At 40.6% G+C, this 288,358-nt stretch overlaps 1 protein-coding gene across 1 annotated transcript; it reads left to right on the top strand.

The window, feature by feature from the left end:
* Positions 1-135,227: 135,227 nt before the first annotated feature.
* LOC124712176 (sodium-coupled monocarboxylate transporter 1-like) lies at positions 135,228-278,679 on the top strand. Its single transcript, XM_047242471.1, has 15 exons — positions 135,228-135,259; positions 152,817-153,056; positions 172,380-172,539; positions 175,588-175,653; positions 178,073-178,124; positions 184,732-184,799; positions 196,547-196,701; positions 207,548-207,685; positions 213,835-213,943; positions 218,469-218,578; positions 231,561-231,747; positions 235,868-235,954; positions 245,606-245,808; positions 258,169-258,442; positions 278,623-278,679. The coding sequence occupies exons 2-15, from the start codon at positions 152,851-152,853 to the stop codon at positions 278,677-278,679; spliced, it is 1,872 nt and encodes a 623-aa protein (XP_047098427.1). The 5' UTR covers positions 135,228-135,259; positions 152,817-152,850.
* Positions 278,680-288,358: the final 9,679 nt, after the last annotated feature.

Here is a 288,358-nt window from a genome sequence, read left to right as displayed (position 1 = left end):
ACATAGTATAACTGAGGCGGAATAAGGGGAACCAGCACGCGTTCGCCGACGTAGATGGAAAAGCCCCTTAAAAACCATCTATAAGCTGCCCGGCATATCGGACTTCGACACTAATCCGCCGGGCGGATTCTTGCTGGGGACCGGCTCACCTTCCCGCTCGGGAAGCAGCGCGTTAGACCGCGCGGCTAGCTGGACAGGTGGCGTGTAGCGTGTATTCTGCCGTCACTGTAGAAGAAGTTGTGTGTCTGTGTGTCGGAGTACACGTGCTCATTGCAGTCTGCAGCGTTGATTGGTTCTGGTCAGTGGAGGTTGACGTAATGGCATCCGTGCCACCAGTCCAGCCCGTGGAAGGCAGCGTCGAACCATCAAAGCAGACATGTCCACACCATTTTCAGTGCCGGCCGGTGTGGCGGTGCGGTTCTAGGCGCTTCAGTCTGGAACCACTTGACCGCTACGGTCGCAGGTTCGAATCCTGCCTCGGGCATGGATGTGTGTGATGTCCTTAGGTTAGTTAGGTTTAATTAGTTATAAGTTCTAGGCGACTGATGACCTCAGAAGTTAAGTCGCATAGTGCTCAGAGCCATTTGAACCCTTTTCAGTGCTCCAACGTGCTTCAATGTGGACGAAGATGTTCCGTCCGTTACTCCCAAACGGACAAGATGGCAGTCATCTCGCCCTGTTCTCTCGACTGGTTCCACATACGCCTCACTGTTGAAGGAGCATGCCCTGAACGACCCACAATATCTCGAAGCAACAGACCTGGCTTCTGGAGACCAACCGTTTTGCCCCATTCACGTGCTTATATCCCAGCCTCTGATGCTGACGGGGCGTTGTGGCACTTGGTTACACGTTTTCAATATATGTAACAGCTCCGCAACGACTGAGCTTCGCTTACCGGCGGAGGTTCGAGTCTACCCTCGGGCATGGGTGTGTTTGTTTGTCCTTAGGGTAATTTAGGTTAAGTGGTGTGTAAGCTTAGGGACTGATGACCTTAGCAGTTAAGTCCCGTAAGATTTCACACACATTTCAACATTTGAACATTTTGAGCTTTGCTTAACACTGATCTGTCCGAACATACATAAGATGACGATGTTGGGCCTATGTGCGCTCCACCTCCCTGCCACTTAAATCATTTATTATTTTCCCGCTGTGCTACACGTCCTCTTATCGCGGCGTCTTGCAAACCGTTGCTTGTAAGTGTTTCACTTATTGCAAATAGTATGAATTTCACCACAAACGGCACCTGAACAGTATCAGCAGAAAGTTGCAATCATCAGTCGTGATCAGAACAGTGTGCTGTGTAGTTGTGAGTGCGTTATGCAGGAGGTAAGGGAGTTCGAACTTATTGTTGCTCATATGGTGGATGGGTTGGGTTAGGTTGTTTTGGGGGAGGAGATCAGACAGCTAAGTCATCGGTCTCATCGGATTAGGAAAGGAAGTCGGCCGTGCCCTTTCGAAGGAACCATCCCGGCATTTGCCTGGAGTGATTTAGGGAAATCACTGAAAACCTAAATCAGGATGGCCGGACACGGGATTGAACCGTCGTCCTCCCGAATGCGAGTCCAGTGTGCTAGCCACTGCACCACCTCACTCGGTATATGCTGGATGCATCCTTAACCAGGGTAGCTGAAGTGTTTGGTGTATCAGTAAATACTATATCGCAGAGCTACACCGCATACGCCGGCCGGAATTACCGAGCGGTTCTAGGCGCTACAGTGTGGAACCGCGCGACCACTACGGTCGCAGGTTCGAATCCTGCCTCGGGCATGGATGTGTGTGGTATCCTTAGGTTATAAGAGGGCGACAAGTGCAAAAGTCGTTGCAGAACTAAATGTCGCACTCGCAAACCCTATCAACCAGAAAGCAACACGAGGCGAGCTCCAGAAGAAGCGACGAGCTGGAATTCCAAAGCCAAATCCCTTGAACAGAAAAGCATGGGGTTAAGAAGTTATAAAACTTACAGTATGGAAGAATACCATTTGGTCGGACACACACACACACACACACACACACACACACACACACGCGCGCGCGCGCGCGCGCGCTCGTGCGATCACTCTTACATCACTGACAGAGACATAAATATGGAACTAATGTCGTCAAACTCCCGCTACAGTTTTCAGAACCTTCTCACGTTACGCGGAACATCTCGCGATAAACTCGACCAGCAAGATATGTAAAGTTTTTCTGTTTTATAACGACTGCAAGCTTACCAACGAACTTGAGTACGTGACAGATTACGTAACGACCTACTGCCCATCAAATTTGTATCCACAACGCTACCGCAATCCCCTCAATTAGTATAACAATGACTTACATAATTTCACATTTTTATATTTGTTAATAAAATCTGCTCATACTATAGGAGATGACTCGCTGTACGCCGAAAAGTTGACAAGGAATGTAGGAAGACTCCTGTGACTTAAAATTTAAAAGCTATCATAAAGCCATATACACGGTAAAATATCTGGTACCAAACAGTACACATGTAATAACGTTCTGCAATGTGTATTTATCTTCTTTTTTTTTTGTCATCGGTCTTCTGACTGGTTTGATGCGGCCCGCCACGAATGCCTCTGCTGTGCTAACCTCTTCATCTCAGAGTAGCACTTGCAACCTACGTCCTCAATTATTTCCTGGATGTATTCCAATCTCTGTCTTCCTCTACAGTTTTTTCCTTCTACAGCTCGCTCTAGTACCATGGAAGTCATACCCACGTGTCTTAACAGATGTCCTATCACCCTGTCCCTTTTCCTTACCATTGCTTTCCACTTGTTCTTTTCCTCTCCGATTCTGCGCAGAACCTCCTCATTCCTTAACTTATCAGTCCACTTAATTTTCAACATGTCTGTAGCACCACATCTCAAATGCTTCGATTCTCTTGTGTTAGGGTTTCCCACAGTCCATGTTTCACTATCATACAATGCTGTACTCCAGACGTAAATTCTCAGAAATTTATTCCTCAAATTAAGGCCGGTATTTGATACTAGCACAGTTCTCTTGGTCGGGCTTGCCCTTTTTGCCATTGTTAGTCTGCTTTTGATATCCTCCTTGCTCCGTCCATCGTTGGTTATTTTACTGCCTACGTAGCAGAATCCTTAACATAATCTACTTCGTAACCGTCAATCCTGATATTAAGTTTCTCGCTGTTCTCATTTCTACTGCTTCACATTACGTTCGTCTTTCCTCGATTTACTCTCAATCCATACTCTGAACTCATTAGACTGTTCATTCTGTTCAGCAGATCCTGTTATTCTTCTTCACTTTCACTAAGGACAGCAATGTCATCACTGAATCGTATCATTGATATCCTTTCACCTTTGAACTTTAGTTCCACTCCTGAATCTTTGTTTTATCTCCATCACTGCTTCGTCGATGTACAGATTGAACAGTTGGACCGAAAGGCTACTTCCTTGACTTACACCCTTTTAATCCGAGCACTTCGTTCTTGGTCGTCCACTTTTATTATTCGCTCTTGGCTGTTGTACATCTTGTATATGACCCGTCTCTCCCTATAGCTTACCCCTACTTTTTTCAGAATTTCGTACATCTTGCACCATTTTACTTTGTCGAACGCTTTTTCCAGGTCGACAAGCCCTATGAACATGCCTTGATTTTTCTTTAGTTTTGCTTCCATTATTAACCGCAACGTCAGAATTGCCTCTCTCATACCTATACTTTTCCCTAACTCAAACTGATCGTCATCTAGCGCATCCTCAGTTTTCTTTTTCATTCTTCTGTATGTTACTCTTGTAAGCAACTTTGATGCTTGAGCTGTTAAGCTGACTGTGCGATAATTCTCGCACTTGTCAGCTCTTGCCGTCTTCGGAACTGTGTGGATGATGCTTTTCCGAAAGTCAGATGGTACCGTATGTCGCCAGACTCATACCTTCAACGCACCAACGTGAATAGTCGTTTTGTTGCCACTTTCCCCAACGACTTTAGAAATTCTGATGGAATGTTATCTATTCCTTCTGCCTTATTTGATCTTAAATTCTGTTTTCTATAGTGGATCCCTTCTCTCTCCTAAATCGACTCCCGTTTCTTCTTCTATCACATCAGATGTGTATAACAATGCTAATTTCACATTTATTTTAAAGATACCCATTTAAGAATCGTTGTTGTTCTATTCCACACAAAGTTAACGAACGTTGTACTAATAATGTCAATAGCCAGTGCGCAGAGATGTCCGAAAGTATGATGCTGTAGGATGTAGTAGTGTGAAAATAAACAAATAATATTTCACGGTAAGAGTGAAGCTAATCCCTATGGTGCAAAGAGAAGCAATCAGTGAATGCACACCACAAATCTCGTATTTCCGTCTGTCTATTAATCGAAATCTGATGATTTAAAATGTTCGGCTTCCTTGTTATTTGACCATCACACGCCAATAACATTTTTGCGTTCATGAATGTTGGAAGGTACCACTTATCAATATTAGTGGTATTCTATCCAAAACTATAAGTACATGGGGTGAAAGGAATCTTTTTTTCCTCAGCACGCTGCCCATCGTTATTATGATCCCTACTCTGGGTGTTTGATGAAGGTAGCAAAATTGTCTCACTTCCCTTCGTACGGGCTCTCTAAATTTACCCAGTAGGGTTTCGTTAGAACAACTTTGTATTTATTTCAAAGATATCCACTTAAGTTCTTTGAGAATCTTTGTTGTTCTGTCACACGAGCTATTCTGACCTAACATAATGCTAGCAATGTGTCTCTCAATTCGTTCGATATCTGCTTCCGTGTCTACTTGGTAAAGACTACAAAATCTGGAGCAGTACTCTAAAACTGATAACATCATTTTTTTACGTGAAATTTTATTTCCAGATCGACAGCATTTTCTAGTGCCGTTCCAACAGATCTAAATCTTCATTTTGCTTTCCTACCATTATTATTATGAGTTCCTACATTTAATATTGCTTAATAATATTAACTCAAAATATTTAAATACTCAATCTTGCAATAGAATGCTATCTGGATGTCGCTGGTGGTTTCGAGTATCATCTGCCATTTATTCACACTGCACGAAGGGGCAATACAGAATAAGTTGTTAACAGGGGTACACTCAGCTCTTGTGAAGCCAGTTGGAAAGCTACTTGATTGAGAAGTAGCGCAACCGGTCACGAAACTTGACAACGACCGGAAGAGCAGTGTGCTGACCATATGTCCCTCCGTACCCGCATACGGTGACGCCTAAGGTCTGAGGATGACACTGCGGCCGGTGGGTACCGTTGGGCCTTCGAGGCCTGATTGGACGGTTGTTGTTTGTTTACATCAGTTTTTACTACTATAAATCATCGGAATCTAAGGGAACAGACCGACTGACTAGTGGGTCCGAACAATTACTATGTGCTCTAAGAAGTGCGATGTGTAATGTTAGATGTACGAACCACGAAATACATGTATGCATCTGGATGGTGGTACGTTCCTATGGGACCAAACTGCTGAGGTCATCGGTCTCTAGGCTTACACACTACTTAATGTAACTTAAATTAACTTACGCTTAGGACAACACACACGCCCATGACCGAGGGAGGACTCGAACCGCCGACGTGGAGAGAGGCGTGACCCGAGACAAGGCGACCCTGGCAGCGCGGCTACCCCGCGCTTTTCATGTATGCATTCCCCCCTCCAGCCCTGGTAACTTCATACCCGTCTAAAGTGTGAGTTGAAAATACATCAATAGAAAGGAATTAATGTGGTGACATGTTGTGAATTTCTTTGTTTATTTTTTGTATAAAATACGTTTTATGATTAAAATTGTCCTCCCCCCATGAACCATGGACCTTGCCGTTGGTGGGGAGGCTTGCGTGCCTCAACGATACAGGTAGCCGTACCGTGGGTGCAACCACAACGGAGGGGTATCTGTTGAGAGGCCAGACAAACGTGTGGTTCCTGAAGAGGGGCAGCAGCATTTTCAGTAGTTGCAGGGGCAACAGTCTGGATGATTGACTGATCTGGCCTTGTAACACTAACCAAAATGGCCATGCTGTTCTGGAACTGCGAACAGCTGAAAGAAAGGGGAACCTACAGCCGTAATTTTTCCCGAGGGCATGCAGCTTTACAGTATGATTAAATGATGATGGCGTCCTCTTGGGTAAAATATTCCGGAGGTAAAATAGTCCCCCATTCGGATCTCCAGGCGGGGACTACTAAAGAGGACGTTGTTATCAGGAGAAAGAAAACTGGAGTTCTACGGATCGGAGCGTGGAATGTCAGATCCCTTAAACGGGCAGGTAGGTTAGAAAATTTATAAAGGGAAATGGATAGGTTAAAGTTAGATACAGTGGGAATTAGTGAAATTCGGTGGCAGGAGGAACAAGACTTCTGGTCAGGTGAATACAGGGTTATAAATACAAAATCAAATAGGGGTAATGCAGGAGTAGGTTTAATAATGAATAAAAAAATAGGTGTACGGTAAGCTACTACAAGCAGCATAGTGAACGCATTATTGTGGCCAAGATAGACACGAAGCCCACGCCTACTACAGTACTACAAGTTTATATGCCAACTAGCTCTGCAGATGAGGAAGAAATTGATGAAATGTATGATGAGATAAAAGAAATTATTCAGGTAGTGAAGGGAGACGAAAATTTAATAGTCATGGGTGACTGGAATTCGACTGTAGGAAAAGGGAAAGAATGAAACATAGTAGGTGAATATGGATTGCGTGAGAGAAATGAAAGAGGAAGCCGTCTGGTAGAATTTTGCGCAGAGCATAACTTAATCATAACTAATACTTGGTTTAAGAATCATGAAAGAAGGATGTATACATGGAAGAACCTTCGAGATACTAAAAGGTATCAGATAGATTATATAATGGTAAGACAAAGATTTAGGAACCAGGTTTTAAATTGTAAGACATTTCCAGGGGTAGATGTGGTCTCTGATCACAATCTATTGGTTATGAACTTTAGATTAAAACTGAAGAAACTGCAAAAAGGTTGGAATTTAAGGAGATGGGACCTGGATAAACTGAAAGGACCAGAGATTGTACAGAGTTTCAAGGAGAGCATAAGGGAACAATTGACAGGAATGGGGGAAAGAAATACAGTAGAAGAAGAATGGACAGCTTTGAGGGATGAAATAGTGAAGGCAGCAGAGGATCAAATAGGTAAAAAGGCGAGTGCTAGTAGAAACCCTTGGGTAACAGAAGAAATATTGAATTTAATTGATGAAAGGAGAAAATATAAAAATGCACTAAATGAAGCAGGCAAAAAGGATTACAAACGTCTTAAAAATGAGATCGACTGGAAGTGCAAAGCGGCTAACCAGGTATGGCTACAGGACAAATGTAAGGATGTAGAGGCTTATCTCACTAGGGGTAAGATAGATAATGCCTACAGGAAAATTAAAGAGACCTTTGGAGAAAAGAGAACCACTTGTATGAATATCAGGAGCTCAGATCGAAACCCAGTTCTAAGCAAAGAAGGGCAAGCAGAAAGGTGGAAGGAGTATATAGAGGGTCTATACAAGGGAGACGTACTTGAGGACAATATTATGGAAATGGAAGAGGATGTCGATGAAGATGAAATGGGAGATATGATACTGCGTGAAGAGTTTGACAGAGCACTGAAAGACCTGAGTCGAAACAAGGCCCCCGGAGTAGACAACATTCCACTAGAACTACTGACAACCTTGGGAAAGGCAGTCCTGACAAAACTCTACCATCTGGTGAGCAAGATGTATGAGACAGGTGAAATTCCCTCAGACTTAAAGAAGAATATAATAATCCCAATCCCAAAGAAAGCAGGTGTTGACAGATGTGAAAATTACCGAACTATCAGTTTAATAAGTCACAGCTGCAAAATACTAACGCGAGTTCCTTACAGACGAATGGAAACACTGATAGAAGCCGACCTCGGGGAAGATCAGTATGGATTCCGTAGAAATGTTGGAACACGTGAGGCAATACTGACAATACGACGTATCTTAGAAGAAAGATTAAGGAAAGGCAAACCTACGATTCTAGCATTTGTAGACTTAGAGAAAGCTTTTGACAATGTAGATTGGAATACTCTCTTTCAAATTCTGAAGGTGGCAGGGGTAAAATACAGAGAGCGAAAGGCTATTTACAAATTGTACAGAAACCAGATGGCAGTTATAAGAGTCGAGGGTGTACGAAAGGAAAGCAGTGGTTGGGAAGGGAGTGAGACAGGGTTGTAGCCTATCCCCGATGTTGTTCAATCTGTATATTGAGCAAGCAATAAAGGAAACAAAAGAAAAGTTCGGAGCAGGTATTAAAATCCATGGAGAAGAAATAAAAACTGTGAGGTTCGTCGATGACATTGTAATTCTGTCACAGACAGCAAAGGACTTGGAAGAGCAGTTGAACGGAATGGACAGTGTCTTGAAAGAAGGATATAAGATGAACATCAACAAAACCAAAACGTGGATAATGGAATGTAGTCGAATTAAATCGGGTGATGCTGAGGGAATTAGATTAGGAAATGAGACACTTAAAGTAGTAAAGGAGTTTTGCTATTTGGGGAGCAAAATAACTGATGATGGTCGAAGTAGCGAGGATATAAAATGTAGACTGGCAATGGCAAGGAAAGCGTTTCTGAAGAAGAAAAATTTGTTAACATCGAGTATAGATTTAAATGTCAGGAAGTTATTTCTGAAAGTATTTGTATGGAGTGTAGCCATGTATGGAAGTGAAACGTGGACGATAAATAGCTTAGACAAGAAGAGAATAGAAGCTTTCAAAATGTGGTGCTGCAAAAGAATGCTGAAGCTTAGATGGGTTGATCACATAACTAATGAGGAGGTATTGAATAGAACTGGGGAGCAGAGGAGCTTGTGGCACAACTTGACTAGAAGAAGGGATCGGTTGGTAGGACATGTTCTGAGACATCGAGGGATCACCAACTTAGTATTGAAGGGCAGCGTGGAGGGTAAAAATCGTAGAAGGAGACCAAGAGATGAATACACTAAGCAGATTCAGAAGGATGTAGGCTGCAGTTGGTGCTTGGAGATGAAGCTTGCACAGGATAGAGTAGCATGGAGAGCTGCATCAAATGGGTCTCAGGACTGAATACCACAACAACAACAACAATTAAAATCGTAATAAAAACGTTTGGTCCGAGGCTATTATTAAAGAGGCCAAACGGAAACGCAATTTTGTATATCTTTTGCTGTAAAACAAGTGACGGTACTTCATCATGTGGCGTCTTTTTTTTGTCTGGCTGTTGCAGAGCAAGCACATACGAGGGTTGGAACTTTAATAGTGGCAACTACTTACTTACATCTCGTAGAAAATTGATACCTGCTTCAAAGTTCTCTGACCTTCAAAATAGTCACCAGCATTGTGTATAACCCGTTGCCAGCGATGTGGAAGTCGTAGGATACTCTTAGCAGTGCCAGTTGTGTTGACAGTTCGAGCGGCGGAGTCTATTGCCCGACGAATATGTAGCAGTTCTGAAGCGAATGCCGTGAAGTGTTTCCTTCGGTTTAGAAATCGAGTTGAACTCTCGAGGCCTTAAGTCAGGGGAGTGCAGTAGGTGGTGTAGCACTTAGCAACTCCATGAGTCAAACAAATCTGTAACAGGTTGCGCTGTACGTGCTTGAGCATTGTCCTGCAAAATGATGGTCAGGTCCTGCAGAAAGTGTCATCACTTCTGTCCCTAAGCCGCTCATATTTTTAGCACAATCTACGACCAGCTTGAGAGTATATTGAATACTTCTGTGAGGGCGAAGACTTGTCTCATGAAATTGAAGAAAAAACAGGAGTCGATAGGGAAGAGATAGGGCATCCAGCATTAGAGTCAGAATTTTGGAATACTTAAGATCAATTAAGGCAGAAGAGATAGATAACATTCCATTAGAATTTCTAAAATCATTGGGGAAGTGGCAACAAAACTACTAATCATTTTGGTGTGTAGAATTTATGAGTCTGGCGATATGCCATCCGACATCCAGAAAAATATCAGTCACACATTTCCGAAGACTGCAAGGACAGACAAGTGCGAGATCTTTCGCACAATTAGCTTAACAGCTCATATATCCAAGTTGCTGACAAGAATAATATACAGAAAAATGGAAAAGAAAATATAGGATCTGTTAGATGATGATCAGTTTCGCTTTAGAAAAGGTGAAGGCAGCAGACAGGCAGTTCTGACATCGCGGCTGATAATGGACACAAGACTTAAGAAAGATCAAGACGTGTTCATAGCACACGTCGACCTGAAAAACGCGTTCGACAATATGAAATGGTTCAATATACTCGAAATTCTAAGGAGAATAGGGTAACGTGTAGGAAGCAATGGTACTATACAACATGTACAAGAGAAAGAAGTAATAATAAGAGTCGAAAACCAAGAACGAAGTGCAGGACACGGATGTAATCTTTCGCCTCTATTGCTCAATCTGTACATCGGAGATACAACGATAAAAATAAAAGAAATGTTCAGGAGTGGAATCGAAATTCCGGGTGAAAGGATAACAATGATAAGATTCGCTGATGACATTGCTATCTTCAGTGAAAGTGTAGAAGAGTTACCGAACCTGATGATTGGAATGAACAGACTAATGAGTACAGTATATGGATTGAGAGTAAATCGAAGAAAGACGAAAGTGATGAAAAGAAATGAAAATGAGAGCAGCTAGAATCTTAACATCAGTATTGGCGATCACGAAATAGATGGAGTTAAGGAATTCTGCAACCTAGGGAAGCAAAGTAACCTATAAGGGACAGAGTAAGAATGAAATCAAAAGCAGTGGCAAATATGGCATTCCTGGACAAGAGAAGTCTACTTGGTCCTTATTCCACAAAAACAGGCAAGCTTACAATGAAATGATATAAATAAAGTGACAGAGAATTGCAGTCATAAATTATTAGTATCAAACATAGGCCTTAATTTGAGGAAGGAATTTCTGAGAATGTTCGTTTGGAGCACAGCACTAGTAGATATATTTTGGGGTCACCACCCCACAATTTCACAAACCGAAAAATATCGAAAAATTAGCTCAAAAACTGGCTGTAAATGCAATCTTCTGTAAAGTATTTTTTTAATTTTAGATTAAAACGCCAAAACACTAGATTTTCTATACAAATTACCCAATTATATTGCAGTTATTTTACAAACAATCACATTCATCATTTTCTATAATTTGTAATGTCCATATGGTAATGTATCTATTTTATTTTCTAAAATATATCTTTTATCATCATGCAGACTCGACGCTTTTTTGTCTATTTCAACTGTGTAGATTTCATTTTTTTCACTTCGAATCATGTTAATTCTTCTGTACTGATCTGTATTGTTAAACAAACAGTCCTTATACTCTTGTAAACTTATTCTGTCTTTAACAATACATTTCTTAACACCTTCAGATTTTTTCTCTATTTTATTACCAACTTTATAACATTACATTTTTGCTTGTAAGCACAGAATTCTTCCATTATTTTCCATTGCATTCATCTTTCATTTTTCCTAAAACTTTCTTGTTTACTTGAGGAATTCCATAAATATTGTTTGCAGGATAATCACTTGTATCAAAATAATCAAACATCGATTTCATGTCGTCATAAAAATCTTCAGTTTGTATTATAGATATAACTGTCTGTATCTTGATAACACAACTCAATATTTTGTCCATATTTCGGTTTCATTATTCTATAGTGAAAATCATACATCAGTTCTTCAGGTAAGTCAAGTAGACTCATTCCAACATACACATTGGCTTATTAATTGTAATTTTTGTCTTATTCATATGTATGGCAACAGGATTTTCATGAAATATAGTTCTTTGTTTAAAGTTTGGTTTAGGTATTAATTTATCACACTTTTCGCCATCAGAATTTAATTTTATATCTATTCTATTTCTTATATTTCCCATTGTCTTACCAAATACTGAATTATTCATCAGTTTGTAGAAATCTTTTTCGAAATCGTTCTTTAATTGCATCCTCATTTGAGTATTTAAATCTATATATTTCTTCAACCAATCAGATTGGTTAAATTTTAAAACTCTGCGTATTTTTGTTATTTTCATTCCTAAAGATAAATACTGTTTGAGATTTCTGTAGTGAACTACGTAATTATACTTATCATTCCGAGTAGTCAACAACTTACTTGCCTTAGTTCCTGGTACAATTTTATTTTCAGGAGCTAATGGTAAATCTATATGTAAATCATGTAATTCTTTTAGATATTCTAGATCTACTTCGAAATATATCCAGTTTTAGCAGTATCTGAAATTTCACTTATTTTTGTACAATCAAAATTATTTGGTTCATCCCACTCAAATCCTGAATGTGGCTAATATTGACTCATAGCGTAACCATATAAATTGTTTGCATCTAAATATGCCAAATAATTTGATACTTTTTTAACATCATGATCTTTCATATTTTTATTATTTGCTTTTACATATCTTTTACAAATTTGTGATATTCCACCTCTTATTCCTTTTTCAACCATAAAAATCATATCATAATGATGTAATAATTCAAGTGGCTGTTTACTCATTTTCAACATTGCATCACATGATAAACCAGGAGCAGTAAAATACCAAGATGGATCTAAATCGTATGCTTTAATGTAAGTTTCTCTAAAATTTTCAAACGCATCAGCCAATAACAATACATCAGTTTTAAGATACAGATCATGGTATTCACCAAGATTTTTTATATTAAATTTTTTCCAAACTAATTTTGCATGTTTATACTCTTCATTACTTATTTCACAGTCATTGCGTTTATTGTACAATTCTTCTTTTTGTGGCAGCTATGTTTCTTCAAATTTTGTCCAAGAATCAATGTAATCATATGGATATACGCCTTTTCTGATCGCTAGATTGTATAACTCTTCTGTGAAAAATTTTGTAATATTTTTATTTGATCCTTTTTCAAATTTGATGAAAGTTTCTCAAGTGAAGAAGCCATAAATTTAAATGTGTCAATAAATCTCATCTTCAACATTTCTGTCTTCTTTCCAAAACTACTGTATCTATCTTCATTATTTGGTATTAAATCTATTTGTTTATTATCATAATCAAGTTCTTTTACAAACAAATGAGAATCATATCCAGATAAATTATGTAAATTAAATTATACAAAACTTGGATGCTTTGACTGTAAATTACTATTATTACATAATGGATTTATGTATTTTCCTGTTAGATCATGATGATGTACTTTTTTATTTTTCTTTGAGTAATGACATCTACACAGTCTACAAACTTAAGATTTATTATGTCTTAATTGTTCTCCAGGAGTTAATGGTATCATTTCTTCAATTTCAGAGTAAATGTTTCCAATTTCTTCAACTTTGATAAATTCTAAAAATTTTTCGTGACAGTTTGGCCCTCTATAAACAGCAGGATCTTTATAATGTCCATTTACATATTTAATATAATAACAAAAACCACTTGGTCTATGTTTTTGATATTTCATTGTATATGAATTTTCTAGATTCAGTTGAATCCATCTTCAGCAGTAAACTTTCAAAATCAGCATAAATAACAAACGGAACTTTCTGTGGATGTTAGATAATTTATGAAATGGATATAGGTACCTTTTCTGGCATTTCTACTTTTAATGCTTTCTTTATTAAGCAGTATGGAATATGATTATCTAATTTTTCTTTATCAGTAAACACTTCTGGGCTAAGTTGCCATGGTCGATCTGTAGAAATTCTTCTCCCTGACGTTTCATTCTCAACTACAGAGAACATCTTCCGAGATGAGTCGACTCACCTTGGAAGATGTTCTCCGTAGTTGAGAACAAAACGTCAGGGAGAAGAATTTCTACAGATCGAGCACGGCAACTTAGCCCGGAAGTGTTTATTGATAAAGATGCCAGCCGTGAAATCCTACATGGGATAATTTTTCTTTGCTATTGAAATGTAGTAAACACATATCACAAATAAATTTTGATTCTTTATGTTTTGATATTTGCACTGAAATAAGTCTAGATAAATCTTGAATCGAACAATAATGTGAGGTTTCATTGTTTTCAAAACATAATAAATTTACATGTTTTTCCTTCTTACAGTAATTTTCAATGGACACAGTTGGTATTTTTCATCAAATGAGTAAACATTAATAGATATACTAAGTTTAGGTTCAATTTTTGGAATATTATCAATTTCAACAGGAAACGAAATATTAGGTAATTTTTCTTCAAGTTTTATCCCATATTTTTTATAGTTCCATGTTCTATCTGGATTTTAACATTTTTGTCTATCTACTGGATTTAATGCAGAAGCTACAGACCACAGAAAACATTTTTGATCATTATATTTTACATTAATACACACTTGTTTTTGTTTTACTTTTTGTGGTAATTGAATGTAAGATGATCCTCTCAATGGAACATATTTATTAATTCCTAATTGTAAACGAATAATTCTGTTTAGTGTCCAACCTGAACCTCTAGCTTGAAAATTAGACATTTTTGTTAAAATTTCTCATCTTCCATGCTCGAATTTTTTAATTGAATCTTTTTCTCTAATGACAGTGTACGTTTGTGTTTGATGCCCAAATTCTGGAAGTTTATTATTCGTCTGCATTCTGTACTCACAAAATAAATTAAAGTTTATTTTCAAACTATTATGTAGTTTTAAATTTTCTTTAACTATTTTCATAACTTTTGGTTTCACAGTTTTTAAAAAATGATTAGGCTGAAAAGAATTTATATTATTTACAGAATTTATGGTTTGTAATTTTTTTAAATGCTTTATCAACTAGATAATATCTAACAGTTTTTCTATTTCTTACTGTTCCAAAAACATTTGTGGGAAATGGAAATATTTCATTTAGTGATTTAGATTCTTTATTTTCAAAAATTTCATCATCAAATTTGTAATAGTAGTTTATATTAGGTAGTCGTTTCGGTCTTGATTTTAGTTGATGAAACACATCATTCTCAAAAGGAAATTCTTGTATAGTAATGAAATTAAGTAACTCTGATTTCTTTAATATGGAGTATCCTTTAAGATTTAAACTCTTAGCTAAAGCTTTGAGCTTTTAAAACTTCATTTCAGATAGCTCCATTTATAAGGGAAAATATGTTATTTTTTCTTGTCGATATTTGTTGTCTATTTATTATTCAGAATTTTTTGTCTTCATGAGTTTTATATGAATTAATGACTTTTCATCTCGTGTAAGCTTACATCTAGCTACATATCTACCACACTCACGACCACACTCACGAGCACCTTTTTGAAATAATCCATTCTTATTATTCTCATAATATTTCTTAGCATAGAAAAAAGCACATTGATTACACATATTACGATGGCCATCTTTTTGATATTTATCAAAATGAAATTCATCAATATTTTTCTCATTTTTGTATCGACTATATTTCTTGGTTGTATCCATTTATTATACATAAAAATCTATAATATGAGTTTCATTAGTCATACCTTTATACTTCATTTTTATTCCAACAACTGTATTATTATCTTCCCAACTGACCACTTTAGCATACTTGTTTGGTAGGATAATTTTAATTTTATCATCTAGTGTCAAAAAGGTTTTAGAGCCATATTTGGTATTCAGATTTTCTACATTTATAATTTCTTATGATTGAAAAAAGCATATTGATTACACATATTACGATGGCCATCTTTTTGAAATTTATCAAAATGAAATTCATCAGTATTTTTAGCATTTTTGTATCGACTACATTTCTTGGTTGTATCCATTTATTATACATAAAAATCTATAATATGAGTTTCATTAGTCATACCTTTATACTTCATTTTCATTCGAACAACTGTATTATTATCTTCCCAACTGACCACTTTAGCATACTTGTTTGGTAGGAAAATTTTAATTTTATCATCTAGTGTCAGAAAGGTTTTACAGCCATATTTGGTATTCACATTTTCTACATTTATAATTTCTTATAATTGATTTGTATCAACCTCACATAGCTTCTTTAAGGGTATACATTTATTGATATTTGCTACAAGTTGATTTTTCTCCATTTATAAAGCTAAAAAAAATATCTTTGAAATTTCTCTAATGGTTCCATATCTAGAAATTCTTGCCACAGTTTAACACTCTTTTTATATCTTTAACTTCGATACTATGTTCGATATTTAACAAATCAGCTATTTTTGCAAGGAAATAATTATATGGTAGAGCTTTTCCTTTATAAACACTAGAAATAATTCTGTTTTCCTTTCCATATCAGTACCATCAAAGATCTGCACAATTGTACCATTGTCATCAATCTTCATGATATTATAGAGTTTCTTAATGAAATATTTTTCTCGATATTTCCGATGACTGTATGGTTTAATTTCAACAAGTGTATATTTATCATCATCATCATCATCAGATTGATTATAATCAAGCAGATCTGGAATATCAATAATTTCAGCTCTTTGAAATTACTACAACAATGGGTTAATACTTCCTATTTTATTTTGTGTGTTACTGTTTTCTGTTTCATTTTTCCTGGTGATGTTTTTCTTAGGACAATATCTATTTTTTCGATCTTGATGTATACATTTTTTACAAATCGATTATGGCTTACCTAATTTCTTTCCAAATTCATTTATATCCTTAAGGACACTACATTTAGTACCTTTTTTCATATTATCCATGGTATCTCTTTTCATAGGAGAGTAGCTATTTTTTAGATCTTGATTTATACATTTTTTACAAATTGATCTTGATTTCCCTAATTTCTTTCCAAATTCATTTATATCCTTTAAGATACTATATTTAGTACATTTTTTCATATTGTTGTCCATTTATTATGTAAAAAATTAAGTATTTGTTGTCCATTTATGTTGTCTACTTATAATGAGTAGTATTCTAGCTTTTAAATTGTATTTTTTAGTGTATTTACTAGCTGTGGTATTAATGAACAATTTATTACAAATAATGATAAATCAGTTGTACCAGCTCTTATTACCTTTTTTGTGAATTCATTATACTCATATAAAATGTATCACCTTTGAATAAAAGACAACAAGCCATTAATGTATCTAAATACAGAATTTATACCTGTTGGTAACCCTGAAAATTGCCTATTTATAACACCAAGTACTTTATACTTGAAATTACACTCATCTAACTCAGCAAAGAAAAACTCTTTAAAGTATAAAAACGTCCTACCTGAATATGTTTTTACTATGCCATTTAATTTAAAATTTTGTCATAATCCAGTAACTGATATTGTTTTTTGAAATCCTGAAATTAGTTGTAAGGTGTGCAAATGCATCATATAGATAATGTTGTCAACAATTATTACAATTTCACCACTAGGTCTTTGATATATCCCATTTATACTTTCTAAATTTTGTGGTAAAATGTTAACCAACTTGTTATTAGTTGTCAATTTGGTACTGTATCATTATCAACTATTCACATCCACTTTTTATAAAAAATATGTAAATTAACATTTGCAAATAACTAGTGATCTTTACTTTTACTTTGACATAATGATTCAATGGGTTCACTTGGTGTGGATGATGTAGGTAAGTTTAAACTTATTTTTGGTCTAGTAGGTTGTTGTGATATTTTACCATATAAACTTTGAATAGGGTCAATATCATCTTGAGATAATTCTAAATGTGTACCATTATAGAGAAGCATTAATGTTGTTTCAGTTAGCATATAATCGCGAAATAAATGGTGAGATAAAAGACGATTTATGGAATTTGATGAAAAAACCAAGATGTGGCGTAAAAGATCAGTTTGGTAGCTATAGTACTGCTTCATATAAATGGAACAAGAAATATATAAACTGGCATTATAAAGGTGCTACTAAAAAGGTATTAGAAATAACAGATGCAGCATTTAAAGTGTGGTAAAAAATATATCGATATTACATTTGTTCATGGTAGCAATAATCGTGACATTTTAAATACAAATAAAAGTACAAAACATAAATATGAAATTCATAACAATATCCAATGTCCAAAACAATTAGATGGATAAGGTAATGTATTAGGACATGCTTTTTTCCCAAACATGAATAATAAACCGGTAGAAATATATATGGATGATGAAGAAGTGTGGTATTTAGCCCTTTCCAGCCCAGTGATGCCATATAGCATTATCAAATTTAAGTTTTTCCCAAGGCCAAACTATTTGTCCAAAGATTATAAACAAGTGAGCAGAGCTTTCTAAAGTTCATTATTCTTAGGTTGGTTACCGTGAATTCGCTAAAACAGAGAGCACCAGGCTACAATGCCTTGACAAAAGTATTGTTGTATGGTGTCTACAGTACAGTGCACCCAGCTGGACTTTCAAAATATTATATCAAGGTAAAGGAAGCAAACTAAAATAAAAGTTGCACTAATTGTTGAAAGTGTAAATTAACTAGTAAACACTTTGAAAATAATGCTAGTTATGGTAATTTTCTGCTTGGAAGTCACAAACATGTGAGATTCCATTTGGCATCATTGGGCATTTGTTAGGTTATGTTAAAATTTTTATTGATAAATTTACCAGTTTTTTGCTGCTTTAGTAAAAAATTTCTGGTTTGTTTACCAGATGATTCACAATCATAAATCATTATCAGAAGAAGAAATGTTGGTGCTTCTCAAAGGTGATTTATCTGATTTGGACTTTGATATGTCTGATGTGGAGGAAGAGATCGAAAATGATCAGCACCAGGACCCTACTACACTGGATATACAGTTTCTTCAAGGAATGGACCTTGATATGGTTGAAATTCTGGACCCTCAAGCCAATGATGAAGATGATGTCTCCTTAGCTTCAAGATTGCTTGCTGAGCCAAACCTTGCACCAAGTCATTCAGCTCAGAAAATTGAGTGTGATACACAACAGGATCTTCAGTGGAGAATTAAGGCCATTGAAGAAGTGGACACGTCATGTAATGCAGTTTTTTCTGACCCTCCAGGAGATGAACTGACACCTTTGCAGTATTTCAGAACAATGTGTAGTGATGACATTATCCAGAACCTAGTTGAGCAATCTAATCTATACTGCACACAGAAAACAGGTGCATCTTTAGATACAATGTTCGTGAAATAGAAAAGTATATAGGGATAAACATCCTAGCAGGTGTTGGGAAAAAGCCTAGTTACAGAATGTACTGGGCAGAGGCTACAAGATTTTCTCCAATAGCTGACTCAATGCCTAGAAATAGGTTTGATAAGCTAAGAAATTATTTACATGTGAATGGCAACACTAAAATGAAACAAAGAGATGACCGTGATTATGACAAGCTGTTCAAGGTGAGACCATTTGTTGACAAAATCCAACAAGGTTTTTCAATTATTGAACCTGAGGAATATTCAGTGGATGAATCAATCATTCCTTTCAAAGGTCATTCATCCCTGAAACAGTATGTAAAAAGCAGACCACACAAGTGGGGTATAAAAGTTTTTGCCCGTGCTGGTGCTAGTGGAATTGTGTACGATTTTGAAATATACTGAGGGAAAGGAACTGTACATTATGATACTGGTCTTGATATAAGTGGTGATATTGTGATAAAGCTTCTGGAAGTACTGCCAAAATATAAAAATTTTAAAGTGTTTAAAGACAATTGGTTCACCTCTTACAATCTTATTTCTGCCCTGAAAAACTATGGCATTTTGGCTGTTGGAACTGTTTGACCCACAAGACTTCAAGGCTGCAATCTAAAAGCAGAGAGTGAGCTGAAAACTCAGGCACACGGATCATACGATTATCGAACTGAAACAGAAAGGAACATCATAGTGCTGAAGTGGTATGATAACAAGTCTGTCATTCTTGCATCATCATACAAAAAAGTAAGTCCAGTAGAACCAGTGAAATGTTGGTCAGTGGGAGAACGAAAATATATTGATGTTCCAAGGACAGATATTGTTAGAGAATATAATCATTCGATGGGAGGAGTTGATCTGCACGACAAGCTGGTTGCTTTGTATATAATAGGAATATTGGTGTGAGAAGATTTTATCTAACGATCGTATTCCACATCCTTGACATGTGTGTTGTGAATGCGTGGCTCCTATACCACCGACATTGCAGAAAAGAGGAATTACCAAACACATGTCTCTGATGATTTTTTGGTCTGATGTAGCTCATGGACAAATAAAAGCAGGAGACATTTTGGTAAGAAGACGAGGATGGCCATCAGATGACAGTCCACCTCCTGCCGTTGTAAAGAAATGTGCCCAATTTTTTCCCAGCCCAGTTGATGATGTAAGGTATGACAACATTGGACACTGGCCACAACACGTAGAAAACAGAGATTTAAATTGTGCATTACAGCATATTCTCAAACGAAATGCATCAAATGTTATAAACCTCTTTGCTTTACCAAAGACAGGAACTGTTTCTTAAATTTTCATGTAAAGTAACAATCATGCTGTAAAAAAACATAAAATTGTCCTGAAATGCAAGTTGCATTATTGTATGTACTAATTTTTCTTTAATAAAGTGCATCAAATTGTGTAACAGAAATATTCAATCAAGTTCCATTACCAAGCACTGTGACATCCCAACCACCTGACTGAAGGAAACAAATCCTGCCCAATGATGCCATATGGAGTCATCCCAAATTTCCCTGCAAAACCAAAAAAATTACCAAATTTCTTATAAATATATATTATTCCAATCATTATGTAGGGAAATAAGTGAAAAAATATTTTTTCCCGCAAGTAAATAAAAATTGGGCTGGAAAGGGTTAGAAATTGATTCAAATACACCAAAACACCAAATAAATGTATTTGAAATATTAGTGCATGAGATTGGCCATGCTTTAGGTTTACAACATTTAGATGTTTATGGATCCTTAAAGACACTACATTTAGTACCTTTTTTCATATTATCCACGGTACCTCCTTTCTTAGGAGAGTAGCTATTTTTTAGATCTTGAGATATACATTTTTTACAAATTGATCTTGATTTCCCTAATTTCTTTCCAAATTCATTTATATCCTTTAAGATACTATATTTAGTACATTTTTTCATATTGTTGTCCATTTATTATGTAAAAAAATTAAGTATTTGTTGTCCATTTACGTTGTCTACTTATAATGCTTAATTTTCTAGCTTTTCAATTGTATTTTTAGTGTATTTACTAGCTGTGGTATTAATGAACAATTTATTACAAATAATGATGAATCAGTTGTACAAGCTCTTATTACCTTTATTGTGAATTCATTATACTCATATAAAATGTATCACCTTTGAATAAAAGACAACAAGCCATTAATGTATCTCAATACAGAATTTATACCTGTTGGTAACCCTGAAAATTGCCTATTTATAACACCAAGTACTTTATACTTGAAATTACACTCATCTAACTCAGCAAAGAAAAACTCTTTAAGGTATAAAAACGTCCTACCTGAATATGTTTTTACTATGCCATTTAATTTAAAATTTTGTCATAATCCAGTAACTGATATTGTTTTTTGAAATCCTGAAATTAGTTGTAAGGTGTGCAAATGCATCATATAGATAATGTTGTCAACAATTATTACAATTTCACCACTAGGTCTTGATATATCCCATTTATACTTTCTAAATTTTATGGTAAAATGTTAACCAATTTGTTATTAGTTGTCAATTTGGTACTGTATCATTATCAACTATCCACATCCACTTTTTATAAAAAAATATGTAAATTGACATTTGCAAATAATTAGTGATCTTTACTTTTACTTTGACATAATGATTCAATGGGTTCACTTGGTGTGGATGATGTAGGTAAGTTTACACTTATTTTTGGTGTAGTAGGGTGTTCTGATATTTTACCATATAAACTTTGAATAGGGTCAATATCATCTTGAGATAATTCTAAATGTGTACCATTATAGAAAGAGTACATTATTTATTCATAAACATCTGAATGTTGTAAACCTAAAGCATGGCCAATTTCATGCACTAATACTTCAAATACATTTATTTGGTGGTTTTGGTGTATTTGAATCAATTTCTAACCCTTTCCAGCCCAATTTTTATTTACTTGTGGGAAAAAATATTTTTTTCACTAATTTCCCTACGTAATGATTGGAATAATATATATTTATAAGAAATTTGGTAATTTTTTTGGTTTTGCAGGGAAATTTGGGATGACTCCATATGGCATCATTGGGCAGGATTTGTTTCCTTCAGTCAGGTGGTTGGGATGTCACAGTGCTTGATAATGGAACTTGATTGAATATTTCTGTTACACAATTTGATGCACTTTATTAAAGAAGAATTAGCACATACAATAATGCAACTTGCATTTCAGGACAATTTTATGTTTTTTTACAGCATGATTGTTACTTTACATGAAAATTTAAGAATTAGTTCCTGTCTTTGGTAAAGCAAAGAGGTTTATAACATTTGATGCATTTCGTTTGAGAATATGCTGTAATGCACAATTTAAATCTCTGTTTTCTACATGCTGTGGCCCAGTGTCCAATGTTGTCATACCTTACATCATCAACTGGGCTGGGAAAAAATGGGGCACATTTCTTTACAACTGCAGGAGATGGACTGTCATCTGATGGCCATCCTCGTCTTCTTACCAAAATGTCTCCTGCTTTTATTTGTCCATGAGCTACATCAGACCAAAAAATCATCAGAGACATGTGTTTGTAATTCCTCTTTTCTGCAATGTCGGTGGTATAGGAGCCACGCATTCACAACACACATGTCAAGGATGTGGAATACGATCGTTAGATAAAATCTTCTCACACCAATATTCCTATTATATACAAAGCAACCAGCTTGTCGTGCAGATCAACTCCTCCCATCGAATGATTATATTCTCTAACAATATCTGTCCTTGGAAACATCAATATATTTTCGTTCTCCCACTGACCAACATTTCACTGGTTCTACTGGACTTACTTTTTTTGTATGATGATGCAAGAATGACAGACTTGTTATCATACCACTTCAGCACTATGATGTCCTTTCTGTTTCAGTTCGATAATCGTATGATCCGTGTGCCTGAGTTTTCAGCTCACTCTCTGCTTTTAGATTGCAGCCTTGAAGTCTTGTGGGTCAAACAGTTCCAACAGCCAAAATGCCATAGTTTTTCAGGGCAGAAATAAGATTGTAAGAGGTGAACCAATTGTCTTTAAACACTTTAAAATTTTTATATTTTGGCAGTACTTCCAGAAGCTTTATCACAATATCACCACTTATATCAAGACCAGTATCATAATGTACAGTTCCTTTCCCTCAGTATATTTCAAAATCGTACACAATTCCACTAGCACCAGCACGGGCAAAAACTTTTATACCCCACTTGTGTGGTCTGCTTTTTACATACTGTTTCAGGGATGAATGACCTTTGAAAGGAATGATTGATTCATCCACTGAATATTCCTCAGGTTCAATAATTGAAAAACCTTGTTGGATTTTGTCAACAAATGGTCTCACCTTGAACAGCTTGTCATAATCACGGTCATCTCTTTGTTTCATTTTAGTGTTGCCATTCACATGTAAATAATTTCTTAGCTTATCAAACCTATTTCTAGGCATTGAGTCAGCTATTGGAGAAAATCTTGTAGCCTCTGCCCAGTACATTCTGTAACTAGGCTTTTTCCCAACACCTGCTAGGATGTTTATCTCTATATACTTTTCTATTTCACGAACATTTGTATCTAAAGATGCACCTGCTTTCTGTGTGCAGTATAGATTAGATTGCTCAACTAGGTTCTGGATAATGTCATCACTACACATTGTTCTGAAATACTGCAAAGGTGTCAGTTCATCTCCTGGAGGGTCAGAAAAAACTGCATTACATGATGTGTCCACTTCTTTAATGGCCTTAATTCTCCACTGAAGATCCTGTTGTGTATCACACTCAATTTTCTGAGCTGAATGACTTGGTGCAAGGTTTGGCTCAGCAAGCAATCTTGAAGCTAAAGGGACATCATCTTCATCATTGGCTTGAGGGTCCATAATTTCAACCATATCAAGGTCCATTCCTTGAAGAAACTGTATATCCAGTGTAGTAGGGTCCTGGTGCTGAGCATTTTCAATCTCTTCCTCCACATTAGACGTATCAAGGTCCAAATCAGATAAATCACGTTTGAGAAGCAGCAACATTTCTTCTTCTGATAATGATTTATGATTGTGAATCATCTGGTAAACAAACCAGAAATTTTTTACTAAAGCAGCAAAAAACTGGTAAATTTATCAATAAAAATTTTAACATAACCTAACAAATGCCCAATGATGCCAAATGGAATCTCACATGTTTGTGACTTCCAAGCAGAAAATTACCATAACTAGCATTATTTTCAAAGTGTTTACTAGTTAATTTACACTTTCAACAATTAGTGCAACTTTTATTTTAGTTTGCTTCCTTTACCTTGATATAATATTTTGAAAGTCCAGCTGGGTGCACTGTACTGTAGACACCATACAACAATACTTTTGTCAAGGCATTGTAGCCTGGTGCTCTCTGTTTTAGCGAATTCACGGTAACCAACCTAAGAATAAAGAACTTTAGAAAGCTCTGCTCACTTGTTTATAATCTTTGGACAAATAGTTTGGCCTTGGGAAAAACTTAAATTTGATAATGCTATATGGCATCACCGGGCTGGAAAGGGCTAAATACCACACTTCTTCATCATCCATATATATTTCTACGGTTTATTATTCATGTTTGGGAAAAAAGCGTGTCCTAATACATTACCTTATCCATCTAATTGTTTTGGACATTGGATATTGTTATGAATTTCATATTTATGTTTTGTACTTTTATTTGTATTTAAAATGTCACGATTATTGCTACCATGAACAAATGTAATATCGATATATTTTTTACCACACTTTAAATGCTGCATCTGTTATTTCTAATACCTTTTTAGTAGCACCTTTATAATGCCAGTTTATATATTTCTTATTCCATTTATATGAAGCAGTACTATAGCTACCAAACTGATCTTTTACACCACATCTTGGTTTTTTCATCAAATTCCATAAATCGTCATTTATTTCACCATTTATTTCGAGATTATATGCTGACTGAAACAACATTAATGCTTCTCTAAAATCATCTCTACCCACTTGAGAATTTTCATAATCAGGTAATCCAAATAACCAAAATCATTTAAATACTTTATTACTCTATTCCTATCAACTCCAACTACTATTTGTAAAAATAACAGTAGTAGAAATCTCTTCATTCATATATGTATTAAAATTTACTTATTATTTAATCAATGATTCATTATGGAATTTCAGATGTCATCAACACAACTATAGATTTACAACAAACAAAAAAACACAGAATATCATATAAAAAACAAGGGTGGATGAATCATCATACCTTTTAGAAAATATACATCCAATCATTTCAAAATCTAGTTTGGTATGGCTATACCACACTACTTTTATATATACTTGAAAAATTCAATTTTCAGAGACTCTTTCTCTTCACTAAAATACATATCAATAATATGATTATCAATTGTAGAATAAAATACCCAATCAGATGAGGTGATTGCTTCTTTAAAATTCAGAAATATCTTTTCATCATAGTTATAAATAACTATTGTGTAACTTGAATGCAACATATTTTCATGTTTTATGTAACCAATTCTAAGATTATTGTGTAAATAAAAATCTATATTTAACTCTTCAAGTTTAGGTAAGACATGTGTCAACCTCATTTATTAATAACAAAAACACAGACTCGGCATTTTACTGGGTTTAACATTAACAGCAATTAATTCAGAAATATACTTCAAGTACTGGTAGTCTGTTTCTTAAAATATTCATAAACAACACATACTTCATCACCATCCAAATCAAATACATAATTGAAAGACTTATCTGTTAACTGATTTATGAAAACAGATACATTATCATCAGGATAGCAAACTGATAGAAAAATATACTACATTATCTTTATTCACCCAGCTATTATGAGAATTATCGAATCCTAACCACTTTACATACACTTTATCACCCTTTTTTCTCAACACCTTTTCAATAAGATATACATCTGGATATTTTGTTTTCTGTAATTCTTGTTCATTAAAATTTCCTTTAATATCTTTCAATTTGTATGTAATTGGAACTGAGTATATAACATCTTCAGTTTCAAATAATTCTGTAGACCAGTTAGCAGTGTATCCTTTTTCAAAAATTCCTTTACGTTTACTAATCATAACTTTATAACCAATAGAATACTTTGCTTTTGTTGGATTCATAATAGCCATTGCATTAGGTTTATAATTTTTCTCATTAACTTCTATTGGCTTCATTTTAATAGTGTTGTATTGTTGTTTTCATCAACTAATATTGAAACAATTTCTATCCACTTATATTTATCTAGTATAGAAAAATTTTCCACATTTTTTATTTTAATGTCATATTAAACCTTTCAACATGGATGCTTTTATTTCACTGTATGTTGAATAATGGTTAAATTTGTACATTTTCATTAATTCTTGAAAATATTTGTTATAGAATTCTTTTCCATTATCAGTTTGCAAAATTTTTGGAGCTCTAGTTCTAAATATTTCTTCAAAAGCTTCAGTTACATTTTTACCCATTTTATATTTGACTGGAATAGCCCAAGCATATTTAGAAAAAACATCAATTACAGTTAACAAATATTTATATTCTTTATTTATTTTCCATATTCCTTTTAATTTTCCAGAATCCATTTCAACTAAGCTTGCCAAAAATCATCTATTCCACAACTAACAGTTTTTCTTCTATTAAAACTATTTCTCATTGGTTTATGTAGTTCATTAATTATATCTTCCCTAATGAACACTTCGTTCACATCGTTTTTTGACAGATTTACTCTTTTTAGTTTTACAGATTGCACATTCACCTTCAACTCGCTGTCTTTGATTTTTAGTTGATATTCTGTGACGATTATGTGTTCCTGAAAATTTTTTACACTTCAGACAGTAGATATGATGATCCATTTATATACCATAAAAATTGGTGTTCTGTATCTTTATCAATATTTAAAACTATAGCTTTACGTATGGTTTCTATGGAATTAATTTACGTTTTGATCTTATCTATTTCCTTATCATTATGTGTCATGATGCCATCATAAATTCAAAATCCTTTCTTAATCTATTCATTAGGATTTGTTATAGTTATCATTATGAAGCTGCATTATTCTTTCATTAAAATTTGTTGTAGTGACATAATTACTGAATTGTGTTAGAATACTTGTAAATTCTGATATTGTAACGTCATTTCGTTTATTTTCCAAATATTGTTTGTTAACTACATCTTTTTTATCTGTTGGATCATTTACTTGTACTAGTCTTTTACCTTTAAAATCAATATAGCAATTAGATGGTTTATAAATGTTTTCTAACTCACATTTTAAGTTTTCTAATTCTTTTGATTTTATTTCTGTGGTGTTTTGTTTGCTTATTTTATTTCCAAAAATGTCCATTTATTAGACTCAAAACATCATTAAATTCATAGACATATGATAGTAATTTTGACACAAATAAACAGAAATGACCACATGTTACTACATTAAAATTTTGTATCCTCTCATTATTATAGTACAGATCTTTTTTCCCCAAATAATTAACTAGTTGTTTAGGTATATTTCCAGCAAATGAATCAAACACAAATTTTTTATCATTATTCTTATAGTAGCAAACCCAATGATTATTTATATCCAAATTAACTATTCCACATTTGACATTTTTTGGTTTATTAGGTAACTCGTCAGTCATGAATACACCACAAAAGTATTTAATTTTCATTTTTTTGGCAAGCTTTTCTATATCAAAATTACTTATCGCATTAGGATACTTACTAATTATTTTTTGCAACATTTTTTAACTTTGTACCTTTCTTTTCCATTTCTAAATTATGTCTTTTTTGTTCGTCTAATTCTTTGTTAGCTTCCTTCTTGTTTATTACCGCATTTGCAATTGCTGCAGATCCTCCAGCTAAAGAACCAATTGTCGCTAAATAAGGTAATGCAGCTAATAGTAATGGTAAAAATTCGCCTTCATCTTGTGTTAGTCCTTTACCATCTTTCTTTTTTGTTAAATATTCAATAATTGTTTTAACAACAGGAATACCTAATGTAATAAGTAAATTTCCACCAATTTTCTTTTCATTTTTCCTTTTTTGAACATCTGTTAAAAATGGCTCAATTGCATTTAATTGCTCATTATTTAACTTTAATTTGATTCGTTTTGGTTTAGTTTTGCCACTAGGTAGAAAAGTATAATCAATTGTAAAGTTATTCATTTATATAATCAAATATCATAACCCCCACCCATTGTCATCAAGGTTAAGTCCCATTCCTAATTTTCTTTTTCCATACATAATTCCTCTAACGGCTATTCCTGCTAATTTTTCACTAACTGATGCATCAGAAGCATACATTCTTTCTTTTGCAGCCAATTGAAGCCATTTATCTGCTTCATGTTTTTCTTCTAAATCTTTATTATTTCTATAGGCCATATCATGTTGTTTACAAGCTTTATGTAATGGATTAATTACTTTATCTGCTATAGATAATCTTTGCTCTAATTTTGTAGCCAGTCGGTGTGGCCGAGCGGTTCTATGTGGTTCAGTCTGGAACTGCGCGACTGCTATGGTCTCAGGTTCGAATCCTGCCTCGGATGGGGATGTGTGTGATGTCCTTAGGTTAGTTAGGTTTAAGTAGTTCTAAGTTGTAGGGGACTGATGACCTAAGATGTTAAGTCCCATAGTGCTCAGAGTCATTTGAACCAATCTAATATTGACCCCTGGACCACAATAGTTATATCCTGGAAGATGCATTTCGCATCGAAGCTTGTTAATTAATGTGTTAACTATTCCTTTTCGATACCTTTCACTTTTCCAAAATGTATGTGGTAGGTTATTCAAAAATCTTTAAATATGGTATACCTTTTGGATTGTTCATAATAAAATCACAAAAGTTATTTGTTAACATTTGTACTATCCCAACTTTTTCATCATGATAGGATTTATTTCCAGCTAATTCTTCTCCATGAATTACTGTTGATCTATTAATTAAAATTATTCATCCAAACATATTCTACTGGTTTTTCAGTATATTTTTTAATAAATCCTTCACCTGCTTTTTCATTTTCTGATGAAGAATCTACAGTTGGTCTTCTTAATTTTGGGAAATAATCATCAACAATTTCTTTTATCAAATTATTGTATTTAACACCGCTACTTGATTTTGTTTTATTTGAATTTTTATCAGAATATAGTGCTCCTGATTGGTACAATATTTCTGCATAATTTGATAGATCAACTGAATCAAATTTGTCACTCATATCGTCTATAGTAATATGTTTTTTAGTTAAACATTGCATCCATCCATCTGTCCCTTCATGTACTTTTACATCTATAAACAATTTATTTTGTTGAAATTTAACTGGTAAATTACCAATAAATTTAAACATACCAACGGGCCTTAATCCAAAAGCAGCATCTTCACTACGATTGATATACTTCAACATTTTTTCACTTAAATTTATTTTTTTAACATCTTTGGATTTTTTGCTACCTTTCGTCTCTTCTTCATATTTATTCAGTACATCTTTAATTTCAAATTTACTTAAAGTTTAATCACTGTCATATTGTTTGATAGGTGGTATATCATCAAATTCATCTAAATGTTGAGGATGATATGGAATCATTTGTTTTTCAACCTATATTTTCTTCAATAGCTTTCAATACATTATCACCTAAACCTTCGATTCCTTGCTTAACTTGTTCTATTGCTTCAATAACTGGTTGATCTTCCTTTTTATATTTTTCATATTATGTACATGATTGTTTTTTCCATTTTTAAATTCTTCTTTTAACTCTTGTTGCTTCTTTTTATTTCGTTTAGCTTATTTAACAACCTGTGGATTGTATTTTATAAAGATTTATATAACAGAAAAAGTTTATGTTTTATATTTAATGTATATGTTTATGTTAGGAAATGTTTAATTTGTGCTCTGTCTTTCCCATCTTTTGATTTATGTGTCATGTCTATTGTTATAAAACCAAAATAATCATTCCAACACTTACTACACATTTCTTTAAAATCGTCAAATTTCAAATCACCACCAACAAATTCACGATAAATGTGATGTAGATTTGTGTCATCTTGTCCAAAAATATTTAAAATTTGAGATTATCTCTGACTAGTTGTTTTGATATCTTTGAGTATGTTTGAGCTAAATAAAAGCAATCTATTCCTGTATGTCTACCTCTAGTAAAATATTCTCTTACAATATTTTGATTTTCCAATACAAAGTCGTCAAATACTACAACTGCATTATCTTTACACTCATTTACTGCTATAATTTCATAATTACTACTAATAACTGAAACTATTTCATTATCTAATTTATCTTCCAGTTTCTTTACAATTTTTAATAAATTCTTGATATTTTGATTGGTCTAAGCTTTTTGAATAAATGTATAGATGATTAATTTTATCCCAATTTAACCATCCTGGTACTAAAATATAATTATCGACCATTAATGTTGTTTTACCACATCCACTAGGTCCAATAATAGCACATCTAATAGAATTAGGTAATAATTTGCCATATTTATTTTTTTGACTTCTTTTCTGAAATTCTTATTTTTGAATCCCAATCTGTTTTCATTTAATTACCAATAAATCAGTAGAATAATACAACTAAGTGATAATTCATCAGTACTCAAAAAAAGACTAACTGTACCTGTAAGTGTAGCATTGGGTGGATTTTATACTACATTTGTAACTCGAAATGTTACAGAAAAAAAGTAATAAGCTGTATTGTGATGGTGAAACAATAATAACTTAACTGGTCAATATACTTTGAAATGTCTAGGAAAAATATATCCATTCAAAACAGCCTTATATACGTATTAAAGCTGATGAATGGTTAAATAGAGTTACTATTGAATGTAATGTTAAGTTCTATATGGATATAAAAGATAGTATTGGAAGTGTGATAGGATTTAATCAAACTATTGAAGCCAATAAAAATAGTACTGCTAATGATATTCCACAAATTATACCATTTGAGTTAATTAAATAAATTTTAACTTAGCTGATGGTATGTATATAAAGCATACTGACCATTTACATCGTGAAACTAATATTATAGCATCATTTAAACCTAATGTAGAATTTGGAGCACCTATAATTTGTGAACCAAAGCATCCCTTATTTATTCCAATTCATGATAAAATTCAGCATTTAGTTGTAACTTTAACTGATGAAAATGATGATGTGATCGATTTCAGTGGTGCTAATGTAACAGTTATTTTAGAGATGAAACGATATTTTTATTCTTTATAAATGAACAGGATTGAAAGCTATCAGTATTACCTATTTCCTGAATATGGGTACATCCTAATGATGGTCAGCTGTACATGACCTTCAGTATTATTGGAGCTGATGGTACTAATTATCCAACATATGATGGAAAATCCAATAAAAAATTGATTGACAACTATGTGACAAAATTGTTTGACTTTATAACCATAAAAAAGGGAAATAATATTTTATATAGAATTGAACATCCTTTCCTTTCATCATCAGTTTTATTGAATTTAACATCATTTGTTAATGATAAAATATGTATGGAAGGACATATACTTAATAATGGTAAAATGAGAGATAAACCAAATGAAGTACTATGTCCTCCAGAAATGCTTGGTGGATTTTTCAAATATTACATAGAAATAATTTGGGAATGAGACATTACTGTAATTTTTGCATGGAGTTCTAGTGCAAAACATTGTAGTCTTAGAGGGGCTGATGTTAATAATGCTGGTGTTGAAGTAAAGGATACACTACCAAAGGAAGGTAAAATTGTAGTAGAAAATATGGAAATTAGAGTACCTGTTGTTAAATATGAGCCTAATTATGAACTAGAACAAAGAGAAAGTATACTGAAAAATCCTAAAATTCCAAAGCTTTTATGAACTACAAACTACAGAAGTGGTTGATTGAGTGGCAAGAAAAATTTTGAGCTAGATATCAGGAACAATTCAATGGAGTTTGATATGCCTTATTTTATATTTGTTGTATTTCAAACTAATCGAAAAAATAACCAGTTGATAGATTCATCATTATTTGATGATGTAATGCTACATACATTATATTTGAAAAATGCATGAAATGAAGTATTTCCTCAAGAAATGTGGAATTTAGATGCACCTTATGATTATCTGAAAGCTTATGACATATTTCGTGAATTTAAGCGTGTTACACAATTGGAAGGAGGTGCTGATGTAAGTCCATATAATTTTGTAACAAACTGACCTATTTATGTGATTAATATGACATGTAGAAAAAATGTAGTAGCTACACAAAAAACCACAATGAAGTTATGTGCTACTTTTAATGGAAAAATACCAGATGATACACTTGCTTACATAATTAAGTATGGAAAGAAAAATATCACCTATGATGCACAACATAGAATATTAACTGAAAATTTGTAGGTCTAATATTGAGCCTCCATATATTCATCAAATTCCTTTTGTTTTTTAATTATATCGAAAGGCTTCATGTCTAAAAATTGTTGTCATAAATTACTGTTACGCTTTGTATCATTTAATTTTATTTAATGCTTAATGTTTAACAAATTGGCTATCTTTGCAATAAAATATTTGTGTGGCAAAGCTTTGTCTTTGTAATGTTTATTAAACACATCGAATACCTCTATAATACGTACCATTTCATAACTAGTAAAGATAGATACCATTCCACCATTGCAATCGATTTTCATTAATCTAATTAGTTTATCTATAAAATATTTTTCTCAATATTTAGGATTGCATTTCGGTTTGATTTTATCAGGATAGCAAATGTAGCTCTTTTTACCATCACTACACCACTGTGCACAATTTTCACAAACTTCAGGTGTATAATATTCAGGTGGATGAGATACATCAGGACTATGAATCTCAATTGCTTTCTGGAATTGATCCATTTACTATATAAAAAAAACTCAAAAATTGTTGTCATTATTTTTTGTCGATTAATAAATGAATGATAAATTAGAAAAAGTTATTTGTACACTGACATAGTGTTAATATTTCTTTCTGAAGTGCTTTAAGAGACAAAAAAGCATTGACTCCACATAATGATAAAAGATATGTTCTACAAGATAAAATAGATACAATACCATGTGGATATTACAAATGATAGAAAATGATGAATGTCATCATTTGTAAAATAACTGCAATATAATCGGGTAATTTGCATAGTAAGTCTAGTGTTTTTGCGTTGTACTCTAAAATAAAAGAATACTTTACAGAAGACTGCATTTATAGCCAGTTTTTGAGCTAAGTTTTCGATATTTTTGGGTTTGTGAAATTGTGGGGCCGTGACCCCAAAATATATCTACAAGTACTTTATGGTAGCGTAAATGAACTATAGAAAAACTGTTACATATGCATGTATAAGTACTGTCATCTAGTTTTCTTGTTCTATTAATGGCGAGGAACGCACATATATTTACAAATTCATTGAATGACACATCAGTTCCTACAAGAGCTTGGAAAACGTGCATTAAATTCAAATTATCTTGCTTGATGTCTATAATAAGGTTTGCGTTATACGTCACCAACTGTTTCAGGATTCTGGAATATGTCTGACTCAAATAAAATATGTCAACACCGAAATGACGACCAAACCAGAAATATCATAGAATTTGATCCCAGTTTTCCACATTGTAGTCATCAAATATGAACATGATATCTGACTACACATTTTTTGGCTGGTAATTTCACTGCCCTGACTGAATGTCGTGTGTATTATACAATCAGCACCTTGCAGTATCTTCTACAGCACTGGTAATTGGGCTGAAACAGCATTTTTGAAGATACACATACAACCTCAAAGCGGACCCCGTCAGGGTGTGTGACCAGTGACATAAGAACATTTATCTTGCCATAGCTAGATAGACCTATAATAATCGCTCTTCTTATTCATCATCATCTTCTCTTTTTTCTGATCTTCTTCCACACCATCACAGGACCAACAAAGTCTTTCCATCGAGGATGCATCACCCACCCCGACATGCTATCGACTAAATCAGGTTTTGGTGTGAATTGGGATTTTATAGAATATATGTACACCATGTGATCAAAAGTATACGGACACCTGGATGAAAATAATGCCCTCCATCGGTAATGCTGAAATTCAGTATGGTCCACCCTTAGCCTTGATGACAGCTTCCACTCTCATAGGCATACATTCAGTCAGGTGCTGAAAGGTTTCTTGGCGAATGGCAGCTCATTCTTCACAGCATGCTGCACTGAGGAGAGGTATCAATGTCGGTGAGGCCTGGCACGAAGTCGGAGCTCCAAAACATCCCATTGGCCATCAGTATAGGATTCAGGTAAGGAAGCTGGGCAGGCTAGTCCATTACACGGATGTTATTATCGTGTAACCGCTCCTCCACAGGTCGTGCATTATGAACAGATGCTCGATCGTGTTGAAAGATGCAATCGCCATCACAGAATTGCTCTTCAACAGTGCGAAGCAACAAGGTGCTTAAAACATCAATGTAGCCTGTGCTGTGATAGTGTCACGCAAAACAACAAGGAGTGCAAGCGCCCTCCATGAAAAACACGACCACACCATAACACCACCACCTCCGAATTTTACTGTTGCCACTACACACGCTGGCAGATGACGTTCACCGAGCATTCGCCATACCAACACCCTGCCATATGATCGCCACATTGTGTACTGTGATTTGTCACTCCACACAACGTTTTTCCACTGTTCAATCGTCCAACGTTTACGCTCCTTACACCAAGCGCGCCGTCGTTTGGCATTTACAGGCATGATGTGTGGCTTATGAGCAGCCGATCGAGTTTGAAATCCGAGTTATCCCACCCCACGCCTAGCTGTCATAGTACTTTTAGTGGACTCTGATGCAGTTTGGAGTTGCTGTGTGATGGTCCGGATAGATGTCTGCTTATTACACATTACCACCCTTTTCAAATGTCAGCAGTCTCTGTAAATCAACAGACATGGTCATCCTGTACACGTTTATGCTGTACGTGTCCTTTCACGTTTCCACTTCACTATCACATATGAAACAGTGAACCTAGGGATGTTTAGAGTGTGGAAATCTCGTGTACAGAGATATGACACAAGTGACATCCAATCACCTGACCACGTTAGAAGTACGTGAGTTCTGCAGAGTGCCCATTCTGCTCTCTCACGATGTCTAATGACTACTGTGGTCGCTGATATGGAGTACCTGGCAGTAGGTGACAACACAATGCACGTAATATGAAAAACGAATGTTTTTGTGGGTGTCCGGATACTTTTGATCACATAGTGTGTTATATCAGCAACTGATCTGCAATGTAGACAGGGTATGTATACATAAGAAAGTTGGAGAAGACGCTGACTGTGGTGATGATGTGATTCAGACAGCAGCTTGGTGCTGCTGCGGTAGTCTAGACATTAGAGTGAAAATACTGGTAGCAATAACATTATGGTGAGAGGTCTGAATAAAATGAAACACAGTTTGTGGTATTATACATATTTTTATGCAACAGTCATATATTGGGGGCTCTACAAAAAAAACTTTTTGTTCTTTCTTTATCTTCACACCTTTACAAAATTTAGGAAATAACGCTTCCTTGTATGCATATAACACAAAGTGCAATTCTCTCAAACAGGTGGGTGTTCCTTTTGCTTCTGCTTTTGACTTCATACTGACACAGTATGTAAATTGTCTGCAGGCACACTGTATGTACAGAGATAGTTCACAACGTCTTTACACACAGTTTGAACATAAGGCAGACATCTGTTCAGTCTTTTGAACACAAGGGATAGCACAATCTGTAAGCCAAACAAGTTTGTAAGGGTGGAGTGTTGCAGATAAATGGATCGATCTCCAGATCTCACCATGAGTGCTGTACCGTCGTACAGTGATGTTATAGGTAGCGTCAAGGCAGCACAGTAAATGTCTGGGCGTGAACGAAATGGACAATACTCAGCTGTTGATCGAAGTAGAGTTCTACATGGCCCGCTTCATCCCATACCAACTCTGTAAACTGCACTTTAACATTTCTTGATGCTTTTTCAGTCTCTAACTCAAAACAGCAGTCAATGTCCACTGATGCTTCTACAGCAATATTTAAGCGCTTTGATCTGATAGCGGTTAAATTATACATTGAATTGAAAAGTAGTTGAACACTGAGAGAAATCGACAGTTTCTCAGCCACCACATCAACACACTGTTCTTGCAGCAGAACTGAAACGTAACGTTTGCTTCGCTTCATTTCTTGTTTCTCTCTTTAAATAAATTTGGTACTTTGCCTGATAACTATCGGTCCTGGCGTGTGTGAGACTACATGAAAGTGTGAATGAAATAAATATTATGTATATATACACTCCTGGAAATTGAAATAAGAACACCGTGAATTCATTGTCCCAGGAAGGGGAAACTTTATTGACACATTCCTGGGGTCAGATACATCACATGATCACACTGACAGAACCACAGGCACATAGACACAGGCAACAGAGCATGCACAATGTCGGCACTAGTACAGTGTATATCCACCTTTCGCAGCAATGCAGGCTGCTATTCTCCCATGGAGACGATCGTAGAGATGCTGGATGTAGTCCTGTGGAACAGCTTGCCATGCCATTTCCACCTGGCGCCTCAGTTGGACCAGCGTTCGTGCTGGAGGTGCAGACCGCGTGAGACGACGCTTCATCCAGTCCCAAACATGCTCAATGGGGGACAGATCCGGAGATCTTGCTGGCCAGGGTAGTTGACTTACACCTTCTAGAGCACGTTGGGTGGCACGGGATACATTCGGACGTGCATTGTCCTGTTGGAACAGCAAGTTCCCTTGCCGGTCTAGGAATGGTAGAACGATGAGTTCGATGACGGTTTGGATGTACCGTGCACTATTCAGTGTCCCCTCGTCGATCACCAGTGGTGTACGGCCAGTGTAGGAGATCGCTCCCCACACCATGATGCCGGGTGTTGGCCCTGTGTGCCTCGGTCGTATGCAGTCCTGATCGTGGCGCTCACCTGCACGGCGCCAAACACGCATACGACCATCATTGGCACCAAGGCAGAAGCGACTCTCATCGCTGAAGACGACACGTCTCCATTCGTCCCTCCATTCACGCCTGTCGCGACACCACTGGAGGCGGGCTGCACGATGTTGGGGCGTGAGCGGAAGACGGCCTAACGGTGTGCGGGACCGTAGCCCAGCTTCATGGAGACGGTTGCGAATGGTCCTCGCCAATACCCCAGGAGCAACAGTGTCCCTAATTTGCTGGGAAGTGGCGGTGCGGTCCCCTACGGCACTGTGTAGGATCCTACGGTCTTGGCGTGCATCTGTGCGTCGCTGCGGTCCGGTCCCAGGTCGACGGGCACGTGCACCTTCCACCGACCACTGGCGACAACATCGATGTACTGTGGAGACCTCACGCCCCACGTGCTGAGCAATTCGGCGGTACGTCCACCCGGCCTCCCGCATGCCCACTATACGCCCTCGCTCAAAGTCCGTCAACTGCACATACGGTTCACGTCCACGCTGTCGCGGCATGCTACCAGTGTTAAAGACTGCGATGGAGCTCCGTATGCCACGGCAAACTGGCTGACACTGACGGCGGCGGTGCACAAATGCTGCGCAGCTAGCGCCATTCGACGGCCAACACCGCGGTTCCTGGTGTGTCCGCTGTGCCGTGCGTGTGATCATTGCTTGTACAGCCCTCTCGCAGTGTCCGGAGCAAGTATGGTGGGTCTGACACACCGGTGTCAATGTGTTCTTTTTTCCATTTCCAGGAGTGTATATTGAAATTGTGGTTATCCAGTAATAGTAACAGTAGTGTAGGGTAGTGAAAACGTAGCTCGGTGAGCAAATTTCAGCAAAGGAAAACAGGGACAGAAGATACTCTAACTTAACAGAGTAGAGGCTGTCAGGTTCGTCACTGCAGAATGAACGCTTCCACCATTTGTTTGAATAGGTGCGCAGCTGAATAGGAAGGGCAGCGATGTTAGTTAAATGGGAGCTGATGTGAAGACGGAATGAACGGAGTCGAGGTGAGCTGCCAGTGGATTTGTAACAAAAGATGTAAGAATGTAACATTTTGTAGTAAAAAATTCTCACATTGTTTGTGGTGGTATCAGTTTAGATGGGAAAGATTCCAGTGAAGTTTTAATTAATATTTTTTTATGAATGTTTGTGGACGTAAACATGGAGCCATGTGTAATGTGAAATATCAGTTCATGGTCGTATTCGTGTTGCAAGCTTGTTTCAGAATATTTCAGTTTGTGTAAAACCTCATGCTGTTGCTAAAACGATATAATTTTGGTTAATTACGTCAAGAAATTAAAATTACTCTTTGTATCTCGTACTTGTCCATATGTTAGTGCCACTTACTTGGTAGCTGCTTAACATATAGAAATATCGATGTTGTGTACTACTGTCAGTGCTTAATAATCTGTTGAGTGAGTATGTTTTCAAGCTTATAAATTTAAATTTTTTGTGGTAATTTTAGTGAATTTCGTCGGGTTTCTTTATGACTAATCTGTGTTTGTGTGTGTGTGTGTGTGTGTGTGTGTGTGTGTGTGTGTGTGTGTCACCACATAGTCCCACGATGTACTTTGTGCCATTGTAAGTAAGTTTAATCTATTTCATTTCAATGTGAGCCTACTCAAGGTGATATCATTAGCCACGTGGCTACGCCAGTAGGAATCAGAGACGATGTCATTTACCATCCTCCTGCAATATGTAATGCTCCACGAGATCGCATAAAGTAAAATGATTGAATTTAAGAACCTTTTATACGGGAATTTAATTCAGTATCCTTGCGTATCTTTGTCAGTTGTGTCTAAACACGTGGACATACTTTCGTATATCTAGAGCCCCCTTTTATGCCATTAGGTTACGATTTGGTTGACATATAAGTTCATTGATAAAGATACTAGGCGAACGATATAAATTTTGTGTAGAAATTTTTGTATACGTAGAGATGTTTCTTTGTGTTTTGTGTTTACACGCGTGTGAGTGATGCTTGACAAACAAAAAGATTCAGAGAGTACTAGTGACCCAATTTAATACCCCAGGTCAATACTCATTACGTCAATCCAACGTTAATTATACCTGGTGAGTTGTCTGATGTAGTAAATTCTAAAACTTTAGAGAAATTTCAATGTGATTTGGGTTTAGCAAGTATATGGGACATAAGCGACTATATTGGTGTTCATTTGTGTTGCCATTTGATTTGAGATAGTATGTAGTCACTGAGGAGAGATAAACGAGATGAGATCAAAGGAAGTTTGCTTAAATTACTGATCACCTTTTTTTGAATATGTTTGTGATACACAGGGTAGCTAGAATTTGTTGCGTGCATATGTATGTGAAGTGAGAGTTTTGATGATAATATGTTCAAATTCATACCACTTCTCCTAATTTGGAATCTTGTGTGACTATATAGGTGTTGAGACCATGCTGATAGATTGTTACCTGGACTTCTACTTACTGTGAAGTCAGATACTAACTGTGTGTGAATTTCGCATTTTTCTTGCTTTGAAACAATTAAAATAAACACAAATTTAGAACAAATCCCTTTTTCATTGGTATTGCAGTTCATCCACACTACTGAATAATAATATTGTCCAGTTATTGTTATTACAACAAATATTTCTTGATGCTGTTTAAATAATCTAGGATAGAATGTTATTATGGGAATGCTATGGCAAGTTAAAAAATAGAAAATGTTACCTGCTCGCATAGAGTGTTTTGTGTCATGGTCACTCAGTCTTTCTCTTGATTTATCCATTGCTACGTTTTGTTATAGTAGTTTCTGATGGTTCACATTGACCAAGACTGTAAATAAATTATTGGGCTTATTAACTGAACTGTTGAAACACGAGTTGATAACCATGGGTCAAAATGCGCATAAATATTAAGGTCAAACCTCTCAGTGTGTAAAGATTCAGTGGTCTATGAACAGATAAACGAAAATTAAGATACAGGGTAAGCTTCCTGTAATGTTCTGGGAGGTCCATATGTTGAACACCAGTATTGACCTGCAACGAGTGGTGTAGGACCCCCAGTACACTTCTGCTTAGAATCAGAGACTGGGTGGGTGTCTACATTACACAAGTCGACGAGTGGGATTAGTAACAGCAGATCGTTGTCCTGCTCCATGATGGTGGTCAGCTGTGCTACAGGATTTCCTGGTGCTGTTGGCACAGCTGCTCTTGACAGACCGGAGGTCACTGTAAGTCCTGGTGAGCTTGCAGTGGTTGCTGTTGGCTCAGACATGCAAGATGTTGCTGCAGATTCTGACAAGCCAGAGGCTGCTGCCAGTCAGGACATGCTGGAGGTCAGCGAATAAAGGAGAACTATAAGCTTCCACAGGTAAGATATGGTGAGGCAGGTGGACTAGCCATTTCAAAGAAGGTGGTTGGCAATTTGAGAGCAGCAACTGTCTGTATGAAATGCGCAATTCATCTTTACCCCATCCTGTTGCACTGACATTATTTGACGAAACGTATTGTATGTACATTCCTCCTTTATCTCATATTTCCAACCATCAAGTATGATGCTAAGGTCACAGTCCTTGGCTGTACCTTTACATGTAATGCAGTTATTAAACTCCTGTCTGCTGAATGCTCACATCTAATAAATTGTACACATTGTGTATACATTCACATACAGTACCCTCCTCACCAATGGATTAATGCGAACTGGGGTATTCCCAGCTGTTCACAAGTTGAGGAGGGGAGGTGGCTGTAGAACAGTCCACACATAAAAAAATAAAGACAGTACCTTACATCCTTCCTGTCCAGCAGCTCAGTGCAGGCTGAGACTCTTCCTCACCAATTCACAAATGGGGGAGGGTAGTAGAAGTGGGGATGGAATGGGGAAGTGTGAGGGGAGGGGAAGTAGTGGAGGAGGGGGATGGCATTGTCAGCAATGTGCCATTGCCACATCTACTCCGGGAGAGGAGGCGAATTGACACCCAGGAAGAGCCACCATCTTGAATAAATTTGGCAACAATGCAGACCCGTGCCAAAACAAACTTTTTCCCCTACTTATTATCATTTACTGTGTGAAAAGAAGCGCCATGGGGTAAGAACTACCTTCTTATCAAAGGGATAGGGGTGGGGGTGAAATAGAGTGCAGCTCATGATGCACAAATACTCAGATTTTGTTGATGTAGGATTTGGGAATGAGAGAAATGAGTCACTTGCAACAAACTTAACACTTCATTTCAAACTTTTGCAAAACTTTTTCTCGTTGACACCACCTGCAGGCTGATGAAAAGAGATTATCTCTTACTACATTTTCTTTGTTCACGAAGTAAAAGTGTAGCGTCAGATAAAATGTTTTAATGTATAACTTATTTACTGCTAAATCTACTCGTGACACACATATATCACGGAATTTACGTGCAAAATTATATCATTGTGCGACACATAGCTCGAGACATGACATCATAAACATTGAGATGCGTGAAAATAACACCACACAGCGAAATCCGCTACAGCAAATTCTTAGGGGTGGCAAAATCTTACAGGCAGAAAAATGTTGAACATACAATTTTATGTGTGCTCTCGTGATCAACTCGGGAAATTATTTTGTGACTTCAGATACCGGTCATCCCATGTTGGGCGCCAAACTTTATAATGAATTCAAGAAATTAAATGAAAGCAAACACAAAGGGTGCAAAATTAAGGGGTTCTTGTATGAATATAAAAGATTGCTTACATGTTCAAAACATGAAAGAAATGTATTTATTTTCGTGCTGTTTAAACAAAACAAAACAAAATAATAAATCTCTGGGCCGATTTGACTGGGCGTGGACATGACTCAGTTATTAAGGAGAATGAGGATGGAACGAATCGTCTCACCATTCTTCATTATCGTTCGTCGTATACTGCTGTCGGCGGCAGGCGCTGCGTCGGTGCGGCGCGTGGCGTCGGAGCAGTGCTGCACGGGTTGGCTCCCCTCATTAGCAATCGTGGCTTTGCGGCGGGTCCCAGGTACGATCTCTGCGTTATCTGCCCGTCGTCGGTTGCGTGTCCGGAGCTGTGCTATCACGGCATCGGAAGGCGGAAGTTGGCAATGGGTGGAGGAGCGCCCATGTCCTCCCGCTTCCGCGGTGTCTCCACGACTCCCCCCTCTTTCGCTTCCCATTCGTCTCTCAGCTGTGGCCGTGCGGTTAAAGGCGCTTCAGTCTGGAACCGCGTGACCGCTACGGTCGCAGGTTTGAATCCTGCCTCGGGCATGGATGTGTATGATGTCCTTAGGTTAGTTAGGTTTAAGTAGTTCTAAGTTCTAGGGGACTGATGACCACAGAAGTTAAGTCCCATACTGCTCAGAGCCATTTGAATCATCTCTCAGCTCAACTCCTCTTTCAAACATTATTCCTTTCGGCGTTGCCATTTGTGGATAAAATTTTCAATATAGCCCAGTGACAGGTCGCCGTTTCATCGCCACGCCTCTCCGTGTAGGATGGAAATTTTCTATCTGGCGTGGGCTGGCGTGTGCCTCGTGAATTGGGATTTTCCTGACGATTTCACGTTCTTAATATGTTTTTCTGCATTCTGAGACTGTTCGGAGAGCAGGTACACAACACTTCTTTATAACCGGTCTCTCTGCGCGAGCTGTGGACTGACTCATGTTTGGGCTCCATCTCAGAATCCTCTGGCGTCCGTTATTTAGAAGGAATGTCCTCACTGTCGAGAAAAACATCTTATGAATGCTGGCTCCTTTCACGTGCCTCCCTGCGCCAATCCCCCAAGCTTTTTTTTTTTTTTTTTTTTTTTTTTTACGCTGCTCCCTGTGCCTGTGGAGTGCTGGAATTGTCGGCAGTCCCTGCTTTATAAGGCAGGTAAAATGACTGCCACCAGGCCAAAAGAACTCAGGTGCTTTCACAAATGCCCTTTGCATGGTGTCCGTCCTTGAGCGAGGTGCGGATTTCGGCCCGGCTTCCCGCTCTGTGCTTGCAGAATGACTGCACCTGGGGGCTCGCCCCAGGAAGTCCGCCCCTACCTCCTCCACGGCCGCTTGCGGCGACTTGGCGAAAGTGGCTGCGTTATTACAGTGCAGAAAAAAACGTAGTAATGGTTGCGGGAATATGAGGTTCGTCCGAGTTAGGTCAAAAGCATTTCGATTGCACTAATGCGTTCGAGTGCACCTTTTCCCCAGTTCCTATGGTTTCTGACTGGCCTTTGCTATTCGATTTGTGGCCGATGCTCGGCCGAAACTGTCTCACACTGATGAAAGGATTTTCTTCTGATGATTCCAAAGTGTTTAAAACCGTGCATCAAAAAGATCATTGTGCATGCGCGTACTATAGTTTTCTGAACCGAGCAAAGGTGTAAACTGGCGCTACTGGTGGCCAAACTATGAAACACGCAAAAAGCGTTCAAGTTTGCAAAGGAATCGAAACGAGCGTAGCAGTGTCGATAGTTTGTAATACCTTCACTCGAATGAACCTGAGGGGGAAATCGTAGGTAGACGGTGTAATAGTTCTTTATTTACGTGACCATTACGGCACTCCTACCCCAGTTCTCGATACCAGTAATATGGTACTACTTTTCTGCGAAGTTACAATATTCACATTTGGTTTTATTAATGTATAGGTACTCCGATGTATCGATATATTACAGTGATACGGTTCTTGTGTGTATTCATTTCTGTGAGACTGTCATAATCTTTGACGTATTTGTAACCGTTCTGGCGCGAATGTTCACAGAGCAGTTAAGTCAGGGGGGTGAAACTCATATAGGGATTTCCGGTAACACGAGGTTGGTTTCGTCCCAGGCCACTTGGAGCGCTGCAAGTTTAGCACATAATAAGACATTTGATTGGAAGTCACACAAAGCAGGTCCTTCAAGCAGTTGGACATTTACATGTATTATTGTGGCAATATCCAATGCAGTAGAAATCTTCTCGCACTTTAATGCTCAACACAATGTAATACAGATTTACAGCTGCAACTGTTACTGATAATGTACAGTTGAATTTGGTATCTACCATGGTATCTAGATGCTGAAATATACTGAAATGGTACAATAAGCAGTGTTTCTACTGCCTGATAGCACTGTTTAACGAAGTAGTGTTGAATATAGAATATAGTGCAACTACGCTCACGCAGTTATATATAGAGTGATGTGCATATCCGTAGTAGAAATGAGAATTTGTTTCGTTTTTTCACTATTTTGTAGCAATACCACATTAGATTACACGCCATGATAACAGTTATCAATACTTCAGTACAGGATAGCTGCATTTAGACATAAGCTAATATGATTTTTGATAGTGAAATTAATTTCACATTGAGTTTTCTTTAACATTAATCAATGTAAACCATACCTGATCTTTTTTCTCGTTCCTAATTTTTGGTTTGTATAACATTTCAGACACATGAGTATCGATTGTACAGGAAGAGAAGGATCCAGTTTGAGATTGAAATAGAAATACTCATGCAAGTTTCCTGAATGCAGGAGTAGTTATTATGTAAAAACAAATTCCAAACACAAGAATAAACATTTCTATAAATTTCCAGCTGCATCAAAAAGTGAGACCTTAAAGAAGTGGAAATTGATCTGTAATATAGATGAAGGTGTCAACTGTAGTTATTATTATGTGTGTGAGGATCATTTTTATGAAGCAGATTTTGTGAACTTTACCAGACACAGGCTAAATCCTGGTGTTATACGAGAGCACATGGAATTGGTGTTGTATCACCCTCCCCCCACCCATCTGTGTTACACTGGTGGTGGTGGTGGCGGTTTCACCACATTGGATGTAAATATAAGTGTGCACGAGACAGGTCACAATGCAAAATCTACAGTAATACAACGAAGCAGTCCCCCTTTACAGAGCACAGATGATGGTGAGTACAGCTTTTTATCCTCACCTATTTATGATGTTGAAAGTAGTCCAGGTGTAATGGGATCTGGCGTTTCTCAACGTGATTTAACTCCAAGAAAACACAAAATGTATAAACTGCATAGAATTACAATTTCCAGAGTGTGTAAATAGAAAAAAACAGCTACAGAATGAGAGGAATAAATTGAAAATTCTAAAAGAGTTGTATGATGACAGGAAATTTCAGTTAATTGAAGAGGGGTTGAGTGATGCGACTAAAACATTTATTAATAGTCAGTTAAAAAATGCCAATATGCAACCCACAGCAGTACGGTGGTCTATACAAGATAAGGCATTTGCTTTATCTATTTATAAGCGTAGTCCCCAGTTCTACAGATATTTAGCCACATACTTCTCCCTTTCATCTGTCAGGCTGTTCAGGGGAGTGCTTTCTCACATATCATTTGATACAGGACTTAATCCAGCTTTATTAAACTTTTAGCAAGGGAAGTAAGTAACATGCATGAAAATGTCAAGTATTGTGCTCTACTTTTTGATGAAATGTCTCTGGATGATGGTATGTACTATGATGCACACAAACAGCTAATCTATGGGTATCAGGACTTGGGTCATTTAGGACGTTCACCTGTAGCTGCTAGTCAAGCATTGGTTTTTATGCTGAAAGGCATTCATAGAACTTGGAAACAAGTTCTAGCATATTACTTTACTGCAACCAATTTCCACTACACCCATTTGAAATCAGTCATTGTTCACATCATAAGTGAACTACAGAATATTGGGTTCAAAGTGGTTTGTACTGTATGTGACCAGAATGCAACAAACCATAAGGCCCTTAAGCAACTGTGTGAAGCAAATTTGTTGAAGTTCAGTATATTTCATTTTGTCGTCAATAATCAACCAATTGTTACCATTTATGATGTACCACATCTGCTCAAAAACACTAGAAATGCTTTGATAGATAATAAAATTCAATTTGAACCTCACAAAGCATCAAAGTTTGAGTACATCAGCACAGTGTTCTTTTTGTATAAAAAAACCGGTTCAAAACTCTATCAAAATTAAAAGCACAACACTTTAACTTTTATGATTCCCATGTCAAAATTAAGGTAAAAGTTGCTGCTGCACAAATGAGCCATACTGTTGCAGCTGCCATTGAAATGTATGTTTCTACTCACACATTACCATCTGAAGCTATACACACAGCTGAGTTTGTGGAAAAGGTAGATAATCTCTTTGATTCACTCAACAGTAATGAGCAATATCCCAGGGATGGAAAACAATTTAGGTGTGCTTTATCAGAAAATTCGCCACATTTAGAAATGTGGTATAGCATATTGAGGGAAATAGGCAGCTGGCAAATAATAGATTTAAAAACTGGAAGAAACAAGACTAATATGTTTAGCTTCATAAAAGGTTGGCAGATTACATTACAGTCTATTATTTTCTTGTGGAAGACCTTGAAAGTGGTTGGCTTTAAGTACTTAAATTTAAAGGGGTTCAATCAAGATGCTTTAGAAAATTTCTTTTGTTGTATAAGACAACATGGTATTGCTAATACAAACCCAACTTGATTTCAGTTTGCACTAGCTCTGAAGACTTGTATTGTCAATCATATGACTTTGCCTTTCAAAGCCATGAGTGTAAGTAACTGAAAATGATGATTACACTCCCTTGAGCAGTTTGTGTCACATTTGGCAGCTAGTGGTAGGAGTGAACATGTAAGTGAATGTGAGATGAATGACACTGATACACCTGAGCAAATGTATTCTTACTCAGATGGTATCATCGAGTCTGTAGAAGATCAACAATCCTTAGCATATGCAGCAGGATATGTACTAAAAGCCATAGATGTACCAGCTGATTGTGAAACATGTAATACCGGTCTCTACTCCTCTGTTGTGACTGAAAATCATTTGTTTACCTCATTTAAAGAAAATAGTGAGGAGCATTCTCATTTGAAATATGCAAGTGAAAGAGTCATGATTTTCCTAAGGCACTCCATGATCAGCTGTATGAGTATCTAAATAGTCATGGTCACACAACAAGACTACATGATAATTAAAAAAAAACATTTGTTCTCTCTCATATAACAATTTGTAATAAACATGACATTGAAGAGAGACTTCTGAAGACAAGTATTCCATTTATAATATACAAGTATGTGAAAGAAAAGAAATTTACAAACAAGAGGAAATTGTGTATGCAACAACTTAAAAAGAAGTTCAAATCATGTTAAAAGACTTTGTATTTTGTTTATTATGTGTACAATGAGAGTAAGCTCCCTATACATATACAAATGTTGTGTTAAAAGCAGAGAATTACATGCTCTTGTATCAAAATCATGCCTTTGATTTGTTATGACAAAATCCGGTAATTCAGCAGGAACATAACTTAACACTTTCTAGATGTGATGATTGGATTCTAAAAGTATAATGAATAAAGTGCTGTGAAGGGGAATTCATGTTAATTTTCAGTAGTGTACCAAACAAAGTTTTCAAAGAGGAAGTAAATAAATAAAAATGTTAAAAATAAATGTTGTACCAGCGTCCTCTTTCATTATTTAAACATGATGGGTGTTGCCAAAATAACAGCCAAGTTGGGGAAAAAAGGAAAAAAATGTTATGTGTTGCAGTTCATTTTCTCTGTATGTCTCATTGGCAAAAACATTTTGGCTACATTCATGGAGAGTCTATTTGCTCTGCTCTCAATTTGTTTTTCAGTTGATGTAAAGTAGTATTTTATGTGCTTCATAAATTTATTTGAACTGTGCAGAAGTTCAATTTCAGATGACCGAATATCCATAAATAACAATCAACAGAAAAAATAATAAATCGGATTTTGTAGACTTTACAGTACATCCTTGGTTTGTAGCACAGATTTTTTTTTGTAAATGACCTCTTGGTTATCCATTAGCTGTGTAGTTATTTATTTGTGTAACCTACTATTCCACTTTCGATCATGCGAGTGGACATAATGTGCTTTAGGATATGTGGAAACGTAAAAATCATTTATATATGCATGCAATGTCAGATGATTTTTTAGTCTGACATGTGCTAAAGCTCGTTTATTTCCACATGATAATGGCCACACGGCCAAAATCGCAATATTGAGTTTTACAAAAAAATTTCACAGTCAAAAGGTGACGTCGCAATTTACGAAAATTTTCACTGTAAACTGCAGCTACAAGTAGTTAATGTTTGTTTTTTATTGAGATTTCTTTTATATATTGCTTTGCAAGATCTCAAAAACCTTTATTACTGCACTATGCAGCCCACATTCAAATATTAAATGAAAAATATTGTCATCTAATTCGCGTATTTAGAAATAAACATAAGAGATTTTCGCGCCATATTTCTTCGTATTGAAGTTCACAGCCAGGTCACAAGTAGCGCTGGTGTCGTTCTGTGTTTCCGTATAATAACGTGGTCTTTGCACTTCTACTATATTGGTGTTCTGTGAGGTAAGTTGTTGTTTCGCTTTGTAAAAGAACAGTCAAGTCTTGTGTTTGGTTAAAGTGCAAATTAAATATATGAAGATTGATACAAAACTGTTTTCTTGATGATGTGACAATTAAGAAGAAGTATATATGAATTTACAAGAAGTTTAATAAAAATGTGGATCGTGAACACCAAGTCAAAAATTATTTCTACCGCACCATTGTTCTGATCTGGGATTGTTTGATCATTAAGAATTTCCTGAAAAACGTATTTGTTAGGTCTTCAAATATTGCTAAAATACAGATCTGGACCTTCTAGCAGTCAAAGTAGAATCACCCTAGAATCAACTAGATGAGCCATAACAACTTCGACGAAATCTACGTGGGAATCCATTCAAGATAAGTGCCAAAATTAATGACATTTTTTACAGGGACTTCATTATTTCAATTCTGACGATACCATCCACAGTCAATAACTTTGTTGTTGCCCGATAAAGCGAACATATGCTGCGTGAGAAACATTATTAATCTGATTTCTAACCTACTTTGCAAGTGCTGCTATTGTTAGAACGGGTAGGGTCTCTACATCATGCAATTGGCAACACTGCCTATGCATTGTTTTTTGTGGGGCAAGGCACGAACACATCATATGTAGCGTTGATGTGGCTTGGTTTCAGTTTCGTGCTTTTATTATTGTTTGAGTGTATTTTCCCCCGTTTCATGAATCTGGTGAAGTTTGGACGAAACGTAATCGTGAATATGGACAGTGGGAAACGTCTACAGGAAATTATTTGAACAAAGGAAGAAGAGGAAAAAGGAAGTATTAGATCAAACGGCAAAACTACAAATGTTTTTCGTTAACAGAGGACCTGATTCTCTACCTGCAAGTTCTTCCTCTCTTGCGAACTTGACACCTACAAATGATTCACAGTGCAGCAGCAATTGTGGTGAAAGGCTTGGCGATAGTGACTCTGAAATTAATAACAAACATACGAACAACTCGACAGCAAGTGAACAAGAGTTGGGGTAAGGGGAACTTTCATCAGACTCTACTGTTGATAAAGATCCTTTCCTTTGGGAAATCAGCGACAAAACACGAGATCACGTAGTACAATACGGATTCAATCAGAATAGAAACTGTGATTTTGTGAAGTCAGAGCGTGCATATTCTGATAAACGAAGATTTCTTTCCAAGAATCTGTTTGAAAGGAAATTGTTGAATGGAGACACTGTGCAACGTGATTACTTGATTTATTGCCCCAGTCGGGGATCACATTACTGTGCACCATGTAAACTTTTTGGGGGCTCATCTCACTTCGCTACAAGTGGCTTTAGTAATTGGAAACACGCTAACCAAAAGGTAACCGAACATGAAAATTCCAGTGCACATCGAGATTGTGTTGTAAGTTTCAGGCAAAGGGGAAATACTATATGTAGAGTTGATAAACAATTTATTACTCAGCTACAAGAAGAAGTAAAGTATTGGAGAAATGTACTACAGAGGGCAGTGGCTGCAGTGAAAAACTTTTCCGCAAGGGGATTGCCATTTCGTCGAGGTGAAGGACAGTTTCGTTTCTTACCGAATGGCAATTTTATGATGTGTTTAGAGCTGATAGCTGAATTTGATCCATTCTTAGCAGCTCATATAACTAAATATGAAAATCAGAGTAAAGGAAACACTTCATATTTATCATTTAGCACTTACGAAGAAATTATAATGTTATGGGGAAGACAGTCACCGAAAACGTCATACAGGAGATAATCGATGCAAAGTATTTCTCCATTATTGTGGATCAATTAAATTTCGTTATACGATGTGTAAATAAAGATGGTCAACCACAAGAGCGATTTGTAGAATTTGTGAGAAATGCTGGACATACCGGGAAAGAGTTGGCAGATGCTATATTGATGTTCCTCAACTTCCATGGACTAGATGTAAGCAATTGCCGTGGCCAGACCTATGATAATGCTGAAAATGTGGCAGGAATATACTCTAGCCTACAAGCCGAAATCAAGTCATTTTTCATCCCGTGCTCCACTCATTCCCTGAATCTAGTAGAATCAGGGGCAGCCATATGCCGTAAAATGGCTACAACACTTTTTGACCTGCTACAAACGATTTTTTCGGCATGTGCACAATGCTGGAAAATGCTACAGACAATTTTCGAAGATGGAAACTTGAGTTTAAAGCCTCTGTGTATTACAGGAGGGTCAGCTGGAGAAGATGCCTGAAAAAGCTTAAATGCTAGTTGGGATGCAGTCAATAAAGCTCTTAAATGCATTTCTGAAGAGAACAGCGAGAAAGCTGTTATTAAATCAGAAGCAACAGGGATATGGCATTCATGGCTACAATATTGGGGAGTATTTTGGAACGTTTCAGTGCAGTGAATACAGCACTACAGTGAGAAGAAGTAGATATATCTGCAGTAGTGAAACTTTGTACTTCACTTCGGACTTTCTTAGATGAAATGACTAAGTGTTTTGAAGTGTACAAAAAGTTGGCAGAGAGAAAACTGGAAACCACTCCGACCACGTAACACCTTCTGCGAGTAAATGAAACGCAAGAAAAACGTGTGAAGAAACGAAAGAAGTTCTTTGATGACTCAGACTCTGAGTCAGAAAATGAAACAGTGGTTTGCAAATCTGAAGGTGACATACTGAAGACAAATTATTTGATTATATTGAACAGACTATCCGCAGAGCTCAGTAATCGTCCTGGTGTGTACAAAAAATTTTCTGAAAAGTTCTCTTTCTTATACAGTTAGTCCGCCGCTCGTGCTCTCACGGTAGCGTTCTCGCTTCCGAAGCACGGGATCCCGGGTTGGATTCCCGGAGGGGTCAGAGATTTTCACCTGCCTCGAGATGACTGGGTGTTGTGTCGTCTTCACCATCATCATTCATCTCCATTACGGCCGGAGGAAGGCAACATCAAACCACCTCCACTAGGACCTTGCCTAGTGCGGCAGTGAGGGTCTCCCGCATCATTCCCCTGCGCTCTGCCAAGCAGCATGGGACTTCAATTTCCATTCCATTCCCTATCCAGTTTGCTGGAAATGGACCCTGATGAAGTGTATAATGCTGCAAAACAGCTGCAGCATATCTACTCAGAGGATCTAGATGATTCTTTTGGAACAGAATGTGTCCATCTCAAAAGCCTCTTTTTGAGTTCTGGATATGAGAATAGTCCTTGTTTACCAGTGTTAAAAAAAATGCTAAGAGAAAGAATCTCTATGACATTCATCCAAACATCAGAATCGCTCTGAAAATTTATTTCACCACACCAGCAACGAACTCCTCTGCTGAACGATCCTTCTCAGTTCTTCGAAGGGTTAAGAACTACTTGCGTGCTTCTCAGACTCAAGGTCGAGGAAATCACTTGGCTGTATTAGCAATAAAAATAATGTGACTGTGAAGCTGGAATTTGAAAGTGTGATAAATGTGTTTGCTGATAACAAGGCAAGAAGACAGCCACTGAATTAATGACATTCTTTATTGGTATAATAATCAGTTACCATAATTCCAGATGGGGGGGGGGGGGCGGCTAAAACATTATTGGGCTCGTAGGTGTAACGTAGGCAGCCTTCTCAGTAGTTGCAGGGTCAACAGTCTAGATGACTGACTGATCTGGCCTTGTAACATTAACCAAAACGGCCTTGCTGTGCTGCTACTGCAAACGGCTGAAATCAAGGGAAACTACAGCCGTAATTTTTTATGAGGGCATGCAGCTTTACTGTATGGTTAAATGATGATGGCGTCCTCTTGGGTAAAACATTCCGGAGGTAGAATAGTCATCCATTCGGATCTCCGGACGGAGACTACTCAGGAGGATATCGTTCTACGTATCGGAGCGTGGAATGTCAGATCCCTTAATCGGGCAGGTAGGTTAGAAAATTTAAAAAGGGAAATGGATAGGTTAAAGTTAGATATAGAGGGAATTAGTGAAGTTCGGGGGCAGGAGGAACAAGACTTCTGGTCACATGAATACACGGTTATAAAGACAAAATCAAATAGGGGTACTGAACGAGTGGGTTTAATAATGAATTAAAAAAGGAGCCGGCAGTTGTGGCCGAGCGGTTCTAGGCGCTTCAGTCCGGAACCGCGGGACTGCTACGGTCGCAGGTTCGAATAGTGCCTTGGGCATGGATGTGTGTGATGTCCTTAGGTTAGTTAGGTTTAAGTAGTTCTAAGTTCTAGGGGACTGATGACCTTAGAAGGTAAGTCTCATAGTGCTCAGAGCCATTTGAACCATATGAATCATGAAAGAAGGTTGTATACATGGAAGACGGCTGGAGACACTGGAAGGTTTCAGATATATTATATAATGGTAAGATAGAGATTTAGGAGCCAGGTTTAAAATTGTAGGACATTTCCAGGGGCGGCTGCGAACTTTTACCACAGTCTAATGTTTATGCACTGTAGATTAAAACTGAAGAAACAGCGAAAAAGTGGGAATTTAAGGAGATGAGACCTGGATAAAGTGAAAGAACCAGAGGCTGTAGAGAATTTCGGAGAGAGTCTTAGGGAACGATTGACAAGAACTGGGGAAAGGAATACAGTAGAACAAGAATGGGTAGCTTTGAGAGAAGAAATAGTGAAGACAGCAGAGGATCAAGTAGGTAAAAAGGGAAGGGCTAGTAGAAATCCATGGGTAACAGAAGAAATATTGAATTTAATTGATGAAAGGAAAAAATATAAAAACGCAGTAAATGAAACAGGCAAAAAGGAATACAAACGTCTCAAAAATGACATCGACAGAAAATGGCCAGAGGACAAATGTAAGGATGTAGAAGTATATATTACTAGGGTAAGATAGATACTGCCTTCAGGAAAATGAAAGAGACCTTGGAGAAAAGAGAACCACTTCTATGAACATCAAGAGATGAGATGGAAACCCAGTTCTAAGCTAAGAAGGGAAAGCAGAAAGGTGAAAGGAGTATATAGAGGGTCTATACAAGGGTGATGCACTTGAGGACAATATTATGGAAATGGAAGAGGGCGTAGATGAAGATGGGAGATATGATACTGCGTGAAGAGTTTCTCCATCTATCTACATCTGCATGGATGCTCTGCAAATCACATTTAAGTGTCTGACAGAGCGCTAAAAGACCAAGTCGAAACAAGGCCCCGAGGGTGACAGCATTCCATTAGAACTATTGATAGCCTCGGGAGAGCCAGCCCTGACAAAACTCTACCATCTTGTGAGCAAGATGTATCAGACAAGCGAAATACCCTCAGACTTCAAGAAGAATATAGTAATTCCAATATTAAAGAAAGCAGGCGTTGACAGACGTGAAAATTACCGAACGATCTGTTTAACAAGTCACAGCTGCAAAATACTAACACGAATTCTATACAGACGAATGGAAAAATTGGTAGAAGGTGACCTAGGGGAAGATCATTTTGTATTCTGTAGAAATTTTGGAACACGTCAGGCAGTACTGACCCAACGACTTATCTTAGAAGATAGATTAAGGAAAGGTAAGCCTACGTTTCTAGCATTTGTAGACTTAGAGAAAGCTCTTGATAATGTTGACTGGAATACATGATTTCAAATTCTGAAGGTGGCTAGGGTCAAATATAGGGAGTGTAAGGCTATTTACAATTTGTACAGAAACCAGATGGCAGTTACAAGAGTCGAGGGGCATGAAAGGGAAGCAGTGGTTGGGAAGGGAGTGAGACAGGTTTGTAGCCTATCCCCGATGCTATGCAATCTGTATATTGAGCAAGCAATAAAGGAAACAAAAGAAAAATTCGGAGTAGGAATAAAATCCATAGAGAAGAAATAAAAACGTTGAGGTTCGCCGATGACATTGCAATTCTGTCAGACAGCAAAGGACCTGGAAGATCAGTTGAACGGAATGAACAGTGTCTTGAAAGGAGGATATAAGATGAACATAAACAAAAGCAAAACGAGGATAATGGAATGTAGTCGAATTAAATCGGGTGATGCTGAGAGAATTAGATTAGGAAATGGGACACTTACAGCAGTAGAGGAGTTTTGCTAATTGGGGAACAAAATAACTGATGACAATCGAAGTAGAGAGGATATAAAATGTAGACTGGCAATGGCAAGGAAAGCGTTTATGACGAAAAGAAATTTGTTAACATCGAGTACAGATTTAAGTGTCAGGAAGTCGTTTCTGAAAGTATTTGTATGGAGTGTAGCCATATGTGGAAGTGAAACGTGGACGATGAATAGTTTAGACAAGAAGAGAATAGAAGCTTTCGAAATGTGGTGCTACAGAAGAATGCTGAAGATCAGATTGGTAGATCACAGAAGTAATGAGGAGGTATTGAATAGAATTGGGGAGAAGAGAAGTTTATGGCACAACTTGACTGCAAGAAGGGATCGGTTGGTAGGACATGCTCTGAGGCATCAAGAGATCATCAGTTTAGTATTGGAGGGCAGCGTGGAGGGTAAAAGTTGTAGAGGGAGACCAGGAGATGAATACACTAAGCAGATTCAGAAGGGCGTCGGTTGAAGTAGGTTGTGGTAGACGAAGAAGCTTGCACAGGATAGAACAGCATGGAGAGCTGCATTAATCCACAACAACACACACAGATATATATATATATATATATATATATATATCTGTGTGTGTTGTTTTGTGGACATATATATATATATATATATATATATATATATATATATATATATATATATATATATATATATATATATATATGGCGTATTTGCGTGGCTGAAGCCACAGGTAAAAGTCTCCTCTTATACACTCCTGGAAATTGAAATAAGAACACCGTGAATTCATTGTCCCAGGAAGGGGAAACTTTATTGACACATTCCTGGGGTCAGATACATCACATGATCACACTGACAGAACCACAGGCACATAGACACAGGCAACAGAGCATGCACAATGTCGGCACTAGTACAGTGTATATCCACCTTTCGCAGCAATGCAGGCTGCTATTCTCCCATGGAGACGATCGTAGAGATGCTGGATGTAGTCCTGTGGAACGGCTTGCCATGCCATTTCCACCTGGCGCCTCAGTTGGACCAGCGTTCGTGCTGGAGGTGCAGACCGCGTGAGACGACGCTTCATCCAGTCCCAAACATGCTCAATGGGGGACAGATCCGGAGATCTTGCTGGCCAGGGTAGTTGACTTACACCTTCTAGAGCACGTTGGGTGGCACGGGATACATGCGGACGTGCATTGTCCTGTTGGAACAGCAAGTTCCCTTGCCGGTCTAGGAATGGTAGAACGATGGGTTCGATGACGGTTCGGATGTACCGTGCACTATTCAGTGTCCCCTCGACGATCACCAGTGGTGTACGGCCAGTGTAGGAGATCGCTCCCCACACCATGATGCCGGGTGTTGGCCCTGTGTGCCTCGGTCGTATGCAGTCCTGATTGTGACGCTCACCTGCACGGCGCCAAACACGCATACGACCATCATTGGCACCAAGGCAGAAGCGACTCTCATCGCTGAAGACGACACGTCTCCATTCGTCCCTCCATTCACGCCTGTCGCGACACCACTGGAAGCGGGCTGCACGATGTTGAGGCGTGAGCGGAAGACGGCCTAACGGTGTGCGGGACCGTAGCCCAGCTTCATGGAGACGGTTGCGAATGGTCCTCGCCAATACCCCAGGAGCAACAGTGTCCCTAATTTGCTGGGAAGTGGCGGTGCGGTCCCCTACGGCACTGCGTAGGATCCTACAGTCTTGGCGTGCATCCGTGCGTCGCTGCGGTCCGGTCCCAGGTCGACGGGCACGTGCACCTTCCGCCGACCACTGGCGACAACATCGATGTACTGTGGAGACCTCACGCCCCACGTGTTGAGCAATTCGGCGGTACGTCCACCCGGCCTCCCGCATGCCCACTATACGCCCTCGCTCAAAGTCCGTCAACTGCACATACGGTTCACGTCCACGCTGTCGCGGCATGCTACCAGTGTTAAAGACTGCGATGGAGCTCCGTATGCCACGGCAAACTGGCTGACACTGACGGCGGCGGTGCACAAATGCTGCGCAGCTAGCGCCATTCGACGGCCAACACCGCGGTTCCTGGTGTGTCCGCTGTGCCGTGCGTGTGATCATTGCTTGTACAGCCCTCTCGCAGTGTCCGGAGCAAGTATGGTGGGTCTGACACACCGGTGTCAATGTGTTCTTTTTTCCATTTCCAGGAGTGTACCTCTGGATGGATTTCAACCAAACTTGGTACACATATTATTTTCTACCTAGAAAGAAATACTGGGATACTGTGGAGGTAAGAACCACAAACTCCTGTTCGGGTGGAGGTGATGGACACAGAAGTGTGAGAGAGAAGGAGCTGCGGAGGGAAGGAGGAGATGGGCACAGGGGTAGGAGGACATGGACAGAAGGTGGGAAAGGAGGAGGTGGGCAGAGAGAGGCAGAAAGAGCAGGCCAAGGATAAGATGGACAGAGAAAGAGTAGAGGAGGAGATGAACAGAGAGAAGGGCAGAATTAGATGGGGAGAGAGAGGAGGAGAACGCCACAGAGAGGTGGGAGGAGGAGAAGCACAGAGGGAGGAGGAGGTGTACAGAGGGAGAGGGAGAATAAGAAGGGCAGAGGGAAGGATGAGTATGAGATGGACAGAGAGAGAGTGAGGTGACGATGAACAGATAGAAGGGAAGGAAGGTACAGACAGGGGGACGAGGAGGACTCAGAGAAGGAGGAGGAGATCGACATAGAGGGGTAGGGAAAGGAGGACAGTGAGGGGGGAAGGACGAGCTGGACAAAGAAAGGGGGGATTTAACATGGATGGAGAAGGGATATGAGGGAATGGACAGAGAAGAGGAAGAGAAGATGGACCGAGGATGGGAGGAGGAGTTGGACAAACAGGGGGAAATTGATAGGGGAGGAGAAAATGGACAAAGAGTGTAAGATTAGTGCCTGGTTTTTCTACATAAATGACTCAATAATATTTTATTTAAAGGCTCGCTCCTAGTCTCGCTACAGGTTTTACATCTTAGTTACGAACTAGAATTCCATTTTTATAGGGAAATTCCTGAAAGACTGTTATAAACAGAGGTCAACATCGACCGTTTACAAGATCTGTTAAACAAAGTAAACGTATGTGCAACAGATAACATTAATGGGCTGAGTTACAATGAAGCAACACTTAAACGTAGTGGGAGCTTGTAATCTTATCATTGGGATTGGCGTAGGTTTATTCATTAACTTTTTCATCGAACTCTGTTGCTACTATTAATGCAGTAATTGCCCCATCGTTTAAATTCTGAGCTGAAAGTATATTCATTTGGATTAGGCACAGGGGGTTTGAGCAATTGACAGAACTAAGTACGCTGGACATTTGTATTTATTTATCCATAAACTGGCAAAACAATAGCTGCAAAATTTATAAAGCTATCTATGCAACATATTCTACACACTTTGAATTACGTTTACTATACAATTGCAGAATTTACCAGCAATAGTCTCACTAGGTACATGTTTAGGGTCAGATGTTCTTTCTCTTGAAATGTAATGGGAAGAAAACTGCACGACTCACTCAACTTCACTGTAGACACCAATTAAGCAATTGCTCATGCAGTTAGAATAACATAGGGCTTGAATCTAGATATACTTGTAAGTGGTGAGCAAATTTATGCAAAGTTTATCAAGGGCACGCGTATTAATTAACTGGTTAAATACCAGTAGAGTGAAACCTCTAATTAAGCAACACATACGGAATTACTTTCTTCAGTGATCAATAAAATACTTATTTATTAACTTTGGTGAGATACGTGAGTACATAGCTAAATCTAGGGAATGGAACAAGTAATACTGCTGGATTTACTATGAAAAATCAAGATGTGATGTGATAGATTATTTTAATGCAGAAAAATTATTAAAGCATGCAGATATGAGATAGATGGAATTATTGGACACACTCGGTTGATTTCTGAACGATCTCTAAAATTACTAAGCTTCCTGGCTGAAATGAATCTCAAATATTATGGATCGACACTACAACTCTTTACATAGGATGGCAGAAAGTGACCTTTTGTGTAACATAAGTAACACGATATGTAGTCACACACCAGGCAAAAAACACTATAAAAACAATTAAAATTCTCACAAGGAATCTTTCTGACATAGCTCTTATTGTCATAATTAAGTTTACAGGGGCCTTAAGATCAAAACGAGGTAGCCACCCATGTGCTGTATGGTTGAACACAACACACAAAGAAACCTGCAAAAATAAACTAATATTCCCCCTCAAAACTACTGCTCCACGAAAGATTTTTATTTTACTTTACTTTTAAAGTAATGTGGCGACAAATAAATATAATCTCAGACACATTAGGCTCACGTAAGGTGAAGGGCACGAATATGGGCTGAGTCACAAATCGTGAAAGAAACAGCGAAAATTAAATAAAATTACCACACAAAATTACTGCAGTTGTGACTATTGGCTTTAACTAATTTTAGAACACGATCGGCAAGACACAACATAATAATTTAACCAAACTTTAGCAGGCATGCAATAAATGGCACCAAAGTGTATACAAAGCAAAGGCTTAAAATTATTTAACTAATGTACCAAAATTATACCGTTACAGCAATAGAAAAACATTTTATATAAATATATATTTTATATTTTTGCTTTTAGCAAACGAAATAATGGCGAGAATTGAAGGTCCACACTCTATGTCCACTCACGACTAAGTTCCCACTTTCTATCTCTTACCTCACCAAAATCATGATAGATTAGATTAGATTAGTTTATCGTTCCATAGATCCGTGCTGAGGAGATCCTCGTGGATGTGGAACATGTCAATTTTTTAAAAATTTTTAAAATTTTTTTAAGCTGCAATAACAATACTAATACTACGAGAATATACAATACATTTTGTTTTAGCTGAAATAACAATACTAATAGTATGAGTATATACAAAACATCATTCGTTTCTATTAAAAAATTCGTCAATGGAGTAGGAGTTGGCCACTAGTAAGTCTTTCAGGCTCCTTTTAAACTGATGTTTATTTGAAACGAAATTTTTTATGTTTACAGGCAAATTATTGAAGATGAGTGTTCCTGATTAATGGACCCCTTTTTGAACTAAAATAAGTGCTTTTAATTCCTTGTGCAGATCATTTTTGTTCCTGGTATTGTATGCATGAACTGAGCTGTTTGTTGGAAAAAGACATATATTATTTAGGACAAATTTCATTAAGGAGTAAATATACTGAGAGGCAGTAGTTAGTATACCCAGTTCTTTGAAGAGGTTTCTACAGGACCTCCGTGAATTTACTCCACAGATAATATGTCTTACACGCTTTTAGACGCTGAAAACTTTTGTTTGACTTGAAGAGTTACCCCAAAATATTATACCATATGGCATTATGGAATGAAAGTAGGCAAAGTAGGCAAAGTATGCAAGCTTTTTCATTTTTGTGTCGCCTATGTCTGCTAACACTCGAATTGCTAATACAGATTTGTTAAGGCATTTCTGCAGTTCTGTAGTGTGCTCCTCCCAACTGAATTTATTATCAAGTTGTAATCCCAGGAATTTAAGACTGTCAACCTCTTCTATCTGCTCTTCTTCATACTTTATGCATATTCTGGGTGGAAACCTCTTACAGGTTCTGATTTGTATATAGTGAGTGTTTTCGAAGCTTAATGTCAGTGAGTTGGCTTTAATCCATTTATTAATGTCTATGAAAATATCATTAGCAGATCTTTCTAGAACTCCACTCGACATACTATTTATTGTAATACTTGTGTCATCTGCAAACGAAACGAACTCTGCTTCTGGCGGTGTAACTGATGAGAGATCATTAATGTACACAAGAAAAAGCAATGGCCCTAAGATAGATCCTTGTGGGACACCACATGTAATTTCTTCCCATACTGATGATGACTGATGACTTAATTCACTAGTCCCTTGCACTGACACCCTTTGTTTCCTATTAGCGAGGTATGACTTGAACCATTTTGCACCTCTGCCCATGACACCATAGAATTCTAATTTATTTATAAGGATGTTGTGGTTTGCACAATCAAATGCCTTTGACAAATCACAGAAAATACCTGCTGCTTGTAATTTGTTATTTAATGAATTAAGTACATTTTCACTGTAAGTGTAAATAGCCTTCTCGATACCAGAACCCTTCAGAAATCCAAACTGTGTTCTTGATAATGTGTTATTTGTGGTCAGATGGTTGAGAAGCTGCCTGTACATTACTTTTTCTAAAATTTTTGAGAATGCTGGCAAAAGTGAAATCGGTCTGTAGTTTGATGCTATCTCTTTATCCTCTTTCTTGAATAGAGGCTTAACATCTGCATATTTTAGCCAGTCAGGAAATGTCCCAGTTATAATTGACTGGTTACAAACGTAACTTAGAATTGTACTAAACTCACAAGAACATGCCTTAATTAACTTTGTTGATATTTCATAGTAACCACTAGAATGCTTTCTTTTTAAAGATTTTATTATGGAAGTTACTTCTTTTGGTGAAGTGAGCGACATATTCATGTACCTAAAGCTATTTGTAAAGGCTAGTTTCAGATATTCAAGGGCATTACTTACTGATCCTGACAATTCCATTCCATCAGTAACGGATATAAAGTACTTGTTAAATAGATTTGCCACACTATGCCTATCAGTTACTAATGTGTCTTCTACCCTTAATGCTAAAACTTTCATTGACAAAATTAAGCTTAAAACCTAGATAATTCGCGTTCTCAACGACGAAGTAATACATTCAGATAACTTCCTTTGTTAACCAAATGTGCAGAGTTACACCCAGTTGCATCCACTCATTTCTCCAGGTCCTGCTAGACTAGGACATAGCTTGCTCCCCAACAATGGTTCTCCCGTTCAAACTTCGGTGGTGGGGGTACGACAGCCACCCCTGTGATCAACCTGACGCCTTTTAATCTTCCATCTAGGTTATCTTTGGTGCTAAATTCCTTTTGCTGGACTTAATTTCGTAGTGCCTCTACACTACTTTGTCTACCTCTGGTCTGACCTTATCCCGCTAATTTCAACATGTGCTCACTCTCATACGATCACTCATACAAGGATGGAGATGGAGGAAAGAAGAAGAGGGAATGTGACACATAAGAACAAAATAAAGAAGAGAGTCCAGCTTTTCCTTCACCAGGTGAAGTGTCCCAGCGAAAAGAATTAAATGCTTATTGATATCACAGTTATCTCAAAACTATGATTACAAGAAAGTAATGAAATGAATTGAAATAAATGTTGAGAGATTGCAGGGCACTATTACTTCTGATATGGTGTCATGCTGCTAATGTTCTTAGGGAAGATGATCTTTATTACTTGGTTACTATACTGGATACGATCTGACTTCATTCATATGAGGAAATGGTTGGCAGTAGTTAACGCTGTTGCTTCTGTACTCTAGTGAAAGAATAGCAGTAAGCTTTACCTGCATTCAAAGGAAGAGGGTGCTGAGTTAATTGACTGCCAGTAAAAGTGTATGGCAGCTGAGGGCTGAGGAGAGGGTTTTTACTGCAGAACCTGGGCGAAAACGTCTGTGGACTGTCCAGTCCCTCGGTCTCATTGTACAGACACATTGGATGGCGCCAGTCGGTCGTCGACCACGCCCGGGTAGGCTGCCTAGCGCCGAGGAGTTGCTGGAGCTATGGACAGAGCATTGATGACTGGCGTTAAAGCAGAGGATGGGCCCTTGTTAGGTTGGAAGCTGATGAAATGGCTGTGAGTTTCTACGAATTTCTGTGGGACAGGTCGGTGGCGCCCAGGCGTCCAGACTCTGCTACAAAACATATTTGTGAAGGCACGAGGCTTTTAGCGAGTTTATGACCATTCTTTGGAAATTTCGAAATGGACACAACAGGGGAGATAACAATCTTTTTTTGGAGGGCTGTGGTTCCATCCAGCTGAGACATGGCGTAAACGTATGGGAAAGAGACCGTGAAGGTGAATCTTTTTTCCTTTTGGCCCAATTAATTTTACAGTCGCTGGTTGGTCAAATCTGTGTATGAAGAGCACGGGGCGGTCTCCCTGCTTCGAATGCTGTGCTCCAGCTCGTGATTGGCTTGTGCTAAAGTGGGAATAGTCTAAGATGTAAACATGCTATGCTATCAAGCTGGCGAGGAAAGATGAGAGAAAGAGAAAAACACATTTTTGTGCTGGTGCTTCGCTAGTAAAGAACGGCAGGTCTCTACCTAAACGGTGAGACTTGTGTCATGTGCTGGTGTGCCACTTAGAGCTTGTGCCAGTCACTATCTGAACCATCAGATGTACTGCTTCTTGCATCATACACTCAAGGATTGATGTGTGAGTGTACTTACTTGTTTTGAGTCGGCTTTCTAAACTTTTGACATATTCTGTCACACATAGTCATTGTATGGAGTCAAACTGGTTCCACAGACAAAAAAATGGGTCCCCCTGCACACTGGAATCCACCGGGGTCTCAGAGGCTCATGGGGAAGTACCTGTGTTCCAAATTAGCCGAACGCGAGATCGCATATTTTCATACTTCCGGGCGCGCTTTTAATAACATTGTCGCTGTTCAAAATGGTTCATATGGCTCTGAGCACTACGGGACTTAACATCTGAGGTCATCAGTCCCCTAGAACTTAGAACTACTTAAACCTAACTAACCTAAGGACATCACACACATCCATGCCCGAGACAGGATTCGAACCTGCGCCCGTAGCAGTCGCGCAGTTCATAAGTGGAGCGCGTAGAACCGCTCGGCCACCGCGGCCGGCAATTGTCACTGTTCACGAGTGCAGTGGCCGAGTGCATCATGGTGTGCCGCCCTGACTAACAGAAGGGTAAAGTATTCGCTGCTATGGCGTAGCGCTCCAATGTATACATCTCAGCACCCTGTTCTTTGGAACCATATTTTTCTTTATGGAATAGCAGAGTACAGATGCTTGATAATAGCGTAGTTTTTGGATCACACCTCGGATTCACATGTATGAAGTCAGGCGAAGCTATTAGTTCTGATTAGTGTCGTATGTTGATCCCCCGCTGATCACTTTGTTCACGACAGACCCTATATTATTGAACACGTTGTTATAACAAATAAAAAAATGTTTGTATGGCGTTTCCTTAGCCATCTTTTGTCATGTGATGTTAAGAATGAATAAATCAATTGTTATTTAGACCACAACTCATCTCAGTGTTCTGATTAACATTACCTTTGCCATTTTATTAAAGACTTAACAGCAATTGGAAGAGCTGAACTTTGCAACGTGACACTTCAAGAATAGTAGGAGGACATGGACAGTGAGAGGGGAAGGAGGAGATGGATAATATGAGGCAGGAGTTTGAGATGGACTGACATACAGGGAGGAGGAAAACTAGAAGGTGAAGAGGAAATGCACAGAGGTGGAGGAGATGAACAAGAGAGGGGAAGGAGGACATCGATAAAGGGAGAGGCAAGAGAAGATGGACATGGAGAGGGGAAGGAGGAGATGAATTCAAAGACAAGGTTAGAGGAGGAGGAAGTAGACAAAGATTGGCAAGAGGAGATGGACAAAGAGAGAGGAGATGGACAAAGAGAAAGGTTGGTGGAGTTGTGCAGAGAGCGGATGAGGAGATGGACAGGAAAGGGGGAGAAGAAAATGAACAGAAAGAGGGTGAGGGGCGATGGATGGACAGAAGGGGAGGAGGAGATTGACGGAGAGTAGAGGAGGTGAACAAAGAGAGGAAAAAGAGTAGTTGGGCAGAGAGGGGGCAGGATGAGATGGACAGAGAAAGGAGGGAAGGTGGAGATCGATACAGAAAGGGGGGACTGTGGGATGACACAGATAAGGGAGGAGCAGTAGGTAAAGAGGGAAAAAAGGAGATGGGCAGATGGAGGGGGAGGAAGAGAGAGACAAAGAGGAGGAGATGAGATCCACTAATTTAAGTTTTCAGTGATTTTCCTAAATCGCTTCAGGCAAATGCTGGGATAGTTCCTTTGATTGGGCATGGCTGAATTCCTTCCCCATTGAAATCTGGTTTCGTAGAACAGAGCGGATCAGGTTGTGGAAAGGGGCCAAGATCAGTTACTGTTAGTTACACAAGAACACAGAACTTTATTCCTCGAAAACACAATGCACAGTTTTCTCTTTAAAACAAGGATCAGTTCACAGCTGAGAGCCGGAGTAATCTCTCAATAATAAGGTTTAAATAATTCATTTTAAAAGACAAGGATTTAGAGAAACGGCTGAAGGTCTTACATATGAAAATTAAAATATCCTTAAATATTTTCTTTAATGTACAAGAATTTATACAAACGGTTGAAGGCATTACTTAAGTACAATTAAAATATCTTCTAGGCTAAAGGCCAGAATAATATTTCAGATTAATAAAGGAAATTATTTATAAGGCAAGCATTTACTAATTTCGACTAAAAGTCATATTAAGGAAAATTTGAATTAATTCCTCAGCTAAAATCCCAATGATATTTCAACATAATAAAACCAACCTTTAGAGACAAACATTTACACAGTACAACAGAAAACCATCTTAAGAAAACTCGAAGTATCCTGATGGCTGAAGGCCCAAACAACTATTCAAAATAATTAAAGACAAACCTTAATATAAGCATTTACACAGTAAGGCTGAAGGCCATTTTAAGATTTAAGGATAATTAAAGAGAAACCTTACAGACATATTTACACATTACGGGCTGAAAGCCACAAATTTTAAAACAAACGCGACTGAAAGGCCTAAATACAGAGCAAATAAGAATTTTAAATAAAACACGCCTGAAGGCCTAATCTTAAAACTTCACGTAAGGTTCGGCTGAAGGCCATATACTGAACATGGAACAGACAAAATTAACATGCGGCTGAAGGCCTGTCACAGTACTTGGGTCGGTCTGGGGAGAAAACTCTAACTACAGGTTAGGTGAGACAGGTAGCCAAGCGTAACACTAAGTAATCGGGTGGCAGCATAGCCTACGGACGGCTGACGAACCAACCAACAACCTAATGAATTCTCTCTGTCGCAACCGACCGACTGGCTACTCCAGTACGTAGCAGTATTCGTCTGCTCAGCGGAAATCACGGAAGCTACACACTTTGGTGGGCGTACTGTAAGACCTTCAGTACACACACCATCAGATTATTTGACCTGTCGATCTAACGAAGTAGGTGAATGTCAGCAATGTGTCTCGTGGTCTTATCGTGGCGTGTTTATCTTCTGCTGTTAGGTCAGACGATAGAAATGTCACTTGCACGCTTAGAGTAGCAGATTGATGGTGACCAACTTTAAACAGAACTTGATTAATTTTCACAAACATTTATTAAAATAATAACAAGCATAATCCTTACGTAACTTGATTCTGGATGCTATTTACAATTGACAATCAGAAGTTCCTTTGGTCTTGGTACGTTAATCTTATTCTCACATGTCTCTGATACTTGACAAAGGGTCTATACATCTCTCTTCATGGCTATGTGCAGGAATATGATAATCGTATTAGGCGCAGACTGAAACTTGACTATAGACTGGTACAGACAAATGCAGACTGGTACAGACTGGTGCAGACCAATGCAAACTGACTAACTGGAGGTCTGTACACTCGTTACAATACCTCGCGCGTTCATGTATCACTGCGCGAGTGTGATCCGCAAGGAGAAATGGTTCTACGTTAGCAGCAATCGCATTGGCTGCGTTACATATTAATACGCGGATCGGCGGAAGCAGAATTTGGTGCATCTCTACGGCAGTGCCATCTCGTAGTGCGGAGACGGACGAGTGCTGCGCCTGCGCTGTTGTGCTTAGCGGGACGCGCTCTAGTGGGAAAGTTGTGTACGCGCTGACAACGCGGAACTATGTACACAACACACACAGTTCTACGTGAACATTTGTACCAAGAACTCTGGCAATAATAAAACCAATCACCGTGGAGCAACAAGGGAAAATGACCACTCACACACACACGAAGTTTCCATATGCGGTCGGCGATCAAATAAACGTCGTCCAATGAGACGACAGCCGAACGACCAACCACGGTCGCCCCCACTCAAGTTACGAGTGTCGGCAACGGTCAGGCGAGTCTTGGCTATCCGGAGCTCACTGCAGCTCTCGCTGCAGCTCCAACCTGACCCAACTCGATGTCCGTTCGGAACTCGGAGTCACGGCGACCTCGAGCACACTGGCTTGGACCCACCCATGAAGAGGTAACTCTTGCCCATTGGCGACGACATCTCTGCACGAGGAAGAAATCGACCCACGTCCGGCAACACGATCAACTGACGAGGCCCAGAAACGGTCAAACGACCAAATACACGTCGACCAATGAGACGACCAACCGAACGTCCAACCAGCGGTCGTTCCCGCTCCAATCTTCTTCCGTCGGACAGTTCATGTGTGTGGCCAGTGGTCGGCAAGCCCTGGCTGTACGCGCCTCACTGCACTCCATCCCCGACTGAACTCCCGACAGACGACGACTCGGAAATACTAGCTTTCGCTCGAGAGATAGTACGACAGTGCCCTTATCGATAACTGCTGCTGCTGCCACTCACGGGCAAGCAAACCAGCAACCTAGTGACATCAGTAAATCGAATTAAAAGCGGAGCGATGACTTCGCTGTTTGGTCCCCTCCCTCAAACCAACCAACCAACCGACATATTTTCTGTACACATATATAGGTGAAACCACCAAGCTTTTGCTTCTGTATGACCCAAACAGAGTTTTTCATTCTTGACTAAGTCGAGATTGGCCGCTGAAAGGTCAAGCTCGTGTGCTTCTACATATCCTCCCCTTTTGTACGTTTTCTTTGTGAGCCCACATAAAAGAAGAGCTTTTTTAAAATCAGATAGGACCGTGACTTTCTTTCTGGTTCACTGTCTGTCACGTAACTAGGGACAATGTTACCACTACGCAAAACAAGAGAAGCTATACAGTACGTTTTACGCCCAAAAGACGACAGACGAGCCCCCCTCCCCCGTGAAGAAGCACATTTACACCATGCTAAACTGTTTCTGAGGCAAGTCTCTTGAGGTAAAATGCTGTCCTCACTGCGAAATGTGTTCCATGAGCCCTTTTCGCGGGCTGTAAACGTAACTTAATGTACAAATCCGCTTTACAGTCTCATCTTCTCCTCCAGTGCTGCCATACGCCTCACACTCCAAACTCACATTGTCGTTCAGCAGCATCACAATGCTAGTAAGTGTCCTGCGGCCCAAAGAGAACTACCAGTAGAATGGTAAGGTTCACCGTCAGTGCTAAACATGAGCGTATGTTTACAAAGTTATTAAGTATTTCCTTACGATCATCCGGCGGCGCTACTTTCCTATGCAGAACAGCATCGTGATCGAACAATCTCATGGTGTGGTGCAGCTGACCCTGTCTGATAAATTGTTTAGGTACAGCATGTTTATAAACTAGCTACACAATAGTAACCTTTAATTGTAAAAAGGGTAAATAACTTACAGAATTGTTTTACATAGCACTGACTGCAGTATATTTTTAGTTTTATTCCAGCTAGGTGGCACGCTCGAATGCTTTATTATAATAGTGATTATGGAGTCATATAACGGCTCCTCTGCTACGGGGAAACAGAGAACTGTATTTAGAACCTCTTCGGCAGCTAGAGAAAATCTGCCTTCTCAAGGGAATCAATATTTACATTACCTTCTCGTACGAGAAACATCCTAAACAATTTGTTACTACTAATTAGTGTCAACAACTTCCGATTTTTTCTACTCAGTAGTGTAAATGGATCATTTTAGGCCTACATGCTATACAAAGTGAGCGGCATGTTCCTCTTTGGCTTACGTAACTGTGAGAACAGGGCATGGAACGAAAATAAAAAAAAAACGGACTTTGGTCCTGGTGCTGGGCTTTCTGCTCTCTGCGAGGCCATAAATACAGGGTGCGGACGGCGTGCTGCTGCGCGGCGCCGATATGAAATATTTCACGTCGCGTGTGCGGCCGTGGCCTTTCAATTGTGTGCCGCAGTGCGTGTGTGCGTGTGTGCGTTTGTGTGTGTGTGTGTGTGGGCGGGTGTGTTTGTGCCCGCCTTGTTCCCTGTCGGCCATTGTCCCAGCTCCTGTGGGTTCGTGCACATCCTGGCGCAGGAACAATTCTGCCGCGAGAGATACGAGCTACAGTCCAGAGCGGACGCCCCATGGCCGAACCCCGTGACATGCTCTGACTGAAAACCAAAGCTCCAAAATGGGAAAAGGCGTGGCGTACAATTGTCAGCCGGTTGGATCTCAATTGGGGCCGAGCTTCAGGAAAGGGCCTTGTCTTTCAGCGTGGGATTTTGAATTTCAACGGAATTTCTGGATAGTGAGGATGATGATGACGGTGACGACGTGTTTTGCCCATATGGCAATTAACTTGACCCTGTTAATTATCTGGTATCTTCATCTTCCTCTCGTCCGCTTCCTAGTCTCAGTTCCAATTTTATGATGGTATTTCTCATCACATGTTCTATCCAATTCGTTTTCTTCTCCTTGTTTCCATAATTTGTCTGTCTTCATTCATCGTGCACGAAAAAAGCTCGTTTTTGTATTTGTCCATACTAAGCCTTCCATTCGTCTCTCAATCGATATCTAAAACGAGTCTAGCCATTCCTCAGAGCTATCTCTTTCTCAGCAACAATGTTTCCCCACTATGTGGGGAAACAATGCACTCAACACCCTTCGCCAATATTTTCCTTAATTGTCTGTGTTCGTCCTCATATTACAGATTTATTTTACAACAACTGTATTCCAATTATATTATTACACCTCCTCCTTCCATCTCCCTCTCCCTGTCCATCTCTGTCTACTCTCTCTCTGTTTGTCTCCTCCTCCACTAATCTCTGTCCATCTACTCCTGCCCCTCTCTCTGCCCATCAGCTACTCCCTCTACCTCTCTGTCCATTCACTCCTGCTCCCTCTGCCCCTTTAAGTTCATCCCCCCCTCAATATCCGTCCCCCATCCTGCCCCTCTTCCCCTATCTCTTGTCCATCATTTCTTCCCTCTCTCTCTGTCATTTTCTCTGTCTCTCTCTCTGTCCATTTCCTCCTTCTCCGCTCTCTGTCGTTCTCCTCTTTCTTTCTTCTGTTCATTTCCTCCTCCCTGCCTCTGTGTGCATTTACTTCTTCTCCTTCTCTCAGTCCATATCCTTCTCACACTTTCTCTGTGCATCTTCTCATCCCTTTCACTACCCATCTCGTCCTCTTCCCTTTCTTTGTCAGATTCCCCCTCCCTCTCTCTCCATGTGTCCCTCCCCTGTATCTGTGTGCATCACCCACTCCCCATCGCTGTGCCTGTCTTCTGCCCTCCACATCTCTCAGTCTATATCCTTCTCCCCCCTTTCTCTGTTCTCTTCCCATTCTCTGTTCGTCTCCTCCTCTTCCCTTTGTCCATTTCTCCCTCCTCCACACTCTGTTTATTACCCCCTACCCCATATCTGTGGCCAGGATGTTAGTGGTGATTACAAAATGTATCATCGATCCATCACTAGGGATTCTTTCAAGGATATTTTCAACTGTATGCCTTTCATTATAATCCTGACACAAACTTATAGTACTATCTTCGGTTCTAATACATTTTTCTGCAGTTCTTTACATCGTTGCACGGCAGAAAAATCCTTGCTGATCAGCTCTCATCCAGTATGGGCGCTCAAATAATTTCTACCCTTTAGTTCCCAGAATTCATTGAAAGACAATTTTTTCTGTGCCTAAGTCCATGCCTGCTCTAATCAACCACCCACCATGGTGCTCAACAACTGGTAAGAATGTTCAGTACTTAGCCCAATGAATTCCCTTTGAACCTGCAGTTCAATATATAAATAAATACAAAGGGCTCAGCACGTCCTCCATAGAATATACCAACAATACACTACCATCACGAAAAAATCCCTCTTATGGGTTAGGTAACTTGACAAACAGATCAGCCACAGCTGTAGAAGGAGATGTACCAGGAATGGGCTCTCTGATCTGTTGACATAAGGATGTGCTTAATTAACTTTGGGCAATTTCCCCCACTCAAGCTGACATATCCTGGATTTGTACCAGTAAAATTCCCAGCTGTTCAGACAGTAAATTACACACAGAGTTGGACAGTCTGACGCTGCACAAATTTTGATCCCTGTTAATATGATGAGTTATGAGGGCTCTAATTTTATGAACCAGTGAGTGAGTTAATTTGATAACTTCAAAGAAGGAGTATAGATTCTAACTTTGATATGCAACCCTAATGCTAGAGATGGTGTAACTCATCTGTGTTTCCTGCAGGACTGGCAAGGCCATGGGACGAGAAACAAAATCCTGCAGATAGCACACTAAATCGGATGCCATGCCTGATGTGTCAGCATCACAAACCTTTAAGTCATACACATCATCTTCTTTCCTCAACTCCACGACCTTGTGAACCTCCGCTGCCATGCTGAAACGGAAGAGTAGCGAGTTATATGTGCCAAACGTAACACAAGACAAAATAAGTCATTCAGGAAAGCAATGAAATTTTCCACAGATCAAGATTTTTCATATCAAACGATCTCGCCATGCCCTAACATGCTCTGGTATCACAGTGGTATAAAATGTGAGTTGAAGGGCTAAGCTGAGAAGAGCATGATACTCTTCTTCATAATAAATTACACTTTTATTTCGAATACTGTCATTAAAAGGAAACAACAATGCTCAAATTCTAATTCAGTGCATCTACAATAATACAATTTTGAACAGTGAAATGGATATAACTCCGTAACGTCTTCAGCAATTACAAAATGCAACTACAATAATTTGTAAAAAGTATCAGAACAAAACAAATTTAACAAGACAAGTTTACAAATCGCCTATTATCCAAGCAAGGAAAAATACTGCTATGACATGAATGACATTAAGCGTGAATGAGGTAAATGTATTTTCTTGTTATATAGTCAACAACCAATCACATTTAGGAGCTGTATTAATTAAACTTGTCCCAAAACTGATCTCCGATGAAATGCAGCAACCAACATGACTGGAGTAACAGCATTCATATACTTAAGACTATACATTAGCCTTAGGCCAGCCACGCCAACAGTTTCCTGAATTGCAAAGAGCCTTTCTACATAACAAATAATTCACATGGTGGTCATGCACATGCAACGAAACAGGGTACACAATCTGAAACAGACGACCATTACCACAGTGGATCACCGGATGGTAGGTGCTGACATTGACGGCAAAGAGCCAGCAAAGCAAAGATGTTTTTTAAAAGACATTCAATATTTTATTGTAAACACATTGTCAACAGTTGTAAACCGTTCAGCTTATTTCTATGCTCAAGAGGCATAATTCCTTATTGCTGTATGCACTACACAAGTTTCTATAGAGTACTTACTTTTGGAGTATTTCTTGTTAATTTGCTCGTAAACTTAATAGTCTTGGGTTTCCTTTCAGTTACTAATTTCGTTATAGATCTTTAGCTGTTCGTATTACGTTATCAATACACTTACATATTAAGTTTCGTGTGTTTACAGTTTCAAAACAGTTACTTTTTGTCCTGTTTTGCAATTTCTGTACGCACAACTTTATTTATTTTTAGCTATTTCCTTATATTTTCATGTATTACTACTCCTATTTCTTATTTGTGAATGTTCCTTGCTACATGTTTTAGCAAGAACCATTCCGCAATATTCTTGTCTGGAGGATGCAGGTGTTTAAGGGAATCTATACGTGGTCACAGTGGGCCCAGACCTAAAAGTGCTATGTGACGCGAGTGATAGGCTCACTAGACACACTAAGCAAGACATTTGCGAACAGTTTCATAGTATTCTCACTGTGATTTTAATTTCACAACCGACAGGTCCCTGAAAAAACAGCCCTCGGACATAATTTCAATTTTTGTCTGCGATAATAAACGACAAGTTCCAATCCGCTAGTCCGACCAAGGTTGTCGGAAGGTTACCCTTCGTGATCAAGTGAATGGTGGAAGTGATACTTCCCAAAAATTTCCGACTGTGAGTTCCTCTATACTAATCCCAGCAGCAGTCCGACGTGCTCTCGCGTGTTGGGAATGTAAGCTGAAGAGAGAGAGAGAGAGAGAGAGAGAGAGAGAGAGAGAGAGAGACAAGTCCAGCGGATTACCATGTTTAAGCTTGTATTTCTGTCAACAACTCATCACAGAGCAAGAGTGTCTATGTGTCTATTCAAAATAATGCCAGCTCTGTCTTTATGACGACCTTTGAAAGAGTAAACACTGTGTACATCATTCAAACTTAAAATATAACTTTCCCACCATTCTTTTATATATTTTTACGAAATTAACAACAACGCTGTCTAATCCATTTCTCACAACCGTAAAAATCAAGATGAAAAAAATTAAAGTTGCGCTGAAGTCATTCGCGTTCGCGAGGTAACGGAATGGCTGTGTTATTATCAATGAGGAGAGAGACGGGGGCGTGAAGAAATTGGCGAGCGTCATTCTACCAGCAGAAAAAAGAGGAAGAATGAGTCCGCAGTGGCAACTCGGCAGAAGTTTCTTAATTGAAACTGAATAATTAACTTCGTAGTTCCAAACTAATTAAAAAATAACTTAGGATAATGGATGTCGGAAATGTCTGCCCGAATTACGAGAAGTTATTAGATCTAGAAAGTACTCATCTGGAATTTCATATTACATAAATTGTGCTCTTCTGTACCTGCATATTGTAAAAAAAAAACTGCTGCGTATATTTAGCAGTTTACAATGCAGACGGGATGAAGACTCGCATAGGACGCTTCGCATTTTGTGTAAGTATAGGTAGGACATTAAAATGCAGCACGAGCTCCTTGGAGATCTACGCTAATGAATAAAGCCACGATCTCTCTTTGTTTTCCACGTCAACGATCTATCAGTTTCGAATGTATTCGTGGAGGGCTCTACTGTCACGGGATGGATGTTTCGAGTGTATTCCTGTAGCGCTATACCATGATGGATACAAAAGGTGATCCGTTAAGACTGAAAGTAAGTAAGCTCGGACTTTTAAATAACATCCTCATTTTAACCAGCTCACAGTCCGTGTAAAAGTAGAAATCTCGCTACAGTCCTACCATTAAACAGATCCAATGACTTTCCCGCTGTTGGGAGTCACGGTGATATAGAATCGTAAAAAAGATAATGGTTTCGCCATTTGACTGTTACTTCATTTCCCTCAACAACGATTTCACCAGTTACAATTTCAGGTGATTCTACAATTAACATACACATTTTAGCATGAGTAAGTTACTGCAATAGTACAATTTACATAAAGAAAAGTCGTAGCGAGTTCACTGTTAATAGGTAACGCACAAACATAACCTTTTCAGTATTAGTTGTATTTCGTATTGTAGTACATCACAAGAACATCACACATTTGTTTGGAAACGAACATACTCTGTTGATGCATTAGCTTACACTCTTCGATTCTTCAAAAATTTCACAGCACCACGTTCACTCAGGGGACGTAAGTCACTGGACACCACCTACTATAGTGTCAGACCTCCTTTAGCGCGTCGTAGTGCAGCAGTTAGACGTGGAATGAATCCACCGAATTGTTGTTAAGTCCCATGCAGAAATGCTGAGCCATGCTGCCTCTCTAAAGGTCCATAATTTCGAAAGAGTTGCCGGTGCTGGATTTTGTACACCAACTGACCTCTCGATTATATGCCGTAATATTCGATAGTATTCATGTCTGGCGGTATGGGTGGCCAAATCATTCCCTCGAATTGTGCAGAATATTCTTCAAACCAGCCGCGAACATTTATGGCCCGACGACATGGCGCATTGTCACCCATAACAATTTCATCGTTACTTGGGAACATGAAGTCCGTGAATGGTTGCAAATTGTCTCCAAGTAGCCGAACATAACCATTTCCAGTCAACGACCTGTTCGGATGGACCAGAGGACCCAGTCCATTTCGTGTAAATACCGCGTTCACCATTATGGAGTCACAACCGTTGACTTTTTCACAATTTGAGTCCTTGGCTTCGTGGGGTGTGCGTCACTCAGACACTACCATCAGGTCTTATTAACTTAAATCGGGGCTCGTCTGACCAATCCACGATTTTCCAGTAGTCGAAGGTCCAACCGGTGTGGTCACGAGGTCAGGAGAGGCGCTGCAGGCGATGTCGTGCTGTTAGCAAAGGCACTCGCGTCCGTCGTCTTCTGCCATAGCCCATTAACGTAAAATTTCGCCACACAGGCGTAATGGATAAGTTTACCGTGAGTCACCCATTGATTTTTGCGATTATGTCACGCAGTGTTGCTTGTCTGTTAGCAATGACAACTCTATGCAACCACCGCTGCTCTCGGCCGTAGTAGTGGTCGTCGATCACTGCGTTGTGCGTGGTGAGAGGTAATCCTGAAATATGGCATTTTCGGCGCAGTCTTGACACTGTGGTTCTCCGAATATTGAACTGGAATGCCCCATATGTCTAGCTCCAACTACCATTCCGCGTTCAAAGTCTGTAAAATCTCGTCGTGCGGCCGTAATAACTTCGGACACCTTTTCACATAAATTACCTGAGCACAAATGACAGCTGCAACAGTGCACTACGCTATTATAGCTCATGTACGCGATACTGCTTCCGTCCGTACTTGTGCACGTCGCTATCCCACGACTTTTGCCACCTCAATGTATTCGCCTTCTAGCTAATGATGGTGTAACAGCGGAGTACTGAGTTGCGAAATGAATAGTAAATATGATAGAATATGACATTAGTGTCATGTCTGCTTTCATTCACAATGTACAATTATATTTATGATTTAATCATGTAAGCATCATCACTTTAATGTAACTGACATTGTATGTTAGATTACGAAGTGAGAATATCATGCAGATTTTTGTAATGGGTCATCCTCTGGGACTGTAGGCATTCGGTCCGTGAAGAGCTTAAACACGCAATATATTTCCAAATGCAGATTACAGTAACATGCACGCTACGCCAGTCCGCCATCACTGTGTCTGTTGCTCTAGACTGAATAATTACAAACCTACCGAGACCTCCCCGCGTGAATAGAGAACGACAGACACTTCGTCCGATACTTGGCTAGTTTAATAGCTTTCCCGCAGCATGTTTACCAGGCGGCCAGCAACCAGCTATTCAGGCATTCCGCCGCGGGAGGCTGCGCATCTTGTAGGCCAGCTGCCGCAAGTTGTTTGTCAGCATTTTCGAGATAATGCCAACTATACCCGCGTATGTGCGTGAGTTGCTGCGTGCGTGCTTTCAGCCCTTACAGCGCCCCTCCCCTATAGCTGAATTGCAATTTGCTTAGCGCGTCAGCTTCACAGGCCTAACTCAACAAATAACGCAACGCGGTTTTGTAAACATCTCTATGACAGTGTGTCTAAAGTGTTGTCATAGCTCTGTAGACGGTTACTGTTTTCGTTTGCGGCAGTTCGCGCTTCGCAGTTGAAAGCTGGCAACAGTGCTGCAGACTGTCAGGGATCTTCTTACGCCATCTCTACTATAGCTGCGGTGCTTCCACAGTGGGCTCACGACAACCATCTGGGCGTCTTGTATCTGTTGCTCTAATTGCAGCATGATAAGGTATTTAACATCTATTTCATGTGTCATTACAGTACGTGTTGATACTGACGAGTAAGCTTTAAAAAAAATAACTTGGTGTATGACATTACTCCTCTGTAGCTGAGTGGTCTGCACAGCTCACTGCCATGCAGGGGAGCTGGGTTTGATTCATGGTACAACCAGGGATTTTTCCGCAGTGGGAGGACTGGCATATGGTGCACTATACACTGGGAGGTCAATTGGATGAAAGCTACCTGGACGGAAAGTATGGACACTAGGTTACTTACCCTGACGACAGCTGGGAGACTGGTGTGCTGACCCCATGCCATTCCATGCTCCACCTATATGGCAACCAACATTGGCCAGGATGACATGGCGGTCAATCAGATCCAACTGGCCCGTCTATGGTCAGAAAAGTGGCGTTTTCAATATATATTTTTTTGGCATATAACTTTGAGTATAAGCACAAGATAAAGTACTGTTGGCAGCTTGGACAAAATTTAACTTACCGCTAGTAGTCATCATATTTTTCTGGCTATCCATAATTAAGTCATTATTCTTGGGGATATTAGACAGAGAATGGCTTGCACATGTTGGTGTATAGTGAGCAGTACCTGCCATTACTGGACCGACTTGTCTGATGATCTGTTGTGGTTAATTTGATTAATCCCAGTGTAACTTACCATATCAACAGGTAAATGAATGTGTAATGCTAATTATGATTATCATCAGCGATTGCAAGGATCTTGCCATCTGTCCCTTTCTTAATGATTTTCTCTATTTTGGATAACATCTTACATGTCCCATGTCTTTGTGCATGTTAGCTGGATCTTGATAAACCACAATAGGAGCGAAGGGAGTTAGTGAGGTCAAGCCCACTGGGACACCCAGCATTCGTCCACCTTTCTAGAAGTTAAATTGCCAAGGACTGAGGGTGAGGATGAGGACGGGCGCCCAGGTGGGTAGTTATTTGTTACCTATGTCATTATGAAGCACAGCCGCCGGGCAGCTGGGCAGTAGCGTGTATTAGCAGCCTCTGGGCTACAGTATGTAGAGTGCCCGACTCTAAATAAAACACCAGCATAATGTACTGAGAAGAAAGTCCAACCTTGTTCCGAATAAATTTTCTTTTTACAAGTAGAGGTATTCGCTCATTGCGCAGTTTTTCAGCGACAGCTTCCCAGAAAGAGAGGGATATATACTGATCTCTTTTACTTCTCGTGGGAAGACAAGCGGTTCTGTTTGTTAAGAAACGTCTTTTCTCCTTTGTTGTTCAACGACATGCCGACTCCCGTGATTTGCAGCTCATGGGTTAACTGGCCCCTTTTGCATAAAAAGCGAGAAGCAAGCTCATTGGTGGTTTGTAGCACATGGGGTAGTTGGCCCCTTTTTGCGTAAAAAGCGAGAAACAAACTCATTGGCTGATTTTGCAAAAATAACGTAGACAGGGAGCTAGCAGGCAACCTTCTATCAGGCCTAGGGTACAGCAGACTGGGCGAAGGAGCAAGAGTCTCAGGGAATGGGGGTTTGATATTCAGTCTCTCGAGAAATTGCCTTTGTACGAAGTCAGATGATTGGATAACATGCAAAACTTTTACAACGGCAGAAGTTGAGCATTTTCTTAAAAGTAATATCATCGGACAACATTTTCTGAAGGCGTCTGAGTAGCAGATTGATCTTTTAAAGACTTTTTGAGTGTAGAGGGAGAGTACAGTTTGGTTGGAAAAACTCTTCGGATTCTGCTGCTTGAGAGAACGGTCCTGCGGAAACACTCTCAGTCTTTGGCTTCAGGAGGAAAACTTAAGCATTTGGCTGAGAGGACTTCCTTCGGCTTCTGTCAACAGAGAACATGGGCTTCAGCATCTGTAGCAGTGGGGAACTGGCCACACCAATCATGCACCCTACTCCGCAGCAAATAAACTGTGGTGACAACTTGCAGCACTGCAGCAAGAAAAGGAGAGTTGTTGGCCAATGGTAGGAGCACTGTGTGGGCAGGATTAAGTTCCGTGCTCGGTATGTGTACTTTCATAGATCATGGTGTCATCAGTAAACAGACTATTTATGCTAACTGCATGTGGTTATCATAGGCCCTTCTGGCAACGTCGGTACAATCACTGTGCGTTTATCACGCTCATCTTTTTCCTTGAATGACTTGTGAGATTAAAGACATTCGCATTTCACCTACCTCTCGTTGAATCTCGCAAGTCAATGCAGACCGAAGAGCCAAAGAAACTGGTACACCTGCCTAATATCGTGTAGGGCCCCCGCGAGCACGCAGAAGTGCTGCAACACGACGTGGCATGGACTCGACTAATGTCTGAAGTAGTGCTAGAGGGAATTGACACCATGAATCCTGCTGGGCTGTCAATAAATCCGTAAGTGTCAATTTTTTATTGAGAGATTAGTCACATTTTATTATTGATGGGTTATGCAATTTATTTATTGGGAGGTTACGCTAAATGCCAATGTTATATTTTTTACTGTTGGGAGGTTTCGGAACTTTTCTGTTGGGAGGTTACACTAAATGTGAATACCATTCATATTACTTTTTTGTGGGGAGGTTACACTTGGCGACAACCGGCCAGGATCGTATTTTCTTTGTGAATTTCTGAGAAGTAGTCAGTTATATATCTGCTCTTATTTACACTATTGTTAAAGGTTGTTTGCATCTGGCGCAACGCATATACTAACTTGTCATTCTTTGTTTCACAGATCATCGGCAATTTATTGCTCTTTGTTGTAATTGTATTTGTTCCATTTATGCTTTGTCTTTGTTAGATTTTGTGCTTAACTTTGATTTGTGAAAATGCCACGAAAAACTGCTAACTACATCGCGATGTGTAATGAGTGAAAAAGCCGACTCGAATAATTTGACCGACAATACTAGCGCCACTCAGTGTAATAGTGATAATCATGTAATTACAGATAATCAGTGCGTGCCGATCACCAGTAATGATTTTATTCCAAATGATGAACTAACAAATTCAGTTATGTCCACATTTAATTTAACGATAATTGATGACGCAGCACTTTCCGTTACAATGAACGCTGCCCAGTTTAACACACCTGATTTGCATACTTTACACAGTGAACAGATGAATGATTCTAACGAAAGTGAACAATATACACAAAACACGTCAAGTTTATTTGATTCCAATGTAGTGACCAACAGGGCACATCCGATTGGCAAACCTTTTTTGAATCAGACAATGACCAAATGGTTACCGGTACACAAAACGTGACACATGCAGAGACACCATCACACAGCACAGAGATTACGGCAGCTCATTTTGGCATGGATCGAGTTATGGCATTATTGCTACAACTTAATGAAAATCTCAAACAACAAATTAATGAAAATCTCAAACAACAATTCAATGAATCGAACAAACAACTTAATGAAAATCTCAAACTGTCGAATGAAAAACAAGAAAACAATTACAAACAACTTAACGAAAATCTCTAGAAACAGATTAATGAAAAACTTGACACCTCAACTGAACAGATTTCAGCCGTTGCCGAGCAATGTAACGAAACTAAAAAACGTTTACGTGAGGAAATTAAGGCTAGTGCTAGGAATAGTAGTGAAGAAATTAGATCCGTTGCACAAGAAATATGTAATACACATGCAGCCACAACAAAATTACTTAAGAGATGAAATTAGTGCAGTTGCTAAACAATGTTCAGAAAACTCAACGCAGTTACACGACGAGTTTAAATTAATGTCAGCAGAACTTTCACGCACACTGGATGCGAAAGTAGACAAGAAATTCGAACAACAAAACAGTCAAATTGACGAGCGTTTTAATCACCACCTACAAAACAGCGAAACGCGTTACCGTAAATTTATACAGGAACAGAATAAAGTAAAGAAACAAGTCATGGAAACAATTACTGCACAGAGACAAGAAGATAAGCGAAAGTTGTTTACGAAAGCAAAAACATACGTATACAACAACGTTGCTACAGTATCAGACGAAATCAAACAGTTGAACACCGAACTGCAAGATGAAATCTCCGATCTTAAAACAAAAACAGACACACACACACTAGGCTTTCAGACAATGACCAACAGACTTGAAAAGTTGGAACTAATACAGGATCCCGATGCCATCAAAGCAGACGTAAAGAAATCGAACAAAACCACACGTAAAATACAAAAACAAATTAATGCTTGTGACACTAAAAACGACGATAGCGTTAAAGCATTAATTGAAAAATTTGATAAATTGGCCAGTCGTATTGAGGCTATCGAAAATAACAATGACACCAAATCAGACGATACGTCACCAATTTCGTTCAATCAAACACCCGAAGTCCAAAATTTACAGCAGACAATCAGTGACGATAACGTTAAAGCATTAATTGAAAAATTTGATGCATTGGCCAGTCGTATTGAGGTTATCGAAAATAACAATGACACTAAATCAGACGATACGTCACCAATTTCGTTCAATCAAACACCCGAGTTCCAAAATTTACCGCAGACAATCAGTGAGATGAGTTCGTCCAATAATATATTGCGTAGGAAAGTGTCGTCTTCACAGCGAGAAGTGACAGAGATAAAAAATGTTTCAGCCTCTAACACGGCACAGCATACACCACATTCCGAACATTTCTCACTCACACAGCCAGTATAATTTAGGTAATTTACAGAGAGTACGTGACTTAGATTCCGAACAGTCACAGACGAACAGATTATCATACAATCCTGGACTTGTTCAGACATACAGAGACGATAATTTTGATTATAAGCATTTTCTATCCGTGAGAAAATTTAAGGTATTTAAGAATGACAGAACACAAATTCGCCCCTTGGATTGGATACAACAATTTAGTTTTGCTTTTCCACCAACTTGGCCCGTACCACACAAACTTGAATTTAATTGCAGTTTTTTGGAAGGCGAACCGGCAAGTCGTATGAGACCGATCGCGAGACAATGCTACACGGTAGAAGAATTTCAGAATGCTTTTCTGTCAGCGTATTGTTCGAAAACGACACAGCGCGGAATCAAGGATCAATTAATTAGCTTACCGAATTATGAGAACTCAAATTTTCCCACTGTCACGCAATTTTTTGAACACATGGTACAACAAAACCAGTACTTAAGTGAGCCATACACTGAAGCAGCACTTATCCAGTTACGTATTTCTAAATTACCACGATCGTTAAGAGTATCACTTTTAACAGGACAGCAGAAAGAAAATATTTCGGCATTTAGAGACCTGCTACAGCTTTTGGACGTTCAGCAATCAGACTATTCTCTCATAAACAAAAATTTTTCACATCATAACCAAAGCCAACAAGTATACAGTAATTACGACCAGCCACGCTATTTTAATAGCAAAGGTGATAGACGCTCCAGGAATGACAACCACCAGAACTTAAATAACAGACAGAATTTTAATTACCAGTATCGTCAAAATTATCAGCAACAGGAAACACATTTTGGTAAAAATAGAGGTTTTTCCCCACAACAACAACAAAACCAGCCGGTTAGCATACCTAACCAACAAATGCAGTCTGCAAGGTCAACCAAGCTTTAATGTTTCGCCGCCTACACGTATAGCGTCGGCTCCACCAAATGGTAACGCACAGCAACAAGGATACCAGTAGGTACAGAAAACATCATTTCAATTCCTACCGCAACGCGCCGTATAGCAGTGACTATCATGACAGACGTAAAAGTAATGAGCACAGATTTCAGCGTACATTTAATAACAGTAGATCTTTCCAGCAGCAGAAACATCCGCAACAACAAATTATCATGAACGAACCGGACAGTCGATATCATCCCGAACCTAATGCGTCAGGAAGAAATAACAGAACAGTACAAATAGTTGAAATGCCACAGCATCCTCCCGCAAATAACAGCACGCCAGAAAGAATTTGACTAGATACAGTACAGGTTGCATCTTCCAGCAATGCAAGCAATACTTTTGACACAGAGAATCTTGTTCACGAAAATGTTATTACTTTTGACGACATCCGAGACACTCTTTTGCATGAAAAACCAGTTATTCAAAAAACCATTTCCCACCCTGTCATTGAAGTAAAGATTGGATCATCCATATTTTCAGCAGTAATCGATTCTGGATCACCTATGTCAGTCGTAAATGAAGAAACCTTCAATGAATGTAACAAAGAGAATATTTATCCTACGTTACCATTAGGCAGAACTAAAGTAAAAGGAGCAGTATCTAGTAAAGGAGTAGATGTAAAATTACAGACCCACTTATCATTTTGTATTGCAGGTCATACGTTCCACTCAAATTTTTGGATTGTTCCCTTATTGACAACAGACGTTATTTTAGGTACGAGTTTTTTGGTACAACACGACGCAGTTATTGACTTTCAAAATTCCTATTTAATGTTAAGGGATGAAAATGTACAATTGGCATTAGAATTTCAGCACGCTTTATCTGCAGACGAACAGGCAATTAATCGAACATCGCGCAACATAGACTGTCATTCGACATTGTTCACCGATACGTACGTACACAATTATAATACGCCAGACGAAGCTGACTATGACGTTATGCAGATGATTTGTGATAAAGTAAAACAAAGCAGTGCAAATACAGACGACGCAATATTCTTTTACAGCAAGCTCCAGTTTTTGACAACATCCCTGGTACTATGTCCGGTTTCATGTATGAATTTCAAGTTAAAAAGCACAACACATTTAAAGCCAAACATTACACTATTCCTTATATTCACAGAGAACAAGTTAAGAACGAATTACAAGCTATGCTAGATCAAGGAATTATTGAACCGGCAGTTAGTCCGTACATAAACCCGCTCCATATTGTTAAGAAAAAGGATGGCTCACTTCGCCTCGTACTTGATTCGCGTCGTGTGAACGACATTATTATTAATGAAACAGATCGCCCACAGACACTAGAAGAGCTTTTACAGAAATTTAATGGTACTGCTATTTATTCCACGTTAGATTTGAAATCGGAGTTTTGCCAAATTCAGCTCCATCCGAACTGCAGAAAGTACACAGCTTTTCTCTGTTTTGGTGATTGTTACAATTTTGCAAATTACCGTTCGGTTTAACAATTTCTTCAGCAGCATTTACTCGCGGTTTAAATACTATACTTCCGACAGAACTGAAAGACAGAATCACAACTTATGTATACGACATCCTTATCGCAGAAGCTAAGTGGTCTGAACACAATCTGATTCTTGAACAACTGTTGCAAATTTTTCGTGCACAAGGACTTACAGTTAATCTTAGCAAATCTCACTTCGGGAAAACTCTATAAAATTTCTTGGACATGTAATTTCAGCAGAAGGCATTGCGCCTGACCCGGAAAAACTTCAAGCTTTACGTGACATTACAGTCCCTACGACGAAGAAGCAACTACGCAGCTTTTTGGGTTTAATTAACTTTTTTCCGTAAATTTATTCATTACTCTGCTTTAGACACCCCTAGATTATGCCAATTGACGGGTAAAAACGCTATTTGGTCCTGGGACAGCCAAGCACAGTCTAAGTTTGTTCATTTGAAACATGCCTTGTTGAATGCACCACTTTTATCACACCCAGATCCTACCAGAAATTTTTCCATTGCCACCGACAGTTCTAACACCGCTTTAGGCGTACACATTTTTCAGGAAACTGAAGAAGACGATACTACAGTAATCAAAAACATCGCTTTTGCAAGTCGAATTCTGTTACCTGCTGAACGCAATTATTCTGTTTCAGAACTTGAAACATTATGTGTTGTATGGGCATTTACGAGATTTAGGCATTTTCTTTATGGAAGACATACGACCGTTTACACAGATCATAGAGCTATACAGTTTTTACTTTCCGCAAAATTTACACACGACAGGTTAAGCAGATGGAAACTTTATTTACAGGAATTTAATTTTACAATTGTTCACATTCCCGGTACACAAAATATTGTAGCAGACGCACTATCCCGTTCTCTCTGCAACAATCAGCAAGACATCGCAACCAACTTCCGCCAAGCAAATTCTAGTGTCATGTATATTCAACAAGTCGCATTTGAAAATTTCATTTCATCGTCATTACGAGACATAGCACAAGAGCAGAGCAAAGACAAAGCGTGGAAAGAAATTAAAGGCTTTTGGCAAGATAAGAATAATGTTACCATTGGAAACCATTACACTGTACGCAATAACATTCTGTTTCGCCGCTCTCACCCTGACAGCAACAATTGGTTGTTATGCATTCCTGACAAACTTGTTAACAAATTAATTTGGTATACTCATTTTAGTTAGGCACATTATGGAGCCAGAAAATGTTTTCTTATACTGAGAGAGAACTGTTATTTTGCCAACATGGAGAAACGTATTCGACGAGTTTTAGCGTCATGTCAGATCTGCCAGAAAGCTAAATCAGACACGACTTCACATATTCCTCCGTTACATCCCATTTTACCCGTTAAATTGAGGCACATGACCGCTGTAGACATTTTTGGTCCAATTACCAGAACTAATAGAGGTTTTTGTTACATCTTTGTCGCTGTTGAACTCATTTCGAAATTTGTTACCTTCACTCCGTTACGCAAAGCTACTGCTAAATCTGTTTCGAATGCATTTGTAAAACATTTTCTATTTCATGTAGGGCATGTATTGAAAGTAATTTCCGACAATGGATCACAATTTCGATCTGCGATATGGACCCGTATGTTACGAGCTAGAAACATTTCTCCGATCTATATACCCAAGTATCACGCTTCTTCTAACCCTTGTGAACGACTGATGAAAGCAATTGGTAAACTATGTAGAATACACTGCCATAAAAAACATATTGATTGGGACACACACATACTCTCATTCCAGGATGTAATTAACTCCATACCAAATGAATCTACTATGCTATCTCCGACTGTTATATTGAAAAATGTTGAACCACCTAACAAAATTAAAGAATTAGTATCCTTTCCTACATCTCGTCGACTACGTCACCATGAAAGAATTGACATTGCGCTCAACAACATCAAACGTGCCGCAGAGCGCCGGAGGAGACAGCAAAAACAGGTTTGTACACGCCGTGACTTTCACATTGGACAGAAAATATTAGTACGCACACACTATTTATCCAACAGAGGAAAGAGCGGATGCAGTAAATTTGAGCTTCTATACGCAGGTCCATATAGAATTCGTAGCATTCCTCACCCCAATGTAGTACATGTCGAAACTTTGAGAACCAGAAAAAGCAAAGGCAATCACCATGTCTCCAATATTAAACCCTTTATTGAATGAACATACTTTATGATTTATCACACTGTAATGCCGTTTCCTGATATTTATATGACTTCTTATGCAATTATATCTGTGTGACTACTTAGTGATGATGATCATATTTTTTCTTGGCAAGTGTCCGGCAAAGTAAGGTTAGCAGGTCGCTTTTCTTGTCGTTACACATCAGACCGTGCACATTTTCCATTTTTTGGTGTATGTATGATTGTTTTCCTATCGTAAGTAGAATTTTTTTCTGTATGCACTATGAAATCTTTAAGATGTAACAAACACCAGTTGACATTGACATTTTGCCTTATGATATCTCAACATCTTGACTATTCTACAGTTTTTGCTACTACATTATGATACTATGTCTACATTTTTTGCACTTGAAAACTGTGTGTTTTTGACATAATACGTTTTCTGTCATGCTATCCTGTATGCTTAGTTATCTCACTAGAAACAAGTTTTTATTTAAAGGGTATATGATTTAAATGCAAGGTATTAATCCTTATTCATCATTTTCAGAAAGGAATAACGTGTAAAAGAAATAAATTATACAACCACAGTGGTTTACAATGAAATGGAAAGTTTACCATCAGAATGAACGAAAGAAAATGCAATACCTTGTCACGAAGAGTAAATGGATCAGAATTAACAAGCATTAACAAGAATAAACTATACACATCGTATAATAACAGTCTTAACTAATTATTTTTCTTTCAGAATACGACGCGATTGATGCAAGCTCTCAGACAGAACTACACATGTTAATTTTAGTGATGAAATATGCTAGAAGTAAGAAACTCTATGCCATGAATAGTTGTATGAAGTAAATGGTAATACAAATAATGGATAATGAAGTGTCTATTTTTTGCAGATGATAATAAATGATGATGAATAGTTGTATGAAGAATATGGTAGTATGAATAATGAAGTTTTTCTTTGCAGATGATAATAATGATGAAGTTTATATATTTACTATTAGTTAAGAGATGCTATGTAGTTATTTAAGTATTTGTTGCAGTTCCTTTTGACAGTATGTCTTATGTCGCATAGTATAATGATTGAATGTTTTGGGAAAGACAGCTAGAGTACATGCATATTAAGTACATGTTTCATTACCTGTTAATTCGAAGCTTACTACTTTTCAGCATAATATACATTTTTTCTTTCAACTCAATAATCCACTTTGTATTTTTCCAGGAGAAGCTTTTCATGATACTAATATGCTATAAGCACATAATTATTAAATCTGTTCTAGTACTTGCGTTTTTTAACCAGTTGTGTCTATAATTTATGAATGTGATCACATATATGTCTTTGTTTCATAACCTTGCTACAGCTGACTCATGATGAGTGATATTATTAGTCCTTATTTCCAGCAATAAGTCAAAAGCAAATATTTTTATGCCCTGGTAATTAATTATTGATCCCAATGCAAGGCATTGCTAGCAAAAAAAAATAAATAAATAAAATTATTACCAGTCCCAACTATTACCGGTATACAACTAAATAATGCTACCAGTTTAAGATATATTTCTAGTCCTAAATATATTGCAAATTTCTCTGATGTATTGAATCCATTATATCTATGTATTATTGGACTACAGACCTTGAGTAATAGTTACAGTGTGTTACATTTTAAATATGTCCTATGTCACTTGAATAATGAGTTCTGAGTAATACTGAATGATGTTTTATAATAATGCATAAATGCTATGCCAATGATTACTGTAATGGGATGTATTATGAATGATGTTTTGTAACACTGCATAAATGCTATAGCAATGATTACTGTTATAAGATGACTTATGCATAAATGCAATGTCAATGATTGCTGTAATGAGATGACATGATGCGAATAAGTACTGTAACGAGATGAGTTATGATGCCAATGATTACTGTAATATGATGACTTGTGCATAAATGCTATGCCAATAATTAACTCTTGTTTGAATGATGACTTCCGAATAATGCATAAAAAATGCTTTGTAAGTGGACAATGAATGCCACTGATTACTGTAGTGAGATGACTTATTCATAAATGCTATGCCAATAATTTCTGTAAATAATATTTTGTTGTACTCTATAAATGTTATGCCAATGATAACTGTAATGAGAAGACTTATGATGCCACTAATTACTGTAATTAGATGACTTATGAATAATGTTATGTAATAATTACTGTAATGAGATGACTTATGCATAAATGCTATGCCAATAATTACTGTAATAAGACGACTTATGATTAATGTTCTGTAATACTCCATACATACTACTTAAATGTTGTGTAAATAGCCAATGAATGCCAATAATTATTCAGATTTTTTGATACACTAGTGTAATTCTGAATGATGACTAGCATAAGATTTAATGTCCTTCACCTTCTGACCTAATTACCAGCAATTACTGCTATATCCATATGTCCTGTCCATCCTCATGATCATGGAGCACTATATTGTGGGTTTTTGCACTAATTCTACGTTGATGTAAGAGAATGGATTCTGCAAGAATGTGGTGTTGACATATCAAGCTGTCCACCACCTTGAACGATGGAGATGTTATTATGGTCCTACTGTTTGGTGTACCGAATGTACTACCAAAATGATAACATTGAATGTTAATACATTTCAGTGTCTTGGCTACACTGATAAATACTTCAGGGAAGAGAACTTCAGAGTGTCTTACTTGGTGTTGTGCTTCTGTAGAAAGATATGTACTTTCAGTGCAGCTACGTGCAACCTACTGTGCTACAACGATGATGCAATCCTTCCCATTACTTCCCTGGTTCTTATAAAATGGTAAAAACTTTTACAGTGCGTGTGCACTTTATTTCATTTCTTAATGTATTCAGTTTTTGCAAAATATTGAAGACTTTTACAGTGCGTGTGCACTTCATTTCATTTGGTAATATGATCAGTTGCCCTAAATATGCTAAAGACTTTTACGTTGCGTGTGCACTTTATTTCATTTCTTAATATATTTAGTTCTTTTACAAAATGCTAAATACTTATACAGTGCGTGTGCACTTTATTTCACTCCTTGATATGTTATATTCATGTAAAAAGGCTAAAGAGTTTAACAGTATGTGTGCACTTTATGTCATTTGTTAATATATTTTGTACTCAGAGCGTGTGCACTCTACTTACTCTCTTAACATGTTCTGTACTTATTTTATTTATCAGTTATGTTATATATATATATGTATATACTCTGTGACTGTAAACTTAGTAAACTCAATAGATTATAGAAAAATTTGTTGCTCATGGCAAGTCCAATTGACTTACCATCGCTGCCAAATTTTTTCCTCCCCAGTGGATGGTTATGTAAGAGGTCCATGATTAAGGAATTTGTTGCTAGCGCACTCGAGCAGAAGTAATTTCGATGGACTGCTCGCGCTGCCTGCGATATGTAAGCTATTAGAGAATCTCAGACCAAAGAGCAGTGTTGACTGCGGTAGTAACGGTGTAGCAGTTGGAGTAAGTAGTTGCTAGCGAGCAGTCTGGTGTATCGTGTAGGCTGGGCCGGTCGTGGTGGGGCGATGGCGGAGCCTGAGCGTTGTAGTATAAGGTAAAAGCAGCCTCGCGCATATGTAGTATTGTTATATCAAGTCCCATGTAAATGTTTTTAAAAAATCTCTTAATAATAATCTTTCTCATAAAAAGTAACTTTTGACAATCATTCATTTCAATTTAAAGAAATGATAATGAAATGGACACCCTAGCTGCAAACGGGCGTTGATGTACTTCATTGGGGACATGTTGAAAATGTGTGCCCCGACCGGGACTCGAACCCGGGTCGGGGCACACATTTTCAACATGTCCCCAATGAAGTACATCAACGCCTGTTTGCAGATAGGATGTCCATTTAATTATCATTTCATTTCTAGCAAAGCTGCATGGTCATCCACGGTAACTGTTCTTTCGGGAACAGATACTACCGTCATATATAGTCAATTTAAAGAATTTACTAATTTCTTCAATCCTTGGTCATCCCGATTATTAAAAAAAACAGTTGTTTCTTTTTATACATGACAAATCTGTCGGCCAGCATTGCACTCGGCTGTGCCAGAAAAATTTCTTATAGGAGCAGATATATATGCGTTATCAGGCGACCTTATTGAGGTAAGACTTTTCAATTTATTCAGAATGGTCTTTAAGGGCCATCACGCAGCACTGCTGACCTCCAAAATTTACCAGTTTAAATTCACAGTCACTTATTGAAAGGTTATAAGTGAGCCACAATTTTTTATTGAGAGATTAGTCACATTTTATTATTGACAGGTTACGCAATTTATTTATTGAGAGGTTACGCTAAATGTCAATGTTATATTTTTTACTGTTGGGAGATTTCGGAACTTTTCTGTTGGGAGGTTACACTAAATTTGAATACTATTCATATTACTTTTTTGTGGGGAGGTTACAGAGTACGTGGGGGTGGAGATCTCTTCTGAACAGCAAATTGCAAGGCATCCCAGATATGCTCAATAACGTTCATGTCTTGGGGGTTTGGTGGCCAGAGGAAGTGTTTAAACTCAGAAGAGTGTTCCTGGACGTGTGGGGTGTCGCATTGTCCTGCTGGAATAGCTCAAATTCGTTGTAATGCACAATGGACATGAATGGGTGCAGGTGATCAGACAGGATTCTTGCTGCCGGCCGGTGTGGCCGAGCGGTTCTAGGTGCTTCAGGCTGGAACCGCGCTACCGCTACGGTCGCAGGTTCGAATCCTGCCTCGGGCATGGATGTGTGTGATGTCTTTAAGTTAGCTACGTTTAAGTAGTTCTAAGTTGTAGGGGACTGATGACCTCAGATATTAAGTCCCAAAGTACTCAGAGCCATCTGAACCAGGATTCTTACGCACATGTCACCTGTCTGAGTCGTATCTAGACGTATCAAGAGTCCCATATCACTCCAACTGCACACGCCTCACACCATTACAGAGTCTCCACCAGCTGGAACAGTTTCCTGCTGGCATTCAAGGTCCATGGATTCATGAGGTTGTGTCCATACCCATACACGGCAATCTGCTAGGTGCAATTTGAAACTAGACTCTTCCGACCAGGCAACATGTTTACAATTGAAACACCGAAAATGTAGCTAAAATACTTCCTGCATCATCCAAAAATTTTCGGCTTTTAAGTCCGTTGATAATTTTTACTGTACATCTGATTCTAAAGCTGTAATACAGAAACTATTTTTAATAAGTAATCGTTGTAGTAGTGTATGTATTCTGACTGTATATAACTGATTGTAAATAGAATGAAAATATTGTAAACTGCTGGCTAATAGCTAAGGAAACTTTATTTAATGTATCGGTAGCAACGACGAAATGGCAGTAGTAGGAGGAGGGGGAAAAGGAGAGAACACTGGACAGTTGCATTCGCAAGTCGAAAGCTGACGAAAAGTGAGCGAAACTACAGAACACGATATCTGAGAAGGAAGACCTCGCAATAATATGGGGTTTTAGGAAATTTAAAGGTTACCTGTGGGGCAGAAATAATTCATTGAGACCATAAGGCACTCACTTATCTCAAAGATTGTCGTTTACTGCATGAAAGATTGACAAAGTGATCTCTTTATTTACAGCGGTTTAATTATGATATATGTTACGTAAAAGGTACAGACAACTGCGTAGCGGATGCGCCGTCGCGTTTACCTGAAACTGATCAGTGAAAAGTTTAAGACAAATCCAAAGATGTACTGAGATTGTTTTACTTTCAAGACGTGGAAGGATGAATGAAGATAGAGTGTATTTGTAAAAATATGCGTCCTCATCAAAGCGAGGATGAATGCTTAAAAATTGTGAAAACCAAGTCTGAAGAAAAGAATAAAAACGGAGAAAAGTTAAGAAAGTATTACAGAATGTACAACAACGACCTGTAGATAAGCAAAGATGAAAATAGCGACACTTGGCGGGTGTGTTGGCCCACCAAATACATAATCGAAGTAGCAAGCTATTATCATTTAGCCTATGGTCAATGCAGACCAAAGAAATGAACAAAGAAAATCTCTGAGGTTGTGAATTTTAACAACATTTTGAAGAGAATAACAGATGGGATAAATACCTGCGATAAGTGTCGGTGAAAGTGACCATCTGCACAAAACGTGACCTATGCAGGGAATAAGGCCTGACGATGTATTTCAGTTAGCGCTTACGGACCTATAGTGCTCCCTGCCAAAAACCTCAGGTAATTTCGCTTACATATTAGTAGTGCTGGAAGCCTTTTTGAAGTTCATTAAGTTGTATCCGACAAGAAAGGCAACAGCTAAGTTATAAGAAACATGCAGGCGATTACTTTGGCATATCGGAAAACCAAAGCGATTTCGTCCGACAATGGGGCATAGTTTACTTCTGAATTATGAAATGAAGGTATGGAAAGTAATGGGGTTGAAGTGACACGCATCTCGGTCTATCGGCTGTCAGGAAATCCGGCGGCATGAAACATGTTTAATTTGGGCGACTTTGCCGAACTTATTTTCTCCACAATCACAGAGCGTGGGGCAATATACACTACTGGCCATTAAAATTGCAACACCAAGAAGAAATGCAGATGATAAACGGGTATTCATTGGACAAATATATTATACTAGAACTGACATGTGATCATGTTTTTACGCAATTTGGGTGTATAGATCCTGAGAAATCAGTACCCAGAACAACCACTTCTGGCCGTAATAAAGGCCTTAATACACCTGGGCATTGAGTCAAAGAGAGCTTGGACGGCGTGAACAGGTACAGCTGCCCATCCAGCTTCAACACGATCCCACAGTTCATCAAGAGTAGTGACTGGCGTATTGTGACGAGTCAGTTGCTCGGCCACCATTGACCAGACATTTGCAATTGGTGAGAGTTCTGGGGAATGTATTGGCCAGGGCAGCAGTCGATCATTTTCTGTATCCAGAAAGGCCCGTACAGGACCTGCAACATGTGGTAGTGCATTATCCTGCTGAAATGTAGGGTTTCGCAGGGATCGAATGAAGGGTAGAGCCACGGGTCGTAACACATCTGAAATGTAACATCCACTGTTCAAAGTGCCGTCGATGCGAACAAGACGTGACCGAGACGTGTAACCAGTGGCACCCCATACCATCACGCCAGGTGATACGCCAGTATGGCGATGACGAATACATGCTTCCAATGTGCGTTCACCGCGATGTCGCCAAACACGGATGCGACCATCATGATGCTGTAAACATAACCTGGATTCATCCGAAAAAATGACGTTTTGCCATTCGTGCACCCAGGTTCGTCGTTTAGTAAACCATCGCAGGCGCTCCTGTCTTTGATGAAGCGTCAAGGGTAACCGCAGCCATGGTCTCCGAGCTGATAGTCCATGCTGCTGCAAACATTCTCGAACTGTTCGTGCAGATGGTTGTTGTCTTGCAAACGTCCCCATCTGTTGACTCAGGGATCGAGACGTGGCTGCACGATCCGTTACAGCCATGCGGATAAGATGCCTGTGATACGAGGCCTTTGGGATCCAGCACGGCGTTCCGTATTACCCTCCTGAACCCACCGATTTCATACTCTGCTAACAGTCATTGGATTTCGACCAACGCGAGCAGCAATGTCGCAATACGATAAACCGCAATCGCGATAGGCTACAATCCGACCTTTATCAAAGTCGGAAACGTGATGGTACGCATTTCTCCTCCTTACACGAGGCATCACAACAACGTTTCACCAGGCAACGCCTGTCAACTGCTGTTTGTGTATGAGAAATCGGTTGGAAACTTTTCTCATGTCAGTACGCTGTAGGTGTCGCCACCGGCGCCAACCTTGTGTGAATGCACTGAAAAGCTAATAATTTGCATATCACAGCATCTTCTTCCTGTAGGTTAAATCTCCCGTCTGTTGCACGTCATCCTCGTGGTGTAGCAATTTTAATGGCCAGTAGTGTATATAAACGATTTTGTAAAGATTGTGAATGGTTTGACGAACGAAACTAGAGGATTCACTGTGGAGAACATCCTATTACACCGTCACTCTAAGAATTTGGTTCAAATGGCTCTGAGCACTATGGACTTAGAACTACTTAAACCTAACTAACCTAAGGACATCACACACATCCATGCCCGAGGCAGGATTCGAACCTGCGACCGTTGCGGCAGCGCGGTTCCAGACTGTAGCGTCTAGAACCGCTCGGCCACTCCGGCGGGCTCTAAGAATTTGGTGAAAGACCTAAATGATTTCCCTCCACGAGTTAGTATTGACATTGAGATGAAGAAAGAACGCTTACGAGAGGTAATGAAAAGAAAGTCGAGGCGCGAGTATGGAACGATTTTCTAAATTTGCAATCTCGTTCTCGTTGAAGCGAATGAGAAATGAAGGGAAATTGATAATGAGATTTCAGAATTTAAATTCGTTTATAATGCTCCGTTTAAGATTGACAGTATACCTCACGCTAACGCTTACTGTTTAGCCTTTCCTTTTCACGGCAAGCTGTTAGGTGTACGTAACACTGTTGACCCGAAGTGGTGTCAGTCAAGAACTGATTTATCTGAGAAAGAATTTGCTGTAAAGACTTAATTATTAGTGTAAATTTTAAAATTTACTAAAAATATATTTCTTGGACCAGGCTGTCATCAACTAATTTGCAAAAAGTATGACGAGAAATTTAGCTTCCGGAGTAGATGTTCTGAAAGCAACTGAAATGAAAGGAAAACCCATGCGTAATCAATCAGTATAAATGTCACTCCGGTATATGTATCATTTGCGATTTTGTAAATAATACACTCCTGGAAATTGAAATAAGAACACCGTGAATTCATTGTCCCAGGAAGGGGAAACTTTATTGACACATTCCTGGGGTCAGATACATCACATGATCACACTGACAGTACCACAGGCACATAGACACAGGCAACAGAGCATGCACAATGTCGGCACTAGTACAGTGTATATCCACCTTTCGCAGCAATGCAGGCTGCTATTCTCCCATGGAGACGATCGTAGAGATGCTGGATGTAGTCCTGTGGAACGGCTTGCCATGCCATTTCCACCTGGCGCCTCAGTTGGACCAGCGTTCGTGCTGGACGTGCAGACCGCGTGAGACGACGCTTCATCCAGTCCCAAACATGCTCAATGGGGGACAGATCCGGAGATCTTGCTGGCCAGGGTAGTTGACTTACACCTTCTAGAGCACGTTGGGTGGCACGGGATACATGCGGACGTGCATTGTCCTGTTGGAACAGCAAGTTCCCTTGCCGGTCTAGGAATGGTAGAACGATGGGTTCGATGACGGTTTGGATGTACCGTGCACTATTCAGTGTCCCCTCGACGATCACCAGTGGTGTACGGCCAGTGTAGGAGATCGCTCCCCACACCATGATGCCGGGTGTTGGCCCTGTGTGCCTCGGTCGTATGCAGTCCTGATTGTGGCGCTCACCTGCACGGCGCCAAACACGCATACGACCATCATTGGCACCAAGGCAGAAGCGACTCTCATCGCTGAAGACGACACGTCTCCATTCGTCCCTCCATTCACGCCTGTCGCGACACCACTGGAGGCGGGCTGCACGATGTTGGGGCGTGAGCGGAAGACGGCCTAACGGTGTGCGGGACCGTAGCCCAGCTCCATGGAGACGGTTGCGAATGGTCCTCGCCGATACCCCAGGAGCAACAGTGTCCCTAATTTGCTGGGAAGTGGCGGTGCGGTCCCCTACGGCACTGCGTAGGATCCTACGGTCTTGGCGTGCATCCGTGCGTCGCTGCGGTCCGGTCCCAGGTCGACGGGCACGTGCACCTTCCGCCGACCACTGGCGACAACATCGATGTACTGTGGAGACCTCAGGCCCCACGTGTTGAGCAATTCGGCGGTACGTCCACCCGGCCTCCCGCATGCCCACTATACGCCCTCGCTCAAAGTCCGTCAACTGCACATACGGTTCACGTCCACGCTGTCGCGGCATGCTACCAGTGTTAAAGACTGCGATGGAGCTCCGTATGCCACGGCAAACTGGCTGACACTGACGGCGGCGGTGCACAAATGCTGCGCAGCTAGTGCCATTCGACGGCCAACACTGCGGTTCCTGGTGTGTCCGCTGTGCCGTGCGTGTGATCATTGCTTGTACAGCCCTCTCGCAGTGTCCGGAGCAAGTATGGTGGGTCTGACACACCTGTGTCAATGTGTTCTTTTTTCCATTTCCAGGAGTGTATGTTATAAAAAATTCTTTTATAGCATGTTTTATGTAGATGAATACCGATGCATTCAGACATAGTATAAGTTTCGGGTCTGTGTATGCAAGTGAATATGGACAGTGTTGGGTTATCCACTGTGACAGAAATACAAGGACTCCTTGAGTTTGCAGCTCGTGGTCGTACAGTAGCGTTCTCGCGTCCCACGCCCGGGTTCCCGGGTTCGATTCCCGGCGGGGCCACGGATTTTCTCTGCCTCGTGATGACTGGGTGTTGTGTGATGTCCTTAGGTTAGTTAGGTTTAAGTAGTTCTAAGTTCTAGGGGACTGATGTCCATGGCTGTTAAGTCCCATAGTGGTCAGAGCCATTTGAACCATTTTTGAACTCCTTGAGATTACTCGGGAGTAAGTTTTAAAAGCATGTAAAGCAGGTGGACACTCTTTAACTCCACTGCACAGAGAGAACAAGCGTGCCGCGGGTGGCACACGCAACAATAACATGTCGGGACTGAGCCGCTGCTGGCTCTTAACAACGCTGCGGCTTCATTTGTAAATAAGCGTGTGGTACGTGGCGTTTTTCTTTTCAGCACAACCAGTGTAAAGCTTTGTTGTTGACATTTAAGCATTATCGGGACGCTTGCTCGAAACACACAAACTGTCACAATGAGAAATGGAGTCTGTTAACGATTACGATAGTTATGGAAATCTACCGAAAGTAAACATTGTAACTAGTGATTTCTTATCTCACTCCTTATCCTTTTACTCATTTTTTGTATACCTTTAATTATGTTACTTACGTTTACTTGTACAGTACTGACATGAAATTTTCATTTCAAATGTAATGGTTTTTGAATGACATAATTTTGTTGTTCAAATGGTTCAAATGGCTCTGAGGGACTTAACTTCTGAGGTCATCAGTCCCCTAGAACTTAGAACTACTTAAACCTAACTAACCTAAGGACATCACACACATCCATGCCCCGAGGCTGGATTCGAACCTGCGACCGTAGCGGTCGCGCGGTTCCAGACTGTAGCGCCTAGAACCACTCGACCACCCCGAGCGGCAATTTTGTTGTTTAAAATGTGTTATGGTATATTGTGATGATTTGATGTGACCCAGTGTTGTCATGCTATTACGTGAATGCATTTCCGCATCTGCATTTCCGTTTGTATTTCTTCAGATATTCCTTTATTTTGCTTCGCTTCAGGAAAAAACTCATGGAATGTGGGGCACATGTAACACAAAAAATGCAGATAAAATACTTTCTGTACCATTCAAAAATTTTCGACGTTTAATATCCATTGATAATTTGTACTCTACTTCAGATTCTGAAGCTGTAAGCTGCATTACAGAAATTGTATTTTGTAAGTAATCGGTATAATAGTGCATTTATTTTTGACTGTCTATATTTAATTATAACTTAAAAGGCGTAATGTCAATAAATTAACTTAAAAGGCGTAATGTCAATAAATTTTCTAAATTATAAGTTGCGACTACCAATCATGATTCCATCCAGCTTCCTCTTTTACTGTATTTAAGATATGGTGTGTAGTTGTAGTACGATTAAGGAAATCATGTACCACATATATCAAACCGGAGTATGCAGCTAAGTGCCTTACCAGGCCGTCTTCCCTGCATTTCGGAGAAATCGCACAGTATGACATGCTTGGTAAAAGTTGCGAACCACTCTGCCATTGGCTCACCCAACGATATCACACCATTCTTTCCCAAAGTTTAGACAATTATTTTTTCCTCAGGATTGCTGCCTCTTTGAGGAGATGCATTAGCTTGCAGTACAGAAATGCCTTACACCCAATGGTGGGATACTGCGCTTCGGTAACGATTCCAGGTACCTCCCATTCCAAAACGACTTGACAGCATTGAGGGACAGATACTCAGTAGTCCATATTAGCATTGTCAACAGGAGCTTATGAGATTCTGAAACTTCCTGGCAGATTAAAACTGTGTGCCCGACCGAGACTCGAACTCGGGACCTTTGCCTTTCGCGGGCAAGTGCGCTACCATCTGAGCCACCGAAGCACGACTCACGACCGCTCCTCACAGCTTTACGTCTGCCAGTATCTCGTCTCCTACCTGTCCCTGAAAATGCCAACAACCATAGAGCAACTTTTTTTTTTTTTTTGTTTTTTGGTCATCAGTCTACTGACAGGTTTGATGCGGCCCGCCACGAATTCCTTTCCTGTGCTAACCTCTTCATCTCAGAGTAGCACTTCCAACCTACGTCCTCAATTATTTGCTTGACGTATTCAAATCGCTGTCTTCCTCTACAGTTTTTGCCCTCTACAGCTCCCTCTAGTACCATGGAAGTCATTCCCTCATGTCTTAGCAAATGTCCTATTATCCTGTCCCTTCTCCTTATCAGTGTTTTCCATATATTCCTTTCCTCTCCGATTCTCCGTAAAACCTCCTCATTCCCTACCTTATCAGTCCACCTAATTTTCAACATTCGTCTGTAGCACCACATCTCAAATGCTTCGATTCTCTTCTGTTCCGGTTTTCCCACAGTCCATGTTTCACTACCATACAATGCTGTACTCCAGACGTACATCCTCAGAAATTTCTTCCTCAAATCAAGGCCGGTATTTGATATTAGTAGACTTCTCTTGGCCAGAAATGCCTTTTTTGCCATAGCGAGTCTGCTTTTGATGTCCTCCATGCTCCGTCCGCCATTGGTTATTTTACTGCCTAGGTAGCAGAATTCCATAACTTCATTGACTTCGTGACCATCAATCCTAATGTTAAGTTTCTCGCTGTTCACATTTCTACTACTTCTCATTACCTTCGTCTTTCTCCCATTTACTCTCAAACCCTACTGTGTACTCATTAGACTGTTCATTCCGTTCAGTAGATCATTTAATTCTTCTTCACTTTCACTCAGGATAGCAATGTCATCAGCGAATCTTATCATTGATATCCTTTCACCTTGTATTTTAATTCCACTCCTGAACCTTTCTTTTATTTCCATCATTGCTTCCTAGATGTACAGATTGAAGAGTAGGGGCGAAAGGCTACAGCCTTGTCTTACACCCTTCTTAATACGAGCACTTCGTTCTTGATCGTCCACTCTTATTATTCCCTCTTGGTTGTTGTACATATTGTATATGACCCGTCTCTCCCTACAGCTTACCCCTACTTTTTTCAGAATCTCGAACAGCTTGCACCATTTTATATTGTCGAACGCTTTTTCCAGGTCGACAAATCCTATGAAAGTGTCTTTATTTTTCTTTAGCCTTGCTTCCATTATTAGCCGTAACGTCAGAATTGCCTCTCTCGTCCCTTTACTTTTCCTAAAGCCAAATTGATCGTCACCTAGCGCATTCTCAATTTTCTTTTCCATTCTTCTGTATATTATTTTCGTGAGCAGCTTCGATGCATGAGCTGTTAAGCTGATTGTGCGGTAATTCTCGCACTTGTCAGCTCTTGCCGTCTTCGGAATTGTGTGGATGATGCTTTTCCGAAAGTCAGATGGTATATCGCCAGACGCATATATTCGACACACCAACGTGAATAGTCGTTTTGTGGCCACTTCCCCCAATGATTTTAGAAATTCTGTTGGAATCTTATCTATCCCTTCTGTCTTATTTGACCGTAAGTCCTCCAAAGTTCTTTTAAATTCCGATTCTAATACTGGATCCCCTATTTCTTCTAAATCGACTCCTGTTTCTTCTTCCATCACATCAGACAAATCTTCACCCTCATAGAGGCTTTCAATGTATTCTTTCCACCTATCTGCTCTCTTCTCTGCATCTAACAGTGGAATTCCCGTTGCACTAATGTCACCAAAGGCTGTTTTGACTTACCTGTATGCTGAATCTGTCCTTCCGACAATCATATCTTTTTCGATGTCTTCACATTTTTCCTGCAGCCATTTCGTCTTAGCTTCCCTGCACTTCCTATTTATTTCATTCCTCAGCGACTTGTATTTCCGTATTCCAGATTTTCCCGGAACATGTTTGTACATCCTCCCTTCATCAATCAACAGAAGTATTTCTTCTGTTACCCATGGTTTCTTCACAGCTATCTTCTTTGTAGCTATGTTTTCCTTCCCAACTTTTGCGATGGCCCGTTTTAGAGATGTCCATTCCTCTTCAACTGTACTGCCTACTGCGCTATTCCTTATTGCTGTATCTATAGCGTTAGAGAACTTCAAACGCATCTCGTCATTCCTTAGTACTTCCGTATCCCACTTCTTTGCGTATTGATTCTTCCTGACTAATGTCTTGAACTTCAGCCTACTCTTCATCACTACTGTATTGTGATCGGAGTCTATATCTGCTCCAGGGTATGCCTTACAATCCAGTATCTGATCTCGGAATCTCTGTCTGACCATGATGTAATCTAATTGAAATCTTCCCGTATCTCCCGGCCTTTTCCAAGTATACCTCCTCCTCTTGTGATTCTTGAACAGGGTATTCACTATTACTAGCTGAAACTTGTTACAGAACTCAATTAGTCTTTCTGTCATTCCTTGTCCCAAGCCCATATTCTCCTGTAACCTTTGCTTCTACTCCTTCCCCTACAACTGCAATCCAGTCGCCCATGACTATTAGATTTTCGTCCCCCTTTACATACTGCGTTACCCTTTTAATATTCTCATACACTTTCTCTATATGTTCATCTTTCAGCTTGCGACGTCGGCATGTATACCTGAACTATCGTTGTCGGTGTTGGTCTGCTGTCGATTCTGATTAGAACAACCCGGTCACTGAACTGTTCGCAGTAACACACCCTCTGCCCTACCTTCCTATTCATAACGAATCCTACACCTGTTATACCATTTTCAGGAGCAACCTATCACGACCAGTTGATCATTGTCGACAGACCCAGCTAGGGTGATGAACACATCATCGTTGGGTCTGCCTACAGAATGGAGCGGCTACTACAAGGTGTCAGTGGGCACATTGAGTGCATTGTTGACTAATCCGCTTTAGATAAGACCGCCATTATCAATGGACTAGTCTATGTTGGAGAATATATCATAGTTGTGTCTGCTCACAAAGTTGTTATAGTTGGTGCAAGCCCATCTCTGGAAGGTTCCAATAGTCTGGCAGAGAAAGAAGGGAGATGGATAACTATCCAGTGCATAAAACAGTACTAATTTCTAATACTTCCATTGAAGTTCAGCGATGCTGATAGAGCTAATAAGGGATTTCAGTCATACGTTATACTCACAATTGGGTATATTATCAGTGTGTTCTAATAGTTCCCTGTTCACTTCAACCGGAAAATCTTTCGCTATATTCCCATTAACGGCATCTAGAAAAAGCGAAACGGGAATACACGTCATAATTACTGCATGCAAGTTTAAATTAACTGTAGAAGAACGAGAAGTTGAGGCAATACTACGTAAATATCTGATCCTCCACAACTGGAGCAAAACCCCATTAATTCTGGGGCGAGCATTGCATTGGAATAATTTCATATAGTGTTCAGATCACGTAGAAAAAAAGAATGCATATTATAAGCATTGTTTGCAAATGTATATAACTATTAAAACTCTAACATATCAATATAAATATGTATACTTACGTTCACAGTCCTGCAAATTACCCATTAGCAAAGCCATAGTTTCATCATCAAAGAGTAGTGATGATATGTTTGCAGCTTCATCCTTCATCTTTGACTACTAAGGGTGCTTATTCACTACATCATTTTTAGGAGAGTCATAATGGTATTTCGTATTGACGTGGTAGCTATAAATGATAATCGGACTAAAGTCAAAAAGAGCTATTCAGGATTAATCTTTATAGCCACCATCATGCCTGTTCTAGCTTGCAAAATGCTGATGCAACTGTTTACCGCTGCTACTTGGCTGTGTGTTCAACCACAGGTCAGTGAGTGAGACACTGTGCTAGCCATGACATACACATGTCCCAGGGTGCATTGCTTTGTATCCAACTACATACATGTGTTGCAGGTGCGCTGATTTTGTACATCACACATTTTTACATGGGACAGGAAGCTGTTGCCCTTGGTGCACACACACAGCTTTGAAATCCGATGTGTACTACGAAAGCACTAATGCAGTGGGACACAGTGCTGCCGTCTTAGTGGCCGGTGTGGCACCCGGCAGATGTCGCTTCACAGCTCACGTGGTTACAGTGAAGAATAGTTATTCTGTAACAGGAATAGGAGAAAACAGCTACTGTGGAAGTGTTAAAAGATAGGGCATGGAGGGGAACAAGAAAAAGTTCATTTCTCTCGCATGAGGAATGTACATCAGTTCATATATTAAATGATTGGGATTTTTTACACACAGAGAGGACTGCATGGGCCGCTGGCTACAAGCATCTGTCAGTCACTGCCGCTTCCAACATCATATATCTCCCATCTTTGACCAACTGCAAAGGCAACATGTAATGAAAAGAGGTGTGGGATGATCTGAATAAGTAAATACAAGAATCTAAGAGACAATATCATTTACTGGTAGCCTGATTTTGTGGTATTTGTGCATTATCCGAAGCATAGCCACTGATACCATCACCACACATTTGCCTGAGCCTTTGAAATAAAGGGCAGTTGTATTTGAGATTTTGAAATGAAGCACTCTTGAAGATTTCATGCAAGCACGGCATTTTTTCACAACCTTTGATGTAAACTATGCTGTTTGTACGATCATAGATTGAGAGCAGTGCCACCAAATTTTCGTGCTATTCCCCCAGCATCCCGGCATTTCCCATGGCGGAATTTCATCAACTACACAACAGTTTTCCGAATCTCTGCGTACAGTATTGTGCTAAATGGTTTGAAGAAGCGATGATGGTGGAATACCTCGTTGAAGAATTCTATGAATACAACATCCTTAAATACAACCTGATCACAAATGTCATAAAGCCAACTGTGTATCCGCAATGATGTTTGTACTCACGAAATAATTCGCATGCAACACAACTCTGTATTTACACTACGTGGTGTGTGATTCCTGTGAGAGGGGAGTAGTTTACAAGTCAGTCATGTAGCAATAACGCATATGCTATGGTACCTGGAGAAGAGGTTTGTGATGATTAAAATTCAACATGTACAACTTAAGTTCTAGTATTCACCACTTCATTTTGCTTTGAAAAATCTGTCACCGCTATGGCTGATATTTCTTTAAACTTCTGCTAACGAAGTATAATCCAAATCAATCACCATCATTGTAGGAAGAGCAAACCCTTGCGTACGTATCATACAGTAGACCGACATTGTTATTGCTCATATTTAAGAAAACTGGAAATTTAAGTGCACTCTTGCACTGTGTGAGTTAGAGTAGTCAAAAACGCTAGAATCTTTTTTTAGAGTCCCCTAGCTGCCTATCTACAGTGCCAGAATAATAAATGGAGGCGTTTACAGTTGAACTGATGTCTTCATCGTCTGTTTTTGTTTGGATGTCTGTGGAAGACTTTGATATTCATAAAGTTCGCATGGATGGAAATTCATAAATTTCCCCGGATTCAACATACATAAAAGTTTCAGACTCTATTCATCTGCATCATTAATGAACGATTATCCGCATTCATATTTTGCTGCAAATAATCCAAGCACCTAACTTTATCAACAAATGGTGTATACGTTGTTGTATACCCGAGTCCTTTCTTTGACGAATTTGTTTCGCTTTTTCAGCTTTCGAAGTGCAACATAATGTTCTGCCATACTTTGGTCTTCAAATGGCTCTGAGCACTATGAGTCTTAATATCTGAGGTCATCAGTCCCCTAGAACTTAGAACTACTGAAACCTAGCTAACCTAAAACGTCACACACATCCATGCCCGAGGCAGGATTCGAACCTGCGACCGTAGCGGTCGCGTGGTTCTAGGCTGAAGCCCCTAGAACCGCTCGGCCACACCGGCCGGCCCTTGATCTTCAGCACACGCTAAAGCATGCTCTTCGCAGGATTCATCCACTGTATTAAGTCCCTTATCACCATGAGCCATATGCTTTTTCAGCTTCATTCCAGGTCCACATTAGTTGTATCCGGCGATATGCAGTCCAATTGGTAACCTATCGAGAACGCTGCCGCCAACTCTGATGGGCTCCCTAGCACTCATGTCACACTTCGGCACGGTTTGTGATTTGCATGTCCTGTTATATACCAAATCGTGAACGTACACACATCTGCTGTGCTTTGATGGAAGGCCTAGCCACTTAGCTAAAGCTTTGTTCCCTAAATGTCTCATGACGTATTCTACAAGAAGCGTGTCCGGTTCAGAGCTTTTCTGTAATTCCTCAGTGTAAAAAAATTCCTTAAATTTCTTCACATGTTCTGTCCTTTACGATGTCAGTTCATGGGTTTGTGCGATGTGCTTTGGAAACTGCAGATATCTCTGTTGACCAGTTAGGCAGGGAAGACTTCTCAAACGCTGTTGCGTCTTTCGAAACGCACATCACATCACCTACATTAAATCCAAAATCTTAATACAACTCAGCTGGGAGACACTCGAGCACACGCCATATAGTTCTGCTCTCTCCCCATGCGATTATCACGCCTTCGATCCCCTGAAAGAGGACTTGAAGGGTCCCATTGGGCTAGTATGTGCGTCAGGCAGCTACGGATTTCTTCATGCAGCAGGGCACGGAGTTTTACCAAACGGGTATCTTGAAACTGGTGCATCGATGGATGGTTGCCTCAACGTTCACGTCGTCTTTCCCTGACTAGCATATCGATTCTGGACTTTACGGCCTTCAAATGGAAATTGTTTGATCGCCCCTTGTACACTCCTGGAAATGGAAAAAAGAACACATTGACAACGGTGTGTCAGACCCACCATACTTGCTCCGGACACTGCGAGAGGGCTGTACAAGCAATGATCACACGCACGGCACAGCGGACACACCAGGAACGGCGGTGTTGGCCGTCGAATGGCGCTAGCTGCGCAGCATTTGTGCACCGCCGCCGTCAGTGTCAGCCAGTTTGCCGTGGCATACGGAGCTCCATCGCAGTCTTTAACACTGGTAGCATGCCGCGACAGCGTGGACGTGAACCGTATGTGCAGTTGACGGACTTTGAGCGAGGGCGTATAGTGGGCATGCGGGAGGCCGGGTGGACGTACCGCCGAATTGCTCAACACGTGGGGCGTGAGGTCTCCACAGTACATCGATGTCGTCGCCAGTGGTCGGCGGAAGGTGCACGTGCCCGTCGACCTGGGACCGGACCGCAGCGACGCACGGATGCACGCCAAGACCGTAGGATCCTACGCAGTGCCGTAGGGGACCGCACCGCCACTTCCCAGCAAATTAGGGACACTGTTGCTCCTGGGGTATCGGCGAGGACCATTCGCAACCGTCTCCATGAAGCTGGGCTACGGTCCCGCACACCGTCAGGCCGTCTTCCGCTCACGCCCCAACATCGTGCAGCCCGCCTCCAGTGGTGTCGCGACAGGCGTGAATGGAGGGACGAATGGAGACGTGTCGTCTTCAGCGATGAGAGTCGCTTCTGCCTTGGTGCCAATGATGGTCGTATGCGTGTTTGGCGCCGTGCAGGTGAGCGCCACAATCAGGACTGCATACGACCGAGGCACACAGGGCCAACACCCGGCATCATGGTGTGGGGAGCGATCTCCTACACTGGCCGTACACCACTGGTGATCGTCGAGGGGACACTGAATAGTGCACGGTACATCCAAACCGTCATCGAACCCATCGTTCTACCATTCCTAGACCGGCAAGGGAACTTGCTGTTCCAACAGGACAATGCACGTCCGCATGTATCCCGTGCCACCCAGCGTGCTCTAGAAGGTGTAAGTCAACTACCCTGGCCAGCAAGATCTCCGGATCTGTCCCCCATTGAGCATGTTTGGGACTGGATGAAGCGTCGTCTCACGCGGTCTGCACGTCCAGCACGAACGCTGGTCCAACTGAGGCGCCAGGTGGAAATGGCATGGCAAGCCGTTCCATAGGACTACATCCAGCATCTCTACGATCGTCTCCATGGGAGAATAGCAGCCTGCATTGCTGCGAAAGGTGGATATACACTGTACTAGTGCCGACATTGTGCATGCTCTGTTGCCTGTGTCTATGTGCCTGTGGTACTGTCAGTGTGATCATGTGATGTATCTGACCCCAGGAATGTGTCAATAAAGTTTCCCCTTCCTGGGACAATGAATTCACAGTGTTCTTATTTCAATTTCCAGGAGTGTATTTTGGACAATCAGTAATTAACTGCTATACCACACCACAAAACTTATGGCATACTTAAAATAATCAGAAGATGAGATTACGTTTCTCTTACTGATACGGCCTAACAAGAATAAAGCATGTAGCTAAATATTTTCTGTTTACCTTGATTAAAGGAGATAGCAGACCTGTAGATAACAATTGGAATCTACGTTATTTGTAACACAAAATAATATTTTTCACGCTGATATTTCGTGTTAACTGTTAACTCCTAAGATTGTACGAAAACGCATGTGTGGTCCCTAAGATATTTTGGTCATTGTCAAATATGCTTATCACCCGATGAACACGCTGACAAAGCAACAAGACTCTAATGCAGGACAAGGACATATTTAGTGGCACCATATTTCTACACACAATCTTGTGTAATCTCACAGCCTCTTACAACAGGGAGCAGAGTATTATAAGTGTGATGGATGATGTCAGCAAAACAGATTGCTTTCCACAGAGGTTACTGAACTCACTTAACTGAATCTGGTTTCTGAGTAGTGGATTCCCAGTACCACATATATTTCATTATATTTAGCCATTTTCACCTCTAGAACTCAACTTACATATTAATTCACAAGGTATAGAACTTACCGGTAACACATAATACTGCTAAACACATACGATATTTTGTAAATTTTGCGCTTACCTTTCGTTTATTTATTGAATTTTGTCAACTACAGCCTACCAGACGGAACTGGATTGTCTGAGAAATTTCAGACCGGTATTAACTATGTCGTCAAATATGCATACCTAGAAAATTGTGAGAGCTGGGTGATGTTTCCATCGTCAAAATGATTCGATGGAAGATACGACACAAATTGGAGGACGGTAATGATCAGCAGAAGGTAAGCAATAATGTAAGAAGCTTCCTGTAATGTTTACAGGAGTAGCGAAGACGTACTGGCAGATGGACACATCGGGTTTAGAGGTGGACTGTGAGATATTTTAGGATGTAACAGTGTATATTCTAAATCTGGGTTTCCGGTACTGGTCTAAATACAGTTTTAATATGCCTCGGATTAACAGCTCTCCGTGTGTGAGGGAGAGAAATATTCATTTTGTAAATAACTGATGTTTGTAAGTAATCACATTAAAACCAATAGAAGGTCGAACTGGTGGATGTAAACTGAAGCAGAAACATCCAGCAAAGTATAAGGGAAACCGAGATCTCGTTGTCAAACTTAACGTGACGCTCTCAGCACTTCTGTCCTGCCAGTTCCTCTACACAGTTTTTCAAACTCTACATTAACTTTTGAAGTGCCGGAGAATGATAGGCTTTACGTACACGATCAAGTCAAATTAAAGCGACCACCTGTGAAAAGCCTCAGCAATAGCCTTTTGTAGCGCGGGCGTGCAGGAAAAGAGTCAATGTGGTTGTGGAAGGAACCAACAGGGATGTGGATCCATACCGACTGCAGCATCTAGGCCAACTGCGCTTGGTTTATCGCTTGAGGATCCACGACGCGAGCAGCCCAGTCGAGGTAGTCACACGATTCTCTATTTGGTTTAAATCTGGGGAGTGTGGTGACCAGGGGAGTACGGTAGACTCATCCTGCTGCTCTTCGAACCACGCATGTATACTGTGAGCTGTGTAAAACGTTGAATTTTCATGCTGGTAGATTCCATGGTGCCGAGGAAAAATACAAACTGCATACAAGGGCAGACATGGTCCATCGATAGATGCGTACTTGTGTTGATACAGTGTGCCACGAAAACACTCCCCAGACCATAATGTTCCCTGAGCCAATGTGGAACCTTCCGACGATCATTGCAGGACCGTACACGCCAACGGCCACTGTCCAAAGGAGAACACAACGTGACTCAGTGGACGCCCAAGTGTGGTGTTAACGTGCAAATTCTAACTATCGTTATTGACAAACTGCAGTCGTTGAGGATGTAGTGTCCTGAGGTCGGCAGGAAAGAATTAACGATCAAGTTTGAACACGCTTTATTTAACTAAAATGCCTTCATCGAGTGCACTGATTTCCGAAAGCAAGAACAACAAGAAACCCAACAGTTCTTGGGGTGGCAAACGCCAGATAAAAGTACAAGACTTTGAAAAGAAATAGTAACCAAAATATTTCACAACACAATTACAAAATGACGTTACGACCAACAGGATACAACTTTTTACTGAAGGCTATGGCGAGTGTTTACTAGACCGGCATAGGTACTGGCTGCAGTTGTCCTCGCTGTAGGTACACATACACACTGCTGGTCTGACTCCGATGGCGTGCTTGTAACTCCGATTCGATGGAGTGCTACACATATATTTACTAAGATGGTATCTGTTCTTTCGGACATGTCAGAAAGAACAGATACCATCTTAGTAAATATACAGTTAAGGCTCACCGGCCACTTGACCATCTTCTTCTTCTGTGCGAATGCATAAATAGTGCCCGAACTCTTACGGGAATCGGCAACGCACCGCGATTAATGAGTATAATGGGCGGGGGCACTACGAATGTAGTGCGGGACAATACGTTGAGAATGTGGGTTTCGCGGGAGGCGTGCCAGAGATAAATCCCTGCAGTCGCGCTGTCCTCTGTGTCCTCGGTGGCTCAGCTGGATAGAGCGTCTGCCATGTAAGCAGAAGATCCCGGGTTCGAGTCCCATTGACGTATGTCAACGCCTGTAAGCAGCTAAGGGTGTTCGTTTTATTGTAATTTAGTGCTACACGTAGTCACATTAGTCCCAGTTGGTGGATCTATGTCGCATGGCTTTTCACGACTCGTACTACCTTGTTTATGCGGAAGGTCTGTTGATGTTTACATTCAATGGCGAGCTCTTGAAGGGAGTTTAGCAGCCCGTTTGCTTGTCTGCTGTGCGGGCCCTCTAACTGAAAAGGTGCCACTACGACAGAGGAGACGCTGTTGGTGAACCCTTTATTCATCTTAGCGCTCAGCTGCTCGACTGTCGCGCGTCTGTTCACCTGTATACATCTTCTCAGTATGCGTCTCCTCAGCTGTCGTTCATCCTTGTCATCCATGGCCCATGGTACACCAGAGCTGCCTCGGGGTTGTGTTTCGATAACGACATTAGGCCATGTGTGGTACATTTAACCTCGGGGGCACGCGAAATGTTTACAAACACAGTCGTTACGGAAATGCTCCACACCTGGATCTGAACCCAATGATCATTCCCTTTTCGGATATTAGATAAATCAATCCATTCATGCATTATGACGACAACTGTGCTGTCTTGCTCGTACCCCAGCATGCTTTATAGACCTTCCCCTGCTAGTGCTTCCACCTGCTATCTGCGAGTGGTTTTTGCATGTTGACGTCGAACATAGGCGGTGGCGCATTAACGTGACTGGACGACGAAAATGAAGTCGCAGTAAATAAAATATTATATGTTCACATACATGACACACTGGAGATCGAGCACTCAACGAAAGAAGTTGAAATATATTACAGCAAAAAATTATCTTAGCTGGTAATGTATCTCCTTAGCTATAAGCAACATTCACTGGGATTTTAAAAATGTTCCACACGTGCGTCAACAAAACTCAATAACCTTGTTTGCCACCAATTTCTGAAATTCTTCATGGCCGAATATAGAAAAGTGAAAGAATTTTTGAATCACTCAGGATAGTTTCTCAGGCACCAAAGAAAGAAAACATCCTGAAATGGCTATTTAGGACTACCATTTCAAATAACCAAATTTACCTTTTGTAACGGTCTTTATGTGTACAAAATACAGGGTCGTCATAATATGGTTTCACTACGTGAGCCATTGTAGACGGAAAACTGTTTGCTGCGTATATACATAACCTTACAGGAATGGTGTTCAGACAGTGTGCTGCAGGATTTGCGTTGTTAGCAGATTTAGTGCCGTGACTTTCTGTTAGCCGCAGGTACTGGCACGGTGATGCAGGGTTGAAACACAAGGATAAATTTGGAAATTTGTGATAAATTCTATGGGACCAAACTGCTGAGATCATCGGTCTCTAAGCTTACACACTACTTAATTTAACTTAAACTAACTTACGCTAAGGACAACACACACACGTACCCACGCACGAGGGAGGACTCGAACCTCCGACTGGGGTAGCCGCGCGAGCCATGAAAAGTCACGTAAGATGTCGTGGCTGTCCCGCGCGGCACACAAGCATAAGTGTGCATTACAGCTGCGGACAGGTGAGTAGATCTGTCAAAACAACATCAGTAGTCCTGCTTCTCTTCGTGACTACTGACGCATTAAAAGGATACCGATAGTTTCTCTTTCCGCACCAAGATCGAAGAACATGATTCTGAAGCTCGAATTCACTGGCCGTTTGGGAATTGCTCGTGGGAGACGCCGACGGCCAATTGCGGCACAAATTGGTGAAGAAGTTGCCGTTGCCATGGCTGAGAATCCTAGACAGAATGTGCGATCTTCAAGCAGTCCAAGAGCAATTGTGAAATGGTATCTTTAGTGTGGTTCCAGGCGGTTGTGGATGCAGATGTTCGTCACATTGAGTGACGTGTCTAACCATGAAAGTAAACATGGTACGCACTTAACAAATGTCACCCTTTCCTACGGAAATTAATATGTGTTTCTTTCTATGGTTTATTCGTTATTTATCATCCGCATGTCCATACAAATCTTTCCACAAAATTCCAGTGTCCTACGATAACTCCATTTGGGCAATCTCAAGTAGCGAAAGCTTAATTACAACCAACCTGCATCCATGTGATGGTAGCCCAGAGCATGCTGTGTACGAACATCTTATGACGACTCAGAGTGTCCGCGCCTCGGTTTCCTACTAACTATGTACTATGTACTTGTCAACCATCCCCCATAATAGTTCTTTACTATATTGCTTTCATTTTTCCACTTTTGATTCTGAGGCATTGAGTGCCTAAGAAAAAGCGGTCCATGCGTTCTTCACTTTCGTTATTCATGTACATACACTCCACGGGTGCTTCATTACGTGTGTGAATTTCCAAATTGTTACGATTCTACGTTCTAGTTGGAATGATAGCAACTGAGTCTATAGCAGTGGTACATAGACATTTACCCTCACATTTAAGTAAATGCGCTCTAAGAATCCCTCAAAGTGAAGTGTAAATGCAATTTTACATTTTATAAGTTCTTGCTGGAAGGAAGTCAACTGAAATAACAGCACTGGAAATCATAATTGTATGTATCCTCACATATTTCGAAATGTAGACATCGAGAAATACCTAAAGATGGAATCTAATGAGATATTCGTGGTTAAGATTAGTGAGACAGCACAGAACTGTTATTTTCAATAAGTTATTCCAGCAGATTAATAGTGTCAACTCCTTGAATGAATAAGTGCCAATAAATAGTTTCCAGATTTACAAACGAAGGTAAATAAAGGACGACAGAGTTATCTCAGATGGGAAAGAAAGAAAATATTTGAAATAACGAAGAAATATTGGGTAGACAGAAGAGGAAAACACCCTTTATGCAATACAAATTATGATAATCCTTGTATAACTACCATATTATTGAATTGTGTTATTAAATTATTAAAGAACTGAAGTGCATTATTGAGTAACAGCAGCTTGTATAAATCTTTGTATAATTGACTACAGTAGTACAACAAAGACCATAAAATAATTAACAATAATAATAATAATGTTGCCAGTTGCTTTGTAAAAATTATTAATGCATAAGCTTATTAACGTGGCCTACCTTTACTTCTCCAGTAGATAGAAATAAAATAATTACAAAATTGGAGGTCAGTATTGTAACTAATATTTTATTGTTGTCAAGAGAGAGAAAGAGATTTGTGCTGTGATTTCAACAGTAGGTTACGCCGGTTTTCTTGTTCTTAACTACGTAGGGTCTGTACTTACTTGTATACTTTTAATGATAGTCTTCATTAATTTAAAATTTACGAATCTGTTATCAGAATGGGTTTGCAGTGCGTCGAAATCTGCAATTGCACTTTCATGTAAATGTTAACATCAAAAGTTTGATTATGGATTTGATTTGCGACTTTACTAGATCGGTACCAATTTTAAATTTTACTCACCACTATATGAATACCAGTAGGAGCCACTTATTGAGCAAAATTTGTATGTACGCTGATTCTTAAATCGGGGAAAATCAAGCATTTTTGATTAGTTGCAGCGAGAAACTTGCTGTCGCAATTGTTTACAACATACTGACATTTAATACTAACTTATCAGTAGCGAAATAAGAAATTTCATTTCCTCCAGAACGTTTTCCACAAATCATGCCAGATGAAGGTTCGCTGCAGGGCGAAGGAATGGCATAAAAAACATTCACAGATATGCTTCGAGGCTCTGAGAGCGCTATATACCTCATAGGTAGAGGTCATTCAAAGGCCGTGGTTGTTGCAAAGACAAAAAAATGTATGTACATGGTATTTTCATATAACGATACAGACTTTCAGTGATGATGGGAGATAAGAGAAAATTATTAACCTGGGATAAGGAATCAGGAGGCAAGAGAATCAAAAGTTATGCCATGACCTACAAATCGTTGTTTGTGCAGTACAGAATGTAACGGCTATCGTTAGTGCAGACTTTATTAGATGCGGTACCTTGATAAGTACACACAGCAGTGTATTGCTTGTTTTATCTCTGTGTCCAACAGTCTTCCCACAAACACATCCCAAACCTTATGACCTGATGATTTCTACATGGCCATAACTGTACCACTAAGGAGACTAGGCCTGTATAGACAGCTGCCCAGGGGAAAATAAGCATTCATCGCTTGCTCTTGCGCGAAGTTCTTGATGTCTGTAGCCAATATAAAACATATGGCTCGTAATAAATATAATTACTGATGAAATAGTGTGAAGCACATTGCCCTCAGTCATCATAGGAAAATCTGCATTTATACCCGTTGCACGCTGTATAATAAGTTGATTTGTTATGGGCACGGTTGCAAACATTGTATGGAAGGCAAAAGGGTACTGAAATCATCTCTCAGGTTTTTTTAGCATTAATATACGAGTACTACTGGTGTGTTTCCATGAATTCTGCTGAGCTTCTACTTCCATTTCCTGCATATTATTGGGACCACGAAATCCGCTGCCTTCTACATGTGCATGGAATCCATCCTGACTGTGAACTAGCATTCGCTATTTGTGCCTAATTTCGATTTCCGACGCCCCTATGCCGTTTGATCCTTTATTGTTTCTTGGAGCCCTCGCAGACGTTCTGCAGCACTCGAATTTACATTCACGGAATATCACACTGGTCTCTCAAAAAGAAAAGAATACAATGACATATTGGGCGTCGGGAATCTAAGAGGAAAGCAGACTTCATGCGATTTTTTGAGGAATGAGATATCCTTTGTCTCCGAATAGTGTCCTGGAGTGCACTATTGATCCCCTCACACCGCTCTTTATAACTGAGTTTGATTACCGATGCCTTTGACACCCTTTGACGCCTTCCTTTGTTTTTTTTCGGAGCACGACAGATATCCCGTGGAACACAAATTTGTGTTCTCAGAATATCAGATTGGGCTCTGAAACACAGAGGAATATCAATGGGCATAATGGACGTCGGGAATGTAGGTGAAAATTGAGTTTTGTGAGTTTGTTTTGAGAAATCCTTTATTCCTTGATACAGCGTCCTGGAGCGCACCATATGCACAGTTGATGAACATATGGGCTGTTTGGATGCAAGTGGCGTATGTCCAAAATTAAACTTTTTCAGGATAAAAAATTAAGTTCGCATCTGGTACCTATAATGTAAATTAGGGTGTGGCAATAACTTGTAAATATAAATCTTCTATCACAATGTAGAAATCTGTAGTGATAGGACTTTAACTACTTCAGAACTTTCAAAATCATTATTTTAAAAAAGATTTGCGAATAGGAATGAGCTAAAATAAGAATTGACAACGTACTAAAAGAAAAAGAAGAAAAAGAGATGGAACATTATTTAATGTCAAAATATGCTAAGAAAAGGATAAGCTGGTAAATACAAAACGAAAATCCAAACAATATAATTAGTCTGAAGTCATCATAGTGTCATCAACTTGTTCGTCACTGAAAATCAGGCACGACCACATTGTATTTTCTAAAATAAATATTTAAGTGGTTCAAATGGCTCTAAGCACTATGGCACTTAACATCTGAATTCATCAGTCCCCTAGATTTGGAACTACTTAAACCTAACTAACCTAAGGGCATCTCACACATCCATGCCTGAAGCAAGATTTGAACCTGCGACCATGACAGCAGCGTGGTTCCCAGGTGATGCATCTAGAACAACTCGGCCACAGCAGCCGGCAAAATATTTAACTTAATCAAAATAGTCAATAAAGATCAACTTCTTGTTGCTTAAGCTAAGAATTGTGACACTAAGGAGCTGATATGTTTATCTTTCCTTGGTTATCATATTTGGGATCAGTTGTATACTAAAAGACTGGCGTATAACACGAAATCTACGTTATACAGTAAGTATTAAGTCTGTGCAACAAGGCTAAAAATGGGTTTTGCTTAATTAATACAATACATCCCACCAAGAACCTACAGTTGAGACAATTAAAGAATTATTTTGTTAATGAGAACCCTTTCAGAATGTGCAAAGATGGCATCCAGCTGTACGAGTGAATTACATCGTATAAAAGTGTGTCATGAACTATGCTGTAGTTCCCACAACACGTTCTCCCATATTTTCAACAATTGATGATGGCTGTTCTTACCTCCTCATCGTCCCAAATTATCGAGGAGGATTTTTCGGCGTCGAAACGTTGTACATAAAGGCAATTATGGATAGCGAAGAAGTGCTCAGAATGGGAAGTATTAACATGCTGGAATATGGATTTCACGACAGCCTCACATTTAGATAAAATGGGATCATTAAATCACGATCATAAGTGACAAAGACCGGTGGTAACAGCAAACAGAACAAACATAATGATGCTACCCATTTTAGTGTGGCAGTACAGCTAACTCGATTTCTGGTGGGAGTGATCTGGAAGAATACAACAGAAGGACGAATGGCTGTTCTTCATGGCAGTTTAGTTAGGAAGACATACGAAGAGATGCAATGCAAGATGATTTCACTTGCAAATTTTGAAATCCATGTCCCATAAGTTCGGCAATCACAGTTCGTTAACAAATTCAGAGGTACAGCAACGATCATGGAGGGCCTCCATAACTCTAGAACCGGTATGGAGGATGCGACTAGATGCACTACATCTACCAGGTAAGAGAGTATGGAACTACTTGTTGCTCAATCCATAGTCAGAAAAGCGCTGTTATACAGCTTGAAGAAAGACTTCTGCCTCTTCCATGTTCTGCGAATGTTTGAAGATGAGGATTATGGAGTCCTACAGGCTGCTTGTTACAGTTTGTTACAGGCAATAATCTCATGGTACATGATATTACAGTGATCAAACAAAACTTAGTTACAGTGGCCCGTAAACATCTACATTGTAAAATTTCTGTAAACAAGCATCCAGAAGCACTTCAAGGTATGACAGACTGCCGTCTCTGGACCCCTCTTTCTTTGCAGAGAAAATGATTACCGGAGGCACATATCTCCATATGTTGGGAACGTTTATGGAGCCATAGTTGGTACAGATGGGATCCAACACAGATTTTCTCCAGCCACATGGGCATCGTAAGTTTTTGCCTTACTTGTCCCTTTCTTTTAAGAGACTTTGCCCACTGCTGAATTTGCAAGAAGACATGGTCACTCACTGTTCAGAAATTTTTATTTATTGGCACAGTAAGGACACAGGCCATCATTAGAATATCAACACAGAAGTCTCTATACAAAGTATGAAGTCACTTGTGTCATTCATTGGCATCAGAACACAACTGAACTGGATGCAGATTTTTTTCTTTTTAGGTGGATTGGATGTGGTACTCAAAGATTTATGACCCCTCACTTGTCGGACATGAAGCCACTGGATTTCTTTGCAGTTGGTGAAATGTCTCTAACTATTCTGCATAGTTTCATAGTGTGTCAGCAGTTATGCCTGGGCTTGGAGATGTATTGCTTTGAGGTTCTATTGTCATACATGTTGCATAAGAGTCGCACACTTTCAATAAATTGACTTTTCCACAGAAATGTTTAAAGACCTTATGTTTATCCTTTACAGATATTGGCATTTTAAGAGTAAAGGAAATTATGATTTTGTATGCTTATTTAATGTTTGTTGCTCAAGAATTATTACACAAAGATACAGTTGAATGTTTATTGTTGATCTTCAAAATCATTTTGTTTTACAGACATATTCTATTCTTTGTGCAATATGAATACTCGGTGACATCAATCGATATGCTGTAAATTTCATATGCTGTATGTTTGATATCCCTACCTGTCTTCTCACAAAAAAGCGAACAAGCAAAAATGGACTGACACTGGGACATAAGATTTTCTCTAGCTGTAAAGATATGGGATACCCAAAAACAGTTCTGATGGGTTGAATGAGAGATTGGTGATCTTCCAGGTTCAATATATTCAACTCACGATCGTCATCATGATCATTAACACTCATACAACATATTGATTGTCGACCTCCTGTTTCAGCCACTTGGAAAGCTGATTACAAAAATTCTTTTCAGATTATGAAAAGATCACCAGGATGTTTGTAATCTACTCGTTACATCTTTTCTGGCAAGTTTTCTGTGTTGATTATTCATTATTTTATCCTTATCACTGTCTGTTACATCTACAACCCATAATTCTGTATACAGTTTGTGTATTAGTTGTTAATGTTAAAAGTACAGTAAAGGCCAGCAGAACCATAGCATCAGAAAAACGAGGGTGATTCAATGTTTGTGAATACTATGAATTTCTCCTTGTTCTTGCAATTGAGATTTCTGTATATTTCCTCTAGCAAGACTCTTCTTGAAACTAAGTGAAACGTGCTGTGACAATCACAAAGTTACAGAGAATCCACGATGGTAATTGGATAAATATGAAACAAGGACATATTTTGATACTATATTCGTTTAGGATAGGGAGTACTTGTCATACTTGACAAAACACTGACTGATTCATGTCTTAAAAAGTGATTCCGAACTTGGCCTAAAATGGTTATATTTATGCACAGCCCAGAAACGAATATGAAGTGTAAGACCATTTGGGTTTCAATTAATTCTCACTCTACAGAGTACAATTTAGATTAAACTTGAATAATCATTCACTTATCATTGGCAGAGAGACTGACAGGAACAAAATAATCCTCCATATTTGAGCCAGACCCATTCATCCTGTGAAAGAAAAGATATAATAAATGTTTTGGTTTATAAATCAGGTCTTCCAGATCGTATTGTTTATGTATATTCATGATGGAAATTCACATTTTTTGGAAAATATATAAAATCTAATAGTTTTTCTTTAGAAATAAATTCTCCCAGATCATGTTTGTCTCAGTCCACAAACAAAATTCACATTTATTTAAAAATATAAATAAATATAAATTTTATATAAATAAAAAGTAAAAAATGTGTTCCCAAGATGAATTATTTAGACTTGCAATCTATTGTAAAGAAAACATGGATGTAGTTATATGGATTTAGAAAATAATTGTGAAGGATAATATTATTCAAAAGTAAGTAGACCACATCTATGGAGTTTTGAAAATTTTATTAAAAAAGAAATGAAGAAAACAAAACTGAGGTACAAAGCTATTAAAAACTTCAAACAATTCGAAAAATGCGAAATTTAAAACATTCAAAACTTCAATGTCTCCATCAAATCTGTAAAACGAAAAACTTAAAAAATTAATCTAAGCTTAACAAACGTCTATTAATCTATCTTATCAAAAGATTTAAGAACGACATTAACAATAACGAAACAATTGAATAAAAGTCCTTAGGAGATGTAAGTAAAATCTGTAAAACGAAAAAATTTAATAATATTTTATACTTAATAAACAAGAACAATTAATCAACATTAATAATAATGATGTCAACATGAATAAAAAAACTTCAAAAGATCTTCTTGAAATCTGTAAAATGAGAAAAATAAAAAGTCATTCTAAACTTTATAAACATCAGTCAATTGACGTTTTAAGGATAACAGTAATAATATTGGCTATGAAATAGAAGAAAATGTAGATAAAGGTAATGAAATTGAACATAATATCTGTCAAAAAAATTTCAGGCTATAATTCTCTATATGATAACGATTCATTTTAAACAAGTAAACGAATCAGAAGAAAAGTTTCTGCTTTTTAATCAAGAACAATAACATACTGGCATCAGCAAAGCTGTGGAGGCCGGGCGTGAGTCATGCTTCGGTAGCTCAGATGGTAGAGTATTTGTCCGTGAAAGGCAAAGGTCCAGATTTCGAGTCTTGGTCGGGCACACAGTTTTAATCTGCCAGGAAGTTTCATATCAGCACACACTCCGCTGCAGAGTGAAAATCTCATTCTAAGAACAATAACATATGAAATTAATAATGTCCATAGTGATGTTGAACCACAAGCATTTTTTATCAAAGTACCAAAGTATTCACTAAGTATAAGAATATTTTAATTCAATGAAGATGAATTGAAGTAACTCAAAATTTTATTTTGATTATGTAAAAAAAGACAAAATACAAGAATTTAATTCTAAGCCAAGCAACAATATTTTTTATGAACGACTGATTTAAGATTATCAAAAAACATTGGATAAACTTTTAACTATAGTGGAAGAAATACAAAGCAGGTTGGTGTTTATTTTTTATAATTAGTACATAATTAAGTGTTAATAGTCACTAGCCAATTTCTGGTTCTTCTAATATCAATTTACCAAAAGAAATTATAGATAAATAGCTGTAATTAATATTAAAAACAATGATGACAAATGTTTTCTTTAACTAGTAAAATCCCATTTACATTCTGTACATAGTGTGTGGAACATAGTTGATAAATATAAAAGAGTTGTAAATATAAAAATATTGGGTTAGAATTAAATGAAAATTTTAAAAAGAAAATATAAATTTTCCTTCTCAATTAACAGATATTCCAAAGTTGAAGAAAATGAAATATATTTCGTTAATGTTTACTGTTGGTGCAAAAAATGTATCATATATGCACATACAAAAAATAAACAAGGAAGACATGTTAATCTTCATTAATTCAAGAAGGAAAGAGTTCTCAGTATGATCAGACAAAAATTTATATAAATCAATCAGTTAACAAACAAATGGAAACAATGGTAAATTTATCCTTGTGGTAGATATTTAAGATACTTTCATTCGTTCATTGATAAAAGATACAACCATGAAAATGAATTTAAAGAGCACAAAGAAGTAAAAACAGAATGCCTGTAGAAGGTGAAGAAAACTAAATCTGAAACTGGTAAGTAATCATTGGGAGTATCTTTTGTAATTCATGCTGAATTCGAAAGTCTGTAACACTTGTCAACCAAATCTAGAAGATGCTTAAATCAGTAAATATAAAAAACATATACTGTATCCATTTACTTATTATGTCAAATACTCTAACAGTGATTATAAAAAATGTTTTACAAATACTGGTAATGATTCTGCAAAACATTATTTGAATTTGAAAACAAGATATTTCGAAAAACTTAAGAAATATATAATCGATATCTACCAATGGCAATTACTAAAGAAGGTAAAATAAATTTAAAAATTAAAAATCTCTTTTATTTGTGAAGAATAACTTAATGAGGAGGAAAAAAGGAGATCATTATGATTTAACAGGAAAATACACAGGTTGTGCTCATGAGATTTATAATCTTAATTACAAAAGTTCTTCTTCTATGCCTGATTATATTGATAATTTTAAAAATGGTTTTCCCCAAGAACTGGCAGTAGATAATCAAAATATTGACCCTATTCCAAGTAATGAACAAACATAAACATATGTATTTCATTAAGAAGGCGGAAAATGGTTTGAAATTGAAATATTTGGAAATTAAAATTATTTTGGCAAGTGTTGGCAAATTGTCATCTTATCTCACAAAAGAACAATTAAAAACATTAAAATATTTCAGAGGTGAACAATTACATATAATAATTAAGAGAGATGTTTAACCAGATGAATATACAGATTACGAAGTAAATTAATGAGAAACTGAATTCCCTACAAGAGAATGTGTTATTTGAGACTTAATAAATACAGTATTTTTATGAAGATTATAATCGTGCTAACTAGGTTGTAAAAATTTCAATATAAAAAATTTAGATGAGTCCATGAGGATGTATAATAAATGTGACGTTTTAATATTGCAAAGTTTTAGAGATAGTTCTACTATATCTTAATAATCTGATAGAGCCTTGCATTTAGATTCATGTGGATTATCTTGGGATTTTATGTTGAAAATGACAAAATTTAATTAGATTTCTTAGAACATTATGACATGACTTTATTTATTGAAAAAGGAATTAGAGAGAGAATTCCTCAAATTATTAAAAAATATGCTAAATCAAGAAATAAATGTATGAAAAATTTTAATCCAGGGAACAACCAAATTATACAACATATTTACAATTGCAAAATGGTTAAATCCGAAAAATGTAGTATTAAAAAATTACTTGACACACCAAATGATAATACATAAGCCTGTCTTTTTAAGTCAGTCTAGAATATCCAAAAAATTCCTGATTTACACAAGGATTTAACATTTGCCCAACATAGAGGAATAAATTATTAAAAACATTATATAATAAGGAAAAATTATGTTTTAACTTACGGATCTCCTAAACGTTGTATAAATCTTCGATAAAATATTAACAGTCCACTTAGCTTTGGAACAATCTGATTTATTAAAAAATATATTAATTTTAATACAGAAATGATGAAAAATGGAAAATATTAGAAACACATAGAATATTAGAATATTATCAAAGCCCAAACGAGACATGTATTGTATTTTGAAACCGAATTGTGATTATACTATTGTATTTTTAGAAAATCATAGCAGTGTAATATCTTTCGAATACTGAAACGTATTTTTTTATGTAGTTTGTTTTTATAGTTGTACAAATTGAACACAGACCACAAATTCTTTGCCTTACATTATTTGTTGTTATTCTTTGAGGATTATCTGTTTATATTTTTATCATATTACATATGATAACTGGGCAGTAGCTAATGATCGTCCATTTATAAAATTTAAATATCTACTTTTCTAATCTATCATCCACAGTTCATTGTAACAACATTTCAAAAATAAAAAATTTGTTCCCAACACTGGAACAGTTTGAATAGTCTTCCAATTCTTGTTGTTAGAAAAATTTAATTATGGAATACATTTATTCATTGATTAGCAGGAGATATTTGATAAAGATTATGATGTGCACGTAAAGTAATATCAAAACCGCTTATTTATGTTTTCACCAGTAACAAACAGCTTTTTAAGAATAAATTAATAGTGATTGATATCATTCACCTTTTTATTCATTTCAATTTATAAACGGAAATTAGATTATTTGTTTATCACAGATTGTAAGTTGGACAGCATTTCTTTGATTTATGTATGGCATAGAAACTGCCTTTGGCAGGTAATTGGAAAAAAATATTCAGTTGCCTTTTTTCTGAAGTAATTTGTTAGATCAGATTTATAGGAATAATTAGTGAGCATTTTAAAAGCTTTTTTATCGATTGGTTCCATGAAATTTGCTACTTTTTTTAAAAAAAATATTGTAACTCTTACATAGATTAAATATCTTACTTAATTCTTCATGGAACTTTAAACTAATATTTCATTTCTTATTCTGCTGATGAATGAAAATGATGAATATCTATATAGTTTGTTTCTAATGACAGTAGTTTTAATTTTTTCCTACTCTCAATCTAATTCTTCCTTAATTTTCGGCTCTAGTGGTGAAATACCTTTGGTTTTTGTTTCTAATGACATTGGTGGCGTTTTATTTTTTTCCATGATTTTTGGACTGAATGATGATTGAATACCACATATCATAGTTTTAATTTATAATCGAAAGTCTTCCACTTTTGAAGTTAATTCTTTTTTAATTTTTGGTTGCCATTTTTGAATATTTTTGACTTATGATTCTAAAGTATTTCTTTTGTTGTTAATGGCAGATGATTCTCACTTCACTTTCGGATCTACAGTGATTTGTTGTAAAGATTTGCTAATGTCTTAAACTTATTACCAAAATCGTCCACTTTTTACAGAAAAAATTTCATTAAAATTGTAACAGTCTCATAATATTTTTAAGACAAATAAACATAAATGACCGCAAATAAATTAGTTAACATTCCCCATTCTTTATACATTATAATACAGGACAGTTTCACCGAAATTATTAACCAATTTTTCAGGAATGTTCCCACCAAATGCATTAAAAGCAAATTTTTTGTTATTACAACATTGTCAAATTCACTAGATTATTTAGTATATTTTTTAAATTAATCCTTAACCTATTGCTTCGTCTACACTTGAATCTAGATTTACTGGTAATTTTAAAAAAAATTATCCCTGGCGTTTTTTTATCAAGCCATTTTCTTTAGTACTTCCACCTGATTTTATTTCACTTGGGTCATGATTAGAAGATAATGTTCTTGAATGTATCAGTATATCAGCATAATTTGATAAATCAGAAGCAGTAAGTAATGTATTTGCATCTTCCATTGTAATCTGTTTTTCATTAAAGAAATTCAGTAAACCATCTATCACTTCATATGTTGTATCAGCAACAGTTAATTTATCTCTAGTAAAGTCCACTGGTAATTTAGCAACAAGATCTACAACCAAAAACTTATCTATGATTAATGTATTCTTTCATGCCTGTTTGGTTTTGAACATTTTCTTGTTGTTTCTTTTCTTTTTCCAGTCTTTAATTTCTTCACACTCTGGAGATGCTGTTTTTGGATGTATTGACTGTCATCAAAGTGGAGTTGAAATTAAAGACACACTTCCAAAAGAACGGAAAACTGTTGTAGAATCGATGGAAAGCTTTGTTCCAGTCGTTACAATTGAACCAGACTATTCACTTGAACTAGAACAAGAAAGACTAAAAACTTGAAAAATACCAATTTCTTTCTTTGAAACATGAATTATTGAATTTACTGGTTTAAGTGGAGGAAGAAATTTTGTACTAGATAGTACTAATTATTATAATTCTGCAGAAATTGATATGTCTTACATTGTTTTCCAAACTAATCCAATAAATAATTAGTTGATTGATTCTTTTTTATATGACCGTTTAAATTACAAAAGATCTATCTAAGGAATGGAAGAAATGAAATTTGCTTCAAGATTTATGGAATCTTGATCCACAGAATAGCTTTTTAAAAGCTTGTGAAGCTTTTCGAGAATTTAAAACAATTACACAATTCAATAATGATATTAATATAAGTCCATTCAGTCATATTTAATATTATTGTAAGTGTGTCATATGTATGTTTGGAGAAATGATCGTTATAACTAATCAAAAAACAACAGTGTAAATATGTGCTACTTTTAATGAAAACATACCAAATAATTATATGCAATTATGTATGGTAAAGCGAAATTAACATAAAATTCAGAACACTGAATATTAATCTAAAATTTATAATGTGGAAAATTATGTCTTTTATGTTTTAAAATATAAATTTTTTTTATATATAACCAAAATGAACAGGGATGACAACACTGAATTTCTAGTAGTTGAACTTAATAAGTACTGTAATTGTTATGCAGTGTTGTTCACTAAATTATCAGAACTGAGAAAAAACTTAATCTGGGAATCTTTCAGAGACTGAAATTTTGATTTGTAATTCTGGCCAAAAGTTATATTACTTTATTACTTTTAGATAACAAATTCAATGTTACTCTTCTGGATCATTATTCAAAACCTTCCAGAAGACAAAGATAAATTAGAGCAAAAATTGTTGGACAAAATTTTGTGTATCAAAGTATAAAAAAGTAAAGACAGATTAGTTCATATTTTTGAATCTATATCATTTTTATTTGGTTTTTATATTTTCTTAATTATATGAAATAATCTTTCGTTTGTATAGCTAAATTTTGTAAACAGTGGATAGAGTAAAATCAAAATTTCAGTTTTACAACACAGAACATTAAAAAAAATTATACTCTCTGCACCATAACTCTCTTACATATGCTACTGAAGTCAAATGCAGAAATACTGAGCCATGGTGCCCCTATAGCCATCCATAATTGTCCATAATTGTGAAAGTGCTGCCAATGCAATGTTTTATGAATGAACTGACCACTCAATTATGTTCCATAAATGTTCCATAGGATTCGTGTTGGGCCATCTTGGTGTCCAAACCATTTGCTCAAACTGTCCAGAATGTCCTTCAAATAACTGTGTCCCAGTGACATTATGCACTGCCATCCATAAGCACTCCCTCCATGTGTGGGAACATGAAGTTCACGAATGGCTGCAAATGGTCTCAGAGTAGCCAAACATAACCACATCCAGTCTATTATCGGTTCAGTTGGACCAAGGAACCTAGCCCAGTGTAAACATAGCTAACAGCATTATGTGGCCACCACCAGCTTGTACAGTGCCTTGTTGACAAATTGGATCCATGGTGTCTTTGGGTCTGCACCACATTTGACCACTATCATGAGCTCTTATCACCAGAAATCGGGATTCATCTTATCAAGCCACAGTTTTTCATTCACCTAGTGTCAAACCGATTCAGACGATTTTGTGATGTCTGCAAATGCATTGTGTTGGTCTACTGTTGCCCAATAATGTCAAATTTCACAGTGGTAATGGATAGTTTCATCATACACGTTACATCAGTTCCTGCAGTTATTTCATACACTTTCTCTGTTAGCACTGAGAACTCAGCACAGAAGTCACTGATCTCAGTCGTTAAGTGAAGGCAATTACCCACTGGATTGTCCATGTAAGGGGTTATACCAGGAATTTTGTAACCACAACTCACTATACACTCTGTGGATCTTAGAATACTGAATTTTTTAACAATTCCAGAAATGAAAGGACCCATGTGTGTAGATCCAACTACCATTACGCATTCAAAGTATGTTAATTCCCATTGTGGGACTATAATCACATCAGCCACCTTCTCATGAGAATAGCCTGAGTACAAATGAGAGCTCTACCAATGCATAGCGCTTTTATATCACATGTACACGATACTACCATCATCTGTATATCTGCCTATCGCTGTCCCATGATTTTTGTCATTCCATTGTAATGATATTGCTCAATTCTGCATGCTCATTTTTAGTAATGCCATTTTACTAACCAAAACGATGTGTTAATATTATATTTACGATTTATTCGGTCTGTGTCTTGTCATTTTTAACTGAAAGCTATTTTTGGTAAGCTCATACACATAAATGCTTTGGTTAATGTGCACATTAATACAAAGTAGTTCATATTTTTTGATTTCTTTATGTATTTTGTACTTTCGTATATCTTCTTTGCCATAATCTCTTTGTAAGTAATAAAAAATTTGATTAAACAGTTCCATAATGACTTAAACAGGATTTTTAATGTAAGTAGGAGGTACAGTGTATCTTGGTAGAAAATAGTAAGCGTAAAAGATCCAGTCGACAAATAAGATGTCAATAAACAGTATTTAGAAAAAGAATTGAAAAATCTAATTACAAAATCAGAATATAAAAGTGTTTTGAAACTGCTCAATAATTATGTCAACAAAGATGAATTAAAAAGCTTGTTTCAAAACCTGAATTCATTGACATTTTAAAAATGATCAGTAATTTTACCTATAATTAGATGTAACAGATTACTTTACAATCATGGAAATTGAAAAAGGTTTTTCAAATTACTTTTCAAAGGCAGATTTAACATCATAAATAAATCAAATAATTAATTTTCGAAATAAAATCTGTGATAAACAAATAATCGAATTACTATTTCTAAGTGGTAATGAACAAAAAATTAATGATTTTAATGACTATGAATTTACTCTTAAAATGTTTTTCTTATTGCTGAAAATATAAATAAAAAATATGTTTTGACAATTTTGAGATTTCTACAAGAGTACTTGGTAATCTATACCAAATAACTACAACCAATATGTCAATAAATCTATTACAAATATACTGTTTTCCTACAGCAAAATCGAAAGACTATTAAAACTGTTGCAGTAGATGTAAATACATTAATTTTTGGTGAATTGTTGTTAGAATAGCATGAAGACAATAGATTAGAATACTAATTATTTAATTTTTTGTCTATGTAAGTAAACAATCATTCGATCCTGCATCATAATCACATGTGTTGTTTGAGGTGTAAAAGATTTACAGAAATAGATAATCATCAAAAAATGGAAGACAAAGAACTAAGAAAACTAAGTTCATTAATCTGAAAATACGGTAGTATAATCACATTTTGATTTTGAAATATAATAGATGTATTGTTTTCGTTTAGTTAATATTTTGTCTGTTTCTTATATTTTCTATTTTGCATCATTTCTGTATTAAAATCAATGTACTTTTTACTCAATTTGTTTGTCAATTGACAATTGTCTATGTAATATTAATTTGTTATCCAAAATTTGAACAGTGTTTTAAATATCTGTAGTACAAAACACTTTTTCTTTATTATTTAATGTTGTTAGTAATTTATCACCTCCTTCTTGTGCTACTAGTAAATCCTTGTCTAAATCAGGTAATTTTTTGAGATATTCTTTCTTATTAAAATAATCACAAACTTCCATAGCTCTGGTTTATTTACATTTAAATAACCCTCTCCTTTATAGTTATTTTCTAACTATATATAAAATCATACATTTTTCTTTACAGTAGTTACTATGTCTTTAAGTAATCAAGCTTTGGAATATATTTTTTACTTTTTATTTACATAAAAATTAGACTTTTAATTTTTATTATATATTATTATTAAGGGAAAATTCTTACATTTATTATATGTTTGAATAAATGTGAAATTCGTTTGTGGGAAGAGATAAATACGATCTTGGAAACATTTTTTAAAGAAAAAAATATTATACTTCTTGAATTTTTAAATAAATGTGAATTTCGATTGTGGGCTAAGATAAACACTATCTGGGAGAACTTTTTTATAATGAATTAAGTTATTGTATTATATATAATTCTAAATAAATATGAATTTTCTTCATGGTTATACATAAACAACACGATCTGGGAGGCCTAATTTATAAAGCAAAAAATTTACTAGAGTATTAATTTTCAGAATAAAATGAAAATATCTTTCACTGGTGGAGATAAATTTTGTAAACAGAGGGTAGAGTCAAATTAAAATCAAGTTTTATAACAGGGATTTTAAATAAATGTACTTTCTATATCAAAAATCTCATACATATACTATTGACTTCCAGTGACTTGTTATGCCTATGCCATGTCTAGTTGCTGCAGTACACCAGACAAAAGGAGATGCAACACTATTTTGGGCAGCATCCAATGACTTTTGTTACCACAGTGTACAACCAGGAAGAAACCCTAAAAGGTGTTTGAGGTGTAAGTATTGTCTGCAGTGCACCTTATTGTGGTTTGCACTGTAGCAATGTTGATTTAAATGTAGGTAGCGTTGCCACTTCAGCTGATTCATAACTAGGGAGACTACAACTCAAGTAAAATCTCTGCAAATTCTATAGCATAGGAAATTATTCATGGGCTGTTATGTCACTTTCCATACATGCAGAAATTTGTACGTGATGGCTATTTTTGGCAGACAGACTGCTGTCCGTTCTTTTCTCAAGTGGTTAGTCTTCTGGATCTTTTTACAAACGAGACACTTGGATTTTTTATATAAACACTTTGCCCTACAGGAGATGTGTGCCAAGATATCTTAGAACACACTCCCACAGCTCTTGAGGGTGGCGTATGTCTACAGATACAAACAGTCATCTGGTTATGTGTGGCAGGCTTATTTACTTTTTACGATTGATGTGTTCTTTGATGGTTTTATATCTTAGTTCTCTCATCTTCATTTCTTTCGACTCTGTAAGTGCAGTACAGGGAATCAGTGATCATAAGGCCGTTGCAGCATCCCTGAATATGAAAGTTAATAGGAATATAAAAAAAGGGAAGAAGGTTTATCTATTTAGCAAGAGTAATAGAAGGCAGATTTCAGACTATCTAACAGATCAAAACGAAAATTTCTGTTCCAACACTGACAATGTTGAGTGTTTATGGAAAAAGTTCAAGGCAATCGTGAAATGCGTTTTAGACAGGTACGTGCCGAGTAAAACTGTGAGGGACGGGAAAAACCCACCGTGGTACAACAACAAAGTTAGGAAACTACTGCGAAAGCGAAGAGCGCTTTACTCCAAGTTTAAACGCAGCCAAAACCTCTCAGACAAACAGAAGCTAAACGATGTCAAAGTTAGCGTAAGGAGGGCTATGCGTGAAGCGTTCAGTGAATTCGAAATTAAAATTCTATGTACCGACTTGACAGAAAATCCTAGGAAGTTCTGGTCTTACGTTAAATCAGTAAGTGGCTCGAAACAGCATATCCAGACACTCTGGGATGATGATGGCATTGAAACAGAGGATGAAACGCGTAAAGCTGAAATACTAAACACCTTTTTCCAAAGCTGTTTCACAGAGGTAGACCGCACTGCAGTTCCTTCTCTAAAGCCTCGCACAAACGAAAAAATGGCTGACATCGAAATAAGTGTCCAAGGTATAGAAAAGCAACTGGAATCACTCAACAGAGGAAAGTCCACTGGACCTGACGGGATACCAATTCGATTCTACACAGAGAACGCGAAAGAACTTGCCCCCCTTCTAACAGCCGTGTACTGCAAGTCTCTAGAGGAACGGAAGGTTCCAAATGATTGGAAAAGAGCACAGGTAGTTCCAGTCTTCAAGAAGGGTCGTCGAGCAGATGCCCAAAACTATAGACCTATATCTCTGACGTTGATCTGTTGTAGAATTTTAGAACATGTTTTTTGCTCGAGTATCATGTCGTTTTTGGAAACCCAGAATCTACTATGTAGGAATCAACATGGATTCCGGAAACAGCGTTCGTGTGAGACCCAACTCGCTTTATTTGTTCATGAGACCCAGAAAATATTAGATACAGGCTTCCAGGTAGATGCTATTTATCTTGACTTCTGGATGGCGTTCGATACAGTTCCGCACTGTCGCCTGATAAACAAAGTAAGAGCCTACGGAATATCAGACCAGCCGTGTGGCTGGATTGAGGAGTTTTCAGCAAACAGAACACAGCATGTTGTTATCAATGGAGAGACGTCTACAGACGTTAAAGTAACCTCTGGCGTGCCACAGGGGAGTGTTATGGGACCATTGCTTTTCACAATATATATAAATGACCTAGTAGATAGTGTCGGAAGTTCCATGCGGCTTTTTGCGGATGATGCTGTAGTATACAGAGAAGTTGCAGCATTAGAAAATTGTAGCGAAATGCAGGAAGATCTGCAGCGGATAGGCACTTGGTGCTGGGAGTGCAAACTGACCCTTAACATAGACAAATGTAATGTATTGCGAATACATAGAAAGAAGAATCCTTTATTGTATGGTCATATGATAGTGGAACAAACACTGGTAGCAGCTACTTCTGTAAAATATCTGGGAGTATGCGTGCGGAACGATTTGAAGTGGAATGATCGTATAAAATTAATTGTTGGTAAGGCGGGTACCAGGTTGAGATTCATTGGGAGAGTCCTTAGAAAATGTAGTCCATCAACAAAGGAGGTGGCTTACAAAACACTCGTTCGACCTATACTTGAGTATTGCTCATCAGTGTAGGATCCGTACCAAATCGGGTCGACGGAGGAGATAGAGAAGATCCAAAGAAGAGCGGCGCCTTTCGTCACAGGGTTATTTGGTAACCGTGATAGCGTTACGGAGATGATTAACAAACTCAAGTGGCAGACTCTGCAAGAGAGGCGCTTTGCATCGCGGTATTGCTTGCTGTCCAGGTTTCGAGAGGGTGCGTTTCTGGATGAGGTATCGAATATATTGCTTCCCCCTACTTATACCTCCCGAGGAGATCACGAATGTAAAGTTAGAGAGATTAGAGCGCGCATGGAGGCTTTAAGACAGTCGTTCTTCCCGGGAACCATGTGCGACTGGAACAGGAAAGGGAGGTAATGACAGTGGCACGTAAAGTGCCCTCCGCCACACACCGTTGGGTGGCTTACGGAGTATAAATGTAGATGTAGATGTAGAAAATAATCACAAAATTCCAAGATAGTTGGTCTAGTTACATTTGAATAACAGATAGATACGTAAGGACACACCAGTTCTATGGCTTGTCTCTGGACTTGAGCCAGAGAGATCAGTGTTTAACGAAACATTTAATGCTCTTTGGATAATTAAGTGCAACTAACAACGAGGAAATAGTTCTAAAGCCCCTCTTGGATGCCAGCAAGAAAATGAAGAATAACCTGTTTTGTTTTGTTTTGCTTTTGTGCATAAAATTCTATAGTCCTATTTTCTTGTATGTGTTTGATTCCACAATTAGACCTATGCACTAAAAGAGATAGATTACATTTTCTACATTTATTGTGATTCACTTGTGTACATTGTTTTGCACGTGCAATGTAAACTCTAACTAGCATTGTTGTTGTAGCATTTTTGTACACATTATTTTTGAACTTCATATTCCAAGATAATTGCTTATAGAATGTTTCTTACACGCTTGTATGTGACCAGGTTGTCCCCATTGTTCATTCCCATGTTTTAGGTTCATTCTTTAGATGCAGATTTTGTAAAAGAAAAGCGGATATTGCGTGGTAATAAAAGACGGTAGTCTTAATGTCGTCTGTCAGTTTTTCAAATCAGACTGCCATGACATTAACAATCTTCCTGCCCATATCGAAGAATTTTTGCGTCACCCCGACAAGTGGTGTTTGAAAGGTGTTGTCCTATCGCTATTAAACGAAATTTTTGAATTATTCACCAACAGTATTAGTATTGGATTTTCACAGTTTGTTGAACATCACAGGAACTGTCTAGTTCAGCAACACATACTGGATTTCTCTTTCGTGTAGTGAACGAATGCACTGTAGATATACGTGTTACGATTTAATGAAAATGAAGCGCTTGCCGTTATGATATATTTGTGACTGTCGAAACTCCATAAGAAACTTGCTGAGGGCAACCGCCATGCATCAGTAATGTGTGGAGACCTTACAACCTCTGCACAGTTGCCAGATGATGTCAATCGAAAATACAGTGTCAGACAAGAAGCTCAGGACGAAGTTGTTTCATTTACTCATAACAGATCTGCAATGTGTGACTACATGCAACTGAAGCACTTTATAAATATTGCTGTATGTGTTGAATGCTATGGACGGTGATAAATTAGAGTGACTTAAATTGACAGGTGATGAGGACAAACGAATGAAGAAAGTATTTATGTACTTCTTAGATCTATTTACATAACTGCTGTCTGATCACGATATATAGATGGAACGAGTAAAGTCCAGTGAGTCCTATAGTAATTGTTTACATGTAAGTATTAACCAACAATAAGATTTATAATATTCTAGTAAGTTGGTATGGATAACGAGACTTCATCTTCTTTAGGAACGTAGGAAGGCTGCAAGAGGTACCTGTACCATTTTACTCTCGTTTAGGTTGCTAGACGTGTTTTTCAGAGTGGTCAAGGATCACATTACGGTTTGATACTACGCGATGTAGGGCTGAAGCCAGTCAGAGAGGTCCGAATTCTGTGGCACGGAAGTAGTCGACAGTACAAGAAATCATCATTATAGAGGCGACTATTGTGTCGGTTTTGGGATTAAATCGTACACTGCATGATGATTTCCAAGTTCGTCGTTGCTCATATGAATGCAGTTAGTGGCAGAGAACACGGACAAGTAGTATACGAAACAATGCTTACAGAGTTGGCTTGTCGTTTATCAGGGCGCTGTGCGTTGGGGTATCAACTGATTCACATCGTCAACAAAACCTGTTCCAAAGGTTTTCTAGATAGCTGATATGTTGGAGAGAGTAGGTATCAGACGAATGTCACAGCCTACTTCATCAAGAGATCTGAAAACCCTGGAGATTTTGTGGAAACTTTTCAATAGACATACTGCACAGATTAACGGATACACCTTCCAAACATGGTCCGTCAGATGATTCTAAACAGATTAAGATCTTGCTGCCTGATTTGTTGGAGTGTTTGATTTATCGTGGCTTTTCCTGTGTGGTTTGAGAATATTAGAGAGCAGACAAATAATAGTAGTTAATGATAATAGTATGTGATCAGAGCATGTTAAAACAAACTTCGGGCGCTTGACAACAGCATTCTCCGCAGGGTTCGTTCATTGTTAATTTGAGCATGAGCGATTTTTCTGAAATATTTCTTTATCGGACTTCGTAGTTTGAATAATTCCAAAGTTTTGGCCTTGCCAATAAGCCGTTTAATTGGAACAATAGTTTGTAACATAAATGGAACACAAGATTAAATAATATCACTGTATTCACAGAAAATTATACTAAATTAAATTACATAGACACTTACATTAATTCTATTGCTTCGTGCAACTATGAGTACGCCTAGTGAGATTGTGTCTTTATAAAATAGAATAATGGCGGTGTGCCAAATAATTATCTCCAGCAATGGCAGATATGCGTCCGATCAGGACGGCTTCCAGAACAAAAAAGGAGCCGTATTGACGGAAAGACAACTGAACTGCGTAATTATTCTAATGTTTCTGTTGTTGCACGCCACAATCGTTAAAACCGCTTATACTAATTAACATCTTAATTAATTCCTTATTTATACTCTGAACTTATATCTACATTTTCGCAATATATCCACGTCCGTCCTGAAAATGTACCTTTAAAAGTGCTTGATGTCACGTCATTCTAGTCACTGCACAGAATTGATGCCAGTGAAATTTACCCATCTGCTTATGTTTCGTATCACCACAAAGAATTTCTGACACGTTGTTTAAAATATGGAGCATATTGTCTACAGTCCCTCTACAATTACTTATTAGCATACAGCTCACAGGATGGAACAGTTTCTCCTGTTGTGTGAGGTGCCCGTGGCTGGCAGAGTTCCACAACATACGGTTGTGTCACTAGCTACTAGCAACACACGTAGCTGCAGGTTTGACAACTGTGACTCTTTTGTGCAAGCACGCTTCGGTATGAAAAGGATAACTTAACACAACCATTTTAGGTGTTCAAACTGCTCAGGCCGTGATCGTTTCTGGGTTAAGCTGCCGTGCACAAATTTAGCAATATACACAATTCTGAACCGATGTAAGAAGTTTCGACCGGTTGCATAGACAAATTTCGATTCTCAGTCACATTTCACAGCCACGTCAATCGAACGATCTGAAGCAGACAACTGAATCAGCGAAACAATGGAAGACTTCATTTTAGAATCGAGGTGGCGCAAGTGTGTTGCTGGAGGATAAGTACTACATATCACATGCACTGTATCTGAGCCGCAGAAGAAGGTTTGAGTATCGATAGAATGAGAGCAAGCACGTCCTACGATGGCTTTGGAGTGATCTGGTCAGTAAGCAGTTATCTGCTATTCCGCGAAATGTGGCGAAATACTTCTCGCCCTACGGAACTGACCGATAACGCTTGGCGTCGTTCTGCATCGACGGTAATGAAACAGCAAATAGTTATGAATCATAACAGCGACTTGGGCGGCGCCCTTGATGCATGCTGTCAACACTGATGGAGTGTCTCCCTGAGTCAACATAGAAGTGGTGAGCTCACCTCCTTAGGGAACTCGACACTGTTATTTTGTTATGCAACCGACGTCCTGAAGTGAGCAAGCGAACTCTCGTACTCTCATCTAAGTAACCGGGGAGATTTTTCTGTCTTGGCATTTGCCTCAGGCCCACAGTGGCACTTCCTGCAGTGAAGGTGACAGGCAGTACATGCGCCCAGTCACCCGAGAACGCTCTCGTATATACATCGAACCGGTGGGTTCCCCTACACCATCCATGGAATAATGTGCAACCGTCTTTTTCAAAAACGCTACTAAATAAACGTATAGTTCCTTTGGTTGCGCACGACGTACGGATTCTAAAATCGGATTCGCCGCAGCTACCCTACTGTGTTTCCGAGACGCGAAACTTTATTTGTGGTAAGTTTTCTTCTAGTCATACTATATGAAATTCAATACTCTCAGGGTTTGTTGTTGCATATATAACGGGGACGTACTACTTTAGAAAGCTTACGTTATAGAGGGTCCGCAGCTCGTGGTCTCGCGGTAGCGTTCTCACTTCCCAAGCACGGGGGCTCGGGTTCGATTCCCGGCGGGGTCAAGGGCTTTCACCTGCCTCGAAATGACTGGGTGTTGTTGTGTCGTCCTCATCATCATCATTCCCATTACGGTCGGAGGAAACCAATGGCAAACCACCTCCGCTAGGACCTTGCCTAGTACGGCGGTGCGTGTCTCCTGCATCGTCCCCTTCGCTCTGTGAAGGAGTATGGGACCTCATCATCATCATCATCATCATCACGTTATAGAGGATGATCGTGTTGCTGTCTGGCTGCCTGCCGATTACAAGTGGATTATTATCGAAGTTTAATACAGACCGTATTCGGGAGAGTAAGAATTACTCGAAACCCAAATGGTCTTACACGGTAATTTTCTGTACAGTTTAAAGAAGAGTCTTGCCAGAGAACGTATACAGAATTCTTAGTTGCAAAAACGAGAAGAAATGTGTAATATTCACAAATACTGAATCATCCTCGTCTTTTTGATGCTATTGTTCTGTTTGCCTTTACTGTAGTTAAACGTTAACCGCTAATGTAGCAAATGTGTACAGAAACATAGGAAGAAGACGTGACAATCAGTGATAGGGATAAAATAACGTAAAATCGATACACAAAGTTGGACAGCTGAAGACATGAAGATTCGACTACAAATAGCCTGGTGAACTTTTCGTAATCTAAATAGAATTTTCGTAACGAGGTTTTCCAAGCGGCTGAGACACGAAGTGGAGAATCAGCAAGTAGTTTGACTTTTAATGATGATTACGATAATTGTTGGTTTAAATAGACTGAACTTCGAAGATCATCAGTCTCTCACTCAACCCATCAGAAAAGCTTACGTTATAGAGGGTCTGCAGCTCGTGGTCTCGCGGTAGCGTTCTCGCTTCCCAAGCACGGGGGCTCGGGTTCGATTCCCGGCGGGGTAAAGGGCTTTCACCTGCCTCGAGCAGGCATAGCTGCTATCGCTCTAACTCACAATGAAGCACGCTATGCAGAATAGTTAGAGAAATTTGACCAGCTGCCTCTCCAGTTCGTTGCTTTAGTTGTGCTATTCTGATAATCTTCAGCAGTGGGCGAAGTCTCTCAAAAGAAGGGGACAACTAAGGCAAAAACTGACGATGCCCCATCCGGATGGAGAATAATTGTGTTGGATCCCCAAATATATTTACGTCTGAAGTACATCTCATGTTCAAGTGTCAGTGCGTTTTCAGTTGGAGAGGATGGGTGGGAATGAATAACCAAGATATCAAAGTTTTAGCATGTTGGTCGCTGTCACCAAGTACTCTCAAAGGGCAAAAATAGAATATGATTGTAAAACCAAATAATTTTGAAGATCAACGATAAACATACAAATGTATTCTTGTGTAATAATGCTTGAACAACAAAAATTATATATGAATCCAAAAGCATAATTTTCTTTACTCTTAAAATGAGGATATCTATAAAAGATAAACGTGAAGTCCTTAAACATTTCCGGGGAAAAGCAAATTTATTAAGAGTGTGCGACTCTTATGCAACACGTATGACAATAGAACCTCAAAGCAGTTCATCCCCAGCTCCAGGCATAGCTGCTATCGCTCTAACTCACAATGAAGCACGCTATGCAGAATAGTTAGAGAAATTTGACCAGCTGCATCTCCAGTTCGTTGCTTCAGTTGTGCTATTCTGATAATCTTCAACTACTTTACTTTAGCCTTGATACACCTCCACGCAAAGAAATCCCATGGCTTCATGTCCGACGAGGGGTCATAAGTCTTTGAGTACCACGTCCAATACATCTACAAGCAAAAACTCTGCATCCAGGTAATTGAGGACAACTAACTTAAGGTGCGACATAAAGTCAGGTGTGTTCTGATGCCGGTGGATGACACACGTGACTTCATACTTTGTATAGAGACTTCTGTGCTGATATTTTAATGATGAACTGTGTCCTTACAGCCCAATAAATAAAAATTCCTGATCAGCGAGTGACCAGTTCTTCGTGCGACTTCAGCAGTGGGCGAAGTCTGTCAAAAGAAAGGGACAACTAAGGCAAAAACTGACGATGCCCCATCCGGATGGAGAATAACTGTGTGGATCCCAACTGTACCAACTGTGGCTCCACAAACGTTCCCAACATGTGGAGGTATGTGCCTCCGGTAATCATTTTCTCTGCAATCAAAGAGAGGTCCAGAAACGGTAGTCTGTCATACCTAGCAGTGCTTCTGGGTGCTTGTTCGCCGATATTTTGCAATGTGAATATTTACGGGCCAGCAAATTTGGAGTGTTATTTGATCACTGTAAAAATAATGTTCCATGAGATTATTTTCCATTGCCTGTAACGAATCGTAACAAGCAGCCTGTAGGATTCCACAATCCTCATCTTCAAGCCTACGCGGAACTTGGAAGAGATAGGAGAGTTCCTTCAACGTGTATCACAGGGCTTTTCAGACTGTGGATTGAGCAATACGTAGTTCCATACTCTCTCTTCTGGTAGATGCGGAGGTAGTTCGTCCAGACGCATCCGCCATGCGTCCCATCGGTTCCAGAGTTATAGACGGCCTCCTTGGTGGTCACTGTAATTTTGAATTTGTTTACAAAATTCTTGATTGCTGAACTTGTGGGACGTGGTATTCAAAATTTTACGGGCGAAATCATCTCGCAGTTCTTCGTATGTCTTTCTAACCAAACTATTATGAAGAACAGTATTTAATCCTTCTGCCAGATCACCTCCAGCAAAAATCGATGTAGCTGTGTCATTACAGAAATGAGTAGAGACTGTGCTGAACCTGTATACAACAGTTATGTGCGTTTCTTTCAACGTTGCTCAATTCGTTAACACTCTAAGTTATTTCTTTTATCACAGGACTAGCGGAACACAAGAGAAATTTTTAAAACTAAACCAAAAGCTTGTGACTTGTGACTAGAACTTGAAAACAACTGTCGATCGAAGTTAGCTAGTACCACAGAATATAAATAGATTACGCACTGCTTGGGCCATGCTCTCGTTCATAAAATTGCGAATGTAGTCATTCCACATCTGTTCGTATGTCTTACAAGCCAGACTGTCATAAACAACAGCCGTTCGTCCTTCAAACATATTCAGAGTGTGGGCCCCCAAAAGAAGAATATTTTAAAAACAAAATGCTGTTTTTTAAAGTGTTTTGTTTTGAGAGCTCTGTTCAACCATACTAATTATATTCCGACATAGAACTTGCATGGAAACTACAACAACGCTTTCGCCACTTTCTAATAAATTGATGTCAAATTAGGCTTTTCAGAAAAATTCTCCTTCAGAACTTTGCCAAAAACGCGTTCTTCCTCAAAAATCTCGGGAACATCATTTTCTCCTGTACAGGTCCCCTTTTTAATTGTGCGGAAAACTTTGAAAGTAATTGCTTTCAGCGTTCGTTTTGATATTTTTACAACACATTTTTTACACAGTAGACAGGTTTAGCTGAGTGCTTTTAGCCTTAAATTTTGTACACTGTAATGCAATAAATAGCAAATGTTATTGTATCTGATATGGTTTAATTTAATAATAATGGTTCGGTTCATTGGATTTCCAGTACTTGAAAATAATTACGTAATTTGTTAACCTCGGCTGAGGCTACAGTCATGCAGCACACCACAATTAGGTTTTAGTGCCCAAACACCTATTTACATTTTAACACTTCTCATTTTATCAGTGACTTACTCTATAAAGAGCGATAAAAACATTAAAGTCTGCAGTTTCTTGTTGTCCTTTCTGAAGACTTAAAAATCGATCATTATAATGAGCTTCTGGGTTAATTGAGTTACAGTTGACTCTCCGACGTTTCCAGACGCATTGCGCATGAGAGTCACCTTGGAGTTTGGAAGAGTAGGACAGAAATCTGACTTGTTAATGTTTTGAGTCGAGGTGCGGTGTGTCATCATATGGCCCGTATACTACCCACAAACCTACACAAAATTTTAATCAACTTAGAGTGTTTGACCAGTCAGATACCCAAATTTTCAATGTTCTGTTACACTGTATTTATAAACGAAGACATACAAAAAAAGATGTATTATTATTTAGTGACGCTAGATAAAGTATGCTGTCAGGGTTTCACGACTCTTTACATTTAGATGTTTCATTGTTCGTGCATCTACAGTCTGAGAGCGTGCAGAGTGACGCAGCCTTGCGTTGATATTATCCACTTAATAATGCAAACAGAAAAAAGCACTTTTCACCAGAGCATAAATTAGGACGCCCGTAAACCATCAGGAAACACAATGAAGCAACAAATCATTGTTCCAGTCGTATCTCACGGCCACCCGCGCCGCTGTCTGATACCTTTCTTCTGCGTCCTTTCAGGGTTACTGATAAGCAACCATGTGCTGAGTTCTTGCCGAGTGATGCGGACGGCTTGGGAACGGTACACAGTCATGTCAACGATTATCGACGGCTTGCCGCGAAGAAACACTCGATTATGCTTGGCAAAGAAAGTAATGAAGAAGAGGCCTTGTTTGATTTACTGTTGGAGGCCGGAACATTAGAACATTAGGTTATTATCTACTTAGGTTATTAACTACTTGATTAATTTTCGGCTTATTGGTGAAACAATGCGTGTCGGAAAGAAATCGATAGACTCTAGTTGGCCATCACACCGGTGGATCTAGCACACTGACCGAATGGACAATACGCCGTCGAAAGTGACATCATTGTCTGTTAAGAGAGAATCTTCCGTCTTAATGGTATTTATTAAACTCTGGACGGCTTTTAAAAGGGCTTCCACATGGCTTTATTTAAACTGGCGGTGTTCCGAGTGCTGTAATTCGGGCTGTATACGTCGTAGGACGCTGAGACATCGTACGCATGTTTATTAATCAGTGGCCTCGTGGATTGTGCTAAAAAATAATAGTTCCACTCTCTGCCACCAGTTGAAAATATGGAGCCGAAGCAGTCTGAATGTGAAATGTTTCCTGTCTCAAGGCCAGTGTGCTGTTTGTCGCTTGGAGACGAGTGTTGATTATTTTTGTGAATTGATTGTTGATGTATAGGAATAAGACATTGTTGATTTTTTATGAAGTGATTGTTGATGTATAGAAATAAGACGGTTAAAGTTTTGTGTTCGAAACGTAATGGGTATTGAGAAGAAATACAATGCACTGCTAGAAAGTTGTTTTATCAGCAACAGCAGTGCTGCACTGCTCGAATATCGTCGATAGAAAAAGCTGAGAAGAAGTCCCATGTCAATAAATGAGTTAAATACAAGAAACTTGAAGAGACAGACGAGGGAGAGGAAAGCGCCCCATTCACATGGCAGTTGTTGATGCGAAGCTGCTGCAGCTATATCTGCCCGCGCAGTACATGCCTCATATTCTGCAGCCAGTGTTCCAGCTCTTTCACAGGAACTGTCTCTCCTGTAGTCAACAGTTAAACAGATTCAGAATGTGCATCACATTAAGCCCGAAGATGAGTTACAACGCCGAGACTTTGGCCTACGTCTTTTGGCTCGCATGGAAGTGGATGACGTGTGGCTGGGGAATATTATTTGTACGGGCGAGGCTCGTTTAACTCTGCAAGGTGCCTTGAATGCACACAACTGTCGCATATGGGGTTCCACTCTGCTACTTGCTGTGCAGGAACATCCACTGTACTCAGCTTACGTGGTGTGGCTTCAGAAACTCCTTCATTATGGGTCCGTTTCTCTTCAAGGAGATGACCCCTAGTGGGCCTGTTAGCTATACACTGGCACTGCGCGTTAGAAGGACTTCTTTGTGCAACACGCGACTCCAGCTTTGCAAGAACGCAACTGTGTCCACACCACTGTATTTATGCAGTACAGGGCAACATCACGTATCGCATGTGTGGTGCTCAAAATCCCCCCGACCTACGTCCTTGTAACTTCTGGTTATGGAAATATCTGGATGGATGTATTCGGAGTCTTCCTGATTACACGGGATATCCTGTGAGGAACTATCAGCCGTGCCACATTACACATCCAGCGGGTTGCTGAGAAGGGAGACCACCCTGAACAATGGTGTAACTTGTGACCATATCTTAATAAACGTGCCAGGTCTAGCATTATCATGAGTCTCATCCACTTCCTCTGCACCCACGCCACGTTCTGGCTGGCTACAGTGTCATATTTTCGTCTGGTGGCACAAAGGGGAAATGTTATCTTTTAGGCTTACTCCTCTAGCGCACAGATTAATAAGCATACCTACATGTTTCAGTGCCATTCAATACACATAGCCCGCACTACAGCACTAGGAACAATGTCAGCTTAATTATAACCAAGCTGTATGTTGGACTTTTTACAGCCTTGAACGAATACAGCACTCATTATTCGGTTAAAGCTTCTGGTTTTGTGCTGAAATAAATGTTGCCCAATGTGAGTACAGAGGCAACCTTGATTGCATGCAGTTCAGGGGGTCACTTCAAGCGCTACTCTAAAATGGGTAGTGTCATGGTGTGGACTCTGCTGTTATTACCGATCTTCGTCACTTATGATCGACGATCTCACATTGTCTAAGCGTGAGTTTGTCGTGAATTCGTATAGCAGCATGTTGATACTTCCTGTTATGAGCACTTTTTTACTATCCATAGCTGCTTTTATGTACACGTGTTTGACGCCGCAAACTGCTCCTCGATAATTTGAAATAATGAGGAGGACGTTTTGTAGTAACTATGGCATACTTTAAGACACACTTTCCTGCGATATATATTCGCTCGAACAGCTGCGTGTCACCTTTGTACATTCAAAATCGGCTTTTAACTGTGGTTTCTTGGTGCAATGTTGTGTATTGTATTAATTACGCGAAACACATTTTTAGCCTTGTTGAACTCACTTCATAGTTACTGTATGGCATAGATTTCGTGTGATAAGCCAGTCTTCTAGTAGACAACTGATGCCAAATATGAGTATCAAGCAAAGATAAACATGTCAACTCTTTAGTGTATCAATTCTTAGCTTCAGTAATAAAATGTTGATATTTGTTGACTATTTTGACGCAGTTAAATATATATTTTAGAAAATTCATTACGACAGCATTTACAACAGTTATGAATATTACATTGAAATAAAGTTATGTGCACAGGAATTGGAATTTGATTCATTTACTATTTATGAATGAAGGCATCCAGCCGGCCGGAGTGGCCGTGCGGTTCTAGGCGCTACAGTCTGGAGCCGAGCGACTGCTACGGTCGCAGGTTCGAATCCTACCTCGGGCATGGATGTGTGTAATGTCCTTAGGTTAGTTAGGTTTAATTAGTTCTAAGTTCTAGGCGACTGATGATCTCAGAAGTTAAGTCGCATAATGCTCAGAGCCATTTGAACCATTTGAGCCAAGGCATCCAGATTCTTCACCTGTCTAATACATAACAGATGTAGAAGACTTGTACATAGAGGAAAATCGTGCAAGGCTGGCTCAGTTAGAAACATTAGACATTTACAAACGGAAGTGTGTATCCCCACATTTGTTACTGAGTCACCAAACTCATTCCCATTATACACCCCATTTGAACAATGTTATTACTCCTACACAAGAGAAGAATGTACGTTCATTCATAAATAGATAATCACATAAATTCCCTTCCCTGAGCTTCTCTACAATATAAACAAGTAACTGTCAAAATTGTCAACAGACATAATTTTTATAGTTTAAACCAAGAATCGACAGGCTAAGAAGTTGAAAAGGTTAACTGTCCTTATTTACCATCTTTGGGATCAGTTGTGTACTAGAAAATGGGTTTGTAACCCGAAACCTTGGTCGTACAGTAACGGTAAAGACTATGAAACTGTGACCAAAAGTGCTTCGTTTACTTAAAACAGCAAAAGAATTAGACTGTTCGTATTTCAGCAATAAATAGTTGTTGAAAACGGTTGTGTAATGAACAAAAGTATATTTTCACAACCCTTTATTGGATGTCAATGATAGACCCATAAGCGTTAGACCAAAAGAATACGTAGAGACCATAGAGGTTTGTATTGTTCGTGAGCTGACATAATATCAATTCAATGAAAGTTGAAAAGGACTTAAGTATGTTCTCAATTTATCTTAAAGCTGCATGTACGTTGCTTCTCTACATTTTTCCTGGAGCGTCTCGTACATGCGACGAAAAGCATGCATCGAGTATTGACACCTCTTGTGCCTTATCTATTGATTCTATTTTTGGTTTTGCTAATATTATGAACATACATGTTGATCAGAAGAAAATTTCAGTTCCTGATCTTTTATTGCCTTTGGAGCTCGGATTAATATATTCAGAATGAGAAACAAGAGACTGAATACAATTTTTTGCAGTTACTCGTGAAAGTTTTTCTTATTCCAATCATTTGTGTTCCTGCTGTTTTATGATGAGCTCTGTATGCAGCTGTTCACTTGCAGGCCTGTGGTTCCTGCGTTCGTACACTTGGCTGATGAGTGTATAATACGAGAGAAATGGCTGCGCTATCCTCATTTCCACTGAGATTATAAACCAAGAAACAAGGTATTTGATACATAATCGCCTTTACTTTAACAAATGGCGTTCCGCTCACTGCAGATCCCTCTGGTTTGAGGCACATGTCCTCTCGCTGCAGCGTCTTGAAGCTGCCTGACCGTCGTGAATAAAATAACCCAATGAACCGGGTAGAACCTAAGTGCGACATTAGCTGCCGCCAACAGTGGTCTAAAGTGATTGAAACTTTTTTCAATCTTCTGGTTGGTTTGATGAGATCCGCCATGAATTTATCTCCTCTGCCACCCTCTTCATCTCAGAGTAGCACTTGCAACCTGCATCCTCAATTATTTGCTGAACGTATCCCTGTCTCTGTCTTCCTCTACAGCTTTCACCCTTTGTAGCTCCCTTCAGTACCATGTTGTCTTAACAGATGTCCTATCATTATTCTAGCCCTTCTTCTTGTCAGTGTTTTCCATATATTACCTTCCTCGTAGATTCTACGGACAGCCTCCTCACTCTTTATCTTTTAGACCAGACAAATTTTCAATATTCTACAGTAGCAACGCATCTCAAACGCTTCGATTCTCCTTCTTTCATGGTTTTTCTCAAATTCCATGTTCCACAACGATACGATGTTGTGCTCCAAACGTATTTTTCCAGAAATTTCTTCTTCAAGTTAATTTATATAACTTACAAGTTTGTTTGCTGGTTCTACAGCCTTATCTTCACAATAAATGTGATTTTTATCACTAAACGTTGCTTGTAGTATTGTTTTCGTCTCATGAAGTATGCAGATGCTCATGACGCAGTAATAAACTCAAATATTAATATATGTTGAGATTCAAATTCGGGGAACTTGCGTTCTATTTATCGGTGGATTTACTATATGATAATAATAATTACCGCTTGAAATGCAATAGAAGTGTGGGACCGTGTTAAAAGCTCGTTGTCTACGTCGGCCTCTAGGGTAAGGGGACACACCAGTCGAATTGCCGAATTACTGTTCAGCTCACTTACTGGAAATGGAATGAACAGCAGTGTCTGTCGAAATAAGAGCATAAATAGTATATTAGACATCCAGTCACAGATCTTAATTATTAATCAGCCTTGGCTACAATTTACTATGAAAAGTTTGTTTCGGACATACTTAAATTCCGTGGGTGCGATAACAGATTGATCGGGGAACTCCTTTCAGAGTTTACTAAGTCTTGAGCACCGCGTTACAGTTCAGAGTCCGCAGCTCGTGGTCGTGCGGTAGCGCTCTCGCTTCCCGCGCCCGGGTTCCCGGGTTCGATTCCCGGCGGGGTTAGGGATATTCTCTGCCTCGTGATGACTGGGTGTTGTGTGATGTCCTTAGGTTAGTTAGGTTTAAGTAGTTCTAAGTTCTAGGGGACTAATGACCATAGATGTTAAGTCCCACAGTGCTCAGAACCATTTTTACAGTTCAGAGTTAAAGTCCATCAAATCAATTGTGTAAACTTTTCCGAGTGAAGAACTCATGAAGAAATTTTGTGTCATTATGTCATTAGTCCTATTGCAAGAAAAATTTCAAACTGTTTCCTTAGCGACTGACGCGCCACACATCCACATAAGTCTTATCTCTACTAAAACATAAAACCGACATTCGACAGCTACTATGGTCGCTGCCCTTAATTAGCCCTCCATCTACTGTTGAAAACCTCCCAAAATGGATTACTGTACATGTTACAAATAAAACTATGCATGTAAACATATCACACAACTAGAATTGTAGATATACAGATACGTATTAACCTACACTGCCGGTACAGTTAACATTTATTCAAATGATTTTTGTGCAAATCTTTTCTCGTCAGAATCGACAGTTCATTTATTACTCAAACTGAATTGAGGTAATGAAAAAGGCTTTTTATCGATCTTCGGTGGCGTTTGTTAGTTTGATCTTATTGACACCGCCAGAGGTACATGGATACCAGAGAGGCGGCTGAGGGGCGTGGCAGAGGGCGGCTCACGGCTGCACAGAGACGCTGCGGCGGTTTCTGAGCTTTTGCCTCAGGCGGTTTCGTCACTCCACCTTATTGCGGACGCACCTCGTTGCCCGTGGCCCAGTTGCGACGGCAACGGCGAGGTACGCTAGGCCAGTAGTGAACTCTTTGACGACGACTGCGCGCCGGCTGCCGGTGACAAGTGACTCGCACCACGCCGACCTGCTCCGCGCGACGGCGAATACTGGTGTGCAGATGTTGTCTACAGCAGCCGGCACGAGACCAGCTGCCACCTGGCAGGAATCGAACGTACTGCGGGAAGGCGTGGTCTTGCCCACTGCTGGCTGGCTCCAGGTCCTTGGCGAACTCAGAGGGTCGAACCATAGTCTGGAACTGAGGTCCTCCGTTGGCAGCTTCATCTCGTCACCCATGCAGCACAGCACAGTCGCCCAAGAGAGCTGTGACACTAACTACTTGCCCCCCTACATTTATGCTGGCCAGTGCACTTATGTTTTGTCAATGCGTCTCTTCAAGTCACGTAAAGACACATATTAGTTTGCGCCATTGCGCTGGTATCGGTGGCGGTTTGCGGCTGGAGTTACTCGCACTTTCAATAAGCTCGCCGTTTCGACAACACCTGCGCCCATGTCGGCCCATCATAGTTTGCTACTTCGCAATGCACGAAGTCACTGACAACAAGCCCGCGCCTGGTTTACGGGTACGGGTGCAATATACTGCTACAAATTCGCACTAAAGCGGTGACGCCGCTACATTACTAATTTTTGACCATAAGAGAATGTAGGTATGTTCAATCGTCGCTAACTAATGTACTCGTAGCAGTCGGTCTACAGAGCAGGTATTTATACAGACGCACACCTGTTCGGTGATGAAAACCCCACACTCTAACCTATCGGATCACCTTCTGCTCTCCTGCCAGGGTAGGTTTACTTCGTGGGCGATAAATCACGCCAGTAGAAGAAACACAGATTTCGTCTGATATAATCTGACGGCTCTGATACGTTACAGTAATATTCGTGATTGTTCTGCGTGCCGTTCAAAGAACCTCAGGCTAGTATTACGACCCCCTTCATTAGCAGTATACCATCCTCTGTAAGTGCGCTGGATCTTCAACATTGTTCACAGTTTCTACTGACATTACTGTTACTTCCCAAGTGCTTTACATATGATAATCTCGAGCCCCCCTCAATAAGTGCAAATTTAAAAACGAAAAAATGAATTTTGTTAGAAATGTTTTTTTTTTTTTTTTTTTTTTTTTGCAAGTGAGTTCCCAAGTTGTTCAAAATTGTTATTGTATAATAATGAGTACTCTTAGCTGGATATCCAGAAGGCAAAATAATGGAGCTCACACAAGGGAAAAGTTAACAAAAAATTGCAGTTATTTCATTGTACTGACCCACAGACTTGATTCCTCGCAAAATTTGAATAGCCTACTTCAAGTTAATGCAGTCCTGTGCCCAATTTTCTGAGGAAATATAGCAAAGTTCAAAGAAGTAATTATTCAACAGAAGAAATTAGGAAGAATATTTTAAAGTCTGTAACTAAACATTTTTCAAACCTCTAAAGAATCTTGGAAGTCTGCTTTATTTGTATTCAGTTATATTCAGTAACGAACTAATAAACGTGAAACCTGTAGCGTGAAATTCTTGACAGTACTCGAAGCAAATACGCTGACGGAGAAAAGTCACACCACCAAAAAGTAGTTAATATAGTGAAGTGAAATTTTGGGAATATATTTGTCTAAGATAACTTATGTAAGGGATTTACATCGCTAGATAAAAGGTTAATGTAAGCGCGAGATAAACCGTCGCGTATGTGAAATGCTGGTACATTTACAACCGGTGCAACCACCAGAATGTTGAATAGAGCTGGCCGACGTGGCTGAGTGGTTCTAGGCGCTTCAGTCTGGCACCGCGTGGCCGCAACGGTCTCCGGTTCGCATCCTGCCTCGGGCATGGATGTGTGTGATGTCCTTAGGTTAGTTAGGTTTAAGTAATTCTAGGTGACTGATGACCTCAGATGTTAAGTCCCACAGTGCTCAGAGCCTTTTGAACCATTTTTTTTGTTGAGTACAGGCACACAGATGCGCATACATTGTGTTGTACAGGTGCTGGGTGTCAGTTTGTGGAGTGAAATTCCATGCCATTTGCACTTGGTCGGTCAGTACAGGAACAGTTCATGGAGTCCCAAATGTATGCGATTCGAGACAGGTCTGGTGATCAACTGACTGGGCCATAGCGACATGTCGACACTCTGTAGAGCAAGTTGGGTGACAACAACGGTAGGTGGATGAGCGTTATCCTGCTGGAAAACACCCCTGGAATGCTATACGTGAATGGTAGCACAAAGGCCCAATAATCTGACAGACGTCAAATTTTGCAGTCTAGGTGCGTGGGTTAACCACGAAAATGCTCCTGCTGTCATACGAAATCACATCCCAGACGATAACACCAAGTGTCATGCATCCTGCCCTCCAGTGAGCTCTCACTTAACTGAGGTCGTAATTGCCGTTGGCTTCGGGTCAGTGGAGTGCATGCGACAGGGGGTCTGGCCTGGAGTTTCCTTTGAAGTAATCGATTTGTAACAGTTTGCTGTTTAACTATGGTGCCAACTGCTGTTCAGACTGCTGCTACAGTTGCATTACAATGTGCCAGAGCCATACGCCGAAAACAGTTCTCTTCCCTCTTGGTAGTCCTATGTGGCCATTTGGAGCCCAGTCCTGTTGCAGCCATACATTCTCGTGACCACCGCTGCCAGCACTCATGTTCAGTGGCTACATTTCTCCAAAATCTTACAGCAGTAGCACAGAATAAACATCCAGCTTCTCATAGCCCTATTTCTCCACTTCGTTCAAGTTCAGTGAGGTGTTGATAATGGAGTCTTCGTCGCCTTAAAGGTTTTCTTGACTAACATCAACTCACCATAACGAGTCTCAAAGGTAACTAACGCTCAAGATCTTTGTAGCGTGTATTTAAAGCAAACCTGATTTCCGTCCTCATGTGGCACTACTACCGCCACTCTTATGCGACTGGCGCAAAATTTGAATTGATATCACCTTTCAGATGTAAGAACAAGCCTACTAACTATTGTTTATGACGCACAACGTCTTCTTGGTTTTGCTATTTTTTTACGTCAGTATATTTTGTCCATACAGAATGTAGGTTTATATTTTGGTACAAAGATCTTTAGCAGGACCTGGCATTAGTGATACATATCGCTACACAGTACTGATTAATTTTTGCCACACTTTCATGGTTAATTTTCATTAGGATGGGCCGTGCGGGTAGCCGTGTTGTCTAAGGCAGCTTGTCACAGTCCGCACGGCTCTCCCCCCTCCCCCCCTCTCCCCTCCCCCCATCGTAGGTTCGAGTCCTCCCTCGGGCATGGGTGTTTGTGTTGTCCTTAGCGTAAGTTAAAGTTAGATTATGTTGTGTGTAAGCTGATGGCCTCAGCAGTTTGGTCCCATAAGACCTTACCACAAAAAAAAAAGGATATATTGGCCGTATTTGCTATGACGAAAGTTTTGCGCTATTCTTGTTGAGATGGTGTTTCTCTGGTATGCTCACGGAGTCCTCTTTCTCGGCAGAAGGCAGTCAGTGAATCTCATTAAGAAGGGGATAGGCAGTTTTTGCTAAAGTAAGACTGTGGCTTGCTTCAACTTTTTGTTAAAAGAGCCAGCGTATCTACTACCCCTAAGCTTAGTACTGTAGGGAGCAGGTTGTCTGTTAAAGTGGAGGTATGTGAACTGACTGAGTGATCTGACACGATTTAATTGGAAACCCTCCAAAATAATGAATTAGGAATACAATGGTTACTAAATGAAACATAAATTACAATTAATTCAGTTTATTCTGTTTCATTGACTCATGAAGTTGTAAGGTGGCGATACAGTTTTGCCACTTAATATACTATTTTAAATATAGAAACGTTATCTACTAATCAAGTCAAGGAGTTTGATACCTTACTTCAAGTAAAGTGATACCAATTTGCACAGTACGGAGAGTAATCATTCATACATGGCCGACATGCACTCGATGCTAACAAGCATTCCCTACTTTGCACATAGTACCGCAATCACTCTTAACTTAAGCAGACGCAGGGAGTTTCCAGCCCTTGAGATAAGTAGAACATAAAAGGACGACCTTTCGCAGTGGGGAGGCAGGCACCTTTAGTGAAGCTCCAATCTGGTCGTTTATGACAGTGCACAGCTAAGAATAGGCCATTAAGGGAGCTTCTCTGAGTTGAATGGAAAGAAGCATCTTAGCATAGCAGGGATCCATGTGGTTGCGGAATTCACATTTATGAATAATGTTGAGTCACACAAAATAAAGTTAACAGTGGGTCAGAGACGACTGGATAGAACACACGTAAAAAGACCACACCTGATTGCTGTGAAAGCTTCCAGGAAAGAAATGCTTTCAGAATCACAACGGAGTGTCTTTGAAAAGCAAGAAAAACATTGTTGCTTGGTGTCTTTTTTCAAAACAGAAAGCAGGCCACAGTGGAAAGCACCTATTTTTTTAACAAATACTCGCATGTCATGTGATGAAAGCGTGAAGGACACGAAGATCCACGTGGATAGATCGTGTATGGATGGTGTCTGAGAGGACAGGAGCGATACATGAATTCTATAGGCCAGAAGGGAAATTGTTTCCGCCCCAATATGCTTCTCAAGCGTTATCGGGCCAAGAAACGACACAAGTCGTACCACAATCACAGGTGGCCGCTACAACCTGTGGTAGGGAAGGAACACACAACACAGTGGGGGAACGAAAAAATACAGGACGGTCTCATCAGAGAGAAGAGGAGAGGTCTCTTCAGACCAGGGCTGTTGGCAGAAGGGAGAGAGGTCTCTTCAGACCAGGCCTTATGTAGACAGAGCACTTCCTGTTTTGTCAGCCTAGAAGAGCTTTTCAGTGAACACTTGCGTTCACAGGGATTGAAAGTATCGTAACATATCCAGAGTGGAGATTATGAATTTGGACCTGAGTTAGTTACGTTCTGCAGAACACTTAAAGAGGGCACAGGTGTACATGTCGCTAAGCCAGAGGGAGTGGACACTGCCAGTAGTTTATCTGGGGAAAAACACTCTTTTGCGCCTCACGGAAACTCAGGGCAGTTTCCGACTGCTGATAGAGCCAAGGCCAGAATAGTATTGAGCGTTATAGTTCCGCACAGTATAGATGCGCAGCAGTCATCATACGCCACTGCCAACCACAGCAGCCTCCGATAAAGCACGGTAAATATCGCGTTTGCACAGGCGATAAGTAAAGGAGTCACTGGCAAGTGTGTGCAATTCAATTCTACTGGAGACTGGAGTTGTGTTACATATTTTTTTCTCATTACCTCGTGTTAATGCTAGCCATGTGTCGTGTGTATGTTCATAGGGCTTAAAAGTCGAGAAAGGTATCGGTAAATATACGTTATTGTCCAGATAAAATAGCATAGACAGTAGGACATATTGAAGTGCTGGGAGTGTAATTTTTGGAGGGTAAATTGTTTTGTGATCATTGTACTGTAAGTTCCGCTAGGGGTTCTTTCCTTATGTAGGAACGCGTTTGAAGGGTTGTTATGTATTCATGATTATCACGATTAATTTCGTTTATTTTGTGAATTCATTGTGAGGATTTTTCCAATTATAGAGGATTTTTCGATGTCACCAGCTATACACTTGAGCCCAATGTGAACGGTGATTTCCTAACAAAATTATTTAGTACAGGTAACAGTTGTTTGGGTGTTCTAGAGTAGAGGCTACCCCTTCCTCACAGAAGTATTTTAGGGAATGTATGACATCTGCTATTCTGATGTCTAATCAAAAAATGGTTCAAGTGGCTCTGAGGTCATGAGTCCCCTAGAACTTAGAACTACTTAAACCTAACTAACCTAAGGACATCACATACATCCATGCCCGAGGCAGGATTCGAACCTGCGACCGTAGCAGTCACGCAGTTCGGAACTGAAGCGCCTAGAACCGCTTGGCCACCGCGGCCGGCGATGTCTAATCGAGACTTCATCTGGGATCTCCTTACCTTGCAGGCCCTGGCTTCACAGGCACTTTAGTTCTGTCAAATATCTCCGTATGTGGTAGATGGTAAGGACATGCCATAACGACCGGGGAAGTACGTTAGAAAGTATTTGACCAGCAATAATAGAATTTAAATAAATCCTCAGTATTTCTTAAAAATGGAACTGGGCTAAGAATCTACTCATCGTGTAAATGAAACAAGTACAGTCATGAAGTTGCACTGTGTTTGTCGTGATATTAGTATAAGAGACAAACAACACCAAAGAAGGGAACGCATCGCATCTGAGGCCAGAGTTAAAAGCAAATGTCGTTTAAATCTAAATATAAGTCTTAGAAGAGAAGCTTAAGGTTAATGAAGTTCAGTACAAACTAAATTCCTATCTGTACTCATCGTCTCACGAATGTGGCTCGATCTAACCATAGCAAACTGTAGTTGGAGACTGAAGTGGCTTCAGATTGAGTCACTGCGTCGGTCCAACAACTCATGTTTCTACACTCTGTGTGTTGCTCTGTCTGTTACCCAATAACGCGCGTCTTACCTTTCAGTGCTGGAAAATGTCAGCTCACTCTCTTCCTTTCTCTCTCTGTGGGCGCTGCGGTGGTTCCTCGTCGACACTGTCCAGTGTCTCTCTTTAACCAACAGTTTACTTGCACAGTCAATTCTGGCAATTCTCAAGTTGCCTAAATTTTCAGTTTTTGTGAAGTCAACTATCGGCGGCTTCTGAAACTCTGAAAGGCGCCCAAAAATGTGGGTACTCACTCCATATTCTAGATATTATCAGTGAGTTCCAAGGAAACACAGATTTCAACGTTTTGTGCACAACAGCGCATTCCTAGTTCTTGATATAAACAGACCTACTTTTCTTTCTATTTTACTCTGTGAAACGTTCGTTGCTGGGGGCCTTATTCTACAGGAGATCGTATCTTTGTGGGCTGCTGTACGTCTCACACCCAAGCAAGATACTAAAAAGAGAGAATAGTGGACAGCATGACAATGACCTGTGTGCCTCCTGGCACGTCCTTCTGAGAAGTGCTGCAGGTTTCGGTCCTCTTCTTGTCTACATGACTATGCCGCTCGCCTGAGCACTGTCGCCTCATGCCACTATGATTTCAACTCCCACTTACTTTTAAATAAAGAATGCAAATTCAAATAAAAATGTAAACTACGACAAGTGACAGCTGACAACCACTAGCAATGTTATGCATTCCTCTTTTTGATTTCATTATATATTCTGGTTTTAAATATGTTATGGAACAGTTTTGAGAAAAAAACAGTATCATAAACCGCCATCCCTATTTTGTACGAACATCAAAGGACGAGACACCATCTGACCAGCGCATGAAGATTCGTTGCTTTCGCTCCACAATTTGGTGTACCCTGTTGAACTGAGTCGCGCCACCAGAGTGCTTGGTGTGAAGAAGTCGGCCATTTGCCGCGAAATTTCTCCATCCAGTAACAACTTCGTATTTGTCAAAGCGCATTTTAAACACCAAGAGTGTGAAATATCTCTATCATTCTCCCCCTTTTCTTTTCTTTTCTTTCTTTTTTTTTTAATAAAGTAAACGATATACTTGTCAGTCACATTGGTAAAAGCATTGAGTCGACCTTTTTTTTATAGTTGTAAGTTTTGGATGGAGTTCAGCGTTTCGTGGTCATTAGATTGCTACCAACGGTGAACGCACTCGTCCCGTAGCTATGGTTTGGTGCTGATGGGTACACGGTTTCCTGACTTTGGGGAAAGTAAGTGTCGCTATTGAGCTAGCTTGATCCATATCCAGAAAACCTCCATTTTTGTTAACTTTACCGTATAAATTGTGTTCCTCAATTTTGTTGTAATTTGGGGAATATTTTTGTACCGTTAACTTTGATTTTCCAAGCTGCCCAAATGAGCAGATACTGTTGAACTTTCTGATTCAGTCGTCCCCTCCTTTTGGTACCTCCTCACAGTCTTAGCATCATCTCGTAATGTTTTCTAATAATATTTACTGTGTCATTTGTCAGTTATTAGAGCAAATAAATGTCTTTGAATCTCAATCGGGACTTACATTTCATAATCCTTTACATTGTTTACAATTTTTCTGTGATTAGACGAGCCACTAAATAAAGTAATCTAGTGCACACATAAGTTTGTTGTTCTGTGACGCCAATATTAATGTGCACAGCGGCCAAACTCAACTATCATCTCCATCGGGAATTCAGAGAAAAGAGCGAGTATTGCACTCGCTCGTCTTTCATGATCAAAGATTTGTTTTATAAAGAACACGTATGCTCCTCGTCTCTGGACTAGAACTGGGATGCAACTACCCAGATTGTTAATACACCTTAGTACAAAATTCGAAATCCTCATGTATCCAAGACTAGAATAAGGAAGTATCTTATTACTGGCTAATCCTTAAACAATTTATCAGAATATTTCGATTGGTGGGTACAAATATCAGTTAACAGTAATGTTCATGTTACATATACATATATCAGGTCTCTAAGAGCCCTACTCGACCATGCGATTCGTCTAACAGCATCCCATCAAGGGGGAAGATCGCCTTTATTGCCTTCCACCCTTTCAATGTATTATTTTTACAGAGTGTGATTCTTGGTTATTAAGCGTGATTTTAATGTAAATGACTGGGATGTGTGTAGAGAGCACAGTGTCATGTTTGTCTCCCAGATGACCATATGAAAAATGTGAGAGATACTTGAACTTGGCAGTTTGGAAAACACAGTACTCTGAAATGACACCTAACAGCATCACCAGTCTTAATGCTCCTACCTGCCGGACACTTCACCATTCGCTGTGTCATAAGCCCTCATTTCGTGAACTGCGGCAGAGAGAGTTGAGACCTTGCACTAATGTTAGCGCATAATCTGATCATCAGAAATTTTGCACTGCTATCTTCCCTTCTCTGCTCCTCTTCCTCCATCAGGTTCGCACCGACGGCCTGCAGGGCACGTGCCGAAATATTACCGCACTGTAGCGTCGTTGGCTGCAAGGTACATACCAGAACCGACAACCATACCACTGTGAACGAGTCGGCACAGTTTTACAGCACACTGGTTTGCCATTTGGGGCTCTAGGGTTTGTATCTAAGCTGTACCACGGGTTCGCAGTACCTTGGTATTTTGTTGTTATCTTCGACAAGTACTATAAGCACCTGTTCATTATTTTTGCACCCTATGTTCTTCCATATGAACTGCTGTCAGTAGACTATGATGATGACTCCGACTTGATTTTAACCATAACAGAAGAATTACTTGTAGTAGTTATAAGTTTATGATCTCCAACAGGTGCCCAACTTACTGAACGCGCCAGCCGGAAACTATGGAAGTGATTTCGGAACCCACAGCGGCGGCCGGCCGCCTCTTGTTTGGTATCGCCGACTACGTCGTCTTCAGCGCCATGCTGCTCGGCTGCGTGGCCATCGGCGTCTACTTTGGATTCTTCAAGGTCGCCGTCAACGCCGAGCAGTACCTGCTAGGCGGACGTCGCATGGCTATGTTTCCCGTAGCTGTTTCTCTGGTAGCCAGGTAAATTAACACTTTCCACACGGGTGATATGTTGCCTGGGAGGCAGAAGCTGATCATAGGCATAGGGAATGATAATTTCACATACAAAAATTTCTGAATGTGCACCAGGAACTTTAATGTTGACATACCTTGCTCAAATAATTGCTATTTGATAGAAAGCCATAAATATATACATATTTTTTTTTTAAATCTGTAAAGAAAATGAAGATTAGCTTCAAGATTAGACATGGAAATCAACTCGGACATCAAACGTAATGGACGGAATCAGATAAATCAATTCCAAAGAGTCCATCCCCATAATTGGCTTCAATCATTAAGCGAAACCATAGAAAATCAAATTCTGGATAGCTGGATTCTGATTTGAACCGCATTACACTCGTCTAATTTCCATTCTGTGTAGAGTGACTATTCCTGGTAGTAGAATATAAAATCATTCTCAGCACCATCAACATATAAAATCGTCCACGCAACGTGTTAATCTTCAAATGTTACTCTGTTGATTGTCACCCTTAAGGAACTTTTTACAAACGGTTGCATAGTTTGGTCCTATTGATTATTACAAGGCGTAGCAGTTTATGCTTGACGTAACTACTTGACCTTCTTATTTTATGTTTTATTTTATTTTGTTTATTTTATACGTATTGTTCCGTAGGACCAAATTGAAGAGCAAATCTCCAAGATCATGGAACGTGTCAGTAACTCAAATTGCAACATAAAAATAATAACATTTGAAATGAAATGTTTATGAACCCAAAAAAGAAAAAGTCATAAGTTTACGCAAACGCGTCAAAAATTTAACATTGGAGTCAGTTTAGTTTTTCAAGGAACTCCACTACAGAAAAACGCTTCCGCTTTCGATTTGAAAGTGCTTGCATTGTTGCTAAAATTTTTTAATTCTTTTGGTAGCTTAATTAAAAAGAATGCAGCAGTATACTACATACTTTTCTGCATAAGAGTCAAGGAAGTGCGATCCAAATGCAGATTGGATTTCTGCCTAGTATTACAGAGGCTGCTATTGTTAAGAAGAAATAACAGTGAAGAATATATACAGGGTGGTCCACTGATCGCGACCGGGCCAAATATCTCACGAAATAAGCGTCGAACGAAAAAACTACAAAGAATGAAACTTGTCTAGCTCGAAGGGGGAAACCAGATGGCGCTATGGTTGGCCCGCTAGATGGCGCTGCCATAGGTCAAACGGATATCAATTGCGTTTTTTAAAAATAGGAACCCCCATTTTTATTACATATTCGTGTAGTACGTAAAGAAATATGAATGTTGTAGTTGGACCACATTTTTCGCTTTGTGATAGATGGCACTGCAATAGTCACAAACATATGGCTCACAATTCTAGATGAGCAGTTGGTAACAGGTAGGTTTTTTAAATTAAAATACAGACCATTGGTACGTTTGAACATTTTATTTCGGTTGTTCCAGTGTGATACATGTACCTTTGTGAACTTATCATTTCTGAGAACGTATGCAATAAACGCTCAAAATGATGTCCGTCAACCTCAATGCATTTGGCAATACGTGTAACGTCATTCCTGTCAACAGCGAGTAGTTCGCCTTCCGTAATGTTCGCAAATGCACTGACAATGCGCTGAAGCATGTTGTCAAGCGTTTTCGGTAGATCAAGATTTGCAAATATCCTTCAACTTTCCCCACTGAAAGAAATCCGGGGACGTCAGATCCGGTGAACTTGCGGGCCATGGTGTGGTGCTTCGACGACCAGTCCACCTGTCATGTAATATGCTATTCAATACAGTTTCAACCGCACACGAGCTATGAGCCGGACATCTGTCATGTTGGAAGTACATCGCCATTCTGTCATGCAGTGAAACGTCTTGTAGTAACATGAGTAGAACATTAAGTAGGAAATCAGCATACATTGAACCACTTAGATTGCCATCGATAAAATGGGGGCCAATTATCCTTCCTCCCATAATGCCGCACCATACGTTAACCCGCCAAGGTCGCTGATGTTCCACTTGTCGAAGCCATTGTGGATTTTCCGTTGCCCAGTAGTGCATATTATGCCGATTTATGTTACCGCTGTTTGTGAATGACGCTTCGTCGCTAAATTGAACGGGTGCAAGAAATCTGTCATCGTCCAGTAATTTCTCTTGTGCTCAGTGGCAGAAGTACACACGACGTTCAAAGTCGTCGCCATGCAATTCCTGGTGCACAGAAATATGGTACGGAGGCAATCGATGATGATGTAGCATTCTCAGCACCGTCGTTTTTGAGATTCCAGACTCTCGCGCAATTTGTCTGCTACTGATGTGCGGATTAGCCGCGACAGCAGTTAAAACACCTACTTGGACATCATCATTTGTTGCAGGTCGTGGTTAACGTGTCACATGTGGCTGAACGCTTCCTGTTTCCATAAATAACGTAACTATCTGGCGAACGGTCCGGACACTTGGATGATGTCGTCCAGGATACCGAGCAGCATAGAAAGCACACGCCCGTTGGGCATTTTGATCACAATAGCCATACTTCAACGCGATATCGATCTTTTCCGCAATTGGTAAACGGTCCATTTTAACACGGGTAATGTATCACGAAGCAAATACCGTCCGCACTGGCGGAATGTTACGTGATACTGCGTACTTGTAGGTTTGTCACTATTACAGAGCCATCTATCACAAAACGAAAAAAGTAGACCAACTAAGACATTCGTGTTTCTTTACGTACTACACGAATATGTAATACAAAAAGGGGGCTTCCTATTAAAAAAAAACGTAGTTGATATCCGTTTGACTTATGGCAGCGCCATCTAGCGGGCCAACCATAGCGCCATCTGGTTTCCCCCTTCAAGCTAGACGAGTTTTGTTCTTTGTAGTTTTTTCGTTTGATGTTTATTTCGTGAGATATTTGGCCCGGTCACTGTCAATGGACCACCCTGTACATTGAGAGGCCAACATCAGAATACCTAGACTGGTGTAGGGGTGGACAAGAGTTTCTCGAAATTACACCACTTAACTGCCGAACTGCTCGTTTATGAGCCAAAAATATCCTTTGTGAATGGGAAGAGTTACCCCAAAGTACAATACCATACGATATAAGAAAATGAAGATAAGTCAAGTAGACTACTTTTCGTGTCCACCTATCACCTACTTCAGATACCGTTCGAACAGTAAAAATGGCATAATTAAGTCTTTCAGCAAGATCCTGAACATGGGCTTTCCACGAGAGTTTACACCTAGAAATTTGAACTCTTCAGTTTCGCTAATCGTTCGTCCATTCAATGAAATTAAAACGTCCAGTTTGGTTAAATTGTGTGTTAGAAACTGTAAAAACTTAGTCTGCTTGTGATTTACCTTTGTTTATTTTCTACAAGCTATGAACGTATGTCATGAACAGGACTATCTGAAACAGGGCTAATGTTGCACATACTACCAAGCCAGTGACATCATCAAACAGAAGTATTATAGAATTACCTGTAATACCTAGAGCACTCTGATCCCTGGGGCATCCGACGCTCCCCTCCCTATTCCCCCCCCCCCCCCCTTACCGCCATTTGACCGTGTCCCACTCAGACACCACATTATAGCCATCCTCAACACTGTGAGTAATGACTTTTTGCTCTCTGTTGTTAAAGTCAGAGGTGAACCAATTGTGAGCTACTCCAGGTATTCCATGATAGTCCTACTCCTGGAGCAATATTTTGTGATCGACAATCAAACGACTTTGTTAAATAAAAACGATGCCCAGCGTTAGAAACTTTTGTTTAATCCATCCAGTACCTCACTGACAAAAGAGCATATAGCATTTTCAGTTCTTAAACGACTTCTGAAACCTAACTCTACGTTTGATAGCAAATTATGTAAAAAAAAAAACGATCAATTATCCTTACACACACAGCCCTTTCAATAACTGTAGCAAACAATGGTTGTACAGAAATAGGTATAAATTCTCTACATTGTCCCTTTCTCGCTTTTTATAAAGCGGCTTCACTACTGAGTACTTTAATTGACCAGGAAACTGACCATTCTTACAGGAAAAATTACAAAAATGGTTAAGTATAGGACTAACACGTGCAGCACAGTACTTTAATGTTCTGCGAGGCACTCCATGAAATCCATGAGAGTCCTCGGTCTTCAGTGATTTAATTACTGACCCAATCTTTCGCTTGTCAGTATCACAGAGAAGTATTTCACAAATCACTCTCAGAAAGACATTTTCCAAGGGAGTTGTATGATTCCCTGTAGAAACTAAGCTTTTATTTAATTCACCATCAATGCTCAGAAAATGATTGTTAAATACTGTACATATATCTGACTTATCAGTAACAGATATATTTTTACTACGAAGTAACTTTATGTGATCGACCTTGTGCTGCTGACCAGACACTTCCTTAAAACTGACCATAAGGTTTTAATTTTATCCCGTGAATTAGCTATTCTGCTAGTGTACCACATACTCTTTGCCTTGCTAATAACATTTTAAGCACCTTACAATACTGTTTGTAAAGAGATACTGTAGGCTGATTGTGCCTACTTCAAAAATTTGAGTTAATTCCCACTTCGTTCTACATGATAGCCCACTAGTCAGTCATCCAGGCTGCCCTTTACCGCTATTACCCTGTTTAGAACGTTCTAATAGAATGCATGAGACATGTGTTAAGAGAAGCATTATATTTGTCCTCTGTGTTATCGGCACTATAAACAATCTGCCAATCTTGTTCCTTAATGAGGTTTAAAAACTCACTGTTTCGTTGGATTAGCTTTTCTGCATAGTTTTTAATCGTATATAGCATTTGTTTCAGTACAAAACTCTTTCAGTTTTAAGATTTGTGTATCATGATCTGAAAGGCCATTCACTCTGTTATTAACAGAATACCCATCTAGGAATAAGAATGAATAAAAATATTGTCTATGGCTGTGCAACTGTTCCCCTGCACTCTGGTTGGAAAAAAACAGAGTCTGCATCAGATCATATGAGTTTAGGAGTCCTTCCAACATCCTTTTTCTTGTACAGTCTCATACAAAATTAGTATTGAATTCACCACATATAACAAATTTTTAGTACTTCCTGTAAAGTGAACCAAGAACTCTCTGTATCTTGAGCAGAAATGCTCTTAAGTCTGGGTTAGGGGACCTATAAACAACAACAATTAGAATTTTAGTTTCACTAAATTCAGCTGCCCCTACACAACATTCAACACTGGCTCAGTGCAGTGCTGTGATACGTCTACGGTCTCCAACGGAATACTGTTTTTTACGTATCTGGCTATTCCCCCACTCCGCAAAGAACTCCTTGAAAAACAGCCAGCTAATCAGTATTCTGGCAAATGAAGCCTCTAAATTGTCAAATTATTTAAGTGGTGCTCCGATATACCAATAATGTCAGAGTCTACATCTATAAGCAGATCACTATCTTTATCTCTAACGCCTCTTATATTTTGATGAAACATGCTAATTCTTACTCTACTTGGCTACCTGACCGCCTATGAAGGTGATTCCTTTGCTAGAGGGTCTTCCTTTAAGCAGGTATATCAGCTGACTTCAGTCTAGAAAAGGTGCAGCTTTAACACCAACTACTTCAGATATCTTTCTATGAGTGATCCCACCACCACCCACTACACTGCCATATATAAGCTTTGCCAGCTTCCTCTTCCCATACCTACTGAGGTATTATATTATTCAGCTGAAACCAATCATTACAACAAAAAATACTTGGACTGCACTTTTTCATGAAAACACTTTGAAAATCACTTTATTTTTCTGGGGACATGATGTCGACCTTCTGACAATATACAATATTGAAAATGCATTGGAGAAAAGCACAGCGGGGATAGTGATGTGCACGCATGCAGATGGCGGATGTATTGCATATAAAAGTTATAAAAGTTCAATCCACTGACGGATTCACTCAGGTGATTCATGTGAAAGAGTTACCGACAAATGGCCCCACAACAGGAATTAACAGACTTTTAAAGCAGAGTGGTAATGGGAGCTAGATGAATGGGACATTTAGATTCGGAAACCGTATTGGAATTCAATATTCCGAAATCCACAGTGTTAAGATTGTGCCAAGAAAATAAAATTTCAGGCATTACTTCTAACCGCGGACAACACAGTGGCCGATGGCCTTCACTGAACGACCGAGAGCAGCGGCGTTTAGGTAGAATTGTCAGTGCTAACAGACAAGCAACACTACGTGAAATAACCAAAGACATCAATAAGGGACGTACGGCGAAGGTATGCGATAGGACAGTGTCACGAAATTTGGTGTTAATGGACTATGGCAGCAGAGGACCGACGCGAGTGCCTTCTGTAACAGCACGTCATTGCCTGCACCGTCTCTCCTGGGGTCATGACCATATCCATCGAACATTATACAACTCGAAAACCGTGGTCAGGTCAGATGATTGCCGATTTAAGTTGGTAAGAGCTGACGGTAGGGGTAGGGTACGGTGCAGACCCAACGAACCCATGGAGACAAGTTGATAATAAATGGTAATGTACTGGAAATGGTTATGTACGGTGACTTGGAGACCTTTTGCGCCAAGCAACCATGAGAATTTTATGAATGACAATGCGCCGTATCACCGGGCCACAGTTATTCTCGAGTGGTTTGAAGAACGTTCTGGATAATTCGACCGAACGATTTGGCCACGCAGATCGCCTGACATGAATCCCATCGAACGTTTACGGCTCATGATCAAAACCTCTTTGGTCCCGTGCTCGAAACCCACCACCGCTTAAATATGGATTAATAATCAGCATTGGTAGCCGAAGGCCACCGGCATAACAACTCACCCTCATTCTGCCAACGGCCTTGTCAAAGAACGCGAAGAAGCGGATAGAGGTTCAGGGCACTCTCTTGCCCTTGGAGTGCGAAACTGCCCCTAAAGGTGGAAGCATCAGCAAAGATCAACATCATGGAAATGCAGAAGGCAATGAAAACCACTGCATTAAAGACACATAGTGCAGACACATATGGCCTGTAACTGAAAAAGTGTCAAGATGATCTTTTCATTGACAAAAGATTCAGGAATAATACCCAATTCGGATCACCTTGAGGGGACTGCCAAGGGGGAGGCGACCTAAAGAAAAAGATTGAATAATCAAAGAAACGATAACGTCCGACAAGTCGTGGCGTGGAATGTGATAAGTTTGAATGTGGTAGGGAAGCTAGAAAATCTGAAAATAGAAATGCAAAGGCTCGCAATAGATACAGTAGGGGTCAGTGAAGTGAAACTGAAAGAAGACAAGGATTTATGGTCAGATGAGTATGGAGTAATATCAAAAGCAGCAGAAAGTTGTAGCTGGGAGTAGGATTCGTTATGAATAAGATCTAGGGCAGAGAGTGCTACTGTGAACAGTTCAGTGATAGGGTTATTCTTACCAGAATCGACAGCAAATCTACATCGACAACGATGGCTCAAGAATACATGCCGACTCGCAAGCTGAAAAGGAAGAGATAGAGAAAGTATATGTGGATACTGAAAGGGTAATACAATACGCAAAGGGAGATGAAAATCTAATACTCATGAGGGACTGGAATACAGTTCTGTGGAAGGAGTAGAAGAAAAGGTTACAGAAAGGTTATAGGAGAAAATGGGCTTGCGACAAGGAATGAGAGAGGAGAAAGACTTATCGAGTTCTGTCATGCATTTCAGCAAGTAATAGCAAATACTCTGTTCAAGAATTACAAGAGGAGGAGGTATACTTGGAAAATGCGGATGAAACGAGAAGATTTCAGTTAGATTACATCATGATCAGACAGAGATTTCGAAATCAGATAGTAGATTGTTAGGCGTATCCAGGAGCAGTTATAAACTCAGAACACAACGTAGTAGTCATGAAGAGTAGGGGGAAGTTTAAGAGATTAGTCAGGAAGAATCAATACGCAAAGAAGTGGGATACGGAAGTACTAAGGAATCATGAGATACGCTTGAAGTTCTCTAAGGCTGTAGATACAGCAATAAAGAATACTCCAGTAGGCAGTACAGTTAAAGAGGAATGGACATCCCTGAAAAGTGCAATCACAGAAGCTGGAAAGAAGAACATAGGGACAAAGAAGGTAACTGTAAAGAAGGCATAGGTAGCAGAAGAAATACAGCTGAAAGACGAAAGAAGGACGTACAAAAATGTTCTGGGAAATTGAGGAATTTAGAAATGCAAGACGCTGAGGGATGAAATAAATAGGAGGTGCAGGGAAGCAAAGACAAGAAAGCCGCATGAAAACTGTGAAAAAATCGAAAAAGAAATTTTGGTCGCAAGGACTGACTCAGCATATAGGAAAGCCAAAACAACCTTTGGTGAAAGTAAAAGCAAGGATGGTAAAATGAAGATTGTAACCAGAATTCCATTGTGAAATGCAGGGGACAGAGCGGATGGGAGGAAAGAGTACATTGAAGGGGTCTATGAGGGGGAACATTTGCCTGACGTAGTAGAAGAAACAGGAGTCGATTTAGAATAGATAGGGGTCCAGTATTAGAATCAGGATTTAAGAGAGCTTTGGAGGACTTAAGATCAAATCAGGTACAAGGGATAGATAACATTCAATCAGAATTTCTAAAAGCATTAGGGGAAGTGGCAACAAAACCCTATTCACTTCGGTGTGTAGAATGTATGAGTCTGGCAATACACCGTCTGACTTCCAGAAAAATATCATCCACACAATTCCGAAGACTGCAAGAGCTGAGAAGTGGGAGAATTATCGCACAGTCAGCTTAATAGCTCAAGCATCCAAGTTGCTGACAAGAATAATATACAGAAGAATGCAAAAGAAAACTGAGGATACGTTAGATGACGATCAGTTTGGCTTTAGGAAAGGTTAAGACACCAGAGAGGCAATTCTGACGATGTGATCGATAATGGAAGCAAGATTAAAGGAAAATCAAGACACGTTCATAGGATTTGTCGCCCTAGAAAAAGCTTTCGACAAAGTAAATTGTGCAATGCGTTCGAAATTCTGAAAAAAATTGGGGTAAGCTGTAGGGAGACAGCCGGCCGCGGTGATCTGGCGGTTCTAGGCGCTCAGTCCGGAACCACGCGACTGCTACGGTCGCAGGTTCGAATCCTGCCTCGGGCATGGATGTGTGTGATGTCCTTAGGTTAGTTAGATTTAAGTAGTTCTAAGTTCTAGGGGACCGATGACCACAGATGTAAAGTCCCATAGCGCTCAGAGCCATTTTTTTAGGGAGACACGGGCAATATGCAATATGTACAAGAACCAAGATGGAATACTAAGAATGCAGGACCATGAACGAAATGCTCGGATTAAAAATGTTGTAGGACACGATCTGCTGAATGGATGGACAGTCTAATGAGTACAGAACATAGATTCAGAGTAAACCGAAGAAAGACGAAAGTAATGAGAAACAGCAGAAATTAGAACAGCGAGAAACTTAACATCAGGAATGATGGTCTCGACGTAGATGAAATTAAGGAATTCTGCTACCTAGGCAGCGAAATAACCAGTGACGAATGGAGCAAGGAGGACATCGATATCAGACTAGCATTGGCAAAAAGGGCACTCCTGACCAAGCGAAGTCTACTGTAATCAAACATAGACTTTAATTTGAGGGAGAAATTTCTGAGAATATACGTTTGGAGTACAGCATTGTATGGTAGTGAAACATGGGCTGTGGGAAAACAGGAACAGAAGAGAATCGAAGAATTTGAGATATGGTGCTACAGACGAAAGTTGAATATTAGGTGGACTGATAATGTAAGGAATGAGGAGGTTCAGCGCAGAATCAGAAGAGAAAGGAATATGAGGATGCTTACAGAAGTACAGTGATAAGGCTAGTGGTAACTTATTAGTACTATGGAAGATTAGCCCATGATATTGCTGCTCTAAAGTAGTACTGACAAGACTAATGAGCAGTGGTCGGGATCAGACGGCCTTTAAGGAAACTGTGTTTTGTGAGATTTTAGAGGTTTTGAGACGAAAAGTAACAGATGGAAAGTACAAAATTATAAATGCGTTTCGTTAGAAGACGAGTGGTATTTGCAAAAATTTTCAAGCTATAGTGCAAGCTTTAGCTTCAAATCCAATGCGAACAAAATAGTTGTATTCTTGTTTATCCAACCTCCTCTATGAGAAAACATATGTTCTGTGTCAAACGAAAACTGGGCACACAGCAGTATCATTGTTGTATCCCTGCCACAAGAAACCACGCTATTTCTATATTTAGTTCATCATGGCAATTGTGTTTATGGAATAACAGCGAGTCGTATAACTATCATTCATTTCCGAAATTTGTTTTAATAATGAATCCGCATTTAGAGACAGCACTTCCTGTCACGTGTTCTGGTACTGTCGTTACATACTCGGTAACGCCTCGAATGTGTATATTCTATGTCAGCTTAACTGTTAGACATCTGAAAAGGTAATGAGTACTAAAGTAAATTTCCAGCAGCCTTCGGAAAAGCGTTCTCTGTATAAATGTATGTATAAGCAGAGCAATGCTCACTGCAACCGATCAATAGTTATATTAGTATACATTTTGATGACAAAAATTAATGAGATAGCGATATGCACTTATACAAATGGCGGTAGTACGGTGTACGAAAGGTGTAATAGGGCAGTGCATTATGGAGTTGTCATTTGTACTCAGATGATTCATGTGAAAAAAGTGTCCGACGTGATCATGGCCCCACGATGGAAATTAACAGACTTTGAACGCGGAATGGTAGTTGGAGCTAGATGCAAAGGACATATCACTTGGAAAGCATTGGGGAATTCAGTATTCATAGATCCAAAGTGTCAAGAGAGTGCCGAGAATATCAAATCCCGGGCATTACCTCCCACCACGGATAACGAAGTGACCGACGGCCTTCATTTAACGTCCGGGAGCAGTGGCGTTTGCGTAGAATTGTCAGTGATAAGAGACAAGAAACACTGCATGAACAACCGCAGAAATCAATGCGGGACGTTCGACGAACGAAATTTGGCGTTACTGGACTATGACAGCAGACGATTGACACGACTCTCTTTGTCAAGAGCACGGCGTCACCCGCAGCGCCTCTACTGGGCTCGTAACCATGTCGGTTGGACCCTAGACGACTCGAAAACCTTGGCCTGGCCAGCTGAACCCCGATTTCAGTCGCTAAGAGCTGATGGTAGTGTGGCAAAGACTTTTCGAAGCCAGGGACACAAGATGTCAACAAGGAACTGTGCAAGCTGGTGGTTGCTCCATAACCGTGTGTGCTGTGTTTAGACGCAGTGGACTGTATCTTCTGGTCCAGCTGACCCTATGATTGACTGGAAATGGTTAAGTTCGGCTACATCATTTGCAGCCTTTCATAGGCTTCATGTTCCCAAAGAACAATCGAATATTTATCGATGACAAAGCGCCATGTCACCGTTGCACAATTGTTAACGATTAGTTTGAAGGTCATTCTGGGAAATTCGAGCAAATTATTTGGCCACCCAGATTTCCCGACATGAATTCCAACGAATATATAGGGGGCATAATCGAGAGGTCAGTTCGTGCACAACATCCTGCACAGGCAACACTTTCGCAGTTATGGACGGCTATGAAGGCAGCATTGCTCGATATATGTGCAGGGGACTTCCAACGACTTGTCCAGTCTACGCCACGTCATGTGCTGCTCTGCACTAGGAAACAGGACATGACACTAGGAGGTATCCCACAACTATTGTCATTTCAATCAGAGTAAGGGGTTCACCACCCTGCTGTAGCAAATATAATCTCGACGTATTGCTCACTTGCTAGAACGACAATTCACAGGCGCTGCCTGAGACATAAAATATCTTTGTCCCTGTTAAAAGAGAGCTGCAATAGAGTCTCAGGTGAGAGCAGTCTCTGTCGCAGTAGCCGACCGATATGGCCGAGCGGTTCTAGGCACTTCAGTCCGGAACCGCGCGGCTGCCACGGTCACAGGTTCGAATCCTGCCTCGGCCATGGCTGTATGTGATGTCCTTAGGTTAGTTAGGTTTAATTAGTTCTAAGTATAGGGGACTGATGACCTCAGATGTTAAGTCCCATAAGGCTTAGAGCCATTTGAACCATTTTTTCTGCCGCAGCTGCAATCGCTCGCTGCTACAGTGCAGTTGTAGTCTGTCGCTGGTACAGCGCAGTTCATAGGTAGTAGTTGTTAAAGTCGCAGTGCAGAACAAATTGTAAAATTTTATTATATGGAACTGAATAATAATTGTGATCAGCCGCAGAGCTAAATCATACCATGGAATGAGATGATGATGAACAAATGAATAATTGTTAATATAATGAAAAAAACAACAGTGCAATTAAATCAACCATCTATTGTAAGATAAATTTTATTACTTTTATTGGCATGCGCATAGTTAAGTCACTTGTCTGACATGTTAATATGAATTTATTTCAATCTTTTCTTTCGTGACTCGTCAGCACCAGTTGACCAAGATTTGTAATAATTCAATTTTCCCGTGTAATGGATTGTAGATCTTTATCAATAGCGTAGAAAATTTTCAGAATATAATTTTTTTTACCAGTCAACTACAGAAGCATAATTTCCCCTTAAGTCATTGCCAGTCCCGATCCAGTCATTTATCTAAATTAATATATTCCAGAATTTTTGTCAGATCATTTTCATATGCTCTTTAGTAATCAGACGAGCTGCTGTGCAGCTGTGTCACTGAGTAAAGTCAGTTTTTCTCGTAATTCAGATCTCAGACAGATGCTATCCAGTATTAGTAGATAGGCCAGCATTGCACTACGCTGTTCCATTTATGAGCAGATCCACAGACTGCGTTATCCGGCGACACCATCACGAGGTAAGAATTTTTCAGTTTATTTCTCACGGACAGATTCAGATTGATTTCACAGGGCCATGGAGTAGCGCTACTTATGCCAAAATTTATTAGTTTTTCATGAGTTAAGATTTATCAGTTTTGTTACGTCAGAATGAAATTATCCAAATTTATTATTTTTTTATTTGTACTGGAAGGTTAAATCAGCTTGCTTCTGACATCAGGCAGGCTGGACATTTTCTGACATTTCAACTTCCATCTGAGAACGGCTATCAAGCCGGAACCATGACTGTGTGCAACAAAGGAGTAGTAATCTTCAGGAGTGGGATTAAAATTCAAGGTGAAAGGATATCAGTAATACGATTCGCTGATGACATTGTTATCCTGAGTGAAAGTGAATTACGTGATCTTATGAATGGAATGAACAGTATAATGAGAATAGAATGTGGATTGAGAGCAAATCGAAAAAGACGAAAGTAATGCGAAGTAGCAGAGATGAGAAAGCCGAAAAAGTTGATCTCAGAATTGGGGATCACGAAGTAGACGAAGTTAAGGACTTCCGGTACCTTGCAGCAGAATGAGCTGTGATGGACGGAGCAAGGGGAACACAGGAAGCAGACGAGCACTGGGAAGAAGAGCACTCCTGTGCGAAGGAAGTCTACTACTATCAAAGTTATGCCTGAATTTGAGGAAGAAATTTCTGAGAATCTACATTTGGTGCATAGCATTGTATGGTAGTGCATGATGGTCTACGGAAAAACCGGAACAGAAAGGAATCGAAGCATTTGAGATATGGTGCTACAGACGAATGTTGAAAATCAGATGGACTGATAAGGTAAGGAATAAGGGGGTTCTGTGCAGAATCGGCGAGGAAGGGAGGGTTGATTCCAGTGTTACAGTTAATGTTTATTCTGGCTCACAGCGCACTTGTTGTGCTGAGTGCTATTTCCATTCACGTTTGGAATAACAAATCCGTGGCCTGGCGGTGTGGAAAGCTCTCTTCAAAAGATCCTTGTTAACGCTCCGTTGCCATTTTGCGGTACTTAGACTAATGGGAAAACCTCGTCGCTGCGTGCACCTACTGCCTTACTCTGGCGGAGCTCTACTGCTGCGGTAAGTCCCAGAAAACAGTGATGGAGTGACAATCCATATTGAATTTCATTAGTCGCATTTTTTGGGCAATTACTCCTTCATCAATTGCAACTAACCTGTTTTTGATCTCAAAGTGTGCGGAATCGATCAGGAACAGATCACTGTTCAGAGCTAAATGTTCACCTATAATCGAATGTAATATACTTTACATGTGCATATAATCTCTGCAGTCTGCAAGCGAACTCACGGTGAATAGCGGAGAGTATCTCTGGTATAACTGATACCCTTTCCCTGTACCACTCGAATTTTCTCATTATGATCATTTCGCGAGACGTCGTGGGAGGATGAAATATGTTGTCTGACTCTACCCGGAGATTACTCTATCGGAATTTCGATAGTAAAGATCTCCTTAATGCACAACGCATTTGCCAGTGGAGTTTGTCAAGCATGCCGTCGGTAACGCTCTGCTGCAGAGTAAAAGATCCCTTGACGAAACGCATCGCTCTTGTTTGGTTCTTCTCTCTCTCTCCCTCTTCAATCAATCTTATGTAGTACCTAAGGTACCAAGCTACTTCCGTCGAGGATTAGTTATATTGCCTAAAGATTCTTCCCATTTGCAAATGTCATGGGATACGTGCTAACATCGTGTCGGACCTTTTTACTCCCGCCTTAGTGCAGTAGCCCGACATGGCATGGACGCTACAATCGTTTTAGTCCCCTGAAAGAATACTCAGTAATGCTGCCTCTATAGCCGTCCAGAATTGATAAAGTGTTTCTGGCACAGGATTTTGTGCACTATCTGACCTCTCCATTAAGTCCTATAACTTACATGAGATTCGTGTTGGGCTGTCTGGGTGACCGAACCATTCACTCGAATTCTCCAGAATCTTCTTCAATTGCGAACAAATGTAGCGCAGTGACATGGCGCACTATCCTCCATTAAAATTCCATTTCTGTTTGGAAACATGATATTCATGAATGGTTACAAATGGTGTCCGAGAAGCCGAACATAACCATTTACATTCAGAGATCGATTCATTTGGACCAGAAGCCTAGGCCGTTCCATCTAAACACAGCCCACAGCATTATGGATCTCATACGAGCTTGTACAGTCGCTTGTTGACAACTCAGGTCCGTGGCTTCGTGGGCTTTTCGCCATACTTGAACCCTATCATCAGCTCTTACCAACTCAAATCGGGAATCATCTGATTAGTTCTCTGAGGTCGTGTTATTAGAAAAAAAAAAAAAAGAAATCGCCTCGATCGGTTGCTACCATAACCCGCTAAAGATAAAGTTCATCGCATTGTCCTAAAAGATACCTTCGTCGTCAGTCTTACACTGGCTCTGCTGGTATTTGACACAGTGGTGCTTGTCTGACTCTACGCAAACGCCGTTGCTCTCGGTCGTTAAGTGAATTCCGTTGGCCACTTGGTTGTCCGTGGTGAGAGGTAATGCCTGAAATTTGATATTCTTGGCACACTTTTGGCACTGTGAATCTCGGAATACTGAATTCTCTAACGATTTCCGAAATGGAATGCACCATGCGTCTAGCTCTAACTATCATTCCAGTCAAAGCCTGTTAACTCCCTTCGTGTGGCCATTATGGTGTCGGACACCTTTTCACCTCAGTCACCTGAGTGCAGATAATAGCTCCGCCGGTGCACCGGCCCTTTTACACCTTGTGTACGCGACACTGCTACCATCTGTATACGCGCATATCGCTATGCCATGACTTCTGACACCTCAGTGTATGGTCACACCACTTAAGATCGCTCTCGATAGTTAGTCCTAGATACTTTACGGTAGATGCTGTTTGTATCAGATAGGGGCTGGGCGTGATGCGTGCTCGGATAGCCTAAAAGGTAAGGGGACTGCTCGCGATAAACTTTAAATCCGGGTTCAAGTCCCGGTCCGGCAAAAATTTTCATTGTCGTTATTCAATCACACAGCTTATGGTCGTCCGTATTCGCGACTAGGAAAAAATTAGATGTATATCATTAAATTTGTTGATTTTCCTTCCGCTTAGAGCGACCTCTTGAGTTATGACTGGAAGGAACTGTTTAATTCAGCCACATATCTGGTCCGATACTTAATAAGCTCATATTTGTGTCACTAGATGATAATTCTGGACTCTGTCAAATGCCTTCCTGAAGTAAAAGTAAGTGCAGTTTTTTTTTCATATGTGATATCTTAATACGTACACACAGCAGTGTTTTGTTTGTTTTATCCCTGCGTCCAACAGTCTTGCCACAAACACATCACAAACCTTACCACCTGATGATTTCTACACTGCCGTAGCTGCACCACTAAGTAGACTAACCCTTTCAGTATAGACTGCTGCCCAGGTGAAATAACCATTCACGCTTGCTCTTGCTATAAATACTTGGAGGATGCAGCCAACCTGAAACATACGGGTCGTAATAAATAAAATCATTAGTCTCTAAATGACGCAAATAGCGATGAAATGTTGTGAAGCACGCCGTCCTCAGTCAAATGGTTCTGAGCACCATGCGACTTAACTTCTGAGGTCATCAATCGCCTAGAACTTAGAACTAATTAAACGTAACTAACACAAGGACATCACACACATCCATGCCCGAGGCAGGATTCGAACCTGCGACCGTAGCGGTCGCTCGGCTCCAGACTGTAGCGCCTAGAACCGCACGTCCACTCCGGCCGGCTCCTGAAGTAACTCGGCGTTAATCTCAGCTTTGGGTCTTATGGATAAACACAGTTTTACAAGGCCGTGGTCCATGGAATTCTTCTGGACCAGCCATACCTCTGAAGATGTCCTACGTAGTATTGGACGAAACGTTAGGAATAGAAGAATTCCATGGACCACGGCCATATAACCCGGAAGAATTATGAACAACAGTACCATCCGGTCGTGAAAGCCTTCATTGTTTGAACAGTTTTACAAGATCGGTGTTTGCGGAAACCATGTTGGCTTTTATAAAGGAAACTTTCCTTCTCTATAAACCGCGTAACATAAAATAGTTCTACAGTTGAAAGACGTCGGCAGCATAGGGTCCCAGTGCGTGCTACGACCCTTCTTGGGAACGGGAATGACCTGTACTTTTTCAGTCTGAAGGTACTCCTCGAGGTTCTAGCGACGGACGGTAAGCTGCTGCTGGAAGGGAAGCAAGTTCTGCCGAATCTTACGGGTATCTTATCTGGTCCAGATGCCTTACCACTAATAAGCCGTCACATATCTCAGTATTAACCACTACGTCGTTCGTGTGATGACTGAACGGAGACACATGCGTAGGAATGCCTCTGACAATTCGATCCTCTTCCTGGAATAAACTTCAAATAAGTGCACATACTGGTAGATTGCCTGCCAGGTGGTGCCAGTCATAAAAACTGAATGATTGTCTTCCATCAGTTATCATTACTAGACAGACTTGTCTTTGTATCAGACAAGTGGCGTGTGCCCTAGTTCAGTAGTTCGTTCACATGAACCAAAGCAGCTGAGCGCTTTGGCAGTCAAGTAGCGTAGGATCAAACGCTCATGGCAATTAGGTCTGCTGCCACCGACTGATGGCGAATAAGTTTGTGGTTTATGAAACACAACGCTCAAATTTTTTGACAAAGACTTCCAAGAATTTGTCACGATCAGGAGAAAAAGAACTTGCCGGAAATGAGAGCTAAAAACGTTGTAAAGCACTTGGAACAGCTATTATTATTATTATTATTATTATTATTATTATTATTATTATATGTAAATAAACCCTGAATGACCATGCTGAATTTCATGAGCCTCATTTGACAAAATAGCGTGCTTCTGGTGTCAGATCTGAAGGTCAGTCAGTGAGCTTAACCTGCCGTCACTTTCAGACAACTTACCCTGATGCAAGATTCGTTACAGAAGCAAAGAAAAAAATACATCCTCGGCTGCATAATTATTTCTAGGTTTAAAATGTGGTTTTTTCAGATTTACAGTGACAAATAAATTGATGAAACTGCAATGATTTGAAATAACTATATTGTTTGGGTTTTCGTTTTGAATTTAGCAGCTTATCCTTTTCTTAGTATTCCTTGACCGTAAATAACCTGTCCTTTTTTTAGGATGTTGTCAACTCTTATTTTAGCACATACTCAATCGCAAATCATTTTTTTAAAATAATGATTTTGAAAGTTTTGAGGCAGTTAAAGTCCTTCCACGTCAGATTTCTACATTGTGACAGAAGGCTTATATTTACAAGTTACTGTCGCATCCTAATTTATACTAGAGGTGCGAGATGCAAACTTAAATTTGCTGTCCTGAAAAAGTTTAATTTTGGACGTATACCAGTTCCATTCACACAGCCCAGATGTTCATCAATCTCGCATATAGTGCGTTCCAGGACGCTGTATCCGGGAACAAAGGATTTCTCGAAACAAACTCACAAAATGCTGTTTCCACCTAGATTTCCGACGCCCACTCCACCTTTGATATTCTTTTCTTTTTGAGAGTCCACTGTAATATTCCGTGAACGTAAATTTGAGTGTCCTGGAACATCTGCGAGGGCTCCGAAAAACAATAAAGGCTCGGACTTGGGTACAAATAGCCAACGATAGTCCACAGTCTGGTTGGATTCCAGGGAGCGAGTACACTCGCGGCGCCTGTAGAAGGCAGCTGGTTCAGTCGTCAAAATATTATCCAGAAAATGAAAACAGCAGCTCATCAAAATTCATGGAAACACACCACTAATACTCGTATATTCATACTGAAAAAATCTGAGAGAAGATTTTAGTACTCCTTTGCCTTCCGTACAATGTTTGCAGCCAGACACATTACAAATCATTATACACGTTGTAATGGATATAAGTGCAGATATTTGTTTTGATGACTGAGGACGGCGTGCTTCACAACATTTCATCGCTATTTGCGTCATTTAGAGACTAATGATTTTATTTATTACGACCCGTATGTTTCAGGTCGGCTGCAGCCTTCAAGTATTTATAGCAAGAGCAAGCGCGAATGGTTATTTCCTCTGGGCAGCAGTCTATACTGAAAGGGCTAGTCTACTTAGTGGTGCAGATACGGCAGTGTAGAAATCATCAGGTCGTAAAGTTTTTGATGTGTTTGTAGTAAGACTGTTGGACGCAGGGATAAAACAACCAAAACACTGCTGTGTGTACGTATTAAGATATCACATATGAAAAAAAACTGCACTTACTTTTAGACGCTACATTCGGCACTGTACAAACAACGATTTGTAGGTCATGGTGTAGCTTTTCATTCACTTGGCTCCTGGTTCCTTATTTCAAGTTAATAATTTTCTGTTCTCTCTCATCATCCCTGTGATTCTATCATCATATGAAAATACTATGTACAATAAATTTTTTGTCGTTGCAGCAGGCAGCTGCCGCGGAAGTCATTAGAAGAAAAGTGACACGTGCATGTAATCTGCAAATTGGTTAATATTACCTAAAGCTGTTTTTAGAGAGACGATATGCAGGCACCCATTCAGCACCATTTTGTGTACTGTCTCTGGTTTTTGCCTCACCTGTGGTCTCTATTGCCAGCTCTATCTCGGGCATCACGCTTCTCGGCACGCCTACGGAACTCTATCTTCGAGGCACGCAGTACGTCTTCATAAACGTGTCGTTCTTCACGGCGTCTCTCTTCATAGGCTTCACATACCTTCCTGTGTTCCACGGCCTTCGAATGACCTCCAACTACGAGGTACGTACCGCCACGGCGCCTGGAGACGTCTCTGTGAACGTTTGTTGGGTGTCTCCTCATGTCACTACACGTTAGTCCATTAGTATATGTCACAGCATTTGCAGAAGCGATTATGTACAGTATAATTCTGAAATCTATTCAAACGGTAAAACAATGCTCAGAGAGAAGTCGAAAAATGATCTGATATGATTTGTGGAAAATATTCTGGAGCAAACAAAATTCGTATTTCACTACTGCTAAGTTAGTATTAAGTAACTGTACGTTGTCAACAATTACGACAGCAAGTTTCCCGCTGCAACTAATCGAAAACGCTTGATTTTCCCCGATTTAAGAATCAGAGTACATAAAAATTTTGGCCAATAAGTGGCTCCTACTGATGTTAGTATAAAAGTGTAATATCGGTCTAGTAAGGTCACAGATCAAGTCCACAATCAAATTTTTTACTTTAACATTTGCATGAAATTGCAACTGCAGAGTTCGAAGTATCACAAACCCTGTCTGATTAGTGATTCGCAAATTTTTAATTAATGAAGACCTGTATTAAAAGTATACGAGCAATTACAGACCCTACATAGCTAAGAACAACAACATTGGCGTATCCTGCTGTTCAAATCACAGAAGAAATGTCTCTCTTTTCCTCTCTTGACAACAGTAAAGTATTGGTTCCAATACTGATTTCTAATTTTTTAATTAGTTTGTTTCTGTCTATTGGAGAAGTAAAGGTAGGTTATCGTAATAGACCTCGACATTAAAAATTTTTACAAAGCAACTGGCAACCATTTTCTTATTGGTGTCATTTTTTATTTTATGGCCTTCATTGTACTACTGTATCCAATGACACAAAGGTTTACACAAGCTGCTGTTACTCAATAATACAATTCAGTTCAATAATAATTTATCAAAACAATTCAATAATACAATTGTTACAGAAGGATTATTATAATTTGTATTACATGAAGCATGTTTTGCTCTTCCGTCTACCCAATATTTCGTCATAATTTCAAATATCTTCTTTCTCTTCCGTCTGAGATAACTGTCGATTCTTATCTACCTGCGTTTGCAAACTGGCAACCATTTATGGTCATTTATTCATTCAAGGAGTTGTCACAATTAAGCTGCTTGAATAACTAATTGAAAATAACAGTTCTGTGCTATCTCACTAATCTTAACCAGGAATACTCATTAGATCCCACCGGGGTTTCTAAATGTCTACATTTTGAAACAGGTGACGATACATACAATTATGATGCCAGTGCTATTATTTCAGTTGACTTCCTTCCGGCATGAACATATAAAAAGTAAAATTGCACTTAAGACTTCACTTTCAGTGGTTTTTAGAGCGCCTTTACTTAAATGTGAGGGTAAATATGTAGGTTCCAGTGCTATAGTTTCAGTTGCCATCGTACGTAGAATACTTACGATTTGGAAATTCATGGGTGTAATAAAGTACTTGTGGCGTGTATGTACATGAAGAACGAAGTGAAGACGGCTAGGATCAGTTTTTCTTAGGCACACAATGCCTCAGAATCAAAGGTGCAAAAATGAAAGATATATACGAAAGAATTATCATGGCCGAATGGTTCACAAGTACGTAGTACATCGTTGTCAGGAATCCGATGCAGAGACATTCTGACTCGTCTTAAGATGTTTCTTGACAGCATGCTCTCGGCAAGCATCAGATGAATGCAGGGTGGTCGTAATTAAACTTTCCCTACTTGAGGGGACCCCAATGAAAAAGGAGTTAGGGCACAGGAAGTTTGTAGAAAGATTTATAAGGACATGCGGAGGAGAAATAATGAATAAATCATCGAAAGAAACACATTTTAATTTCCATAGGAGAGGGTGACGTTTGTTAAGTGCGTACCATTTTTACGTTCTTGGTTACACACGTCACTGAGTGTGACGACCATCTGCATGCACCCACAACTGCCTGGAACCACACTAAAGATACCGTTTCACAATTGTTTGCTCTTGGACTGCTTGAAGATAGCACATTCTGTCTAGGATTCTCAGCCATGGCAACGGTAACTTCTTCACCAATTTGTGCCGCAATTGGCCGTCGGCCTCTCCCATGAGCAATTCCCAACGGCCAGTGAATTAGAACTTCAGAATCATGTTCTTCAACCCCGGTGAGGAAAGAGAACCAGTAGTCACGAAGAGAACCAGGACTACTGATGTTTTTTTTGACAAAACAGATCACCTGTCCGCAGCTGTAATGCACACTTACGCTTGTGTGCCGCGCGGGGCAGCCACGCGGTCTTAGGCGACTTGTCACGGCTCGCGCGGCTCCCCTCGTCAGAGGTTCGAGTCCTCCCTCGGGCATGAGTATGTGTGTGTGTTGTCCTTCGCGTAAGTTAGTTTAAGTTAAATTAAGTAGTGTGTAAGCTTAGGGACCGGTGACCTCAGCAGTTTGGTCTCCTAGAGTTTACCACAAATTTTCAAATTCATGCTTGTGTTTCAACCCTAAGTCACCGTAACAGCACCGGCGCCTAATGGCAACTAACGACACTAAATCTACTAACAACGCAAATCCTGCAGCACACTGTCTGAACATCGTTCCTGAAAATTGTGTATACACGCAGCAAACAGTTTTCCGTCCACAATGGCTCTCGTAGGGAAAGCTTAATTATGACGATCCTGTATTTTGTACATATAAAGACCGTTACAAAACGTAAATTTGGTTATTTGAAAAGGTAGTCCTAAAAACCCATTTCAGGATGTATCCTTCCTTTTGTGCCTGGGAAACTACCCTGAGCGATCCCAAATTCTTTCACTCTTCTATATTCGGCCATGAAGAATGTCAGAAATTGGTGGTAAACATGATTATTGAGTTTTGTTGACGCACGTGAGGAATATTTTTAAAAACCTAGTGAATGTTGCTTATAACTACGGAGGTACATTAGAAGCTAAGACTATTTTATTTAGTAATATATTTCAACTACTTTTGCTGAGTGCTCGCTTCTCCAGTATGTCATGTGTGTGGTTATATAATATTTTATTTACTCCGCCTACTTTTTCGGTTTTTATTTATTTATGTTTTTATTACAGTACCTGGAGATGAGGTTTGGGAAGAGTGCCCGGCTGCTAGGCTCGTCCCTGTTTATAGTTGGCATTGTAAGTAGACAGGCTTCACCGTTATTTTCCCTCTATTTGTACTCTTTTGCGTTAACAAATGTGAGTTTTTTCAGTGTATGTACACTGTCCATTCACATTAATGCGACCACCGCTTATATTCGACATCACTCGCAGGCAGCACGTGGCAGCACAAGCAGGGAACGAGCAAGACAGTGCAGTTGTCGTCGTAATGCGGAAACTGAGTGATTTATATCATGTCCGGAAAGGGAATGGTCATTGGCTTCCGGTCCAATTGTGGAAACATTTCCGAAACGGCTATGTTTGTAAAATGTTCGCGTGCTGCCGTTGTTAAATGCACCATGCATGGCGTAATGTCGTTATCAAAACCCAACGCCGAGGCAAATGTGGTGCAGAATGACAGGGATGAACGACAGCTGAGGGAACGTATACTGAGAAGATGCATAAAAGCGAACTGACGTGCAACTGTCGAGCAACTGACGCTAAGATGAACCAAGGTTCTACCAACAGTGTCTCCTCAACGACTGCAGTTTGTCAATAGCAATAGCTAGATTTTGCACGTCAACACCGGACTTGTAAGTCCACTGACTGATGGCAGGTGACCTTTCCGGATGAATCACGTTGTATTCTACATTGGACAGATGGCCGTTGGCGCGTACGGCCCTGCAATGATCGTCGGAAGGATCCAATTTGGATGAGGGAACATTATGGTCTGGGGAGTGTTTTAATGGCACAGTGGATCAACACAAGTACGCATCTACATGCCCTTACATGCAGTTTGCATTTTTCCTCGGCACAATGGAATCTACCAGCAGGAAAATTCAACGTGTCACACAGCTCAAAGTATACATGCGTAGTTCGAAGAGCAGCAGGATGAGTGTACCGCACTCCCCTGGCCACCAGACTCCTGAGATTTAGATCAAATCGAGAATCGTGTAATCACCTCGACTGGGCAGCTCGCGCCATGGATCCTCAAGAGACAAACCTAGCGAGGCTGGGCATGGCAGTGCAGTCGATATGGATCCACATACCTATTGGTATCATCCACAACCTCATTCAACCTCTTCCTGCACGTCCGGGATACAAAAGGTTCTTATTGAGGCTTTTTACGGGTGGCGGCACTAATCTGACTGGATCGTGTACGTAGAGCCTATTATTCTCCGGCGCTTCAAAAGCTGTAAAGTTTAAAGTTTGAAAAACAGGACAGAGGGAGTGGCAGAACAGAAGTGCTAAGAGCATCAAATAACGATTGCTAACGAGAGCCCTGTTTTCTTTATACTCTGTTGGATGTTTCTGCTTCAACTTCCAGTCACCAGTCCCATCTCGTATTGGCTCTAATGTGGTTACTTACAAACAAAAATGAATATTTCTCTTCCTCACACACGGAGAGCTGTTAATCCATGGCATATTAAAACTGTACCCAGACCAGATCTGGAAACACAAATTTAGAATATACACTCTTACATCCCAGTATACCTCACAGCCCATCTCAAAACTCGATTTGTCCATCTGCCAGTCTTCGCTACTATTCCAAACTCTGCAAGAAGCTTCTTACAGTATTGCTTGCCTCCTGCTGATCATTACCGTGTTCCAAGTTGTGTCATTTTCTCCATCATATCGTTTTAATGATCGGAAACAACGCCCAATTCTCACAATATTCTAGGAAGACATACTTGACGACATAGTTAATACTTGTTTGAAATATATCAGACAATCCATTTCAGTCCGGTAGGCGGTATTTGAGAAAATTCAATACACAAACAAAATGTACGTCAAAAATTTACGAAACATCATATGAGTTTAACAGTATTATATGTCGTTGATAAGTTGTATACCTTAAGAGTTAATATGTACGTTGCGTTCTAGAGGTGAAAACAGTTAACAATAGCCGGTCGGAGTGGCCGAGCGGTAATAGGCGCTTCACTCTGGAACCGCGCGACCGCTACGGTCGTAGGTTCGAATCCTGCCTCGGGGATGGATGTGTGTGATGTCCTTAGGTTAGTTAGGTTTAAGTAGTTCTAAGTTCTAGGGGACTGATGACCTTAGATGTTAAGTCCCATAGCGCTCAGAGCCATTTGAACCAAATTAACAATAATGAAATATTAGTGGTATCTGGAATCCACTACCCAGAAATCAGTTTCATGTGGAAAGGAACCTGTTTTGCTAACAATATCAATCACATTTATGATCCTCTGCTTCTTGCGGGAAGCGGCTGTTACTGGAGATTGGTAGTGTTAATTTGGTGCCATTAAATATGTCCTTCTCCTGCATAAATGTCTTGTTGCTTTCAGCGTGTTCCTCAGGTAATAATCATATTTCACAATCTCCAAAATATTTTGGGTGCCATACATACGTTGTCATACTATCTTAAGAGTTAACCATTCATCACGAACATCTAAACACGATATATCAACATGAAAAAGATTATCTTTTGTTACAGATATCGTGGATTCCAATTGTTATGTACGTGCCTGCTCTCGCCTTTAATCAAGGTAAACAGAAATATTTAGCTACATAGTTTTTTCTTATTAGACCGCATCAGTAAGAGGAATGTAATCTTATCTGATTATTTTGCATCTGCCGTAAATTTTGCGGTACGGCACAGCAGTTAATTATTGAGTGTCCAAAATACATGTTTCTGTTTTACGGCCGTACAGTCCAGAACAGGTATGCCAGTCAGGCAAAGACGACGTGAACATTGAGGCAACCATTCAATCGACGCACCACTTTGAAGATACCCGTCTGGTGAAACTCCGTGTTCTGCCGCATGAAGAAGTTCGCAACTGCCCGCTGCACGTACTCGTCCTACAGGACCCTTCAAGGCGTTTTTCAAGGGATCGAGGGCGTGGTAATCGCACGGGTTGAGATCAGGGCTGGTTGCACTGGAGTTGGCTTTACATCTACGTTGTGACGTCTGCGATATGGGGACGCGTGTTATCACGAACTTGGCGCACCATACCACAAGGGTGGTATTTGACAGATATGCTGCCCCATACACATTTTTCATTCACCGAAGGATGTCTATTGGTGTGTGTCCTTCGACAGCCAAGAAAAGAATAGCAGCACGTTGGTTCTATTTGGACGCATGTGATAATAAGTGCGTTATTGTTCACGTTTCCGAATTTACCGCAAGCATGTAGGAAAGAGACGAACACCACAATAATCCCTTGTGTACATGTCTGAGCTTATGTATCCGCATCGTGGTCTCACTGCGTTGCATATACGCTGCAGAAGTTCCCTCAGACAGAAACATTTTGATCACTATTGTGGCCAGACAAATAATTTTCGTCCCACTATACCTGTGGGTCATTTCAGTTCTCTGGGAGATGGCCTAGCAAAGTAAAACACATGAAATATTAGTTCTCTTTATTACGTAAATGAATAAAGATTTATTGAACCTTGACGCACTTCTTTCACACAGGAGCATTGGATTATTTACAACTGTCATCGACTATTGAAGCATCGCTTGAAGCGCTAATTAACAAACTGTTCTCTTGCGGTACAATATTCGACATTTATACCAGTACATGCTCATCTGAAACCTTCACTACCCGGTGGTCTTAGATGATGATGTTGACTACTGTAGCTGAGGTCTCGAACTGGGCTGAGCTCTCGAACTGTCGATACTATACCGACCTCCATTGCGAGGGCGCCGCTGTTACTGTGAGGTGCGGTTTGCAGGAGCGCCTCCAGCGCGCCGTTGCAGGGTGCAGCGAGACCTCGCTAACGCCTGTGGTGTCGATTCGTGTTGCCGACTTCGGTGTGCCATCGTGATGTCTGGACGGCACCACAATGTCCTCTTATATACACTACTGGACATTAAAATTGCTACACCACGAAGATGACGTGCTACGGACGCGAAATTTAACCGACAGGAAGAAGATGCTGTGATATAAAAATGATTAGCTTTTCAGAGCATTCACACTAGGTTGGCGCCGGTGTCGACACCTACAACGTGCTCACATGAGGAAAGTTTACAACCGATTTCTCATACACAAACAACAGTTGTCCGGCGTTTCCTGGTGAAAAGTTGTTGTGATGCCTCGTGTAAAGAGGAGAAATGCGTACCATCACGATTCCGACTTTGATAACGGTCGGACTGTAGCCTATGACGATTGCGGTTTATCGTATCGCGGCATTGCTGCTCTCGTTGGTCGAGATCCAATGACTGTTATCAGAATATGGAATCGGTGGGTTCAGGAGGGTAATACGGAACGCCGTGCTGGATCCCAACGGCCTCGTATCACCAGCAGTCGAGATGACACGCATCTTATCCGCATGGCTGTAACGGATAGTGCAGCCACGTCTCGATACCTGAGTCAATAGATAGGGACGTTTGCAAGACAACAACCATCTGCACGAACAGTTCGACGACGTTTGCAGCAGCATGGACTATCAGCTCGGAGACCATGGCTGGGGTTACCCTTGACGCTGCATCGCATACAGGAGCGCCTGCGACTGTGTACTCAACGACGAACCTGGGTGCACGAATGGCAAAACGTCATTTTTTGGGATGAATTCAGGTTCTGTTTACAGCATCATGATTGTCGCATCCGCGTTTGGCGACATCGCGGTGAACGCCCATTGTAAGCGTGTTTTCGTCATCGCTATGATGTTATGAGGTGCCATTGGTCACACATCTCGGTCACCTCTTGTTCGCATTGACGGCACTTTGAACAGTGCACGTTACATTTCAGATGTGTTACGACCCGTGGCTCTACCCTTCATTCGATCCCTGCGAAAACCTACATTGCAGCAGGATAATGCACGACCGCATTTGCTGGTCCTGTACAGGCCTTTCTGCATACAAAAAATGTTCGACTGCTGCCCTGGCCTGCACATTCTCCAGATCTCTCACCAAATGAAAACGTGGGCAGCTGTACCTGTACACGCCATCCAAGCTCTGTTTGACTCAATGACCAGGCGAATCAAGGCCGTTATTACGGCCAGAGGTGGTTGTTCTGGGTACTGATTTCTCAGGATCTATGCACCCAAATTGCGTGCAAATGTAATCACATGTCAGTTCTAGTATAATATATATGTCCAGTGAATACCCGTTTATCATCTGCATTTCTTCTTGGTGTAGCAATTTTAATGACCATAGATGTTAAGTCCCATAGTGCTCAGAGCCATTTGAACCATTTGAAGTAGTGTAGATATAACAACATGTCAGATGCCTTCTGACACAAAAAAGACGAATCGCCACAAAGGAATTATTCGAATGGGATGAAAATCGCTAGATGTGATGCACACGTACAGGCAAACAAATGGTTATATTTTCAGAAAAATTGGGTGATTTATGCAACAGAATAAAACTTTACAAATTGAACAAGTCTACAGCGCTTTGGTCCTCATCTAGCCCTAATGTAAGCAGTTATTCGGCTTGGAATTCACTTGCAAAGTAGGTTAGAAATCAGATTAATAATCTTGCTCACGCAGCATATGTTCGCTTTATCGGGCAACAACAAAGTTATTGATTGTGGATGGTATCGTCAGAATGGAAATAATGAAGTCACTGTAAAAAAGTCAGTAATTTTGGCACTTATCTTGAATGGATTCCCACGTAGATTTCGTTGAACTTGTTACGGCTCACCTTGTTGATTCTATGGTGATTCCACTTTGACTGGTAGAAGGTCCAGAACTGTATTTTAGCAATATTTGAAGACCTAACAAATGCGTTTTTCAGGAAATTCTTAATGATCAAACAATCCCAGTTCAGAACGATGTTATGGTAGAAATAATTTTTGACTTGGTGTTCACGATCCACATTCTTATTAAACTTCTTGTAAATTCACATATACTTCTTCTTAATTGTCACATCATCAAGAAAACAGTTTTATATCAATCTTCATATATTTAATTTCCATTTTAACCAAACACAACACTTGACGGTTCTTTTACAAAGCGAAATAACAACTTAACTTCTGCAAAGTGAAACAAAGGCTGCTCTGTTGGCATTCGCGCCAGAACTGTTACAAGTAAGTCAAACATTATGACAGTCTCACAGAAATGAATACACACAAGAACCATATCACTGTAATATATCGATACATCGAAGTACCTACACATTAATAAAACCAAAAATATGTCTGTTACTTCGCAGAAAAGTAGTACAATGTTACTGGTATCGAGAACTGGGGTTGAAGTGCCGTAATGGTCACGTAAATAAAGAACCATTACAAGACGCACCAAACATCGCTGGGATATCAACCTGACTGTCCCCCGACAGCCAGGTGTGATGGTCTACAGTCTCATTTCTTTTCGTAGCAGGACCCCTTTGGTTGACCTCCGCGGCACCCTTACAACACACTTCGACGATATCCTACGCCCCATTTGGTTTCCTTTCATGGCAAGCCACTCTGCGCTTACATTTCAGCAAGACAGTGTCTATCCGCACATGGCTAGAGTTCCTACTGCTTGCCTTTGCCCTTTCCAAACCCTATCTTGGCCAGAAAGGTTGCCGGGTCTCTCCCCAGTTCATAACGTTTGGAACATTAGGGGCAGGGCCCTCGAACCAGCGCGGGATTTTGAACATTTAACTTGGCAAAACGAGGTAATCTGGCACGATATGGTTCAGGACGACATTCACCAACTATATCAATCAGTGCCAAGCAGAATATCTGAATGCATAAGGGTCAGAGGTGGACCAAAGCTTAATCTCTTGCTCATTGCATGAATCTCTCTCTCTTGAATAAATCACCCAACTTTTGTAAAATTCTAATCATTTGTTCGTCTGTACATGTACATTACAGCTACGAATTTATGTTCCAGTCGGATAATTCCTTCCTGATGTGTCGTCTTTTTTGTATTAAATTGTGTTGTAAATCACAAGTAACTGGCATGAATGTAACACATGATATGTTTGGTTTTTAAGGACGAAAATTCTACATACCATATCAGCATAAAACTAATAATTTGTTAAAGCAAGTAGAGAAAAAAGAATGAAGAACTTTCACATACTCTTTGGCCATCTGAGTGTTCTTTGATGTACTGTCGCATCACAAATTTTGTAATGCACTACCATAGAACACTACACTAGACTTCACTATACTACAATGCACTTCATAGCAGTACACTACACTACATTATAATACACTAACCTACTCGTTGTCAGAATCAAGCTAGGTATCTCAATTTTCTGAATAGTTAGTCCCCAGCGTGGTGAGGAACATTTCAGGATTCACACGGGTTTGTGCTTTTGTGCCACTCAAGTTGTAGAGATTAGGAAATGGGTCTGAGGGCATCAGTAAATGGTTCCTTATCGTCTATAAGGCTCATCTCCTTAACTTTTTGTGCTGTTTGATATCAAGAATAAATGTCTTAAGTATGATACATGTTTCATAGAAAGCCGATGGCTTTGTATGGTGCATCTGTTCAAAGTATTCGCGTTACACTTCTGACACAATAGCATGTGATGAGTTCCACATTTCCATTACCCAGACATGGAACCTCCGAAGCGTCGCGCATCGATGACTAGGCATATTGCCAGTCCTGCGCTTGACAACTATATCGGTAGAAGAGCAGTACATTACAGTCATGTCACACAATATGTCCATTGGGGACGACCTCAAACCACCTACATGATAGGTAACTAGCATTTTATTTAAATCCGCTTTAAATATGTGAATTATTGTTTGATTAATTATTAACTGGCGATACACGAAAGATTATTTTCGTAACAGTGAAAGGGTTTGACGGAAAACTCGAGAGACCAAAGACATTGTATGTATTCAGTTTGGATGATAGCAAATTACGTTCACGTTTATTATCAGGCTGTGTTGCAATTTAATTGAATGTCAGACATGCACAACGAGATCAGAGTTGTCCGGGCACCCCTATGTTACCGGAAGTCACAATAGGCGGAACCACCAGTATAAAAACAGCAGAATGGGTCGCTTAGGAGGAGAGCTCAGTGACTTCGAACGTGGCCTGATGTCTGGATGTCAATGAGCAAGAAAACCATCAGGGATACTTCAACTTTTCTAAAGTCGCGTCAGTCGATTGTCGCTAATGTGATTCTGAAATGGAGACACGAGCGAACAACCACAGAAAAACCGAGACGAGGCAGAGTTTACGTGCTGACGTGTGGGATCTGCGAATATTTCGGATAATGGTTATAAAAAATGTTCCACGCAATTAGAGGAAAGCATCACTTGTGAGTTACAAAGTCTACCAGCAGTCCAGCTAGCACACTAAGTGAAAGTAACGAGTAAAAAAGAATGTGGTACCGTAGTAGATTAGCTCCTCATAATCCACATATTTCCGTAGTCGGTGCTAGCCAATGCCTGAGGTGGTGTAAACAGTGACGCCACTGATCAGTGTATGTCACGAAATCAGTGATTTTGTGCGATAAATTAGGCTATACCCTGTAGCAATCCGATCTAAGGTTTGGGTTTGACAGATGCTTGGGAAAGTTACCTACCGTTATGTGTAGCGCCAACAGTAAAGTATGGAAGAGTTGGTGATTCGGTATGGGTGTATTTCTCGCGATTAGAGTGGGATTTCCTCATAGCGTTTAAGAAAACGCTAAATATCGAAGATATGAATAAATTTTATTGCGTACAGTAGAGGAAGAGTTGCAGGCAGTGACTGATTATATCAGCATGACAATGGACGCTGTGGTGAAGCAACATCTACGAATCAATAGTATGTGAACAATAACAATCATGAAATGCCTTCCCCGCGTTCTGTCTAGTCAAACCCGTTTGGGATGAAATAGTACATCGACTTAGCTCCAGGCCCCATGGTCCAAGATCATCACCTACTCTGGTTTCGGTTCTTGAGGATGAATACTCCACAGACATTTTGACATCTGACTGTAAATATCTCTAGCAGGATTCACACCGTTAAAAAGGCGACGGGTGGTCACTTCTCATATTAACGTCCATGTCAGTACACATTCGATCAGATAACGTATCTTTGGTAAGTCAACGTCTTAAGTCTGTAGTTTTAAGATAGATCTGAAAACGCTCGCAGCGTTGTCCAAAATAGAGAAACGTGTTTTTCACACATCACGTCATCTAAATATGCTTATAACTGTTGTGTCGTTGCATCAATTAGTGTACAGGTAATAACATGATGTTTCTTACTGTATTACAGTGACTGGCATCAACGTGCACATTGTGACTCCGATTGTCTGCGCCGTGTGCATATTCTACACCTGCGTGGTAAGTAAATTTCCAGGAGGTCATTGTCACTAGATTACGTACCCTGATAGGACCACGGTTGGGTTTCACCTTTGTAATACTCTGTCTCTATGGAAGAAAGTACCGTGGCACAAAACTAGATATTGAAACAGCCACATTAAGCATCAGTTGGAATGTCTTCTGGAACAGAAATGTAATTCCTGTTGTCATTATTTCCACGTACTTGTTATTTCATATAGACAGCAGGATGTCACTAAAACTGGGACGAGTAGCTTCTCTCTGTGAAATCTTATTACAAGTGACAATGAACTATATGAAATGAAATCGCCGCAACTTCTGAATTGTTGGCGTTAATACGTTCAAACAGCACGGTGGGCGCGGAGTATTTTTGGAATTAGTATGCTCATGTATGGTTTGATTTAGTGACGAAACCCACTTTGATTTGGATGGGCTTCGTCAATGAGCAAAATTGGCGTATTTGGGGACTGCGAATTCGATTATCGCGATCGAAAAGTCTTTTCACTCCCCCACGGGTGACTGTGTGCTGTGTAATATCTAGTCATGGAATAATCGGTACGATATTCCTTGATGGCACGGTGAGTGTAGAACGGTACGTGAAGGTTTTGGAAGATCATGTCATTCCCATTATCCGAAGTGACCCTAATTTAGACAAGATGTGGGTCATGAAAGACGGAACTCGACCCCATCGAAGCAGGAGAGTGTTTGATGTCCTGGAGGAGCACTCGGGGGACCGTATTCTGGCTGTAGGGTACTCCGAGACCACTGGCATGGACCTCGATTGACTGCCATATTCTCCGGATCTGAACACAAGCGACTCGTTTGTGGGGATGTATTAAAGACAAGGTGTACAGCAATAACGACAAAACGATTGCTGAGATGAAAACAGCCATTCAGGAGATCATCGACAGCATCGATGTTTCGACACGTCAGCGGATCATGCAGAATCTCGCTATTCGTCAGCGCCACAACATCATCGCAAATGATGGCAGACTTATCAAACATATCGTAACCTAAATCCGAATATCTGCAGTGACGTTTACATGTTGAATAAAGTGTGTGCAGGTCGTAGTTTGTAACAAATTTTTTCATTTATTATTATTATTCACATTAGGGTCCAATAGGACCAAGTGTTGCACGTATTTTCAGTTTTGTTACTACTCCAATTTTTGAATACCTCATGCGTAGACTTAATTGCTGTTTCATAATCCGTGTTCCACCAAGGGCGTTTTTGTTTCTTTCGAAGCGGAATTAAATTTTGTGCTGTTTTGATGAACTTTTTTTTCACTTTGCAAATTTTTGGATTGCTTCTTGTCAAGTTCGCTTGTCAAAGTTGGGGTTATTTTAGCCGTGTCAAATTATGGGATAACAGTTTTGGTTTTGAAGAGTTTTTGAGGTTAAAGTTTTACTTTTATTCGCGTTAAATAATGGTCAGACTCAATATTAGGCCCTTTCCTAACTTGGAAATTTAAAATTTCATTGAAATTCCCTAACAGATGTATTGGGTACCCACCAGGATTTTTATTTAGAATGGTTCTTTTCAAAATGTGTTGACATGATTTTAAGGTTAAAGTTTTGCACGTTTCAACAAGTCTTTGCCCATTTAGGTTCGTCCTTTTATATGCAGGAAATCCCCCCACCGTTATCTTATTTTTTTTTCTTTGCCTAACTGAGCGTTAAAATCAGCCATTAAAATTTTAACACGGTATGAGGGAATCTTCAAAATGATGCTTTCTAACGTTTCCCCAGCTCCATGAACATCTTCGGGTTTTTATGGTTATCCTCATTGACTGGCGTGTAGGCATTAATTAAAGTGTATGCTTTATTTGCGCAATTAAGAGAAATTGTCATTAGTCTATTATTAATGGGTTTTACCTCTGTTACTGAATTTAAAATATTTTTGGAGACTGCAACAGCAACTCCCCGATGTGATGTATTGTTAAGTATTTCCTTATTAGTTCTTCTTTTAAAAAGACGACAATTGCTGAAATCCATGGTGTTATTGTCCGTCAATCGTGTTTCTTGAAGTGCCAAAACTTGAATCTTCTTTCCTTTTTAAAGTATTTCTTAGTTTATGAAATTTTCCTGGTTGCAAAAGTGTTAGTGTGTTATGTGTTGCTAAAATGAATTTGGTTTGGTCGTAAGTTGGCCAGAGGACTCCCACTTCCTCTGTTGAATCACGCTGCATTTCAGCCTGCACGCCACAGAATCCGAAAGACAAGTTGTGCCAGTGATACTGGTGGTGGATTGACCACCTTGGATAATTTTGTGATTATCAAAATGTCCCACGATGATTGTACTTGAAATCAGGTGGGGTTGAGTAGACTCACTGAGTGAACTCAGAGTGTTAAGACTGGAAGGGTTAGTTGCAGAATATAAATTTCATCAGCACCACTGGTGAACAGACGCTGACCACTTTGCCGCTTGCTACAAGACAGACGTAAAGTGGATTTTATTTTATTTTGCCTTGGTATGGGACTGCTTATTGTGTATTCGCAGCTGTCAACCATATCTGCCAGAACGTTGGAAATCCTCCACCTGCGACCTGTGCAATATCATAGGCAAGGTCGGCTTCTTAGGCTTTTAGTTATAAAGTCTCGAAGCCTGCATTTTTTAATTTATTTCAGTAATTGTCACTCTGTAAGTTGTCGTTGCTGAGAAGTTTGTACATATTGTATTTCACTTTCTACAGCGGTTAACAGGGTTAACCTACAAGGTTAACTACGTCCAGTAATCTCTTTTTACTTCATGTAAGTCGAATTTAATTGCTATTTAATTTTAGGATGCTCAGACATGTGGTTATTGACGTCCTCAACAAATTTTTATTGGACATATGAGGTTGCAATCTATTAAAAAACCGTCATTCAGAATACTAAAATAACTGTAAAGTGAAACTAATGGGATAAAATATTTATCAATTAATCTTCTGTTAGTAATATAAAGTATTTGAACTCTTTTTATAACATACATGTAGCTGGCTGATCAGTGTTATACTGGCAAGCAAGTCAGTGATTCACGTTAAAGGTTTGTAGAGCGTGAGACACATAACATCTTCCCTCTCCACCATATACACCTTCAAAGACACATGTGTGCATGCCTCCTGTCTGTTCCAAAAATCGGCAGCACTTAGGAAAGAAAACTGTTCTTAAATAAAATTGCAACAGTGAAACAAATGCACGCACATCAAAAAAAGTTTTGCATCATCCAGGTTCCCAGAACACCTGAAGATAGATGTTGACTGTGGTTGATGTATCACAGACACAGTCCGTTTGACTGTTCAGAGATGTCACTAAACCCGCCCAAAGTTGTATACTGTCCAGGCGCCTCGGAGTGAACCAACGCTATGTGGTTCGGACAAGCAGGACATACAGAGAGACAGCAACTGTCGGTGACATGCCTCTCTCAGGCCGTTCAAGGGCTACTGCAGTGGATGACCGCTACCTACGGATTATGGCTCGCAGGAACTCTTACAGTAAAGCCACCATGTTGAATAGTGCTTTTCGTGCAGACACAGGACGACGTGTTACGACTCAAACTGTGCACAACAGGGTGCATGATGCTCAACTTCACTCCCAATGTCCATGGCGAGGCCCATCTTTGCAACCACGACACCATGTAGCCCGGTACAGATGGACACAACAACATGCAGAATGGACCACTCAGGATTGGCATCAGGTTCTCTTCACCGATGAGTGTCGCATATACCTTCAACCAGACACTCGTCGGAGTCGTGTCTGGAGGCAACCCGGGCACTCTGAACGCGTTAGACACGCTGTCCAGCGAGTGCAGCAAGGTGGAGGTTCCCTGCTGTTTGGAGGTGGCATTGTGTGGGGCCGACGTACGTCGCTGGTGGTAATGGAAGGTGCCGTAACGGCTGTACGATACGTGAATGCCATCCTCCGACCGATAGTGCAACCGTATCGGCAGCATAGTGACGAGGCATTTGTCTTCATGGACGACAATTCGCGCCCCCCTCATGCACATGTTGTGAATGACTTCCTTTAGGATAACGACATGGCTCGACTTGAGTAGCCAGCATGTTCTCCAAACATGAACCCTATCGAACATGCCTGGGATAGATTGAAAAGGGCGACGTGACCCACCAACCACTCTGAGGAATCTACGCCGAATCGGCCTTGAGGAGTGGGACAATTTGGACCATCAGTGCCTTGATGAACTAGTGGATACTATGCCACGACGAATACAGGCATGCATCAGTGCAAGAGGACGTGCTACTGGGTATTTGATGTACCGGTGTGTAGAGCAATCGTGACCACTAGCTCTGGAGGTCTTGCTGTGTGGTGGTACAACATGCAATGTGTGGTTTTCATGAGCAATAAAAAGGGCGAAAATGATGTTTATGTTGATCTCCATTCCAATTTTCTGTTGAGGTTCCGAAAGTCTTGGAACCGAGGTGATGCAAAACTTTTTTGACATTTGTATTTAAATCTGTTAATTGCAGAGAAGTGACTGAGTGACCACTTAAATAAAAAACTGAGAAAATTCAGCGACTCTCAAGCGCATTAAGATCTGCATCATAATTACTCAGCAATTACTCCTGAAATTTCACAAATTTTAAAATCAATTTGTTACCTAAAACAGTGGGTATTACCAAGAAAAATCAGATATCGTACAAGCCGTGCTTTGTTAAAATATAGCACAATGTTAAAATTATCTCACATGCGCCACACTCTGGAGATTCAATATGTTGTAATGGGAATCTAGGGGAAAGACATGTTAGGGTAGTCTCATGTCATCTGACTGCGTGGAAGTACGCCACGATCGAATGATTAAACCAGTCACTCGAAGCGTCTTGAAATATGCCTGAGTGAGTATCGTAAGGCGTATCACACCTTTCATTATGCGAAGGGTTAAAGATATCGAAAAGAGGTTTCCAATAAATGATAGTATCCGGAGGGCCACGTAATTTTATTGTAAACCTTGCTAATGCTGTACCAACCTGGATACTGAAGCAATTATTATTTCCTTAACTGCATTCGAAATCTCTCGAAAACGCGAGTACAATGATATAATACCTGTCAAAGTCAATGTTGAAAATTTTCGCCAAAACATCGGAGAAATGTGCCTGAATTGAAGGTCAAGACGGGCGGAATCGGCTCCGACGATTCAAGCACCCCAAAATTGCGATCTCACGCCAGGCCTCGTTGGATCAATCCTTCCTCTTGCCTACTTGTTTCTTCTGATACGCTGGAAGTTTGCGCGTATTTCTGTTTACAACAACAGTAGCCGACCTTAGTTATAAGTACTTTGACGTACGGTAAAGAAGAAATACGTTTCAAAAATGGTTCAAATGGCTCCGAGCACTATGGGACTTAACCTCTGAGGTCAACAGTCCCCTAGAACTTAGAACTACTTAAACCTAACTAACCTAAGGACATCACACACATCCATGCCCGAGGCAGGATTCGAACCTGCGACCGTAGCGGTCGCTCGGTTCCAGACTGTAGCGCCTAGAACCGCTCGGCCACTCTGGCCAGAAAAATAAGTTTCATTTTAGCAACGTAAGCCAAGTCGCTTGCCACGCATAACGGCGTAACCAGGCCTGGTTGACAAACTTGGCGCCGCTTACACGGCAATACCCTATTCCTGCCGCTTTACCTTTCAGTTCTACCACATTTCTCAGAAACTTTTGTTAAAAGTTTCAACACCAACATATCTAGCCTTTTTGCAATGTACTGCCTTTCTCAAGATTGTTTCTTGCCATTAAAGAAGGCAACGTTTCAAAAATTATACACTTTTCAATACCTGAGTTGATACAAGAACTGAGAGCATTAACTAAATATCATAAAATGCGTTTACTCCTACTTACTATCATTTACGAAGACCTCGTTTCGACATCTTGAACAGTTCAAGAAACAATGTTGATGTTACGTCGTGCCCGATCGACTGTGTACCTGTGTATACACTGACGGAAACAAAAATCACAATACGAATATATTTACACTATTTGCCATTAAAATTGCTACGCCACGAAGATGACGTGCTACAGACGCGAAATTTAACCGATAGAAAGAAGATGCTGTGATATGCAAATGATTAGCTTTTCGGAGCATTCACACAAGGATGGCGCCGGTGGCGACACCTACAACGTGCTCACATGAGGAAACTTTACAACCGATTTCTCATACAGAAACAGCAGTTGACCGGTGTTGCCTGATGAAACGTTGTTGTGATGCCTCGTGTCAGGAGGAGAAATGCGTACCATCACGTTTCCGACTTTGATAAAGGTCGGATTGTAGCCTATCGTGATTACGGTTTATCGTATCGCGACATTGCTGCTCGCGTTGGTCGAGATCCAATAACTGTTATGAGAATATGGAATCTGTGGGTTCAGGAGGGTAATACGGAACGCCGTGCTGGACCCCAACGGCCTCGTATCGCTAGCAGTCGAGATGACAGGCATCATATCCGCATGGCTGTAACGGATCGTGCAGCCACGTCTCGATCCCTGTGTCAACAGATGGGGACGTTTGCAAGACAACAACCATCTGTACGAACAGTTCGACGACGTTTGCAGCAGAATGGACTGTTTACAGCATCGTGATCATCGCATCCGTGTTTGGCGACATCGCGGTGATCGCAAATTAAGGAAGCGTGTATTCTTTATCGCCATACTGGCGTATCACCCGGCGTGATGGTATGGGGTGCCATGGGATACACGTCTCGGTCACCTCTTGTTCGCATTGACGGCACATTGGACAGTGGATGTTACATTCCAGATGTGTTACGACCCGTGGCTCTATCCTTCACTCGATCCCTGCGAAATCCTACATTTCAGCAGGATAATGCACGACCGCATGTTGCAGGTCCTGTACGGGCCTTTCTGGTTACAGAAAATGTTCGACTGCTGCCCTGGCTAGCAATTTCTCCACATCTCTCACCAATTGAAAACGTCTGGTCAGTGGTGGCTTAGCAACTGGCGGCTCTCACCAATTGAAAACGTCTGGTCAATGGTGGCCGAGCAACTGGCTCGTCACAATACGCCAGTCACTACTCTTGATTAACTGTGGTATCGTGTTGAAGCTGCATGGGCAGCTGTACCTGTACACACCATCAAAGCTCTCAATGCCCAGGCGTATCAAGGCCGTTATTACGGCCAGAGGTGGTTGTTCTGGGTACTGATTTCTCAAGATCTATGCCTGTACGGGCGAAGAAACCATGGGTAACAGAAGAAATACCTCAGTTGATTGATGAAAGGAGGAAGTACAGACATGTTCCGGGAAAATCAGGAATACAGAAATACAAGTTGCTGAGGAATGAAATAAATAGGAAGTGCAGGGAAGCTAAGACGAAATGGCTGCAGGAAAAATGTGAAGACATCTCAGGATCTATGTACCCAAATTGCGTGAAAATGTAATCACATGTCAGTTCTAGTATAATATATTTGTCCAATGAATACCCGTTTATTATCTACAATTCTTGTTGGTGTAGCAATTTTAATGGCCCGTAGTGTAATATAGAGTAATGAAATTTTGGACATACATTTGACTGCGTAATATATTTAAATGATTGACATTGCAAGATCGCAAGTTAATGAAAGCGCGCGGTAATCCATTGCAAGCGTGATATGCTCGTACACTATTAAGCAGTGCCATCACCAGAATGTTCAATGCAGGCATGGAAAAGTTCGTGTACCGTGTCGTACAGGTGCCGGATGTCAGCTGAGTTTGTGGGATTGAGTTCCATGCCTGCTGTACTTGGTCAGCTGATGAACTGACGGTTAATGCTGATTATACACTGGGGTTGTAGTCCGATGATCTCTCCCATACGTGCTCTGTTGGAGACAGATCTGGCGATCAAGCAGGTCGAATCACCAGACTGACGTATAAATTTGCAGTCAGTGTGAGGGAGATAACCACGAGAGTGGACCTTCTATCATACGAAATTGCAACCCAGACCATAACTCCTGGTGTACGTCCAGTGTGTCTAGGCAGGATGGTTGTGGCAGGCACTTACCGGCCTCCTTCTGACCAACAAACGGTCATCATTGGCACCTAGGCAGAACCGTCTGTCATAAGGAAACAGAACAAGCCTTTACTTCGTCCTTCATTGAGCTCTCGTTTGACACTACTGAAGTCGCAAATTGTGGTGGTTTGGGATCAGTGGAATGTACGCTACAGGGAATCTGGCTCGGAGCTGTCCTTGAAGAAATCGGTTGATGACTGTTCGTTGTGCCACTATGGTGTCAAACGCTGCTCAGATTGCTGCTGCAGGCGCAATAGGACAGCGATACACCGAACACGACGGTCTTCCCTGTCGTAGTGCCCCTTGGCCGTCCGGATCCCGGTATTCTTGCGCCCACACCTTCCCGTGACCGCCGCTGTAAGCAAACATGTACAGTGGCTTCATTCCTGCCAAGTCTTTCTGTAGTGTCGCGGAAGGAACATCCAGCTTCTCGTAGCCCTTATTACACAACCTCGTTCAATTTCGGTGTGCTATTGATAATGACGTCTTCGTCATATTAAAGGCATACTTGACCAACATGAACTCACTACTTGCAATATCAAACGTAACTAGCGCTCACAACCGTTACAGAGCGTGTTTAAAGCAAAAATTATTTGCACCCCCTTAGTGGGTGTTTGCCAAGGCCACTACTATGTGACTGGTACTAAATTTGAACAGACGTCATCTTTCAGATGTTGAAACACATCTGCCAAGTTTCGTTTCTCTTGCAAAACTGCTTCTTCGTTCTGCGAATTTTTTTTCCGTCTGCGTATATGCAAATATACAGTGGCGTGCAAAACTTAAGGAGGAAAATAACTTTCGCATAAAGTGTAACTGCCAAGCAACATAGTTCGCTGAAACTTGTGTCATACATAGAAAGAACTACTACAGTATAACACAGCAGGTAACTGTAGACGTATGTAATGAGAAGAATAGACATGCCACTTTCAATCAAAGAAAATAATTACACTTAAGACGCCCCGATTTGTGATGGTCTTTTGAACATTACAATAGGCTAGATATGGTTCTTAATATGTGGTATGGCCATGACGGACAGCAATGTATGCTCTGCAACGTCCTTCCATGCTGGTCACCAGGCTGTCACGGAGTTCTTGTAGCAAGATGCCTCATTCCTCTACCAGCGTGGTTGACAACATCTGGATGGTCATTGGAGCATGTGGACGATCTATAATTGTCTACGCAACGCATCCCATACATGCCTGATGGGATTTAAGTAAGGATAACAGGCAAACCAGTCCATTTGCTGTATATCTTCTCGTTCCAAGTGCTTTTCGACCTGCACTGTTCGATGCAGTCGCGCATTGTCGTCTGTTAAAATGAAGTCACGGAGCAACGCACCACTGGAAAGACGCACAGAGAACAGTATCACAACAATGTTGACTGTTGAACGAATTGTGTTCACAGATTTGGAGGTCAGTATACCCGTGCACCATTATGTCTTCCCACATCATAATATCATGTCAAGAATATCATGCTCGCTCGACAAGGTTTCTGGGTGCAGTACGTGTTCCGACCTTTCACCATATGAGGGTGCAAGGGAGAATCACTACACAGGCTGAATCAGCTTTCATCCAAGAAAGGCACGCCACCACACACCTTATTGATCCACTCTGTAACGTATATGCAAAAAATACGTAACGTAGCTACAGCCAGTATTGCCTATGTTCGTCTGTGAAATTGGACTCGATAAGGAACCTGAGCTACCAGTAAACGGAATTTAACCTGCATAACACTGTGTGCATGTAGTATCAGTGTCAGTTTCACTGTCATTTAAGTCCTCAACAGATCGTAGCATGAAAAACTTAAAACTAACATTTGGATAAGCTATCTTACTGCGTATTTGAATAAGAACTTACAAGTGATACAGAAACAGTCTTGTGCAACGGAATTTACTGGACTAGAGTACATGACATGTTGTGGTGTGTCAGTGTCTCTGTTCTGACCCTAACGTTTGCACTCACCTCTTTAGATGACTGCGTTTTTCCATATGGTTTACAGCAATGCGCAGCAGCATGCAGCAGCAGCGGCTAAAGCTTACTTTTACTAAGAATGCATTTAATAAAAAGGAGTTTGATGGGTCCAGTTAACTATTAAATAAGTTTTGAGAAGGGATTTCATTAATTAAGTCTATTTAAAACTTCAGGATCATAATGAACAAGTATTAATAATGACAATGACGAATGACATACCTGTCAATAATGGCTGAGTTCCAGATTAACAAATTATTTCCGTTTCGTAATTACATTAACATTTATTAACCACAACTCATTATTTAGCTGTGGAGAATAATTATTATTATTTGGAGGATAAGGAGGTTTCAATCGCTGATAAGTAAAGCATGGGATTACTGCAAACTCGGACTAACAATCACGAGCCTAACACTGCAATTGCTTTTGTGCTATGCTTGCCAATTTTACCTCGAATTCCACTTTCAAGAATAGTTAACCCACCTAAATCTCTCGTGGCTGTATAAATGAAATCAGGCCTTGAGTGTGGTAAGATCTGCCATCGCCGACGTGAGGGCAGCGTGACACGTCTTCTGTCTCCGAGCTCTCGACCGACATTACTCTTTCACTCTATCAGGCAGACTTCGTCTCACAACAGTGCTTAGACTCTCGCTCCCATGTTTCGCCCTCAGATTGTTACTATCGATCTCTGAGTGCTTATACAATGCAAAGAATAGGGTTACGTTGGATATATTGTTTTGTATAATGGAGAGGTCTGACACACTCCTTAGTACTCTCTACGCTCTTGACCCAATCGCAATTGTTGTCGTCAATGTGTAAGTCTCAACGGAGCACAACGCACTGGTCCTCGTCAGGGAGACCACCCCATTGGATGGCCGTAAGTTACCACTGTCGAGTGTCAGATTGCAGGCCTAACAGTCCTGAAAAATGTGGTTGACGTGGGTATCTCCTTGTCTGTTGCACTATGCTGTGGTCATGTTCTACTGTTGCTGACCGTCGTCGATCACCTCCTCTCCTTTGGGCACTATTGCTCATTGCATTGAATGATGCCCACGCACGTGAAACAGTGCTGTGAACAATACCACAGACCACTCGTCACAGTTCGCCCTTCTTCCATTTTCTCGGTGTTTTCTCCCCGCTTGAAGTCATCCAAATGTTGTTTCGGGGCCACGTTGTAATGAAGAACACAACCCCACTGCACGATAACTACTAGCTGACTGACACAGACACTTTCTGTTTCCCGTTCCTTCAAGTGCGTAGTGTTGCGTGCCACCACCATCTGCCGCTGAAGTCACGCTAACCGCACTTCCTGTGCACAACTGGTAGGCCATGAAAACTTACTCCCACACTTCCGTTAATTTCCACTAAGTAGTATGTTATGTCACAGAGTTGTTCACGACGTCCTAGATGTAAGATGATATGAATTGCCGCGAGGGGTAGCCGCGCGGTCTGGAACGTGTTTTCACGGTCGCGTGGCTCCCAGCGTCGGAGGGTTCGAGTCCTCCATCGGGCATGGGTGTGTGTGTTGTCCTTAGCGTAAGTTAGTTTAAGTTAGATTAAGGAGTGCGTAAGCTTAGGGACCGATGACCTTAGCAGTTTGGTCCCATAAGCCCTTATCACAAATTCCCAATTCCAATAGTTTAAATTCGTATAATATACTCCTATATCATCAAAATATTTGTTTGTGCAAGTAGACCCCCCCCCCCCCCCGAAAAAAAGAGTCCGCAATTTATCACTGGTAATGTGCATACTGTTTTTCTTCACACCTTCTGGTGTATTGTCTGTTTTGTACTCCAGGGCGGCCTTAAGGCGGTCGTGTGGACGGACGTCATCCAGAGCGTACTAATGTTCATGGCAGTCATTCTGGTGATCGTCAAGGGCACAATCGACGTCGGAGGACTGGCCACGGTCTGGCAGCGGAACGTGGACAGCGGCAGGATAGAGCTACCTGAGTAAGCGGATTGACATAGCGTCCACTTCTGTGGCACCAAAACTGTCCTTTATGATTACTTATTTCAGTAAACTGGATGTATTGCCAATACTATGGTTAAAGAATGCTAATAACCGGTGCATATACATATTATTTACATTTTCTTGTAGAACCATTACTGAATGCCTGAAGGATCGTTTATGGTATCGATGGCAATGACTTTTACTTTCTGTTGATCTCAGAGAATTTTTGGTCACTCACCACATACCATTTGAAATTCAGATGTCAGCTTGCATAATGACAGCAAGAAAGTCATCGCCGTTGCACATATGTGGTGTACTTTGACATCTTTTTTGAGAAAATGGAGAAATTCGTAGTCTTTCAGTGATTATTTGTATGGTTTGTAAGCTGCCTTACAGTGAGCTTCAGTTTACGTAATTTTCTTATCCAGACCAATCTTCGTTTTATTTATTTTTTTCTATATTCGTCGACTACGACAGTTCGAAAAATTTTCTCAGATAATGATTTCATTTCGTCACAGTCAAATTAACAGGTGATTATACAAATAATACAAATCGCTCTCTGGTAAAATGAACATGATGCAAAAGACTTAAAACCAGGAAGTACATACGGAGAATAAATGTCTGCTTAAAATTGGGAAATTCAGTGCCAGTGATAATTTCATCCTTTGCTTGCTAAGAGTAAGCGCTCCGATTGTCTTTTTTTTAAATACAAGCGAAGTATACCTGGATAAACCGGAAGGTACTACATTACAAACAATAAAAATGCAGTTCACGTAGTATTATGAAAAACTTAGAACTTCTGCTCTTTCTGTGTAAAATACCACTCCAATACAAGCTACATTTCAATGGTGACAGGAAATGAGAAAATTCAGAAGCAAGATCTGGTGAAGTGAAATAACCATAAGGCATTGGAACATTGCTTTTGGGGAAGGAATAGGAGAAAGGGTAAAGGGAGAATATGGACTTAGTGGTAGGAATTAGAGAGGAGGAAGGCTAATTGAGCTCTGCAGTATATTTCAGATGGTAGCAGCAAATTTTTTGTTCAGCATTTATTAGAGCAGGAGGACGTATGCTTGGAAAAAACTGGAGACACAGGAAGATTCCAGATGGCCGGCCGTTGTGGCCGAGCGATTCTAGGCGCTTCAGTGTGGAACCGCGCGACCACTACGGTGACAGGTTCGAATCCTGCCTCGGGAATGGATGTGTGCGATGTCCTTAGGTTAGTTAGGTTTAAGAAGTTCTAAGTTCTAGGGCACTGATGACCTCAGATGTTAAGTCCCATAGTGCTCAGAGCCATTTGAAGCATTTGATTCCAGATGAATTACATCTAGACAGCGGTTCCGAAATCAGATATTGGATTGTAAGGCATACCCTGGAACAGATATAGACTCAGATCACAATTTAATAATGATGAAGAGGAGACTGAAGTTTAAGAGAATTGTTTGAAGTTTGATAAGGATGTGGATACTGAGATAAGGAATACGAGAAGAGGCATTTCGCTTGAAGGGGATGGACAGCTCTACAAAGGGCAATCGTAGAAGTTTGCTAGAGAAACATAGGTACTCGGGAGGTATTCACAAAGAAACCGTGCATAACAGAAGAAATACTTCAACTGAGCGACGAAAGAAGGAACTACATATATGTTCAGGCAGAGACAGGCACACAGCAATGTAAATCCCTCAGGAATGAAGTAAATAGGAAGTGCAGGCGCAGCTAAAGTAAAATGACTGCGAGAAAGATGTGATGAAACCGATAAAGAAATGACCGTCTGCAGGAATGTCTCAGCATACAGAAAAGAGAAATCAAACTTCGGTGAAATTAGAAGCAATGGTGGTATCACTAAAAATGTAATACGGAGCACACTGTCAATCGCAGGTGAGAGAGCAGACAGGTGACGAGAGTACACCGAAGGCCTATATTAAGGGAAGGGCTTGTCCGATGACGTGATAGAATAAGACATTTTAGTCGATGTGGAAGACACGGGGGATCCAGTGTTAGAGTCAGAATTTAAAGGAACTTTGGAACGCTTATGATCAAATAAGGTAGAACAGATGGATAACACTGCAGCAGAATTTCTAGAATCATTGGGAGAGTGGAATCCAAACTATTATTTAAGTTGGCTTGTAGAATCTATGAGACTGGCTATGTACCATCAGAGCTTTCGGAAAAATATCATCATTATGACTGCAAAGGTACCAAGTTCAGGTAAGTGGGAGGGTTTGTTAGAAGACAATCAGTTTGGCTCCAGAGAGGCAGTCATGAGTTTGCGCTTCTTGATCGAATATGACTAAAGAAAAGTCAAGACACGTTCATAGGATTTGACGACCTAGCGTAAGTTTCAACAGTGTAAAACTGTGTAAGATAACGTCCGACGTTCTGAGAAAAATGGGGTAAGCTATAGAAAAAGACAGTAATTATACAATAAGTACAAGAACCAAGAAGAAACAGTATGGCTGGATGACCAAGAACGAAGCGATCGAAGTAAAATTATGTAAGACACTCTTTCACCCGTACTGTTAAATATCGAATATACAGGAACAAGCAATAACGGAAATAAAAGAACCGTTCAATATTGGGATTAAAGTTCAGGGTGAAAGGACATCAACGATAAGATTCGCTGGTGACATGCTGTCCTCGGTGAAAGTGAAAAAGAGTTACATTATCTATTGAATGGAATGAACAGTCGAATGAGTGCCGAATATAGAACGAGAGTAAATCGAAGGAAGGCGAAAGTAATAAGAAGTCGCAGAAATGAGAACGGTGAGAAGCCTAACATCAGGATTGACGATCACGAAGCAGATGAAGTTAAGGTATTCTGTTACCTCGGCAACAAAATAACTCATTACGTACGGAGCAAGGAGAAGATAAAAAACAGACTAGCACTGCCAAAAAAGTCATTCCTCGTCAAAGGAAGTCTACTGGTATAAAACATTAGCCTTAATTTGAGGAAGAAATTTCTGAGAATGTACGATTGGAGTACAGCATTCTATGGTAGCGAAACATGGGATGTGGGGAACCCGGAACAGAATAGAATCGAAGTATATAAGATGTGATGCTACAGAAGAACGTTGAAAATTAGATGGACTTATGACTTAATGAATGGGGATGTTTTTTTGCAGACTCAGAAAGGAAAGGAGTTCGCCCGCATCTCGTGGTCGTGCGGTAGCGTTCTCGCTTCCCACGCCCGGGTTCCCGGGTTCGATTCCCGGCGGGGTCAGGGATTTTCTCTGCCTCGTGATGGCTGGGTGTTGCGTGCTGTCCTTAGGTTAGTTAGGTTTAAGTAGTTCTAAGTTCTAGCGGACTGATGACCATAGATGTTAAGTCCCATAGTGCTCAGAGCCATTTTTTGAAAGGAGTTCATGGAAAACACTGGCAAGAGGAAGGGACAGGATGATAGGACATCTTTTAAGAAATCAGAGAATGACTTCCTTGGTGGTAGAGTGATCTTTTTTCAACAAGGTGAGCACAAATATTCCTCTTTCTAAAAATCTGTTGGTTCTAAATTAAAGTATTTTTATACAAACTTCGATATATCATTATTGAAAACATCTGTGGAACAGAATATTGATATTTCCTTATACTTAAGCTTTACAGCTCTCCAAATTTGTGCAAAACAAAAATTCAAATGTTCGGGCTTTCCTCTTGCGCAAATGCCTTACTACGAGGGTCACTCCTAAAGAAATGCACGCTATTTTTGTAAAAATACAGTTTTCATTCTGCATCTGTGAAAGTTTTACAATGTGTAGATACATCCTTCCCGCTTGTTTTCAAACTTAGTTCAACCTGTTCCCGTGAGTGGCGCCGTCACATCATGCATGTCTTCAGGATGGCTGATACACTTGACGTTCGTCAGAAGCAGCGTGCTGTCATAGAATTCTTTTGCTGTGAAAACGAGACAGTGGGAAACATCCACAAGAGGTTGAAAAGGGTGTATGGAGATGCTGCTATCTATCGCAGTACAGTTAGTCGGTGGGCAAGCAGGTTGCGTGATGAAAGCGGGCACGGCAATATTGAGAATTGTCCTCGCAGCGGTAGGCCTCGTACTCCACACACTCCTGACAATGTGCAAAGAGTTAACGAATTGATGACTGCTGACAGACGCATCACAGTGAACGAATTGTCACGCTACGTTGGGATAGAGGAAGGAAGTGTTTGCAGAATACTGAAAGTGTTTGCGTTAAAAAAGATTTGTGCCACGTGGGTTCCCAGGATGTTGACAGTGGCTCACAAGGAAACAACAAAAACGGTATGCAGCCTTACAGTCATGGCTAGGCTCCATGTGACTATCATCTATTTGGGAAACTGAAAGTCTCTCATCGTGGAACAAGGTCTGAAGATGATGACTCCCTTGTTCACGCTGCCAAACAGTGGCTCCAACAGGTTGGTCCAGAATTTTACCGTGCGGGTATACGGGCGCTGGTTCCAAGATGGCGGAAGGCAGTTGAGAGGGATGGAAATTATGTGGAGAAGTGAAAATATTGTTCCTAAACGATTTATCTACACACTATAAGACTTTCAAACGTGTAGAGCAAAAGATGGATTTAAAAAAATTGTGTGCATTTCTTTTGGAGTGACCCTCGTATCGTAGTAAGTGAAAACTCCTTTCACAGAATGTTTCACTATACGAGTAGTACTGACTAACTGACTTCCAAATTGAAGTATTATAATGTCAGTGGTTTGTGAGGATAAGGTATATAAAGTTCTCAAAATGTAAGTTAAGGGCTTTGATAGCGTATGTATTAGGCATTAACTTATCTGGGTTAACTAGTGCACATTATATGCATTCTCGTCTTTATCTTCAAGAAGTATTTTATGTGCGTGTCCTCTTAAGTTAACATGATTTTCAAACTGAATAAAAATACTGTCAACTGCATCAATGCTCCTGTTATCTATTTCCTTCAATGACAACAGTGTGAAAGTTCCTGGATCAAATCATAACCTCTGCAGAGACCGTAGTCTGCCAAGATTAGCACACATAAAAACCAAACAAGAACCATACGCTGCAGCTTCATCAACAGTTGTGGAAACACATGATGCCTTGGAGTATGGTTTTCCTATCAGACAGTTGTAGCTTACATTAGGATTTTGAGTTTTTCCATGCACACACTTTTGTAGAAGCTCTGCATCTGCTAAGCACCGAAATATTCCACCCATAGTAATTGCATAGGAAATATGGAACAACTATGGGGCATGGCCCTGTGCCAGCTTTTGTCAATTATTATTTTTATCACGCTTAGGAATGATATTGGAAAGTAATATTCAGGAATTGAAATTTAAATAGCATATAGTAAGTGAGGTTTCAGTAAAGAAAATTTCAAAATTTTGGTCGCCCTCGCGTAAAGCTATTCACCACCAGTTACACAAAATATAACAAATAAACTGAAATACTTTTATGTATCACATTCACATGTTGTATGGGAACACCCTTGGTGTAGGGGTCTACAGAGCCTGAAGGGTAGCAGCAGATTTCCGTCCTGGCATTCGGGAAGACCTGTGTTAAATTCCCGTTACGGAAGTCGTGACCGAGGTCTAGTGATTTCCTCGGTTTCTACAGGCAGATGTCGGGACTGTATCACACAGATGGCCAAGACCGAGATCCCCGTACAATCCTAACCAGAATTAACTTTTTCCGACGTGACAGCTAAGTGCATTCGGCCAGGCGACTATGTACCCTCTGTACAAATAAAATAAAAGAAAAACGAGCATAATTCTTATCAATAGAATCTGAAAGATAGGAAGTAACACAAGCGCAGGACTAGTGACGAAAAAAAAACGAAGAACCAGATCGAAAAACATATAGGGTCTTTGACATGTAATGAAAATGCCCTGGGTCCCATAGTAGAACCCAGCCGCTGGTTAATCTGCAACAGTGGCCGGAAACTTCCAGCGTAAGAAGTTACCCTCGTTCTCCCATCGGCCTTGTTAAAGACCGTGCAGAAACGGAAAGAATTGCAGTGCAGCCTTTTGCCCTTGGATTGAGAAGCTGCTCCTCAAAGGCGGAAAGACATAATATGATTTGTATCCACAAGACATGTAGCATGTAACTACAATGTGTTAAGATAAACTCTTATCCGTACGAAAAAGTTTTCGGACTAGTCCCCCATTCGGATCCCCGGGAGAGGGCTGCTGAGAAAAAGATAGAATAAACAACCAAAGGTTAAAATTCTAAAAGTCGGAGTGAGAAATGTCACAAGTTTTATTGTGGTACAGAATCCGGAAAATCTGAAAAGCGAATTGCGTACGCTTAATCTGGATATAGTGGGGTTCAATGAAGTAAAATGGAAAGAAAAGAGTGATTTTTGGTCAGATGAATAAAGGGTAATAATAATAGCAGCAGAAAATAGTATGATGCGAGAAGGATTTGGTATGAATAGGAAGGTAGGGTCGATGGTGGCTTACTATGGACAGTTCAGTGGTAGAGTAGGTCTCAAAAGCAAACCAACGCCGACATCAATAGTTCAGGAATGCTTGCCGACGTCGCAGGCAGAAGATGAAGAGATAGAAAAAGTATATGAGGATACTGAACGAGAAAATGTGTGGATCATGTGTGGTTGGAGCACAGTTGCAGGGGAAGGAAGAGATGAAAATATTAGGTGAGGTTATGGACTTGTAGTAGTAATGAGAGAGAACGAAGGCTAATTGAGTTCCGCCATGAATTTCAACTAATAATAGCGAATACTCTGTTCAAGAATCACAAGTGGAGGAGCTATACGTGGAAGAGGTCCGAAGAATTTGAAGATTCCAGCTGATCAGACAGATTACGAAATCAAATACTGAACTGTGAGGCGAACCTAGGAGAAGATAGCAATTTTGTAATGCTGAAGGTTAGACTGAAGTTTAAGAGAGTCATCCGGAAGAATCAACAGCGGAATACTGAAATACTGGTTTTCACTATGAATGCTACAGCTGGCAGTTTAGTTGAAGAGGAGTGGACGTCACTAGAAGGACAATCATAGATGTAGGACAGACATCGGTACAAGGAGCTAACTGCAGTATCAGCAGAAACACTCAACTCATCGATGAAGGAAGGACGTACGAAAATTTGAGGGAAAGACAGCAATATAATAATGTAAACCACTTGAGAATGAAATAAATAGGAATTGTAGGGAAACCAAGGCTAAATAGCTGTGGAAAATATATGACTACAATCTAAAAAGTAATGATCGTCGGAGGGACTGATTCACCTCATTGAAAAGTTACAAGAACCTTCGCTGAAATTAAAAGCAAGGACAATAACATTACGAGTCTAGTAGGAATTCTACTCTCAAAAGCAGAGGTGAGAGTGGATGGGTCGGAAGAGTACCTTAAAGGTCTCTGTGAAAATGTGGACTTGTCTGATGAAGTGATAGAAGAAGAAATTGGAGTCGATGTCGATGACACTGGAGATACAGCGTTAGAGTCAGAATTTAAAAGATCTCTCGAAGACTTGAAATCAAATAAGGGAGAAGGGGTACCTAACATTACTGCGGAATGTCTAAAATCGTTGGGTAAAAGGGCACCGAAACGACTATACGAGTTGATGTATAGAATTTATGGAACTGGCGACATGTGTTCAGACATTCTAAAATACATTATCTACATATTCCGAAGATTGCGGGAGCAGATAAGTGGGAGAATACCGCACAATCAGCTCAAAAGACCAAGCATCTAAGTTGTTGACTGGAATATCATACAAAAGAACGGAAAATAAAGTAAAGGATTTCTTAAATGACGATCAGTTTGTCTTTAGGAAAGGTAAAGGCACCACAGAGACAATTCTAACCAATCGGTTGATAATGGAAGCAATACTGAAGAAAAATCAGGACTTGTTCATAGGAACAGGAAATCATTCAACAATGTAAAATGGTGTAAGATGTTGTAAATCCTGAGTACAATTGGGGTAAGGTATAGAGAAATACGGGTAACATGCAGTATGTACAAGAATAAACATGTATCGGAAGATCAAGAATGATGTGTTCCAATTAAAAAGGGTACAAGGAAGGTAAGCAGACTCCCGCTGCTGAAGTCCAGTCTATACCTCGAAGAAACAGTGACGAAATAAAAGAAATGCTCAACAGTGGGATTAAAATGCAGGTGAAACCGTATCAATGATAACATTCACTGATGACATTGGTATCCTCAGCGAAGGTGAAGAAGAATTCCTTGTGCCGGTTTGATGGAATAAGGTATTTTATGAGTACAGAATACGGATTGAGAATCCACCGAAGAAAGATGAAGATAAGTCGCAGAAATGAGAGTTGTGACAAGCTTAATATCAAAATTTGTGTTCATGAAGTAAACGAAGATCAGGAGTTCTGCTGCCTTGGGAGCAAGATAACTCATGATGACCGAAGAAAGAAGAACATGAAAAGCAAACCAGCACAGGAAGAGCGGGAGAAGCTTGCTGCTAGTCAACATAGGCCTTAATTTGAGGAAGAATTTTCTGGAAATGTACGTTTGCGTGGTTTGAATTATGTACTGTGGGAAAACCCTAAAAGAAGAGAATCAAAGCGTTTGAGATGTTGTGCTGCAGAAGAGTGATGAAACTTAGGAGGACCGATAAGATAAGCAACTTGAAGATACTCCCCTCAATCGCTGAAGAAAGAATAACAGGTAAACAATGACAAGAAGAAGAGGCAGAATGATAGGACACGGATTGAAGCACCAGTGAATAACGTCCGTGTTCCTGTAGTGGGTAAAGACGGTAGGGGAGGGCTGCGAATGGAATATTCTCAGCAAATAACTGCGGACGTCCGGTACAAGTGCTACTCAGATGAAGAGGTAGGTACAGGAGAAGAATTCCTGGCGGTCCTCATCGCATCAGCTAGAAGACACGAACATATATATAAGTGGGCGAGGTTTTAGTATGATTCGCACTCTGAGGGTCCCTTGCAAACTTAGGTGACAGTTCATTCAGCCCCGGAATTGAGGATCTTCGACAATTTTTGCTTGTCATTGATACTGACAAGATATCGATTCCGGGAATTCTAAGACTTTTGAGAATGTTTTGATGTTATTTGTTTGGACTGCGGTAACAAGTGACAAAAGAAATATTTTCTTTGCGAGATACAATTTCAAATTAAAATTTCTCTGAATTTTTTTTCCTTTACTTCAATTCTGAAACCTTGCTTCTTGCTAAATGTCAAGATTCTAGGACAACGGGAACTACTCTACAGGTTTTAGTGAGTGAGTTTGCGAGTATCAAAATAAAGACATAAATGGCCGTATCTTCTGGCTGAATTGATTTAGAAGCTCATAGACATTAGTTTTTTTACATAAATTTGAACTCGATACGTTTACACGCTTCTGAGAAAAGGATTTTTAACAGCCGGACAGATACACTATGTGATCAAAAGTATCTGGACACCTGGGTTCGTGGCGCCCTCCATCGGTAATGCTGGAATTCAATATGGTGCTGGCCCACCGTTAGCCTTGATGACAGCTTCCACTCTTGCAGTCGATTCTTCACGGGTTGCTGCACTGAGGAGAGGTATCGATGTAGGTCGGTGAGGTCTGGCGCGAAGTCGGCGTTCTAAGACATTCCAGAGGTGTTCTATAGGGCTCATGTCAGGACTCTGTGCAGGCCAGTCCATTACATGGATGTTATTGCCGTGTAACCACTCCGCCACAAGTCGTGCATTATGAACAGATGCTCGATCGCGTTGAAAGTTGCAGTCACCATCCCCGAATTGCTCTTCAACAGTGGGAAGCAAGAAGGTGCTTAAAACGTTACTGTATGCCTGTGCTGTGATGGTGCCATGCAAAATAACAAGGGGTGCAAGCCCCCTCCATGAGAAACACGACCACGTCATAACACCACCGCCTTCGAATTTTACTGTTGGCACTACACACGCTGGCACATGACGTTCACCTGGCATTCACCAAACCCACACCCTGGCATCGGATGACACATTGTGTATCGTGATTCGTCACTCCACACAACGGTTTTCCACTGTTCAATCGTCTATTGATTACGCTCCTTACATCAAGCGAGGCGTCCTTTGGCATTTAGCGGGGTTATGTGTGGCTTGTGAGCAGCCACTCGAACATGAAATCTAAGTTTTCTCACCTCCCGCCGAACTGTCATAGTACTTTCAGTGGATCCTGATGGAGTTTGGAATTCCTGTGCGATTGTCTGGATAGATGTCTGTCTATTACACATTATGACCCTCTTCAACGGTCGACGGTCTCTGAGAGTCAACAGATGATGTCTGCCTACACGCTTTTGTGCCGTACATGTCCCTTCACGTTTCTACTTCACTATCACAATGGAAACAGTGGACCTAAGGATGTTTAGGAGTGTGGAAATTGGAAATTTGTGGTACCGACGGGGGGGAGCCGCGCGACTACTGAGGTCGCTGATTTGTACCTGGCACTAGGTGGCAGCACAATGCACCTAAGATGAAAAACGTATGTTTTTGGGGGTGTCCTTTTGATCACATAGTGTATACAGGCCCAGAAACAGATGAACGATAAAGTGACTCTATAAGGATCCTGTTTTCACCGTTTGAAGTACGAAACTCTAAAAAACTGAAGTAAAATACTAAGTTTAAAATACGTGGACACATATTGCTGAACGGGGCCCGCGTTCTCAGTGCTATGGTCCCCATTCGACCTCAAATCCGTGACGGTGTACATGCGTAGGCGTCAACGGTATATCACAATATCATGAAGTAAAATGAAGTAATAGTCTTTATGATGTTGGTCTCCGTGGTGTGTGCTACCAACAACAGTAGTCAAAGCGTTTGCTGCTATTTTATTTAGTATGATCCTGTCATACAGCCAGCAGAACTTCACATGTCCAAAGTGTACTACTAATCTGACAGCCTGGACGTGCAAGAAAGTGGTTCACGCCGTGTGTTGCAGCCTCGGGTTCGAACTCACGGCCCGCCACAGCTGGTTCGGCTTCCTCGTGGGCAATTTCTTCGGCTGGTTGCCGATCGGCGTCTCCCAGATGACGCTGCAGAGGTTCGCCTCAGTCGAGAGCCTCCCCAAGGCGCGAATGTGAGTATAAGCTTCAGACACACCAGCCTCAGGGTATCAAACGAAAGTTCTACGGACTGTTTGCATCAATTCTGTGCAGACCGTCCGTGTCCTTAAAGACTGATGGCGGACTTCTCTAGATTAATTGCATCCTTACTTAGCTGTACCTGGCCACCCTTTGCTGTGGCTCCGCGTGCTTAAATGTAAACGAAAGAGCAGAGGAAACACACTCTTCTAGAATGTATTGAAACTGATAATTTGATGTACGTCCTAAGATCATTCTCTCCCCCCTCTCTTTGTCCACCCCCTCCTCGTTTCCTCTCTCTCTGTCCACCTTCTCCTTCTCCCTCCCCCCCTCTCTCTCCATCTCCTCTTGCTTCCTTTCTCTCCCCTTTTCTGAGTCCATCACCCCTCCTTTCTCTGTCCGTCTCCCCCCCCCCCCCCCTGCCGTATCCATCTTATTCTTCAATTTCCTTCTTCCCGTTTTCTTCATCTCACGCCTCTGTCAATCTCCTCTCCCCGCCCTTTTCTCGGACCTTGAGCGTTATTTATTGTTATTGCAAATTCAGATTCTGTAGTAGCATTCTAACCATAAACCAATAAGCCATAGATACGATTCACTACTGAATATTGGAATTTTTTTGAGAATTTTGGTAACAAAGTTTTCTCTTTACACATTTCGTATGTATGTTACATGTATTAAAAATATAAATCTGTTAAATAATTTGGTACCTCAAAACAGGGCCGTATTGACGTTGTGTCAAAATTTCATATTGGTCAAGGACTTTCGGAGATTAACGATTTGGAACAAACCAGAATTAAAATTTTTATAACGTTTCGCCTTCTAGTACATGTGTTTTACATATACACGAGATGGTGATCCAGCTTGTATATTAAAACACATGAGTATTCGAATGCGTTGTTGTGTCAAAATTTCAAAGGAATCCGCAAAGAACTTTCGGAGATGCACTTATATAGAAACAGTAAATGTTCCTAATCACAACTCGCCGAAATCTTTTGACCAACTGCTTTGAAATTTTTACACAATGTAGCATTCGGATAAGCATGCCTTTTATACACCTACTTTTTGAATGTATATGATATATAATTTTTTATAAAATTAATAATACGGTAATGCTGCTACAAAAAGTTATATTTCAAAGGAACCGTACATACACGATTTTGAACAAACTAAAATTTACATTTTTGATTTTACAGACAGATGTTTTTGAACTTCTGGATTGTTCCCTTAATGGAGACGTTGTAGGGTAACCACTGTTATTCTCTTTTGAAGACAGTTTCGGTATTATTCGCATCTTCAGACGATTAAAGCCAATGGCCTTGCCGCAGTGGTATCGCCGGTTTCCGTCAGATCACCGAAGTTAAGCGCTTTCGGGCTGAGCTAGCACTTGGATGGGTGACCATTCGGTCTGCCGAGCGCTGTTGGCAAGCGGGGTGCACTCAGCCCTTGTGACGCAAACTGAGGAGCTACTTGATTGAGAAGTGGCGGTTCAGGTCGCGGAAACGGGCATACAGCAGGGAGAGCGGTGTGCTTACCACATGCCCCTCCATATCCGCATCCAGTGACACCTGTGGGCTGAGGATGATACGGCGGCCGGTCGATACCATTGAGCCTTCATGGCCTTTTTGAGTTTAGATTAGTTTAGTTCAGACAACAATTGTAGCTTTACACATTAGATGTTGGGATTCAGTACAAATCGACGTTCGAAGTGGTAATCGCACATTCGAACCCAAAGCAGTTATTTTGCAATACTGAATCTATTTCAGTAGGCAGTTAAGCTACAAATTAAATTTTGTTGCCGAGAGGAGAGGGAGCCAGAAATTTCTTTACATTATTCTCTCTGTACACAGCTTTATTGAGCCTGGTTCGTTTTAAGCCAATACCTCTCAAGCTGTAATGGTTGTCACCAAGATGGTAGTGACCTTTAGAGAAGCTCCCTGGTTTGAAGAAGGGCGCCACGAGCAGAGGGACACATTCCTGGGAGATAGCTGGCGGTTAAGATCAACCTGGTAACGGCAACCTAATAGGAATAAAGAGATGCCTCAGAACTCGCTGGTTTGACAGACATAGCTTTTTGTAGGGACGGCTTTTTACGGTAGCATTGCCTAACCTGACAGTCAGGTGTTTTCCTGCTGGGACTGAATTTTTAAGTGGGATCCAATATGGTCACTGACTCACCATACATGAAACGCCTTACCACTACCCTATCCGAGCACGACTCAAGGCCACAACCGTGCATGCGTGTCCGAAGGGCCTTTGGGTCGTACTTGTGAACAACACAGACGCTTCAATATCGTATTTACCCGCTGACACCAGGCAAGAGGCTTTCAGTTAAAGGATCGCCCCCATATGAGAATATAGGAGGCCTATCCAGAAAGTAAGATTCGATCGGGCGCAAAATAGAGATCACAGCGAAAATCCGATAAAGCTTTGTGCAGACGTGTTGGGCAATGTCTGTAGTACGCCTGTCGATCGCGTCAAGCCGCTCTTTTCAGTTCTGAGCGCACAGTGAGCACTTAAAGATCCACAGAAAGTAGTGTCCCCCGCCAAGTACGAGGACCTGGTGAGATATTTCGCCTAATGTCAAGCAGCCCACGTAACATAACTGTCACACGTTTCCTTCTTCATGACAATTCTCGGACGCACTATGCAGAGGTAACGAAAATGTTTCTGCAGCGCTTTTAGTGGGAAGTGTTTGATGACCCGCAATACAGCCCATACTGTCTCTCAGTGAGTTTCATCTCCGCTCACATGAACCGCTGGTTATAAAGACAACATTTTGGCACAGACGGCAAACTGTAGACCAGCATAGAGAAGTCACGGAAAGTACAGCCGGCTACATTCTTTGAGAAGGATACTTGAAAGTTAGTACAACTCAAAGACAGATGTCTAAGCCATTCAGCAGTACCTGGAAGATGCAGCTAACTCTCGCAAATAAAACATTTTTGATTTTCACAGTGGTTTCCATTTCACGACTGATACGACCTTACTTTCCAACTAGCCCTCGTATATAAAAGATCCACAGGTGCAAGTTGTAGACAAATGGTTGACGACATGTCGATGTTTGGATTTCTCCGCGAGTCGTGCTCGTATAGCACATTGCTAAGGCGATCGCTCGCGATGAGCTGGAAATCCGGTTCGAGTCTCGTTCCGGCATAAATTTTCATTGTCGTCTTTCTATTGCATAGTTGATGGTTGTCGATATTGGCAACTGCGAATACATTTCATAACGTCTGTAGCCGGCGCAGCGCCTGTTTCTTTTCAGACAAGCATTGATGTCCGAAGGAACTTAACATCGTACTTCTGAACAATAGAGACACTGCATATCGTGTACGCCCTCACAATTGTCGGTGTCCTGGGCAGTCAACACTTTGCGTCCTATCCGTCACAGGGGCCCTCGCAGACAAGCGCCAGTCGCCATCATTACAATACGGCCAAATGCTACGGTCTATACGATAGGTAATACTCCCAACATATTGAACTGTTGCTTCTCATTGCTAGCGTCTCTCACTCTCGTATCACAAACGCATAGACCCTTCACAGATTTCAGTCGTGTAACTCTTATTTTAATTGATGTTTGATAGCATGTGAACTTGATATTGAACATTAGTGCATTCTTTTCTCGTACTTTCAGTGCTTAATATTCTCTTCCTGTTGTTCTGTAAACGTTGAATGCAGAATACATTGCAGTTAAGGAATCCAATTTAGGCTCGCTGTTCACTTACATCCTCATAACTAGCTTCGATTTATCAGTGTTGAAAATGACTGCTTGATTCACACCTGCAAGTAGGACCTAATCAAACACCTCCAGGACCAAACTCTATGGCATCACCTTAAAATATGACATCGCCTTCATTGAGTTCGATTTGTTAGAGGAAGCGGTGGGCAGCCGAGGTGTAACCCCGCAATTTGGAGCACCAAATTTCTATATTAGTTCACTAATTCCACTTAAAATGTTATAAACTGTGGACGGAACGTGAACTCGTGGCATCGAACTTGGTTGCATACGGATGTGTTGGTGCTGTGGCTGTCCGGGAATTTGAACCTCAATCTTGCTAAATGCGAGTCCAGCGTTTACACCACTATACCAAGTCACTCGTTGGGAGAAAAAGGAAAAAAAATAAAATAGAAAATAATGTGGCGGACATACTGTATTGCATCAATAAATATGGAAAACTACTTACAGAGAGAAAAATTGTAAATATTTCGCCGGCCGGAGTGGCTGTGCGGTTCTAGGCGCTACAGTCTGCTGTCGAGCGACCGCTACGGTCGCAGGTTCGAATCCTGCCTCGGGCATGGAGGTGTGTGATGTCCTTAGGTTAGTTAGGTTTAAGTAGTTCTAAGTTCTAGGCGACTGATGGCCTCAGAAGTTAAGTCGCATAGTGCTCAGAGTCATTTGAACCATTTTTGTAACTATTTCAGTATTAACTGAAGCATATGAATAGTTCTAAACAAGAAACAGCAACGTAGATAACTATTAACGATATTAATGACATTCTGGAAGTAATTTCAGATATTTTAGATATTTAGGTATTTTAGCTATGAAGAAGGAATGGTGCCGAAAGATGATGATGTTGCAATAGAACTGATTTAAACAGAAAGAAAATGAAACTGCAAAACATTTTACATAGTGAGTAAAATGTTCTCGAGCTTCCAGCAAGGTTAGTGGTTCCATATCCACCAGTACTCTTTAGCCATTGACAAGTGGCAATTAATTGCCTTCTGATACCCGCCATCTGCGTTAACAGCCATAGTACAGGCTGTGCTGTCACTGATTCTTGGTCCATCGTCATATAATGCAACATTTGTGTTCACAGTCTGCTGCGCCCCTGGTTAATTTCACGATGCACCGCTTGCACGCTGTGCTTAGCTGTAAAGCACCGTCTTTGTTGAAGACGTTAGCCGATATTTTAATCTATATACCCCCCTTAAGTACATTAGCATAGAAACTGTCAGCCTTCACGATGATGACGGTGCCGTTGTATGCGATGGTATGTCTGTTTTATAATGCATTTTAGCTACTGCACAATTCTCTGGATGGATTAGTCACAGACAACTCTCATATTCAGTCCAGTGTTATGTTGTCCCGCATACAATCTGTCCGACGTCACACTTGAAACATCCCCTTACAAAAATTCTTCAATTACTGTGCTGGTAAACACGTTATTTGATTTTCAAACAGCTGAACAAAACTGAACGTACTCAGATATTTCTGTCTTTACTTATTCTGATCATCACTAAACTGACACACAATATTTTTAGCGCAACGCAATCTGACTTTCAATAATCCCTACAAAAGGATGGCCCTGACTAACAATAATCTATACCTTTCATGAATCACTTACCTCTCAAAAATCTTCGTTACTCGAATTACTGCCATACAGCCAATACTGCCAGCTAAATAAACTGAAGGCACTAACTACTGATAGGCAAAGTTATCAAATGAAGTTCATGACATCCAGTCTTACAAATTTACCCTTTCTGATGGACACACATCAAGATCATCCGCTCTCAAAACTCCGCCATCTCTCTCCCCACATCCACCACCGCCGGCTGCTCACCTCCAACTGCGCAACGCTATGCGCTGTTCACATCCAACTGGCCAACACTACAATAGCAAATATTCCAACAATGCAAACCAGCCACAGACTGCACACAGCACAGTCAGTGATTTTCATACAGAGTGCTACGTGGCGTTACCAACATAAAAACCTAAACAGTCTACTTACACACTGTCCGCACTCATATGGTATTTCGTAAGTGGTAGGAGGTCTGAGGTTTACGTAATCTTCCACAAGCTTCGTGAGTTCGCATATTTCAGATATAATCCTGAAGATTGATTTGACGTCGTGTTTCTCTGGGAAACTGTTTATCTTCCCTGTCTTTGAATTGCAATGTGAACACCACTAAAACGTTATTTCTGCTAGTACATATGTAACATATCTTCTACTTGCCATAATTCCCAGATGTTCTACTTGTACATGAAAGACAAGGACCATGTTCGAGTTCCAATCACGTAAATATTTTGAACTTTTCAAGACGTTTCAGCTTAGTGTTTACTTTCCAATGAAAAATTGTTGTGATAACACTAATCTTGACCTAAGACACTGAGCATATTGTCCTCATGTACCTGTTTGTTGATTTTCAGGACAATGTGGGTGTTCATTACTGGTGCAATGTTCCTCATTATGATGAGCTGCTATATTGGTTTGCTCACTTATGCAGTGTTCCATGACTGTGATCCTCTCATTACTAAGGTAAACGATAGTTATAGTGTATTCCTGCTCAGCATGACTGATGTTGTGACCACAAGATTGTAATATCAATCTAAAGTCACAGCCTAAGATTTATGATATATCCTTCTATTCAATGAAATATAGTAACTTTCCATATAATGGATTTTAAGTTTTTAGGCATATTTCTGAGTGGATGGTGCAAATTTTCTCGATGATTGCCAAACAATTTGTAGAGGGCAGTGGAGATGTCACTCAGTGTTGATCAGAGTGATATTGTGTGCCTCTGTATATGTGTGGTCACAAAACGCTGCGTAATTCCTTACCTCTAAAATAACCAATCACGTCAGCACCTACCTCGAGATCACAGCAGTGGTTCGGCTTTAAAAGGTGTGACAGAATGTCTGTCGCTCTCCAACCCCAGGTGCAGACAAATAGCCCTGTATCAAACTCAATGAACAACCTTTTCATCTCGAAGTCATGACTCTAAGAACTCTTGACCATAAAAAGAGCACCGTGTCATTCTGTGTTGTAACTATTACTTCTTAGTACTCCCCGCATTAACCATGGATCTTACCGTTGGTGGGGAGGCGTGCGTGCCTCAACGATACAGATAGCCGTACCGTAGGTGCGACCACAACGGAGGGGTATCTGTTGAGAGGCCAGACAAACTTGTGGTTCCTGAAGAGGGGCAGCAGTATTTTCAGTAGTCGCAGGGGCAACAGTCTGGATGACTGACTGATCTGGCCTTGTACCATTGACCAAAATGGCCTTGCTGTTCTGGTACTGCGAACGACTGAAAGCAAGGGGAAACTACAGCCGTAATTTTTCCCGGGGACATGCAGCTTTACTGTATGATTAAATAATGATGGCGTCCTCTTGGGTAAAATATTCCGAAGGTAAAATAGTCCCCCGTTCGGATCTCCGGGCGTGGACTACTCAAGAGGACCTCGTTATCAGGAGAAAGAAAAATAGCATTCTATGGACCGGTGGGTGGAATGTCAAATCCCTTAATCGGGCAGGTAGGTTAGAAAATTTAAAAATGGAAATGGATAGGTTAAAGTTAGATATAATGGGAATTAGTGAAGTTCGGTGGCAGGAGGAACAAGACTTCTGGTCAGGTGAATACAGGGTTATAAATACAAAATCAAATAGGGGTAATGCAGGAGTAAGTTTAATAATGAATAAAAAATAGGTGTACGGGTAAGCTACATCAAACAGGATAGTGAACGCATTATTGTGGCCAAGATAAACACGAAGCCCACGCCTACTACAGTAGTACAAGTTTATATGCGAACTAACTCTGCAGATGACAAAGAAATTGATGAAATGTATGATGAGATAAAAGAAATTATTCAGGTAGTGAAGGGAGACGAAAATTTAATAGTCATGGGTGACTGGAATTCGTCAGTAGGAAAAGGAAGAGAAGAAAGAATTTTGCACAGAGCCTAACCTAATCATAGCTAACACTTGGGTCAAGAATCATAAAAGAAGGTTGTATACATGGAAGAATCCTGGAGATACTAAAAGGTATCAGATAGATTATATAATGGTAAGACAGAGATTTAGGAACCTGGTTTTAAATTGTAAGACATTTCCAGGGGCAGATGTGGACTCTGACCACAATCTATTGGTTATGAACTGTATATTAAAACAGAAGAAACTGCAAAAAGGAGGGAATTTAAGGGGATGGGACCTGGATAAACTGAAAGATCCAGAGATTGTACAGAGTTTCAGGGAGTGCATAAGGGAACAATTGACGGGAATGGGGGAAAGAAATACAGTAGAAGAAGAATGGGTAGCTTTGAGGGATGAATTAGTGAAGGCAGCAGAGGATCAAATAGGTAAAAAGACGAGGGCTAGTAGAAACCCTTGGGTAAGAGAAGAAATATTGAGTTTAATTGATGAAAGGAGAAAATATAAAAATGCAGTAAATGAAGCAGGCAAAAAGGAATACAAACGTCTCAAAAATGATATCGACAGGAAGTGCAAAATGGCTAAGCAGGGATGGCTAGAGGACAAACGCAAAGATATAGAGACTTATCTTACTAGGGGTAAGATAGATACTGCCTACAGGAAAATTAAAGATACCTTTGGAGAAAGGAGAACCACTTGCATGAATATCAAGACCTCAGATGGAAACCCAGTTCTAAGCAAAGAAGGGAAAGCAGAAAGGTGGAAGGAGTGTATAGAGAGCCTATACCAGGGCGATGTACTTGAGGACAATATTATGGAAATGGAAGAGGGTGTAGATGAAGATGAAATGGGAGATATGATATTGCGTGAAGAGTTTGACAGAGCACTGAAAGACCTGAGTCGAAACAAGGCCCCGGGAGTAGACAACATTCCATTAGAACTCCTGACAACCTCGGGAGAGCAAGTCCTGACAAAACTCTACCATCTGGTGAGCAAGATGTATGAGACAGGCGAAATATCCTCAGACTTCAAGAAGAATATAATAATCCCAATCCCAAAGAAAGCAGGTGTTGACAGATGTGAAAATTACCGAACTATCAGTTTAACAAGTCACAGCTGCAAAATACTAACGCGAATTCTTTACAGACGAATGGAAAAACTGGTAGAAGCCGACCTCGGGGACGATCAGTTTGGATTCCGTAGAAATGTTGGAACACGTGAGGCAATACTGACCCTACGACTTATCTTAGGAGAAAGATTAAGGAAAGACAAACCTACGTTTCTAGCATTTGTAGACTTAGAGAAAGCTTTTGACAATGTTGATTGGAATACTCTCTTTTAAATTCTGAAGGTGGCAGGGGTAAAATACATAGATCGAAAGGCTATTTACAATCTGTACAGAAACCAGATGGCAGTTATAAGAGTCGAGGGACATGAAATGGAAGCAGGGGTTGGGAAGGGAGCGAGACAGGGTTGTAGCCTATCCCCAATGTTATTCAATCTGTATATTGAGCAAGCAATAAAGGAAACAAAAGAAAAGTTCGGAGTAGGTTTTAAAATCCATGGAGAAGAAATAAAAATTTTAAGGTTCGCCGATGACATTGTAATTCTGTCAGAGACAGTAAAGGACTTGAAAGAGCAGTTGAATGGAATGGACTGTGTCTTGAAAGGAGGGTATAAGATGAACATCAACAAAAGCAAAACGAGGATAATGGAATGTAGTCGAATTAAGTCGGGTGATGCTGAGGGAATTAGATTAGGAAATGACACACTTAAAGTAGTAAAGGAGTTTTGCTATTTGGGGAGCAAAATAACTGATGATGGTCGAAGTAGAGAGGATATAAAATGTAGACTGGCAATGGCAAGGAAAGCGTTTCTTAAGAAGAGAAATTTGTTAACATGGAGTATTTATTTAAGTGTCAGGAAGTCGTTTCTCAAAGTATTTGTATGGAGTGTAGCCATGTATGGATGTGAAACGTGGACGATAAATAGCTTAGACAAGAAGAGAATAGAAGCTTTCGAAATGTGGTGCTACAGAAGAATGCTGAAGATTAGATGGGTTGATCACATAACTAATGAGGAGGTACTGAGTAGAATTGGGGAGAAGAGGAGCTTGTGGCACAACTTGACTAGAAGAAGGGATCGGTTGGTTGGACATGTTCTGAGACATCGAGGGATCACCAATTTAGTATTGGAGGGCAGCGTGGAGGGTAAAAATCGTAGTGGGAGGCCAAGAGATGAATACCCTAAGCAGATTCAGAGGGTGTAGGTTGCAGTAGGTACTGGGAGATGAAGAAGCTTGCACAGGATAGAGTAGCATGGAGAGCTGCATCAACCAGTCTCAGGACTGAAGACCACAACAACAACAATACTTTTAATACCACTCTCTTTAGGTATATTCAAAGATGATTCGAAAGATTTTTTGTTTTATTATCATTAATCTTGTTAAAATCACTATCAACTGCCACTGCAAGTGTGAGATAAAAAGTACTGGTTCTGCGAAACCTTGGTCCGGTGCAAGAGCGGACTTGCAGGCCCTAAATTGATTAGATTATATAAATAGGGAAATAAAATACAGAGTAAAGAGGTTGCAATTTAGCACGCGACTGTTTGGTCCTTGCTGGGAGACATGGAACTCCATTCAAACACAGAAGTTTTTGATGCAAAATAATCATTTATCATTGAGTTGTAACTACACTGACCCAGTCCTCTAGTATCATCGCAAACATTATCTGACTAATAACGAGATCAGTGGAAGAAACTGCTAACACTCAGTTAAAGGTTAATCTAACCGCTTTATCTGTGGTATATCCGAATCAGCCACTTGCTGCTAACAATTAATTCCACATGGACCGCTAGAAAGCCCTGTCTACTATACAATTGGCTTTGATTTATAGTATTTATTTTCTTGTCTTTGAATTTTACCTAACATATAACTTGCAATAACACAAAATACACACATGTGGGTCTCACATTCCCGGGCTTCATCAGCTGCAAATAACATCTGCAGATCAAATATCTGGTCCTGCAAATATAAGCTGTAGCTGTGAGTTATATGGGTAATCACATGCCTATGGAAATATAAAGAATTTAAGGAGTGCACCATAAACAGTGAGTCTTCCCTCTCTTTCAGCAAGCGAGCGCCAAGGATCAACTGGTCCCGCTGTTGGTGATGCAAGCCCTAGAGGACTTACCTGGTCTGCCGGGAATCTTTGTTGCGGGTATCTTCAGCGCCGCCCTCAGGTAAATGTCCAACGTGGATCTCAAAAATGAAACCCATGTTGCAGTACTGTGCTGCGCATCTTAGCCCTGTATTTAGCCATATATGTAATTTTTCCTTTAGGAATGGTCAGTTTCCTGAACGATTAAAGTACTCAATACTAAAGCCGCTTTATGAAAGGGGAGAAAGGGATAATGTAGACAGTTGTGTGTATGCGCACTTTTTATCAATCTAACAATTGTGCCAATGATAGTACAAGTTTCGGTTACGAGTTGTTTAGCCGTCTAGGAAAAATCTTATGCAAATGAGAATCTTTCTGAATTACAAATGTTGTCAAAATCTGTTGTGTATTTATGAACGTAAATAAATTGTTGTAATATTTCACTTATAATTCACTGTTACGTAAACGAGAAAGGAAATAAAAATCACATGTTTTTGGACGTATTTCACAACTAATCTCGATCCTATTGTCACTAGCCGCCAGTAATAACTCCTGTTGGCCACTTGAGTCACTCTTTCCCACCACGCGTGCGCCATCATGAAGCGCTGCCCCACTGCTAACACTGCCCTGCTCCATCGTGATGTTCCATGTTTCCGGATTGCCGTTAGAATCAGCGACATTTTTTAAGTCCTTTTCTTGTCTCTCAAGAACTATAATGCAACCCAAAATACACTGTCGAACTATCAAGAACTGTCATTGCTGCACTACTTTGCAGGTTGTTGTTTTATCACCAAATTTTGCTGTTTTGGTTTTCACGCACGGAATTTAAGTTCCTTTTCAGCAGAAAAGATTTTAAAAATCCTATCATGGTCACCACTTGTAACCGAATACGCCGATTCCATGTGTGACCGATTCACCTTAATGTTTTAAATGTCCGAATCGCGTTTAATGGAACTGCTTTTAACGTTACGTAGCAGGGAAAGGAATGCTTTTTAACTACGAACGTGGAAATATGTAGCCGTATTATCCACTAATATTGCTTAAAATAGGATTAATAATGCGCAGGATAATTTGGCAGTCGGGTTTACGACGCTTTGCGCGTGTACTGCTATATGTCAGACTGTCTCACAAAAAAAAAAAAGAACTTTCGTCTCTTCCCGATACTAGATGTCGCTTCATTAGATAAGTACAGCTTCTATTTCGCATTTTCGTTAAAACTGCACAATTCTAAACTGTTTTTACTAACATTAATAACAACTTCTAACATAAATTTTGACATGTATTATCTAACTCTGTAGGATGGTCATATCATTTTGTTTTTTGTATGTCACTGATGTGCATTTCAGAGAGAGAGGAACTTACGTTTTTGTTCAACAATATTTGGTCTTGTCATGGTACAGTCTTTGCCTCTTCATAGTCTGTTACATTCTTAGTTGAAGTGTGGTGGGCGATGGACATATTCAGCAGTGCTTTGTTGATTTGTGATGGTTCGTGTTAGATGAAGAAAGATTGATTGTAAAGGACACCTCGCATGAGTGAGATGAATACATCTGAAAGCGACGAGAATATATATTTCGAATAATGTTATTACTTTGCAGAGAAGGAGTTTGAGGTACGACTGCAGCACTGCTCAGCTAGGAATGGTTATTATCAGCTAGTTAGCTTGCTCAGAGCTGACAGAAAGATCGCCCTACTTCCCTGACTCATGCTCTAACATATTAACTGATTAAACTGTTTGGTTTTTATAGAAATTCTCTGTTAACATTGTACCACATTTAAATCATTGTTCAGCTTTTTAAGCATAGTATTCTTCAGACCAACGTTATGTGTGAGGATCCGGCGAAGTTTTACTCTGTATTTTTTGAATACATACTTCATTCTAAAATCGTTGCCTTGGAATATCATTTCATAGGAATAGCTACACTCCCCACCCCATTGTTTATCATTACGCAATACCACATGCAACAGTTTGAATATGTATTTAGAGACAGGAATCTAGCTTCGCCGCTGCCTGCTTGCTGTTTGCTGTTGTGCTTTCGAGAAATTTGCAACAATGTTGTCATGACACGAGGTTAGTCGAAATTTTGTAAGGGCCAGATAATGGTTTTACTTAAGTTACACATTCAGTATAAAGACAAGCTGCATTCAGATCAGTTACAGTTCAGTTCAAATTAGGTTCTGTTTAGTCAAAGGTTAGCAAACGAGTTTAAGTTGGATAACAGTTTGTGGGGACATAGTTTTAATAATCCGAAGACTCTAACCCTTGTATAAGATCGATAACTTTCTGAGTCCGTTTGCATTCGGTACTGTTTAAACAAATAAAAAAATTTTTGAGAATTCAATTTCAATTTAAAGGTAACATCACAAATGGCATCTTTAAATAAGATAAAGCGCCATGTCATAAGACCGCGAGTATGATGGAGTGGTTCGAGGAACACAGTGTCGAGTACCAATTGAAGTGCTGGTCCCCCAACTCGCCAAATCTGAACCTGATCGAACACGTCTTGGATGTGATTGAACGTGGCGTCAGAGTTCATCGCCCCTCTCCCCATAATTTACGGAAATTAGGAGACTTGTGTCTGCAGATGTGGTTCCAGCTCCGTCCAGCGACCTGTTAGGCCTCACTGCTTCCCTGCCACGTTGCGTCGCCCCTGTCATCTACGCCCAACTCTCTCTGCTTTGCTGGATGGTAACGTGCTCGTCTCCCATGCAAGCGGGCCCAGGTTGGATTCCTGGCCTGGCTGAAGATTTTCTCCGCTAGTGGACTGGGTGTTGTGCTGTCCTCACCATCATTTCATCCTCATCACCGACGCTCAAGCCGCCCAAAATGGTGCCGAATGAAATAGGACTTACACTTGGCGCCGAACTTACCGGAATAGGGGCCTCCCGGCCTGCCATCTACATCTACATCTACATCTATACTCCGCAAGCCATCTAATGGTGTGTGGCGGAGGGCACCATACGTGCCACTGTCATTTGCCCCCTTTCCTGTTCCAGTCGCGTATCGATCGCGTTAAGAACGACTGCTGGAAAGCCTCCGTGCGCGCTCGAATCTCTCTAATTTTACATTCGTGATCTCCTCGGAGGTATAAGTAGGCGGAAGCAATATATTCGATACCTCATCAGAAACGCACCCTCTCGAAACCTGGACAGCAAGCTACACCGCAATGCAGAGCACCTCTCTTGCATAGTCTGCCACTTCAGTTTGCTAAACATCTCCGCAACGCTATCACGCTAACCAGATAACCCTGTGACGAAACGTGCCGCTCTTCTTTGGATCTTCTCTATCTCCTCTGTCAATCCGGCCTGTTATGGATCCCACACTCATGAAAAATACTCAAGTACAGGTCGAACGAGTGTTTTGTAAGCCACCTCCTTTGTTGATGGACTACATTTTCTAAGGACTCTCCCTATGAAAATCAACCTGGCACCCGCCTTACCAACAATTAATTTTATATGATCATTCCACTTCAAGTCGTTACGTATGCATACTCCCAGATATTTTACAGAAGTAACTGCTACCAGTGTTTGTTCCGCTATCATATAATCATACAATAAAGTATCCTTCTTGTTACGTATTCGCAATATATTACATTTGTCTATGTTAAGGGTCAGTTGCCACTCCCTGCATCAAGTGCCTATCCGCTACAGATCTTCCTGCATTTCGCTGCAATTTTCTAATGCTGCAACTTCTCTGTATACTACAGCATCATCCGCGAATAGCCGCATGGAACCTCCGACACTATCTGCTAGGTAATTTATATATATTGTGAAAAGCAATGGTCCCATAACACTCCCCTGTGGCACGCCTGAGGTTACTTAAACGTCTGTAGACGTCTCTCCACTGAGAACAACATGCTGTGTTCTGTTTGCTAAAAGCTCTTCAATCCAGCCACACAGCTGGTCTGATATTCCGTAGGCTCTTACTTTATCAGGCGACAGTGAGGAATTGAATCCAACGCCTTCCGGAAGTCAAGGAAAATGGCATCTACCTGGGAGCCTGTATCTAATATTTTCTGGATCTCATGAACAATGAAAGCGAGTTGGGTCCCACACCATCGCTGTTTCCGAATCCATGTTGATTCCTACAGAGTACATTCTGGGTTTCCAGAAATGACATGATCCGCGAGCAAAAAACATGTTCTAAAATTCTACAACAGATCGATGTCAGAGATATAGGCCTATTGTTTTGCGCATCTGCTCGACGACCCTTCTTGAAAACTGGGACTACCTGCCCTCTTTTCCAATCATTTGGAACCTTCCGTTCCTCTAAAGACTTGCGGTACACGGCTCTTAGAAGGGGGGCAAGTTCTTTCGCGTATTCTGTGTAGAATCGATTTGGTATCCCGTCAGGGCCAGTGGAATTTCCTCTGTTGAGTGCTTTCGGTTGCTTTTCTAATCCTTGGACACTTATTTCAATGTCAGACATTTCTTCGTTCGTGCGAGGATTTAGAGAAGGAACTGCAGTGCGGTCTTCCTCTGTGAAACAACTTTGGAAAACGGTGTTTAGCATTTCAGCTTTACGAGTGTCATCCTCTGTTTCAATGCCATTATCATCCCAGAGTGTCTGGATATACTGTTTCGATCCACTTGCTGTTTTTAACGTAAGACCAGAACTTCCTAGGATTTTCTGTCATGTCGGTACATAGAATTTTACTTTCCAATTCACTGAACGCTTCACGCATAGCCCTCCTTACGCTAACTTTAACATCGCTTAGCTTCGGTTTGTCCGAGAGGTTTTGGCTGCGTTTAAATTTGCAGTGAAGCTCTCTTTGCTTTCGCAGTGGTTTGTTGAACCACGGTGGGTTTTACTCCTCACGTACCTATCTAAAACGCATTTTACGATTGCCTTGAACTCATTCCATAAACACTCAACATTGTCAATGTCGGAACAGAAATTTTCATTTTGATCTGTTAGGTAGTCTGAAATCTGCCTCCTATTACTTTTGCTAAACAGATAACCCCTCCTCGCTTTTTTTATATTCCTATATACTTCCATATTCAGGGATGCTGCAACGGCCTTACGCTCATTTCCATTTTTTCAATGCCAAAGGTGGACACACGCGCTATTAGATAGGTGGTCAAAATAATTTGGTTCATCAGTATATTTCTGGTAAATAAATGTGCTCTAGGGATGCATGATAGCTCAGCGTGTTCGGTCAGCGGGTTAGCTGCCCTCTGTAATTAAAAAAAAAAAAAACTGAGTTAACGAATCGACGACGAACCTGAACAAGCATCATGGGACGTCCGCCCCGAAAATATACAACAACCATTAACGAAGAAATTCAGGTACAGAATAGATTAGTGTCTTTGATTATTAATCAAACCGTCCTTATCCAAGGTTAGAACCCCATCACGGGTTAAATTTTGAATAAAAATCATCAGCAGTGGCGGCTGAAGACTTCTGGCATAACAAGGCACCCTCATTCAGCCAAAGTCTTCGTCAAACATGGCGGAGGAGCGGATAGAGGTTCACGACACTCTCTTGTCCTTGAGGTGGGAAACTGCCCCTACAGGTGGAAGAACCAATAATGATCAACTTCATGAACAGGCAGAAGGCAATGGAAACCACTCCATCACAGGCACATAAATTGTATCCACATGACATGTGCCCTCTAATTGAAAAAACAATAATGATGATCTCTCCATTGCCAAAAGATTTCGATTTAGTCCCGCATTCGGATCTCCGGGAGGGAATTGCCAATGACTAGGTGGCCAAGAGGGAAAGACTGAATAACCAACGAAAGGATAAAGTTCTACGAGTCGGGACGTAGAATGTCAGGAGTTTGAACACGGTATGGAAGCTAAAAAATGTGAAAATGGAAATGCTAAGGATCAGTCTAGATATAGTGGGGGTCACGGGAGTGAAATGGAAGGAAGGCAAGGATTTCAGGTCTAACGAGCATGGAGTAATATCAACAGCTGCAGAAAAGGGTATAACAGGAGCAGGATTCGTTATGAATGGGAAGGTAGGGCAGAGTGTGTGTTACTGCGAACAGTTCCTTGATAGGGTAGTTCTCATCAGAATCGACAGCAAATCAACACCGACAACAATAGTTCAGGGAAACATCCCGACGTCGCAGGCAAAGGACGAAGATACAGAGAAGATGTATGAGGATAGCGAACGGATAATTCAGAACATTAAAGGAGATGAAAATCTAATCTTCATGGGGGACTGGAATGGGGCTGTAGGAGAGGGAGTAGCAGTAAGCGGGAGAATGCGAGCTTATTAGTAGAAACGAGAGAGGACAATTCTAATTGGGTTGTTCTATAAATATTATTTAGTAACAACGAATACTCTATTCAAGAATCACAAGAAGAGGTACTGTTGAAATCGGCTGGAAGATACGGAAAGACTTCAGTTAGATACGTTACTGTCAGGAATTTGAACGTAGTATGGAAGCTAGAAAACGTGAAAATCGAAATGCTAAGGATCAGTCTAGATATAGTGGTGGTCAGGGGAGTGAAATGGAAGGAAGACAAGGATTTCAGGTCTAATGAGTATGGAGTAATATCAACAGCTGCAGAAAATGGTATAACAGGAGTAGGATTCGTTATGAACGGGAAGGTAGGGCAGAACCATGGATCATGAACCACGGACCTTGCCGTTGGTGGGGAGGCTTGCGTGCCTCAACGACACAGATAGCCGTAACGTAGGTGCAACCACAACGGAGGGGTATCTGTTGAGAGGCCAGACAAACGTGTGGTTCCTGAAGAGGGGCAGCAGCCTTTTCAGTAGTTGCAGGGGCAACAGTCTGGATGATTGACTGATCTGGCCTTGTAACACTAACCAACACGGTCTTGCTGTGCTGGTACTGCGGACGGCTGAAAGCAAGGGAAAACTACAGCCGTGATTTTTCCCCGAGGGCATGCAGCTTTACTGTATGATTACATGATGATGGCGTCCTCTTGGGTAAAATATTCCGGAGGTAAAATAGTCCCCCATTCGGATCTCCGGGCGGGTACTACTCCGGAAGACGTCGTTATCAGGAGAAAGAAAACTGGCGTCCTACGGATCGGGCGTGGAATGTCAGATCCCTTAATCGGGCAGGTAGGTTAGAAAATTTAAAAAGGGAAATGGATAGGTTAAAGTTGGATATAGTGGGAATTAGTGAAGTTCGGTGGCAGGAGGAACAAGCGTTATAAATACAAAAGCAAATAGGGGTAATGCAGGAGTAGGTTTAATAATGAATAAAAAGTAGGAGTGCGGCTAAGCTACTACAAACAGCATAGTGAACGCATTATTGTGGCCAAGATAGACACGAAGCCCACGCCTACGACAGTAGTACAAGTTTATATGCCAACTAGCTCTTTAGATGCTGAAGAAATTGATGAAATGTATGATGAGGTAAAAGAAATTATTCAGGTAGTGAAGGGAGACGAAAATTTAATAGTCATGGGTGACTGGAATTCGACAGTAGGAAAAGAAAGAGAAGGAAACGTAGTAGGTGAATATGGATTGGGGCTAAGAAATGAAAGAGGAAGCCGCCTGGTAGAATTTTGCACAGAACATAACTTAATCATAGCCAACACTTGGTTCAAGAATCATAAAAGAAGGTTGTATACTTGGAAGAAGCCTGGAGATACTGACAGGTTTCAGATAGATTATATATTGGTAAGACAGAGATTTAGGAACCAGGTTTTAAATTGTAAGACATTTCCAGGGGCAGATGTGGACTCTGTCCACAATCTATTGGTTATGAACTGTAGATTAAAACTGAAGAAACTGCAAAAAGTGGGAATTTAAGGAGATGAGACCTGGATAAACTGAAAGAACCAGAGGTTGTACAGAGTTTCAGGGAGAGCATAAGGGAACAATTGACATGAATGGGGGGGAAGAAATACAGTAGAAGAAGAATGGGTAGCTTTGAGGAATGAAATAGTGAAGGCAGCAGAGGATCAAGTAGGTAAAATGGCTCTGAGCAGTATGGGACTTAACATCTATGGTCATCAGTCCCCTAGAACGTAGAACTACTTAAACCTAACTAACCTAAGGACATCACACAACACCCAGTCATCACGAGGCAGAGAAAATCCCTGACCCCGCCGGGAATCGAACCCAGGAACCCGGGCGCGGGAAGCGAGAACGCTACCACACGACCACGAGCTGCGGACAAGTAGGTAAAAAGACGAGGGGTAGTAGAAATCCTTGGGTAACAGAAGAGATACTGAATTTAATTGATGAAAGGAGAAATTACAAAAATGCAGTAGGTGAAGCAGGCAAAATGGAATACAAACGTCTCAAAAATGAGATCGACAGGAAGTGCAAAATGGATAGCAGGGATGGCTAGAGGACAAATGTAAGGATGTAGAGGCTTATCTCACGAGGGGTAAGGTAGATACTGCTTACAGGAAAATTAAAGAGACATTTGGAGAAAAGAGAACCACTACTAGCATGAATATCAAGAGCTCAGATGGAAACCCAGTTCTAAGCAAAGAAGGGAAAGCAGAAAGGTGGAATGAGTGTATAGAAGGTCTATACAGGAGCGATGTTCTTGAGGACAGTATTATGGAAATGGAAGAGGATGTAGATGAAGATGAAATGGGAGATACGATACTGCGTGAAGAGTTTGACAGAGCACTGAAAGACCTGAGTCAAAACAAGGCCCCGGGAGTAGACAACATTCCATTAGAACTACTGACAGCCTTGGGGGAGCCAGTCCTGACAAAACTCTACCATCTGGTGAGCAAGATGTATGAGACAGGGGAAATTCCCTCAGACTCAAAATGAATATAATATTTCCAATCCCAAAGAAAGCAGGTGTTGACAGATCTGAAAATTACCGAACTATCAGTTTAATAAGTCACAGCTGCAAAATACTAACGTGAATTCTTTACAGACGAATGGAAAAACTGGTAGAAGCTGACCTCGGGGAAGATCAGTTTGGATTCCATAGAAATGTTGGATCACGTGAGGCAATACTTACCTTACGACGTATCTTAGAAGAAAGATTAAGGAAAGGCAAACCTACGTTTCTAGCATTTGTAGACTTAGAGAAAGCTTTTGACAATGTTGACTGGAATACTCTCTTTCAAATTCTAAAGGTGGCAAGGGTAAAATACAGGGAAAGGCTATTTTCAATCTGTACAGAAACCAGATGGCAGTTATAATAGTCGAGGGACATGACATGGAAGCAGGGGTTGGGAAGGGAGCGAGACAGGGTTGTAGCCTCTCGCCGATGCTATTCAATCTGTATATTGAGCAAGCAATAAAGGAAACAAAAGAAAAGTTCGGAGTAGGTATTAAAATCCATACAGAAGAAATAAAAACTTTAAGGTTCGCCGATGACATTGTAATTCTGTCAGAAACAGCAAAGGACTTGGAAGAGCACTTGAACGGAATGGACAGTGTCTTGAAAGGAGCGTATAAGATAAACATCAACAAAAGCAAAACAAGGGTAATGGAATGTAATCGAATTAAGTCGGGTGATGCTGAGGGAATTAGATTAGGAAATGAGACACTTAAAGTAGTAAAGGAGTTTTGCTAATTGGGGAGAAAAATAACTGATGATGGTCGAAGTAGAGAGGATATAAAATGTAGACTGCCAATGGCAAGGAAAGCGTTTCTGAAGAAGAGAAATTTGTTAACATCGAGTATTGATTTAAGTGTTAGGAATTCGTTTCTGAAAGTATTTGTATGGAGTGTAGCCATGTATGGATGTGAAACATGGACGATAAATAGTTTAAACAAGAGAAGAATAGAAGCTTTAGAAATGTGGTGCTACAGAAGAATGCTGAAGATTAGATGGGTAGATCACATAACTAATGAGGTGGTATTGAATAGAATTGAGGAGAAGAGGTGTTTGTGGTAAAACTTGACTAGAAGAAGGGATCGGTTGGTAGGGCATACTCTGAGGCAACAAGGGATCACCCATTTAGTGTTGGAGGGTAAAAATCGTAGAGGGAGACCAAGAGATGAATACACTAAGCAGATTCAGAAGGATGTAGGCTGCAGTAGGTACTGGGAGATGAAGGAGCTTGCACAGGATAGAGTAGCATGGAGAGCTGCATCAAACCAGTCTCAGGACTGAAGACCACAACAACAACAACAACAACAACAACCGCCAGGCACCAATTCCGGTATCAGATTGTAAGCTGTACCCAGACTCAGGTCACCATTTGGTAGTGATGAAAAGTAGGCTAAAATTCTGAGTGCGTAGTCAGAAAGAATCACTGCGCAAACGAGTGGGATATGGAACTAAGAAATGAAGAGATACGCTTGAAGTGCTCTGAGGCTATACATACTGCGATAATAAATAGTTCAGAAGGCAGTTCTATTCAAGAGGGATGGACATCTTTAAAGAGGGCAATCACAGAAGTGAGAAAGGAAACCGTAGGTATAAGGGAACTGCGACGATACCATGGGAAACAGATGACTTTCTTCAGGTGATCGATGAAAGAAGGGAGTTTAGCATTTTATCCATCCTTAGCAACTGTAGTTGTATGTAACGAAATAATAAGCCAACAGCTGCATCAAAGGAATTTACTTTCTGTACCCGTTTCTGACACTTGGTGCCGTTCTTCAGAAGGTTGTGCCTACTGCATTATTTGCATCAGTAACAAGGTGCGACATTGTGCTGTATGACTCTTATTATTGATTCATGCAAATAATGTAATAGGCCAATCTGAAGAAGGGCAGAAGGGCATTAAGTGACCGAAACCGGTAAATAAATTAAATTAATTTTATGCAGCCGTTGCTTATTCCTCTGTTACAAAAAAGGAAATTCAAAAATGTTCGGGGGAATTCAGGAATGCAGAAACACAAGGCAATTAAGAAAGAAATCAATTGGTAGTGCAGAGAAGCCAAGGAAATGGCTGCATGAAAAATTTGAAGAAATCGAAAAATAAATGATTGTTGTCAGGATGGTTACAATGTACAGAAAAGTCAAAGCAACCTTCGGTGAAATCAAAAACAAGCTCGGTAACATTCAGATTGCAATGGGAGAGAGCGGATAGGTGGGAAGATCACACTGACGGCCTCTACAAGGGGGAAGAGTTGTCTGATGACGAATTTCTAAAATCATTAGGAGTAATGTCAACAAAACGACTATTCACATTGGTGTGTAGTGTGTATGAGATCGACGATATACCATCTGAATTTCGGAAAAACATCATCCACACAATTCCGAAGACTTCAAGAGCCGACAAGTGCGCGAATTTTCGCACAATCACGTTAACAGCTCATGCATTCAAGTTGCTGACAAGAATAACGTACAGAAGAATGGAAAAGAATATGGCGGATCTGTTAGATGATCAGTTTGGGCGTATGAATGATGCAGGCACCAGAGAGGCAGTTCTGACGTTGCGGTAGATAATGGAAACAAGACTGAAGAAAAATCAGCATACGTTCATAGGATTTGTCTGCGTGAGAAAAGCATTTGAAAATGTAAAATGGTGCAAGATGTAGGAGATTCTGAGAAAAATAGGGGTAAGCTATAGGGAAAGGCGGGTGGTATATAATATGTACAAGAAACGCAAGGGAACAATAAGACTAGAAGACCAAGAACGAAGCGGATAAAAAGGGTGAAAGACAGGGTTGTTGTCTCTAGCTCTTTCTGTCCAACCTATACATCTAAGAAGCAATAAGGGAAATAAAAGAAACTTTCAAGAGTCGGAAAGGTTGAAAGTATATCAGTGATAAGATTAGCAGAAAAATTTGCTATCCTCAGTGGACGTCTTGAAAGGAAAGAACAGTCTGATGAGTCTAGAATTTTTGATTTAGAGTAAATCGAAGAAAGGCGGCAGTAATGAAAAACAGCACCAAGGAGAAGACCGAGAAAACATTACAACTAAGAATCACGAAGAAGACGGAATTAAGGAATGTTGCCAGCTAGGCAGCAAAATAACCTAGGGCGGACGGAGCAAGAAGGACGTAAAACAGGCTAGCACTTGTGAAAAAAGCATTCCTGCTCAAGCTAAGTCTGTTAGCATCAAACATAGGTCTTAACGTGATGAAGAAATTTCTGAGGATGTACGTTTTGAGCATAGCATAGTTTGGTGGTGAGACATGGACTGTGCGAAAGCCAGAAGACAATCGAAGCCTTTGAAATGTGGTGCTACAGAAGAATTTTGAAAATTAAGTAGCCTGATAAGATTAGGAATTAGGAGATTCTTCACAGAATCAGCGAGGAAAGGACCATAAGGAAAACGCTGACAAGACGAAAGGACACAATGATGTGACACATGTAAGGCACCGGGGGATAACTTCCATGGCACTAGAAGGAGCTGTAGAGTGTATTAACTGTAGAGGAAGACAGATACTGGAATACATAGAGCAAATGATTGTGGACGTAGGGTGCAATTACTAGTATGAGATGAAAAGATTGCCATAGGAGAGGAGTTATGGCGTGCCGCATCAAGGCAGTCGGAAGACAGATGACTCAAAAAATAAAGGTCATTTAAAAGATAACATAAATAAATGTGAAAATAAAAATTCGATCTCAGGCCTCAGTGAATTAACTTTAGAATGTGGATATTATACTAGCTATACCTGATAGTAATAGATGTAGTGATGAACATAAATTTGTGAAATGTCGATGTGCTAACATTAAACCCATTACGTTCTTGTCGAAAATGAGTAATACTCAACACATGGGACCAAAGGCAGAGAAAATTTGATGCAAGAAGAAAAGGAAGTTCTTAGGATAATAGTACGGCAGTGATTTAAGGAACAGCACAAGTAAGGGGTGGAGGAGACCAAACCTGCCGAAAGATCGGGGAACATTAAAAAAATTCACGGTCCATACACGTGGAACAAGATACATAGTTCCAAGATTACCTTCCGAAAACTTAGGCCTCAACCAACAATTCTGTATGTTTCACTTTCTTGCTGTGCCAAACAGGTCACAGCAAAAAGGTGTAAGCCGTATATTTCTACGTTTAACTGTATATATGTGGACAGCAGTAATGTCAACGTTTGTGTGTTGATGTATTGAATGTTTATGCACCATCGCATTGGTCATAAACAATAAAATTACGTCCTTATTCTAGTTGACCGGATCACGGACACCACGTTATACGCAAATATCGAGGTCTGTCGCTTCTCATTGCGCTCGTTTCCGCAGCTCCATGTCGACCGCGCTCAACTCTGTCTCTGCTGTGGTGCTCGAGGACTTCTTCAAGACGTTCTACGGGCAGGACGCGCTCTCCGAGCGCCAGACCGACATCCTGCTCAAGAGCGTCGTGGTGATCTTCGGCATCCTCTGTACGTCGCTCGTCTTTGTGGTCGAGAAGCTCGGCACAGTGCTGCAGGTGAGTCTACCCCTCTTCATTCAAATAAGGACTCCTGCTTCAGGAGCCCAACTGTAAGTCGCGCTCTGTCCTTCAGCTGTGTTGCTAAAACAAGATCGCTGCCGTATAACAGCCGCCTTTAGGTCTTGCTTCAAAGCAGGTATTTGTTGTTAAGTAACATTTCGTCTTCTGTGACTTCGCATAAAACAATCCGTTTACAAAAGGAGAGATGAAACTACCGTTTCTTGACTTAAAATTTACTGGATTTCTTTAAGGGCCGTTGCTCAGACTGGTGATTAAGCACACTGGACAGTTTTTTAGCTCCCAGGAGACATTACGCTACTAACGTGCATCACCCTCTCTAGCCTACACAATGGTCTCGGGTTGCTGAGGAGTTCACACGTTTGTAAAGGTATTCCATATCCAGCTGAAGCCGCTCATTGACGACTAGATCTCGTACTGTTACCGAATTGCAGGAATGTTGATTGCCACGTTTAATCTGCATTTCCAATGTCCTAACAATCTTATATAAGATTGGGATTCAGTGATTTACCTGGCAGTTGAGGCGCAACAGGGTACCAAAGCTATCGCCACAACAGGAATTTATGTGTACAGTCCTTGGAAACGTAGCTGTTGTCATCTGGAAGACGGGAGGATGTAGAAGAAGGGGCAAAACTTGGTCACCGATACTGTTGAAATAAACCTCCTTATTCATATTCAAGGTAACCTGAAAAAGTAACCTGAATAAGTAACCTGAATAAGTAGGCCCAACGTACGTAGCGAGAAGCATCCCCGAAATATGACTGAACTACCTGCAGCCTGAAATGTACCCTTCACATACCGGCAGTTAAAGGCACCTTTTTTCTTCGGTGCGCTCGACGCCACGCATAATGTGAAAAAAGGCTAAAGCACTGAGTCTTGAGACCGCGCCTCAAGCATCTAGCTGACTTGCTACTGTCCAGTTTATATGTTCTTTGGCTTCTTTAAGATATATTACATCGTTGACTGTGGTACAAAATTAGCTGTAGATTCTTTGTACAGTCCACGTCGGTATCATAATTATCACTCATTTAATTAACAAATTACTTGGTGTCCCACTCAAATCTCCCTGATTTCAAAGATCAAAGAAAAAAAAAAAAACCACAGTAGGTACAACAATGAAAATGCACCAGATTGTAGAGCATCTCAAAGAATTTCTTTATTTATCACCAATACACCACTACATGCGAACCATTTGTAGCACAAAGGATATAGAGTCTGTATTCAAATTATTGCCAAGTTCTTTGTAACATTACCTGTGCTATTGTTGCAACCGCGTAGTGATACGATGTCGCAACGTAGGAATATCGACCACTTTGGTCGCATACACGCAGTCCTTCACGAATCCCCACATGAAGAAACCATGTGGCGTAATGTCGGGTGAACGTGGTGGTCAGACAATGGGTCTCCGCGTCCGATCCAACGACTGGGAAGATTCCTATCCAGGAACTTGCGAACAGCCGTTGACCAATGCGGCGGGGCTCCATATTATTGAAAAATGATGTTTGTTTACAAGTCTCCAAAATGTCCGTATACACAAAGAAGAACGGCCCAACAATCCTGTCATGCATTAGGCCACACCAGATGTTTAGTTTATGACTATTATGAACATGTTCAAGGGCATTGTGCGGATTTTGCGAACCCCAAATCTGAACATTATGCCTATTAACAATTCCTGATAGATGAAATGTTGCCTCATCTGAGAATAAACATCTTTCCAGGAAGCTGGCATACATATCAATATGCTGCAGCATATCCGCAGCAAATTGTTGTTGGCGTGGTTTGACGTTCGACGTCAGATGTTGCAGAGTTTGCTCTTTGTAAGCACACATGCGAAGATGCTGGTGAACTACACGATGCAATGTTGATCGAGGTACATCATGTTGCCTAGGTGCTTGATGAATTGACTTACGTAGGCTTCTGAGAAACTTTTGTCTGATGTCCTCCACTGTCTCTTCTGAAACTCTGTAACGTGCACCGCATGAATGTTTCACAACACTTCCTGTTGCCAGAAAGTTCCTATACCATTTCTTAATTGTTATCACATCAGGTAGATCACATTCATACACACGACGATAATTTCTATGCACAGTAATCGGCTATTTTTTTCTGCAAACCACACTACTGTTTGCGCTCGCTGCTGTGGAGTCGCCATTTTCACTTCATGCGACCATGCTGCACTATGGCGACGGTACGTGGCACTTCTGACGCGGGAGTATAAATTCTTTGAGATGTTCTACAATGTGGTGCATTTTTCATTGTTGTATCTACTGTAGTTTTCCTCTCCTGGGACCTTGAAATCAGAGAGGTTTGAGTGGGACGCCCTGTACTGTAGGTGTCCACCATTTAGACAGTTGCATGTAAACTAATAAAATACCTGATTTCAACAAGTTTACCTCTCTTCAGGGGGTTAATTCTTGGTGAAATGTATATGATAGTAGATCTGACTGGAGTTGAATGCTTCATCAGATCATCTTTGATACTTTCATTTTCTTATTCTTGAAATCTTTAGCGTTAGTATGTTGTGGGAAAATTCTAACAAGTATTATTTATCGAATATTTGACGGAATGGAAGTGTTGCCAAACTACTTGATCACGAAGCAGCAAACATTCAAAAATTTAACTAGTGCCTAAAATAGCACTTCTGTCGAACAGATCAGTAAATGCAGAGAGGCTTATTCCTGTTCATCATGAAAAATAAACCACTATGTTTTCCTCTGGTGCTTACCTTAATAATTTTAAGGTGATGAAACTTGCATAAACGAAACCATATAAAAAACATTTTATCATACGCTTTTTTGTGTTATATGAAGACACCAGTGTCGTAGAACTAACTTATTATTTTATGAAGCACCTTAATGAAATCTGCATCTGCAGTAATTCTTATCTACAACCGTGACTGATATAACAGCAAAACCATGTAGGAATGGCAGGCAGATAAAACTGATTTATATGAAATGGACATTAATTAACTTTATGCTACACTCTGTTTGGGAAAGCTCGACCAGGGCAACTCTTACAAGTTCCTGAACAATGAGTAACAACAAAACCTGGCACTGCCGAAACTACTCTGAAAGCTACCACTCAGGAAATGTGCAGGATGCTACTAAGGATGCAATTTTAGAAAACCGTTAACGAGACGGTTTACAGCTAACGAGAGCACTCCATTCCTAAGTTGACTACCAACTTTCAACTGAAATACAGTATCTAATTCCACATCAGCACGTACACGCCATACGACAACTTACAACGCGTGGCGGGAAGTAATTGTGGTACCATTACGATTTCTGGCCTTTCTGTTCTCCGCTGATGGAAAGGAAGAACTACCGTCGGTATGTTCGAAATTTTCTGATTTTCCATCATTTCGCAACAATTACGTTGCAGATAGTAAGAAGTTGCTTTGGAACATTCGTTCTCACAATTTTCGCATGAAACCTCTCCTTGAGTCACAAAAGACTCTCCAGCAGCGACTTCCACGGAATCGTACGTGGTACAAGCTCCACAATGCAGTATATGCTTCTTGACTCGTGTCTGACGTACACGTATCAAAGTACCGATGAAACATTTTAACATACTGAAAATTATATGTACATTTACGATATCACTTACCGTTAGAAAGGTATCTTATCTTTTGGAGTTCTGTTTAGAAATCTCGTGTTTCATCATTCTGGAGTTCATTTATGCCCTGTCATTGAAAACGTCAGCTGGTATCCCTACGCAGTAATATCCATGGCTTTGTCTGCCTCAAAAAACAGAATTTTTAAGGATTTGTACTCATTAATTCTCGTGCGATGATTAGGGATTTTGTCCGAAAATTTGGGAAAGGAGCGATGGAGGGAGGTAGGGGACGGAAGGGAATCTACAGCTTGTCAGCATAATTAACAGTACTTTTTAGTAGCAGGTTAAACTGTGTCAGCTGTTCTATTCACTACTGTTAGATTAAATTAAAAACCACACGCATCATACATGTCCTGTACACTGAGTTGGCAAATGAATCTCAAATTTTTTGCGGGAACTATTCATTGTTATAAAGAATTTATTTGTCGTAATGGGCGCACTGGCGAATAACTTGAGATGAACGACATTCTTCCCGCTGTTTCAGCTGTCTATGTCTCTGGATGCAATTAGCAACGGTCCAGTCCTGGGTGTCTTCACCGCCGGTATGTTTCTGCCATGGGTCAACACCTGGGTGAGTACTTTTGTGGCAGATATATGACTCCAGTGATTAGGGAAAAATAATGTGTTCTTCACTTTCCTTTAATTGTATTCAGACTGTCAAGTTGTATATTTATTACGACATGCCTTGGATTAAATGTATTTTGTATTAATAATACCAGCTTTCATGTAATATAAATCTTTAAGAAATAAGTGCGTTATCGAGTGCAAGAGCCTTTTATCGTAACGGTAGCCAGAATAAGTTATACTATTGTATCGACGCTGCTTCAGTCGCGTAGGCTTTATGGTCTGCACAGATTTTTTGTTTCTCTTTAACCCAATTTTTATGTTGTTCGGAAATGCAAGTTCTTCTAAGATTAAGACCATAGGAGCATGGTCTTTTCCGTTTGTACTTCTGGCCAAAAATCAGTCCAAGGTTATTGTTAATTATGCCTTTAGCGTTCTTGAGATGATATTTCCACAGGAACTTTCTTCCCCTAACACATATTCATTTGTATCTAACACAGAGGTGAAAAACCAGTTCCCATAAATATAGCTTCAAAGACGTTTCAATATAACGAAATATTGTCTTAAAATTCTCACTCCTATTTCGCACCCTTGAGGGTTGAATTTACAAAAACCTTACAAAGCATATTTTTTTTATTTCTAACAGAGAAGCCAAATACAAATTTTCACAGATTTAGTTTGTAAAGAGCGTTCATAACGAAATAATTCCATAAAATTTTTCATCTTCCATTTTAATCCCTTAGGGTGTTGAATATCCAAACCACTGCAATATGTATTTTTTATTTACTTTCTTATTTCGAAGCGAGAAGTCAAATAACACTTTTCGTTGATGTAGCATTAAAAATACTTTAATAGATCTTTAATGACAATTTATTTTCATACAAACTTTCACACGCTATTTTGCTTCGTTAATTATTGAATTTCTAAACATGTTAAAACGTGATTTTGTTTGTACTTTTTTTTAAATTTCTGTCTGAGAAATCAAACACCAAGTTCCATAACTGCCTTATTAATGACATATTTTCAAAAAGCCTTTCATCCCCTATTCACCCCTTAGCAATGGAATTTCGAGCAATTCCTTCTTAAAAGACACCTACAGTATAAGATCAAAACCCTCTGCATATTTTAAGTTTCTATCCTTAATGGCTTGCGATAGGCGATGCTGAGACAGTGAGTCAGTCAGTCTGGACATTCCCTTTTACATGTTGGAATTGAGAGCTCTTAACTGGTAGTATGATTAATTCTATCTACTATCCATGTCATTTATGTGTTTCTTGTATAAAAATTTGGTGTCCACGTGTAGTTTCTGCCAAACACAAGTGATGTTTGCAGTTCTGGTTAGTGCCTTTATGTCCCTCGTATCATTACTACTATTCCTCCTGATATTTTATAATCTCTACTCGTATATCCAGAACGGCAGATTAAGACTGTGTCCCAGTGCGAGAGGGGACATGAGATCTCCATCTTTTCGTGGGAAAGTGCTCTGCCGACTTAGATATCCAGGCAGCTCTCACGAACCGGTCTCATAGCTGTACATACACCAGTACCTTACCTTCTACCTTCAAGACGTCACAGAAACTGTGAAACTTGAGCTTCCCACAGCGTATAAAACATTCAAACAAATTACAGGTTTAAACTGAATAGAACCTTCGGGACAGAAGCTCCCCTGAGTAACTTGAGAAGCTAGTACTTCTGAAAAAAGAAGGGTATTGCGGAGAAATGACTTAGAAACTGTGTAGGCAGGGACAGCGAACCAATGGCGCGCGTACAATTTGCGACGCGCGGCCAGATATCTACCTTACAGAACTAATTCGTTTGTTCGCGTGCATTTGAAGCCGTGGTACCACAGTCAATCGTGAGCGGACTGTCAGTGCCGAAGCCCTCATAGAAGTTGTAAATGATAGATCTTCGCTCATGCTCACTTATTCTGGGTGATAGTGTTCTCAAATGCATTAGTGATAATACCCTGTCGTCCATGGGTATATTACAGTTGTTCCTACAACGACTTACGACCTCTACATACAAGTTTCGTACAAACAAACTGTCGCAGCCGAAAAACGTGTATCATTCAACCCGGCTAGTACAGAAAATAAACAAAAAGTACAAAATAAACGTAATAGAGAATTTATAGCTCGGTAGATTGAGAAACTACTGACAGCCTTGGGAGAGCCAGTCCTGACAAAATTCTACCATCTGGTGAGCAAGATGTATGAGACAGGCGGAATAGCCTCAGACTTCAAGAAGAATATAATAATTCCGATCCCAAAGAAAGCAGGTGTTGACAGATGTGAAAATTACCGAACTGTCAGTTTAATAAGTCACGGCTGCAAAATACAACCGCGAATTCTTTACAGACGAATGGAAAAACTAGTAGAAGCCGACTCGGGGAAGATCAGTTTGGATTCCGTAGAAATGTTGGAACACGTGAGGCAACACTGACCCTATGATTTATCCTAGAAGCTAGATTAAGGAAAGGCAAACCTACGTTTCTAGTATTTGTAGACTTAGAGAAAACTTTTGACAATGTTGACTGGAATAATCTCTTTCAAATTCTGATGGTGGCAGGGGTAAAATACAGGGAGCGAAAAGCTATTTACAATTTGTACAGAAACCAGATGGCAGTTATAAGAGTCGAGGGACATGAAAGCGAAGCAGTGGTTGGGAAGGGAGTGAGACAGGGTTGTAGCCTCTCCCCGATGTTATTCAATCTCTATATTGAGCAAACAGTGAAGGAAACAAAAGAAAAATTCGGAGTAGGTATTAAAATCCATGGAGAAGAAATAAAAACTTTGAGGTTCACCGATGACATTGTAATTCTGTCAGAGACAGCAAAGGACTTGGAAGAGCTGTGGAAAGGAATGGACAGTGTCTTGAAAGGAGGGTATAAGATGAACATCAACAAAAGCAAAACAAGGATAATGGGATGTAATCGAATTAAGTCGGGTGATGCTGAAGGAATTAGATTAGGAAATGAGACACTTAAAGTAGTAAAGGAGTCTTGCTATTTGAGGAAAAAAATAACTGATGATGGTCGAAGTAGAGAGGATACAAAATGTAGACTGGCAATGGCAAGGAAAGCGTTTCTGAAGAAGAGAAATTTGTTAACATCGAGTATAGATTTAGGTGTCAGGAAGTCGTTTCTGAAAGAATTTGTATTGAGTGTAGCCATGTATAGAAGTGAAACATGGACGATAAATAGTTTGGGCAATAAGAGAATAGAAGCTTTCGAAATGCGGTGCTACAGAAGAACGCTTAAGATTAGATGGGTAGATCACATAACTAATGAGGCAGTAGTGGAAGTACTGAATATGATTGGGGAGAAGAGAAGTTTGTGGCACAACTTGACTAGAAGAAGGGATCGGTTGGTAGGACATGTTCTGAGGCATCAAGGGATCACCAATTTAGTGTTGGAGGGCAGCGTGGAGGGTAAAAATCGTAGAGGGAGACCAAGAGATGAATACACTAAGCAGATTCAGAAGGATGTAGGTTGCAGTAGGTACCGGGAGATGAAGAAGCTTGCACAGGATAGAGTAGCATGGAGGGCTGCATCAAACCAGTCTCAGGACTGAAGACCACAACAGAAACAACATGTAGGGTTTCGCAGGGATGGAATGAAGGTTAGAGCCACGGGTCGTTACACGTCTGAAATGTAAGGTCCACTGTTCAAAGTGCCGTCAGTGCGAACAAGAGGTGACCGAGACGTGTAACCAATGGCACCCCATACCATCACGCCTGGTGATACGCCAGTATGTCGATGACGAATACACGCTTCCAACGTGCGTTCACCGCGATGTCGCCAGACACGGATGCGACCATCATGATGCTGTAAACAGAACCTGGATTCACCCGAAAAAAGGCGTTTTGCCATTCGTGCACCCAGGTTCGTCGGTGAGTACACCAACGCAGGCGCTCCAGTCTGTGATGCACCGTCAAGGGTAACCGTAGCCATGGTCTCCGAGCTGATAGTCCATGGTCCTGCAAACGTCGTCGAACTGTTCGTGCAAATGGTTGTTACCTTGCAAACGTCCCCTTTTGTTGACTCAGGGATCGAGACGTGGCTGCACGATCCGTTACAGCCATGCAGATAAGATGCCTGTCACCTCGACTGCTAGTGATACGAGGCCGTTGGGATCCAGCAAGGCGTTCCGTATTACCCTCCTGAACCCACCGATTCCATATTCTGCTAACAGTCATTGGATCTTGACCAACGCGACCAGCAATGTCGCGATACGATAAACCGCAATCGCGACAGGCTAGAATCTGACCTTTATCAAAGTCGGAAACGTGATGGTACGCATTTCTCGTCCTTACACGACGCATCACAACAACGTTTCACCAGGCAACGCTGGTCAACTGCTGTTTGTGTATGAGAAATCGGTTGGAAACTTTCCTCATGTCATCACGTTGTAGGTGTCGCCGCCGGCGCCAACCATGTGTGAATGCTCTGAAAAGCTAATCATTTGCATCTTCTTCCTGTCGGTTAAACTTCGCGTCTGTAGCACGTCATCTTCGTGGTGTAGTAATTTTAATGGCCAGTAGTGTATATCATATCATTACATACCGGTACCATGACTGCTACAAAAGCACCTCAATATAGCACCAATCAGTTTCCAGAAAAGTCGGAAAGCTCAGCATTGCATTTTGCACAACAGAAAGAAGCATCTCGGTAAGTATGCTGGCTACTTCTCCTGATATGCCGCGCTTCAGATCAGCACATGTGTGGATGTTCCCCTGGTAAAAGCCTGTCCTTCAGGTTGCCTCACAACCAGAAATCACAGTGAGTGAGATCAGGTGATAGTACCGGCCAAGCATTTGGAAACTATCGGCTGATAATTCGAACCTTGCCAGAAAGTGGAGAATGAAATCAAAACGTCGTTGTGCGTCTTTTGGTGCAAGTTGCTGTACGATCTTGTGCGGATACCATTTGAGAATGGTTCAGAGCACCTTTCGTACCGTGGACCACGGGATGTTCACAGCACGCGTACTGCATGACGATCGGGAATTGCGCGCTGCGTTGTCTGCCATAGTAGCAGCGATTTCATTAATCATCTTTGGTGGCAAACGGTCGTAGCCCTCTTCTCGGAACGACGCCCATTTCTGAAGTTGATTCGAAATTCATCATGCTCCGTACTGCGGGTGGAGAAAGAGGGCCCATCCGTAATCCTTCCAGCCGGCGATATTGTCGAAGTTTAGCTACAGCATTACTGTTGTTTTGATAACAACGCTTCACCAATAGCGCCCTGCTCCTTTTATCCAAGCTCATGTTAACACGTCAACAAGTGCACTACGACTGGTCAGGTGTGTGAGACTATGAATCACGATGACGGATCACGGCACTTGGTGGGCGTAGTTGGAGCTAGACGGTGGCGCTTTGGCGCATGGAAATCATGCACCCCTACTCGGCACATTAATGCTAGCAAGTCTGGTACTCGTACGGTAATGAGTTTCAGTGTTGTAACGCGTTAAATTGGGGAAGTTTAATTATAGCTACCCGGTATATTCCCGTACAGGGAAGTCTCCTGCCCAATGTTGGCGGATAAATACGATATTGCAGTGCCTGTGTTCTTTAGTAGTAGTCAGTGTATTAAAGCGAAACACTGTTACCAAAAATGTGGAAAAGTGTTTCACCGACTGACCGTAAATTTTTACACAATACTCTAATGAACATTCAGACAGACACGGGCTATATATATTTTAATATTTAAAAGTGCATGTGATATATAAAGCGTAAACGATGTTGCTAAAAATCTTGAAATGCTGTTGATCAATTTCCTTCAAATTTCTACATGATACTGAACATTCGGAAGGTAACAGTCTATATATTTTTTAATATGTTTAATACACAAAAGGGAATCGTTGTTACCAAAATTCCTGCAACGATCTTGATCGGTTTACGTCAATTTCTTACACGATAATATGATAGAGATTCTGACGGTAGTGGGTTACATATTTTGTAAACAATGATGTGGGTGTTTTCTGTTAAAATCGACTCCGAGAAAGAAAATCCTGAGCTGTGCTCTGCTATAAAAATATGCGGCATTCTTTCTCACAGTCAGACAAATTCTTTCTGGATACGTTCAATCGGGTGCTGGAAGATTAATTGGGGAATGTCAACCCATTCTTCACGGAGCACTGCATTGAGGAGAGGCATCGATGTCGGTCGGTGAGGCCTGGCTCGAAGTCGGCGTCCAATGTATCCCAGAGGTGTTCTGTAGGATTCAGATCGGGACTCTGCGCAGGCCAGTCCATTACAGGGATGTTATTGTCGTGTAACCACTCTGCGACAGGCCAAGCATTATCAATAAGTCCCTTATCGTGTTGAAAGATGCAATCGCCATCCCCGAATTGCTCTTCAACAGTGGGAAGGAAGAAGGTGCTTAAAAATTTGTGTAGACCTGTGCTGTGGTAGTACCACGCGAAACAACAAGGGGTGCAAGCCTCCTCCATGAAAAACACGACCATACCATAACACCACCGCCTCCGAATTTTACTGTTGGCACTACACACGCTGGCAGATGACGTTCACCTGGCATTCACCATACCCACACCCTGCCATCGGATCGCCACATTCTGTACCGTGATTCGTCACTCTACACAACGTTTTCCCACTGTTCAATCGTCCGATGTTTACGCTCTTTACACCAAGCGAGGCGTCGTTTGGTATTTACCGGGGTGATGTGTGGCTTATGAGCAGCCGCTCCGCCATGAAATGGGAATTTTCTCACCTCCCGCCTAACTGTCATATTGCAGTGGATCCTGATACAGTTTGGACTTTCTATGTGATGGTCTGAATAGATGTCTGCCTATTACACATTACGACCGTCTTCAACTTTCGGCGGTCTCTGTCAGTCAACAGACGAGTTCGGTCTGTACGCTTTTGTGCTGTACGTGTCCCTTCACGTTTCTACTTCACTATCACTTCGGAAACAGTGGACCTAGGGATGTTTAGGAGAGTGGAAATCTCGTGTACAGACCTATGACACAAGTGACACCCAATAACCTGACCACGTTCAAAGTCCGTGATTTGCGCGGAGCGCCTAATTCTGCCTTACTCACGATGTCTAATGACTACTCAGGTCGCTGACATGGAGTATCTGGCAGTAGGTGGCAGCACAATACACCTGATATGCAAGACGTATGCTTTGCGGGGTGCCTGAATACTTTTGATCACGTAGTGTAATAATGTGTATTTCAATTATCTCCCTCGCAGTCGATTTTCACACAAAGCAGGAAAGTTGCGTCCAAGAGTGATCGTTCTTTGATTAGAACAGTGTTATGTATTACAAATCTGCAATATCGGAAACAAGGTTCAAGATCAAAGAGAGGAGGGAAGAAGAGGTGGACAGAGAGGGGGGGGGGAGGTGAGGAGATGGAGAGAGATGGCGGAGGAGGTGACAGACAGAGGGAGGGGAAAGGAAGAGGGGATAGACCAAGAGATGGTGAGTTACAAGTGAACAGAGAGAGGGGGAGAAGGAGATTAGGATGTATATTCTATTTTCATATACATCTAGCAATTGGAACCATTGCCTGGTTCGCTTGAGTAATTTAATTTGGATATTCTTATTAGTTTCATTGCTAAAGGAATCAGTTCTGGGAAATTTACATTTCTTGCTACAAAATTTCATAATTGATATCTATGGAAATAATCCTATGCGCGGTAGACCCTAGTTCTACAGAAAGCTTTTCTGAGGTTCTTAAGGGCTTTAAATGAGTATTTATCTAAAACGGCCAAGTCGTCACCCATATCTTGATAAATTTCGATTATTTTACTTCTCTCTTCCATATTTTTATGTGTGTTAAATTGAAAATATCCTTAAAAACCATTTAAATATCGCCAGTCTTCGCTGTGTGTCTTGTTCGGAAACAAACGAATTCCGTTCACTCCCTGACAACAGTAACGCTCACCTTACTTTTCGGTCTTTGCATTCAGTGCTGCTCGTTTCCGTCTCGCCTTTGTTTCTCGGGCAGTGTTCTTTCTACGTCAGCAGTGGTTCACCGCAGTATGAATAGGTTTAGTGATGAGGTGTTGGCCGACATGCCACTCGCGTGTGCGTTCAGTGCGTGCAGTGGGCGAGCGGCGCCACGACTGTTGCTGAGCTGTTCCAACAGCGATAGCGACCACATCGCAGTGCTTTAGAATCTGAAGGCTGTTGCAACGTTCGTTTTCGTCATTGCATTTTGAATATTCTGTTCATTGTTGTGAATGTAGGAGGAGATGCTAAAAGCTTCGGGGTGTTGTCTAGAAACAATAAAGCTAGAGTTTAGAAATCAGCCATTTACTCAATTTATTCTCTCCCAGCTACATAGTTAGCGCATCTTTTCTAGCATTTGTAAATAAAAGTCATGTGATCAGTGGCGAAACCAGCTCTCCGCAATCTCTCTGACCTCTTCAAGTTCAGAAAAAGAGATAACAGTCCGACGGCGTGGGCCTGACGAGTACGAAGGATTAACTAATTGGAAGCCCAAGGTTGTTAGTTTAACAGCGACAGCGTTGGACAGGCCCGCAGGTGAGTTGCCATGCATCAAAAGAATCTCTTTGGACAACTTTTCTCGGCATTTACTATTAATCTCTTCCTTCAATTGGTCTCGCAGGTTAGTATGCTACTGTCCGCTTATAGTAGATACTTGAGGTAAATAGTCCATCAGCAGAACACCGTCTTTGTCCCAAGAAGCCGATGCTTAGTATGCTACTGTCCGCTTATAGTAGATCCTTGAGGTAAATAGTCCACCAGCAGAATACCGTCGTTGTCCCAAGAAGCCGATGCTATCACGTTTTCGGCCGATTTCACGGTGCAGCACTACCTCGAGCGTGGGTATTTTATGTTGCAAGTATTTGACATTGTAATCTCGTGTACACCAAATTCCTAGTACTCTTCCGAGCTCTTGAGTCCACCTTAGCTCTTCCACATCTGCGCCACATGTCTTGTGTCTCATCGTATGTTTCTGCTTCAGTGTGTTGTCAGTCTCGCAGCTGCACTCTACTCTACTCGTCTAATCCACTGGTGCATCGTGTAGTTTTTTCGTTTCTTTCCGTTTTCTTCCCCCCCCCCCTCCCCCCCAATTCACCATCGTACCGTATTTTAGCAATTTCTCTTATAGGTTAGGCTATTGGCCCGCTTCTGCATTGATCTATCACGGGCTGCGACATTATTTTTGGAATGGAGTGAAGTTCTAGGAAATGGGGGAAAGTTTATCATCATTTATACTTCAATATCATGATATACCGGTAAGAGCTGGCCACTGACATATGTTTTATTCCTTGCATTCAGCCACTTTTGGCAATGATCAGATATTCTTTTTATCCAAGGTTGTCACTTCTTCCAGTAGTTTCAGGTTTTTTATTTTATTTTTTTAATTTTTTTTTTTTTTTTGCATTGAGGGCTTCACCTTATGATGTAACTAAAGTTAGAAAACCCTGCTTTTTGTATAAAGTAACCACTCAGCTGCAGCAGTGGTTTTTACTCGACATGACTTTTCCAAGAGTTTCGCTATACTGAGAGCGGTATAGAATTAGCGAATTATTCTTCACTCTTGTCTTTAGTAATCCACAAACAATAAGCAACTGTATGCACCATAACAGTCCTTGGGATTTAAAATTACAGCTGATGTCCGCCAAAGAATTCTAGCTGATCTTTCGATTGTTTCGACCGCTGCACAGGGTGCGATCCTCGGAGGACTGGCAGGCTTGATCTTCATGGGCTGGGTGGTGCTTGGCTCACAGGCGGTCATGGCCACCGGACTCATCACCATCCCCAGCAAGCCGGTGTCCATCGCGGGCTGCAGCGCCGACCTCCTGCGCCACCTCAACACCACGGCCATCACCGCAGCCGCCAACAGCACCATCACGGCGGATGCTGCAAGGTGAGTGACTGTCCATTAAAGACACGGCACCTTCCAGGTGAGAGACTCCCTATTGCAAAGTGAGAGAGTATATATATATATATATATATATATATATATATATATATATATATATATATATATATATATCCTCCAGCAGTACTAAAATGGTGATCACTTGATGTCTCAGCATATGTCCTATCCATCAGTTCCTTCCTGTTCTCAAGTTGTGTCACTAATTTCTTTGCTCACCAGTTCTACTCACTACTCCCTCATTAGTTACCCATCTTATTTTCAGCATTCTTCTGTAGCACCAAATTTCAAAAGCTTCTGTTCTCATCTTGTCTAAATTGTTTATCGACCATGTTTCACGTTCGTAAGTGGCTACACTCCATGTAAATTCTTTCAGGGAAGACTTCCTGACACTTAAATCTATAAGTCTATCTTTTATGTTAACAAATTTCCCTTCTTCAGAAACGCTTTTCTTGACATTGCCAGCCTACGTTTTATATCATCTCTACTTCGCCCATCATCAGCTACTTTGCAGCACCAATGGCAAAACCCATTGATGTGTCGGCAGCTGGGCCAACACCTTGTAGATCGAAATGGCTGAAAATGCACGCTAGACTAACGCAGACGGGCGTGAAGTACTGGAACAGGCTACGTAATTAATGCTATGAAGAAAAGTACGTAACTGGATTAATACTTATCTTTAATCAATCATTGTGGTACATCGCTCTTGACTATACACAGGAGACTTTAATTACAATCACTGTAAGGCTAATGGCGCCTTGCTAGTTCGTAGCTATTAACTTAGCAGAAGGCTATTCTGTCTCTCGGCTAATGAGAGAGAAAGGCTTCGTACATCTAGTCGCTAGCTAGGTCGTCCGTACAACTGGGGCGAGTGCTTGTTCGTATCACGAGACCTGCCTTGTGGTGGCGCTAGGTCTGCGATCACACAGTGGCGACACGCGGGTCCGACATGTACTAAATGGACCGCGGCCGATTTAATCTACCACCCAGCAAGTGTGGTGTCTGGCGGTGACACCACATTCCTCCCCCGCAAATCGGCGAATGGTCGTGAGATAAGGCTTCCGCCCGCCGTGGGGAGGACCCCATGTTGACGTATGCGATGAGGTGGGGAGCCTAACAACAGGCGAGGCTGTGCCACCCGCACCCGGCCATTCGGTCCGAGGGGAGCTAGGAAACGCCTGAAAACCTAGTCCAGGGTGCACGTCAACATGCGATGTATGCGCCCGTAAAGAAACAGGAGGGGCCGAAGGGTCGACCTCCATTGCGTCGGGGTAGCCGACGCGCGATGACGTCATGTGGTCCGGAGCGGGCGGGAGTTCCATGGCGGAGGACAGCTGGCCACGGGAAGCGATCGGCGGCGCGTGACCCTGGGAGGCGCTTGGCGGCTGCAGCGAAGAGTCGAATGCGGGCGGCGCCGGCGGGAGAACAGGCGGCGGCGGCGGCGGCTGCTGCGGCGGCGGCTGCTGCGAAGGCGCGTCGCCATGGGGCAAAATGGAAGGCATCATCGGTAACACCTGGGGATGAGGCGAGCCAGTAGATGGGTCCCCAGGGCGCTGACCAGACGGCACCGTCGCTGAAAGCAGACGGGGAGCGGCAGAACCCGTGCGACGACAGAGGCGCAGCTGATTGAGATGCCGACGCACCTCACCAGAGGCCCCCAAAACCAAATACATCGCGCGGCCGAGGCAGCGAAGAATGCGCCCTGCGAGCCAACGCCGTGGACCGCGATAGTTGCGATAAAATACAACGTCGCCTGGTGCAAAAGCAGGAGTCTGCCGCTGCACAGGAACCTGATGCGGCGGATGCAGCAAAGACATCAAGGTGCGATGAGGACGACCATGGAGCGAGCAACTCAGCTGGCGAGCGACCATCGCGGGGCTGAGAGCGATACGAGGACAAAAAGAGCAACAATGCGTCCTCCCGAGAATGCGACTCTTTCAATTTCAACATCCGTGACTTGAAAGTCCGGACCAATCGTTCAGCGGCACCGTTTGACTGAGGCGAAAACGGCGCGGATGTCAGATGTTGAATATCATTGGCCCGGCAGAATGACTGAAATTCTGCGGACATGAATTGTGGGCCATTGTCGGAAACAATAGTCTGCGGAAGACCTTCAATGCAAAAGATAGCAGACAACGCTTGGATGGTGGCGGAGGACGTCGTGGAAGACATCCGGACAACAAAAGGAAAATTACTGAAGGCATCGACCAGAGCCAACCATCGAGCATTCCAGAATGGACCAGCAAAATCAATGTGCAAGCGTTGCCAAGGGGAAGTGGCTTTTGGCCATGCAAAGACTTTCCGCGGCGGTGCGGATTGTTGTTCGGCACACGCCATGCAAGAAGAACACATATTCGTAATCGCAGCATCGATTCCGAACCAAGTACAGTACTGACGAGCAAGTTGTTTCGTTCGCACTATACCCCAATGTCCATGGTGAAGAAGCCGTAAAACAGAGGACTGTAACGAACGTGGGACTACGACTCTCGACTGATCATTATCAGAACGCAACAACAAAACACCACGTCGAACAAAATGTCTCTCCTTGTGAGCAAAAAATCGGCGAACCAACGGATCCTCGATCCGAGACTTTGACAAAGGCCATTGCGTAGCAACAAAACGCAAAACAGTAGCAAGGACAGGGTCAGCAGCTGTGGCTGTAGCTACACGACGAAAATCAATCGGAAACGATTCGACCACTTCATCGGTTTCCGAATCAATGAACATGCAAGCAAGTTCGGAAGAATCGAATGCTTTATCCTCAGCAACAGGCAACGGGACAACGCATCGGCGTTTCCGTGCTTAGCAGTGGACCGATACAAGATATCGTAGCGGTACTGCGAGAGGAAAATAGACCAGCGAATGAATTTCTGCGCTGTACACGGAGGTACAGGCTTGTTCGGATGAAAAAGCGATGTCAAAGGTTTGTGGTCTGTGATGGTGGTAAAATGACGACTATACAAGAAATCATGGAACTTAGGAACACCAAACACGAGAGCCAAAGCTTCTTTCTCTATCTGGGAATAATTTCTTTGCGCAGACGAGAGCAATTTGGACGCAAAGGCAATAGGGCGATCATGGGAGCCAACTTTGTGCGCAAGCACAGCACCGATCCCGAAATCCGATGCATCTACCATCAACAAAAGGGGTTTCTGGGGATCGAAAGGCGTGAGGCAAGTATTAGAAAGCAACGCCGATTTCAACTGGCGAAAGGCGCGTTCGCATTCAGTCGTCCAGACGAACGGAACACCTTTACGGCGTAAGCGATGAAGCGGAGCTGAAATGGAAGAGGCATTTCGCATATATTTGTGATAATAGTTAATTTTACCCAACACACTCTGTAGCTGTTTCACATTGCGAGGGGAAGGTAAATCTTGGATGGCACGGAAGTGCTCTGGACTTGGATGTATGCCTTGGGCATTGATGACATGGCCCAGGTATGGTAAGTCACGAGCAAAAACCACACATTTGTCCTTCCTCAAGCGAAGACCATTTTGTCGCAAGACCTGAAATAACGTTCGTAGGTTCGCAAGATGATCTTCTTCTGTCTGTCCGGAGATCACTATATCGTCCAGATAGTTTGCTGCAGTAGGGACCGACGCACAAATAGTTTGTAAATATTGCTGAAACAAGGCAGGGGCGGATGCACACCCGAACGGCAATCTTTTGAACCTGTAAAATCCAAGATGCGTGTTAACCACCAATACGCGCTGGGATTCATCGTCCACAGGTATTTGCAAGTACGCATCGGCTAGATCCAACTTGGAAAAATATTTTCCCGGGCACAGTTTAGCAAAAAGATCTTCCGGGCGGGGCAAAGAAAAAGTAGCAATCACTAGTTGTGGATTCACTGTGGCCTTGAAGTCCACGCAAAGTCTCAATTTTCCAGAAGGTTTTGGCAAAATTACTAAGGGTGAGGCCCAGAGAGAAGCTTGCACACGTTCAATTACACCCTGTGATTCTAGATCGTTTAATGTTCTTGCGACCTCATCACCCAATGCGTGGGGAACAGTGCGCGCTCTGAAAAATTTCGGTTGCGCGTTGACCTTCAGTTCCAAATGTGCTTCATAGTTTTTAGCGCAACCTAAGCCTGGTGCAAAAATGTCTGCAAATTCGTCACACAGACGAGAAACACTGTCTGAAGGCACAGTTTGATTCACTGATAGGACCTGATTTACAATAGACAAATTAAACAACTGAAACAAATCTAGACCAAACAAGTTCACTGCAGAAGAAGAACGAAGAACAAAAAATGACACAAGTTTTGTTTGTCCTTTGTATGTTGCAAGAAGAGTGCACTGTCCTAACACAGGAATTGTCTGTCCGGAATACGTAGTGAGCTTAACTTTTGCGGTACGCAACGGAGGTGCGCCCAGTTGTTTGTACGTGTCATGATTGAGCAATGAAACTGCAGCTCCGGTATCGAGCTGGAATGGTATCACTTTCCCTGCAAAGTCTAAGTCCACAAAAAGTTTATTGTCCTGCTGACGACAAGAGCGACTGTTTTGTGCAGTGGGAACAGACACTGGTACAGAATCACTTGCTAATTGACGTGATTTCCGGCGACGTCGACGCACAGTTTTTGTGGGACGAACACAGTCACTGTTAGAGAAAGTGGCACTGGACGAATCGGAATTAACTACATGAATGTCCATGGGCGAAGGTCCACGATCCTGAGTGTCCTTGGTTCGATTCCGGCGCGAAGCAAAGGGCCTGGAATGATTGTGATTGTCTGATCGGAGCTTTTTCTGGCAAACACTTTGAAGATGTCCTTTCCTATTACAGAAAAAGCAAATAGCGTGGCGTGACGGGCAATGTTCACGCGAATGTCTAGTAGCACACCGTGGGCATGATTTCACTGCATTTGTGGGCTGGCGCGGCACACGTGGCTTAGAGCGCGGCGGCAGCTGCGTTTGTTTGCGCGATGGCAGTTGACCGGGCCGCGCAGCTCGCCCGGCGGGCCGGTTAATGTTACACACTGCTGGCGAAGTTTCAAAAGATTCCTGAGCACAGTCAAGTGTGTCTTGTCTATCCAATATGTCTATCACTTGTTGAAGGGAGGGATTAACTAGTTTCAATATGTGCTCCCGTATGCGAACATCAGAAACGTTCTGTGCAATTGCATCACGTACCATCGTATCTGCATAAGAAAGGCCACAGTCAAAGGCACAGTCCCTAGTAAGTCCTTGTAATGTTGCTATCCACTCCCTATTAGTTTGACCGGCCGTACGTTTTGTACGAAAAAACGTATACCGTTTTGCAACCACATTAACTGTTTCTTTGAAATAGGCATCTAAAGCAGACAAAATTTCCTCGTAGGACAGAGTTGCTACGTCGCGTCGGGGAAACAATTTCACTATCACACGGTAGGTGGACACACCGACACAAGAAAGCAAAAACGGCTGCCGCTCATTACCTTGAATTCTGTAGGCGGCGAGGTGGAAGGCAAACTGGCGGGACCATTCCTGCCAAGTCTCGTGGTTCGGGTCGTAGTGCCTAAAAGGCGGTGCAACTGCGAGATGTGGCTGCGGTAGCGGTGAAGCGGCGGCGGCCGCATCGGTTTGAATGGCACGTTGACCCTGGACGAGCTGTCCAAGGGCATCCAATAACGCCTGCGTCTGCTGATTCTGCAAGCGATAAAATTCGGACAGTACATCTGGAGATTGTGGCAAAGCCATGACAAAAATAAATTAGGGCAAAGTAAAACACAAGATCCTTTGTAGACTCGTTGCCATGTGATGTGTCGGCAGCTGGGCCAACACCTTGTAGATCGAGATGGCTGAAAATGCACGCTAGACTAACGCAGACGGGCGTGAAGTACTGGAACAGGCTACGTAATTAATGCTATGAAGAAAAGTACGTAGCTGGATTAATACTTATCTTCAATCAATCATTGTGGTACATCGCTCTTGACTATACACAGGAGACTTTAATTACAATTACTGTAAGGCTAATGGCGCCTTGCTAGTTCGTAGCCATTAACTTAGCTGAAGGCTATTCTGTCTCTCGGCTAATGAGAGAGAAAGGCTTTGTACATCTAGTCGCTAGCTAGGTCGTCCGTACAACTGGGGCGAGTGCTTGTTTGTATCACGAGACCTGCCTTGTGGTGGCGCTAGGTCTGCGATCACACAGTGGCGACACGCGGGTCTGACATGTACTAAATGGACCGCGGCCGATTTAATCTACCACCTAGCAAGTGTGGTGTCTGGCGGTGACACCACACCCATCTACTATTTTCAGTTTCTCGTTTCCGTCAGTATCACCTGTTTTATTTCGACTACACTCCATTACCACTTTGCTTTTGTGAATTTTGCTTTTGTGGATTTATCCTCACTCATTAGACCCATTACCTCTTCTGATTTTGTATTACCCTTTACAAACTGTTTCAGAAGTCATTTCTTGGTGTCACCACACTCCACTAATTGCCACAATATCTTCTATCTACCAATTCCCTTTTACTAAATTCTCTAACCTACAATCCTATCAAGGGGTCTAGCATTCATTGCACGCTCCGTTCAGTAGGTTGTATCTTTTGATTTTCATGATGGCGACATCCTTCTGAGTGGTCCCCATCCGAAGATCCGAAAACGGGATTATTTTACTTCCTCAATGTTTTTGAAATGCAGTAGGGAGCTGGTGTTGAGTGGAAAGGTATTGAACCATAATGCATTTATTAACGTTTCTAAAAATACTAATGCATTTGTTTTAAAAAGGAAACATCCGAGAATAACATTAACTGAAATGACTAAATTTGAATAACTAACTGATGGCAAACACCTCAAAGGGGGCAACAGTATAAAATCTCTTCTTTTAGTAAAGAATATTAAATGAAATAAAAAATTCATTTACATTACAAACAGCCAAATATATGGTCAAATGGTTATGTCACAAATGTCATCGATTATCAAAACGCCATTGCCTTCGAAGTAGACAAAATGACTGACAAAGGTTTCATATTTATGTTGATACAGGCGGCGGCAGAGCGACGCCAGTAGTAATAACTTCTCCTTCCCTACTAACATAGACAACGGCCTTGCCGCAGTGGATACATCGGTTCCCGTGAGATCACCGAAGTTAAGCGCTGTTCGGCGTGGCCGGCACTTGGATGGGTGTCCATCCAACCGCCATGCGCTGTTGCCGTTTTTCGGGATGCACTCAGCCTCGTGATGCCAACTGAGGAGCTACTCGACCGAATATTAGCGGCGTCGGTCAAGAATACCATCATAATGACCAGGAGAGCGGTGTGCTGACCCCACGCCCCTCCTATCCGCATCCTACCCTGAGGATGACACGGCGGTCGGATGGTCCCGGTAGACCACTCGTGGCCTGAAGACGGAGTGCAACTAACATAGGGAGGCGGTTGCCATTACCATGGTACTAGAAACCTTCAGTAAAAATTTCAGTCGTGGTACTCAGGCATCTTTAACAAGATCACAGTTAACAAGACATACAATCACCTATCCCGTAACACAGAGACAACTCATTAGCTATTTAGTAAAAAGTAAACATACTACAAATGCAGAAATTCTTTTTCAGTTCTTTTTTTATAGATGTAAACAATTTCGTAAACAGCTCGAGCTCGTGATACTAGCCAACAGGCAACTATAGACATGCCTCAGAAATGAGGTAGCATGATTTAACAATTTCACTGACTGTAAAGTACAATTCGTAAATCAGAAGAATTACATCTGCATTCCATAACCTTTAGATTCTAAAATCATTATGGGCTAGTGACAGCCAAAACCCCACACACATTGACAGAATTGGACTCCAGCAGTACCAGGCAAAACCTTCACAAATAACAGATTTATGTACATAACAACGGGCAATCAGGATACGGAGTCAAAATAGCCACCACGCGACACCGAGTGATGCGCACACTAATCCGATGCTCACCGTGATTTCCCGTAAAATCCAGCGTCCATTGACAAACGCTTGCTTAGAGAGCACTGAGAGAAGGATGTAACGAAGATTACTCGTAGTCAGAAATCCACACGTATCATCCAGCAGACACTACAGCGTCCAGTACTTGTAAAGGTCAGAACGGCTCCGACCCGGTACCACAATGGACTCAAACTGCTTGCATCTTCAGTATCAGAGGATACGCGAATACTGTGCCGAAGTAGACTTTAATGAGCAATGTTCACGGCTGCGACCAACACTCGGCGCCATCTAAACCGCAGTGAGCAAAGGCACCACTCTGGCCAACGGGTCACGGCAGACGCTTGGCCACAACAACAAGCCGCCTCACTTGCGCTCCTCGCTGCCCGTGTCACACACTCTACTATCCTCCAGGTCGCCGCAGCCCTTAACTCCTTGTCCTTCGACTTGCCCTCTACCGGCTATAGTAACGCTTCATGCGCTCTTGCGGCCAGAGGAATTCCAAATCCGCGGGAAATCAAACGCGGGCGCACGGCACAATTTAACCAAAGACGAAACCATCATTGTTAAGCTATACAAATGAGCTGCATGCCCCCATAAAAATAACGGATGTAGTTTCCCCTTGCTTTCATCCGGTAAGGTCCATGATTCATAGGGAGGATTTCCCTTGTAATTTCGTTCGAATTGACGTTATGTCGCCTTACTGAATATATAACTTACGAGTCATTAGAACTACTTTTTTCCTCATTTACCATGTGTGTGTCCCAATGTTTCATTAGTGTAGATAGTTCCACCATAAGCACCTTTGTATTTCATTATTCAGTGATAAGTTAATTTTTTTATTCTCACTCTTTCCGAACAGGAGAATATGAGTATCGTAGTATTCTTTTCTGTCACTGTTAATGAGTAACTGATATGGCAGTGTGTCACCCGAGCTGATGCATATCTGAATCGTTTGCTTTCGAAAATTTCCTTGTTACTAACACTGAATGTCGTAGCAATGAGCTACTCACGCTTGTCGTTCATGTAATACATCCATTTTAGGTTGTGATGAGAGCCAGTGCAGGCCGATCTGCGTTTTGAAGCGTTTTGTGACTTTGTCAATTGCAAATAAAGTTTTTACGATTTAGCCAATTACATTCTCCGATGTCAAAAGTCACCCATTCTTCTACGAGTCCGCATCTCGTGGTCTTGTGGCTAGCGTTGGTGGCTCTGGATCACGGGGTACCGGGTTCGATTCCCGACCGGGTTGGGGATTTTCTCTGCACGCGGGCTGGGGTGTTTGTGTTGTCCTCATCATTTCTTCATAATCATTATTCGTGACAGTGGCTAGATTTGACTGTGTAAGAAATTGCACTGTGTACGGGCGCTGATGACCGCGCCTCATAAAGCGAACACCATCATCGTCATTTTTCTAAGTGCCATTCTAGTTGTTGCCAAAGGTCGTAGCCAAATGCCCCTCCTATATGTGTTACTGCGTGTCATTCCACTTGTCCGTGAGACCATGTGAGCGTGCTGCTTGCGAACTGACACAAAACGCACGACTAGCTCAGGCTGACAAGCTAAATCAAATGGCAGTAGTAGAGAATTTGAAATTTTGGTACTGTTTTGTTTAGAAACAGTCTGTCCCATTTTATGTTACAACAAATAAGCGGCCGATACAAATATTATAGCGATAATCTGCCTTGTTATTCGTAACTCATAAAAAATACAGCAAAAAGATTGCATTGATGGGTTCACGTTAACAGAGAGCTAGTCAGAAAAGAAAGAAAAACATTTTACAATCTGTATAATTTCTCCCAAACTATCTGAAAGCAACTCTAAGTTCAAATGAAGTGATATCAACACGTGGAACTAAAAGGCTTACGAACGGATAGTGAAAACACCCCTATGGACAATAAGAGACAAAACATGGAGCACAGGTGGTCTCGCGCAAATGCCTGTTTCAAATCCGCAATATTTCTAAAAGAGTTTGGATGAAATTACAGATGAAATCAATGTAAAATCAGTTTCATTTTATTCCACGTGCTTTTCCACCAATGTAAAAGCTGTTTAATTTCATTCCACGTATTTTGCCACGACGAAGACCCTTGTCGTGTAAACGACGTAGACGTTTCACCTTTTTTGTCATAAGTTTAACTGGTATCATCCTCTATGTTAACCTTTTCATATGAGAGCAGCACACCGAATGCTGTGCATTATTTGTTGCAGTTATGTCTGTCTTCCATAATTTCTACCCTCTGTGACGGCATCCTGTACCACAGAAGCTATTCCCTGATGTCTTAACACACTGAGCGCCTCTGTAGCTAGTTACATGGTTACATGTTCACAGATCATTTGAACAAGTCTTTTATCCAAATGATGTGGAGCGAGTGAGTTTATAGGATATGTATATATGATTAACATTCATGAACACATTATCATTTTATTCGTGCTCATGCAACTACACTTATAAACTTGTATTTCCTTGATGTCTACCAGTTTTTAAGTAGAAATTAGTTAACGGTATAGACGAGTTCTCCAGGGGAAATGACTTTAAGTGAGATTGAAAACTTATTCGCTACCTGTCAGACATTTTACGTTACTTGGAAAATAATGAAAAACTTTTATTGCTCCATATTGAACTCTGAGCCACTGAGAGCTTTCATAATGGTTAAAAAACGTCCGTCTTTTGCTGGAGGTGTTTACAACTGTTCTTCTCAGATTGTAATTGATTATTTATGTCGAATTTCACGAGCGGAAGTATGTATTGTGAAGATGCAGTTAAAATGCCTATCTGTTTGAAGACACGACGTCCGTGAGTGAATACCACATATTATTCTTATTGGTCGCTTTTATGCATTCAATACTTTCTTTCTAATTAATGAATTAACCCAGACGAATATTCAGTATGACATGACTGAGTATGAATATGTAAAATATGTCAGGAGTTTGATCTGTTTGTTTCCTAGATTACCAATATTATACGAAGAGCAAATGTAGCTGAACAGAATTGTTTGAGAAGCTCAGTAATATGGTTCTTCTAGTTCAGGTTTTCATCAATATGCATTCCAAAAATTTGGAGCCTTCTACCCTCTTTACTTTGCAGAGGGATCCTGGTTTGATTTTCGGTACCTCCTTGGATTTTCGCGAGGTAGGGAGGTTTGGGACGGCGTCCAATCAGCTTTGTGCGGCCATAAGAGGAGCTGCTTCAACGAAGAAACAGCGGCATGACGAGGGTTCATCTACTGGCAAAAATGCTGGAGGGATTCATTACATGCTTATCACATGTTTGACGATCATTCATCGTCCCTGTGATGTTCTTTCGGCAGCAGTCGGCCATTTGTGCCAGACTCGAGGCCTAATACACACGTGGTGGCGGTGCTATTTGACAATGTTATACCATCACGTCCTGGTTCTGGCTAGTGTTTCCCTGATACTTTTCTCCTCGCCGGTCCTGCGTTCTGCAGATGACCTTATCTTATTTATTAGTTCACTTGATAGTTAGCGATGTTCATCCACACTGTATCTCAAATGATTAGATTCTCTCTGTTTGCATGTTTCCGCAAAATGATTCATTTTCATACAGTGCTGTTCCAGACAGTCGTTCTCAGAAATTTCTAAAACGGAAGCCTGTGGTGATTTTTTTCTGCAGGAAATCTTCTTCTCGACTGGATTAGTCTGCTTCTTATGTCTTCCTTGCTTCGCCCGTCACGACTTCGTTTCCATGGTGACAGACTTCCTTCTCTTCGTGTGTACTTATTCCTCGACATTGATGTTAAGTGTATACCTAATTTCATTTTCGCTGTTTATCAATAGCTTCATCTGTGTTTTGTTTATTCTCAATACGTGATCTGTGCTCAGAAACCTTGCATCCATTCAACATGTCAGTTCACGCTTTTTTACATTCACAGGTGATAACAACCTCCTCAGTGATATCATTTCCCCCTAAATTTTAATCCCACTTCCGACATTTTATTTTGTATTTTTATTTCTTTTCTATTTAGGTAACGTGGTGGATACTAGAGTAGAAAAGCTGCAACACTGGCTAAAGACCTTTTCCATCTGCGCGTTTTGTACGTTAACGGCCTTTCCATGGAGCTTAACTTTTCTACGTATTTGTAAAAACTGCACACAACATTCTCATCGAACGTCTTGTGTTGATCAAATATTCTTTCATAGTGACTTGTAAGTACATTCGTCCAGCTCCTACGATGATGATGATATCTGGTTTGTGCGGGGATCAACTGCGGGGTTATCATCGCCCGTACAAATTCCGAATGTTTTCACTCTCCCGTCTCGCCGCTTTCCCGAATGATGATGACATGATGAGGACAGCTCAAACCTCCACGCCAGGAATCGAACCCGAGACCCCGTGATCCAGAGTCAGCGACGCTAGTCACCAGACGACGAGCTGCGGACACCAGCAGTTGCGAAACCTGCCAGACAGAATAACAGTGAGGTCTCACTAAAATATTTTTGTTCCAGCTCTGTTCTGCCCATCTACCGAGTGTCGTACCTGTGGTACACAATGATGGGCCTCGTGGTGACGCTGGTGGCTGCGATGGTCATCAGCCTGGTCACGGGGAAAAGGGACCTCGCCTCCGTGGACAGGAGTCTGGTGACGCCTCTGATGCGGTGGGTGCTGCCCAAGGGCCGGATGGCGTCCGCCACCAGGGTGGACCGCGTCCGTAGCAGCATCTCCACGTACGAAGGCTACAAGGTGAGCCAGCACCAGTGGTGGGCCAGCAAGTGCGTCTCGGTAACTCCAAAAATATGAAAACACCAAAAACGCATCACCACGCCTAATATGGTGCAGGATATCCTTTGGTACTGAAAACAGTTGCCTGTCGTCTCGGGATGGATAAATACAGTTCGTCTATAGTTTTGTGTGTGTTATATGAGGATCAGTTGGGCTTTCGGAAAGGTAAAGGACCAGAGAGGTAGTTCTTAGCTTTCAAAAACTCGTTTACGATAGAGGACTGCAACACCATTCCCCCTTACAATTATCTAACAAACGAAAGGATGGCTGACATAGTGTTTAGTGTATCTTGAAATGTAACACAGTTAAGATCGTGAGACGCCAGAAAGGCATCTGGCCCAGACGGTATCCCCGTAAGATTTTATGTTGACTATGCTACAAATATAGCACCATTCTTATCCGTCATCTATCAGAGATCATTGGAACGGCGGAAAAATCTACGGGGCTGGAAGAAGACCCAGGTCAAAGCAATCTATAAAAAGGGTAGAAAATCGGATGGACATAATTACCGGCCAATTTCACTGACGTCGATTTATTGTAGAATCATGCAACATATTTTGTGTTCAGACCATTCCAGACTCTAAAAAGCTCATCTGCAGAAACCAGCACGGTTTTAGGAAACAGCGATCCTGCGAGACACAGCTGGTTCTCTTTGTGCATGATATACAACAGGCCCTAGATACCAGCTCCCAGGCTGATGCCATATTTCTCGACTTTCGAAAGGCGTTCGACTCAGTTCCGCACTGTCGCTTACAACAAAAAGTGCGCGCTTACGGTCTATCCAATGACATATGCGGTTGGATAGAAAGTTTTCTAACAAGACAGGGAGCAGTATGTCGTCTTGAACGGGGTAACTTCTACAGAAACAAGAGTAACTTCAGGTGTGCCCCAGGGCAGCGTAATAGATCCTCTGCTTTTTAAGATTTACATAAACGATCTGGTTGATGGTATTGACAGCGGCATTAGACTGTTTGCCGATGATGCTGTAATCTACAGGAAAGTAGTATCACACAAAAGTTGTGAACAAATCAATGAGGATTTGCAGAAAATAAATGCGTGGTGTGTTGACTGGCAGTTATTTCGCAATATTAGTAAGTGTAACCAACTGCGTATAACAAGGCGAAAATCCCCATTAATGTATGAGTACAAAACAAATGATCAGTCTTTGGAAGCGGTAACATCAGTGAAGTATCTGGGTGTGACTATTCGAAATGATCTCAAATGTAATGATCAGATTACACAAGTAACGGGTAAGGCGAACTCTAGATTGCGGTTTATTAGTAGAATCCTGAAGCGATGCAGTCCTTCAACAAAGGAAATAGATTACAATACGTCTTGGAGTGTTCTTCGTCTGTATGGGACCCTTACCAGTTGGGTCTGATTCAAGAGATTGAGAAGGCTCAAGGAACGGAAATAGCCATCGCGAGAGCGGAAATAGCCATCGCGAGAGCGTTACAACTCCCATAGAAAGTTTGAAGTGAGACACACTTGCAGATAGACGACGCGCTAAACAGAAGGGGCTGCTCACTAAATTCCGAAATCCAATTTTCACCTAGGATGTAGAGCATATATTATTACCACCAACTTTCAAATCGCGTAATGATCATCATTCAAAGATAAGGGAAATAAGAGCTCGTACTGAGGCGTTCAGTCGTTTTTCCCTCGCGCGATCCGCGAGTCGAACAGAGGGGGGGGGGGGGGGGGGGGAATATGACTTTAGCGCGAATTGTGTCTTCCGCCACACACCGCTTGGTTGCTAGCGGAGTATATATGTAGATGTAGATGTGGTTGATAATGGAAGCAAGACTAAAGAGAACTCGAAACTCTTTCATAGGATTCGTCGACCTGGAAAAAGCGTTCGACAGTGTCAAATGATGTAGGAAATTCTGAGTAAAACAGGAGCAAGTTATAGGTAGAAATGGGTAATATACAACATGTACAAGAACCAAGAAGGAATAATAATAGGGGGTGCAAAACAGGGATGTAGTGTTTCTCCCCTACTGTTCAATCTATACATCGAAGAAGCAAAGATAAAAATAAAGAAAGTTCCAGTAGTGGACTTAAAATTCAAGGTAAAAGGCATCAATGATAAGATTTGCTGGTGACGTTGCTATCGTCAGTGAGAGTGAGGGAGAACTGAGCTGCTGATTGGCATAATAAGTACAGAATACGGATTAAGAGTAAATGGAAGAAAGGTGAAATTAATGAAATGCATCAAAAACGAAAGCAGACAGAAACTTAACATCAGGGCTAATAGTCACGAAGTAAATGAAGTTAAGAAATCCTGCGATCTAGGCAGCAAAATTACACATGATGGAAGGTTGGTTGGTTGGTTGTTTCGGGGAAGGAGACCAGACAGCGAGGTCATCGGTCTCATCGGATTAGGGAAGGTCGGGGAAGGAAGTCGGCCGTGCCCTTTGAAAGGAACCATCCCGGCATTTGCCTGGAGCGATTTAGGGAAATCACGGAAAGCCTAAATCAGGATGGCCGGACGCGGGATTGAACCGTCGTCCTCCCGAATACGAGTCCAGCGTCTAACCACTGCGCCACCTCGCTCGGTATGATGGAAGGAACAAGCTCATCAAATGCGAGACTAACAGTGGCAAAAAGGGCTTTCTTGCCTAGAGAAGTCTACTGTTATCGAACATAGGCCTTAAACTGAGGAAGAAATTTCTAAGAATGTACCTTGGGAAGACGGTATTGTATGGTATCGAAAAATGGAATGTGAGAAATCCGGAACAGAAGAGAATCGAAGCATTTGAGATGAGGTGCTACAGACGAACATTGAAAATTAGATGGGCTGATATGATAAGGAATGAGGAGATTCTGCACAAAAACGGAGAGAAAAACACTATACGGAAAACGCTGACAAGAAGAAGTGACAGGATGGTAGGACAGTTGTTAAGACATCGGGAAATAACTTCCATGGTATTAGAGGGGGTGTAGAGCGTAAAACTGTAGAGGAAGACAGAGACTGGAATACAGAATACATCGAGCAAGTAATTGAGGACATAGGTTGCAAGTGGTACTATGAGATGAAACGTTGGCACAGGAAAAGAATTTGTGGTTGGCCGCATCAAACCAGTGAAAAGAGATGATTTTTTTTAAAGTAAAATGTTTTCAAGGGGTTTTTACACTAATCTTCCAGCAAAATACGAGGTGTGTTTTTTAAGTAAGTACCGTTTTGAAGTTAAAGAGACTTGCTAAGATATCTCAATAATTTTATTTTTACATGAAAGCCTGTACCTTAATCTACTTTTCTACATAATTTCCGTCAATATTGTGCCACTTCTCAAAACGTTGTATCAGTTTTTGAACACCCTCCTCATAGAAGTCTGCCGCCTGACTTGTTAACCACTGCATCACCGCTGTTTTGACTTCGTCATCGTCTTGAAGACGCTGACCGCCCAGGTGTTTCTTCAAGTGCAGGGACAGATGGTAGTCACTGGGCGCAAGATCGGGGCTGTACAGAGGATGATCTAGAGTTTCCTATCTAAAAGATGTGATGCGATCTTTGGTCTGATTCGCCAGATGCGGACGGGCATTGTCTTACAGAAAAACGATGCCCTTGCTGAATTTCCATGGATTGTTGCTTTGATCCTGGTGTGACGTAGGCCACCCATGTTTCATCGTCCGTAACTATTTGGCTTAAGAAACCATCACCGTCGTTGTAGTACCGCTCAAGGAAAGTCAATGCACTGTCTAAACGTTTGGTTTTGTGCACATCCGTCAACATTTTCGGTACCCAACGTGCGCACAATTTTCGGTAATTCAAGTGCTCGGTCACAATGCCATAGAAAACACTACTAGAAACATTAGGAAAGTCATCCCGCAAGGAGGAAATCGTAAAGCGTCTGTTTTCTCTCACCTTATTGTCCGCTTCCTGCACCAAACTTTCATTAACGAGCGAAGGACGCCCACTCCGTTATTCATCATGCACATTTGTGCTGCCATCTTTGAATGATCTCACCCACTTTCTTACCATTCAATCACTCATAATGTTATCTGCATAAACTGAACAGATCTCACCATGAATATCGATCGCTTTTAGGCCTTTAGCACTAAGAAATCTTATAACAGCCCGTACTTGACAGTCGACGGGACTCACGATTATCGGAGGCATCTTAAACACTCAGTACACAACGTAAACAAGGAATAATCAGACTGTAATGGCGTCAGTGCAGAGATTAAGGTACAGGCTTTCACGTAAAAATAAAATTATTGAGATATCTTGGCACGTCTTTTTTTAATTTCAAAGCGGTACTTACTTAAAAAACAAGCCTCGTAGTTAACGCTCAGGTAAAATTGGTGGAAGTCGATAGCGATGAAGCACAATTCCCTCCAAAGCAGATCACAAAGGCTCAATAAATGAGATCGGGAGACATTTTTGGCCAGGGCAGATGCGACAATTCATCCTCGTGCTCACATAGCCAACCTGGACGGTGCGACCAGTGTAAACAGGGTTACTTACGTCGTCGAACACAGCATCACAATTGGCAGACAAACAGTGCTCCATGGTATGGACCTGATCAACCAAAATGTTTACGTAATCCTTGGCAGAAATGTGACTTAGAGTTACCATACGACCCATGGAATACCACAATATGACTGCCAAATCAACACCGAACTCAGCTTGAGGTTGGAAACAATGTGCAACAAGACACATCCTTTGAAATCTTTCATCGCTGCATAGTCCTGGTTTCTTGTCTTCCGCACCGCTTTCTCCTGGTACGGACATTTGCATTGCTGATGGAATTCAATCTTCCCGAAATTTCTAACTTATGGAGATTGTTACGGTGCTTACAGCATTCGCGAGTACGACATTCAGTTCTCATCCTCTTATTTTTCGTCACAGTCCTCTACTAATGTCTGTCTGTCGCGATCACTCAACACACACTTTCGTGCGCTCTACGACTTAGCGGAAAATGTTTTTCCCCTTTCCCTGTATGCGATATCTTCAATACGTTGCGTCTTGATACACCCAACACTTCGACTACCTTTGTTGCTGAAGCACCCAACAGACGAGCACCAACATTAGGCCCACATTCGAATTAACTCGTATCCGCACTCACAAGTACACTGTTCTGATCGTGACTGACACGTGAAATGTACTGAGGACACTGCACAGGTGCCGTTCGTGGTCACATACACTTGAGTAACCTGCAGCGTCCGCTAGCATCTGAATTTATGTTCAAGTATGCAATCGTTAGCCCGCCCGGCTAGCCACGCGGTCTAACGCGCTGCTTCCCGAAAAAAATGGCTCTGAGCACTATGCGACTTAACTTCTGAGGTCATCAGTCGCCTAGAACTTAGAACTAATTAAACCTAACTAACCTAAGGACATCACACACATCCATGCCCGAGGCAGGATTCGAACCTGCGACCGTAGCGGTCACGCGGTTCCAGACTGAAGCGCCTTTAACCGCACGGCCACACCGGCCGGCGCTGCTTCCCGAGAGGAAGGCGTTCTGGTCCCCGGCACGAATCCGCCCGGTGGATTCGTGTCGAGGTTCGGTGTGCCGGCCAGCCTATGGATGGTTTTTAAGGCGGTTTTCCATCTACCTCCGCGAATGCAGGCTGGTTCCCCTTATTTCGCCTTAGTTGCACTGTGTCGGTGATTGCTGCGCAAACACCGTTTCCACGTACTCGTACACCATAGTTATTCTACCACACAAACATTTGGGGTTACAGTGGTCTGCTATGAGACGGTCGCGGGGGGTCCACTGGGGGCCGAACCGCGCAATAACCTGGGGTTCAAAAAATGGTTCACATGGCTCTGAGCACTATGGGACTTAACTTCTGAGGTCATCAGTCCCCTAGAACTTAGTACTACTTACACCTAACTAACCTAAGGACGTCACACACATCCATGCCCAAGGCAGGATTCGAACCTGCGACCGTAGCGGTCTCGCGGTTCCAGACTGCAGCGCCTAGAACCGCTCGGCCACTCCGGCCGGCATCTGGGGTTCTATGTGGGGCGGCGGTGGGGTGGGTGAACTGCTGTGGCCTGTTGCGGGGTTGTGAACCACTGAGGGCTACGGCGAGACGAAGCCTCTCCGTTGTTTCTAGGTCTTCAGTTTAAAACATACATACCGAGTGATCGAAAAGTCAGTATAAATTTGGAAACTGAATGAATCACGGAATAATGTAGATAGACACAGATGCTTGGAATGACGTGGGGTTTTATTAGAACGAAAAAAATACAAAAGTTCAAAAAATGCCCGACAAATGGTGCTTCATCTGATCAGAATGGCAATAATTAGCGTAACAAAGCAAGACAAGAAATGCTCAGTATGTCCACCATCATTCCTCAACAATAGCTGTATTCGAGGAATAATGTTGTGAACAGCACTGTAAAGCATGTCCGGAGTTATGGTGAGGCATTGGCGTCGGATGTTGCCTTTCAGCATCCCTAGAGATGTCGGTCGATCACGATACACTTGCGACTTCAGGTAACCCCAAAGCCAATAATCGCACGGACTGAGGTCTGGGGACCTGGGAGGTGGCTGAGCGCACGATCATCACGAAACGACGCGTGCAAGAGATCTGTCGGTCATTTTGTGAATTTTTTTTTTTTTTTTGGTTCTAATAAAGTCCCATGTCATTCCAAGCATGTGTGTCAATTTTTACCTCTCTATCTACATTATTCTGTGGTTTATTAAGTTTTCAAATTTATACTGACATTTTGATCACCCGGTACATTCACGCAATCGTTGCTGTCTTCCCATATTTTGTGTACCTTCAACTTGTGGATACAGATCATGTAAACGTAATTAAGGCTTGTCTTTATACCAATGTTAATTCAATGTTTCTAATTTTTATATTATTCATTGCTGCGAGGACCAATGTTTTTTGTGTATGTATGATAACTCATTACCTTAGTCCCAAGTTAAACGGTTCACCTCCACTGGTCATGACAGGATTGTACCGAGGGCATGGCGAGAGAGGCCCATTCCAAGGGTGGAGACACAGAGTGGGCGTAAAACCTGAATGGAAGGAAATAAAAGAATTTAAATGGTTAAAGAATAGTATTATCCTGAGATTATTAATTGCCCGTTTCTACGGATCTATGCTCTCATCGTCGGATCTGAAATTTTAATAAGCAAATATTCCAAGTCAAGGTGGCTACTACATACTGAAACACAATATAAATTACTGAAGCGTTGGAACATATTAACACAAGTTCTTGATCCTTACAATCTTGCAAATCATATAGTGACATTGCGACGGTTTACAATATAAGGTAGCAAGGAACAACAGCATGTCAAACATAAAATGCCAGAAATAGAAAACATACGTCATGTTGTTCTGAAGTCCTAGCTCATTCGTTCAATTAACACCAGAGTGACGACTGAGATAGTACGATATTTGTACAGATAAATCTGTATACAGTTATTTGCATTGCGGTACTCAATACTCGATATGTAGACTCACAGATCTCTAAATACATATGCCAAGATACAAATCCATTCTACACTGAATTCTCCGTAAAATTACTCACAACCTGAACAAATACAAACGAACAAACATAAACACTGTTACTGTGCAGAGTGAGAAACACACAACTTCATTTCAGCTACAAAAGTGAAGTGTAAATAATACAGCACAAGAAGTACTGCACAATGGCAAAAACTGTCAAGTGCGTATGAGAGTCGAAGTCTTTCGACGTCAACCGCTGCTCGCAAGGAGCGAAGAAGCAGAATACGTAAAGAAACACCGTAAGTAACTTGCGGACCAACTTATATAAACAAAACGCTGTTTGTAATCTAACACAACCAAAAATGTACAAACGTACGTATCCAATTTACAGAAAAATCACGGAAGATGCTTTCTAAATAAAACCGAAATGCGTCTGATGTAATTCTCTTTAAATAAATTTCAGTAAGCTCAGGACGGATCCCAATAGTGACAGATCCTTAAAATTACTTCTGACAAAACTGGATAACATTTCTTAAAATTATAAATCTACGATAAACTACATTTTGAAAATATATGTCATTTTCCAAATGTAAATTTACCATAAAAAATATAGTTCAGATTATGCATCTACAGCAACTGACAGAATTAGATCACCACGTAAATTTACAATAGAAATGTAGTTCATATTATTTACCTGCACCCTTTAGAAATATCGACATAAATTCATCACTATAGTAACTGTATACAAAACTATATAAAACACAGTGTTTGGATCGGACTGAAAACAAGATATTGTGAAGCTCATGGTACAAATTCGACATGGTGCCTTAAGAGAATCGTTCAACGTGACAGAAGTGCAAACCTTCTTGAAATTGCTGCAGATTTCAGTGCTGGGCCATCAACAAGTGTCAGCGTGCGAACCATTCAACGAAACATATCACATCGATATGGGCTTTCGGAGCCGAAGGCCCACTCGTGTACCCTTGATAACTGCACGACACAAAGCTTTATGCCTCGCCTGGGCCCGTCAAAACCGACATTGGACTATTGATACTGGAAATATGCCTGGTGGGACGATTCTCGTTTCAAATTATATCGAGCGGATGGATTTGTACAGGTATGGAGACATCATGCATACATCGACCTTGCAGTCAGCAAGGGATTGTTCAAGTTGGTGGAGGCTCTATAATTTTGTGGGGCATGTGCAGTTCCCGTGATATGGGACCCCTGATACGTCCCTAATACGACTCTGACAGGTGATACTACTTAAGCATCCTGTCTGATCACCTGTATCCATTCACGTCCATTGTGCATTCAGACGGACTTGGGCAATTACAGGAGGACAATGCGACACCTCACACGTCCAGAATTACTACATAGTGTCTCCGGAAACATTCTTCCGAGTTTAAACACTTCCGCTGGCTATCAAGCTCCCCAGAGGTGAACATTATTGAGCATATCTGGGATACCTTGAAACGTGCTTTTCAGAATAGATCTCCACACCCTCGTACTCATACGGATTTATGGACAGCCCTGCAGGATCCACGGTGTCAATTCCCTCCAGCACTACTTCAGACATTAGTCGAGTCCATGCCACGTCGTGTTGCGGCGCTTCTGCGTGCTTGCGAAGGCCCTACACGATATTAGGCAGGTGTACCAGTTTCTTTGGCTCTTCAGTGTATTAACTCTACATTAATATAAGGCTTTGTATGTTTGACCATTATGTTTCCGACAATACACATCTTTCTGCACCTATAATTTTGTTGTCTAAGAATCTTAGTATGAATGTAGTTTTTCACCATTACTGTAACGCACTGAGTTGTTTGCCAGAGGCGTACACTATGTCACCTTCATGTGGGCTCGTAGATCTGAGTTGTTTCTGCAACTCTTTGTATCCCGCTTTGTAGCAGCCTACTCTCTCGCTATGCTGCACGTTTTCATTAGTGAGCATGTTTTCGGTTTCTTGTTATCCTATACGCTACATCTATACTTAGGGCAACAAAGTGTTATAGTGCTTCCTTATGGTGGGATTTGGTGTTATGTACTGTCAGCTACCATTGTAGCCAGTTGCATTTCTAGACCAAAATTGACACATCCCCCAGTCCACTTGTGGGAATTCGGTATGTCTTGATTACATCTTATGAATATGATTGGGACCCGCATAGTTTATCAGCATGTCAGCGTTGTCCTTACTTCTCCATACAGCTTAGCGGGAATGCTATGATGTTATTACTAGAGACGACTTTTGGTGTTTATATGGAGTTTAATGTTGACCTGACATAGGTTATCAAAATCGTGAGTTTATGGGCTACCTCTGTGGGAAATATTCGGCTCGAGACTCTTTGCGTATTTGAACTGGCACTAACACTTTTTTTCATTGACTTGGGTTACTTCATTACTAGCCATGCTTTGAGTAGTATTGTTTACCCCACGAGTGCTTTGTAATATGTTTCTAGTTCCTAAATTCTTTTTCGCGCACAATAGGTTCCCCTTTGGCTCGTAAATACGTTATTCCCTTTGTGGGATTCGCCCACTCACTTACCATTTTTCTTTTTCCATACACACGTTACCTATCGCAACACAACTTGCTATGGCTTATTATTTAGATTTGTTCGTCATCTATAAATAGGTCGTTAGGGTATTTTTTTATAGTCCCAGGAAAATAGTATGACATTGTCGGCTGAGAACTTGGAGGACTCCCCTTCGTTAAGTAGGTTTTTAATTCTTGTTGGTTTGTTTCACTGTGGTAGAGATATAAGAGAAACCAAATCTTATCTTTTTATTTCGATTTGCTGTATGACATAATCCCACAAGATATTTGTGAATATCCTTAGCGTACTCTTTGTATGCTGTTTTTCTCAGAGTATGTCGACTGCTGTTGGGTTTTGCGTCAAATTGTTTTTCTCATGCTGTGTCAACTAATTATATCACCAGTTGTGATAGTATCTAGGTTCAAATGGTTCAAATGGCTCTGAGCACTATGGGACGTAACATCTATGGTCATCAGTCCACTAGAACTTAGAACTACTTAAACCTAACTAACCTAAGGACATCACACTACAACCAGTCATCACGTAGGATCTAGGCCCTAAATGCATACTATTGTACCTCATGGGTTACTGTGTGATTTTACTTTAAAGGAAGTAGGTCATCGTATATACTACTGGGTTCCTCATCTATAAGAAATTTATAGGATTTTATATGCAAAATAAGAAAAAGGCAAGCTTTGCTTCAACGGAGATCATGATTTATGTTGTCTTGTTCTCATCTTTTTAATGTTTTTATATGTTCTCTTGTAAATCTGTGCTGTTAAATTATTTTACGACTAACAAATAAGTACACATGTTTTAGTGTATTGAGCTGAATGTACACAGAGATGTGGTTTAACGCCGCTATTTTAATTTTTAAGCTTTAAGCGCTGTTATGATTACCCTTCACTTTCTGTAAGCTTGCTTTGTACACCCTGATATACACTACATGTATACTCTTATTATGCAGGGGCCTGAAGATGGCGTAATGAAATACTGAATTTGGTAGCCTGCAAAATAAAATAAAGTAACATATTAAGTTACATGGCTGTTGGTGAATGTCATTGATACTGACAATTACTGAACCAGTCGATGTCCTCTGTTCATGATAGATCAACAGAGATCGTGAGAATCTGGTTGTGGTCTCAACACACTGTGCCGTACATGACGTGTTGCTGGCGAGACGTCAAGCATGAGCGAAACCATTGCACTCCACTTGGCGACAGACTTAGGCTCCTAAGTTTGTCGAGTCAAATATCGGAGTCCATAGTGTCAAAGACTTTGTTAAAATCTAAGACGCACATGATAGTTGCCTCTTGTGTGTCCATGGCAAGTTTCAAGTCATTTTTTTACCTTTAATAAGGCACATTTTGTGCTGCGATGTTTACAGAAACGTGATTAGTATTCGTCCAGCAGGTTGTAGACAGCTAGGAGTTTGTTAGCTGGTCATGGTCTATATATTTTAAGGCCTTGGAGGGTGCCAAGAATGCAAATGGGGAGGGGGGTAGTAAGAGGGTGGTGTTTCAGCTTTATTTTTAGGTTGTGGCTTAACTGATCCCTATTTCCATGCCTGAGGGAAAACACTTGTGATGAAGGAGTGGTTGAATATATAGTCAGTAATAAGCTTCAACAATTGGACTATGATGCAGTTGCATCCAGTAGATGGTGATATGATACACATGATGGCTTTCTTTTTTTAGGTATTGGAAGTAAGGTACTGTAGACTAAATTTTTCGTGGCTGCAATCTGTTAACCCTTTGAAATAATCAATGAGTCTCTGTTTGGTTTGTGGTTCAGTTGGGGTTGTAGGTATTGTCAAGTACTCTCGCCGGAGGTTCGAGTCCTCCCTCGGGCATGGGCGTGTGTGTTCTCAGCCTGAATTAGTTTAAGTAGTGTGTAAATCTAGGGACCAATGACCTCAGCAGTTGGTCCCTCAGGAATTCAAATGCATTGAGTCATTAATGTGAAGTATCGGTTCAGTTCTTCAGCTGCGACAGTGGATCAAGTTTCCTTCTTACTTTTCCGGTCTTTAGGTGAGCATATTTGTTGTATAATCGTGTGATTTTGTTAGTAAACCAATGAAGTTTTTCGTTTACGGCTGAGAAAAGACGTCCATTGAACTAATTCTTGCGCCTCGGAAGTTCATATAAATTAAAGCGTTTGAATTCTCGGTACGTAATCAGTTGCGATTTATTTCTAGGACATTCTAACAAGTATGTCATGAAAATTATTTCATGGACGGACATGCCAGATGCAGGTATCTGAGAGTTACGAATTACTCTGTTTCGGGATTTCGTTGCAAATGTATCTATGAGTGTGTGACTATTGTTCGATGATGGGTAGGGGCAAGCTGAAGTAGCGAAACGTTTGAAGAAGAAAAAATTCACTTAAATTTCCCGCTGGAAGGGCTATTGTACAGAAAGTTTGTTGGTGTCACCAGCTATAGCTACAATGTCCGGCATCATAAAGTCACACTGAAGACAGGTAGTATCAGACGTCCCCCAGGCTTCAGTGTTGGTCTTATTTTCTCTGTGTCTAAACGATGCGTCATCAGTTCTGGCCTACTGCAGATACCATATGTATGCTGATGACCTCCAATTGTATCGCAACGCAAAACCAATAAACCTGAAGAAATCTCTCGAGAATATCAGTACCGACCTGTGTGCACCATCAAAACGGGCTAAGGCTCAACCGATCTAAAACCCAAGCGGTAGTGGTTGGTCATTCTAGGCTCATTAGCCTGAAATACCGGCAATCCTTACCATCTTTGACCATAAATGGAACAAATATCGACTTCTATCTCTTAGCAAAGAGTCTAGAAATAATAATGTCATAATTGGATTGAGCACGTAACTACACTGTGAGAGAAGGCAACAGCGTCACTCATGTCCTACAAACGTAAGAAAAGCTATTCTCTATTGTCCTGAAAAAGAAATTTGTAATCACACTTTTACTTCCAGTTATTGATTGTAGCCACGTTATTATGCAAGGCCTTTCGCAGGCGAACTCACGGCGCCTGGAACTAGTTATGAATCCCTGTGTTCGTTACATCTTTGATGTTCCCCTCGTTGATATTTCATCATCATACGCCCGGCTAACCTACATGCGTGCAGACAAGCTCATAGATCTCCATACCACAATGTTCACTGTCCCTCATATCTCTCCTCGACCTTACGGCTTTTGTCTGAACAACATGGCACAAATAGACATTCTCATCTGAGCAAAACCCTTTGTCCCACTCCAAAGTTTAGCAACTTTCTCGAAGTCCTTCGCAGCATCATGGTCCCGACTCTGGAATAAACTTCCGTATTATATTATAGAACTCAATAACCTCTCCAGCTTCAGGAAACAGTTAATGACGTATCTACTGAAGCAATAATAAGGATCATACACTGGTTATGTTTGCACATCCTTCTTTCCAACCAGATCTTCCTCTTTTCCCAGTATTCTTAGCTGGTGCAACCTCCTTAAATTTTCTTTCCCCACAATCAGAAAACATCTTGTTATACGCGTATAAATTCTTTTCATCGGCCACCATTATTATTATTGTTATTAGCACTACTAGTGGCAGATGCATTAGTGCTAGTACTGCCAGTGTTAACTTTATCACGTAATAGTATTTTTTACTCATAATGCAATTTGACTCAGATCATTTTAACGATAGTATTTGTCATAAAAATTGTTATTCTTTTGGAATTTATGATGTAAAAAAGGTACTGTATATGTGAAACTCTGGTCCGCTGTAAGGGAGGGCCTCATGGCCCTAATCAGAACAGGTTTAATAAATAAGTAAAATAATCTCGTTTAATAAAATAAGTATGTTGAGAACACGTCTCATTCAATATGGGCTGGGATTCTATGCTAAGCCTCCTGCTCCCACATGTCATCTGAATTACTCATTGCCAATTTATTGTACTCCCGAATACACACATGGTAGCTCTAAGATACAAGGTAATTTTAATTACTGCTAATTAAACTGAACCATTAATACTGAATATCTGTTCTTAAGCTCAAGACGGTAAATGAGGTTTTCAGAATGAAATAATTTCTTCGTTACAAAATTTACTTTCCATTTTACGGCGGTAACTTAACAACATAGACAACTCGACATATTGAGTGACAGAAGTGTCCTGTCCATATAGCCATTCCCCGCTGGTACGACGGTTTATGTCACATTGTCCAAGCGTAGAAAATATGGTCTTTGTACAGGACTGCAGCAAACAAGGTATGCAGGTACACTGATCAGCCGGAGCGTTACTACCACCTACCCTAATAGCTGGCTTATTCACCTTTGGCACGGATAATAAAGGCGACGCGTCGTGGTGTGGAAATAAAGAGGCCTTGGTAGATCGCTGGAGGGAATTGGCACCAAATCTGCACACACAGGCCACATAATTCCCGTTAATTCGGTCAGGAGGGGGGGGGGGGGGGGGGGGCGTGACTCCACGTTCAGTCACGTCCCCGATGTGTTTAATCGAGTTCAGATCTGGCGAATTGGGGAGCCAGCGCTTCAGCTGGAAGTCGCTACTGTGTTCCTAGAACCAGAGCATCACACTCTTGTCCTTGGAACATGGCGCATTATCTTGTTGAAAAATGTCACTACCGTCGGGAAGCATGATCGTCATGAAGGGGTGTACGTGGTCTACAACCAGTGTTCGACACTTCTTGGCTGCCATGACGCCTTGTACGAGCTCCAGTAGACCCATGGGTGCCCATGTGAATGATCCCCTGAGCGTAATGGAGCTGCCGTCAGCTTGTCTCCGCTCTGCAGTACAGGTGTCATGGAGCCGTTCCCTTGGAAGACGACTGGTTCGGGCCCTCCCATCGGCATGATGAAGAAGGCACCAGACTTATCAGAACATGCAACACTCTGCCACTCTGCCAACGCCAAGTTCCGGCCGTCAGGTGGCCATTTCCTTTGCAGTTGCCGATGTCGTGGTCTTAGCTTTGGCACATGCATGGGTTGTCGACTTTGGAGGCTCACCGTAAGAGTGTTGGGTGCACGATGTGTTTAGACTCATTTTTCCCAGCATTAAAGTCTGATGTTAGTTCCACCATAGTTCGCCTCCTGTCCTGTTTTATCAGTCCACCCAGCCAATGACGCCCAACATCCTTAATGAGGGAAGGCCACCCAACCCCACGACGTCTGGACGTGATTTCACCTTGATTTCCCCACTTGTTGAAGACACTCATCACAGCACTCCTCGACTCCTCGAACACCCTACAAGTGCAGTTTACAAAATGGTTGTGCGGAGTCTACAGACCATCACTCTCTTCCCTCGCTGAAACTGAGATCTCACGTCTTCCACATTCTACACACGGAGAACACGCTCACTTATAGTAGATGACCGTGTGTGCATCTGACTAGCAGTTATTCCTTGCCAGGTGACGCTGCTATCCATGGCCATAATGTTCTGGCTGATCAGTGTACATGTGTTTCTAAGTCACCTTTGCTGAAGTCGCATCGCAGTAAATATTACGTAACTTATGTCATTTTGCGACAGGCGGCTAAAGTCTGAATTATTATAAAAATATTTTTAGTTGCCACGCGGACTTAAAGAGTGGAAAAAATCCTTTCTGCATATACTGGCAGTTTCTACAGGTAGATGGAATTTTTATATATAGCCAAAAATGTTTTCCTAAATGTGAATATGCCTGGCGCACTACGATTTTACATTTCACGTGTACCTCACAATTAAGAGCAATCAATATTTTAGTCAGAGAATCCTCGTTTTCTCATATCTTATTAATACTCTCACTACAAGTACTGTCAAAATAAATGAATCTGCGTTTATTTGGATTTAGCGCTAGTAATTTTTCAGAACATAAGAACAGAAACGGACAACTAACCTCACGCTACAACAACCACTGATTTAACGATGTGCAGTACTTAAAGATATTGCCTCGCAGGAAATAAGCTAGTCTGAATAAAATTTACGTAATGCATGCCACGATAAATTGCTGTTCCTGCTCTGTTATTGATACAGCGAAGAAAAACAAACTTGAAAACAATACAAGAAGTGGCGCAAAAATTGTAGGTGAGTTTCACCCTCAACGTATAGCGAAAGTCTAGAAGAATAAATGTTATCATATTCTAGGAAGCACTGAATTCATGTGAGCCTCAAATGAAAATGGTTCACTGCCTATTTTAAATGCTTTCCTTACGATAATATATTAGAACGAGCTTGCCATACTAAGAGTGTATTACAGCTTGAGAACATGTGGCAGGTAGCGTAAATGTGAATTCTGGATGGTATTGCAAGTATCAGTATGTCATTGAAACTCAAAAAAATTTTTAAGTCTTTGTAATATACGTATCTGCGGCTGTAGATGTGAACATCCTCTATATAGTGAAAACTTACAATAATACACTGACGGAAAAAATAAGAACACCGAAAAGTTATTAGTATAGAGTAATTAAGTTTCGAGAATACATTCGTCAGGATAAAACATGCATGATAATAGGCTGACGTAAGCGCGAGATAAGCTATTGCAAATATTTTATGTTGGTACATTAATAACTGGTGTAATGTAGAATGCAAGCAGGCAAACGTGCTTGCATTGTGTTGTACAGGTGGCGGATATCAGTCTCTGGAATGGAGTTCCATGCCTTTTGCAATTAGTTGGTCAATATAGGGATGACTAATGCTGTTTGTGGGTGACGCTGGATTTGTTGTCAGATGAGGCCCTATATACCCTCGATAGGAGACAAATCTGGTGATCGAGCAGGTGAAGGCACCAAATCGACACTCCGTAGAGCATGTTGAGTTACAGCAGCGATATGTGGACGAGCCTTAATTTGTTGGAAAACATCCCCTGGAATGCTGAATGGCAGCACAACAGGTGGAATCACCAGACTGACGCACAGTTTTGCAGTCAGTGTATATGGGATAACCACGAAAGTGTTCCTGCTGTCATACGAAATCGCAGCCCAGACGATATCTCCAGGTAAAGGTCCAGTGTATCTAGCATGCAGAAAGGTTGCTTGCAGGCCCTCGACTGGGCTCCTTGTAAGCAACACCCGAACTCTCTGGCACCGTGTCAGAACCAGCTTTCATCAGAAAATACAACCGAACTACACCCGTCCCCCCCCCCTTACCACCCAATGAGTTCTTACTTGACACTGAAGTCGCAAATGGCGGTGGTTTGGAGTCAGTGGAATGCACACTGCGGGATTTCTGGCTCGGAACTGTCCTTGAAGTAACCGATTTGGAACAGCTCGTTGAGTCATTGCAGTACCAACTGCTGCTGCAGATGAAATACGATGCACCTGAACCATATAGGTACTGAACGCAAAGGTCGTCCCTCTCGGTAGTACCACGTGGCCTTCCGGAAGCCTGCCTAGTTACGACCATAAATTCTTGTGACCACCGCTGCAAGCAACTAAGTACAGAGGCTACATGTCTTTCCGTAATACAGCAGAGGGAACATCCAGCTTCTCGTAGCCTATTAGACGACATCGTTCAAATTTAGAGAGGTATCGGTATGGCGTCTTTGTCGCCTTAAAGGCTAACATCAGTTCACTACGTCCAGTCTGAAAGGTAAATAACGCACACGACTGTTAGAGCGTGTATTTAAAGCAAAGCTGTTTGGATCCTCATAACGGCGCTACTAGTAGCACTCTTATGGGAGTAACGCGAAATTTGAACAGACATCATCTGTCAGATGTAGAAACACGACTATCAACTGTCGTTTATGTCGCACAACTCCTTCTTTGTGTTGTGATTTTTTTCCATCAATGTACGTCCAACATTCAACTAGATGAGATTCTGTCCAGTTAGATGCTTACGCCATTTCCTTGTGTGCGTAATGCATTGATAAAACAGTAAATAAACTACTGGCCATTAAAATACTCGTTCTAGACTCTGTTATGAGAAGATTCACAGCAGCCAGGAGACGAAGAATCCAGTGGGGGATCCACGAACGTCTGGAGGATTTGGATTTTGCAGACGACATAGTTTTACTAGCTCCAAGGCTGACTGATATGCAAGCTAAATTAAACTTGTTGAAAGAAGAAGCGGAGACTGCTGGCCTCAAGATAAATATAGGCAAAACAAAGGAAATGAGAGTAAATTCAGGGAACATGGAGGTGCCATTGTTAATAGGTAAGCAGCGGGTGGAGACTGTCAACTCATTCCTGTATCTGGGTAGTATAGTGGCGGAAGATGGTGGAGCTGGAGATGATGTGAAAAACCGCATTAAAAAGGCAAATGCTGCCTTCATAAAATTGTATCCAATATGGGAAAATAGAAATATCACGTACAAAACAAAAATCCGTATTTTTAATGCAAATGTGAAGGCTGTCCTTCTGTACGCCAGTGAAAGCTGGAAAATGGATAAAAAGATAACATCCCAGTTACAAAGCTTCATAAAAGGATGTCTTCGACGCATCATAAATATCTGGTGGCCAGAAAAAATACGTAATGAGGAGCTCTGGCGAATAACAAACCAGATACCTATAGAAGACCAGATATGAAAGAGAAAGTGGGGATGGTTGGGGCACACCTTAAGAAAACCAGAGGGAGCCATTGAGAAAAAAGCATTGGAATGGAATCCCCAGGGAACAAGGAAGAGAGGAAGACAGGAAGAGAGGAAGACCAAGGGGCAAATGGAAGAGGACAGTGGAAGGGGAAGCAAAAAGATTTGGCAAGACCTGGGCAGAATTGAGGCAAATGGCCAAAGACAGAGCCGGATGGCGAGTTCTTCTGGATGCCCTGTGCCCCCATAGGGGCCAAAGGAATTAAGTCAGTCAAGTAAGCCATTAAAATAGCTACACCAAGAAGAAATGCAGATGACAAACGGGTATTCATTGGACAAATATATTATACTGGAACTGACATTTGATTACATTTTCACGCAATTTGGGTGCATAGATCATGAGAAATCAGAACCCAGAACAACCGAAACTGGCTGTAATAACGGCCGTGATACGCCAGGGCATTGAATCAAACAGAGATTGGAGGGCGTGTATAGGTACAGCTACCCGTGCAGCTTCAACACGATACCACAGTTCATCAAGGGTAGTGCCTGGCGTGTTGTGACGAGCCAGTTGCTCGGCCACCATTCACCAGACGTTTTCAATTGGTCAGACGTCTGGAGAATGTGCTGGTCACGGTAGCAGTCGAACATTTTCTGTATCCAGAAAGGCCCGTACAGGAACTACTACATGCGGTCGTGCATTATCCTGCTGAAATGTAGGGGGTCGCAGGGATCGAATGAAGGGTAGAGCCACGGGTCGTAACACATTTGAAATGTACCGTCCACTGTTCAAAGTGCCGTCAACGCGAACAAGAGGTGACTGAGACGTGTAACCAATGGCAGCCCATACCATTACGCCGGTTGATACGCCAGTATGGCGATGACGAATACACGCTTCCAATGTGTGTTCACCACGATGTCGCTAAACACGAATGCGACCAGCATGATGCTGTAAACACAACCTGAATTCATCCGAAAAAATGACGTTTTGCCATTCGTGCATCCAAGTTCGTCGTTGAGTACACCATCGCAGGCGCTCCTGTGTGTGATGCAGCGTCAAGGGTAATCGCAGCCGTTGTCTCCGAGCTGATAGTCCATGCTGCTGCAAACGTCGTCAAACTGTTCGCGCAGATGGTTGTTGTCTTGCAAACGTCCCCATCTGTTGACTCAGGGATCGAGACGTGGCTGCACGATCCGTTACAGCCATGCGGATAAGATGCGTGTCATCTCGACTGCTAGTGATACGAGGTCGTTGGGATCCAGCACGGCGTTCCGTATTACCCTCCCGAACCCACAGATTCCATATTCTGGTAACAGTCATTGAATCTCGACCAACGCGAGCAGCAATGTCGTGATACGATAAACTGCAATCGCGATAGGTTACAATACGACCTTTATCAAAGTCGGAAACGTGATAGTACGCATTCCTCCTCATTTCACGAGACATCACAACAACGTTTCACCATGCAACGCCGGTCAACTGCTGTTTGTGTATGAGAAATCGGTTGTAAACTTTCCTCATGTCAGCACGATGCAGGTGTCGCCACGGGCGCCATCCTTGTGTGAATGCTCTGAAAAGCTTATCATTTGCATATCACAGCATCTTCTTCCTGTCGGTTAAATTTCCCGTCTGTAACACGTCATCTTCGTGGTGTAATAATTTTAATGGCCGGTAGTGTAATATTCTGGGATTCTTGATGGATGTCTTGCACATGGCAGTTTAAACATAACATTTCTGTGTTCTGTTTGTTGCAGGCTGTCAAGATGCAAGTTATATTCACAAACGATCAAAAGAAGAAGGAGGGATCTTGATGCAGGGACAACTAAGCGAGGAGCACTTTCACATACTGTCTGTTATAGTGTTGAAGGCCTCCCTGATAAGCCAGGATTACTTTCGTATATCGTGTGTTATAGAGTTGGAGGCTTCTCTGATAGCCAAAGTATCATCGAAGAAGAAACTGTTCAAGGCATCAGCAAAACCAATAAACCATACATTTTCGTGTTATTTACAAGTGGAGTATGTGCAACGCGTTCTACGCCCAGAACATTAGTATTCGACATTTCTCGAGTGGATATTTCTCAGACTGAGTACGAGTTGACTACTATACAGAAATTTTGATGTAATGATTGCTGTGAGTTACGTGAAATATCAGTACCAAAATATAGCAATGTTGATTTCTATGGTGGTAATGATAAGAAATTATACATCACACTGAAAAATATCTCATACAGTGTATGATTGGACGGCTAGTTTTCTCATTACATTGACGGTATATTCTAAACGTACCGTATTTCATATTTGCGCGACATCATTGCTTGGTATTTCTTCAACAGCTGTATTTCCATTTACTGAAGTAATCAGCAACCCCCTGTACAAAAGAAATTTTATTTCTCTTACCGTTTTCGGGCACTTACTGTCATTTTTTAGAAGGTTATAATTATCGCATGCATGGAGAGCTGCATCAAACCAGCCTCAGGACTGAAGACCACAACAACAACAACCATTATCGCATTACTTCCTGTGTGCAACAGATTACTGATTTTTTCAATAAACGAGTATTATCATTTATTAAATGTAATCGAATTTAAATTGTGTTTTATCACACAGGACACTAAAGTACTTCTTAATAGTCTCTTGACACATTTCAACAATACCACACACGATCAAATTGCATATACCATGATGTCTGAAAATTGTTCTGCAGAAATTTTTCCCAACTTTTGATATAAAATAATGCGTAACGATTCAGAATTAAAATGAACACTTTTCCCCTGCAGAATTATTTCATTACACGACTATTTGAAGAACGTTTCAGGTGATATATCAAAAACATTACACAGATTGGCGTGTGGTCAGTACATTAAAGAAACGGGTTTTTGTCTTACGCGGAGACATGGCCCTTTAATTTGAAGATGTTTTGCTCAGATGTCCATGCAGCAGCAAATCCGAAACGATTCGAGCTCGGGTGTCTAGAATGAGCCATAGGGAAAGTCAAAGACAGCCCATCAGGTGTAAGAAATTTGCCTTTATGTCACAGAATGAGAGTGTTTTACAAATAACTGGTAGACTCTGAAAGGCTAACCTCGTTACTGCAGAACGACATACGGCTTCGTTCTTCCTCTAGACTGAAATCTAGTCCTCAAAACAATCAAATGGACGCCGTATCAAGGGTAATATCAACACTTATATCTTCTTACATGTCTACATTTACATTCTGCGAATCTGTACACAGTTCACAATTAAATGCAGTTTTTGTTGTACCATATACTAGGATTCCTTACAGATAGATTCACGAACGGAGTCTATTGAGAATGAAAAGCTATACAGCTGTGCTTGCGTGTTATCCACCTTAATTTTACAGTTTTATGCTGTTCAGGATTGCGACATGTGGCGATATAAAATGTTTATAGACTCATTCCTGAAAACTGATTCTTGGAATTTTTTGTAACCAGGTTGACGTGTGTTCTGAGAGTCTCCTGCCATGTTAGTAATTCTACCATTTCGTTGACGTTCCCCCGCCAATCTGTGACCACGCGGCTCCTGTTCTGTCAGCCTGATTAAATATCCCACACGCCTAAGCAGAATTGCAATGAGGGCCCTACAAGTATTTCTTAAGTAGTCTCTCTCTCTCTCTCTCTCTCGCACAGCCTGTGGCTATCCATAAATCAATACATGGAAGTTTTAGCTGTATCTAAACCTGACTTCGCTTGTTTTTCCCACATCATTACCCTCACTGACTCTTACTCTCGGTCATTTGTTTTACATGTGTTAATCAATTTGTGGTTTATTATTACTGTATTCAGTTTCACACATAGACAACGTTCCCTACAGTGTATGGCAATCCTACACAATTGGATTAATGGCAAAAATCTACAAAATTCGTAACGTATAACTCTTGGGAATTAGCACTATTTTGCAGATTAAAAACAATCAACTGAGTGATGGTTGTATAAAAAGTCAGTCTTTACCTATCGTGTGGATGGCTGCAATAGTTCAGGGGCTGATATAAACAATCCATACTTCGTAATATGGTGATCTGTGTTTTCCAAATATTAAACATTGAAAAACATTATTCATTTTTAACCTCTGCGATTTATTGTGCTAATTCCACTCAGTCATTTGTAAAAACAATCATTTCTTCATATAGAAAACAGTCGCAAAAATGAATCTTCATTCACAAAACAATTTTTAGGGTATCGGAGCTTCGAACAGTCAGAGTTAAATATGTCTTACCCCTTCAACCAGGGAAAGTCGGTTTCACGTAGGGCAGGTAACTAACTCAAAATTTTCATATTTAGGTCTAAATAAACACTATCGTATTCACGCAATTTTTTTCTTTCATAAAAACCATTCAAAAGCCAACATCGCAAAATATTTTTTCTTTTATTTAAGACGATCGGTTTCAGTCGTTGCTGTAATCTTCAGGTCCTTAACATCTTTTTACTGTAAAACATGTGCATTTTTCGTTGAACCTCACTCACGACGAAAAGATGTTAAATGCCTGAAGATGACAGCAATGACTGTTGAAACCGTTCGGTTTAAATAAAAGATGATATATGTGATCTTGGGTTTTTAATGGTTTTAATAGTTAAGACAGATCGCCCTTCAGTGCTCAGGAAATGGGAAAATTCAATCAATTGTTTCAATCAATTATTCTTACTTTACAGAATGCATGAGTTTATTTAATTTTAATTAAAATCGGCGTAAATGGTGGTCAGAATGACTGGCTTTCAGGAGTGAACATATTATTGCGTAAAAAGATTTGCAAATATTCTCATAATTTTTCAAAAGGACAAATTAAGTATAATAACGGCTAATTGCAATGATAACCGAAACCCCTCTGAAAAAATAACGAACCGAGAAAATACGACCAAAAATGCTACTGGACAATCCATTGAGAGACCGGCAAGAAAGAATATCAGCCGTGGATTTTTAAAAGCTGCACACACAGATACTCGTACACAACATATAACATATTAGTCACAAACACACAGTTTAACTTTGGTCTAGGATAACTGCCCCAAAAATAAGGCAATTGCAATTGTACGGATCTGGCTTAGGTTTGTGAGAGGTTTCCCTTGTTTGACAGGTAATTGCCGGGACTGGAAAGCCCCTCCCATGTTTTCCTAATTGCAACCTTATGCACCACCACCAGCTAACCTGATAGCTGGCTGAAAAACATCGCGACTAAATAATGGGGAGGAACTAGAATAGTCCGCTCTACTTCTGGAAGCGACGAATGGAAAGTGCAAAAGAAAGAACAAGATAGTTTCGTAAAGTGTACTTCTTCACTATTTTCTATGTTAAAAGCTGGTTCCATGGAACACACCGAAATCTTTTTTCCGTTGGTGTCGATTCTGCATCTAGGATAATATGACGGGTTATGTTTCCCGTGATACATTGTATGAAGTATTCATTCGACTTATTTGACGTTGACCTCCGTATTTTTCTATATTCTGCTAATCTTTTCATCTGTACAAAACTTATATACCCTACATACCTTCTACTGTGCAATATATTTTCTAGTCACAGCCTGCCCGCTCTGTACGTATTGCTCGAGTACTGAGCACTGTAAATAGGTAATGTAGCAACACGACTTACTGAATAAAGCTTCATGGTATAATAGAACCTACTATAAAAGAATCACTGATCAGTTATAACAATATGACAACTCAACAACTGAATACCGCACTGTCTTCCAGAAACCAGGTTCACACACTGCCCCTGACTTGCAAGTACTGCAGACACTATTACTGATACGTCGGCCTAGAGCTTGCGTGTAGATATATATTGAACTACTTGGAATGCGTCAGTGCGACGCATCATCGCCTTCTAGAAAAATTACTTGCCACAGGCCTGTGTCCTGAAAGAACAGTTGGATCAAGGTATAAATGTTAGTAATAAATGGTAGATTTATTTTGAAGACCATTCTTTCTGGTCTTCATTTATTCCTATCTTCCTAGGTGTCCATTTCTAAATAGCAACTGAGTAGTATGGCTATACCGGCGTATTTTTCGGGAATATATGTGAACCTTTCAAAAGAATGAGGAACTGTCAGTGCTATTCTGCGCTATAGATGTATGAGAAATACGTGTACGAAATGCAGAATCTAATCACAGTGGTGGGAAATCTACGAATATAAGATTGTGAAATTGGTGCCACGTTCAAATTTTGCGTAAATTGGCGCCGTGTTAAAAATATCGAAACAGCCTGTATTATTCCTGAGAAACATAACGATATTGGCAATATTGATGTAACTTAAAATATTTCCATAATTTTTTATTTATCAAAAACATGTAACTACGGAAAAAATTTATAGAGCAAAAATTTCATCAAGCAATTACTGCTGATATAATTTACCGATTAAGTTTCACGTGTCAATGAGCATAGTTTAATCATTGTAATACACTAGGAGCCACAAATTAAATATTTCTTGATCTAAATTATCTGTATTTTTCTTCCGCAAAACACACGTTAACTAAAAAATAATATGCTTGCCAAGTGTCAATGTTTTACATCTACAGTGTCTGGTACTGTGGCATCATGAATTCCGCTATCTTAGATATATATTTCTCATACTTCTAAGTCAATAATCGAACTGCTAAAAGTTTCTAATACTTGGATACAGTATGTAGACAATATGTATTTACGTCCGTAAAGTGCACTGGACTCGCTACAGGCGTACGACTCTACTTCACCCAACACTGCCAGAAATCTATTTTGCATATTGTCTTCTTCCACCATAAAACTGAATATTCTTGGGTCAGTAGCAAACTTTTTAATATCTTGTCACTTCTTATTGAAAGGTTTTTCTACAAACTTTTTTCCTCTAATAATTTTTCTAGTACTTCTTCATTTCTTCCTTAATGTTATCTTGAAACACAGCCGCTTTCTCGGGACTGCTGCTTCGTATAACACGCATCCCAGAGAGTCTGCTCGAAGAGTTTATTTTTGGAAGCCATCGTCATATATATCTTGGCAGTTGTTACTCTGTGAAGGGCTTAGCCTTACCGTGACTGTATCTAATGACAAGAAATGGGGCTATAATTTCGTAATCACGAAGTAAGTATTTTAGGAACAATAGTAAAGCAAATGGGTTTTGAACATAGGTTCTCCTAATGCGAAAGTAAACTTATATATGCGGTCGCCATGTGGTATCAAGTTTTATCGCAAAGCGGAAATAAACCTCACCTAAGAAAACTAACCTCACTTGATACTCCAATAATCTCTTATAGCACAGTTACTCTCAATATTATACAGTAACTTGCCCTTAGCAAACAATACAACAGCTAACCCTTATACAGAACATAGAATGACCAATAAATGAAGCAGTACACATGTCTCACAATAAGACTTCCTATTTTCAAAAACTACTATGCAGTATAATGAAAAAATGCACAAGAGCATATAAACCTCGTAACAAAGTGTGACTGGCAGTAGCGTGAACTACTATTATTTTAATTAAGTATCACAAAAGATATCATGGTTTGAAACAGTACTGATTGCTATGGGCTTCAGAAATTTGCACTTTAAGTTACTCGATACAGATGGACAATATTGCTATTATCTATAAGAAAAGTTTTGGTGCATAATAAATATCGTACTGGTTGCTGCACTTGCTGAGAAAGAGGCTTTATTTTCATTTATTACATAAGTTAAGTAGCTTATGAGTCTATTAAACTGGTATGCTTTGAAGAACCATCATCAGTTGTAAACAGTAACACACAAAATTAAGAAAATGGCAAATATTTTTAGTAACAATTTTAAGTATAGTGAATAATGCAAAATTTGTTCAACAGATAATAAGGGGACCTAGCAACTAGTCTCGCATTGGACTCAAAGGCAAACTGGCTTTATAAATGACTGCACAACTTCAAAAACCATTTTAAAACAACATATATGAAGAAGCAAACGATTACAAGTTTGCAAACCTGTTCGGAGTGAAATGATACTCCTATCTTTCTATAGCTTTTTCTTACAGACAGCTATGTGCACCTCATATTTTTTGATTAATTTAATGGAAGCACCTTATTTAATGAAAATCTTTTTGTGAATATACTTTAGGAAACTATAAGATGAAAAATTACTGGAGTAAATCAATTAGTGCTGTACAGAAAAGTAAATAAACTTCATACTCCAGAAAGTTAATAAAAACAACAAAATATTTTACTGGCAAAATTGTTAGTTTATTAGAACCAGGACATTCGGAATTAGTTCACTTGGAAAGGACCTTGCCTAGGAATGTGATTGGTGATAATCACAGGTGTGCACACGTAATTTAGAAGTTCCACAAAAAGCTATTATTCAATACGTAATACTTTTGGACAAGAAGAGAATAGAAACTTTCGAAATGTGGTGCTACAGAAGAATGCTGAAGATTAGATGGGTTGATCACATAACTAATGAGGAGGTATTGAGTAGAATTAGGGAGAAGAGGAGCTTGTGGCACAACTTGACTAGAAGAAGGGATCGGTTGATAGGACATGTTCTGAGATATCCAGGGATCACCAATTTAGTATTGGAGGGCAGCGTGGAGGGTAAAAATCGTAGAGGGAGACCAAGAGATGAATACACTAAGCAGATTCAGAAGGATGTTGGTTGCAGTAGGTACTGGGAGATGAAGAGACTTGCACAGGATAGAGTAGCATGGAGAGCTGCATCAAACCAGTCTCAGGACTGAAGACCACAACAACAACAACACGTAATACCTGGTCCATTGGATGCATAAATTTAGATAACAATTCTGACAAAGGTGTAGCGCTTGTGGCAGATTACAGCTGCTATAAAATTGGCGATAAAGCAACCATGCTTCGTGATGTTAGCTACGCTCTTATATAACTTTTCTTGGCGCCGGAAATTTAATCAAACACTGCCAATAATGAAACCGTCGTCGACAGCCCACTTTACGTTCCGTTCTAGGCTCTTCTTGCCTCAAGTTATACACCCAAATCAACCGCAATAGCTGACCAAGGCTGCCGCTCACCATTCCGTATCGCAGTCACAACTTTAACAGACCACTCGCCACAAGGGAATCAAACGCCCTCCGAGTGAAGTCCACTTTTTCCAGTCCAGTCAAACTACTTCCGAAACTGCCGGGTTTTACTACGGGTTTTATATTTAGCATCCCTGCTCATGGAACAGTAAAATAATCACAGTTTTTACAAATAATTAACATAATTATTACGTATTTACACAACCAAGGACTTTGATTAAGCAGATACACTACTCTGCAATATCAGCAGGGAACGTGTACGGAATATACAAGAATCTATTGATTATTGGTGTTACACAGTATGTGCAGATTTGACCTGTGCCAGTTAATCAGGGCGCGAGCCACCAAAATTCGTTTTCTGTGGAACCTCCTGGGATTGAGGAAGGCTCTTACTTTAGTTCCTGCTTCCTCGTCGAAATGATGTGATCTGGACGCTTGTCTTGTGTGTTTCACAATGGGCACATTCAACGTGACACTACAACGAATTCGGTGAGATCACAGCTTGAGTGCATTTCCCTTTTGCCTACGTTGCTGGTATTTGCATACATCTTAAAACTACGCAAAATCTGATTTATTTATAGCTTTCAACTTTTCACTGAAATTGCTGTGGAGACCATGATGCTTTCCTTGCCATATGATTTCAGTATAGCATGTTTTATAAAAGAGATTTGGAGATAGTCATTATAGACCGAAACCGGTAGACCACAGGCGTGAAGTAAGGGAAACTTATTCAGCATAGTACGTGATACAAAAATCTGTGGGTTCTAGAGAGTTACAACCATTCTCCCTTACTCTCAAAATCACGATGTATAACATAATAATAATATCTTCAGGTTCTCTTTGTGTGACAGCGTAAATACGAGATGTATAAAATGTTAAACGTTGTCCATTGTAATCACCCATGAAGGGAAACGTATGCTGCAGTCTCTCTGTATTTATATGACGTTTACGTACTTTCTGCAATCATGGATATATTACTTCGTATACGTACGTTTTTCAGTGATTTCAGTCATGTGACCATTGCCTACGCACATTCACACTTCTAACTATTTCATGAAAAAGTGTTCCATTAACTTACACTGCATTCTGTAAGGTGTAGGGACACACAGATAAGCAGCACTCTTTCTGTCGTCTTTCGTAAGATTTCCACACCTAGACAGATAAGTCTACAGGGTTTCAGTACAATACTCCGAGACACCGAGACATGTGGTTGCGGGAACGTCGTTAGCGGATCTCACCTTCTTCACCACACCGGGTCATAGGTTAATATGTCACAAATGGCAAGCACATTTGTCCTCCACAAACCAAGCCTACAAGGCACGGCTTAACATGCGATGAGAATTCTTTGGTCCGTCGTAACAGCCAGAATTCAAATCTAAATTACTCTGAATCACTTCAGACTAAACGTTTTAGTTGTGCTTGTTATAGCATCAGGCCCATGATGTCATCGTTCTCGAAATTCTGGTATCAACGTGCTAGGACTATTGCACCAAAGTCATGATATCGTCGATCCTGGAATTTTGTGCTGGAATTCTGACATAATCAAGTTACTGCCCTGTGAAGGCCAACGTCTCCCCCCCCCCCCCTCTCCCCTCGCCATCCCAACGCCCACTCCCCTCCCTGCTCGTCACGCAGGTGAAGAAGCTATGTGCGGACGAAGTCTACGCTTGTGACGTCACACCTATTTAGCGTCAATATATATGACATCTTGAAGTGCATAACGTGGCATGCAAGTGCGGCCCCCAGACATTCGACCAATTTCATTTCGACTCCGGGAGTGTTGTCTTTTCCTGTCTCTGCTTGTAGGATGAAGGAGCTCTCACCACTTTCGAGCAATATGTTTGGGAACTCAAATGGGACTCCATGGAGAGAAGGCGATGTTCGCTTCGATGAACACTATTGAGAAAAGTTAGAAAACCGGCATTTAAAGCTGATTGCTTAACGATTCTACTATCGACACGTACGTTTCTATTGTAGACCACAACGATAAGAGAACTTAGAGCTCTCATGGAGACATACAGACAGTCGTTTTCCTTCGCTCTGTTTGCGAGTGGAACAGGAAAGGAAATGACTAGTACGGGTACGAGGTATCCTCCGCTACGCAGCATATGGTAGCCTGCAGAGTGTGTATGTAGTTTTATTTGTTGGTGTAGGTATGCCCTCCATTCCAGCGCTGCTCGGGTATTTTTTATAAGAAATTATTTTTTTTCTCCAAAAGTAACCAAAAGATGTGACGGCGCACACATGTTTTACACATATGTATCACACAGGCTTCACGTCAGTGTAATGTGGGCTTCTCACATGCAAAACACACTGCCGTATGTCGCATCAACAACCACAAATCATTTAGTGCTCAAAATTACTTGCATTATTCATTAGCCCCTCTCTGTTGCTCTTCATTCGACGTCGCTACTCGGTAGTGAAGAGATCAGACGCTGAAGGTAAAGCAGAGAAAAAGAAGTGGAGAGGTAAGGTACTTTGACAGAATAAAGTTACGA

The sequence above is a fragment of the Schistocerca piceifrons genome, chromosome 8, assembly GCF_021461385.2.
Source record: "Schistocerca piceifrons isolate TAMUIC-IGC-003096 chromosome 8, iqSchPice1.1, whole genome shotgun sequence".
Taxonomy (NCBI): domain Eukaryota; kingdom Metazoa; phylum Arthropoda; class Insecta; order Orthoptera; family Acrididae; genus Schistocerca; species Schistocerca piceifrons.
Note: the sequence above shows the minus strand (reverse complement) of the source record. Positions and strands in the feature narration are given on the sequence as shown.

Excerpts from the sequence above, each read along its gene's own strand:
- LOC124712176 (XM_047242471.1), top strand. The coding sequence starts at position 152,851 with ATGGAAGTGATTTCGGAACCCACAGCGGCGGCCGGCCGCCTCTTGTTT. Across the intron at positions 207,686-213,834 it reads AGCCTCCCCAAGGCGCGAAT|GACAATGTGGGTGTTCATTA; the intron begins GTGAGTATAAGC and ends GTTGATTTTCAG. Across the intron at positions 213,944-218,468 it reads GTGATCCTCTCATTACTAAG|CAAGCGAGCGCCAAGGATCA; the intron begins GTAAACGATAGT and ends CCTCTCTTTCAG.